Raw genomic sequence first — 249,466 nt, forward strand, 5'->3', positions numbered from 1 at the left:
AGAGAAAATAGTTTATTACTAGAATTGCATGCTTTCAAAGGTAGCTAAACAAGAAGGAAGGAAGGTTGCATTTCACTTCATGAAGTAATAATCCCCTTGTGGGCTTCAAAGCTTCTAAAGTGTTATTTTACAGCACAACTAAGTAATGTAGCTTCTGCAGTACTTGGTTGTGCTGCAAGATAACATTTTAGAAGCTTTAAAACCCACAAGGTGGTCATTACTTCATAGAGTGGAATAGCAAACTCAATATCACTGCTTCATTATAGTGCAGTGCAGGATATCCAATCCACATTTGTAACCTATTTTTTAAAGAAGTCCATCCTAGCTAAAGTGAAGTGAAGAAAGTGTCCTTTCTGATTCATTCATAGTTCACAACCACAAATCAAGAAAAATGGGCCTCATCGTTAGCATTTAAAAAGCAACTTTTATTAAATAGGTATTCTAAATAAAGTCTTTCCTTCTTGTTTAATGACTCACATGTCTTGGTTATGATGGCAAGCAGGCCCACCTGGATTTCGTAGCTAAGTAATGCAGCCTGTGACATCTTACTTTACGCCATATTGCTTACTAATATCCTGGTCTTGATTGCCATCATAGCTTAAGAGGTTCTCATTCTCTCCCTCTCCCCTCTCCCCCTTCCCTCTCTCTCATTTCTAGGCATATATAGTATGTATTTTTCAGTAAATTTGCCACAACTTTATTCAAGACCCTTTCCTCCTTCCATTCCTAGAAACATTTACTAATTCCCATTGGAAAAAGACAATGTCTGGGCCACTTTGGTTCTGCATATAAGAAAAATATTTTCTAATAGTATCCCAATTTGGTGTAGCAGTACAGAAAAAATAAAAATAAACAAAGACACTCATATGCTAGAAACAAAACAATTAATCTGCAGAGAAATGTAAAAGAGAGGGGATAAAAAACAGAGGAGAACTTAGCTTCTGCAGATCAAGATTCAGACAGGATTTGAAATATAGGATTTCAAACATGGCGATTTGTTCTCAGATTATAACAGCAACACCAACCTGCTGGCTCTCCTGGCAATGTTTTTCTATCACTTCTAAGACCTACAATGTCCTTTCCTAGATGATAGAATTTGTGTTTTGCTTCTTCACACAATGAATTGGCAACGATTAAAAGCAAAAAAGCTTTCTTTCCATGGGCCATTATTGAATTTAAAAAATTAAATGCACTCTATATGAGTGCTACTTAATATCATTAAAACTTTACATATTGCCCTTTCTTGAGATTTTCTTGTGTTAATAACCACCATTAAAATATTTGAAATTATTCAGAAGTTATTGTTTCTGATTTGTTATGTAATGTATTATCACATTTAAAAATAAACAAAGATTGACACCACTGAATTATATCTCATATTTGGGTTTTGCAATTATTCTAGCTACAGCTTCTTTAACTTTCTTTTGATGTCAGAACAAGAGCAGCTGCATATCATTATGGGTACTTACAGTCATTACTTGTTAATATTCTATAATGATAATTAGTTCAGAGATCAACTTATCTCTCCATTGTAAAGAGGGATGCAACATAAAAGAAAATTGAAATGAATTATATTATTTTATTGTCTTGGAAGTTCAATCTACTCTGTTAAAATCAAGGGGCATTTTACTAATTGATTTCAATGACTAGGCATTGCACTTTTCATTTTCTCATGGGAAAAAGCACAACTTTGCTTAAAATGTAGTAAAGGACAACTAGCATCAAGCAATTTAATGTTTGCAGGTCTCACTTTGTTTCTGTTCAAGGCATCCATGTCATTATTGAAACAGTCTTGTTTTGTCTCCCAGGGCACAAAAGTAACTGCCCCCTCTCCCCATACACACACATACACACACATGCTAATTGCCACATCAAATGACCAAATATGGCCCAGTGGAAACCTTCAGATAACTGTGAAAAAATTCAGGCCATCCATAAATGCTGGGTAACCTTTGCGAGAAATTTCCCATCCCAGATTAGGTTACTTTGGTTTGAGGATGGGGGTGGGGTGGGTTATCCCACAGGAAGAGTCTGGACGCAGATTAGTTCTGCACCATTGCAATTTCGTAATGCCAGCTTCATCCTCAGGCTTCAACAACACCTTTATTGTATTTTTTTTTTTTTTACCATGATGGCCAAGAACACTGGCCGGCTTCTCGACAAAGACGAAAGCAAAGAATCTAGTGTGTTGCTAAAGTGTAGCTTCCCTTGCTTTGGTCATGCATCAGTGACGTGAGTGCCAGGGTTCGGATTCTGAACTCACAGAGAGCCAGAGAAAAAAGGCAAGCATTTTCGGCTTGTTCAAAGGCCTCTCTTTTGTAAGGGGAAGACTAAAGTGGCACAGTCTATATACCTACCAAAGCATGTCAGGAGTCAAAAAAAATCTTAGTAGCCTCCTTTGTAGTGACTGCTATTCAGACTGCCTTCCAGACTTGCTATACAATTTTTACTGCTCTGAATTTGTCTTTTGTCAGGGTGACCTATCAGCTCAACTAATGAATGTCCAATTTGGGTCACGACCTAGTGCCTTCAAACTGTTCAGATTTAAGTAACCAATCTCTTCTCCTTGTCATTTGCTCTTCCTTTCATGAGAAACCCCAAAAGTTAAATCTTTTTAGTAGCCTTCCTTTTTTAGCATGGAAGTGAACTCCACTGTTCACAGGTAAGTCAAACTATTAGGATCAACTAGGGTTTGAAGAGAGCTGTCTATAAGAACTGTCGATTGTTGCAGTAATTGTTTCCACCCATGACTCTTTGAAATAGTTCTTTTTGAGGTATATGGCATGCTATTTATAATTTTAACTTTAGTCATGTTCTGCCTTTATTAAAAAAAAAAAAAAACCAAGAAATTTTACACAGCATTCTTCCTCCAGTTTTTCTTCACAATGTCTGAGCTTACTACTCATTCAATATGTTTAAGTACCATCTTATGTACTATAGCCTGGATTCATAGTAGACAAGGGTAACAAAAGTTTCACAAAATACACTGTTTGAAAGAGAGGTGTTACCTTTCCGGGCCTATGGAGACATGCATGCTTGTCATGATTTCAACATCATGTCATGACACCTTGCTATAAACATGGCACTGATAAGCACAGATTAAACTGAGCATTAAACCACAGAAACAATGCTTTGTAATGGAGACATATCACCCTCCTTAGGAGACTGGCAGGGTCAGAGGCTCACCTTTTCTTTAGTGTTTGGTGGGAGATGATTGTTGGAAGGACTTATGAGCTTCTCTAGGGTAAAAATATGAAATAGCTCTTGAGGTCATCTCTACGCAACTTCCAAGTGAGAATTATTTAGAGGAAATGGCTTGCATGATGGTCTGGCTGGAACTATGGATAATGACTACAAAAGGGTGTGTTGAAAACAGAAGCATCTTCCTCTTTTGATATCTCATTTAAGGGGTTTAAAAATGAGCATGAGTGCAGTTGAGTCTTCCTGTTCTCATTCTTGCCCTTTAAATCCTGAAAAAAAAAAAAAAATCAAAATGGTCCCAAACTGGCTCAGGAAATAATGGTGGGATTATCAGTCATCACCATCACAACAAATATTTTGGATGTGTTTATGTCACCATTTTCATTTAGATACTAGGCTAGGCTAATGGCTATGAAGAATTTAGTACTGCCCGTTATTATACTGTCTATATGATCAAAAGTTCTCTATGGTAGACTGCATGTCTTACCAAAAAAAAGAAGAAGAAGAAGAAGAAGCAATGATAAAGTGTTTGCTTAAAAGGCCATCTTTACATCCTTTTGCTTTAATAAAATTTACTTGGTATCCAGTTGCCTATGCATATTTAGCCAAGGTGGTATGGTGCTGAACTTCAGAGTCTTTTGATGGATCTCTTTATTTTGATCCTTTCCAAGTTAGAATGAGATCCCTAATGCAACTTTAGATTAACAATACAGTTTGTACAAATATGAATAATAAAACATCTGTTGAGAATTCATTTATTCATTCCTAAACAGTTGGAGTGGTTTTCTGACATCTGGAATGCTATTGTGTTAGTTAGCGCAGTATGCATGGCATTATTCATATTTGGTGGGATTATCAGTGATCACCATCACAACAAATATTCTGGATGTGTTTATGTCACCATTTTCATTTAGATACTAGGCTAGACTAATGGCTATGAAGAATTTAGTACTGCCCGTCCTTTAACCGAAAATATGGTTGAGAAAGTGAAAGTTGTAGGAATCTTGACAGAGAATGTCCATGTAATCCTAGAATTCATCATATTTCAAGCAAAAAGAACTCTAGGTAGTCAGATTATCATTCTTGATTTCAAGAAAATGGATTGCAATAAGCTAAGGGGAGAATGCAATGAGGTACCTCAGAATCTCTCTTGGGCCTGGTGTTCTTCAATATTTTTATAATGCTTTCAGCAAGTAGATAGAAGGGATGCTCATCAAATTTGCAAATGACACAAAACTGAAGGGGATTGTTAATTCCAAAATAGGGTTAAGATTCAAATGGACTGAATTTAAACGAGGTGGCCTACCCAGCAAAATGCAATTGAATAGCAAGAAATGTTAGCTCCACACATAAGTACAGGGTGGAAAAAGATCCCAAGTACAAAATAGTTTGTGACTTGACAGTAGTACTTTTTAGAAGTATCCAAATGTCCTGATAGTTCACAGGTTAAACATGGCCCTGCTATATGCTGCAACCACCAAAAGAGCTGAATGTAAGCCTAATTTGAGGTATAGGCTTTAGGTCATAGGAAGTGAGAGTTCTACTCTTTGTGACACTAGTCAAATTGCATTTGGTATACCGTGTCCAGCTTTGGACATCACAATTCAAAAATAATACTGATAAACTGAGAAAAGTCCTGATCAGAACAATAGATACTCTCAGGGGTCCAAAGGCTAAATTCTATGAAGAATGATTTTAAAAAACTGGGCATATTTAACATAAAGAAGATAATAATTAGGACAGACATGAGAGTCACCTTGTAATACAGTACTCACAAGATCTGTCACAGGGAGGAGAATGTGGATTTATTGTCTGTAGTGCTACAGGATATAACATGAACCAATGGGTGGAAGTTTTATAAAGAGCCAACTAAAAATAAGGAGGATTTTTGAATATGATGTCTATTAAGTAGTGGAACAATGTCCTGGATTTATGGATGATCCATTAATGGAGATTTTCAAGCAAAGTTTTGACCATCCATTTGTATGGGATGGTCTGAAGATCCCTGCCTTGGGTGATGGGATGGATTCAAGGTCCTTCCAATCCTATGTTGTTGTTGTTGTTTCATAGTTCGGAGCCTGAATTTCCTCCTTGTACAATATGTGGATAAATTTGATTGTATGGTGATGCAAAGAGTGATATTTTTTCCCAGTTCACTGCAGAAATGCAACTAAATAACATTAGATATGGATAGAGATATGACTGACTTTTTTTCTTGCCATGAAATTAATGCTGCAGCTATTGACAAATGAAATAGAATCTGATCCATTTATTCAGTAAACATTATACAGTATGAAGGTTCAGTTGGCAAGTAATTCCAGTACTTGAGCTAACTGTGGAAACTGTGCATTGTGAGATGCCGCTTAACCTCACAAGCTGTTCTTAATTATTCTGGATAACTGTGGGTAATTTATATGACCACTACAAACATTTCCTATCGGAATACACCCCTTGTATAAGTTCTAATGTGCTTTAATCCTTCAAAGTGCTTAAATGCTAGCTAAGTAATAGAGGAAATAAGATGATTTATTTTAGGAAATAGAAGGAACAACCCAGTACTTAGAGTGGACCAATCAACATTCTTTATTTAGCCATTTATTAAGTTTGCTTAACCAGAATTAATAGCCGGGCAGCAACACCAGTTTGGGAACATATGCAATCTGGTGGCAACAACAGCAATTTAGATATGATTAAAGGCAGAGAACCAGCCTTCCCACTTAAATATACATGTGTATATATAACAAGATAGATGGTATTCGTTTTAAGATCTGAAGTACAGGGTGTGATCTTACCCCCTTTTTCCCAGCCAGCCTCACAACTGAGTGAAAGATTAGTCTGATGGCAACTTCCGTATGGCTGATGAATCGGATGTGGAAATGCCATGTTCACTGATGCTGCCTGTAATCTCAAACTCTTCATCTGTTTAGTCTTGAATTAGGTGCTTTGGCAGGGAGCTCTTTGCCATTCAGTTACAATTTCCCCCCTTAACAGACTGTGCCATTCATGCCCTAAAATTATCAAATGCTTACAGATCAACTCATCTTTGTGATATTACCATCTAAGTAAAGCTATTCAACACCACAGACAATACTGCTACCCTTCAAAAAGACCCTGACTAAGTATCAGAATGGTCAAACAAATGGCAACTTCAAATCTCAACAAATAAATGCTCTGTCCTACATATTTTATCAATGTTTTATCTCTAAGGAACATTAGTACAGGAGCAGAGGCAGCAATGGTATGCACTAGTTGGTTTCTGTTTTTGATTTATGCTCAGAATCTTCAGATCAGGGTGGTAAATAAATCCCAATGGGTAAATGAATAAATAAAAAATGCCAGAAAGTTGCCAGGAGTAACTATGATCAATTCTTTAGAGAAACAAATACAGTCGTCTTTTTCTTCTTTCATTTGTTCTTGCTTTTTATTCTGGGCTTTGTAACAATATTTTCAGTTATTTGATGGCCAGTGAAAGGGAAAGATTGTCTCTTGGCCCATCTTGGCTGAAGATTCTGTGAGCTGCCATGGTAACATTTCTGGAGGATGCTTGTGAAATGCTAGATGTAAACCCAGGGTTTGATCCAGCTACCCATTCTTCTCCCAAGGAAGAATACATTCAAATACACTCCTTCTCCAATACTGCCAGCAAAATCCCTGCTGCCATTTTTGTACCTGGCACATACCTAGACCCTGGATCCAGAAAAAGATTATATTATATTCATGACTGTTCCTTGATTATTTTCTTAAATTACAAATAGAAATCTTTATGATGTGTGTGAAATATATGGGTTTTATATTTATTACTTAAATAAGTTAGATATTCTTTGATAGTGATGACCCGTCGTCTCTCAAAGTAACCCAAAACCCAAAACATACATTAAAGTCCGGTAATGCCTTCAACTTAACTTCACTGTTTTATTAGGCACAGTTTTAAGTCACAAAAGTAAATAAGGAGGCAAAAAGAAAACCAAAACAAACTGCATTGACGAGAGTTCTGATGCAAGCCAAGATAACTAATCATAAACTCCAGGAAAATAACCAAGGAGAGTCCATGGGAAGAACACCAGCAAAGATAAACCTCTTTCAAAGTAAACACTTAACTGACTCCAGCAATTCTACCTGCATAGTTACAAACTTATATACATAGCTCCCAGCTGCAAGCCATGAGGAGAATCATGGTAATCTCCTCTTGAGTAGACCTCGCTTTTCCTTGATCCTCTCCTCCCTGTGCGACCTAGGATGGATAGGGGATGGGACTGGATCCTCCTCTTACTGCTCAGCCAGCCTCTGCCCTTCCCCAGCCTCCTCCACCACCTCTGGAGCCACACTCCCACTCCCTGTTGGCCGTTCCTCCACTTCCTCAGAGTCAGTCTCCACCAGGGGCATGACACTACCCCCCCCCCAGCAGGGCCCCCTCCCCTGGGACCAGGCGGACGAGGACATTGAGGAAATCAAGCGTGAAAGTCCTGGACCAAACGAGGAGCATGAACATCAGTGGCATCGACCAAGGTGAAGTCCTCTGGTCCATAACCTGTCCATGCCACCAAATACTGAAATCTACCTCACAACTGGCATGAATCTCGGATGCTATCCATTTTGTACTCCTCCTCTCCCAGAGGGGCTACTGGGGCCAGCTGTGATGGAGCCAGTCTATGCGGACTGTTGGCCAAGGCAGGAACTAACAGGGAACGATGAAAAACAGGATGGATACTCATGGTCCATGACAGGGAGAAACGATAAGCCACAGGATTGATCACCGCCTTGACCAGAAAAGGTCCCAAGTAATGGTGATTGAGCTTTTTCTTTTTCTTTTTATAAGTTTTTATTCATTTTTAAGACATAGACAGACAAAACATAAAAACATCAAGCCATCTTCCATATATATACATACAGTGTGTCGGTTGGTTTACAAATTGTTTTGTGCTTCCACTTCGTACTCTTCAATCAAAATTACATTGTCTATCTTCTCATACTGTCAATCAAATATTAAGTACATTAATATCATTATTAATCAATCATTTGACTATACTTTTATTCATGTTTTACGAAATAATCCATATTTTACTTAATTTGTTTTATGACAGTTCATATTATCATCTCAAATCTATCCTATAATCATTTTATAGATATAATAAGAAAAAAAATACATCTTTATATTTGTATTATTTTCTAAGAATCTACATATTTCATTACCATGTTTTATTGTCTAACCATTGATAGAATAGATCCAAAATTTTATAAAATTGTTTATCATCTTGTTCTCTGATTTCAAATGTCAATCTACTCATTTTAGCACATTCCAATATTTTCTTAATGATTTCCTCCTGTAATGGTATTTTCTCATTTTTCCAGTTTTTGGCAAATACAATCCTAGCCGCTGTTTACAATCAGATATTTCAATTCTTTACTATATATTTCTGGAAAAACTCCCAATAAAAATATCTCTGGTTTCAAGTCTATGTGCTTTTTTGACATTTTTTTCCAACCACGTGTGGATTTTAGTCCAATATTTTTTGGCATCCGCACAAGTCCACCACATATGGTAATATGAGCCAGGTATCTGATGACATTTCCAACATTTTTCAGATTTATTCTTGAACATTCTTGTTATTCTTGTCGGGGAAAAGTGCCACCTGTAAAACATCTTATACAAATTTTCTTTATATGCTGTTGACATTGTCATCTTATAATTTTGAGACCACAATTTTTGCCATTTCTCTAGGTCAATCCCATATCCAAAATTCTTCCCCCAAGCAATCATAGTTTCTTTTTTTTTTTTTAAATAAACTTTATTAGTTTTACTTTTTTTAAAAAACAACAACAACACAGCTACAAAGTATATACAACAAAAAGACGAACAGGTCTTGGCATGGGCCAAGAGGGAAAGAGAGGAAAGCTTGAGAGAGGAAAGAGGGAAAGGGAAGGGAAGGGGAGGGGGGAAAGTGGGGATAACAGAAGTAGAGAAAACAATTATAATAAAATCATATTTTTGTGACTGTCTGTAAGGTCTTTTCTTCTTCCAGACTATCGTCGGCAGTGCTTTTCTTTATCTCTGCCTCGGAGGCCTCGGCCTTAATTTTCTTAGAGGTGATCTATCTTTGATTAAGCCAAATGTACAAAGGATTCCAATTGCTATAATAGGTTGAAGATTCTTTATTTTTTAATGCTTGGGTTAGTTTGTCCATTTCGGCACATTGTAAGATTTTCTGAATAACCATAAGATCAGTGGGGATAGAGGGTAGTTTCCAGCACTGGGCAAATGCCAGTCTGGCCACGGTTAAGATGTGGATTGTAATATACTTTGACTTTTTGGATATTTGTTTATCAAAAATTCCTAGAAGGAAGGACTCTGGTTTGTACTCAATTTGTTCCATGGTTATTTCCTCTAGCCAGTGCCTAATTTTTTGCCAGTACTTCTGGGTTTCTTTGCATGACCACCACATGTGAAAGAAGGTACCTTCTATGTATTGACATTTCCAACACTTGGGGCTCGTGTTGGGGTGCATCTTCGCCAATCTCGAAGGGGGCAGGTGCCATCTATAAAACATTTTATATAAGTTTTCTTTATAAGCTGCTGATTTCGTGATCTTAATGTTCCTGTTCCAGATCTTTTCCCATTCTGCTAGGGTAATGCTCCGACCCACATTTCTGCTCCACGCAATCATATTTCCCTTGACAATTTCTTGTTCTAGTTCTGTTTCTAATAAATATTTGTAAAATTTAGATATATTTTTTTTACTTGGTCCTAGTAGAATTTTGTCTAGGGTCTGTAATTTATTGTAGATTCCAAATTCCTTAATGTCTTGTTTGTATTTACTATGAATTTGAAGGTACACCCACTGATCAATTATAAATCCTCGCTCTTGCAGTTCTTGTCGTGTTTTCAATTTTCCTTGTGGGTCTAATACATTTTCGTACTTAATCATTTTGGTTATATCCAGATTATTAGGGTGTACTATCGCTTCCATTGGGGATAGCCAAATCGGTATTTTTAAATAAAGCTTTTTACGTACTTTTTTCCAATTAGTTAATAAAGAGTCCCTGATAAGATGCCTATGGAAATATGATTGCCTGGGTTTCCCAGATTCCCACAGAAAGGCATGCCATCCTTTCTGCATATCGTGGCCTTCTAATACTAGTGTTCTTTTGTTGGTTAGGTTCACCCAATCCTTTATCCATAGTAGGGTGGCTGCCGTATGATATATTTCCCAGTTTGGCAAGGTTAACCCTCCTCTGCTTTTCAAATCTTGTAGGGCTTTTACGTTAATCCTAGCTTTTTTCCCCTGCCAAATAAAATTCAATGTTATCTTGTTTAGTTCCGTAAAAAAAATTTTATTTAGTTTAATTGGTATTGTCTGGAATAAATATAGAAATTTTGGCAGAATATTCATCTTAATCAAAGCAATCCTGCCCAATAAGGAAAGTTGTAAATTGCTCCAAAAATCTAAGTCTTTCTTAGTTTGTTGGAGAAGTTTATCATAATTGTTTTCTTTTAACGATTTGCTTTGTGGAGTTAGCCAAATTCCTAAGTATTTAATTTTTTTTGTCACTTGTATTCCCATTGTTGTCTCTAGCTCTTTATTCTGGTCTCCTGTTAAATTTTTAGTCATTAATTTTGTTTTTCCCCTGTTTATTTTAAATCCCGCGACTTCTCCAAATCGTTCTAGTTCTTCTAATAAGTTGTGTCCTTTTTCTATGGGCTCCTCCAGAAAAAAAAACCAAATCATCTGCGAAAGCCTGTACTTTATATTCTTCTGATTTGATCCTCAAACCTCTAATTCTCAAATTTTGCCTAATGTACGTCAGAAGAGATTCTAGAGCGAATATGAAAAGCAGAGGGGAGAGAGGGCAACCCTGTCTTACCCCTTTTTCTATTTTTATCGGGCCAGTTTGTTCCCCATTTATTAGAATGTTTGCCTGTTGAGTGTGGTAAATTGTAGTGATGACATTTTCAAATCTGGTGCCAAGATTCATATTATATATTTTTTGAATTAAGAAATGCCAATTTAAATTGTCGAATGCTTTTTCAGCATCCAAGAACATAAATGCAAATTGTTTTTCCGGGTGGGCTTCATAGTATTCTGAAATGTCTATCACTGTTCTTAAATTATTCTTAATTTGTCGAAATGGGAGAAATCCATTTTGATCTTCATGGATATAAGTGTTTAAAACCTGTTTTAATCTATTGGCTATTATAGAAGAGAATAATTTATAATCTGCATTCAGGAGCGAAATTGGTCTATAATTATTAATAAGTCTGTGGTCAAGGTCCTCCTTCGGGATCAGCGAAATTAAGGCTCCCCTCCACGAGTCCGGCATCTTGGCTGCTAACAGTACCTCATTAAATACATCCAGCATCAGTGGTCCATTTTGTTCTATGATAATTTTGTAAAGTTCTACCGGTATCCCGTCTGGTCCTGGTGCTTTATTAGCATCAGTGGTCCAATTTGTTCTATGATAATTTTGTAAAGGCAATCATAGTTTCTTTAATTTGTTGTTCTTCTAGTTTAATTTCTAATAAATATCCATACAATTTTTTAATCACTTTTCATCAGTACCTGTCAAAATCTTATCTAAGTCAGTCAATTTATCATAGAAACCTTCTGTTTTAGAATCTTTATCAGACCTAGAATGTATTTGCACATATGAAAACCAATTCATCTTTATACTTTGTTTCTCTAGTTTTTGTATAGATTTAAGTTCACCCTTTTCATTCAATATTTCACCATATCTGTTTGTTCATTTTGTATATTATAGGATAAGAAAATGCTTCAATAGTCGATAGCCAGTCTGGAATTTTCAAATAACATTGTCTTTTAATCTTCTCCCAGTTTAACCACAGAGACTCCCGTATATAATGTCTTCTAAAATACCCCTGTGTTTAGTTCCTTTGTACCTTAGAAAAGCATGCCACCCCAACAACAGATCATGACCTTCTAATGTCAACAATCTAGTATTTCTTAATGTTATCCATTCCTTAACCCACATCAAATTTGTAGCTTGGTAATACAACTCCCAATTAGGCAAACCAAATCCTCCTCTTATTCTGGCATCTTGCAAAAGTTTTAACTTTATTCTCGCTTTCTTACCTTGCCATATATATTTCAACACAATTTTATTTAAATCTTCAAAATAATCTTTTCCAAGCCTAACTGGAATTGCTTGGAACAAATATAAAATTCTGGGTAGTATATTCATCTTGATTGTTGATATTCTCCCTATTAATGACAGTTGTAAATTTTCCCATTTCGCCAAATCTAGCGCTATCTGCTGCTTAAGTTTGATATAATTATTCTCTTTTAGTGTATGACATCTTGCTGTCAAATGTATCCCCAAGTACTTGATCTTATTCGTGACCTGAATTTTCAGTACATCCGCCAGTTGTTCCTTTTGTCTTGATAGCATATTCTTTGTCAAGATCTTTGTTTTGTCTTTATTTATTTTCAAACTAGCCACCTTCCCATATACCTCTATCTTTTCTATCAATTTTGATGCTGTTTCTAGTGGGTCTTCTAAAATGAAAACCAGATCATCTGTGAATGCTTGCAACTTGAATTCTTCCTTTCTAATTTTCATCCCTTTTATACCCTTTTCTTCTCTAGTATTTCTGTTTAACACTTCCAAGGTTAACACAAACAACAAAGGTGATAGTGGGCACCCTTGTCTTGTTCCTTTTCTTATATCAATAGAGTCTATCAGTTCTCCCTCTATCATTACCTTTGCTGTTTGGTCATGATATATAGCTTCTATTGCTTGAATATTTTTTTTACCAAAGCCCATCTGTTCCAGCTGTAATAACATGAATCGCCAATTCTCATTATCAAATGCCTTCTGTGCATCTAAAAATATCAAAGCCATTTGCTTTTCAGGGTGTGCTTCATATTATTCCAAAGTATCCAAGATTACTCTCATATTGTCTTTAATTTGTCTCTTTGGCAGAAATCCATTTTGATCAGGGTAGATAAAATTATTTAAGTATTTTTTAAGTCTTTCTGCCAATATTGAAGCAAAAATTTTATAATCCGCGTTTAGTAAGGAAATAGGTCTATAGTTCTTGATTTGTAATAGATCAGCCTCCTCTTTTGGGACAAGTATAATATAAGCTTCTGACCATGATTTGGGTATCTTCTTCTTTAACATAACTTCATTCATAACTTCTAGCAGTGGAAGGTTCAACGATTCTTGTAGTGTTTTATAAAATTCTGCTGGAAGTCCAACAATGGTGCCTTTCCATTGTTTTGCTTCTTAAGTGCTTCAGTTAACTCCATCGTTGTTATATTGCTTTCTAACATTGTTTCAATCTCTGTAGGTATCTGGGGTAGATTAGCATTCTGTAAATACTGTTTAACTGGTTCCTCATCAATATTCTCTTGTGTGTATAGTTTCCCATAATAATCTCGTATAATTTCCTTCTTCTCTTTACTACCATAACAAACGTGGCCTTGGACATCTATTAATGGCAATATTTTCCTTGATTCTTTCTCCTTTCTCAATTTGTATGCTAATCATCTCCCTGGTTTATTTGCATCTTCAAAGTAGTTCTGTTTCGCACCTCTGATTTTCTATGCTAGTTCTTTTTCTATTAGACCCATTTTATGTTTAATTATATCTATTTTTAACTTAATGTCCTTTTTCTGTGGCATTTTCTGTAGCTCTTTTTCAAGTCCTTTATACTCATTCTCTAATGCCTTAGAGGCTAGCCTTTTCATGGTATTTCTTTTCCTTGTATAGTCTATTATCAAGCCTCTGGCATATGCCTTCATTGTATCCCATACGTTCTGCATTGATATATCTTCTTTTTTGTTTTCTCTAAAGAAAAAAGGCAGTTCTTTCTCCATCCTCTGTATGAAGTCTTTTTCTTTTAGTATAGTATTATTTAAAATCCATCTAGATCTTCTTCTTTGTTCTTTCCATTTAATTGTCATTGGATTGTGATCTGCCCAAGTACTTGTTTCAATATTTATTTCTTGAGTATTAGCTAACAATTCTGTTGACATCCATATCATATCTATTCTGGACCATGATAAATGTCTGTTTGAATAGAAGGTGTATTGTTTAGTCTTAGCATTTCTTTCTCTCCACGTATCTTTTAAATTTATTTCATCTATCATTTTAAAAAAGGATTTAGGGAGAGTCTTTCTGTTTTGCTTTGTTGTTTTCTGTGCTGTATAGTCCAATTTATTATCTATAATTCCATTAAAGTCTCCCATCGTAACTATTTTAGCATAGTCCAGTTCAATTATTTTCATATGTAATTTTCTATAAAATTCTTCTTGAATGTCATTTGGGGAATAGATTGCAATCAGGAGTGTTTTTATATTATTGTCCATTATTTCCACCATTAGTAATCTTCCATCATCATCGGTATATAAATCAATTTCACTGGGATAACATCTTTAATGTATAAAACCACTCCTCTTGCATTGTGTCAAAGAGTAAATATTTTTCCTAATTTTGGCTGAATCAGCAATTGTTCATGTTGCTTTTTAATATGTACTTCTTGTAGGCAGATTATATCAAATTTTAATTTCTCTAATTCATGGAAAGTTTTCCTTCTTTTAACAGCTGAGTTAAGTCCATTTATGTTACTTGTAATCAGTTTTTTCTCTTCCATGGTTATATTTTGTAGTTAGGTTTAGCAGCTCTCGTAGATCTTGGTTCACGTTGTTCTTTGACTTCCACCTTTCCACCTACTGCACCTTCTTCCTTTTCAATCGCTATTTGGCAGTCCTCTTGGAATTCAATTAGTGACATTTCTTTTTCTGCCTCTTCCTCTTTCCCTCCAAAATATTCTGTATAAAATAATTCAGCTTTCTCAATTGAGTCAATTCTATGTCTGTGTTCTTGTCATGTGAACATTAAACCTTCTGGAATCAGCCATCTATAATTCACCTCTTTTTAAAGTAAAATTTTAGTCAGAAATCAGTATTCTCTTCTCATCTCTCTCACTCTTCTGGGTACTTGTTTCAAGACCACAATCTTCTTGTCTTTATATTTCAATGTTTTCTCTCTTGCCACTTGCAATATTTGCACTTTAATGGCTTTCTTTGTAAATCTGATGTGAACTTCTCTTGGTAAGCTATTTCTCATTGCATATCTTGTGAAGACTCGATAAACCTTGTCTATTCCATCCATCATCTTCTCTTTAGTTATTTCCAGAGCTTCAACCAAGATTTCTATCATTATCTCAGCTAGGTTTTGTCCCTTTTCTTCCTCTACGTTTCGGAATCTGAGATAAAATTCTGATCTGTCCATCTCCCATGTCAACATCCCACTTTTGTCTTGCTCAACGACAGTTAATCTGCTATCAATATCTCCAATCTTCTTCTCTCTTTGTTTATCTTCTTCAATTTTTTGGAATCTCTCATCATACTTCATCATCATTCATTGAATGTTCTCCACCTTTTCATCAGTTTTTCCTGTTCTTTGTTCAATGTTCTCTGTTCTCTTTTCAATATTCTCTGTTCTTATTTGTATATTTTGAATTCCTTGCATAATCACCTGCAGCGTCACTTTTTCCTGTTCTTTTTCTTGCTGTAACATCATCTGTATTGAGCGTTGTCCTTCAGATGGTGAAGAGGAAGAAGTAGACATTGAGGAACCAGGGGCTGTTAGTTTCCTACTCGTTTCAGATAATTCAAAATCTTCAGGTTCTTCTAAACCTTAATCCACTTGTGAAATAACCAATTGTAATTCCAAGTAAAAATAGTGGAAAAAAAGAAGCCAAATAATAACAATAATATAATAATAATAATAATAATAATAATTCCTTCAAGTTCTTTTATACCTTAATCCAATTGATTGGTTAGATAGCAGTAAAAACTCAAAAATGGAAGAAAACACACACAAAAAGAAAAAATTGTTAAATCCTGGAACAGGCAGAAAAATAAAAAATAAAAAAACTAAAAAAGAGAAAAGAGATGTTCTTCAGGTTCTTCAACACCAATTAAAAAGTCTCAGGTATAAAAGAATGCATAACAGAAGAAAAAGAAAGCCACAAAAAAAAACCCAATATGGAAGGTAAATAGAAAAAGAAAAAAAATACAAGGGAGGGAGAGAGAAAAAAGAAAAGAGACTACTCCCTTAAAAAAAAGAAAAAAGAAAAAGGAAGGAAATCATTAATACTAAAAATTTTCCTTTAAAATAAAATGCAAACATAAAAATTAGACTTCAAAAACAAAAAGAAAGACAAAAACAAGTTCCAAAAGGCCAAAGATCCAGATAGCTATTACAAAAAGTAAGCTAGTAAGGAGGGGGTTTGTTAAAGTAAGAAATAGCCCAGCTTAAAAAAAGTAAAAAGAGCACACTGCACCTTGTTTAGTTATCCAAGGCTTTTGTTAAAATTTATAACTCTCTTCACCCTTTTTTTTCTATAAACTTCAACACCAGACTCCAGCTATTGATAGAAACCCAGAAGCTGATTGAGCTTTTTCGATGGTCGCATCATTGTTAAGTATCGAGTAGAGAGCCAAACCCCATCGCCTACCACTAAAGACAGAACATCACGACGATGTCAGTCTGCAAACCATTTATAGTCTTCCTTGGCTCTCTCTAGTTGATCACGGACCATGTGGTGCATAGCTTTTAACTCCTGCAAGAACGTATCCACTGCCGGAACTGGGGAATCAGGTGGGGCTAAAGGGAAAAGTCATGGATGAAACCCATAGTTAGCAAAGAAAGGGAACACACTGGTGGATGCATGTTGAGCATTATTATAAGCGAATTCTGCCACCGGCAGCACTTCCACCCAATTGTCTTGTTGAGTATTGCTGAAACAGCAGAGGTACTGCTCCAAAATAGCATTCACTCTCTCTGTCCCCCACATCAGTTTCAGGGTGATGAGCAGACGACAGATACGCCTGAACCTGCAGTTTCACGAGTAGGGTCTGCCAGAAGCGTGCCGTAAATTGTACCCCCCGATCTGATACCATGCGATCTGGTAACCCATGCAACCGGAAAACATGGGAGATAAACAATTGAGCTGTTATCTTGGCCGATGGAATACCTGCACATGCAATAAAGTGGGCCATTTTAGTCAACATATCCAACACCACCAAAATGGTTGTGGCACCATTCGATGGTGGTAACTCAGCGATGAAATCCAATGAAACTGCACCCCCCTGGTCATTCTGGTATGGGCAAAGGCTGCAAGAGACCAGGGGGCGCACCAGGAGCATATTTGGCTTGGCGACAGATCCCACAGGACACCACATATCCCAACACATCATGTTTAAGTCTCGGCCACCAAAATGTCCTAGAGATGAGGTGCAGTGTTTTGAACACCCCAAAGTGTCCTGCTGCTGGACTATCATGACATTGATGTAGGATAAGGCCATGAAGAGGACCTCCAGGCACGGAAATGCGATCACAGAACCGCAATAGGTCCCCAATATATGCCCAAGGAGTCTCTTGTCTCCCATTCTCATCCAATTCTCGACGTCAAGCTGCCACAAATGGGTCCTGCCACTGCATCTCCTGAATCCTCACTCAGAGGTCCACAGGTTCCTCGATGGCTGCAAACCACTCCAACAGAATCACTGTCCAGGGCAAGATTTTATCTTCCCTTCAGGTATACTCAGGCTTCCGAGATAGGGCATCGATGCGTTGATTCCCTCCACTCAGAATCTAGGTCACCCAGAAATCAAATCGAGCAAAGAATAAGGACCATCTCACCTGACGCTGGTTCAATGTCTGAGCTGTACGTAGGTGTTCCAAATTGCAATGATCCATCCCCTGCACAAATGCAAACCAGACTGTAGGCCCCACGCAAGTCCAACTTCGTAAAGATCTTAGCTTGACGAAGCCGCTCAATCAGTTCAGGGATGAGGGGAAGCAGGTACCGATTCCTCACTCTGATTGCATTCAACTTGCGGTAATCACAACACAAACGTAGCTCCCCGAATTTCTTTTTTACAAAAAGAACCAGTGCAGCCAATGGGGAGGTCGAAGGCCAGATAAACCTTTTCCGGAGGTTCTTGTCAATAAAATCCTGCAAAGCGGCCAACTCTGGTTCCAACAGGGAATATATCCGACCCACCAGTAATTTTGCATCAGGCAACAAGTCGATTGGACAGTCATATGCTCCCCAAACACATCAGCAAAGTCCACCAACTCCGCAGGTTGTTCCAGGTCCACGGGCATAGCCACACTCCCTGCACAGGAGCAATGGTTGGCACACTTCCTATTAAGAAACTGCACAGCTCCAGATGACCAGACAATCTGTGGGTCATGGGCCTGTAACCACTCCAAACCCAGCACCAGCGGAAAATGAGGCACTGTGGTAATGTAGAACACAGTTTTCTCCACATGCTGCCCAATATGCGTGCAAAGGTGTTTGGTTGCAGCAACCTCAGGTCCCGAATGAAGGGACCGACCATCAATCGTCTCTACCATTACTGGCGGGGACACCTGTTGCTGAGGAATGAACCACTGCTCTACAAAATGAGCATCCATGAAATTGGTTGTGGCCCCTGAGTCAACCAAGGCTTGGATCTCCACTGCTCCCACACCAGTCATGAACACACTTGCTTTCAGCACAAGATGCTTCACCAATAACAATTTCGGTGGAGATGTCAAAGGTGGCGAGGATGGCAAGGTTGGTGAAGATGGCAGGCCTAAGGACTTTACACCCCGACCTACAGACCCCCGTAGGCCGAGCGATGCTCGTTTCCCACCACCACAGGTGTTGCTGCTATGGATGTCTTAACAGGACACTTGGCTGCAAAATGGCCTTGATTGCCACAATAAAGGCATAAACCATCACGATGATGTCTCTCCTTTTCTACTTGAGTCAGGCAAGGGTGGCCAGCCCCCAACTGCATGGGTTCCTCCAAAGGGACTTCCACCAAAGGTGCCATCTTGCTGGAAACAGATACGGTCTCTGTCCTCCGTCACACCTGTCGCTGCTGAAGTCTAGCATTGATACGAAGACACAGATGCATGAGCTCCTGAAGGGTGCAAAGGCATTCAGTGCACACCAACTCATCCAGGAGCTCCAACAACAAACCCTCCTGGAACTGGTCTAATAGTACTGTCTCATTCCATTGTTCATCCTGAGCAACCACCCGAAAACTAGCTATATAATCCATGAGTGAGCCATGCCCCTGCTTCAACTCTCTCAAATGTTTGTTTGCTGTTTGGCTTCAAACAGGGTTCTCAAACATGGCCTGAAACTGATGGAAAAACTCAGCATAATTGTCCAACACCTGGTTGGACTGGGTCAGCAGAGGCATCACCCAGGGTGCTGCAGGGCCTGACAACAAACTAATCAAAAACCCCACCTTATCCCAGTCAGTGGGAAAGTCCTCAGGCCAAAGGCTCATGTAAAGCTGGCACTGCCCAAAAAATGCTGGAAATTGGGCCAGCGAACCATCAAATTTATCTGGCACTACCACTGGGCATTTTCGATGTGGCCGGGCAGCATGCATTTGTGCCACCAGTGCAGTCAAAAGAGCCACTTGCTGGGTTAACTGGGCAATCTCTGCTCTGAGCTGACCCATGGTCACCCCACAAAAAGCAAAAATAAGTTGAAGGGGTGGTGGAGTCAAAATGTGATGACCCGTCGTCTCTCAAAATAACCCAAAACCCAAAACATACATTAAAGTCCGATAAGGCCTTCAACTTAATTTCATTGTTTTATTAGGCACAGTTTAAAGTCACAAAAGTAAATAATGAGGCAAAAAGAAAACCAAAACAAACTCCATTGACGAGAGTTCCGAAGCAAGTCAAGATAACTAATCATAATCTCCAGGAAAAATAACCAAGGAGAGTCCATGTGAAGAACACCAGCAAAGATAAACCTCTTTCAAAGTAAACACTTAACTTTGACTCCAGCAATTCTAATTGCATAGTTACAAACTTATATACATAGCTCCCAGCTGCAAGCCACGAGGAGGATCATGGTAATCTCCTCTTGAGTAGACCTCACTTTTCCCAGATCCTCTCCTCCCTGCGCAACCTAGGATGGATAGGGGATGGGCCTGGATCCTCCTCTTACTGCTCAGCCGGCCTCTGCCCTTCCCCAGCCTCCTCCACCACCTCTGGAGCCACACTCCAACTCCCTGTTGGCTGTTCCTCCTCTTCCTCAGAGTCAATCTCCACCAGGGGCATGACAATAGCTGAGTTTCAAATGCTAAAGGAATTTAACTGGGTTTTCTCTTGTAAACTCCTTACAAGTATTTTTCATCATTCTTGTAGAGGTAAAGCTTTATAATAATATTCTACATTACTTTGAATTCTATTGTTTTTGATTGTTAAGCTGGAAAATTTCACTGCAGTTTGCCTTTTCAAGTCAAGAAATGTCACCCTTATGAAATGTAGTTTAAATTTCAAAGAATAAAAATAATATGTGTGCCAAATTTAATACCATAGTCATAGAAATTATAATTATATATCTTTGCAAAGTATCATCACAGCAAACAATTAGATTATTTGTTTGATCCTTTAAAGCATTCCATCAGATGTGGGAATTATAACTTTCAATATTCATTAAAAAGTTCAAGAGAATAAACTCAGTTTCTTAGCACAATACAATATTAGTTGGCTCCCTAATGCAAGAACCTGTAGCAATTATTGTCTGTGGTGTTCTCAATAAAGTAATTATCATTACAGATGACTTTTTTTTACCAGTTATTAAACAAATCCAGCTTCCCCCGTTGACTTTGCTTATCAGACACATGCTGGGAAAGTCACAAATAGTGAACATTTGACCCCAGAATCACACGAACCCCACTGCAACCATCATAAGTACATGCCAGTTGCCAAGTGCTTGAATTTTGATCATGTGACCATGGAAATACTGATGTTCATAAGTGCAAGACCAGTTGTAAGTCACTTTTTCCAGTGCCATACTGCCATTTTAACTTTTGCTAAAATGAGTGGCTTTAAGTCAAGGACTACCTATATATGTTCTGCCTGCATTCACTCCTTCCACCTTTCCCCACTGATTTTGTGTACATGTGCAAATCTGTGTTTCTGTGTGGATTTACAGTATATTATACAGAGATGGTATATTTTATCTCTGTATTGTATCCCAGGATAATATTCTGGACAGTGTATGAAATGAAATAGTCAATGGAAATGACAGAAGATCTTCATTTTAAAGTTGTCATAACTATCAGTTTCATACAATAATATAAACTTGCTTGATAAAGTTATTTCTTAAAGCACAACAATTGGCAGAGAATGAGGTATAAAAGTGATGGCTAACCTTTTCGTAGTCGTGTGCTGAAAGAGCATGTGCACGTACATGCGGGCCTGCATCCATAATGCAATGCGTGCATGATCCCCCCGCCCGCTGCACATGCACCATGTGCCTATGCGCATGTGTGCTCTGCCCCCCACGTCTGCATGGTAGATACCTGACAATCAGCTGGCTGGCGGGAGGCATGTGCACATACGCAGTGGACCTATTTCAGGCGATGGCTTGCGTGCCAGCAGAGGTGGCTCTGTGTGCCACTTCTGGCATGTGTGCCATAGGTTCGCCATCACGGAGGTAAAAAGTAAAAGTTGAATGATTCAAAGTAACATCAATTGCTTCAATTGGTACAGAATGCAGCTGCCCATGCCATACTGAGTGGCCAAAGAAGGGCGCACATAACACCTCTGCTCCATGAACTGCACTGGATGCCAGTTTCCTTCAGGTCCAATTCACAGTGTTGGTTGTAAAGCCCTACATGGCATAGGGCCAGACAACTTATAGAACTGGCTTCACCTCATTGCATGAGCCCATCCCACTCATTCAGGCAGGAAAGACATCTGCAGACCATGTCAGTCAAAGAATTTTGACTGGCGGGGTCTTTCTGCCACTCCCATGTATTGTGGAATTTCTTGCCCTCAGAAGTGAGGAGAGCCCCCAGTCTCCTTGGCCTTCTGCAAAACTTGACTATTTGGTCTTCTGTGGGGGACACAGGGGCCCACACAGCCATGCAACTATCTGGCCCCATGAGATGCACACACCTCTGCCGCCTGTATTAAAAACTGATAATCCACCATCTTGGAATGCTTCATCTTCAGAGATTTTTGTAATGTTTTATCATTTGAAAATTTTAAAACTTAATCTGATTTTAAAGTTTAATTTATTGATAATATTGTACACCACTCAGAGCCCCTCTTTGAGGAACACGGGCTGGTAAGTATGAAATATAAACATTTGAGGAGGCCATAAAAATGATCCAGTCCCCTCCCTCTGCTTCTTTTATGTTTAAGGATCCTAAGTGGTAGGTAGTTTATTCATAGGATATTTATAGTTGAGAGAAGCAGCTGTCTCTCGCCCCTTCTTCACTGATACCATTTTATCTTTTAGTCAAAAATTAATCTGTAATCATCCTCATTACCATCAAGTTACTAGGACATGGGTGTCAAACTTGCCACGTCACATTGCCATCATGTGAGGTTTCAGCAATGTTTTCCCCTTCACAGAGCTGGGATGGGCGTGCAGTGTGCACATAATGCATCCAGCCTGTGGGCCACCAATTTGACACTCCTGTACTAGAACAAGGAACAAAGGATGTCCACAAGGCTGCTTTATACCAGGTTTCACAGGTCTTGAAATTAGCAAAACAGGGGGCTTTCTACCACTTGAACAAAGAGGGGAATAGACCCCTCCTCCTTTGATATTATAAACATTTGTTTGGTTCCCCCTACCCCGAGTCAGAAAGCTTGAGCTGCAAAGCCACTCATGCCCACAAATTGTTTACTATGGCAGCCAAAGCCTAAGAATCATGAGGTAAATGTTGCCTTCAGCCTTTTGAAACTTTGCAAAAGGAAATCCATAGCTTTATTGCCATTTTAACTGAGCTAGAGCTGACCAGGAAACAAATTGGCATAGTTCTCCAACATTACTGACTTTGTGCAATAAAAGTGGAGCTGTTCCAGGCCAAGGCTCAATATGAGATGTCCTTTGTTTCCTTCTCATAGCCACTTCTCCCCACTCCTGCTACACACAGAGAACACTTTACATAGGGGTCACATTTTAAATTCCTTTTCAAGCTGCATTGTAACAGCACCTAGTTAAGAAAACTACAGTATTCTCTTGCCCTTTCCCCCAGAGAACTTGAATGAAACCTTTAGCCTACATTTAAGAAACCTGCTTGATCACAGTCAGAGCCTCTGTAACTACTGGCTGTCTTACAAAGATACAAGAAGCAAAATTAAGCACAAATTGTACGAAAGGAGAGGTGTTTGCAAGGATTTTATCTTAAATGCAAACTAAACATTCTATGTTTGCATATAGATATGACATAATATTGTCTGGTACAAAGGCAAACATCCAAGACACTAACGATAATTATAGCCATCTTTGGCAAATAGTTATTATTTAGTATGAATCATCAGCAATAGTAACTTAAGCTGTGCCTTTACAAGAAAAATGTGTAATGGCTCCCAGAACTTTAAATATAGGTTAGATCTGTCCATAATTTTTTAAAAAATCCCTGAGTAAAGAACTTTTTAATGATATCAAATAGCTTTAAATTTTATCCATTTGTAACAGATTCATTGAAGTCAGATAAATCATATTCTTTGTTATGAATACACAGTATGTTACTAAACAAGCACATAATTATGAACATAATTCATAAGGATATTACCAAATATTTCATCAGAACTCAGGAAATGAAAGTTGGTATGCCTTTTTCAAAGTGAGTTTTTACATTGAGATCATTGAGGATGGCCTTATTTAAAACATTTAAATATTTATATTTAAATATTTAGATTACAGGAATTGGATATGTCTAGTCTAATGAAAAGAAGGATATGGGGAGATATGATAGCAGTGGTTCAATACTTGAGGGGCTTCTACAAAGATGTGGGGTCAACTTATTCTCCAAAGCACCTGAAGGCAGGAGAAGAAACAATGGATGGAAACTATCTAAGGAGAGAAGCAATCTAGAGCTAAGCAGAAATTTCTTAACAGTGAGAACAATCAACCAATGGAATAGCTTGCCTTCAAAAGTTGTGGGTGCTCCATCACTAGAGACTTTCAAAAGGAGACTGAACAACCATTTATCTGAAATGGTATAGAGTCTCCTGATTGAAGAGGAGGTTGGACTAGAAAACCTCCAAGGTCCTTTCCAACAGTTATTCTATGTTCTCTGTTCTAAAACAAAATGTTCTCACTCTGAACATTGCATTTCACAGATTTATCCACCGAGATATCCTTATCTTCCACTAATTATTCCACTAATAATTAGTGGAAGGTAAGGATATCTCGGTGGATGAATTAATCTACTGAATAACCAAACTTAATAGCTCATCTGTGGCCTCTCCAGTCAATGACATCTTAAATTGCGATTTTATGTATATCTACTCAAAAATAAACTCTATTGTGTTTAAAAGGATTTGCTTTAGCAGATTGAAGCTAAACAGAATAATTCTGTTAATGCAGACAAGAATCTCTTTGAACAATTTCTGGCCAGACTTCTACTGATCTGGACAAAAGTGTAGGGAAGACAATGTCATTGTTTTATTTATTTTAAGTATTTATATAACTGCCAATCTTATATCAAACTCTTTTTTCTCTGATTTACCTTTTTGCAAGCTGCAATTGATTTCAAGAATGGTCCTCTATTTGTTCCAGTGGGAGAGAGAGAAACTTTAATAATTTTCCCTTCTAGAAAACATATGTGTTTGTATGTTTGTGTATAACACAAGACAGACATCACTAAATATTGAATATACAAAGCACATATACTAAACATTGTGTATCATTCTTAACCTATAAGTAAAATGCAAATGAATCACAATGGCTGTTCTTGAAGCAATGTGTCAATGTAGAAAGATTTCACCATTGAGCTGCAAGTATAGTTTTGAAAAACACTTTTCTTTCATCTTCCAGATTATATGACTTCACAGGACATATAAATACCTATGTGCTAACAATTAACTTAAATGTTGCATTTAATGGCAATAAAAAGTAAGTAGTCTTACCTGTGTGAGAATTAACATATCTTGTATAACAAGGGTTGATGATGGGAACACATGGTGTCATAAACTGATTTAAGTTACATGACCTGTTAGTTATTTTACAATTCATTTAGGTTCACCAAATGTTGGAGACCTTATTGTCAAAAGATGTGGCAAAGAAAAATGCTTTGATCATATAAATGATGTGACAGAGCAATTTCACATGAACATTATAATGATACAACATCTCTGAAAAATCACCACTTAAGAATAAAATAATGAATAGGATATTGGATGACTTCTTCAAGTTAATGGTTTTTGATGACCAGTTTTCTTTTTTTTCCAGGCAACATTGTCCTTTCTTTCTCTTCTCCCTGCTTTTTTTCATCCACTGGACATTAAATTGATTCCAAATATAAATCAAAATATAACCAAGTTAAACATTAGTATCTTCTCATTGCATGCAATATTCTTTTACTATTGCTTCAGCATGTTACCAAATCATTACTATCATTAGAAAGCATCCAAAATTGTATAGCAAAAATGAGCACAATGCATTATTGATCCTTACTATGTTAGTATGTTAATTATGTTATTGACTTGGAGGTTCAGCAAAGCACTCAGATTTCTATTATTTGCAAATAAAACCTTTCCCTGAATGTGATTTCTCAATGGCAAAAAAATTAGGGTGCAGCGAATTCTGAAGGGAAATAATATCTACCATTTTACCACATAGTTATAGGAATTGGCTTTTTCAGTCCCATTCTAAAAGGAAGGAACCAGTGATAGTATCAATTTTTCTAATCAGTATTTACAGGATCCTTAGTCCTAGTACTCACACTTTTGTTCTTTTTCCAACACTGAACTCTTAACCTTCCCGTGACAGAGAGGAGGGAGAAAGGAGGGAGGAAAAGAAAGTATATGCCTTGTACAGAATATAAAATACATGTAGAATTATATTCCTTATTCAAATGATATATAATATAGCACCACGCAGTTAGCAAAAATCAATAGTAATGTTGTCTTGAGTAGCATCCTAAGCAAATTGGGGGGGGAAATAGTAATTTTTGTGGTAAGAACTTTTCAGAAACATACAGTGCCACCTTGTGGCATTAATTGCATTCAAGTGAAAAATTATTCAGCTGACAATACTGTTTCCTTTACCTGAAGATGAGTCAAATCAGCTTTGTAAGTATTTTAGAACAAACCAAACACAGTTTTTAGGGTTAGCACTGTTCTTGCTTGCAGCTGTGAACTTTAGTTTTAATGCTTGTAAATCCCAAGGTGGTTTATATTTTTACTGTGGACTATGGACTTACTTTATGATTCAATACATTTTCCAGAAATAAGTGAAATAATGGGTGATTTATTCAACATAACTCAACACAAAAATAAGACATTTAACATCTCCTCATTATGAGAATCCATATCGGCCTCCTCTGCATGTGTACACCCATACGGTACATGCATCTCCAAAAGTGCTTTGCTGTTCCACATAGTTCAGCAAATAATTCCCCAAACCTTTTCAGAGGCACAATACTCTAATGTTGGCTCCTGAAGAACAAAATCTCTCCATGAGGCAACTCAATTAGTCCTCAATTAAAGACCATAAATAGGATAGAGTGTTGCCAATACATAGCAATCTGATTTAAAAGTGATAAGCTATATTAGATGTGCTTAATGCAACTGTACTAAACTATGTAAATTAAAACCAATAACAAAAATGCTGGTGTAATAAACTTTGATTTTGAGTAAGCAGATTCCTTTGTTTTTCTTTTAAAACAAAATAAGAGAAAAGGCTTTCCTTTTATAAAGTAGTCAAAGCAAAGCTTGCCCACCCAGGTAACAACACTGAGCCAAACTTAATCCAGAAAGCTAAGCAAAACTGGCTTTGTTTAATACTTGAAGGGAATTATCTAAAAGGTCTAGTATTGTAGGCAAGTGGCAAAATGTTTTAAAAGGTTAACTGGATAACCTCTTCTGCACCAGGTGATGCCTCTACTTTTCTTAAATTTATGGGTCCTGTATGAAAGGTAGTTTATCTAACTCCAGGCTATTCATAGTCAAAGGGAGCAGCTGTTTCTCATTCATTCTGGACTGGTACCACTTTATCTTTCAGTTGCAAGCTAATTGGCTATCTTCGTCACTAGCAATCTCAACAAGCAACAGAGGACATCAACTATGGTTGCTCTATTCCACTTTACAGAGGCCCTAAATTTAGTTTTTAAAAAAGAGAGAGAGAGGGCCTCCAATCACTTGACCAAAGAGAAAGATATTAAGGTTAGTCCAAACCCATCCCCATTGGATATTATAAACCAGGGATGTCAAACTGGTGGCCCATAGGCTGGATGCGTTACACTTGGGCCACGCCCACCCCAGCTCTGCAAAGTGGAAAAAACAATGGAATACATCACATGATAGCAATGTGACACCTTGCGTTTGACACCTGTATTATAAAAATTTGCTTGGTTTCCCCCACACACACTTCTTACTGAACTCACTAATACATGGGGGCTGGAAATTTCTTTAGCGGTTTGTAAGAGTTTATCCCTGAACTTTAATCTTGATGTCAATAGAATAATCTGCTAGGATTAATCATTATTTGAAATAATTTACATTCTCCCAAGTTGTACCCTGTTGTTTTGACAATAGCTGGTCACATGCTACATCAGTTCCATAACAGTAGGAGGCCTGGTTCACTCTTTGACTCAAGGGGATTCCTGTGAATCTAAGCTGTCACCAGATATTTACAAAATGCTAATGTGGAATATTTAAAAGAGATGGCATGTCTCTGCAATGGTGATGTGTGGCAGTACTGAAGCTGAGCACCAGATCAATCTGCATAAGTCCTTCTATAGTCAAGTGGAAATACCTTTGATTCCTCAATATGTCCTTGTGTTGATTTCCTTAGTTATGACAGAGATGTAAAAATGATTAGTCTTTGATAAATGAGCAAAATAAATACATGGTTATTTCATAAATCCTCCTTTGCTGCCCTCATTTCTTGATCCAAAAAGACACAGTGGAAGACATTCCCTTATGATGGTTGCCTGTCAAACTTCCTTTCCTATCAACCTAGACTAGAAATTGTTAATCCAAAGAACAAGTCCTTTAGAGATTTGATTTGTAATAGTTATTAGAAGGAAGGCTGAAGAATTCCAGAAAGTATTCCACTTTTGAATGAGAAATCTATATATGTGCAGTTCAGGATTACAAAATTCTGCTTCATTTTCTTGCCCTTTTTAAATATATAAAGAAGGAGGGTTATCTACTTTTGTGAAGTTACAACTGAGGATTATTTTGGCAACCGCTGCTAGATTTCCTATTAGTGTAATAAATCACCCCTACAATACATTTCTATAGCATTTCATAAGTAAATATGGAAGAATAAATCCATGTTTGGATTGTACCAGTTCATAGATTGCCTGATTGCAATTTTCTTCCATGACCTCTATACATATATATCCTCTATATCAAGATAAATAAATTCTAAAGAAAAGCACAAACTTTTCATCCAGGATCCAGGGCTGCATGCAACTTGTGAAACCCTTTAAGGAGGTACCCAAAATTATTACCAAATTGTAATTTCTAATATGATAGAAACATTACAACTGTTAAATTTATGACTGTAGAATAATCATTTAATTATAAAGGAGTGAAATAAAATAAAATGAAATAAAAATGAATTTTGCCTCCTCCCCTGTGCTGTCCAGATAGTTTAGAGTTAATGGGATTTGGATCCCAGGTAGCAATTGTGAGCTGTCCCCTTAAGGGAATGCATCATGGTAAATGTAGTTAAGGTATCCTGGGAAATGTAGTCCATATCTCATGACTACATCTGTAATCCTGATTGGTCACTAAATTGATCCTCGATGGTTAGGAGGAGTTTTCCTCACTCTTGGCTGAACTTACGGGCTCATGTATCTGTTCTACCTCTATCGCCACAAGATGAGAGAAAAAGGATAGAAGATAATCATCTTTTTATCTACAAGACAGATATACAAAGGATTGGTCATTAAAGAAGAACTTCATCACAAATGTGAGTTATGAGGATACCTGATGAACCAATAAATGTATTTTGTTTTGGATGTCTTGTTGAGTTTTTCTATCTGTATCTGTACAGAAGACAAATCCACCACTGTACAGAATACAGAACATCCCCTCTCTACAATTTACTACAAATCACTGGCTAAATGGAGACAGCTGAGGAAAAGAAGCCATTTGTGTTCCATTAATGAGGAGAGGGCAATTACTTTGTCTTTTTTCCCTTTTCTTGTTATCTTCTATCATGACTTGTCTATGTTTATGAGAGGGCTAGTAAACTGACTGAATACATCTAGAAATATCCTTACCAGGATGTTCAAAGGCTGCTGAACACAATGGGACTTAACAAAAGGATAACCTTGTGTAGCTTTCTTTGTGCTTCATCCCAGAACAAACTATTAAATCATTCCTTTTTTACAAACAGATGGAAAAGTTAGCTCAACACCCCAAGAATCTCCTCTCCAAACCAATTCAGCTTATATACAGCAAGGTGAGACAAACAGATTCACTTCTAGCACAGCAGCCATCAGAGGGTATTGAATTTAATTGGCCTTGCTATATAGGAAGCATGCATAGATGTATGCTTTCCAAACTCAGATTTCCACAATCTCTTGGTGTTGCTGTGTGAGAAATTAGTTTGTGCATGAAAAGAATTGCCTAATGATGAATTAACATTACAGATATTAGCTGTTATTAATTCAGTGAATGGCTCTACCCTTTTTGAATATAGCTTCTGCCTTATGGCTAGTATTAATGCACATGTATATATGCACGTATACATTCATACAAGTGGCCACATACATTGGTTGGGGGAAGGGTATCTCCAGATTAGTTTTAAGAGGAGATGGCAATCCCAGCTGACAAGATAGTGGAGCTGAATAGAATAAATGTATTTTTCTGTATTTATTATTTCTTTGGGGGGAAATGTCTTATATCTAGGATCATCTTCCTTCTGGACAAATACACTATAAAGTATTATTATAATATTAACTTCTGTGAACACCTAATGCTATATCCTCACAATATAAATGAAAAAGATTCAACTGATAGAAAAGTAGGCTTCCAACCTACTTAAGTGGGGAAAAATCTTCAAACATGAAGATTTAATAAGGGTATAGTTGACATGAACTTTAAAATGAACTGGTGATCTAGTATAACATCACATTTTCCAGATAAAAATAGATCCCAGAAGAGCTCATTATGATTAAAGTCTGTTCAGTGATAAGCACTAAATAGTCAAACTGAAATTCTTCTTGACATGGAAGCATGTAGAAACTGCCACCTTGTGTTGAAATGAAGTAGAAACATTCATGTTCTCTCTAAAATTGTGTCTTCTTTCAATTAACTTGATAATAGAGTTTATCACTGCTGCCTAGACATTATGGTGGAGAGTCTCAAATGATCGGGAGGGCTTCTTTCCATGCAACCATCTATACTCAATGGACTGAAGTACAGTGAAGTTTTGAAGAGTAATTTGGAGTATAATGAACTCCAGACCAACTCCACTTTGGGGCATGATGTCAGAATTCCTTCCATGTCATCTCACCTGAAGATGTGGAGCTTCCAATAAACACAGAGCTTTATTCAGATTATTCATGTTTAGTGGTCTGTAGTCTTTCCACTGTGGCACTAAGATTTCAGAAAAGGCCACAAGCATTTAAATCCAGAGGGAGAAGCAAGAAGAGTGAAGTTAAAAGATCAGTAACATGCCAGCCTTTTAAAGATCCCTCTTAGTTGGCCAAAGTTTCTTCAGATTCTTAAATGTGTTAAGATTTTAGACATGATTATCTAATGACAGGCTAAGAATTCCAAGGACTATGCAATGAGATGAAGGCTACTTTAGGTTTGCCATAATCGTGTTATGTCAACAATACTGTTTTTCAAAAGACCCCAGATCACTTAACATTCAAATGATAATGCTGTATCTCTAAAGGTTTTGTGAAGCTCTGCCCACACATCTATTTCTAACCACAAACACAGCTTAAGAACACCAGATGACAAACCAGCCAAATGAACAACTTTACATGGTCAGTGGAAATAAATGGGAATGGATCAGTCGGCCACAAAACCTCCAAAGCACCATTTCAAGCAAATTACATACCATATGCAGTTCTTTGATTTTAATACCCAATTCAATGTCTTTGTTTTCTTTTTCTTTTCCTCTTAATGAAAAGCAGCTGGAGAGAGCTAAATCTGAAATGGTGAAGTAGCAGTTAGAAAAAGTGGTCAGTTCCAGCCTCCTGCCATTTTTATGTTCAAAATTGGTAAGAGAAAGATGCAGAGATTTATTGTCCATGAAAAAGAATAGTATTTTGTAGAGGAATGCTTTTAAGTTGCCCCAAGAGTCATTTACTGGTTTCCCACTGTGTGTGAGGAAAAAGTACTGATTATTTTGTGTATCGATTGTATTGTGATACTATTTTTAAGTTTCCTTGGAAAAATTTAGCTGTAGAAAAACAGGATATAATTCATCATTAATGGATACATAAGCAAAGAAATGAAGCCTACATTTCCTATTAACTGGAGGAGATCCTTTCCATTAGATAACCTCAAAAGTGATCTTGTTAACCAGCACAGGGCCAAAAATCTTGAGAGAGAGGGAACTTCCTTAATTATTGTCTTTCATACTAAGCCCTGGCATGATGCTTCTATGAAATTCCTAATTTCAAGTGTTTCTTGAAATGTGAAGATGGTTACTCACATACCGTATGACAAGCTCTGTGGCCTCCTGCAGCCGCCTGCCAGTGCAAACAGCGCCTGGGAGAGCCACACGTGGTCCTCACAAGCTCCGTTTTCACTGGCAGAGGGCGGCAGGAGGCTGTCATAGCTGAAAACGGAGGTCCTTTTTCTCTGGCAGAGGCACCGCATGCTGGTCCTTTGCTGTTTCCAGGACAGCTCCATGGGCCAGATCTAAGCAACCCGTGGGCCAGATCTGGCCCACGGGTCTTGAGTTTGACACCCCTGCCTTTCACAAACAGCAATAGAATTGCTGTTACAGAATTCATGACACATTTTATTTCCTCCTGCTGCAAGCATTGCCTCTTTCCAAACTTTTATTCATTGCCTGTTAGAGTCTTTTACAATATAGTTGGCATTTTCCTTCTTACACAAGAAGGGGAATTATTGTTTCTGCAAGATGACTCCTGATCTAAGAACTTATTTGAAACCTATAACACAGTCGAAAAGATGAACTCTTGGTGAATGAAAAATGCCTTTCTCATTTTGCAATGTATGTTCTTAATCATTCTTATTTTTTTCTACAGGTACCTTTGTCCTTAACAGCAGAAACATAGAGTTAGGGGAGGTTACTTATAGGGGAGGTTACTCTATAGTGACAAAAAGGTCCTCAGCACATAGATTTCATGTATGAGTTATTAGGATGTACATTAAATATTTTAAAACCCTATTTTTTATATTTGTAATTTCCTGTTCCTTCCTTTGAAAGAAAATGAGATTTATACTATATTATACTATAATATATTATAGTAATCACAATATTATACTTTAATGTACTGAATGATATGCATGCATTTCACTGATGTAACTCTTCATTTCAGTTCTGTAACCCTTTGAGATATTGTTAGCATGTCATTATTATGACCAATGAAAGCTTACCACATTCATTGAGCATCTCACCCTATCTCTTAAATCATGTTAGAGTTCACATATGCTTGGTGGGTTTAGTGCAGGTATGTGCTGTGTTATTAGGTTGTTAGAATAAATTTTATATTAAAAACTAAGGGCTAGGGTTTGTTAATCATCCCTAATTCAAACTAAGTTCAGTATTCGAAGGCATCAATATTTGTTTTCATTAATTTGAAATTTGATGTGATACAAGTATCAACTAAGATTCTGGCAGAATGGGATAAAATATGGTAGACGTCATTGATCCTGCTAAACTTTGGACAGATCAGGGGTTTTTCTGCAAAATATTTAAAACATTCCCTTTCCACTTCCTTTAAGACCAAGATAGCAGAGATGAAGAAAGAACAAGCAATGCAGAAGCAATGCAGAAACTGTCTTATTCCAATCTAAAAGCAGACATATTCAAAAACTGTTTAAAAATTAAGTTCTTAAAGATGGGAGAATCTATCTGGTCACTTACTTTTCTGACCTGGCAGACTTCTTGGCAAGATTAACTTTTTCAGGTAATGATGTGCACTGTTTGCCATTTAAAAAAAAATCTATGCGTGTGCGAGAGAGAGGGGGGAGAGGAAGACAGAGAGTGGGAGAGTGGGGGGAGGGAGAGAGAGAGAGAGAGAGAGAGAATGGTTGCTTATGTAATACAGTACTTACTTTATGCTATATAGAATTATTGAAATATGTTCTGTAATCAAATGGTGGGTATCAGTAACAAACCCACTCATAATGAAGAAGACACATATTCAGGACAAGACCCCAAGGAATTGAAGCTGGTAGTCCCATGGACACAGGATGCCTTTGCAGTGAGCTGGGACTACAAAGAAGGCATCCTTTATTCTTGCACTCGGGAAGGAGTGAGCATCCTGCACTGGTGACAGGCCACGTGGCAATTGCAGATCTGCTTAGAGACAGAGAAATAGCAGAAAGAGAACAAAACAATAAAGGAGGATGTTTGTAGTTCTCTGAGCACAGCAAGGACTCCTCAAAGAAAACCATTTTTATTTCGGGAAGCAATGATTGGGGAATTTAAAAAGGGGGAATGAAAAGGTTAAAGCACTGCTGCCTAACAGAAGCTAAAGTGTGGTTCAGAAAAAAAATAATAGTTAAGAGTTGAAAATGGGCAAAGGAAATGGATTTGGGGTAAGACAACATGAGAAAGAAAAAATCAGGGTTATTTGAAGCAGTAGAAAAAAACTAAACAACCTGCTTCTGTATTCCCTCACTTAATTTAATTCTAATGGAAGAATAAGATATAAATGGCAGAACCACTCCTCAAGGCAAGCTTAGTGGAGGTGACAAAACTCATGATTTGAGTGACCATCTGCCTTTCTGTCTAGCTATCCGCCTACCTCCTTATCTCAGGTACCCCAGATCTCATTGTGCCGATTACCGTACTTCTTCCCTCAACTGTGTCTGTAAAGCTGCAACAATGTTTGAAGCCAGAAAGCAGTAGATAATAAATTCTTTGATTTTCAAATCTCTCTCTGAAGCAGTTCAAAGGCATGCCATTCAATATTAACACTCTCAGTTTCCATTTTAAGAAGCAAAGGCATGATTCAATAAAAATCTTCAAATTAAATTCAATCATCAAAGCTTCACACAAATCTATTTAAGGAGAAGGTGTTTTTAAAGAAAAGTTCCGACCAGCTAAGAAATACTTCCAATTTCTTCCACCATGGGGAGCATTTCAGTTTCCAAAATGTTTGGGTGAGGGAAGCTTTAACCTCAGTGTAAAGTTTGAGTGCTTTGGAAAGCAATACTGAAATTGTATTTCAGGCTGTAATCTTAAAGACACTAATCAGAGAAAAAAAAATATCTTACATCTGACTACTACATTATCATGAGATCACTAAAGTCTTGTTCTTTTAAAATAGGTGTATTATAGTTTATTAAACAAAGGCACAAAGCAAAGTAAAATATGTTATTGGAAGCATGAAATATATTTTCCCTCAACAAATTAGAGGCTTGAAGCTAGAGTTATGTGCAATGTTTTGAATTTAGAATGTTTCAAGTTTATTTATATATTTATTAAACTTAACTGCTGCCCATCACACCTAGTGGTGACTCTGGGTAGCTTACAATCAATAAAACAACAATATAAACATTAAAACAATAAATAGTAACACTAACATTGATTAAAAATTAACAAAGATGGAAGGAAGGGAGCAAGGTGTACATGGGGATCTTAGTCCATTAATCACTTCCAGAGTGGCACACCTCCATTGTGGTCCCAGGTCAGTCAGCAGAGCGATGTTTTGAGGCTCTTGTGGAAAGCCAAAAGGGTTGGTGTGGACCTAACTTTGGGGGTGGGAACACTGTTCCAGAGGGTGGGAGCCACAGCAGAAAAGGCTCTTCTCTTGCATCTCATCAGCCAGAATTCTTTGACCGATAGGGTCTTCCACATGCCCTTCTGCTGGCTTGGGGGGGGGGGGGCAGGCCAGTTATATTGAGATTGAACAAGTTTAATATGAAATGTCCATCCAGAGGGCAAAAATGTGAGGGAGGTTCAGAAGGACCCATTTTTGAACTCAGTATCAAAGTTTTAAACTTCAAACATTTTATCATGCTTTGAACATTTTTGCATCCCCTTACATAATCCCATATATACATGTGTGTGTGTGTGTGTGTGTTTGTGTGTGTGTGTGTATTCTATTGATCTTAACTCCACTAAATGCAAGAGGGGAAAGATTATGTCATTCTACATATTGTTGTTGTCAAAATCCCTTTCTTCTTCTTCTTCTCCTATAATGAGACTATTTTACACAACAAAAATACATTGTTGAACTTTCTAAAAATAATCAAGTATTAGCAATAATTGAGTACAAAATAATAATACATGCTTAGCTCCTTGAGGATAGTGGAAGAGTTTGAGCAAAATGTGGAAAATGATCACTTATTTGTGCTTTTGTTTTTTAAATCCCAAAGACTAAAGAGCAGTCCCCAGGGAAGGTGCATTGAAGTCAATGGCAATGGATATGAGCATTTTCCTACAAATGGAGAAAACAAGATGCTGTGGGAATTTATTTTTCATCTGTATTCCATTAGACTCTCAAACTTTTCTTCTAGATAAGATGAAAACACAAATTAATGAGTTGGTGTCTATAAATACGGTTCTGTTATGATTTTATACTGCTCATTATATTTCAAAGAAAATAAAAATGCCCACTGTATAAACATGTTATATCACAAAAGCTGTAGTATGCACGTTCCTGAGTTGTACCACTTCAGACTGTAGATGTCTCCCCATGCAAAATAATTCCTTCACAAAGCACAGAAAAGAAACACGTTACAGATGTGTTTTCCTAGCGAATGATATTTGGGGCGGGGGGAGAGGAAGCTATTTAGTCATCAGGTTAGCACTAGAGTGAGACCTGTATTAAATGTGAATGTTGGGGTCTTTGTCTTTTAAGCACGGAATTTGTCTGTTACTACAGCACCTAAATCTTCCTTCCATATTATAGATCAGTTTCAAATCTTTTTCTTCTTATAAGAACTTGGATGGACTGGAGCATTGCAACTCCTAAACAAATTAAACAACTTGTTTAACAAATTAAGATTTAGTCCAGATAAGGGGGTCCTACTGATCAATAAGCAAACTAATCCAAGGTTTAATTGAGAATACAATTTGTTCTTTGGATGGAGCAGTGATCCCTCTGCTGGAAAAGATACAAAGTTGAGCATGCACTTGCTTTGGAGCTGTTCTCGTATGTTCAAATGTTGTGAGGGTATCATTATCTAGTTTCATCTAATGTTCTTGCTGGAGGTTTTCAGTGAATATACAGTATATGTACCTAGAGTGATTCATAACTTTATCACTTATCCTCTAGATCAGTGGGGGCCCCAACCTTTAGGATGCCAAGGACCAGTTCCATGGAGCACAGTTTTTCAGCAGACCAGGGGGGCCTGGTTTCATGTACTGCCTGGATCACATGCATGGACAGATGGGGTTTTGCTCCCTTGCGTGACCAGGTTCCAGGTGGGCACAGACTGGTGCCAGTCTGTGGACCGCATGTTAGGGACCCCTGAATCTAGATTATTCTATCATGCTTTCTGTGTACAAGATACCACCTGTCCTCTATTGGGCAGGCACAACTTTAAAATTAAATATTATCCAGCTTTCTGAGTAAACTATTTTCATAACACAGTCATTCAAACCTTTAGAAAGTATGACCTTGTAAATGGTTTGCCACTTTCTTTCCCTTGTCTGTCAACAGACTTGACAGCCTAGACTTATGTTATTTAATTTAGTTCCTGATTCCAGCAATCAATTTAATCCACCCCTCTCAAATCTATCATCACTGAAGTCTGCAGATTACATAACCTCATATATTTCTCTTCTTTACAATGCTTTGTATTGAAATTTTAGCAGTAATCACAGATAAAACAAAATGAAATTAGAAAAAAAAGGAGGAGGAGAAGAGCTAGAAAGTGCAGAAAATAAAAGAAAAATCAGAAAAAAGATATTTAAAGAAGTAACTTCTGATCGCAGTAGTTAGTAGTAGTAGTAACTACAGTAGTAGTTACAAGCAAATTTAGTATTTTTCTTCCCTCTTGGAAGTTATGTCACATTACCTAGAAGACTTCTTCCCATATCTCAAAACTTTTCTATCAGCAAATCTAAAAATCATTAACACTTCCATCCAATTTTAGCAAAAAGTCCATAAAGGGTTTCTAGTATTTTATAAGAATATAAAGTAACTCAATGTTAGTCTTTTCTTTTGTGCAATATTTTGACATTCTTATTCTTTAATTTGACATTAAGATACTATTGTCAGACTAGTCTTCATCCATCTCTTCTTCCTCCCATTCTTTTATTTTAAACTTTAACAGGTCTCTCTTTTAAGTCCTATAGCAGGCCATTTTTTTTGTTTTATTTTCTACAACTTCTCTTTTGTTTTCTAAGATTTCTACCCTGACTTTAATTTGGTTTGACATTCCATTCAGTCAACATAGAAATTCTTCCAATTATTTTCCATCTCATCTTTTGACTCCTTTGAGATCTCTTTTAAATGATTAATTCACATAAACAGATATTGATGTTGTTATTGCAGCTGTAAATTTCTTTCCCAGTTCCTTGAAGATACTTTTTAAATGTTTCAAATGTATTACCTTTGTCCATCATTTCATAGATTTCACTGTTTTTCTAGTAAAAAGCCATTCCATCAAACACAAAATAAGAAGACTTTTTATTGTTTTTTCACCCTTCTTTGCTTCCTTCTGGTACTCCTAATTGCTTTAGAGAGCAAATTCTGGGACTTTATAGGCTCCAGTGTAACTGTGAGCTTGTTGTCATTCCTGTGTTTCCTAACACTCATAAATTGGGCATAAGTTGCACATAAACTGACTGCAATCCATGATATCCTTGTAAGGAGTAGCCATCTGGAACACAAGTGGGCAATCTCTCAGTCTCTCCTTGTCTGGAGAAGCTCCATTGGCCTTGGCTTGTCACCCAGCCATCGGTCTTCACCACAGCATAGCATTTACTCTTTCAGAAACATCGTAATCCACCACTGCAATGCTGGAAAAAGTATTTCTGTATACTCTCTCTTTCTCTCTCTCTCTCTCCCTCCCCTTCCCTCTCCCTCTCTCCCTCTCTATCTTTCTCTCTCTCTCTGTATGTATATATAAAGTTTTTTGCTGAAATTTTTGTTGCAGATGCCATGAAAATTAAACAGTGTGTCCTTCTTTTCCCTATTTATCCTTCTATCCAATTATCTTTGTCTTCCTTTGCCTATCCAGATATCTGGTAATTCTATCTGTGTGGAGCTTATCTTTAAAACTTTAAAACTTATTAAACATTCTAACTCAGGGGTCTTCAAACTTGACAACTTTAAGGCTTGTGGACTTCAACTCCCAGAATTCCTCTTCCAGTCATGTTAGTGCGGGAATTCTGGGAGTTGAAGTCCACAAATCTTAAACTTGCCAAGTTTGAAGACCTTTGGTCTAACTACATCAAAATGGAGAACTACTGTTAATCATATGCTTGTTGCATTATCATGAGTCATGGTAATGCAGTGGTTAGAATGCAGTATGGCAGGCTAACTCTGTCCACAGTCTGGAGTTTGATTCTGACTGGCTTGAGATTGACTCCACCTTCCATCCTTCTGAGGTTGGTAAAATGAGGACCCAGATTATTGGGGGTAATATATTGATATTTGTAAACTGCTCAGAGAGTGGTATAAAGCACTATGGGATGATATATAAGTTCAAGCACTATTGCTAATGCTGTTGTATATCCCCATTCTTGGATAAACTTACCAGTTGCGGGGTTCTTTTACACAAAGGCATTCATTCTTACTTGAGGTGCTTAAATGGTCTGAGGCAAGGTATCTGATGAATCACCATTCCTGGTGTGAAGGAAGGTGTCTGTGATTTGGGATCATTAGCAGATGCCCTAATATTCATCTCATCTTTTAGAAAAATTGGTTTTATCAAGCCAAAACTAAGACCAGAGATCCTTTTTTTCATTACATTTCCAGATCAGAGAAACTGTCTTGCTTCCTGTTTACCAGATGCTTCTGGTTTAGGACTGTATGGATAACTGCTTATTGCTCCCTTCCCAGACCTTTTCAGTGAGGCCAAGGGCCAAAATACTTTAACCAGTATAAGTCTCATAAATTCCAGGTAGGCAGATTCAGATCAAAACAGCAACAGACTAAACTAATGAAGATTCTGCAGCACTTGTAATTTAGCAAGAGATTATGTGGAAGTTGTATCTGAAGATCAGACTGATCTATGATGTCCTTCAGCAACATCTTTTAAACTCTCTCTCTCTCTCCTGTTTAACATCAGAAGTTAGCAGCTGCTAATTAGACCCTGTGGGTGGTCAGTACAGCTTGTTACACTTGGAAGTGCAATAGACAAGATAGCGGCAGGACATTGATACACAAAAGAACAAGCAGATTCATATAAATAACAGAACATAGCTTGGTCAACTGGCTGCATAAAGCAAATCTTCATAGAGGTAAATGGGTTAAAACTATCTTTATACATCACTACCACTGTATTGGACATAACAATGTATTCATACGGAATTAGCAAGCACAGGCTGAGAATTCAGCCATCAACAGGTCAATACTTGCTGCCAAGTACCCTAAAAAGGGGTCCCCAACCTATGGGCCTTGGCCCACTACCAGGCTGTGGCCTATTCACAACCATCCCCACTCACACAAGCTGCAGGCATTGGCGTTTGCAGCCCCATTCGTGTCAGCGACAGTTCAAGCACTATTTGTACAGAACTGCTCACACAAATAAAGCTGTGCACATGCACACACGCACCTGTCCCTTGCACAAAACCATCCCCTCTTCCCCCCTCCCCCCCATGCCATGCTACCAACCTGGGAAAGGTTGGGGAAGGGGAAGGTGGCCCTAAAATATATTTCCTATGTGTCGTATTTTTAAGAAAACCAAAAATATAAAACTGGTTACTATCCTAATCAAATCAAAACACGAGACTGTAGGAAAACATGCTGAAACACGTTCCTTCCTGTAAAGCTATCGTTCTCTTGCCAAATGGGATCTTCTCTCTCAGTGCTTCCATGTTTGTTTTTGCTTACATATTTTACAGATTAATTGGACAGGAGTAGTGAGTCAAGTCTCTCCCTAGCAACAAGGTCTTTTCTGTTGTTTGTTTCCCAAATTATGAGTGGGTGCTTCAATATTATTCCTAATTAATGCAAGTCTAGACCCGTTGTTTAAGGAGTGGGATATATGTGACATGAAAAATGGAGAGAAGATTCACTTGTTCCAAGGGCATGAAGGGAGGGATTATATCGAATTCTGAATTATTGCTGGGGCAGGTTACCCAAGATGAGCTCCAGGATTTGTTAATATCTGCCCACACAGGGTGCCCACTTTATACCTCTTGAAAATGAGCTCGTTCTGAATGTTGAAAGATGCCACCTTAAATAGCAGAAGCGTTTTTCACCATCCTTTAGATCAGGGCTGTCAAACTCCTGACCTGTGGGCCAGATGTGTCACATGCTGGCCAGGCCCATGCCTGGTTTAGCGAAGGGGGGGAAGTCCTGATAAATCATGTGACACCGCTGTGAGGATGTGAGTTTGACACCCCTGCTTTAGACTGACCACTGGATACAATCCAGAATGTACAGAATATTTAAATAAATCCTAAAATGTAAGACAAAACATGTGCTAGTCAGGGCCACAATTAAAACTATATGAGACTGGGTACATTTTCTCTCTGTCTCTCTCTCTTCCTCCCCACCCACCCTTCTTCCCACCCCACTATCCAGCAGTCTGCTAGGTAAAAATTACACTGGAAGCTTGACTTCCCAGAATAGGAATGGTATTACAGATCTGAGAAATTCAAAGCAAGGTAGAGTATCTGTTAAGCCATGGGAAAGGTGGCGAAAGAAAACACAGGGTTTAAATTGCCATGCTTATAAGAAGGAACTGCAGACTTGTATTGACAGAGAGTAATCAACTGTTTACAATGGCTTAATCCTAGTATGCAATAAAGATCCTTATTTAGCTTTGCTGTATCTTTTGTCTGGGTGGTTTCTGCCAAGTTTGAGCCAGGGAAACTGACAAGTGATCCCTTACCAGAAGTCTGAATTGGTTGCCAGCCCAAGGACTTTAAGATTTCACCCCATATTAAACAAATAAAAATGTATCTCTGAAACAAAGTAAGTCAATAGGAACTAAGTGAAGAACCCATTTTTTTTAGGATTAGATGCATTTAAGTGGTAGTTTATGGCATCAGGCTAGAAACTAGGAGACTGTGAGTTCTAGTCCCCCATGGGGACAAAGCCGGCTGGATGATCTTAGGCCCATCACTTTCTGTCAGCTCTAGGAAGGAGGCAGTGCAAACACTTCTGAAAATCCTTGCCAAGAAAATGACAAGGATTTTTTCAGGTAGTTTCTAAGAATCGAACACAGTTGAATGGAAGAAGAAAAAAATTAGCATCACAATTGACTAGTAACTTGAATCCTACATCCTAAATCCATTAAAAATGGCAGCACACTCGGTTGCTGTGGCTTTTCAGTCTCTGGTTTGGTGTGTGTGTTTGGTGATATATGTGTCTGAGTCTTGTTGCATGGGGAAGGTTTACAGCCAACAAGAACTAATATGCTATGGACTACAGTCTGCTAGAGCTATTGTGTTGGATTTTCAGAGAACTCACAGTATTCCTGAGGAGATAGCCAGGATCTCCATGGATTGTAATGGGATCATTTAAATGGCACAGGTGGCGCAGAGAGAGAAGGTGGAGGAAGGGCTGCAGAGCAGGAGTTTTAAGTCACTTAAAAAGACAGCCACGCAAACCATCTTTGCCAAGTGTCTTTCTCTCAAATGCTTGGTCACTCCTCAATAAAATGGATGAGATTAATCTGATAGCAGCAAGCAATCACATGATAAAGGACTGCTGTGTGATAGTTATTACAGAGAGCTGGCTTCACTCAGCTATTCCCGATGCCTCACTACAACTGGCATATCATACCATCCACTGACAAGACAGTAATAAGGACTCTGATAAGACTAAAGGAGGTGGACTTTGTTTATACGTTCATAATAACTGGTGCACCAACAGCCGTGTTATAAACAGATACTGCTCTCCTGATTTAGAGGTGATGACAGTCATGTGCAGACCCTTCTATCTACCTAGAGAACTGACAGTGGTGATTTTTACAGCTGTTTACATACCTCCTGATGCAAATATTAATACTTCACTTGCATATTTGCATATTACAATAAATAAACAACTTAAGGCTTATCCTGATGGGGCTCATATAATAACTGGTGATTTTAATAAGGCATGCTTAAAGACTGTATTTCCTGAATTTACTCAGTATGTGACATGTGCCACTAGGGGAAACATCACACTTGATCATGTGTATTCTAATGTAAAGCATGCATATAAAGCAGTGCCCCTTCCATATCTGAGACTTTCAGATCATTTATCACTCTTCCTTATATCAGCATACACCCCCCTCAGAAGGAAAACTAAGCCTGAAATCAAACTCATCAAGGCCGGAAGGAGCACTTGATCAGCTGCAGAATTCTTTCTCAAATACTAATTGGAATTTATTTGAACAAGAGGATTTGGAGGACTATACAAAAACTGTACTGTTTTACATCTTGACCTCTGTGGATATGGTTACTGTGAATAAGCTCATCAAATCTTGACCCATACCAGTTTGCCTATCGGAATAACAGATCCACAGAGGATGCTATTGCCATGGCTCTCCATGTTGCACTGAAACATCTGGAGCATAGTGGGAGCTATGTAAGGATGGTTTTCGTTGATTACAGCTCAGCTTTTAATACCATCATTCCAGATATACTGATTAAGAAGTTGCTAGAAATGGGCCTCTTCTCTCACATCTGCTGTTGGATAAAGGACTTTCTTACTAACAGACCCCAAACTGTTAGGATTGGCAGCTATTTTTCCTCCACTCTTGCTCTCAGCACTGACTCTCCACAGGGTTGTGTGCTGAGCCCCCTTTTGTATTCACTCTACACCTACAACTGCACTCCCTCTTGTCCCACTAACTCTATAATAAAATTTGCAGATGACACCACGTTGGTGGGACTCATAACAGGAGAAGATGAGATGGCCTATAGGTCAGAGGTTCTCAGACTGGTCTTGTGGTGCAAGAGTCATAACCTCGCCCTGAACATCAAAAAGACCAAAGAATTGATTATAGACTTCAGATGATGCAAAGCAGAGCCTCTCCCACTATATATCAATGGAGATTGTGTGGAAAGAGTTCATAGTTTTAAATTTCTAGGAACTCATATTTCTGACAACCTTACTTGGTCAGTCCACACTATGGCCACTGCAAAGAAGGCCCAACAGCACCTACACTTTCTGAGGCTGCTGAAAAAGAGTGGTCTGGGTGAGAAGTTGCTGGTTACTTTTTACAGTTCTACAATCGAGAGCATTTTGGCATACTGTGTACTGGTGTGGTATGCTGGATGCTCTGTAGTCGATAAGATGATGCTCCAGAGAGATATAAACACAGCACAAAAAAATCATTGTTTGCTCTCTTTCTTCTTTGGAAGAGATTGCGAAGACTCCTCTCTAGAGCAAAAAAATCTCCACAGACCATTCTCATCCTGGACATTCATATTTTGAACTGTTAGCATCAGGGAGGCATTATAGGTGTCTTAAAATGAGGACTAATAGACTGAGAAATAGTTTCTTTTCCAAGGCAATAATTGTCTTGAATCAAATAACGCATATGTGATTTAGCCCTATGTATATAGTGGCATTTTTAAAGTATCTAACTTACTATATGTTTTAGATAGGTTTTAGACTAGGTTTTTAATTATTATTTTAATTTTTAAATACACTGTAGTGTGATTGTGATGTGGTGTTTGGGACACTGTGCTGGAGTAGCTTTCAAATTTCAATGTATTTGTAAAGGTATTAAAGGTATTCTATTCTATTCTACATTGAAAAGAGGCTCATGGATAATTTGTCTTGAACACAAGATAATTGTTTGTTTAAAGAAAGCTGCCTTGCCTATCTTGGAAGAGTTGTCTTGCTTTTATTTTTGTAGGGATCTGGACTTTGCCAACTCTTTACAAAATATGAGTTGCACGCTTGAAGGTCATATATCGTACCCTCATGGTTTCTCATTCTTTAATTATACTAATGGTGAATTGGAAAGGAACCTACTCTCTCATTACAATTTACAGCCAAAACTTTTCCAACTGTGCCTCAAATTTGCACTTAAATGAATTTCAAGAGAGCTCTGAGCAATGTTCTCGCCATGGAGCATCGCTAATGAGGTCTCTACTTGGAGTTACCATATCTGGATTTTGAAAATCTGAACAACAAAGGTTTAATGCTACTGGACCTCTTTATTCCCATCTACCACTCAACTGAATGCTTGTAGCTGATATACCGTAGTCCTAATTTATTCCTAAATTGGGATTGTATAATTAGTTGCTTTTCTAAGTTATCATTTCAAAGGGGCTTCAATCTGTGGCTTGTTCCACCATAGACAAGTAGTGCAAGTACAACTGGAAAGCCAAATGGATCACTGAATGCCCAGACCTAGGAAGACATATAAATGACCCTACCAAAAAGGTGCCAAGCTTTGAACTACTATGTCAGTAATGGACAATCTTAAATAGGTTTCGCACCTCATGCAGCACCTGCCAGGACTTTCTATATAAATGGGGCATAGTATCCTCCCCTCAGTGTGAATGCATGGTTCTGTTCTGACCTGGCTCCCAAACATGACAAACCTTCTGTAGTTAACCAAATTCTCCCTTTATTAGAAGCACCAGCAGCCCCGGAAAAAGTCTCTCTCACACACACACATTAGGCTAACAAGTCTGCCCAGCAGGGAGATCAATAATTGTCTGCCACACCTATTCATCTCTGTCCCCTGCCTTTTATCCCCAGAGCTAGGGTGGGGGTTTTCTAGCAGTGGTGGCTCTTCCATCCCAAGAACCAGCCCATACATTTCCACTGCTCTCCTCCCCTCTGCCTTCTGCGCATCTGCACATCAGGCACTGGACCCAGCTGTTCCTCCTCTTCCTCATCAACCACCTCGACCTGGGGGCTGTTGATTCTCCATCTGAGGCTGATGGATGGCCCAGTCTTCGCCTCTGTCTCTATTTCTGACAGCTCCATTCCCTCTTTCCCCTCAGAGCTCTTAGATTGCCTTGATGATTGCCCTGACTCCCAGGCCTCATCTGATTTGGCTACTGGAGGGTCCAGTGGCCAATAGGCCACAACAGGTCCCATGTCACATGTGTCCTTCTGTAAGCTGAGGGCATATACTAGTCCAGTATCTGATTTTTTAAAATATAAACTAGGCCATCTAACCATTGCACTTCAATGGTTAGATGGCCTAGACATTGGCATTTGAAGATAGATATTTTTAACATTTATATTTTATTGTGTTTTACTAATCTAGATGAAATGTTAATATATGTTGCTAATCCATGTATGATATGCCATTTGCTAAATAAATAATAGAAGGTACAACACATCCTTCAAAAGAATTAACTCATTGTTCACTAGGAATTCAAGTTTTCTACATTAAAAAAGTTGCACTAATCTGAGATTGGTGTCATTCCGCTGGGTCCCCATGAGTATGAGGGACTTGAACATGTCTTTGCAAGTTGTACTGGTTTCCTTTTGGCTTAGCTGCTGCTCCAGTGGAAATATAATAAAGACCTTATTTTGCAAACATTTATTCTGGAGCTACAGGTGAAGCAGTTTCTGGTCTCATTGTACCATTCTGTTCCTCAAAATACCTCCTCTCAGGCGATTTCCCAATTTTTCCAGGCATTCTCAGAGGTAATTCTGACACTCTTCTACACAGAGGCAGGTTGACTTTTAAAATCCCCTGGCAACAAGCAAATGCAGTGCAGGAAGAACAAAGATGGATGTGGCTGTCCTGGTGTGTGGGGTTTTTTTTTACATCTTCTCATTGACCAGCTGCAGGGAGTACTGGTCAGCTCGGTGGGAGTATAAGCACGGCAACCTGGGTCATGCAGCTGCACAAAAAATGCTGGACTTTTCAAGACTTCCATTATTTTGTCTCTTTTAATGGTAACAAGAAAATGTGCAGAATTCTGTATGGATTTCCTGTGTAAAGGGAAGATAAGAAAAGGGGGTGACTCTTCAGACTATGTCAAGTCTGGGCTTGTGGTTGTAACCTATGGGAGTCTCAGTCTAGGGGTGATTGGCAGCTTTTCCAAAAGTACACAGGAAACAGGGAGGGCTCCTGGGATTTTCAACATACTCCCAAAATAGCCATTACTAAACTACTCCTTGTTGCTCTTCCAGCTGATGGGATCTTGTGGTTTCTTGTATGCCTATTTATATATTTTAAAAAATAGGCTAAACTTTTATAATGTTCAACCCCTGATTTACTAGTATCACAGATGTTCCATGATACTTCTTGTTTACATTACACACATATAATTAGGAATACTGCTTTTCATACTTCATAGTTGACCCCGAAGTATAAAAAGATTTTTTTTTAATAAACACTGTATCAGTAGTAAAAGAATATTGGTATGGGCCATTTACAACATTGTGATTTCCCCCCACCCCACCCCACCCCTGCTGTTGACAAACCCTTGTACTGGATATACTATTCATCTGCCGGGGAAATAGCATCTACCAGTAGAATCGATTTTCCTGTCCAACTCTGCTCCAGTGGAATAGAAACTTTTATGACAGATACAAAAGGAAAGTAGCATGAAAGAGAATCAAGACCCATTCTGTTGAAAGTCCAGTTATTCAATATTTAATGCAATCCAATTAATAGGTTGCCAATTTACATATAGGAGAAAATCTCTGAGTCTTAAAAAGAAATCAAACTTTCCACTTGAACTATAGGCATGCATGATACAAAAGAGATTTGCTTGCACAGCATTAAAAGCATGGAAAATATACCGCTGCCAAAAAGCGGGGGAAAGCCTATACCATTGATTGCTTTCATGATCTACAATGCTGCAATCTATTTGGTTCTTTCATGATGTTACATATTGTTGATTTATGATCCTGAGAAATTACAGTATGAGCTAAGCCGGTGAAGAAAAATGTTGCCAAATATAAGACTCATCTTCAAAACTCACTTTATTTATGTATTCGATTTTTAAGACCACCCACTCACTATGATCGGCTTAAACTGAAGACATTCTAAAGTTTAAAGGAGAGAGAGAGACAGACAGACAGACAGACAGACATAAAGGGAATATTTAGAGAAAGATTTGTAAATGAACTACTAATTGATGCTAAAGTCCTGAGGTTACAGTTTGGAGTTGCAGCATGCTTAGAACTTTGGATGATTTAGGAGAGGGGATTGAGTTGTCCAAAGAGACAAAGCAATAAATCTTAATTTACTTTGGAAAAAAGAGTAGGCAGGATTGACTGCCCAAGTTTTTTTTCTACTAGATCTAAAGGACATAGCCTATGGCAGGGGTCCCCAACCCCCAACCCACAGCCTATTACCAGGCCTTGAGCCCTTTGGCACATCTCGCCAAAACCAGCACCAACCGTAAGAACCTCCGTTGTCGTCCTGACCTAACCATACAGCAATGTGCCTGCTCCTGTGTACTCTGCACTGAACTCAAAAAACATCTAGGCAATGGAGAGAAGGACCTTTACATTGACTACCATGCTGACTGTATCAAAAGTAAGTCACACAACCCGCAACTGAGCTTCAACCTTCAACCACAACCCTACCTCAACCAATCCACCATCACCCAAGTCTAGGCACGCACGCCCCTAACTACCTCAATTCCAACTACTGCTGGCCTTAAATGCAAGCTACTCAATGCAAGAAGCCTTGCGAATACAATACCTGAATTTCTCCTCTTACTAAATATGGCTAAATTCGACATCATATTTGTCTGTGAAACATGGCTCAATGCATCTCTCCCTGACTCCATTACCACATTAAGAGACTATCATGTTTACCGATCAGATCGTGAAATTCGTAGAGGAGGTGGTATTGCTATCTTCCATAAAAAGTCCTTACATCTAAAAAACATCCAAGTTACCCAGGAGCTTGCTCTTCCTGAGACCATCATCTGTGAACTATCCTTAAATATCACATTTTGATTCTTACTATGCTACAGAGCACCTGATTATGACATCGAACAGGTAAACAAGCTAAAAACACTACTAACATGGGCAGCATCCTGCCCACACGCTTTTATCTTTCTTGGTGACTTCAATCTACTTCATATTGACTGGACCCTAAATGAATGTACAACTGAGCCCATACACGCAACCTTCTACAATGCTGTTACAAATCTGGGACTGGAACAACTAGTAACCAACAACACAACATCTTCTGCAATCGTTTGAATTTAATTTACGGAATACAAACTAAAGAACCCTTTTCCAGCAGTGACCACAATATCATTGACTTTTGTCTCAACATACGCCCAGACAAAAATCATCACAATGATGTAATCCCCAATTATAACTTCAAAAAAGGCAACTATGATCTTATAGACAACGATCTCTCATCCCTTGATTGGCAATCTCTATTCACTGGATGCAATAGTGTTGAAGACCATTACAACATATTTTTACTTGAAGTCAAAAGAGTCATCAAACTATATGTACCAACTACAACTCCCAAAACAAAACAAAAAACAGATTACCCATAACAATAAGGAATCTTCAATCGAAAAAGAGATCACTCTGGTGGAAAAACAAATCTGGTCACGTTGCCAATTTTAAAAGCTGATACAAAAATTTATGCCACCAGATAAAGACTGAATGCACCAATTATCACATTAAACAAGAAGAAAATCTTCTATGCACCAATTCCACCCGCACTTTTTAAAATTTTGTAAACAACAAACTAAAAGACTCAAGGTCCATTCCACCCAATAGGACCTAATGGTAAAGACTGCAACGATGACACCATTAAAGCCAACATCTTTAACACATTCTTCGGCTCAGTATTTGTAAACAGCAATGGATCATGCCCAGTATTTCCTAGCTGAACCACAGAAAACTACAATGATCTAATACGTATTGATTTTACAGAAGACAATGTTGAAAAAGCATTACGCAATCTAAAACCATCTCTATCTATTGGACCGGATGGAATAAGTGCCTACTTCTTAAAAAAGCTATCCACTGTCATAGCCGAACCTCTAAGCATAATCTTGCCTAACCTATGGTCACAAGCCACAGTCATCCCCATCTTCAAAAAGGGAGTCCCCAGCCTAATTGAAAATTACAGACCAATCTCCTTTTGCTGCGTCACCTGTAAAGTCATGGAATCAATTATTAACCAATCCATTATCCTCCACTTAGAGACAAACAGCCTACTCTCCAATAAACAATTTGGTTTCAGGAAAAAACTATCCTGTAATCTGCAACTCTTACACTGCAAAAACATATGGACTACACAACTTGATCAGGGCAAAACAATAGAAGCAATCTACATAGACTTCTGTAAAGCCTTTGATTCAGTGGTACACGACAAACTACTCCTAAAACTAAAATCTTATGGTATCTCTGGACAACTGCATAACTGGATAGAAGCATTCCTGTCAAACAGACAACAAATGGTCAAAATTGGGAGCGTCCTATCAAATTCTGTACCTGTCAATAGTGGTGTCCCCCAAGGCAGTGTTCTAGGACCAACTCTCTTCATACTCTACATAAATGACCTCTGTGATCATATTAAGAGCAACTGCGTTCTTTTTGCTGATGATGTAAAGCTGTTCAATACCACAGACACTACTGCTACCCTTCAAAAAGATCTTGACTATGTATCAGAATGGTCAAACAAATGGCAACTTCAAATCTCAACAAACAAATGCTCTGTCTTACATATTGGCAAAAAAAAACAGAAAATAAAATACAAGCTGAATAGTCAAGATCTTGTTGATGATCCAAGCTCTGTAAAGGACCTTGGAATACTCATCTCTAATGAACTAAGTGCTAGAGCCCATTGTAACTACATAGCCAAAAAGGCATTAAGAGTTGTTAATCCTACATAGCTTTTTCTCTGGTAATATCACACTACTAACTAGAGCACACAAAACATTTGCTAGACCAATACTTGAATACAGATCTTCAGGCTGGAACCCACATTATGTATCTGATATTAGCACAGTTGAGAAAGTCCAGAAATATTTCACAAGAAGAGTTCTCCACTCCTCTACTCGTTGTAGAATACCTTATGCCACCAGACTTGAAATTCTAGACCTAGAAACCCTAGAACTACAACACAAGAGCAAACAATAGATACAAACTCAAGGTTAATCGCACCAAACTTGATTGCAGGAAATACGACTTCAGCAACAGAGTGGTCAATGTCTGGAATACTCTACCTGACTCTGTAGTTTCTTCCCCAAACCCCAAAAACTTTAACCTTAGACTGTCTACTATTGACCTCACTCCTTTCCTAAGAGTTCTGTAGGGCGCGTGCATAAGTACACCAACGTGCCTACAGTCCCTGTCCTATTGTTTCTTTTATTTTTTCCTTATATGTACCCATTTCATATATTCATAACTATGTTTTTACTTATACCTATTATCTTGTAAGCAGTTGACAAATCAAATAATTTAAATAAATAAATAAATAAATAAATAAATAAATCTCCACTTGCACGAGCAACAATGAAGCATGTGTACACACACTCCACTTGGGCAAGTGGCAGACCAAAATGGAACTGCCCGCTTGCCCACTGCTCATGTGGAATCATCCCCTCTACTACTATTTTAAAAATAGATTTGAAAAGAAGATGGTATTATCTTTGCCAGGCCTGATATATCAAATGACTTCCTGTTTCCAGAATAAGTATGCTATTGTAAAGAGGTGATATTTCATGGGGATATTGGCTGCCAACTGTTTGGACAAGAATGCTTGACTTAATAAAAAAAAACACAGAATATTGCCTATCATAAACTTTGCACAATCATTCCAGCACCAGACAATAACTCAGGGCAGGAAGGTGTTTAAGAAGCAACATAGATCTTACAAATAAATGCATGAAACAAAGTCCACATAATTGTCTGGTGAAAAGGAGCCCTGAGAAGCTGAATGTGAGAGAAGAACAACAGAAGAGAGAAGAGAGGCTGCATTTTCAATTATTTTCCCCAACCCTCAAATAATTCCTCTGCAATTTGACCCTCGCTGAAAGTCAGATGGAGGGAACTGCTGCTAACCAAACTCCTGTGGTGTAATGTACACTAGGCTAGGCATGATTTTGAGATATCCGATGGTGAAAGTATGAAGAAGGATTATCACCTCCCATGCTTTACTCTACAAGCTGGTAGTGTTTTCCATGCTAAAAGAGACACCCCCAACTGGAGCTACATTGCTTCCATTGGCATTTAAATGCTGCTTTGCCTCACATTTTCTGTCACATCCACAGTGCACTTTCCTCCCCAAATCATTCCTTTTTTTCTGATTAGCATCTCTGGGAGCCTAAATTTAGAAAATAAAACAATTCTTCAGTCATTCTCAAACAGCAGAATAAACAGAGGGTAAATAACTCTGTTACTATAATGTTTGAGTTAATCCCAAGCATTGCTAGGATATTTTCTACATCAGGAAACAAAGCTAGCCACCAGAAAGGAAAACTGACAGTCCTTATGCTAGGTGACATTCTCCTTTTTTCAGTGAATTCCATTTGAGTGTGGTGTTTGCCTCTCACGAATTCCTTCATCACATTGATTTTCCTTTATGGAAGTTGCTGATATGGATTGTGAATAAACAAAAGGAAGTACTAGTTGGCATAACCCATAATTAAGTGAGGGTCACAGCTGTCTTTATGTGCTCTTGGCCAGTCGTTAAAAAGCATGCCAGTTTAAATTGTGCTGCACCACAAAATAAGAAACATGTATACACAATGACACAATAACTGTTAATGGAAATGAGATTTTTGTATTTTTTGTTTTTAAAGAATAAAAAAAAATTTAAAAAATGTGCTACTTCAACTACTGAGCCCTATTCTCCCTCGGTGAGGCCAGTGAGCGTTGCTGCCTCACAGTTTCATGCAAGACAACTTAAGAGAAGTAATAGGTGGAGTCCTCCAGTGTTATTTACATTTCCCACCACCACATCCGAGTATCAAGTGCCAACAGGAAAAACAACCACCAATTGTTCTCTTTTATATGGGAAGGGCTGGGTAAATGTGCTTGGGATGGATAGATTAGCCATAGGATGCCTGAGTAACAGATCGCAGGCTGTTCTGGATCTTTGACCCATATCTCAGGGCTACTTTTTATTGGCATATGTATAGCACTTTCTGCAGTGCCAATCAAGAATTAGGTAGGTGGGTGCATTTGCAAAAGGCTGGTAGCCAATCTCTCTTGAAGCCCAAGTCAAAATGGCTATGAAAATAGGGCTAATGATTAGAAGGGAGGGATTATGCCTATGGTAGGCCAAATTGCTCAATAGGAGCAGAGAAGAATGCAGCCTGACCATATTTATTTATTTTTATTTATTTATTTGTCAAAAACTTACAATATAACAGAAACAAGAACAAACATAAGTTTAAATAAAAGAAATAGGAACCAATAATTGGGGACAATAGGACAGGGATGGTAGGCACGATTGTGCGTTTATGCACATCCCTTACAGACCTCTTAGGAATGGGGTGAGGTCAATAGAGGTTAGTTTGAGGGTAAAGGAGTAGGGGTTTGAGCAGGTGACAATAGAATCGGGTAGTGAGTTCCAGACATTGACCACTCTGTTGCTGAAATCGTACTTCCTGCAATCGAGTTTGGAGTGGTTTACATTTAGTTTATATCTGTTGTGTGCTCTTGTGTTGTTGTTGCTAAAGCTGAAATATTCATTAACTGGCAAGACGTTGTAACATATGATTTTATGTACTATGCTTAAATCCAATCTTAGTCGGAGTAGTTCAAGGTTGTCTAAGCTTAAAATCTCAAGTCTTGTTATTATTATTAACCAAAGCAACAGCAAAAAAAAAATATATGGCAAGATGCATAGAGATTTAAAAAACCACCTCATTTCATTTGTACCCAACGTGAAATATGTGATTGTATCACTCTAAATCAGCAGTTACTAAACTGTTTGCCATCACATCTCCTGTAGTCTAAGATTAATGTACACATCTTCCCTAAATATCCAACGATCAAACCAAATGATGAAAACAATACAAGTAAACTTTGGGAATGGTGAATTTATTTTAACAATGTAACTAAAAAGTTCTTCACACCTCCCCTGGACTTTGTCTACACCTCGTCAAGGCAGGTTCACCTCACAGTTTGGGAAACCCTGATCCAAATGAATCTCTATCATATGCTGAGGAAGCACATTACAGGTATTTCCCGGCCTAGAAGCATAACTGATCCCAAAATGTATGTTGTTAAAGTGAGACATTTGTTAAGTGAGTTTTGCCCCATTTTACGACCTTTGTCACCACAGCTGTTAAGTGAATCCCTAGAGTTGTTAAGTTAGTAACATGGTTGTTAAGTGAATCTGGCTTCTCCATTGATTTTCCTTGTCAGAAGGTCGCAAAAGGGGATCAGAAGACCCCAGAACACTGCAACTGGCATCAATACGAGTCAGTTTCCAAGCGTTGAAATTTTGATCATGTGACCATGGAGATGCTACAAGGGTTGTATCTGTGAAAAACGGTCATGTCACATTTTTCACTGTCATCATAACTTTGAACAGTCACTACATGAACTATTGTAAGTCAAGGATTATCTGTAGCCAATTGACCACATAATATGTTAAAAAGGCACAAGTAAAAAAATTCACCTTACAGTATAGTATTTCCCAGTGTCAATCATTCGAATTCTTAGCTTTACCAATGAAAGGTTAAGCCCATTTATTCATTCTTCTACTTATTACTAGAACAAATGCATGTGCTGAATGGCCAGCACTTTCATCCACTATCACAGAGCGCTATTAAATGTGACCACACAAAAGTAAACTCCTAGCTGGAAGAACAACTTTATGACAACTTTCTGCTGGCAGGGCTGTCAAAAGTTAGAATTTAATTTGACACTTTCTTCCTTTTAAAGGGCTGCTCAATCCAAATCTGGTTTAAAGATAAAGGAACCTTAAAAGAGAAAGGTGGGGCCGTAAACTTTGAATATAAAGAGCAGACACTTTCGACATTTAAAGACATTTAAAGAGCTTCTGGCCACCGTGTCCAACACTAAGGTAAGGTTTATTTTTGCTCTCTTTATAAAATGTTCTTGGAAGCCTAATATCTCTAATATCAATTAGTATATGCCGCTCTCTGCAATTAGATGCCATTTATTTGAGATACCTGTATCAATGGGACCGATTTCAAAATAAGGATTCATAGAAGAGCTTGCAGTCTGAAAGGTAGCATCTTTGAACGAGCTGGCCCTTCACTTTATTCTTATTCAGTCTGTTCTTTGTGCAAACCTCGCTTATCACAGTCTGGGGCTGGAAATCTTCCCACTAGGCATTTGTTCTTTCTTTTCAGGAGACACTACAACTACAGTTTCATCTATATCATTTATCATTTGACAATCATTTATTGCCAAGGAAAATATCTAACAAACAGCCACCCAGGCAGAAAGAGCACAAGTTATCACTCACTCTGTACATGTGTGTGTTTGTGTATATGTGTGTGCCTAGAAAAGTGCATTCCCCACCTACACTCTAACATGCTCAACTGCAGATAACCAACACTATGTTGTTGTTGTTATTATTATTATTAATAATATCAAATAATACACGTAACACTAAAGTTTAGTTCACGTCCTCAGGGATATTTCTTCTAAACAAAAGTGCATAAAATGCACTGGCAATTGCTGCAAGAGAGATTCCCCTCCCTTTACCCAACAGTATATACCAAAGGAAAGAACAATTCTTGCCCCTGGTGTGGGAGAATTTTAATTAAAGAACTCCCACCAAGAAGACAAAGACTTACTGCAGGAATCATCCTTCTTTTCACTGACAAGCCAGGCTGTAAGTGTGGTCTGCCTTTAGAGCACTTTAGATATTTTTCCCCTCAATCCAACACAGCCTGACAGATGCTGGGGTGGGGGGAATAAAAGTCTGACCCAGTTGTGCTGATGTAAGAAAAGTGAGCCACATAGTTGTTCTTGCTTAGCACTTTTACACAAAAGGAATGGCTAGCAAAGCAAAATAGTTTGGTTGGTTTTGTGGAATCGTTGGTGTTCTCTGAGCTTGGTTGTTTCCTTGTTGACATTCCATTACCCATTAGCTAGATAAAATGATTGTTAGCTCCCTGGGTAATGAAATGACAGCAAACAATCAAGCTCAGAGAGCACCAAGGATTCTACAGTTCAACCCTGAGCTGCAAAAAAAAAAAAATCTTCTATTGGAACTGGTTAGTTCAGATTGGGGGACTAGACAGCTACTGCTCTTACTCTTCATTGTTCCTGATTGGTATTTCCATTTTGCTTTCAAGCACAGGATTTTTGATGGTTAAGGAAACCAGGGACAATAAACTGCTAGAGTGAGGTATTACCAAATAAGATCTTTCAAAGAACTTCAAGTTTCAAAACATCTCAAGCTTTCCCCTTCCCTCCCTCTAATCACATTCCCATCCTGCGTGCCTGATTTGAAGCAAATCTTAGTTTCCCATTTTCATCATATTTGCAAGACAAATGCAAGTCATTGTGGTTTGCATGCAATGAGAAGCTTTGAACAGAGAATAGAGAAAATCAGTGTCCACGAAAATAGAGGGAGCGCAAAGCCCCTAAGGTCATGAAGTCTTCAAGCCCCTAAGGTCATGAAGTTCTACCTAACCCAGGATTTTCTAATGCTTTCCTTTATTTTGTTATATTTATTTATTTATTTATTTGCTTTTGTCAATTGCTTACAATTTTGCAGTCACCAAAAGCTTTTGTTAATCACCACATGTTTTAAAAGGCTGAAGTCTCATGAAATGACCACATTATGTACTATATGTTCTTAAGACCAAAAAAGGGGGAGAGTAAAATCCTGCCAGATTTCAAGTGAGAACACTAAAAACGTATAAAATCTGATGCGTTCTTGGCATCAGGGATCATTGGCATTATTCTAAAAGATTACCAGGAGGAAAAACATTTCTATTAGTACCAATCCCTAAAAGTGATATAACTTATTAATCAAGGAAAATATATATATCCGTCAATAATAATTAAAAAATCAGCCTATGATAAGATCTTCATTGGCTGTTTTCTCCTCCATCATCTTGCATAGCAAGAAAGGGGATGGATGCACTGCAGTCTCTTCAAGAATTTCACATTAAGGACTCCAGAACATGCTGGAAAAGGTTGGCACGTCCTTGCAATTTCCACTTTGCTTTGTAGCATTGCCAGATTCATTTGAGCTGATGCTCAGTTGGGAAGAGTCCAAACTTTGTCTTGAGCTGCTGAGAAGTCACTTGTTCGCTTCCAGCCTCCCTCAGCTGAGAAAATCTACTGCTGAACTGTGCCTTGGCTTTAGGACAGATGAGGATTTTTCATGCCATCACATACCTAAAACCGCTCTTTCAGCAAATAGAATTCCTTTTAAAAAAAAATACAAAAAAATCAGAAAAAACTTACAAGGGTCAGTATTTGTATGGGGAGGAGGTAGGAAAGTATTTTGATTAGAAATTTTTATTTGTTTATCAAGTTTCAAGGCTGGACTCTCCCTGCAAATTCTTGCTGAGTGTTTGCATTGTATTGAACATGTGCTAAATACATTGGGAGGAAGGCATGTTACCTTTTTTTATAATATTGTTTGGGCGACCAAGATTAGGATAAGTAAAGTGATTGTGTTATGCAAGAGGACAGGAACTGCTGCATGGAAGCTGAGGGTATTTGCTTTATCTCCTAAGGAAAGTTTTATACCCCAGCAAGAAATCATGCTTTTCACCAGTTTAGCCTTAAAGTTTGGTTCTATAATTTCAGAGGGCTACAAAGAAAAGAAGTTAATAACCAAACATGGTCCCTGGGCTCTGCAATCTTGGTTTTAAATTACTGCAAGCTTCTCTGCATTGAAAAAGAACACCAGTGCAATGGTTTAGGCAAACTCAATTTAAATAAACAAATAAATCATGTGAACACTGATTCTCACTTATATCCTTTATTGTTCATAAAACTAGGCAACAACATCTTATAATTCTTGGTGAGTTGTACCTCAAATTTTGTCTTAGAAGAGGTATGACGTGTCCCTTAAGCAAACTTGCAAAGCTGTTTGCCACGTAAACATCCACATAGTCTTTAAAACCAGCCTAACTTGTTTCCTATTCATTACTGTTACCCTGGAGGTAGAACCATCTTTTATACCCTTTTCAATCATAAGTTAAACTTTATTTTCCCTTTTGATGTCCTATTATTATTTTTTTGACAGAATGAACACAGGTAGTCCTCAACTTAGGACCACAATTGAGCCCAAAATTTCTGTTGCTAAGTCAGACGCTTGTTAAGTGAATTTTGCTCCATGTTACGAGCTTTCATACCACAATTTTTAAGGGAATCATTCCGGTTATTAAGTCAATCGTTAACTGAATCTGATTTTCCCATGGACTTTGCTTGTCAGAAGGTTACAAAAGATGATCACATGATCCCAGGATACTGGAACCATCATAAATATGAGCCAGTTGCCAAGCATCCACATTTTGATCACATGACCACAGTGGTGCTGCAACAGTCAAAAGTGTGAAAAACAACCATAAGCCCCTTTTTTCAATGCTGTTGTAATTTTGAATGGTAATTAAATAAGCTGCTGTAAGTTGAGGACTACCTGCATTTACTCAAAATTATATAATTCCTTCAACTTTGCCGTCAGTAAGGTCTGTAAAATAGTTTTAGGGAACTATTTCTTCCACCAAGTATTGCTGTCATAATTTTTTTTCTCTTTGTGATAACCTCTTCTAATATAGTTATTAAATAACTATGAATATTCCTAGAAATTCCATTAAATGAGTGTGTGGCAGAATAATAATGTTTATGAGATTACCAGACACTGCAGCCCCTCAGTAGCACTATTGGATATATAATGTTCTTCTGGCTCTATTTTCCTATCATTAAGAGTTATACTTTAAAAGATTATTCTGATATAGTAAATGGGATCTTGGTAGATTTCTGCAGACATCTTTGAATGATATTAGCAATATTTCCAAAGCAAATCAAGCCAATCATAATTTTTCTTAGCATACAGCATATTTTGGAAAGTATGTTATTTACATGACTTCTGTGCTGCTTCAATCAGATTTAAGTCCTATAACACACTATCACTACTTTGTAGAACAAACCAGTACAAATTTACAACAGGTTGAAAATGCAAACATTCCATTATTAAATATCACAACTCTCTTATTTCAACACACATTCTCCTGCAGTTCTTAATCCCCAAAGATTTTTTAGAACAAGACCCTGAAATATCAAAAGGAGGGAGCTAGTCTCATCTCTAGGGGCAAACTGTTCTCTGAGAGGGATGCCCGACGTAGATAACCAATTCCCCCACCCCACCCTCTGGCAACCTTGCTGCAATCATGAATTTCATTGGGTATGTTATCTATGTAAAATGATGCTGAAATGAGCTGAAAGCCAAACAATTTCTTATCCAATGTAGGGCTTGTGTTTATTAAAATGGCCATCAAAATATGAGGGATGAAACTGGCTGCCTATTAAACCTACTCAGGATAATTACAACTTTGACCAAACTGCATCCATAATGCTAGTTAGGACAAGCAGTGATTAGGGACAGTGGCAATAGTATTCAAGCAGGATGTCATGTCATGTACATAAATTAGTGATACTACTCCAAAGGAAAATGTTCCAAATGAAAGCAATTGCTATAAAAGAATGTTGTGCAGATTATTAAGAGAAGCTAATGAGTGATGATTCACCTGGATCTCACCTAATGCAAACACATTGTGCTGTGGTTTGCTTAATCATAGCTTAGCATATATGGCTAGCATCACACTACGTTCTAAGCTATAATGTGTTTTGGAAGACAGAAACAGCTTTGGAACTCTGAAACGACCTCAAATGTAGTCATTATAGATCTTTCTGGGAACTAATGAATTTCCTGCCTGCTAAGAGCCATTAAGCTGTTTTTACTTCCTCTGTGTTTATTGTCTTTTCAGATGTCATTATAATATTGCTCCCTCTTCCTATAGCTGCATTCATCCACAGGCAATTGTAGCAGGAAGGGGAATCCAAATATAAGGAAATGGAGCCATAATATGCTTGGTTTATTACGGCCACATTTTCCCATTTTTCTATTCATTTCCACTGCATTTTTCTTTCAACAACATGGGGAGCTCATTGGTGGAAGGATCACGACAGTTTTTATTTATTTATTTGTTTGTTTGTTTGTTTGTTTTATTCATTCATTTATTCATCCAACAAAAATTACAAATTCAAACCAGAGGTGGTATTCAGCAGGTTCTGACCAATTCTGGAGAACCGGTAGCAGAAATTTTGAATAGTTCAGAGAACCGGCAAATGCCACCTTTGACTGGAGATTTTACAGTATCCTTCCCCTGCCATGCTCAACAAGCCACGCCCACAGAACCGGTAGTAAAACAAAAAGGAATCTCACTACTGATTCAGACAAAGAAAATAAGAAATTCAAATGTGACAGGGGCGATATGCATGCCAGTGCACTTATGCATGCCCCCTTATGGACCTCTTAAATATGGGGTGAGGTCCACAGACATTTAGAATTAAAACCGTGAAAGGTAATGGCTGAGACAACTGAATCAGGTATGATATTCCAAACTTTGTCAATTCTGTTACAAAAATCTTTTTTTTTTACAATCGAGTTTAGAGTGGTTTACATTAAGTATAAAGCAGAGGTTCACATATATTACATTATGATTAAAAGTTTAAAAGCCGTTTACAGATAAAGTGTTATGTACAATTTTGTATGCGATACTTAAGCCTGACTGCAAGCATCACAGTTCTAAACTATCCAAACCAAGAATTCCAAGCCTATTAGTATAAGGCATTCTATTACGGACAGAAAAATACAACACTTTCCTTATAAAGTACTTCTGAACTTGCTCAGTTGTATTAAAGAGCCATGGTGACCCAGTGGTTAGAATGCAGTACTGCAGACTAACTCACTGTTCACTCCAGGAGTTTAATCCTCAATGGCTCAAGTTGACTCATCCTTCCATCCTTCCAAGATCGGTAAAATGAGGACTCAGATTATATGCTGACTCTGTAAACCGCTTAGAGAGGGCTGAAAAGCACTGTGAAGTGGTATATAAGTCTAAGTGCTATTGCTATTGTTATTAATGGCTGATATGCAGTAAGGATTCCAATATTCAATAGAACAATATTCTAGGATTTCTTCTTTAAGTTTACAATTTTCCAAACACTTGAAGAGGGTTGGTGAGCATAGGTTGGTATGGGTTGTATTCTTCTGTGAAAAAGTCCTATCTAACAGGACTGAAAAAGTATATCTTCTCTATTACAAAACCTGCCCTTTGGAACAGCTGATCTCTATGAGATTCTGCTACCCTTCTGTAAGTCCATAAAAACCTATTTTTCCCACAATAATTGGGACAGGATAGTTGATGAATCCTTCCTAAAATATTTGGGAATGTTAATATGATCATAGTTGGCATCAGTTGTATTATAGTTTGTGGTTTTATAGATTTTATATTCATTGCCTCTCTTGTCTTGTGCTTTATGTTAGCCAACCAGGACTGTAATTTACAAGTTGATAAACCATTGAGGAAGAAAGGAGGGAGGGAGGGAGGGAGGGAAGGAAGGAAGGAAGGAAGGAAGGAAGGAAGGAAGGAAGGAAGGAAGGAAGGACCTGGAACAGACAGATGTTGTTTGAGGGTGTTAAAGGATGCAATCTGTTCCAAGTAAAGGTACCTTTTGCAATTGACTTGTCATTATTATTATTTTATTTAGTATTATTATTATCATTAAGGCATGACTGGGCTTGGTCATGGCTTAAACAGGATGAAATTCTGCACCAGCTTCCATGTAATCTTTCTTTGTGTTGTGAGAAATTCAATCAACTGCCGCCCCCATTATCACATGGAGCAAGTAGCGACTTGTTTACTTTAACACCAGTTATTCATGTGTGTAATATGATTTTATTTATTTAATACAAAGATTTTATTTAGTTTTCTAAATGTCACTGTTTTCTCACACATTGGATGAGTAGGTGACTTTTTACTGAAATAACAGCTTGATGGAGGTGCATCTGAAATGTAGGTAGGAAAATTGAGCTGAATAATATGGAAGTAGGACAAACCAGGCTAGGACGGACAAGAGGAGAAAAAGATGAAAAGCAATTAAAGATTTGGAACTCTACCAGCTGGAGCAGAACTTCAGCCAGTAGTGAACTGATTGTATAACATCCCCTAAAAGGATGTTTGTACAAGTAGTCTTTGACTTACAATCATGTGTTTGGCAATTCTTCAAAGTTACAACAACACTGAAAAAAAAAGGTTGCTTACAATCAATTCTCACACTTACTATCTCCACAATACCTCCACGGTCACTTGATCAAAATTCAGGCACTTGGCAAGTAGCATGTATCTACAATGAATGTAGCTGTCTGGCTTCATCTGACTATTATTTGCTACTTTTCCAATGAGTTCTGACAAAGTCAATGAGGGAAGCCATATTCTCTTAATCCACACAACAAGTGCAGTGATTCACTAAAGAGTGGCAACAAAAAAAATTAAAATCAGGCATGACTGACTTAACAACTTCCTTACTTAGCAATGGGAATTCTGATCTCAACTGTGTACATAAGTTGAAGACCACCTGTAGTGGGTAGGGGGCTCTCCAGAGTTGATGAAAACAAATGCTATGGCAGTCATATTCACTTTGGCAAAAACTTCTATAACCAAAAAATAACCCCCCCAAAAAAAGCTGAGGGACAAATGAAAATATCTATATGCTATCTATAATAATGAATTCAGAAGACTGAGTGAAGGCATGGTTGGAGCAGAGATGGTTCCTTGAAAACAAAAAGGATACACCCACCTGCTTACAGAAATGGTGTTGAAGGGAAAATTTCTCATCCCAAATAACAGTTCAGGAGGACAAAGCATGAACAGTAGCTCTGGAGTGTAGAATCAGAATTGAAAAAGCAAACATGGAATGGAGAAACAATGGAACATCTGACTTGGGAATGGCTGGTTTGCTTAGTGGCCTGGTTTCTACTCAGCTTCAAAATCTGAGCCTGGATTCTGAATGTCAAGAAGGAAGAAAGTTGTCATTTATAATAAGGACAGAACATAAAGATTCATTTCATGCCTTGGATTTTAGAATTATTATTCAACATTATTGATCTGGAAGGGCAATAGTTCAGGGCTGAAGCACATGTTTTCTTTGCTGTATTAAAATTCCATGTTCATTTATTGTCAGTTCCAGGGAAAAGGAAGAGAAACCTCAGGCAAGGTCAACAGTGTTTTACCTGAAGGCCAAGCTATGCATTCTGAGGCATGAAAATCAACTCAATCTTTTTTTTTTAAAGAGTGACAATTGTAGGAAGGAACTCCAATTCTGATCCTGACCACAGCACATGGGAGAAGAGATCAATATTTCCCTTCATATAAAAATCTCTATTATACTATCCTTGCTTGGGTGACTATGTGGTTCAGAAAAAGTTTCTATTGATACCAATGGGAATGTATTTCTAAGCACTGCAGCTGTTAGAAGGAAGAGAGAATTGTCTGGTTCATGGCTGAGAGGAAAGAAAACTTCTCCTCCTTGTTTTGACAGTCTCCTCAGAAGGAGTATATGCCAATTCCCCCAAACTGCCATTGTCACCCCATACCATATTTGCAATTAATGAAAGACAATATTTAAAACATTATTGCCTTTGGCCTGATGTTACTTGGTTTGAAAATACTATACAAAAAAGATCTATTGTTTAGATCAACCAATATATCAATTACCTTTTTATAGTTTGTTGACTCACAATGATTTCTTAATTAGATCCATATTTTTAAGCTTGCAGCCGTATTTCAGATCATATTATGATGTTCTATGGCAACTAAAGTAACTAATGATCTACTCGTTAAAAATAAAGTATCACTGATACCGAGTTTGGCTTGTGCTGATTACATGGATATATCCATGTCATTTTCTTGGCAAAAACATGGAATTTATTTGCTGTTGTTTACTTACTGACTGACTGACCTTTCTCCCACTTTCCTAAACTAAACCCATGGGATTTCCTTGGTGTACTCACCAGCATCCTAATACAGATGCCAAAATCTAAAACCCAGGCTATAAGTATTTTCTATTATTTCCTAGTAAGATTTATTTCATTTTATCTTGACATCTTGTATGAATACAGCTCATTCAGTAATAACTCAGCAAATCAGGGATCAAAATGTGTGAATATAATTTTCTGTAGGATGTTTGTTTCTGTGTCAAACTAGCTGCTCTGATCAAAACAATATTCTGCCATTATGCCACAAGAATCACCCCATTAGTATTGGTGTCATGACATTACACACAGCTCCAAAAGTGATGGAGCCTGTGACTACATTTGCCATTTTAATTAAAACAACTAGAGCAGTAGATCCCATTATATGAATCTAATTTCCTATTAAAGTACTGGCTTCTTTAATTTTTTTTAAACAACATTGGGAAACATATTTCCAGCCACAAAATCTAGTCTTCCACATCTCTTCCTCCAATAAAAGAAAACTTAAAAACATCAGTTTCTGTTGCAGCACTAAGCTTCTGTAATATACTGTATTTGTTCTTTTGGGCCTTAAAATTCATAATCAGGATTTTCTTAACAAGCTTAGCCCCATTCACATATGTATGATCTATTAAATATCAAATGATAAATAAATCCAATAAATGTAGTGGAGGATTTCAGACAAAAATACTAGTCAATAAATCTTCAGACATTTCAAAAAACAAAAAAGGACAAAATACTGTTCAATCATGATCACAATAAGGAGACTTGGGGTATAATTAACCTCTTGTATATTGACCATGCACGAAGATAATTAGCTATATTTTTCTTTTCAGTTTTTTAGTTCACAGCTTGATGATGATGTTTTATAATCTAGGGTCTAACACATCTAACCTAACCAGGGTTATTTTAATTTTTCCCTTAGAGAAACAGTTTTATTCCCCACCTTTGGTACATATCACCAGCTATTTTTACCACCAAATATATTGTCAGTGGCAAACCTGAGTATTCCACTTCATAATTTGTGAAGTGACTGTCAAGGATATTTTCAATAAAAAAGTATAAATAATTATTTATCCCATCAAATTAGTGTCAAAGAGAGACTCAAAATAAATTTAGATATTCCACATACAAAACTAAAAAAAATCACTGTTAATGTTGAATTGTCTTAGGAGAAAAACATTATGTTTCAACATCCTTTTGTTAAACATCTGAAGTTTGGGTTACACTGTAAGAAACTCTGTGCCTCTTTTGAAGTAAAACAGAGGTTATGAACTTTATCTCTAAACTAATCCTTTCAATATTTAGTTCTAAAAACCAGTAGCATTACTCTGGTGTGAAAACTAGCGTGAAAACTACTTCTAGTGCAATTAATAAATATTGTGCTGCTGTAACAGAAGAATGGCTGGTAATTCTGTGCTATTTGTTCGTAGTAGGGCTTTTTGTCCAAATAAGGCAATACAGCTTTCCCTTCTGCTTATAATACAGACATGAAATATGATGTTTCAAATGGTTACAAGAAAACACATTTCATTGTTTCTTGTCCATTTCCAAGGTTCTTCCTCTAAGAAGCTGGCTATGATTCTTGGATAGATTTATAGAGATTCTCCCTTGTCTCTATTAAATAATACTTTAATGGGGATCCAAGAGAAAGAATGAAAAATCAACTCAACAAAAATTTGTAGTCAGTGATAAAAAGTGGAATTTATTAAAAGTCCCCAAAAATAGCTTCTCTGGGGGAAAGATAATGATGTTAGTCGTGTTTTAGTAGTTATCATTTTGAGGCCCAAATGGAAGAGAACATTTCTTGAGGGGTATAGCAAAGAAATAAATTCTTATTCAACACATACGAAGCCTGCATAGACCTGGCTTCTAGTAAGAATTGGGATTAGAACTAGAAATAGGACTTTTGTTCCGGTGTGGAAACAAAGGGGAGCATTAAAATTTTGCCTGGAGTTTGTTGCATTCTTTATGGGGCAATTTGAAGATTCAGACATGCACTGGCTGGTTCATAAATCACTGTTTCCACAACTGATTCTTTTCCACTTAATTAAATTCTTGTCCTCAACTAATTTTCTTTGCAAAGATGCTTGTAGATAAGGATCAGTATACTAACCTTTATAGGTAGAAACCTCTATTTGGTGGACAAGGTAAATTAATAATATTTGTATTTGCCAGTACTCCCATCAAGATCATTGGGTATATTAGAAGAGTCTATTCCAGATTAAACCGATTCAATGTTAATGACTCTTCTCCCCTAGTTGAGGAAATATATTCAGACTTGCAAAACTCTGTTTCTATAATCTTACAATAAAAGCAGTATTAGCTTATGTGTTTCGGGTTTCCAAACATGGCCCAGACATCTGGGCTGACATCAGTCTTGCAAATCTGAATGTACTTCTTCCAGTCCCTCCCTTATTGACAATTATGGAGAGTCACACCTAAAATACTTTTTCAAAATACATATTTGCCTTGGATTCAGATTTCTTCAATTAGAATATTGTCTTGGCTGCAGCTCTTCTTCCTGTCCCTCAGTGTTATTCCTTCTGCCCATTAAAGTAGTCTAATGCAGGGCTGTCAAACTCACTTTGTCACGGCAGCATCACATGACACATTCCCCTCTTCGCTAAACCAGGCGTGGTGTGGCCAGTGTGTGATGCATCCGGCCTGCAGGCTAGGAGTTTAATAGCCCTGATCTAATGCAAGGTTGATTTTAGAACTCTGTCACAGGCCTGAGAAGTAATAGCATTTTGTCTTTCTTTCTAATGCTCATGAAGTGAGTGCTGCAGTTGTTAAGCAAACCCATTGTTTGCTATGGGACAGTTTTTATCGGAAAACCAGAATAAACATCCATTTCTGGCAAAAACATAATAAATCAGAGTCATGGAACTGTGGGGGCACCGCAAATGGCTGTACATGTGAGCTGGTTGCGGAGCACCCAAAATACAGTCATGTGACCATGGTGGGGGGGTCCAAACATTGGAACTTTGAAACCAAGCCATAAATGTTCACTTCAGGGCTCGTCTTAACACTGAACTGTTATTAAGCAACCAGTCATAAGTTGAGGACTACCTGTAGGCATGTCAGTTATTCATGTCAACACTATATATTAAGTTCTTCCTAATGGGATGAATAGAATCTCTAAATCACAGGGTTTTTTTCCCCTAAATGTATCTATCTGGGTGGAAGTGAGCATAGTAGACAAATTCTTTATGTCTGGATACATAAAGACTCTGGTTGAAGCTTGACATAAAAATGACTGTTACTGGAAGCAGGGGGGAAAAAAAGCAGGAGAAAGGGTCAGAGTCCCATGTTAGGTAGATACTAGATAGTTCTCCATAAAGAAAAGACTGATCTATAATATTCTGTCTGGTCGAGGTTTAGTGATGTTTTTAAAAGTAGGCTGAATAAAAATTAGGCTGAATAGTTTCGCCTACGTACCTCATGCATTTGTAGGTTTCCTTTTTTCCTTTTTCTTTTTTCCCCTTCCCTATGGTTTATTTAAAAAACATTTTAGGTTTCTTCACTCTTTTTTTATCTAGTAAAGCAATAAAAAGAGGACTTTGAGTGGGTGCATAAGAAGGGTTTAAACAATGTGGCGGATGGTGAAAGTGGACAGGCATTTTTATTCATCTGTCATAATATTAGAATTCAAAGACAGCTAGTGAAATCAGTTGGCAGCACATTTATGACAGAAGAAAGCCCAGTTTGTCACATTACACGTCCTTAACTTTTGGAATTCACTGTCATGAGGGATAATGATGGCCATTTACTTGGACAGCTTTAACAAGACATGAAACAAATTAATACTGATACGTGCATAAAAGTCGTTGACCATGATAGTCAAAATGTTTCATGTTCCAATTTGATAACCTGATATTTTCTGGGATTCCTGCCTTCATTACCTGCTTGTGGACAACTGCTAGAAATATCTGCTTAAACTAAACATGTTCAGGACGAACTGGGATGAACGAAATGCAACGTAATGAGGGTTAGGAGACAAAGGGAAATGTAATAGGAGACAAAAGAGGATGATGTTCATCGTTTGTGCTTCACTTAATTGCAATGGGGGGCAGGGGAGGCAGGCCCCAAATCTCATTGGGGGAGGAGAGGAACCCATGTGCATTCCATTCTATCTTCTTCTAACCATCTTCTCATTGGACCTCCATGTAGTTTGTTTCTTCTGAAATAAGGGTGAGATGGTTTAGAAAATGGATCATAACTAACAGGAATCACTTATAGAGAGAGATTATACTCTATAGACCAGGGGTCTTCAAACTTGACTGCTTTAAGACTTGTGGACTTCAACTCCCAGAATTCCTCCAGTCATGTTAGCTCAGGAATTCTGGGAGTTGAAGTCCTCAAGTCTTAAAGTTGCCAAGTTTGAAGAGCCTTGCTATAGACACATGCATGCTGTATTGTACAAGCCATTATTATACACTGCCTAGAAGCCTTCTGTAAGGGAGATAGCCAATTTCAAAAGTTGATAAATAAATATAAATACAGCGCATACAGTGACTTACTACTTCTTTATCAATAAAGAATACAGCACATACAGTGACTTACTACTTCTTTATCAACCTATTTTATTCAGGTGTGATGAAATCTGTTGGGCAGGAGCATCCTAGGATACTTAGAAGTAGAAACAAGAAGTTTGGATACAAATCATTATTTCAGGAGAGTTTCCTGTAAGGCAGTTTGCTAATATAGCTATCTCTTAATTGGATGGGCAAGCAAATAACCCATTTTAGCCAGAAGTGAGCAAGTAAAGGCTTTCTCAATACAGTTTCCTCAGAGATATTTGCTAAATATCCAAATTATGCTTATCAGTTTTGCTACACTGATTAGGAGTTATTGGAATTATTATCCAACATATATGGAAGATGGCAATTAGTAAAAAGGATATATAGGAGTGCACAATGTTACATTTCACAGATAGTCCTCAACTTACAATAGTTCGTATACTGACCGTTCAAAGTTACAAAGGCACTGAAAAAGTGACTAATGACTGTTTTTCACACTTACGACCATTGCAGTATCCCCATAATCATCTGATCAAAATTCAGACGCTTGGCAAGTGACTCATATTTATGATAGTTGTAGTGTCCCAGAGTCCCATGATCACCTTTTGAGACCTTCTGACAAGCAAAGTCAATGGAGAAGCCAGATTTACTTAACAGCTGTTTTACTAACTTAACACCACTGCAGAAATTCACTTAATAAATGTGACAAGAAAAGTCACCAATGGGGCAAAGCTCACTTAACAAATGTTTCACTTAGCAACATAAATTTGGGGCTCAGTCATGGTCATAAGTCAAGGACTACCTGTATATGGCTTACAATGTGGTATCCTCATTGGGGTTATTTTATGTTTTAAGATTATCACAGTGGGTTTTAAAAAGGAATGGAAAACGGTGAGCATTAAAAAAAAACCTAGAAAACTAAAGCAATCAAAACAGAAATTTCAATGAAATATAAAAGAAGTTCCAAATTACACTTGGATAAGCGGAGCAATGTGTCTCATGAGGAAAGAGATTACAGTAGTTATGGAAGTGCTGTCATGTGTGTTACCCAAATTCTATTATTGTCATTTACATAATTACAAGACATCGTCATGTTACTACCAGATGCCTTTGCAACTGTGTCCTTATGATTGGAATAATTGACTGACAAACTCAAAATGCAGCTTGTTTCAGCAGATGGATCTCTGAAGAAGCAGAAGGATGAAGCAAAGAGCTTTCTTGATATTATAATAACATCAGGAAAGGGTTTTGGACAGAAATCCTGCTCCCTCACTAAAATAGACATTGCAATATTGCAATTGCAATAGCACTTAGACTTATATACCACTTTATAGTGCTTTACAGCCCTCTCTAAGTGGTTTACAGAGTCAGCATATTGCCCCCAACAATCTGGGTCCTCATTTTATGGTACCAACCTCGGAAGGATGGAAGGCTGAGTCAACCTTGAGCCAGTGAGAATTGAACCCCTGGCAATCAGCAGAATTAACCTGCAATACTGCATTTTAACCACTGCACCACCATAGATCTTATATACCACTGAGTTGACAGATTTTGAAATAATAGATATTATATAATTATAATTTAAACCTGAGGTGAGCACATGTGGATGATGGTCCCCAGCAAACTGCAGATTGCATTGCCAAACTCTGTGGCATGTCACCTTCCAATAATGATTTCCATTGCTACTGTCCAGCTTGCTACTTCTCTTTTCTCCCAGATTAGCTTCTCCAAGGAGCTTAGTCTATGCATAATGCATTCAAAATAGGATCATTTGATACTGGTCATTTGTACCTCAAGTGAGAACTCTGGATTGATTTCTTCAGTGATCTATTTGTTTGTTTGTTTTCTTGCTTGGCCATGTATTCTCAGGACTTTTCTCCAAAAACAAAGCTCAGAAATGTCAGAATTCTTCCTATCCAATTTCTTCTAGACTTTCTAAAAAGTCTAAATCACAGGTAATATCATTGCTTACATGAATCTGCTCTTTGTAGGTACATCGAATATTTTCACAGCATTGAATATTTTCCATCCTTGGAAAAAACAGAGGATCAGTTTACTACTGCCTTGTCCAAATGACGACCAGGCACTGTATCATGTTCTTTACTCTTTCCAAGTTTCCAAAATCCCTCACCATTAGCCCTGTTGCATGAGGTTCAAATCTGGTACAATCAAAAGACAGAATGAAGTAAATGCTTTGAATGGCAGGCAAGACCAGCATAGGGTTAAAAAGTTATTTCTCCATGTAGCCTAGAGTTACCTTTCAAACTGGCTAAAGCAATCCATTGCTTGCCACCTGTGACTTGAAAGAGAGTATTCCACAATAAGCCGGTATAGAAAAATCTGTACTTCAACACTGAACTGTAGTGTCTTTCTATTTGCAAGGCTAAAAATTTGCCTAGTTTGTAACCCGGAACTAAACTTAGGGTTAAAGCAAAGTGAGCTTTCTTTATAAATACTAGCATGTGTCACTGTCCAATTATGATTTTAAGTGTCTCTAATGGTACAAAGGTGTGCTCTGTTCAGAATTTTGAGCCACACCTCTCCTTCATTTTTTAAATATTCAACTTCTGGTGTTTCATTTCTGCAATAATCCCATTTCAGAGAGGATTACTTGGAAAGCAACTATTCAATTTATGATTCTGGAGAATGTATTTTACTCAGTAATAGGTAAGTCAGCAAGACAAGTGGCTTATTATTATGCCTTCTGTGAATGAAAGTTGTAGTTTTAAAAAAATCTTGTTTTTGTTTCCTTCTATTGTCGGGTATTTTCCTTTAGTATCACTATCCATTTACAATATTGTCTATGTAAAATCACAGATGGCTTACTAGGGGAAAAGAGTATAATTTGTTTTAGGGCAAGGTTTTTTTTTTTAAGTTTCCTTTGCCATCAACAGAATGCCAGTTTAAAGACCTTGCCACAAAACACTTTAACATATGTGAGAACTAAATACCATGAAAACTGGAGAACCATATGTGTGGGCGAGAACTATTGGTTATGAAACTGTTTGTGCAGAATGTCAGGGTGCCTTAATATAAATCACTAATCAGATATTGACGTTTTATTCAATTGCCCATAATGGGGCATGGAGGTGAGGAGTTACAAGCAGAAATAGGTCATTTTCATTAACAGAAAATATCATAGGAAGGTTTTCATTGCTTTGGTTCTATTGTTATATTTTATTTTATTTTCCTGTGTTGTGCACTCTACCCAGAGTCCTTTGCGGTTGGGATGGGTTACAATTCTGTTAAATATACATAGATACATATATACAGGTATGTATGTATGCATATATATTTTATTCTCTAAAAGCCAGCAGAGTATGTTTCCTCCATGTAAACTTAGCTTTATTAAGCACCAGAGCCTGTAACTGTAGGGACTATTTGAATGCATTCAGATTATTTTAGTAGAAATAACTAACATTATGTCAAAAATAGAAATAATTAAACAACAGGCAACCTTTCCTTCAAAGATATGTATATTGCAGAATAATAAATGCCTGATTTATTTTACATATGTTGGCCATTTTTAAATTAAATGGAGGCAGCTTTTTTATACAGACTTAGATCTAAATGAAACATAAAAGAAAATAAGGTCACACTAAAAAAGGAAATAACGTTTGTTCCATTAAGATCAGAGTGGCAACTCTAAAACAGACATAGAAATGGTTTTTTTTTCCCCTGAACCTGTGGCAAGTAACTTTTCTTGTGGCATTCTATATCTTTCTTCAAGATGGTTCTGCTGGTTATATAATGGTGTGAGGATCACTTCTATTAAATTTTAAAAACTCTGTGCCATTGACATAACTCTCCTCCTCCTCTCAAGGCTACAGATGGAGCATTTTAAAATTGCAAACCACTGGAACTTAAAATACAAAGCATAGGTGCCATCAGCTTCTTTTTACAATTCAAAATTAACAGGAGATGTTTTCTTTTGAAGCGTGTATAGGTAAGTAATGATCCCATATTTTAATAAGGTAACCTAAATAGTACAAAATACTTTGATGAATAAAATAATCAGTAGCATTAGATTTCTCCTCTCTCTCTCTCTCTCCACCATCCCAGTAAGCAAGAATTAACCTTCATTTTTCCTTTGAAAGTGTTGAAATAAGGAACAAGCGTTCCTCTAAGTGAATGACTTGGGATTTGCAATGTGTTCGATCTTTTCAGAATTAAAATAGATTGCTTGGCCACTTTTAAAAAGCTTCCTTTGATTTTTCACACAGTGTCAAAATTTAAAATATTGATTCTGTTAGGAACAGATGTCTCCTTTGATTTAGAGGCATCTCTCTTTTAACTTTAGAGTGTACTTAAAAATACAATCCTGTGTGTGCCTACACAAAGTAAGTCTCACATAATTTGGAATAGGGGATAATAAGTGGATAAAATATTGCAGTCATAAGGAATAACCTGTGGCCCTGTGGGGAATAGAATCTGTGAGGAAAATGTAACAATGTCAGATAAAAAGTTGCCAATTCCAAATAAATGCAAGGGGAACTGGAAGTAGTTCAATACCTTGCACAGGAGAGCAAAATGTACAAGTAGTTGTGTTTAAATTTTTATGTATAGAATTAATTGTCCTAAGAGAGAACAAAACCCGACTCTATTTCTTGATGCAAAATCAATTTGAAGAAATGGATAGATAATCCTTAAGGTAATCAAGACACCTTACAACTTAAGAAAATAATTGTGGGACCCAGGCAAGAGAGCAAAATAGGGCCACAGCACAACTCCAGAACAATAAATTACAGGATGGCCCTCAGGGTTCATAATAGTACATGTTTTTTTCAAAGGGAATAAACATATTTTATTAGTAACACTGGAAATAATAAACAGATCCTGTGGTCATCGCCATGTGTAGTCTTGCATCCTTTCACAGGATGAGGCAGAACGTCTGGGATGGTTAGGAAATCATCAAAGTACCGCTGGGACATATGTCACAAACCAGGACTGTGCCTGTTTCAGAGCTCCTTCCTTGGTGTTGGTGTGCACATGTGGGAGGTAGAAGTGCTGTTTTCAGTGTGCTGGTGTTTAAAGTGATACAGTGAAATCTGCTGCAGGCACTGGATTTATGCTCCTCCCATAGTACCTGTAGGTCTCCCAAATCTATGCCTATTAAAATAGATTTAGGGAAGGGAAAGGGGATTGTGGGAGGTCAAAGTAGCATTCTTGTGGAAACACACGTCTGGCTGTGTAAGACTGGAAACAACCTAAAGCTGTGCAGGAAAGTTAGCCATTGTGAGAACAAGGAGAAGCCCATGGTTTTTCTTTCTTGCTGATTTTGGAGGTGCAGGGGTTATGACAATGAGATCGTGGCATTGCTAGAAAAAGTGGGCTCGGCGTTTTTCAGGATTGGAAGCTTTGTTTTGCTGCAGTTCTTGTTTGAGTCTCTTTAGTGAATAGGTATATTAATCCTATGGAAAATTTAATGCATCTGTGTAATAGCTTCTTAACTCAGGCTATTATTATATGGCAGTTTGCCTGAGTTTACTCGGCCAATCATGGAAAGCTCCAAGACCTGTAGAAAGAGGGCAGAAATCAAAAGTTTTTAAAAAGGTAGATTGAGATGAACAAAGAAATGTGGGTTGTGTGAATGCACTTAATCTGAATTCTCTTTTGTTCTGTCTTTTGTCCATTCCATTCTTATTGTCCCCTGTAGTGATATCCATCTTTCCTTTCCTTTTTTCTGTTCATTTCCAAGAAAGTTGGAGAAAATAAGGCTTGTGGGTGTGTTTGTGAGGAATTGCCTAATTGTGAAATGATCCAGATTGGTCAGCAAGACACACATAACTACAACATTTAACACTGAAAAAACTGCAAATGTGCTAATGTGTCCTAAGCAAAGCAAGAGAGGCTTCTTATATTATATTTGAAATTGTAATTGCAACTTTTGGGGCATTCCATTCTCTTCCTAAAGCAATTTCAAGATGAGCTTAGTTTATCTAAATTTTAGGAATCTCAAAATATTGAGAAGTCCACACTTTGAGCCAATCAGTGTTTGTCTTTTTTTTTCAACAGACCAATAAGAGAGAGCAGGAAAAATCCTGTCACACATTCACCCCCACCCACTCTATCTGGTGGGTTACTATAGATCCTGAAAAAAGAGAAATAAAATAAATCGCTAGGCTCTCTCTGCCGTTGACATTTGTAGCTTATATTATGCATCACTGGTTGCTTGTAAAAATGTGGGGGAGGGGGGATAGCTAAGTTCTTGCTAAGGGAAAAAAAACTACACAGCTTACAAAACTGCCTTTTCTCTTAAAATCACCTTGGAAGGTAGGAAGGTGGAATTTATGCATTCCTTTCAATTGATATGGCCTCTCATCTTAACATCCTAATTCTAGGTAGTGAGCACTGCTTAAAAAACATTAAATAAAAATGACATCCCCATGAAAGCATATCAGCATTTGTATTGGTTGCACGCTGTTTGGACAGCTGAAGGGAGGACAGAGAAATACATACAGGCATTAGAAACAGGACATAATGCTAAGAGCTAGGAAGCTAGATGAGGCAACAGTTGCCCTCACTGGGAAAAGGAAAGAGTCCAAGTTCTACCCAACTGCTGTATTGCAAATGAAAAGACCAGCTGTGCTCTGATTTCACATAAACCAGCAAGGAACCAGAAAAAAATAATGGGCTTGGCTCAACACCATTTATAAATAGGAGCTCAGGGGATACTTATCTGATTATGAACTTGATGCAAACAGCTTGCCCAGTAGGGAAGAGCTTTTAGGTACCAAGTGGTGGGTGGATCTTGGACTTATTGCTTAGGTCTCTTAATGATTTCCAGTAGGTCATTACTGGTCTTCTGATTCCCAGTTGTTTAAAAGCTGCAGCAGCAAAATGATTGTACATATAAAGTGATATACCTACCCATCTACATGAAAACATAATGCTGCTGAAATGAATAAAGCTTGGGAGAACTACAAGTAGATGTTTGTTTGGAAGGAATAGAATTTTTTTCAGTTCTAGTATTCAAAAATTCCTGGGTAGTGTCTCATGATTCTTGGATTATAAGTGTATATTATTTGCACAAGGCTCTCCAGTTGAGTGTTGTCAGGGTTGTAGTACAGCAATAACAACAAGGGTTCTTCGATTAACTCATGGTTTCCGCTAGTTCCTCCTGCCTGGACATAATGAGGAATATGAGTATAAATAGGGTTATGGCTTTGTATAATATTTATGTAGTATGATAACTTTTGCTTATGCTGTATGCGTAAGTCAATAATTTTGGAAAGTATACCACAAGTAAAATTTTGCCAATATGTTAATAGTATTATATATACAAAAACAAATTCTGATTGTGCTATGGTATTATCAAGACTATTGGAGTTGGAGATCAGCAGAAGCACCATGATTACATGGTTAGAGCCAATGGCCAGTCTAATTCTCCTGTCTAAGATTGCAGTAATCCTTTTCTGTCTACAAACTGTGCTTCGAGATGGGAGTTAAAGAAATATACGGCAAATACAGCCCTGAAAAACCTAATGATAAAATCCAATCTAAATGAATAGACAATCCCATTTCAGAGTTTCTTCTTGAAGTGACTGGTTTCTACTAGACTAGGAGGAGCATGTGTGAATTTTGTAGGAGAAATTCATTCCATGTATAGAAATGAACACTTAGTTCCTTATTCTTTAGGTAGTTGTGATTACATTCCAGTGGTGGTATTCAAATATTTTTACTACCGGTTCTGTGGGCGTGGCTTGGTATGAGTGGCAGGGAAAGAATACTGTAAAATCTCCAGTCAGAAGTGGTATTTGCCGGTTCTGCTACTGGTTCTCCAGAACTGGTCAGAACCTGCTGAATACCACCTCTGCTACATTCCCTTGCAGACCAATGTGGGTTTGTGTCTATTTGGTTTCATTGGTTATTGGCTTGAGAAACTTATTGTGACTTCATTATTTGTTCATATACTTCACATGAAGCATGTAATGTGGATTTTTTTATCAGTTCATATAAAATTAGAGAACAAACCAAGGTCCCCCATCACTTTTAATGTTATTGCCTCATTGACCCCTTTAAAGTGGTAGCCTTAGTGGAAGCATTATCTGATGAAGCTGAGAATAATCAGCTTCTCAATAGCTCCCCCTTGTGTTTCATACAATCCAACATTTAGCAACTTCTTTCTCTCCAAATCTGGCACTATGACAAGAAATATATAAATATGTATTTATATGTTTGTTTTTGTCGTATATCTCATACGCACTAAGGACGCGAGGCAGTGACTTGGTTCAGCTCTTTATTCGGGTAAAACACAAGTGGGGAAAGTGGGGGAGAAGCGCGGCTTAAAAAGACCTTCTGCTGAGTGCTGCGGCCAATCGGGTCGTTTTGAATCGCCCGCGATCGGCTCAGCCAATCGCGGGTGATCCCGAGCGACCAATCAGTGCCGCGCACTCAGCCAATCCGGTGGCAGTGCGTTTTAGCCAATCCGGGTTGCCGGATTTCGAGTATGTAGATTTCTATACAGAACACCCCTCCCCTCTTGGTTTGGTCCTACGTGACGTAGTCCCGTAAGTAGGCGGGGCTCCGTATTTTCCTACTTGACTTGCGTTGGTCAGTTGTCATCTGGTTGTTGGCCGGTTCGGGTGGGACTCCTGTCGCTCTCCGCCTCGTTGATGGAACCGCCTGGAAGGGTGAGTCAGGCCTCTCGCCGCGGCTCCCTCCTGGTCTTCCTGGGTCGGTCGAGCTGCTGGCTCCGCTGCTCCCGCTCGGCTTTTCCGGGCTGGTTGAGCTGGCTTGGCTGCTCCTTCCAGGCGAGGCTTCGAGTGGGTCGCTCTCCGGTTCTTCAGGTGGTGAGTACTGCTGGTTCCTTTTCGGGTGGGTTTGTTCTTTGGGGTCTTCCCTCCCCTCTTGGTTGGTGTCCTGCCGGTTCCCTTCTGTACCTGGTATCTGCGTGTCGGTTGTGTTTCCCACGGTGGTTCTTGATCTCAGTTGGTCGATGTGGCGTTTCCACGCTCGTCCGTCAGCTGTTTGGAGGCGGTACGAGAGTGGCCCTGTTGCTTGGGTGATCGTTGCCGGTACCCAGAGGGGGTCTCCGGTGAGGTTTTTTGCGTAAACCTTGTCTCCCGGTGAGAATGTTCTGTGTTTGCTGGTAGAATCAGGGGTCTTTCCGGGTTGTATGTGGGGTGCAGGCGGTCGAGCGGGATCGCAGTTTTCTTCCCATTAATAGCTCCGCTGGGCTCTTGTTTGTTGTGGTACTCGGGTTATGTGTTGAATTAGGAGCATTCGATTTATCTTGTCCTGTATGCCGCCGGTTTCGATCTTTTGGATGGTCTTTTTTGTGAATTGGACCATTTTCTCCGCCCTACCGTTCGCTCGCCGGGTGTGCCGGCGCTGTTAATGCGTGTCGGATTCCTCGTTCTGCTAGGAATTTCTCGACGGTAGTGCGGTGAACTGGGGGCCGTTGTCCGATACGATGACATCTGGGAGGCCGTGGGTTGCGAAGAGTTTGCTGAGTTCTCTGATGACGGAGTCTGTGGTGGTCGTCTTCATGTTGCTTACCTCCAGCCAGTTTGAGTAAGCGTCTACGGTTATTAGGAAGGTGTGTCCTTTGGTTGGTCCCGCGAAATCTACGTGGATTCGGGACCATGGACCCCTGGGGTTTCCCACTCTCGGCTCGGGCGGCGGGGGTTTGGTCTTGATTCCTGGCACTGCTTGCAGGAGGCTACCCAGGCTTCGATCTCTTTGTCCATCCCTGGCCACCAGACGTGGCTTCTGGCCAGGGCTTTTGTCCTAACGATGCCGGGTGCCCTTCGTGTAGCATGCTTAGGACTTTTTTGTAATTTTTCCGGGATTACGACCCTGTCCCCCCACAATAAACAACCTTTTTGTGTTGACAGTTCTGTTTGTCGGCTCCGGTAAGCTTTGAACTCGCTGTCTTCCTCTTTTTCTGGCCAGCCTTTCCCCACCCATCTCAGGACCTGCGCCAGACGTCTGTCTTTATTGGTTGCTAGGGCAATGTCTGACGCGGTCAGGGTAGGTTGGGTAAGGTCTCGATGCTCAGGGTAGACGTGGTTGGTGCTGGGTCGTCGGTCCAGGGTTGGCAACGGTGTGCGGCTGAGGGCGTCTGCGTGCGGAATTGTTTTGCCGGGCGGTGGATTAGTCGGTAATTGTAGGCGGTAAGAAATTCGGACCACCTTGTCATCCTTGGGGAGAGGATGATTGGTGTGGCCCGTCTCCTGCCAGTATTCCCAGCAGTGGTTTATGGTCCGTGATTATGGTGAAGGTCCTGCCGTAAAGGTATTCGTGGAATTTCTTTACGGCGCGACGATGGCTAAAGCCTCCTTATCCAATTGGCTGTAGTTTCGTTCGGGTTTTGAGAGGGTCCTCGAGAAAAAGCGATGGGCGCTTCTTTTCCGTCTGCGAGGGTGTGGCTGAGGATGGCTCCTACTCCGAAAGGGGATGCGTCGCACGTTACCGTGATGGGGAGTGTCTCGCTGTACTGGATGAGGACAGCGTCTGATGTGAGAAGGTCCTTGGTTCTGTTGAAGGCGTCCTCTTCTCGTCTCCCCACGTCCAGGTGGCTGCCTTGTCGAGCAGCCTATGCAATGGCTCCGCCGCGGTCGCCTTTTGGGGTAGGAAAACATTGTAGAAATTTATTAACCCCAGGAACGCTTGTAATTCCGTTTTGTTTCGGGGCTTCGGGCTTCTTTAATGGCTTTTATTTTGCCCTCGGTGGGGTGGATTCCATGCTGATCTAGTAAATACCCCAGGAACTCGACCCTTGTTGTGTGCAGTTGGCACTTCTCTCTCTTAACCTTGAGCCCCGTTTTGGAATCTCCTCAGTACTTTCCGTAGGCGGCCCTCTAATTGTTTCCGATCAGCCCCGGCTACCAATACATCGTCAAAGCACGGCACCACCCTTTTATGCCCCGGAGGAGTCTTTCCATCAGGCTTTGAAATACCCCGGGCTACGCTGACTCCGATGCAGCCTCTTGCAGCGGAAGGCCCCCGGTGTGTGACTATTGTCTGCGCTTCGGCGGTTTCCTCGTCTACCGGCAGTTGCTGATAGGCTTGTGCCAGGTCGAGTTTGGCGAAGACCTGCCTCCTCCCAGTGAGTGCAAGAGGTGTTGTACTACTGGGACGGGGTAGGCGCTTTGTTGTAGCGCGTTTAGGGTGGCCTTGTAGTCCCCACAGATTCTCACCGACCCGTCTGGTTTTATCGGGTGACTATGGGGGTCTCCCATCGGGCATGATCTGTGGCCTCGAGGACTCCTGTTCGATGAGCTTGTTTAATTGCTCATCGATTTTGGGTCGGAGGGCGAAAGGTACTCGCCTGGGTTTGAGGCGGATGGGTGCAATGGTGGGGTCTAGGCTGAACGATATTGGGGGCCCCGGTACTTGCCTAGGTTTCCGTCGAAGACCTCCTGGAAGTCGCGCACGAGCTGTTCCTCCCAGTCTGCTTCGGCGATGTGGTTGGTGCCGGTCACTTCTAGTCCCAGCGGTGCAAACCATTGTAGTCCCAATAGGCTGGGGCGGTCTCGCTTCGACGACTGTTAGCGGAAGTATTTCGGTGCGCCCTTAAAAGTGACCTTGAAGTGCCCGGTCCCCACCACGGGATGCGATTCCCCTGGTAATCTTTGAGGACGAGTGTTTGGCTCTCCAGCTCGTGCCGCTTCATGGAAGGTACTAGTCGCTTAATTTCCCGCCATGCGACCATGGACAGGTACGACCCGGAGTCGACTTCCATTTTGCAGGGCGGTCTCGATCTCGACCTCCACGTGGACCTTCCGGCTGTCCCAGTTGGAGGAATGGCCGACGATGACCGTTTGGTGGGTTTCCTCACGCTGGCGGCCTTCGTGTAAACGGCGGTTCCTCGCTTCCCGGCTCCAGCGGCTCTCGCTGTCCCGATCGCGGTTTCTTGGTGGAGTGTTGTTGCGCCTGGTGGTGTCGCGTCTTCGGGGGTTGTGTCTCGGTGGCGGGGGCTGTGGTTCCTCTTTAGGCGGCAGACCTTTGCGATGTGTCCCGTTTGTCGCAATGGCGGCAGATCGCGCTCTAAAAACGGCATTCTGACCTTGGATGCTCACCCCGCAGCCGGCACACTGGAACTTTGATCTTCGGTTCCGTGGGTCGCGCCGGTCGCGCCCGTCTGCATGCGATGGACATCTTCCTCGTCGCCTTCCGAGCCTGAGGAGGACTCGAGGTCGCCGTGGTGCGTGGAGGTGGCTGTTCGGTAGTTGTCGCGGTCGCGGCTGCGGTGGTCCGTTCTGCGGTGCTGGTTTGCTTCAGTTGGGCTGCGGATCTCCGGGTCGCTTGCTGCTGCCGTGGCGTCTGCGAGGGCATCCGCGAGGGAGATGTCGCCTTTTGCCATGATCCGGCTTTGCAGGACGGAATCCCGGAGGCCGAGGACGACGCGGTCCCTCAGGGCTTCGTCTAGATCGGTAAACCCGCATAGCCCTCCGAGGTCCCTGAGCTCTGCCACAAACTTGCTGACGCTCTCACCTTGCTTCTGGTCGCGGCGGTAGAATTCGTGCCGACGAATGAGGGTGGGCACAGCGGGTGCGTAGTGGCTCCTCAGCAGGGGTTCGAGGTCGTCCCAGTCCATGACCTTCACATCGAGCGGCTTGGCAAGGGCTTTGCCATTTTGAAAACCGGGGCCGCAGTGCGTGAGAAAAACGGCCCGTTTTCTCTGTCCGTTCGCGTCCTTGAGATTGTTGCTCTCCAAGAACATGAGGAATCGGTCGATGTAAGATTCCCATTCTTCAGTAGCGGCGTTGAAAGGAGCGGGTGGCACGTTGCCGCTGGCCATGTTGCCGGTTGCGGTTCCGTGGGCCACGTGCGGTGTGGGATTTGCTAGGATCCCACCTTCGTCGCCAGTGTCGTATATCTCATACGCACTAAGGACGCGAGGCAGTGACTTGGTTCAGCTCTTTATTCGGGTAAAACACAAGTGGGGAAAGTGGGGGAGAAGCGCGGCTTAAAAAGACCTTCTGCTGAGTGCTGCGGCCAATCGGGTCGTTTTGAATCGCCCGCGATCGGCTCAGCCAATCGCGGGTGATCCCGAGCGACCAATCAGTGCCGCGCACTCAGCCAATCCGGTGGCAGTGCGTTTTAGCCAATCCGGGTTGCCGGATTTCGAGTATGTAGATTTCTATACAGAACAGTTTTTATTTTTAGAAAGTGCATATTATAGTCTTTATTAGTGCAGTAGTTCAGTTTTGATTCTGAGGAGGTGCTTTGGAATATGCAAAGTCAAGAAATGCCACACTGCTTACAACTCATTAAAGTTACTACATCATGAAATCCTGGAAATACATGTTGGCTGCTTTACAGAGTCTTAGACAGGTGCTTCATTCATATTTCCACGAAACGTTATTCCCAATGATAACTAGAGCATTCCACAACCTTATTTCTATGTAGCACAACCTTATTTCTTATGTAGCAAAATTAAAAACATTGTATTTGTTTGCCAGATTTTGTAAAAGACTGTTTTCACTGAAAATCTCAGTCAGAACTCAAAAACTCATCTCTGCAACACCGTTGCATAGTCAAATATTTTAAAGTCAGTGGTTGTTAAAGATCCTTACATTTCTTTGGAGTAGCAATTCTATTTTGGAGGGGGGGAGTTTTATAACCCTGCCCTCCACAAAATGGCTAATCTAAATATCTCCCTCACTGACAGTGGCTCTCAGCTATTTTCAAATCAAAACAAAAATATCAGGAGATGAAATCATGGGACTCCCACATCATGTGTATTTTGGCACTTAACAACGAGTGTGAGAGAAAGCAATTGCATTCTGGCAGGAAGAAAGATCTGCTAGAGATGGCAGAGAGCATAAACTGTTCATTTCACCCTGTCTTTAGAGGATAGATGGATACTCCTTAGAAGTCTCCAATTATGGGACTCAGATATTTACAGTGTAATTCTAAATGACAGAAAGAGCGGGCTTCTTCCACATGTCCCTTCAGAAAATTCTCAGAAGTCTTATTCCAGCTCTTAGCTGCTCTGGGCAGGTGGTGGCCAGGCCTTCTCCATGGTGATGTCCTGATTGTGGAAAACTCTCTCCAAAAATATTCCTCTGTACCCTCTCTGTTGAATTTGAGAATTCTTACTCTTGATGAATATGAAAGATATGAATGACTGGAGGAGTCTTCATCTTCCTGAATTATTTGTTGTAGTACCTGAGTGTTAATTAACATTTATTACAGTTAATCAACATCATAAAATGATTCATGTCTCAAAGGAATATATACACATACACGGACGTACTGCAGGACATGAAATATAAAAGGAATAAAAGTTATAAAAATTCACAAACACAGGCTATACAGATCAAGTTCTTCCAGGGTATAGGAGAGGTGTGTGTTTAATTGGGGAGGTGAGAAATCTTAACTATTAGCCTCCGTGTAGTGAGCAGCAAAAACACAAAATTTAGCTACATTGTAGAAGAGTCCGCGTGCTTCTCCATCAAAAGCCACAGCATTTTCTTCTCATCTGTCAGGTTTTGGGACAGCTGCCTAAAACAGACCTTGATTTCTTGCCCAGCATAATTTTCACAGAGTTCTCTTTAACAAGATTCATCAAAATAAATGAAATGGGATTACAAGAATTTCAACAACTAAATTATTTCCCATCTGGAACCAATGTATCTTTGGGCAAAGGCATTCCAATTTTCTTTTTAACAGCCTTCCTATGATCTCATGGGGAGGCAGGTCCCTTCTGTACCAACAGGGAAGCTTGCAGCTGGCTGTTTACATAATGGCAATTCTATCAGTCTGGGAACCAACTCTTACATAACCTGATCTTCCAGAACAGTTTAGCAGCAGGGGACTAACAACTCTGAACTCTAACCCATGTGGAAAGGGCAGAAGAATAAACCATGGGTGATTCTTAAGGTCACCCAGCCAGCAGGACAAGTTTAGTCCTGAACAAAATCTCACTTCCAGTAACTCTGAAGGCAAGTTATTGAGTCTCACCAAGTACAATGCTATCTGATATATAGCTAGCATAAAGTAATAATAACATTAATCCCATCCCAAATCTTAAAGGGGAGAAGGGAATGGAACTTGAATAATTCTGAGAACTGTTTCAATTCCAAATTAATTCCCACCTCCAATGAAATAAAATATTAAGTTGACCGACTGTGTTCTCTAAGGTCCAATTCAATACCTTTCATCCAATACTGTATCCAGTTGTGTCAAGATGATGAGAAATCTCAGGTTAGAGATCAGTTTGGACTAGCATTTAAAGTGACAGTCTCAATATGAGACACAGTAGAAGTTATTTCTGGTTCCAATCACACTAACGAGTTAGAGATGCATACTGAGGAACTCAAAAGTTTGAATTTGATGGCTTTGAGAATGTGTCAGTCTTGATAAGTATACGTCATTCTATTTATTTATTTATATCCTGCCTTTATCCTGCCTCTACAAATAACGCAAGATAGTCAATATATCCAACACACATCCCTCCCCTTATTTTCTCCACAACAATAGCAACAAACTTGTGAGGTGAGTTGGGCTGAGAGAGAATTACTGGTTCAAGGTCAACAGTCAGTTTCTATCCTGCTTTCTTAACCACTAGACCAACTGGACTTGTGGGTGTGAATAGTGATGGGTATATAATTGTTACCTCTGCTGCCAGCAGATACAGAATTGTATTAACAATTTTTTGGATCCTATCAATGACGTTTTGCTTTGTTTCCCTCCAGGAAGCAGAGGACTAGAAAATAATTCTCAGGTATTTGAAGGCCTTAGTTTGTTCTCTGAGATCATTGCTTATTTTCCAGTGATGAGTGTTGCTGGCCAGTCAGCTGGTAAAAGCAAATACTTGTGTTATAGTGTAACTCAACTTTAGTGTTATATGGAATAGAACTATACCATCAGGGCTTGAGTTAGGGAATTTATAAACAATAAATAGAAGGGACAATTGTTATCATATTGATGTATTCTCATTGTGCTCCTTTTATTTTTATTTTTATTGTTCCTTCTGTTCTGTTTACACTTCCTTTTTGTTGTTGTAAGCTGCCTAGAGGGGTCCCACAGTGAGATATGTGGCAGATAAATTTAACAAATGAATAAATTGCACATCCTTCTTTCTTTTTTCAGTTGGGATTGATGTAGAAATATGTCACAGAATGCATTTAACCTATGTGTGAGTGTTTTTAATGATCCAAAATGGAAACCTTCAATCAATTACAGGTAGTCCTCACAATTGGGATGGGCAACTCATTCATTAAGTGAAGTGGTCACTAAGTGAAATCACAATGATGCTTATGATCTTATTTCAGCTTTCCTTTGCTTTGTAGAACTGTAAGGGTCGTAAATGCAAGATTGGTTGTAAACTGGGAACAGTTGCTAAAAGGGGCAATCACTAAATGAGGACAACCTGTAGAGTGGTTAGCTTTGCTAAGAACCCATCTACCTGGGAATTGAGTAAAAGCCACCTTTAAATCAAGAAAGATGACAACTTGGTTAGATTTTTTTCCCACTAGATGGTGCAGTACTAGATCAAGGTCTATAATAGCTCACCCTGTCCTGAACTCAACCTGGACTTTATTCAGAAACCTGTCTTCAATCATGAGTTGGCCAGCTTGCTGAGAATACTTACAAAACTAACTGGAAACCTGCAGTAGTTCTTGGTTAATGTTCACAAATGAGACTGGCAACTCCATCACTAAGCGGTATGGTCTTTAAAGGAAACATCATGTGATCATGAAGGACTTATGACTTTGTTTCCTTTGTTGTCATTAACATAAAAATTTTGCAATAATTAAGCATGACCTCATGCGACTGCGACTTGATATTTTATTGCCAGCTTCTCCATTGACTCTGCTTGTTGGAAGCTAGCTATGAAGCGTGCCAATGGCAACTATGAGTATGAGATGCTGCAACAGTCGTCAACCCTCATTGGTACCCAAGCTCAATCCTGTGATCACAGAGATGCTGTGACAGTTATTAATGTGAGAAACAGCTTTCAAGTTACTTTTTCAACACTGCTACAACTTCACATAGTCACAGGGCAATCATTAAGTGCCTATGTTTGCTTGGCCCTTGAACTTTTTGCTATGAATGCCACCTGCTAGTGGCTATGCTATAGCCAGAATAGGCAATGGAATAAGGCTATGCTGTCAGGGACATGGCAGGTCTAATATGTTCTACATTCAAAAGCGTTCCATAGAAACATTACATAGAAGCATTCCTATGCCTGTTTTAGAGTTGCCACAGCCCTTACCTACAGTCATACGTACAGTCTTCCCTCATTATCCTAAGCATGTGTATATGATGAATATCTGTACATTCTCATGCGGCCTCTTTTCCCTTTTCTAACAATGTCGATAATATTAGGGGATTGGAACTGTGAGAAAAAATTAACTCTCTGCTCCTGTATGCCATCTTCTCACTTCTTGTGCAAACTGTGTTCTCCCATTCCAGCCTGCCAACAGGTTGTGATTTACTTTGATAAGATGGTACAAAGAACAGGTCACTCCTGTATGTGACCCTTTCAAAGTTAACCACACTGCAACAAACTGAATAGCTGAGATATGTGTCTGGGTAACTGCATTACATTTTCACAACTATGCAGAATTGTATATGATTTAGGATTAAAATGCCATGGTTTTTTTTAAGTGAATAAGGAACATATTTACTTATCACTTTTGTGGGTTTTTTTTAAAAGGCTTTAACTTAACCTACCATCAGGTTGAATTGTGATATTATTGTTTCTTAGTTCTTCTATTTTCTTTTAATGCTGCATTTTTTTAAAAAAACGTTTATTTATGTTACAGCAATTATCCATTTCTGACTTGTCAGAAATGCCATCAGAATCAATGAGAATGAATTTTAATGACTACTTCAAGGTCCATTACTTAATTATGACCAATTTACTCTGACTCCTGCTCAGTGAATTTTGGAAGCAACATGCTAGGAAAGGCAATATAAAACTAAATAATGCGCATGCAACTTGATGAATTTTTAATAAAGGACTATACCTGTTCCTACTCAGTTAATTGGTCATGTTATTAAATCCTAGCAAGTATCTTTATTTAAATGGCAGCAAAATTTACCAGTAAAGGGTTTTGGTAAACAGCTCAGGCATCTGAATTCATCACATGAGAGACCTGTGAAGGCCACGCCTAGCTTGTGGGCTACCAACCTATGGCCAATACAGTCTTTCAGATATTGAACTGTGATCTTATTTTATAGCAGCCTTTTATATATCAACAATTGTTAAGTACATTTACATATGAAAAACATCACTTTTGATCATCAATTGCATTTCTTTGGGATTTTTAATGCAAATTTAATACAACATTGGACATATTATTGTAAGGGTGCATTGTCTTATGTTCTTAAAGCTAAACTAAAGTACATGTATTTGCTGAATATTCATATATTAAAAGGTTCTTACAACTCAAAGGAACTATTAAAGAGGGAAGACAAAAGAATATAGGCATTAAATATTTATTATGCCTGTAAAAATCAATAAAACACTAATAGCTGTTTCTCAGCTGAAATACTTTCCTGAAGTCCTACACATATTCTATATCATCTTACAAAATATCCATATGAATTTATTCTGTTGGGGAAGGATGTCAAACGATGTTTCACCACTATGGTCACGACTATGGTATATACATCAGTGAGGTGGGGAGGAAAAGAAGAACATCATAGAGCTAGTGTGGCTGAGATCATATCAGAAGAAGACCTTTGTCGTAGCTTTTTAAGACGGGTCTCTCTTAGTGTTATTTTAATTCTAACAGCTAGAAGGGCACGTCAAATATTGCGAGTGGAAGCATCTCAATTGCTATATTTAGATATCAGACATGTCATGGGAAGTTGGGGATTTACCAGATTAGGTTCTAGAAAGAAAAGTTTTAAAAGTTCAAACTGCTGACAAGACAGAGAAGTTAGCCTGCTGAGGATAATATAGCCTGACTTGAACCCATACCACAGCCAGGCCATAAAGAAATAAACAAGCAATTACGAATCTTCAGGGTTGAAATTATAAGTGTTCTTCAAAGAGGAAAAGTCCAGTTGATGATTTTAACAATGACACAGACAAGACTGACCACAGAAAACCCATGGAAATTCTCAAACATCCAGGTCATGTTTGTCTCAGAGGTGGTTTTTTCGAAAGGGAACTGGACTTCCTTCACAATAATTTCCTTTCCCTACCACCTCTTTAGCTCCCTCCATGTACCAACACTCCCACCAGTGATGGCTTTGGTTTTTTTTTCCTGATTTCTGTATTCAATGCTTCTGAATAGAACACACATTTCAGATCCATCACAAATGCTCCTGTATTAGGTTTAAGCCTATATCAGACATAGTTCAGTCTAGAAAAGGATCACCTGAAACTGGTTGTTCCATGCATGGAACAGTTTGCATAGGGAACAGTTTGCATGTTCCCACTTGGTTTTGCAATTAGATTATATCTCTCTGTTTCTCTCATACATTTTACATTATGAGCTGTTCACCTTTGAAGATATTAGTAAAGAATAAGATTGCAAAATGATAAGAAAGTTATTTCCACCTACTTGGCAGGCAGACGGTGTCTTAGGGTAACCATGAAGAAATTAAGGAGGGCTCCTGAAGGATTATGAGTCAGAAATAGTACTTGAGTCACTGTGCTTTCTTTGTTACTGCTATGGAGATTTCTTTTTAAAAAGAATTGGGTGTGGATCTGACCAAGACACAGTCCTCATTTATAACTCTATCTAAACCACAGATAACCAGAACTGATTACTAGTTACCTGTGCCTCGCCCACAGAAAAAGCTTCCAGGACATTCTAAAAAAGGACAGCCCTCTGAATATTTTAGGATGACCTCCAAAAATTCTCAGCAGTGTGGCTCCTAAATAATATTTCATTGCTAAATTGCATTATCATTTTAATTTTGTAGCACCCATTTGTATATATCATTTTATATATAGTGGGTGAAGGAAGGGCCTGGGCCAATACACACAAGCAATACTTTAATCCAAGTAATAAGTTTACATCAATATGTTGAACGGTGATTCTAGAAATCTAGGTTTAAATCAATACTCAGCAACGAAGTTTCCTGGATGACTATGAGCTGGTCATTTCCACTATTGATGTGTGAAGATAAAAAAGAGAGGGGGAAAAGACCAACATGACATATTGTACTTCTATTAGAATACTTGTATTTTGGAATATTTGTATTTTTTGTATTTTCAACATACGGTTTATACTGTGGAAAGGGAACTTCACAAAGACAGCATTGTCACAAAAACAGGAAAAGCCCAAGGGGAACATCAGGTCAGCCATAAAACAAACTTACATAGGAAAAGGAATCAAATAAAAAAGGTATTAAAGAATCCCTATAGACAAAAGCCTAAGTAATTAAGAAAACTAGACAAATAAGAAAAGGAAACAAAAAGATAATTTAGAAAACCCTTACAAAACACAGGACATACCAAATAAGCAAAACAAATAGACAAAAGACACAAAATATAAATTACAAAAGCGACAGATAGGAGATTGCCACATAACAAATATGAAAAATAATCTTAAAGCTAAAAGAGATTAGAGAAAACCAATAATACAATCTGGCCACCCCATAGAGTTTGCCTTCCACACCCCGCGGAGTTTGCCCTCCGCAGGAATAAAGACAAACTCAAACAGGATTTGAAACATTAAGCACAAATACAAACATTCACACAAAATCAACTTACAAAGGGAGAAAGGGGTATAAAAAACCAGGGACTTACCATAAGAAGCTAGCTAGCCCAGGAACGCAGACTTCTCGCTGTCGCCTGCCTTCCTGAAAAATAAAAAGATCCAGCTTGCAAGCAGTTGTCCGTATCCTTGCGCCGGAGCTCTCCCAGCGGGAAAATCGAATCCTCAAAAGAAAGGCATTTTGACACCTTTCAACAATTGGCGACCATGAAGGTTTCCCAGCCAACCCTGCCACCGGACCGGGCCCGTGGATCCAAACCCAGCCGGCATGGACCTTCTTTATCCAGGGACAACGTCCACGGACCCAGCCCGGAAGGTATAGGGTAGTAAAGGGAGTCCTTGGGCTTTTTCGCTCAACGGCTGCTTGAAAGCAGGTGAGTACCGCTTCAAATTTATAATCTTACTAGGGAGGGGAGTGGAAGCAAGAGTGGACCAGGTGTGTGATTGTCCGTTTTCTCTGAGGAAACAGCAGGACCTCACCTCCTCCGTGATTGCCAGCTGCACCCCAGCCAGCTGCTAGCTCAAATATGAGCCGTGACCGGCTGGATTTGGGAACGCAAGGGGTGATCACGGACTGTGAGTCCTTCTGAAGGACATAAGAAAAACCGAGCGGGCTGCAAAAGGAACTGGTGTTAGGAAATAAATAAAAAGCAGAGGAAAAATAGTCCTAGTGCATCCCGTAAGCAAAGCCCTGTGCATTTAGAAGGGGCCCGTACCGGCTGCTGGCAAACAAAATTGGAAATAGTTTGTCTAAAAAAAAGCAGAAAAGGTCCTTCCAGATCCCCACCTTTAAGGGAGATCTGAAAACTGATGGCTGAGTATAGGGAAGGGTCTGTACCGGAGCTGCTAAGGGGCAGACGGTCCTCTGAGATCCCCGTTTTTTAGGGGGGGTCTTAAAACTGACAGCTGAGTTTCCCTAAAAGAAAGGGGCCCGCACTCTGTGTGTAGGGAAACTGGAGTCCTTTCCAGACCTTTTTTGTCTGAAAACTGATGGCTGTAGCCTGGCTAAACCAAAGTAATCCCCACATCAGGCAGGGAATATGGGAAGTTGTAGCTCAAGGGCAATAGAAGAGACCCCCTTGGATAAATTACTTGAGGTTTGGGATGAAAGGCAAGTGCCTGTCCTGACTGGAATGCATAAAAAAGAAGCAAAAACAATTTGTAAAAAGTGGGCTTTATTGCGAGATGACACAGGTAGACAAATTTGGCCTGATAGCGGTACTTTAGATTATAAAACCCTGAAAGCACTTAGAACACGCATTAAACCCAGCCAAATATCCTATTGGTACTGCTGGGCTGAAATGGCTAGGACCAAAGACCTGACCGAGGGAAAAGATCAGGAAAAAAACTGAAACCCATTCCCTGGAAGGAAAGACTGAGGCATGGATTATGGCTCCCGTTTTAAGGAAACCAGTGCCAGGCAGAAATAGGGGACAATTAGAATATGTTTTTACCCACACTCCCTTCTCTGCCTCTGACCTCGTCATCTGGAAAAAGGTTACCCCAGCTTTCAGAGCTGATCCTCAAACAGTTATTAAAACCCTGAAATCTATCATAGACAGCCATAATCCATCCTGGGGTGATATGACCCAGCTGCTACAAGTCTTTCTAACTAAAGATGAACTATTAAAACTATTTGAAAAAGCAGACAAAATAGCTAAAGTACCAACTATTGCTGGACAGGCAGCCCCAGTCCGCATTGCATGGCCAGTACATCGCCCTGACTGGAACTACAATGATACCAATCACTGGGATGAATACACAAGAGCAAAAAATAACTTACTAGAAGCTTTAGAGGAAATAGGTAAAAAGCCTTTAAACTGGTCAGAATTTCAAAAAACAACACCAAGAGAAAAAGAAAACCTTGATGCCTTTTGGGTCCGCCTGTCAGAAGCAGCTATTGCATATGCCCATCTAGATCTTAGCTGCCTGAAGGACCAAAGGATTTTAGCTTCAGCCTTCGTGGACCAGTCCACCGTGGATATCAAAGAGCATTTCCACCACTTTGTCTCTAACTGGCCAACCTTAGAAATAGCAGAGTTGCGCAGGATTGCTAACTTTGTCTATGATCAAAGAGACAAACTGAAAGAAGAGGAGAAAGATAGGAAAAGGAGGATAGAAAGACATGAGGACTTGAACATGTTTGCTCTAATGCAACATGATGCCAGACAAATGCCAGGTAAAACCCCCTATAATTCAAGGAAATGCTGGCATTGTGATAAAGCAGGATGGTCACAAGGCAAATGCAGCATTGCTATAGGTTGGACAGGAAGGGCATTTCAGCAGGCAATGTAGGCAACACCCTTCCCACAACCGGTATCACCCACCACCTAGAAACATGAACCCAGGCAATAATCCAGTCCATTACACTGAACAACAAAGCTTTAATCATCATGCACCACCCAGCGCTCCTTTTCCTCAAATAAATCATAACAATAGACCTCAATGGGAGCAAAGAAGGGGAAATGACCTGCCCCTTTCCTGACTAGAACATGAGAATGAAAACACTGAATTCATGGCTACCTTTAATGGGCTGGCTATTCCCCTAAAAAAAAAAAACGGCCCTGAAGGGGAACCCATTGTCACCATTCTTATAGGAGGAAAAAAATACAATTGCTCAGTTGACACTGGAGCCACCTCCTCATTAATTACTGAACCACCATACAAAGCTTCAGTGGCTGAAGGGGCTCGGGATAGCATAATGGGAGTGGGGGGGAGGGGGAAATAATCCCTGTAGAATCTACCCACAATGTAAAAGTAGAACTAGGACCTTTCACAGGAACTCAAGGGGCTGTCCCCTGCTTAAGAGCCGTGGCGGATACAGTCGAACTTGTGAAATGATCTAAGGATTTAGTACTAGGACATCCACTATTGCTGAAAGTCCCCCATGAAGTTTTTGCGATTCTCTTAAAGAGCCAGACACAAGCCTTCACTCAGCAGCGTTTGGCTCAATATGAAGCTGAACGTTTTACCTCTGATCACATTACATTTGAGAGATGTAATACTCTAAACCCAGCTACCCTGCTCCCCACAGAACAGGAGGAAGGTAATCTCCATGATTGCCTCCATTTAGTGCGTGGCGCTGAACTACCCTGCTCCGATTTAACAGATACCCCACTACAAAACCCCGACATTGAACTCTTCACAGATGGTTCCTCCTACATGCACGAGAACAAAAGAGTAACAGGAGCAGCTGTAGTCTCCCTGCAAGAAATCATCTGGGCTTCCCCCCTCCCACAGCGCCCAAGCAGCTGAGCTTATAGCTTTAACTAAAGCTTGAGAAGCTGCAAGGAACCGATCTACTAACATCTATACAGATTCCAAATACGCTTTTGGAGTTTGCCATGCAACAGGAGCTCTATGGAAACAACGAGGTTTTTTAACTTCAGCGGGACAACAGATAGTACATGCACCATTAGTAGCCAAACTTTTAGAAGCCATCCAATTACCACAAGCGCTAGCAGCCATCCATTGTAAAGCCCACCAAACAGATGACTCTACAATAACAAAAGGAAACCAATATGCAGATGCAACAGTCAAATGGGTGGCAACCAAACCTCTACCTCACACCATCATGACACCAGCCTGAACAACTAAACCAGAACTACCATACAAACAATTTCTAGATAAAGGGGAATCTGAACAATGGGAAAAAAATTTTCAGCAGTTTTTCAGAAAGGATTTTGGAGAGTCCCAGATGGCAGACCCATAGCCTCACGACGTTTCCTTAGGTTAATTTGCCAAAGACTATATACAAAGGGACATTGTGGCACACAAGCTATGGTAGATGCCATCAGGAGGGTATGGTATGCACCTGGAGCCTATAGTGAGGCTACAAGAATAGCCATGACATGCCAAACCTGCCAAGCAAATAATACCACCTCCAGAAAAGCAATTCATGAAGGAGGAAGACCCTGAGCACAGAAACCATTTGAAAAGATCCAAATGGATTATATACAGCTACCTAAGGCAAATGGGTATCAATATGCTCTTGTCTGCAAGGACCAACTAACCCATGGGTAGAGGCCTTCCCATGCCGCCATGCTACTGCCCTAGAAACAGTCAGACATCTCCTCAAAGAAATTGTGCCTAGGTTTGGGGTCCCCATCATTCTGGACATGGATAGGGGAAAACACTTCATAGCACAAGTCCTCACACATATATTCAAGGCCCTGGGCATTACCTCAAACCTCCATGTGCCCTAATCTCTGACATCCTCAGGAGCCATGGAGAGAGCAAACAAAGAGGTGAAGACCCTACTGGGCAAACTCTGTCAGGAGACACACCTCTCCAGACCACTAGTGCTCCCAATTGCCCTCTTTTATATCAGAACTAGACCAAGACAAGATATAGGTATTTCCCCCTTTGAGATCCTTTTTGGTCGCCCCCCCCCGATACCCTACAAGGCCTAGATCCTCGTTCCCTTTGCTTAGATAGGGGGGATAGGGATTTCTCTTCTTATCTTACAGCCCCGCAAAAGAGACTACAGACCCTCTGGACCCAGAGTGCACTGACACAGACCTTACCCCTAGAAGAAGCCCTGCATCCATATGAGCCAGGAGATTGGGTGTGGATCAAGTTCTTCACCAGAACCTCCTCCTTACAACCCAGGTGGAAAGGACCCTACCAAGTCTTACTAACTACACACACTGCCATAAAGGTTGCAGAACGAGACTCTTGGATACGTTGGACACATGAAAAGCCAGCAGTCATAGACCATAGCCAAACTCCACCACAATCAATCCCACCCATCAAACTCAAGAAAAATCTGGACACAGATCAATGGATGCTTGCAGCATTCTTCAACACCATTGAACCACACAACTGTGAGGAACCAAGTGCAAACACTGAATTACACAAAACTGGACTCCCAGGTGCTAAGTTATAAAACTCTATTTTTATTTTTTATTTATTTTTATTTTTCTCTCACCTTCTCCATTTTTTCCCTTTTTTCCCTTTTTTCTTCGTATTTTTTTTTTTAACAAGGAAGAGACTTCAGCCATACCTTTCAGTAATTTTTTGAGACTTGACCCATACCTTTTTTTTTTACAATTTAATTGTTACCTTTTTTTTACATTGTACAAAAAAACAAAAAAGGGGGGGGGGGAGAAAAGGAATCTAGCAATGGGAAACATGAAATACAATATATACTATGCATTATTATCTGTAACAATTGTAACACTTGTAACACAAGCAATTGTGTTCCTGGAACCAAAGCTTATCCCAGAGAAAGGAAACATATGAGAATATTTAGCAAGGGAAATACTCAACACCACTAACTTTTGCTTAGCAGGAGGGAAATCAGTCAAGGATATCTTAACCACATGCCTAATGGGAGTAGCAACTAGACCACATAACATCGTTAACTACACCACATTTAGAAATCTTCCTGAGTCCTATGAAAGCATTTTTAGCTGGGGCCACTCAACAAAAACCAAAGACCACACCATGTACAACCTACACATTGCTGCAGTAACCACCTTTGAGAGATGCTTTAATGTCACTGGGTGCAGCACACCTAGGGTCACAGAATGCACCAGCCTTAGCAACACAGAACTAAAATGCAACTACACAGAGACCATATCATTCTCATATAGTTACCTGAAGCTCCCACCAGGGTGGTTTTTCCTTTGTGGCTTAAAAGCCTACTCATACCTTCCTGCAAATGCCACCAATGGCCCCTGCACACTGGGAAGGTTAACCATGCTTATGCCATCCTTACAGAGACGGCACAGGAGAGCCTTCCAAACCCTAGACTCAGACTCTGACTCCAAACTCTCCCTTCTCACCAAAGCAGAATATGTCTCATTGGCAATATCCCTAGTAGGGGTACCTGGATTGGCAGTGTGAAATTCTGGAAATTTGAATAGCCTAGCATGTACCTAGCAAAAGGCTTGAATTCGACTTCCCATGCCCTGGATGCCCTTAACAGAGAAGCCACCCTGGAGAATAGGGCAGCAATAGACTTCCTCCTCTTGAAGCATAATTATGGCTGCGAAACACTCCACAGGATGTGTTGCTTCAACCTAGATGAAACCTCAGGACTCGTAGAGAGGGACATCCACCACCTGAAAGAGCTAGCTCAAAATATTGGTCATGAGCAATCGTTCCTAGACTTTTCATGGCTCTTCTCATGGATACCAGATTTCCATTGGCTCAAAATCCTTAAAACAACCATAGTCACTATTTGTGTCTTTGGAGCCCTCATGTGTTGCCTCTGTTGATGCATACCACCCTTAGCTGCCTAAAGGCCTATATCCCCTCTCAGAAGAGAAAATCGGGGAGACAGGAGGCCATGGTGATGATCCAGATTGATCACGAATAACAAGTATACCCAGACACTCAATCAGAGACCACCCTCTAGAGAGAAAAAAATGAAGGGTTGTGGAAAGGGAACTTCATGAAGACAGTAGTGTCACAAAAACAGGAAAAGCCCAAGGGAAACATCAGGTCAGCCATAAAACAAACTTACATAGGAAAAGGAATCAAATAAAAAAGGTATTAAAGAATCCCTATAAAAGCCTAAGTAATTAAGAAAACTAGACAAATAAGAAAAGGAAACAAAAAGATAATTTAGAAAACCCTTGCAAACACAGGACATACCAAATAAGCAAAACAAACAGACAGAAGACACAAAATATAAATTACAAAAGGGGCAGACAGGAGATTGCCACAGAACAAATATGAAAAACTATCTTAAAGCTAAAAGAGATTAGAGAAAACCAATAATACAATCTGGCCACCCCATGGAGTTTGCCTTCCACACTCCATGGAGTTTGCCTTCCGGCGGGAATAAAGACAAACTCAAACAGGATTTGAAACATTAAGCACAAATACAAACATTCACACAAAATCAACTTACAAAGGGAGAAAAGGGTATAAAAAACCAGGGACTTACTATAAGAAGCTAGCTAGCCCAGGAACACAGACTTCTCACTGTCCCCCGCCTTCCTGAAAAATAAAAAGATCCAGCTTTCAAGCAGTTGTCTGTATCCTTGCGCCGAAGCTCTCCCAGCGGGAAAATCGAATCCTCGAAAGAAAGGCATTTTGGCACCTTTCAACAATACAATGAGGAAAATTTGATTACTAGGGTAGAAAATGAGAATATAACTTACCAGTTCCCAAATAAGGAATTTTCAAACAATAATACAAATATACAAATAACAACACTTATGACAGAGCATAGGTTTAATGCTTATTTGTCCTAGATAACCATCCAGACAATATTAAGATAACATTTCTCAGTATTTCCCTATTTTTAAGATCGTAAGAGGTAAAGTGCTGTAAGAAAATGTCACAACCTGTGACGTTTCTTATATCCTATAAATTAAACTACTTTTCCAGATGGAAAAGCAAACCAGAAATGCATATATAAAGCTTGGTTTGTTAATGTACTATAAGGCTTACCATGGATTGCAGTTTTCAATTTATGGACAGTATACATTCTTGATGGAATTCCTAATAGACTAATCTAAGAAACTCTTTCAATATACAAGGGATCACAGATGTCTACTGGGTTAAAAAAGAAGTCAAGATGGTGACTATGATGGCAAGGTCAAAGCCCTGCCTATTTCTTACGTACATTATGATGCACAAAACAAAACAAAAAACAGACAGGACTTTGATGGCTGCCATCTTGATTTTGTTTAACATACCTTTCAGACATCCCTAGAAGAGATTAAATGTACTGAACAGCTTATTATAATTTCATGTCAGTGTAATATGTGCTTGAAAAATAATTAATTGTGACTACTGTATTTGATTTGAATACTTACCCATTCTTGTAACTGTTTGTTAATTTTCCAGAACTCTGAACAGAATGATATTAGCACTTCACATTGTACCTTTTAATCACTGTCATTTCTCTTATGGTGATTGGGTGGTTGGGCTTATTATTCTTTGACTCATACAACAAATTTTTAACATATTAGACAACATGCAAAATGGTTCAAAGATAGTTCCAAAACAATCATCAAAAAGTTTGTTTTAGAAAAGTGGTAAGTGGAGAATATCCAGGAAAGGGTAGGTATTCAATATAGATTATTGTTTCAATAACCTATACCCTGTACTCCAATAATGCAGTACTTTATGTATGCATGTATGTATGTTTGCATGTATGCATGTATTCTTATTTTTTCATATATATGCATTTATCTGAAAACAAATGAAACTTACTTAGATCTTTTCTTGAAGGTGTTTTTATTCATGAGTCCACTAGGATTCTGTGCCCTAAAAAGGTAATAAGTAGCATCCTAAATATAATTCTGTAAAATATATGTGTGTATCCCCCTTAGAATCATCAATGTATGCCCAATATTCAGATTAATGAGAATGTTTAGGTTAGATTTAACTAATTTATTAATATTTCCCACTATGTAGAAAGCTCAAAGGGATTTCAGTTTGCAGTGGTGCCAATTCAAGGAAAAATTATATTTCCTTTTAATTGTAGTCCATAACTTACAACAGCTCATTTAGTGACCATTCAAAGTTACAACACTGAAAAAAGTGACTTATGACCATTTTTCACAGTTATGACCTTTGAAGCATTCCCGTGATCATGTGATCAAAATTCAGACGTTTGGCAACTGATTCATACTTATGATGGCTGCAGTGTCCTGGGGTCTTGTGATCTCCTTTTGTAACCTTCTGACAAGCAAAATCAATGGAGAAGCCAGATTCACTTAACAACCATGTTACTATCTTAACAATGCAGTGATTCATTTAACAACTGTGGCAAGAAAGGCTGTAAAAGGGAGAAAACCTCATTTGAACAAATGTCTCACCTAACAGAAATCTTGGGCTCAGTTGTGGTCGTAAGTCAAGGACTAACTGCATTATGGCCGAACTCAGTGCCTACTATTCTCCAAATCTCCAATACAGCTGAAGAGAGGCAAAACAACTAAAGTATGACTAAGGAGACAAGATTATGTTTGGGAACGATGCTTGTACCAATAGAAAGGCAAAACCCGTGCGAGCACATAGGCCCCAATTTTTTTTTTAGCAATTTCCCCTTTATGTTATAGTGACCTGTGTTGAGAAGGCCACCCCAATCTCCAAGGGCAGTTTTTCGGAGCCTGGGTTGGCATAGAATCTTCTGCTTGTGCAGAACTGGTTAGATTAAAAGACCGCCAAGGTCTTTCCAACTCTGTCATTCTGGGTTTGTGTTTTTGTTATTCTGAAAAGGAAATTGTAAAGGTCATGTTCTGAAAGAGCAGAACTAAATTCGGAAAAGTCTCAGCCACAATTTAGCTTTAGAAGATTAACAAAGCTTTGGTTCTGAATTAAAACGTTTGTTTTTGAGCACAACGGCTTTTAAAGATTGTTCTTAATAGTTCAGTAACTGATGTAAAAATGCTTCTCTAAAGTAATTTCATTTATTGTGTATGATATTTTATTTGCCATGCATTCTGTCAGGCAGGGATTTAGGCTGACAAAAGGATCCTTTGCTTTGAAAAGGCAATCTTACTTTTGCCTCAGTTCACTTGTACAAGGAGGGGGAAAAACCCACCCTCATACACAAAAGCCAGGATCCAATTTATCATACATCTAGAACATTTCATCCTGTACTCAGGCTCTAATAAAGTAAATAATGAGAATTTTGAAAACTTATCTAAATTCATATTTGCACAGTGAACTACACAACTTATAGTAATTGAATGATGAGTGTTAAAATAAAGGTTAACTCATTTACCCTTTTGCAAATATTTTGTCCTCCATATTTTATTGAAACAATTCTTTAGAATACATCTCATGTATATATTCTTAAGAACTGTCTTTTATATACAATTTTACCAATTACTGTTCCTTTTTAAAGAAAAATGCATCTTAAAAAAAGCTATGAACATGAAAAATTAACTATATACGAATTCAAGTCCCATCTTAGCCATGAAAGCCAGCTGGGTGATTCTGGGCCAGTCACTGTCTCTTAGTCCAACTCAGAGGTGTCAAATTCACGTCATCATACCGTCTTCATGTGACGTATCGTGACTTTTTTCCCCTTTACTAAACCGGGAGTGACATGACACATCTGGCCTGGGGGTCACAAATTTGACAGCCCTGGTCCAACTCATCTCATAGGGTTGTTCTTGAAAATAGGAGGAGGGTAGTATGTTGGATATGTTCACCACTTGAGTTATTTGTCAAAATAATAAAGATGGGATCCAAACAAACTATCATAAGAACTCAGATTGTTGGGGGCAATATGCTGACTGTAAACTGCCTAGAGAGGGCTGTAAAGCACAGTGAAAAGGTATATAAGTCTAAGTGCTATTGCTATAATTTGTTATCCATGTTCAAGCTCTTTTCTTCAGAGAATTTGCCATGTTGTCAAATATTGACAGCCTCAGTAGAAACATCTGCCAAGTATTTCTAATACTAACTCTGTTATCAGCTATTTTAAAGTTTCCTTCTCTGGCTTAGTTCTTGGTGCATGTCTCATTTCAGATTTTAGAGGAATTTATAATGGAGTGAAATGCTTCCCCACTTCCCATCCTTATGGAAAAAGAAGGTGTAGTCAGCACTGTATTTCAGATGAAGGTTAAAGCTGAAGTAGTAGTATCTTGTCAAAGGGAAGACCATTCTGACGACCACAAGCTGCACAAGGAAAAAAAACCTTGTTATTTACACATCCAGAATTTTAGATGTTGCTTTTCACAGAGGAAGGAAAACAGAAGTTAATTCTGTGCTCCTGATCCACTACGGTTAATATTTCTGTTTCTTCTGTCCTTTAATTAGGAAATGTTCATATTCCACTTCATCTCTCTGTGCATGTATGAATACAAAAGAAGTGTTTTTCTAGGTTACAGTCAATATATTATTTTTTCAATTTTATAAACCATAAAACAATGAGTTTCTATGCAGTGATTAAACAAAGCAGGCCCTCTCATAACTCAAGGTCCAAAAACTGAGCAGAGGAGGAAAGAAAAGGGGGAAGGCATTATATGCTATCAGAGATGGACTCATTCAGCAATCAAGAACATCCTTACTCTGATTGTGTGACAAGGCTGTGATCTCTCTTGCACTCAGCTTTGGTACAAGTATTTCCTGGCAGTATCTTTTTTTCTGCTGTTTCCATATAGTGTCACTTTCATCCCCATGAATCAAAAGTCAAATCCTATGCTAATCCTGCTTGTTCAAACATGGGTAGTGAGGAACAGCCCAACATTTATTTCTCTGTTTGCTTTCTGTGCCGCCCATCTTGTCTAAAAGATTATTTCTGTTCTTGATATCTAGAGCAAAACTCCATGACATCTGAGTGTTTTTTCCCATCTGAAAATATTACTTGCGTTAGATTTTTCCATTTTATGATCAATCGATTGATTGAATATACATACTATCATATTCAAAAAATGATTTCCAATATTGGCTTCTTTCATTTTGGTACTCTTGATCAATTCTCTTTAAAAAACAAATAGTAATGGTGGTAATAGAAACTGTGTCTATACTAATAATAGTTAAATTACGTCAGACCTATGCATTGTAAGAAATGAACACCTTAGAGACACTGGCTGCCAAGATGGGTCCAAGAGAATAGATCATTGAATCTCTGACTTAACAAGAGTTGCTTGGTTTTTGTATGAGTGAATTCTGGGTGTTGCAGCCTTGTTGACTGTTTAGACTTTGAGAGCTCAAGAAGTGCCAATGTATTTAACAAGACCACCTCCTGCAGAGCAGCTTAGCCGTTTATGGAAAAATGAGAAAAAGAAAAACCAAACTTAAGTCAGGTGAGCAAATAATCACACAATACTCTACAAAAAGAGGCAGGGAGGTTTTTTTTTTTTTTAAAAAAAACCAAAGTTATTATGGTTCAACTTTAAACCAAAGTTTAAAGTTATTTCCTTTAAATCAATATCAATCAACCTTCCATTTCTAACCATCCACTTCACTTTGGAAAGAGCAAGGAGAACTCAACATTTTGCTCCGTAGAGCTTCTTAAGAACGTCTTTTAACTACACTTCATTTGTAACAGTCCTTAATGGTAGAGGAATGGAGCATGATCTTGGCTCCCTAAAGCACGCAGGATGTGGTTCAAAACTCAACCTCTCCTCTCTCCTAGGCTGGCAGCCTGTGGTTTTTCAGTAGCTGATGTCTTTTCTTTTGCAGTCTGCTGGCATCGTATATTGGTGACCTTTAATGCGGAATTCTCCCTGCACATGTCAGCTGCTGCTATCATTCAGGGGCACACCGTTGTTCAAATGCCCAAGGTCAGTTCTCCCTGCAATCGCTTTGTTTAAGGTAGTCTCAGCTTAATTTATTATATTTATCTGTGGATGTCATTCCTCGAGTTTTATGATGCACAAAAAGGCGTCATTACTGTAAGGGATTTCTCTCTCACTCATTCTCTTTTAATGTTGCAGCCAATCTGGAGTGGAGAGACTCCAGGGCATTTGCAGAACAGCCTGACATATTTCAGTTCTTTGAAATTATCAGGTTTTTACACAGTGAGGGCAGAAGCATGAAGAAAACCAGGCTTACTACACAATTTTGAGATAGGGAAGGGAATGGAGACAAAGGATTGGGTTCAAATTTGGCCATTTAGTTTGTTTGCAGATTTTGGAAAACCATTCTCTTAATACTTGCCTATCCCACTAGTGGTGATGAAAAGGAGAGATGGATTGGAGAAAACTATGGATACTACCTATAAACCTGGGAGAAAGATAAAATATATTAGTAAGTTAAAAAATAAATTAGAGGCGGGTTTGAAGAGGAAACAATTGTGTAGGAGAAGCTACTCTTTATTGAAATAGAGTTGAAGATATTGCTGTTAAAAAAACAAGCAGACAAAAGTTAGGCTCCTTTGTTGTAATTGTAAAGACTGCCTTACTTAATAAGGACAATACCTTGAAATGCACTTTAAATGCATTATTGGGGGGGGGGTTGCTTAAGTGGTTTGTTATTCTTCCCCCCACTTGTATCGTTTATTCAGCCATCTGATCCACCTTATTGATTAGCTAAAGTAGATTAAGCCTTAAAGACAGAACACAAAACTCCTAAAAAAGAAAATTATATTGCTTATCCTTTGGTAAAAATAGAGCTTGGGATTCTTCAATTGGATATTCCCATCCCCTTCTTTCCCTGTAGCTCCCACGCACTTCGATCTGCTTCAGGAGTCTCCCGATTCACTCCCGATGATTTGATAATACTGGAAACTAAAGGAATGTACTCTGCTGTTTCGTTATTTTGTTTAGTACACACACACACACATCCGTCCCATGTGTATTCTTTTTATAAATAACTCAGGGTAACAAACATACCTAATATTCCTTCCTTCTTCCATTTCCCCGATAACAATAATCCTGTAAGGTGAGTTGAGCTGAGAGTGACTGGCCCAAAGTCACCCAATCAGTTTTCATGCCTAAGGCAAGACTAAAACTCAGCCTCCCAACTTCTAGCCAGGTGCCTTAACTGCTCGCTGTTCTGTGATCCAACCTAGCTGGATTTCACTTTACTGAATAGCTTTTGCACTAACAAAATATCAGAAGCTGCCAAAGTTCTCCCTTTCTTTTCCCCCTTCCCTTTAAGTACTTCAGACTTAGTAAGTTACTCCCTAATGCAAATTGCAAATTGATATCAGCACGGCTTCTTTTATTATCCCTCAGCCTCTAAATCATGGGTTGATTGACTTGCGGCATCACATGATGTTTCACTATGCTTTACCCATTCCATGGAGCTGGGTGGGTGTGGTCTGCGTGTGACACATCCTGCCTGTGGGCCGCCAGTTTGACACCCCTGCTCTAAATATAATGACCAGGACATTATCATTTTTTTTACCTAGTTAAGCAAGAGAAAAACAAATCCAGCTTTTGTGAAAAGCCATATAGTTTAGAGTAAAATCCATACTTGAAACTGCTGGGATTCTGAATATCCATGAATATAATAGTTGTCCTGTTAAAATGGTATACCCTTAACTATATTCAAAAGTCACAAAACCAGTATTTTTCATCTATTGATCTCTATGGACTGCACGGATGTGAAATGGATGTGAAGTAAAGAGTAGGTCTGACCTTCTAGGATTATGATAACCTGAAATTTTAAAAATCATAAACAATAATTTAAAGGCTTACTTTATAAGCATCAGATTTACATCCATTTAGAACAGAGATGTTTTGCAGCATTATCATTAAAGCTCATATAAAAAACTTAGTCAAGCTAAAACTTGCTCACAGATCTTCTTCAATTTAGCAAAACATTGTATCATATGAAAGCTTATTCAACTTTTTCAGCCCTTCAGAGATTTTTATGTTGAATTAAACAGCAGCTAATTGCAGATTGGTGTCAAAAAATTGCAAGGGAAGAAAATATTAAATCCCATTCCTTGTGCATATGTCCAGATCATGCCTTTGGTAGCTTTTTTGAAAGAATAAATAAATTAGTGCTAATTAATATTTTTTTTCAAAAAATGGGGGGCTTTATTTATATTTTTATCTCACCTTTTTTTTTCATTTACAGCTCAAAATAGCAAATACACCAATACTCCTTTCACTTCCCATTTTCTCTACAATAACAAGCCTATGAGATGAATTGGACTGAAGGTTTTTTCTCTTCCTAGGATTTTTTATTTTTATTTTTTGCAAGTGCAGGATCAACTTTCTTCAGATTAATCCAGTGTTGATGCAGGATCAGCTTTCTTCAGATTAATCCAGTGTTGATCCACTGATTGCAATAAGAATTGACTAACCAGCTTATAGCTGGACCTAGGGATAGGCTGAATGAGAAAATGACTGTCCCAAAGTCCCCCAGCCAATTTTTCATGCCTAAGGCAGAACTACAACTCATAATCTCCTGATTTTAGTCCAACACCTTAACCGCTACACCTGTCTCAGGTTTAATGTGCAGTTTCGACCATCTCAACAGAAGTCACTTAAAATGTGAAACAAAAATACTTTAAGACACTGACCATATAATACCTATTAGCTTATCCAAGCCACAAAGATACAAAGATCCCTTATCCCCCTGAGTTGAGTTTCTCTAAAACTAACAGGTGTAATTTTCTTCGGTTCATCTGCAAACACCCCTTGAAATAATAAATCCTCCTTGAACAGAGGTAATATGCCAATCTTATGCTGTGTGGGTTTTGAGCCCAAGTGATAAAAACAAAATGGTGAAATAATATACGAAAGAAACACAATGATGACAATCAGGAGTCTGGCAGCACCTTTTCCAACTAAAAATTTTATGAAACAACATCAGGTTTTGTGAGCTTCAGCCCACTTCACCAGATACAAAGAGTGACTGGACTGATGTTAGATTTAATTGAAGGGTGGGAGAGGAAGACAGGTTAGCTATGCAGATACTGGTTATCTGAGAGACAGATTATAAGTACCTTATCAATTAACAACTGCAAACTGGTAAAATCCATTATGTTTGTTAAGACTTTTTGAGATAGTCTAAAATCTTTTGATGCATAATTTAGCAACGGTCTTACTCAGTGGTAGAGTTAACGTCCCTGGTCTTCAAAATGTGACTTTGGGGTCTGTTACACAGTGTCCTGGTAGCTTGAATGCTCTTATAACCTTTTGTCCTTATCTTGAGTCTTGTTCCTCCTGTAACTGTGATGGCGAACCTATGGCATGCGTGCCAGAGGTGACACGTAGAGCCCCCTCTGTGGGAAAACGAGCTGTCACCCCAGCTCAGCTGTGCATGCGTGCATGCCTCCCGCCGACCAGCTGGTCCTTGGGTCTCTGCCACACATGCACAGGGGTGGGGCGCATGTACAGAGAATGCACTCGCATTGCATTTTGGGGATACACATGCACGCTTATGCTTTGGGCACGCTTACGCTTTGGGATGCCAAAAAGGTTAGCCATCACTGTCCTACAATGTCTATGATCATAAGCACTAACCTGTCACTTAGAAAATGTATGGGCACAATTCCCTCATGTAGAAGATTCAGGATACATTCACACATGTTGAAATAGTCCACAGTCTCTGGGCATTCAAACAGGGTTTATTGTAAGGTCAAAGTGTTCTGTTTCATTCTTATGCAACAACCTCTTCCAAAAGCTTACAAGCCCTAGATTTCTTTCGCTGGCTGAGATTTCCAGGAATTGTTGTATCAATGCATCTAAAGGGGATTATGCTGACAAACATCAAATCTCTATAGTCTTGTTCTGTGCAATGCCATTAGTGCTTTCCTTCAATTTCTCTCATGCCAAGTCTTGAAGAAGCTCTCCTTGGAAATGAGAACCTGCTTATTTATTCCTTGTCCCAATGAGACAAAAGGAGTTTCCTCTCTTTCCATGTTACTGGATCCTCTGAATGACCTTTACTGCACCACGGGAGTAGGAGAAACTCTGAAATAAATAATAGGTGACTGCGGGTAGACGCTGCCATTTTAATTTCCTCAAAGCCAGAATAGCATCATTTCATCCGGGAGGCTGGAGAAGGATCAAAAATTCCATCGGCTACTGTGTTATGCTCTGTAGCCTCTAGGTATCCATGGAATCTTTTTCAAACACTTTCTGTATTAGCCCAATGTCCATGCGGCTATCAGTAGATAGCTGGGATCCTGTAAGTCCATTTATTCAAGGAAGGCAAGGTTGGTACCAGAAGGCATAGAAGAACACCTAACAAAAGGGGTGAGGGAAAAGAAACAACTAAAAGCAAGGCAAATGGGAGCTAACTGTGAGAGGAGATTGTAAGTCTAAACATAGTGTTATTATGGGGGGAGTGGGCGTGGGGGAAATAGCAAGGATTCAATATGATGGGGTTTGTTTTGTTTTTTGGGGTCAGATGGTTAGAGTGTATCTAACTGAAGCGTGCAAACGTTCCTTCAGGCATTTGCCTTTAGAGATTTCGTTGGGCACGGTTCAAAACAGCTCCGCAAATCGGGATTTTGGCAAAGGAAGAAAAGGCTGAGTTGGATTCCCCCCGTCTCTGGGCCACTCAAAATTTCGTGAGGTCCAAGTCTGCACTTCGAGACCGCTAAGCGTAGATGTGAGAGAAGCAAAGTTTTACCCAAAGGCGTTGTCTCCGAGTCCTCGGAGCCTAAATGGGACCGGCGTGCTTAAAGAGCTGGGATTTTTATTTTCTTTTTCTTTTCGCGAGACGGTACCAGGAAAACGGGCAGCAGCTCTCCGCCTCCACCCCTCTTTTCCCGCCCTCCTTTAAGCAAAGAGTTCGCAACGTTTGCATTGGCGGCCGTCCTAGAAGGGCATGGCTTACAACCATGAGGAGGAGGAGGAGGAGGAGAAAGGCAGAGGGTCCAGCCGCACCAACTAAAGCGCTAACAGCTCCGACTCCCGCTCCCATTTCCCAGTGGAAGGTCGTCCCGTTTAGCCGCTGCCGCCGCCGCTTTTCCTCCTCGCCGGCAGAAAATCGCGTGGACGGCTGGCTCCTTTCCCAGTCTCCGCGATCGCAGGACCGGCGTGGCTATTTTAAAAGCCATTCCCACCCCACCTCTCTCTACGCCAGGGAGTTCCTCCTATCTCGGGACCCGTCTCAGTTTCAAACCGCCGGCTCCCAGGCAATCAAGGTTATACTCGTAGGCGCCTGGTGCGCGCGCACGTGTCCGGGGGTAAAGCAGCGGAATCTCGCCTTGCAGAATTTCGCTTTCTGAGGCGGAACGCCCCGTTTTCCCGCTTGCCGCTCCCCCCCCCCTCCTTCCAATCCAATCCCTATCTTCGGGCTGCCCCGGGGAAATGGATTCCCGAGCGTGAACTATTAAACTGCTTCTTGGCAAGTTATGCTTGCTGCCTGCCATGCGGTTGTGAGCTGTCTTGAATAAAACGCACCCGGCGGGAGAAAAGGGAACCAAACTAAGGAGGTGGGGAAAATATATATATATATATTATATATATCCAGGACGCGTCTCTTTCTCTACTCCCAAGTTTTCAGCTCAGCCGCCTCGAGATGGATGAGGACGGGATTCACCTCCACAGAATGGCCCGCGCGTCATGTAAGTGTTAACTCGTTTCCTTTGGGAAGGAAGTGTAGAGCTTGGGTTTCAGCGGCGGCAGCAACAAGCAGGGACCGTACAAGTCTCTCTTTTAGCTTTAGTTGTTCTTCCCGGGATGCGAGCGATCAAAAACCCTCCCATTGAAAACATCTGGACCTTCCTCATAAGTGGACTAGGATGGCACTGCGTTGTAGTCATGCCAGTTTTGCTTTTTTTTTTTTTTTAAATGAATTTGGGGTTTTAATATCGGACAAGCATTAGATGCTCAGCTTACGTTCTCGAGGACGATTCTCTGGTTAATTAACAAAAGGAATGTTTTCAGATGCATTTCTGTTTATTCGCGTATGAATGTTATTTGAAACGTCACCGTGCAAATAACAGCTGTCATAAATATGAATGGCACTAACTATATTTCTGCTGATTATTTAGCATGGTTGCATATATATTTACTAATGATTACATAGTCATTATTTGTGGTGTTCAGTGTTCAGGGAATTGTGCTCCAACTTCCTTTATAACTGTATAAAATGAAGGTGCGACTTAGCTACTGATAATAGGAACTGATCTCTCTCTCTCTCTGTGTGTGTGTGTGTGTGTGTAAGTAATTTTACCTGTACATAGGTAAGATTCTGTGATGGTTATTTGTTAAAGAAGTAAAAGGTAATGAGATCATCATGAATTTCATTCATAATAGGATGGCAAAATACTTCTGGTGAAGCCAAGATGAGGGGCTATTGAGAAGATATTGAATTTTTTAAAGTAAAAGAAAACTGATTCTTAGAACTGAGTCCATATTTCCCATAATTAATTGATAAAGATGACACATTCACATTTTAATCATCCTTTGATATCTCTTATGTTTTTCAGAGCTGCACAACACGTGATAATCATTGTGTAGTTCTAGTTTCTTTCCAGGATTTTTCAAAACTCAGTAGTTAACTTGGAATATGCAGAAACGCAACTGGCCAGCTGAACTGTATACAAATGAAATGTAAATTTAGAATGACACCATTTATAAATTCCTTGCTTTGTAATCAAGAGGCCAAATCTGGCTGTTTGATTCTAAGAATAGAATGGGGAATCCTATTCTTTACTTCCTTCTCTGTAAAATGAAGTGCCACCAGTATCCTGAAGCTGTTTATTAAAGCAGCCAAATATTAAATTGGAGTTCAGCCCACATCTAAAAGTATCGCTGTATGCTCATCAAATCTCTCAGGCTAGAGGAGAGGAAAGTGCAGACAAGGGGCACTTAAGAAAATTAGCCTGATATGAATCAGCTGTGGTTTGCTCCTGGCACTTTTTGGGATAATAAGTATAACTCTGATTGTCGGTGTGAAAAAAGCCCTTATCAAAATTTAACACAAGAGATAGAGGTTTTGTTGAAAAAGACAAGTCAGCTAGAAGGGCGTTAATTATTAATATTTGGTCCAATGGGAACAAGGAACTATAACACATTATTATTCATAGGGTATACAGAGAACTAGTCATATGCATCAACAGATCTGTAGAACATCAAATAAGCAACTAAGTACTTGTAACCCAAACCACATAGAATTATATATTATGTGTTAAACATGTAGGATATACTCCAAAAGAGAAGAGATGTATTTTTCCTAGCTAATAGAATATGTACATTTTAAAAGATCTAGATTTAGTTCTACAGAATAGTTGTGTAGCATTCACTATTAGCCAAGTACCATGGCATAAAGACCATTACTGAAAGGTCTGTAGATATATTTTAAACAACACAAAACAACTTAATTGCTTTCTATGAATATTCATAAATATGGGTTACATAAATTATTAGATCCAGAGATAGGCTTGATACTTGCTCTGATAATATGAATATCTTACTCTGTTCCAATCTTTATTATCAATACTTACTGATTTCCCCATGATCCCATCTATATGACTTATGGTTCTTTATCATAGAAAAGAAAATGTTTTCTAATTGCAGAAGGGGCGGAGGATGTAACACCTTTCCTTATATATAGTATTTTGAAAAAGCTACAGAGAATATATGATAAAGTGGGAGGTGGGAATGCATTTCATTGAAAGGTCCGGTCCATTCTACATATTTTTTGTCTCAAATTGAGAATTGGAATGTTTGTTGTTGTTGTTCTAACCTTGTAAATCACCCAACAAATGCATAATCTGTAAGAAAGAAGAAAGGTAATTTTTGTTCATTGAAGAATCAACACAAAATCTTCAAATGAGCACATTTTGTATCATTTTGATCTGCGTAGGACATAGAAAGAACTAATTTCAGATCTTTAGTATTTCTTTTGATAGTGATCACTTACACCTGGTATCTGAAAACAGAGAAATAATGACCTTCCCAAATTTGTCGGACTATAGGAAATACAGTAATTAATTATGCTAGCTAGTAATGGTAGGTAGCCGGGAGTCTAACAACTGGAAAGACTACTGATGCCCTGTTTCTTTATTTACTTATTATTAGACTTGTTTGCCACTCATCTTATTTGTTCCTAGTAGTCAGTATTGGCAATGTTCTGATTTGTGGTGTACAGTGTGTTCTGAAATATAAGACAACATATGGCACAAATGTCTGAATCTGGTATCCTTGAACTACCATAATTCCCAGCCAGCAATCATTAGTGTCCTCTTTCGTAGGACACCAGGTTTGGGAAGGCTAATTTAGTAAGTGCTGAGCCATAGCTTTGGTCCTGCCATGGAGACATGAAAAAACATTGCATTTAGTGGGATTTTTGTAAACCACTTAGATGTATTAAAGAGTCAGAAAACTGTTCTAGAATATGGTGATTGTGTCCCTCTGAGTCACAGGAATTCTTTTTCATGAGTTTGTGGTTTCACTGAAACGATAAATGAGATGACTACTTTCCTGCTCTGTCATAATCCTTCAGAGTCATAGGCATGTTACCCTGTGAGACAAACTAGACTGTTATTTCTAGCCCTAGTTTATGTTGATCCTCCTGTTTCCTTGAGAAGTTTCAGAGTATGTGTGACATACTGGTTGGGAGCAGGCCAGGGAAGCATTAACAAATGTTATCATGTTTCTAAGGAACCTACATTCCTGTATTTGCCCCATCAGTAGTTGTGACTTCTAATCCTGAATGATAATTCAGAGCAAGTTAAAGGCCTAATTGTGTTTGATGGGCAGGAATGGGAAATGTGTTGAATTTCATTCTTCTCAAAAACTTCTCAAAATCCACAGTTCATTTTTTTCTATGGTTGAAAAAGAAAGGTTAGCCAGCTTGCAACCATGTTTTATTATAAACTACCATTTTTGGTACCAAAGTACCATTACTGCAGTAGACATTGCAACAATACACTGTAACAGCAGCTCTAGCATGTTGTTTTTTCCCATAGCAGGCATTAAGTTACCCAGCAGTACAGCATTGTACTCAGGAAAATTCGGGGTTTTGGACATGGACGTGTGGCCTGAAATCACAATAAATCCAGTAAATTGAGACAACTACTAAATTAGACTGAAAATAGAAGTAAAGCTTAGACTTTTCATCTCATGGCTGCAGGGGGGAACTCTGCAAGGACAGAAAGATGAATTTTAAAAAACCCACAGGAGTTTCAATCTATCCCTTACTGCTGAACTTGGGTTTTGCAGTATGGGTAGATAATTTTGAACCATACTTTCATCATTTCCTTTGGCAATGCTGGCTGGAGTTTATGTGCACTGACATCTAAAATATTAGGAGGGCACAGTGTTGCCTACCGTTATTTTAGGCTGTGTGCAAAAAGACCCAATAATTAATATTCTCATTAGTTGGATAGCTGCTAGAAAAGCTCTGAATTTTTCATAACCATTATTAAAAGAGTTCCATAAGGGCTTTGTGGTAAGGACCTTTAGCAGATAAGTTATCCTTGTGAACAGAACTGGGACAGAACCACCAAAAAGGCAGCCAGGAGACAGATTCCTCCAGAGGAAGAAGAGATCTAGCCACTTACGCTGTTGATAGCTGCTCCTTGTGAGGAGATGAAAGCAATTGAGTTTCTTGAATTTCATGAGTTGAGTTATTTGAGAGACAAGGGAATATCAATGCACTCAGGACTGCTGTGCAGCATTTATGGATATATGACTAGTAAAAAAAACCCTCTCACTTTCTTTAACACCACAATATAAAGAGAAGGTAAGAATAAAAACATGTTATGGAACAAAAAAGAGAAAAAGATACTATATTAAAATTTGTATTTAGAAACAAAAAGTTTAGGAACATTGTGATCCGAAGAAATTACTATGTCCTTTATTAGGTTAAAGGGCATCGTAATTTTAGAAAACAGAAGCTTTCTTTTATATACGGAACCGTCTTTCAGAACTGTAAAATTTAGACAAATTATTTAGACAAATAATTAGACAAACTGAACAGATCTTCTTATGGAATGCTGATTGTTTATTAGTAAGGAAAAAGATAATTGCTGAATTTTAAAGAACAAGAAGATAAGGGTAATATCAGCCAAACTGTGGGAGTGTAACTATAGAGAATTAATTGGACTAAATTGGGTGTTAAAGATAGAAAAAATAGAACAAAAAGGAGGAACTTCCCTCTTACTTTCACCCTTGTAATTAACATACTTTCTCATAGTGGCCACTATAAAAAAAAGTACCAAAATTGGGAGAAGGAAGGTGAGGTTCAGTAGAACAACTTCCAGATAAGGTCATTTTACTAGATTGCAAAAATGTTGAGGAATTTGGCAAGAAGATTACTGTAATGGCTGCCAATAATTTGGATGTTTTAACAAGAAATTGTAGTATTTGCAGAAATAAAATGGGATATAAAAAAAGAAGAATGAAGAATCTGTAGAACAATTGGCTGAAGATCTAAAATGAATTAATAACAGTATGAAAGTTTTGGAAGGTAAGAAAAAAGTTATAAATAGAGAAGTGGAGACAAAATTGCCAATTTGGCATTACTGGAACTGAGAGAAAAAAATTTCTTTTAAGATTTAAAGCAGTTCCCGAAGAACATGGAAAGAATATCAGAGAAAAGATTATTAAACCTCTGCCTGATTTTTCTGGATTGGGAGGAAAATGACAATGAGACAGAGGTCAGTAAGATTTAGAGGATTAATACAAGAGTTGCAAAATTAGGAAATGTTCCAAGGGATGTCTTTGTGCAGTTTGCCCGGAAGAAGACTAAATAAAGATCAATTTTTGTAGCAGCATTTCAATACTAAGCTGAGATTTGATAACACAGATGGAATTGTACTTAAAGAGAGTCCAATTACAATACTGTGTAAGAGAAAATGTTTTTTTCTGAAAGTTAAACTTAAACAGAAGATTCCATTTAGTTGGGACAAGTTGGAAGGGATAATTTTTACTTTTAAACAGCAGAGATTCAGATTGAACTCTGTGCAAAAAGCGAGAGATGACCAAGTTATGGCCACAGCAGCATTCCCATAGTCAAAATTTGGGCCCTTGGCAATCGTCCTGCCTTTATGATTGATTGCAGGCTGTTATTTCCCCCCACCCACCTCCAACCCATCCCACTGGGTCTCTGCAGGCCTTGGGCCTGCTCCCTATCTTATTGAGTCCCATACCCATTTCTACACACACCCAATCAGCAATCGACCACTTACTTTTTGTGGTACTGTGGATCTCCTGGAAGCAGCTGCTCTGCCACGCAGTCTTTCTACACAGCTACAATTCATTGAGGTTGCACTTCATTGGACGTCACAACTTGGACGCAGGCACCATTTTGGTGGGGCTACAATTCATTGAGGTTGCTCCCAAAATGGTACACACTTCTGTGACAGAGCCACATGGCCACCAAGGAGGCTGAAATGTAGAGTGACCTGCTCTGTTTCCCCAGTACGATCACTGGAGGTTAATGACTGCATTGATGACACGAAGAATAAGTGCAAGTCTGGCAATCATTTGGCTGCCTCACTTAATGATGACATCATGATATAAAAAGCAGCTGGGTTGGAGTACTGCAGTTAAGAGGTGATAAAGGTAGGATCTCCTGATCTATGAATGGTTGTAACTAGCACATAATATGGAATTTTGAACCATATTGCCACTCTAACCATAGCTGCTATTTGACAAAGAGATGAGAGTCCAAGAGGACTCTGAAATTATAAGTCAACATGACCCTGTCCAGAACCAAAAATGAAATATAATTGATATCAATTGTTTTCTGAATCTATTGCTATTCTGTCAGGCTGAGAATGCCCCAGAGTCTGTTTTTTCCTATCTATAGCAATAGCACTTAGACTTATATACTGTTTTACAGTGCTTTACAGCCCTGTCTAAGTGGTTTATAGCAACAGTCGCCAACTGGTGGGCCGCGGCCCACTGGTGGTCTGCGAGAAAATTTTGGTGGTTCACAGAGAAATGTCATTGCCCCAGAGCACCACCCAAAGCAATTAATCCAGGCTGCGTAGGAACACAAGGCTATGCTGCCCACATGGCCTGCAGGAACTCTCCCTGCCCACTCACTCCTTACCTGGCAAACTTGCCTGCTAAATTGCTATTTTTCCTTTTTCCAACCATCAGCTGTTGTTCTGTGCCAGGAGATTTAGATGAGCTAGAAAGCAGGAAATCGTTGGATTTCTTGCATTCTAGCTAATCTTTAGACCTTCGGCTTTGCTTTTAAGCTTTTAACCTTCCTTAGGTCTGAAGCAGTGCAGACTCAACTAGCTGATGGCAGATAGATAGATCTCTGAATGAATCTGTGATTCTGTGAGCAACTCAATCTGCCTGCCTACTTTGCCTGATTTGGGGTAAAAGTTGCTCTCTTTTTTTTTTATAAAAAAATCAATATTTACATACATGGTGTGTTGTGAATTAATTTTGTGAGTTTGCTTGCAAGCAAATTTTATGTGACAGGCTCAGTAGCCGATCTCACAGGTCTCTGAATGTATCTGTGATTCTGTGAGCAACTCAATCTGTCCGCCTGTTTTGCCTGATTTTAGGTAAAAGTTGCTCTTTTTTATTAAAAAAAATTATATAAATATTTATAATATTTACATATAAGCCATGTCCAGGCAGTCACATGACCACCAAGCCACACCCACAAATTAGGCCATGCCCACAGAACCAGTTGTTAAGAAATTTGAATCCCACCCCTGCCTCTGTGTGTTTGTGTGTGAGAGAGAGGGGGGGAGGGAGGGAGGGAAAGAGGTTAGATCAGATCTCTCTCTCTCCCACCAATGTCATCAAACCACCCTCAGTCAAAATTCATATTAGTGATCCCCAAGATTTAAAATTATGAGTTTGGTGGTCCCTGAGGTCCAAAAGGTTAGTGACCCCCGGTTTATAGAGTCAGCATATTGCCCCCCCAAATTTGGGTCCTCATTTTACCCACCTCGGAAGGATGGAAGGCTGAGTCAACCTTGAGCCTTGTAAGATTTGAACTGTCAAATTGCTGGCACTCCGCAGAAATAGCCTGTAATACTGCACTCTTAACCACTGTGCCACCTTGGCTCATTCTGCATAGCCTCTGGGCACTAATATACATTGATTGCATCTTCAGCACATGATCAAGATATATAAATGAGTATTATCTGAATATTGATGATAGTTCACCTTATTCTGTGGATAACATCTCCTAGTGACTTTGTGTAGATGTTAATCTACACAAAGTGAAAGAGTAGACATGTAGCATTCTGTAATAGAGGGTTTTATAGCTTAGACCACATTCCAATCACTATCACTGATTGAAATTGATTTCCAGAGGAAGGATCATTGCAGTATGCCAACTCTCAACCCCAGAGGTAGACCAGAATGGTATCATGATTTATAGTACTGAAGGCCTGACAGGTCAAATAGAACCAAATGGGCATACCCCTTACCAAGGGATATCCACAAAATTAAGCACTGTGATCTAGTTGCCATATCCAGCCTGAATCCATTTTAAACAGATTCAAATAATATTTTTCTTTGAGACTCTCCATATCTATGGGCCCACCACCTTCTTAACAAAATGGAACATTAAAAACAGATTGATAGTTACCCAAAACACCTGGATTGAGTGATGTCTTTTTAAGGATGGGACAAACAATTGCCTCTTTCAAATATGGCAGTACTTTTATGGATACATTTACCACCATTCTGACCTAGTGACCGGTGGTGGAATTCGAAAATATTTACTACTGGTTCTGTGGGCATGGCTTATTGGGTGGGTGTGGCTTGGTGGGTCATGTGACTGTGGGCATGGCTTGGTGGTCATGTAATTGGGTGGGTGTGGCTTGGTGGCCATGTGACTGGGTAGACATGGCTTGGTGGTCATGTGACTGAGTGGGTGTGGTCAACTTAATGTCAATGGGCTCCATGGAGAACACAGCCCTAATCTTACCAGTTCCAGATAAACATTTCTATGCCTGTTTCCAAATATAACACCAACCTTACCTATTTCCCAGTCCTTAAGGAGATTTGCGGTTCTTCTTTAGCCAGAAGCATTTTACTATCTGCTGTGGACTCAGGTATTTCCCAGTTTACGAAATACCAGGGTTTAAGATACGGTATTTCAGGTTTTTTTTAAGATAGGTCTCTTGATTAAGTATTGTTCTAATTTACCCAACCAAGATTTGCTTGTTTCCCACAGATGATCCCACCTGTATTGTGGTCCCTCAATTATGTATTTTGCCATTTTTGAATGCACAAATTTATCATTCTGTTCTTACTTACTGTAAACTTTTAGTCCAGGGGAGTAGGTTTTCCTCACTCCACTGGCTCAATAACTGCTCTAATGGGTATTTTCACGCCCTTACGTGTTAGAGTCACCCCTGAGGGTTCACTCCACCTCCTGCAGCAAGAAAGTTAGCTGCAACAACTACAAGAATTCCCCAGTCTTGTTGAGATTCCCCATCTTGTGTAACTTCCCCTCCTCTTTGTCTTGAATTGCTTGTGCAATGGGGCGAGGGTAACTTCTCTGCTGGAGATGAACAGGTACTGCCAGAGGCTTCACTTGAATGACCAGTGGTGCATGGTGCACTGCCTATCCTGGCGGATTATCTTCTGCCCATAATTGCTGCACATCCAACTCCTGCCAAGTATCGAGGACTCAAACCTCTTGGGCCACCATTACTTGCCACATCTCATTTGGAGCATGCCTCATGACTACTGCCATTTTATCTTCCTCAAATGACAAAGTTGCCCTCATTTTGCATAACATGGGAATGGGACACTTGGGCATGTATCAGAATTGATGTTCAATGTCCCTTCTATTCAGGGAACAACCCAGGGGCTTTAGAAAAGGGTGGCAATTTACAGAGCCATCAATCCCTTGTATATTTATAACATCACCAGAAAAGGGGAGCCAACAACTTAGTAACTACAAATCTAGATGCCCCCTATCTTCATTCAGACCAAGGGTTCGGGGGGGGGGGAGGCTGAAGAGGTTCCTTAGGCCTAATCCCTTGATATGGTTTTGGCATTTCCTTTTGTATTCCCTGAGCTCCTGCCCTGGGAACTTGATTATTGCCATCATCAACATTTGTGTGTGTGTGCGGGGGGGATTATCTTCTTCATAGGATTCAGTTTTCAAGACAGGTTTGATTTTAATCTGACTCGCCTTGATCTGAGATCTGGGGTTTCTATTCATTTGGGCCATGCAGACCCTCATGAGTTCGACTCAGCATTTGCGAAGCCATTCAGGATTCTGTTTTACTACTACTTGCCACTGGTCAATATGCTGCTATTGATCTGGGTGACCATTATCTGGGTAAGTAACAATCTGGTGGACTTTTGAAATGATGTCTAGATTAAAACTGTTTTCGGGCTTCCCTTCTTAAAATTTCTCAGCATACACTGAAGAGGTGTCCAGGGGACACTTCCTCCACCACCCATTTCTAGACACTGCCACTGACCTGTGATGCCGGACATTCCAACGGTCACCAACAGGAACTGCAATGGCTTAACCACCCACATAATACTAGGGTCTAGTTAGGATTCACTGATTCCGGGCCCAGGAGGGTGATCAGGCCCCCTCTTCCATTCTCAAAACAAGTGGGTCTGCACTTCCCCAATACTTATAATTGCCTGAAGGCGTCTTCTTCCCAGCTGGTGTTATTTCATGACTTTTTGATTCCATTTAGGTTCTTGGATCGGTTGGTTGTCCACCAGATACCCCTACAGTGCCATCTGCCCCTTCCAGCTGAAGGGTCAGTGAGATGGCCCCGGCTGGGCACTGGTCAGTCTGTGCTGTCCTCAGCGAAATATCGCTCTGAGTCCTGGCAGAGTCGCCATAAATGTTGTAGGAAATTACGAGACTCAGACCATGGAATCCAAAAATAAGTTGGTTTTATTATTATGCTTTACTCAAGAGTGTGATAGGCAACAGGCTTTTAAGGGGCTGCCACAAAAAAAGGGGGACAATGTATTTTCCAAAGAAGCAAAATGCTAACAAGAAGCAATGGATGGAAACTGAACAAAGAGAGAAGCAACCTAAAACTAAGGAGAAACTTCCTGACAGTGAGAACAATTAAACAGTGGAACTGCCTATCTCCAGTTATGGGTGCTCAGTCAATGGAAGTTTTTGAGAAAAGACTGAAATGGCATAGGGTTCACCCCAAGGTCCTTTCTAAGTATTATTCTGACACCTCTCCCAGGATTTCTACTCAGAGTTTGGCATCCTCAGTTTTCTTGCCTGAGCTGGGGGTTGGACTAGAAGATCTCCAAGGTCCCTTTCAACTCTTGTTAAACATATGTGTATTTTATGCTCTGGACTATTGACATTGAGTGTATGTAAGCCCTGAAAAATATGAGGTAGCCCTGGGCAAAAGAAAGGCAGAAAAATCACTCTAGGTGTAGGGACAGTGTAAAATATTAACACATGATAAATAATGGAACAATTAAAAATAATAGCATGGAGTTTTATCTCTCTCTCTTCCTATTTTTTTCTTTCTTTCTCTACCTTCCTCTTTCTTTCTTTCTTTCTTTCTTTCTTTCTTTCTTTCTTTCTTTCTTTCTTTCTTTCTTTCTTCCTTCCTTCCTTCCTTCCTTCCTTCCTTCCTTCCTTCCTTCCTTCCTTCCTTCCTTCCTTCCTTCCTCTCTTATACACACACACACACACGCACACACACACAACACACACAGAGTACTTAACAGGCAAGCATTTGGGAAGCAGTTCCTTTAAATTTCTCCAAGGCTTGAGTGGATTCCCCCACCCCTCTCTCAGACTGCACTCCTTCTGACTCCAGCACTTTAATTCGCAAGGGGAAAGCGATACTTGCAGCGTCCATGGGGAGTCCTTGGAGAAAGTTTTAAAAGACCTGCTTCCCAAATGCATTTCTTTTACGTTGCAAAAGTTCTCCAAGGCTCGATTCACCCCCACCCCCTCTGCACTCCTTCTCACTCCCGACACTTTAACTCACATGGGAAAAGTGATACTTGCAGCGTCCATGCCTTTCTTCCTTTTCCCCGGGGAGAAAGAGGACATGGGGCACAGAAAGCTAGGAGAGCGATTGCAAGTGAGCGACCGGGCGACCGGGTTGGGGGCGTGGCCAGCCAGGGATTTCCACCAGTTCGGCGACCCATGCCAAATAACTGCTACCAGTTCGCCCGAATAGGTGCGAACCGGTTGAATAGCACCTCTGCTAGTGACCCATTATCACCATAGTGGCTTTTACCAACCAATAGGACCAGGGGTATAGTTCACAGATGGAAAGACTGGTGGTTTCAAGGACTCTGCTGTTGTCCTTGAAGGAACAATTTTGCAAAATCATCTTTCTTGGACTTGCCTAGCTGTCATCTAATTCCAAGTCAACTCAAAACATTTTATCCTCAAGATGCACTGAAAATTCTCCACAGTGGCTTGGCACATTCCTCCAGCTTATCCTTTCTCTGATAGTGTCTGAAAAACTCTAAAAATGGAAAGTCGGCAGCAATCGGAGGATTACATGAGAGCAGACAAATATTGCTGCTTTATAGTTCTTTACTTTTTTTTATTTGTTTGTCAATTGCTTACAAGATAATAGGTATAAGTAAAAACATAGTTAGGAATGCATGGATACATATAAGAAAAATGAAAGAAACAATAGGACAGGGATGTTAGGTACATTGGTGCACTTATGCACGCCCCTACAGACCTCTTAGGAGAGGGGTGAGGTCAATAGTAGAAAGTCTAAGGTGAAAGTTTTTAGGGTTTGGGGAAGAAACCACAGAGTCAGGTAGAGTATTCCAGACATTGACCACTCTGTTGCCAAAGTCGTATTTTCTTCAATCAAGTTTGGTGCGATTAACCTTGCGTTTGTATCTATTGTTTGCTCTTGTGTTGTTATGGTTGAAGCTGAAGTAGTCATTGACAGGTAGGACACTGCAGTGTATGATTTTATATACTATTAGATCGGACCCACGGCAGCGTAGTTCTAGGTTTTCTAGGTCTAGAATTTCAAATCTGATGGCATAAGGTATTCTGCAACAAGTAGAGGAGTGCAGAACTCTTCTTGCAAAATATTTCTGGACTTTCTCAACAATGTTAATATCAGATACGTAATGTGGGTTCCAGACTGATGAGCTGTATTCAATTATTGGTCTAGCAAATGTTTTGAATGCTTTAGTTAGTAGTGTAATATTACCAGAGAAAAAGCTACACAAGATTAGGCAGGCTAACAACACTTAATGCCTTTTTGGCTATGTAGTTAAAGTGGGCTCTAGCACTTAGTTTAGATCATTAGAGATGAGTACTCTAACATCCTTGACAGAGTTTGGATCATCAACAAGGTCTTGACTATTCAGCCTGTATTTTATTTTCTGATTTTTTTTTGCCAATATGTAAAACAGCATTTATTTGTTGAGATTTGAAGTTGCCATTTGTTTGACCATTCTGATACATAGTCGAGGTCTTTTTGAAGGGTAGCAGTATTGTCTGTGGTGTTGAATAGCTTTACATCGTCAGTGAAGAGAAAGCAGTTGCTCTTAATATGATTACAGCGGTTATTTATGTAGAGTATGAAGAGAGTTGGTCCTAGAACACTGCCTTGGGGGACACCACTGTTGACACATACAGAATTTGATAGGACACTCCCAATTTTGACCATTTGTTGTCTGTTTGACAGGAATGCTTCTATCCAGTTATGCAGGTGTCCAGAGATACCGTAAGATTTTAGTTTTAGAAGTAGTTTGTCATGTACCACTGAATCAAAGGCTTTACAGAAGTCTATGTAGATTGCGTCTGTTGCTTTGCCCTGATCTCACTTCCCACCTTTCCACTTTTTGACCTGGATTTTCTGAAGAAATCATTGAGCTTTCCTGAATTAGTAAGCAAGTAAAGGCTGCCCTTGCCAAGTTTTCAAGTAATCATGGCTTCAACAGAACTGTGTTGGTTCAGAAAATTCCCTTTCAGATCTGTTAGTGGAGTTATTAGAATCCAGGATGAATCAATTGAATAGGTTCCTTCCTGCTATTGAAGAAGAAGGCACAGCTTAGTTCTACAGCAGTGAACAGATGTTAATGTTCCCCATCCTTGGATCACATTGGATCTGCTCTGAGTCAAGAAACAAAACCTATACAGCATAAGGCCAGCCTCATTTGTTGAGCTGTTCATAATCTCTGAACTCGATCACAGGAAAGGTACACCGAAGCCATTCAGAGTCCGATACCAATCCAGAAATGAGATCAAGTTAGCTGAGGAAGGACATTGCTGTGCAAGTTGTAAAATGATACAGAAGTAGCAGAACCAACTTTTCCCCTGAGTCCAACTTCAGAAACCAGACCTAACAGCCAGTTATTTTCAGAACCATGCCTATGGTATAGGTTTTTATGGTACTGTTAATAGTGAAATGTTCCTTTAGAATGGGATGAAAAAAGTATGAATTTAAATGATATCACATTCATTTCCTCTAACTTTCTTTGTATGAGATATTTTCTAAGATTAAAAATTATTCAGTTCTACCCTGAATTAGAACTTCCAGGATAAGTCTATAGCTTTATTGTCTTTATTCCGATTCTATACTGGGTGTGCAGATAGCTATTTCCAGCACATACTGAAATGATTAAGTACCTCGTGTTAACCATTAATCAGTACTGACTAAAGATTAATAACTACTTTAATTTAATTAGACCCCTACTTTTATCCTTGAAGCTGGCACACAGACATATATATCATTAACTTTATATATTAATTAGAAATCAGAGTCTCTTCCAGAGAATGATATAAATTCTGTAGTTTGCTACATGAAAGTTGATAAGGTGCCTTAAATGTGTTAAGGACCCCATTTCTTGGGTTTACTGTTAATTGGTAAACTATCAACTGCTGCATATATTCTTTTTTTGTTTATTTTATCATTTTAAATTTTATTGTTTTTCTAGTTTTAGAACTATATGCTACACAGAGTCACTCATCCATTGGCTGAGATGGGCTTCTATAGACAACGAATGAATGAATGAAATGTACCAGTAATTTTTAAACACTTCATAAGACTATTTGCAAGACAGAGAAGAGGTGTTCAGATAGATAGATAGATAGATAGATAGATAGATAGATAGATAGATAGATAGATAGATAGATAGACAGACAGACGTGTGAATTTTGATAGAATGTTTACTAAGGATAGAAAAATAGATGGAGAAATGTTAAGACATACAAACAATAGTAATAAAGTAAGTGGGTTGCATGTGATCTGTTGCAAGGAGTTGAAAGAAGCTAAAATGTCTATATGTAAAAGAATGGGTTTTGGTTTATTTTGTGAGTGAGAATTGGTAATGCCAAATTGAATGCAGTGGGAATAGAATACCTCTCAGAAGCGCATGTGTGATGGAACAAGAAAAGTTAAGGGAAGAATGACAGTGGTTTACTTAAAGAGTAGGTGATCAATGCAAAAGAAGAGATAGTTTGCTCATACAGATAGCTATCTGCATACCCAGTATAGAAAAGGAAAATTGTGAAGGAAGAATGAATGGGTTGAAATGCAGAAGACATCATAATATATGATTGGAAGGAATTTATGAGATTCTCAAAAAAAAAAAGACAAAGAACTTTCAACAACAAAAAACATTTATGAAGTGATGTGGTAGGAGAATGGGTTTTCAATGATAAAACATTATGAAGAGATAGAGTGAATAGTGTTGATATTTCCCTTTCTTTTTATCTTACTTATTCTTTCTTATTGTCAACTCTCGAAACGACTCTAGCTGAAGCCATATTTTTCTTGCTTCATTTCTTAGTTGCCATACCTATGGAGAGGGAGGGGGACTTCTGGGATGTAGGATGTTTTCCTCCGATGTGCTAGACATAGTAACAATAAGGATCCTGAGAACCAAGGCCAGATCAACGTACCATAGCAACGGCAGGAGGGAGTGCTGAGAAGTTCATCACCTGCTTGGTTGGCTAACATGACCTGTGACACAAGGGGGTTCAACAGTATCTATTCTTTAGGCCCAAACCGCAAAACTTACTCACCATTAGTTTCACATTTCACTGTGCCAATATGATGTACCCAATAAACAGGATTTTTGAGGAAGCCAAGGCCTCAGAGTCTTTAATTGGTTGGGAGCATTACTCAGAATCATGATACTTATGCTTTTTCTCTGCTTTAAATGACATTGCTTACCCTGAAAGGAAACCGTGTGATTGATATGTATTAATTTGGAGGTGGGGGTACAATTTATTCAAATGTTATATTAAAAACATGAATGCATGGGCAGGCACATGCACGCACACACACACACACACACACACACACACACAATATAGTAGTCATTAAAATTTATCTCACACCATCAGTAGACCAGTAATTATTTGAAAATGCCTCTGCTCTCCATCATCCACCCCACAGTTGTATTCAAGCATCAATCTTATTTGTATTTATCTGACTCAAATAAAATAGAGTTGGGTGTTGTAGTAAGCTGTATGTTGATGATGATGTTCAAAATCTTAAGATCACAGTTATTTTTCATATGGATGTTAAACAGCAACCAGAGTAAAGGTGTTTGTAGAATGCCACAGCAAAACTAACAAGGAGCAAAGACACAAGATCCTAATCTGTTTCTGAAATAATAATTTACATATGTGAACCATTACAACCTAAGATGTATTTCTCCTGTCCCTATATTACACAAACCTTTTTATTGGTCTCATTTTACCATTATTGCATAACTATCTAGGGTGCAAAATTCCATGCTGCTCTCAGTTACCAACTCTGCTACAACATGCAGTGTTGCCAGGGTTGTACAAATCCGTTTTAATGAGTATTTAGATCATTATTATAATGTTTTGTATAAGATTTATTATATCATTAAGTAGATTTAGTTGGCCATGTTTTTTATGTTCATTATTGTTTTTAGCCCTTCTTTTAGATTTATGTTATATTATTATTGTATTTTTATATTTTTAAATTTCTTCCCTCACTTCTTTATATTGGTATTTGACTGTAATAAAGGTTGATTTGATTTGATAGATAAGAAATAAAGTGAGACTATTGTGGAAAATTTCAAAACAACATCGCCCAACACTGAGGAGAAACAACCAATCATTGATTCAACAATTAGGGTACCAGTTTTACAAGAATAGAACAGAATACTTTATTGGGCAAGTGTCATTGGACACAGGAATTTGTCTTATGTGCATAAGCTCTAAGTGTACATACAAACAACAGAGTAATATAATCATAAAATACCAATAAGAGAAGGTAATAGAACAGATTAGAAAGATAATAGTAATAAATCATACTACATGGGTAATATCCTTAGACAAAAGATAGTAGTGTGGGAATTAAATGTTCAGCAGAGTGATGGTATGAGGGAAAGAGTTTTGGCATGCAGTGTTCTATAGCAGCATCTCAAGAGGAGGAGTTGAAACAGTTTATGTCCAGGATGTGTAGGGTTTAGAGGAAAGAGTTTCCCTGAATAATTGGAAAGCAAAGATTGTTATGGAAGTTGAGGGCTAGGGAATGGGAAATCCTAGGAATTTCATTTGTTGAAACTTGGGTACGCTGGGCAGGTTCTTCTTAGTGTTGATTATCTCTTTAGGCAAAACTGTCCTTTTAGGATGGCAGCAGAGCAGGACACATCCTTTGTGAAGGATGGAAGGTTGAGTTTTCTTACCATGTTGCAATTCCTTTATTAGGGCTGTCTTTGAGCTGAAGTCTGAGCAAGTAAGTGAGATTTATATTCTTTGGTTTAGATCAAGGTTGTCAAACTCTATTTCACTGAGAGACACATCATGTTGTGTTTGACCTTGGGAGGCTGGGTGGCCGTGGTCAGGGTGGGCATGGCCAGTTTGACATCACTCATGTTGGGGGAACCTATGGTGGCCCAGGCGGTGCTGGTGGGTTCCACTGTCTCCAGCAAAGGAAGGTGAGACCAGGGACAGTGCCAAACCCTTGTCCTCTAGAGGAGCCTTGCCATTGGTTGGTGGCCAAGTACTAAGGCAGGACTTTCCTTCCTTCTTTCCTTCCTTCCTTCCTTCCTTCCTTCCTTCCTTCCTTCCTTCCTTCCTTCCTTCCATCCATCAACCCTGAAGCTGACAGCTGACGCTTCCTTCCTTTCTTCTTTTCCCTTCCCTCTTCATTCTGCTTTCTTTTTTCTTCCTTTTCCTCCTTCCTTCTTTTTCCTTCCTTGCTCTCTTCCCATCTTCCCATCTTTCCTTCTTTTTCTTTGTCTTTCCTCTTTACCTTTCTTCTTTCCTGTCCCTTGTTGGATGCTCAAAGGCAAAAGGGGAAACATTAAAAATGGCTCCTTCATGTCGAGAGACGTTATCTGTGTTTCCAATTATTTTATATCACTTATATTGCACACGCCACACATGTCCAAATAAATCTCAAGGGAAGTAGATGTCAAACTGCAACTTGCTAGCTGAATCAGGTTGAATTTGTAATAATTGTGAAATTTTATTTATAACTTAAATCCAATTGATTTTAAGCAGGATCAATGAAACTACTGCAATTCCATAAAAACCTGCATTTAGGAATAAGGAAAGAATGAGCAAACCATAAAGAGAGGACTTTCAGCAAAGACCACTCAGTCCTGGGAAAGAGGAAGATATGAGAAAGAACTGCCAAAAAACTCTACCCTTAATTTTAACTAATGTAAGATGGAGTAGAAAGGACCCTAATGAACTTTCAAATTGTGTTACTTTGCCCTATTACAATCAAGGGCTTTCCCAGTGTCCCTACCATGACTATTTCTTGACCTTGGCTATAAAGGAAAATAGCTCCTAGAACATCTTTTCCATCTTTTGCTTATGCTGAGACAGTGGTCACCAACCAGTGGGCTAGGGACCACTGGTGGTCCGCGAGAAAATTTTGGTGGTCCACAGAGAAATGTTTCCCCAAAGCAATTAATCCAGGCTGTTCAGGAACACAAGGCTGCACCACCCACATGGCCCGCCCACCCGCTAGCCCCCACCCTTTGGCAGAGCGCAAACCTTACCTTGGGTAGAGCCATACAAGCTGGAACTGAAGGTCAGGCTAACGGCGGGGGAGGGAAATCCGCCCCAGGGTGGCTTGCTGATGTTGGTGGGAAAGTCGGTCCCATATTCCAGAGCTTCAGTAGTCACACGACTGGCCCATCCTGGAGCAGTTCCTCCAGTACATGGCAGGCCGGTGCATCCTGGTGGAGGAGCAACTGCTCCGGGATGACCAAAGGGCCAGTCCTGTGACTTCTGCAGCTCTGGAATGTAGGACTGACTTTCCCGGGAACGTCAGCAAGCCATTGTCAAAATTCATATTAGTGGTCCGCGGGATTTAAAATTATGAGTTTGATGGTCCCTGAGGTCCAGAAGGTTGGCGACCCCTGTTCTAAGAGACCTACAGCAACACCATTTGTTTCTGTCATATTCATAAGCAGAGACTGATAATGTGGGAATAATAAATGGTTTGTTTTCCAGTGCTTATGGTTCATGATATATCATACTAAAGAAAACTTGACTCACAAAGAAATTGAAATTTGATGTTCTCCTGGCTTTTCCCCCCATCCAGATAATCTCTCAATCTCTGTTTACACTGGTAGATTCAGTTGTCTGTAGCATTCTTCTCCTTGTAATGCTTTCATCAAATTCCAAGCTCAAGTCTTTATGCTCCAAAATCATCAGGTGCAAAAAAGGAATGGCCAGAATATATTCTAAGTCAGGGGTCCCAAACCCCGGGTCCATGGACTAGTATCAGGCCACGGCATGCCAGAAACCAGGCCACACAAACAAATGAAGCTCCATCTGTGGATTGCAGGCAGCACATGAAACCGTGCCCACTCTGGTCTGCGGGAAAAACATCTCTCCACAGAAGCGGTTCCTGGTGCCCAAAAGATTGGGGGCTTCTGTTCGAAGTTACTAGCATGGGCTTCCTTTTACCCCATACCCACAAAATTCTATCGCTGTCAGAGAAGGAAGATAGCAGATTTTAGCTACTTATTTTCATGGAGATTTGGAAAAGGTTAAAATATAAATTTACCCTCTAGCCCAGGGGTGTCCAACCTTGGCAACTTTAAGCCTGGAGGACTTCAACTCCCAGAATTCCCCAGCCAGCAAAGCTGGCTGGGGAATTCTGGGAGTTGAAGTCGTCCAGGCTTAAAGTTGCCAAGGTTGGACACCCTGCTCTAGCCCTTCGTGACCCCATGAGGTTTTTGAAAAAAATAAATTATTTTTAAAAATTAATGTATCTAATAACAGCCCTGATTCTGATTGGATATTAGTTGGATGACTGTTGGCTAGGACTGAAATAAACATGTTTCTTGTAAAAATGTTTTGTATTTAATAGAAATAAATATTTTTCAAACTCCAGTAAAGAAGGAAGGAGGAACGCCTCTCTTCCCAGCTATGATCCTAAATAAAATCTCATCCCTTTGTAGCTGTAACCTTAAGAAATAAGTTCAGGTGGTGCCAATAGGACATCCCTTTTACTATGTCCAAGTATTGTCAAATTGCCAGAGAGGATAACTGACTTAAACCCTGCCTCTGTCCACCCCTCAGCCTTATGTTTGCGATTCCATTAAAAATAAAGCTGATGTTGTTTTTAATAGTGTGTTCAGCATCATGTCTGTTTTGCTCTTTTTTTCATTAGTGAAATGTGCTTAATATAGCCATTGGCACAAGACTTTCTCTTTGACCTAAACAAAGTGAAGGAGTTTCTGTAGTCCGTATTTCAGTGTGCAGCCAAAAAAATACAACACTAATTAATGGCAATGAATGTTTCTCTGAAGGGCTTTTTTCCCTAACTTATGCCCTCCTTGTGCCTGAGTTGGACTAGGGGCTTTAGAGTTCCCAGCCAGAAGGACCAAGGTATGGGAATGTCAAAAGTTGGAGTTCACAAATGGAGGGTGCCAAATTAGGAAACTTTATTTTATTTTATTTTGTTAGGTCAAATAGAATAAGCATACCCGTTCTGTAGACTAGGGGTTCTCAAAATGAGAGCTGCAACTCCCTGTAGAGAGTTGCAAGCAGCTGAGAAGCATGCTCAAATATTCATGTATTTGTTTGTTGAATTTATATGGCTGCCCATCTCACATACATGACTGAGTAGATTGCAGCATTAAAAACATAAAATCAGTATAAACATAAACAAAATTGTAACAAGAAAAATAATAAAACAGTAAAACCTATTTTTAAAGGCATGTTAAAAAATCTGCAATCCAACATGCTGACAATACAACAACTGTAGGATCCCGGGCAAGCCATCTTCAAGCCTTTCCAGATGGCCAAATAAAGACAGGACCAGAGTGGATACTGTGGCAAAACGGCCCTCCTCTTGGATACTGTCAGATGACATTCCTTACTGGATGGGACACCTAGCACACGCCTTCTCGTGGACCTGATGGGTTTGTCCTATCTTGGAAATATTCATATGACTTTGACATTTCTGTTCCATGATGTATAGTGGTATATCTTTCTTACATCCCTGGTGTGTCTGGTTGGTACAGGATGTGTGTTAGTGATGAGAGTGAATTTGTTTGATGCTAAATTCGTATTTGGCATATTTATTTCTACCAGTTGTATTTGTAATATCCTGATTATGTAAGATTAGAGTTCCTGTTGTACTATGGTGAAATGATTCAGATACAGATACAGATTCTTTATCTTCCATTCTTTAAATTGAAATAAAAATCAAAGCATACATGTATCAGTGCTAATTAGACCAGATTATAGTGTTAGTAAATAAGAATGTAGCTTATTCCCATATTACATGCTTTGCTAAATTTTAAACCAAGGCTATCACTCATTTTTGACCAGCAGGAAAAATGGAAACTTAATAGCATTCTTTTAGAGTAATAACCTGAAATCAAATTATATTAATAATTTTATCCAGTAGATCAGGTGGTGTTAAACTTGTTATGACAATGTGACGTATCACAATTTTTTTCCCTTTTGCTAAATTGATGGAGGGCGTGGCCAACGCATGATGCACCCAGCCCGCTTCCCGTGAATTTGACACCCCTGCAATAAATGCACAATAGAATGCAAAGGTACACAAAAGGCAATAAAACCACCATAAATTAGAAACAAATATAATTAATACATATAATTAATACATTATAATTAATAACACATTTTTATGTGCTTAATGGATAGGTCATTAAGACACATAAATTAATTGTGAAGGATATATCAAATATGGCATATCTTTCTAAAACAATACATGCTATACTTTACTTCTGGGGTAATTAAATAGTGATTATTTCCACAGGAGAAAAGTGAATTCTAAATAAAATAATAATGTAGAATAAATGTAGGCCTGGTATAACTAATAGTTTTAGAAGTTATATTCCTAATGATATTTCTAGGAAATCAATCTTAAATACTCATATAGCAGTTTATTTTTTTCTTATGAGCTATTTCATATGATGTAGAATCCAAAGGTCTAGGTAACCACCAGGCTTACAACTGCTGTTTCCCTACTTGTTTTATGAGCTCCAGCAAAGAATATAATTGAGTCCAGTTGGTCATGCTCGCAGCAAGACTTTTTTTCAGCTTAAGAAAACTCGTGTATCACAATACATAACTGGTGACATGAAGTATGTAATAGGGAACAGGTTTCTCATTAAATTAACAAGAACTGCTTTCGCATTTTCACTTTTTTCATGTAGCAGTTGCAGCTCTGAAGAAAGGAAGTGTGATTCTACGATCAGTCTGTAACCCATAGGGAAGTGGGGGAAATGCTCATACAGTCAAGGAAGTTAGTCCTTAAAAAGGTCATAACTAGGTTGGCAGGTCTCTGAATCAGTGGTGGGATTCAAAAAAAATTACTACCAGTTCTGTGGGCATGGCTTGGTGGGCATGCCATGGCTTGGTGGGCGTGGCTTGGTGGCCATGGCAGGGGAAGGTTACTGCAAAATCCCCTTCCCTCCCCACCCCATTAACCTGCTTTCCAGCTCCATTCTCCTGTGCAGGGCAACAAAAGAAGACCCAGCCAATCTGCTGGGACTCAGGAGGCAGAGAATAGATGGGGGCAGGGCTAGTCAGAGGTGGTATTTGCCGGTTCTCCGAACTACTCAAAAATTCCACTACCAGTTCTCCAGAACTGCTCAGTACCTGCTGAATACCACCTCTGCTCTGAACCCAAGTAAAGCTGTTTCAGATGAAATATCCATAGCAATAGCAATAGCACTTAGCCGTATATATCATCTCATGGTGTTTTACAGCACCTTCTGAGCAGTTTACAGAGATAGCATATTGCCCCCAACAATCTGCATCCTCATTTTGCATCCTCAGAAGAATAGAAGGCTGAGTGAACTGGAGCCAGTCAGGTTCTAATTCCAGATTGTGGGCAGAGATAGCCTGCAATACTCTATTCTAACCACTGCGCCACCACAGCTCTTTGTGTCCGTGCTTGAATAAAGGCATTTTTCAAGTTTCTGCACATCTCTCCTAACTTCTGATTTATATATAGGGTTAGGGTTTGGGAGAAAAGGCTTTTGTTATAATGCTCTTCCCTGTCCTCCTCTTTCATTTCACCCAAAAGCAATATTTGGAATGCTTTTATTGAAGCTCAGCTATTTAGAGCAGCGGTTGCCAACAGGTGGGCCGCAAGAAAATTTTGTGGGCCATAGATAAATCTCACTCCCAGAGCAATTAATCCAGGCTGCGCAGAAACACAAGGCTGCGCTGCCCACATGGCCTGCAGGAACCCTCCCCTCCCACTCACTCCTTACCAGGGAAACTTGCCTGCTAAATTGCTATTTTTCCTTTTTCGACCATCATTTGTTCTGCTGTGCCGGGAGATTTAGATTAACTAGGAAGCAGGAAATGGTTGGATTTCTTGCTTTCTAGCTAGTCTTTAGATCGTCAGCTCTGCTTTTAAGCACAGGCCTCCCTTAGGACTGAAGGTTCTATTATTCAGTGCAGACTTAGGAAAGCAAATTTTATGTGACATACTCAGGTAGCCAATGGCAGATAGATTGATCACTGAATGATTCTGTGAGCAACTCAATCTGCCTGCCTGCTTTGCCTGATTTTGGGTAAAAGTTGCTCTTTTTTATATAAAAAATTCAATATTTACATACATGGTGTGTTGTGAGTTAATTTTGTGAGTGTGCTTGCTAGCAAATTTTATGAATTTGCTTGCAAGCAAATTTTATGTGACAGACTGAGCTAGCTGTTGGCAGATAGATAGATAGATCACTGAATGATTCTGTGAGCAACTCAATCTGCCTGCCTGCTTTGCCTGATTTTGGGTAAAAGTTGCTCTTTTTTATAAAAAATTCAATATTTATATAAATATTTGTAATATTTACACATAAGCCATGCCCAGCCAGTCACATAACCACCAAGCCACAGCCACAAATTAGGCCATGCCCAGAGAACCGGTTAGTGGACCCTGGGATTTAAAATTATGCGTTTGGTGGTCCCTGAGGTCCAAAAGGTTGGAGACCCCTGATTTAGAGAACACATAATTGTTGGAGAACCTCTGATAACCATAAAACTATAAGATAAATGGAAATGGATTATCTTGTATATGGTTTTGCTTTTAAAGATAGGATGTGTCTACATCGATACAGTTTTAACTATTCTTTTGAGTAGAATAGTTTAGATAGAATCTCAGAACAAGACACTGATGGAAAATATAGTGATTGAACTGTCCGAAGAAATAACTTCCATAGCGTTGATTATCATGTTAATATTATAGAGAACTCAGGAATCTCCTGTATGCAGTCAAGGGATTAAAGAATTTTTCTCCATCTCTCCTAGAAGTATATACAGCTTTCCTGTGCTCTCTCTGACCTTGTGTGTCTTATAAGATAAATAAGAATTCTTATCCTTTCCATCCATGCATTCCTTTATGGACTGTCTGCAATATAGACCCTTCAGGTTATCTGGTATGAATGGTATGCACCGTGTCTGTGCACTTTAGTCTTCTAAAATCTCTATTTAGGAATCTGTTTCTTATGAAATAATTATGTTAATATTTTCTTTGCAGAACCGTGACATTGGCCATGGCCTTATAGCTGGGTTATCTTATTTTCTAAATAAAATAATCTGTTTCTCTTTTCTGCAGAGAAACTTTAATTAAGAATAATTTTAGGGAGTACTAATGGACTGGAAAAGTAACTCATTGAAGAAAATTGAGAAAATTTCAGTGTGAATTAACTGCTGGCTATACTGATTATGCTGTCTTCTGAATTTGTTTTGTTTTGCTACTTTCCCTTTCTATGACAAGTTCCAGGCCAATGCTTCATTGTTTTTTGTTTTCTTTGGGAGGAAGAAAGCTTGAGGATTATGAGTTATTTTTAGTTTATGTTATTTATTTAACTCTTTATATTCCAAACCTCTCTCCCACAAAATAGAGTAGCTAATGAGATATAATTTTATTTATATCAAGCTTGAAATGAAATGCTATGAAACCAGCATATAGCATCAAGTTTCACGATATGTAACAAGAAGCAACACCGCTTAGTAAATGATGAGGATTTTAAGGCAATACATCTGTGTATCTACTTTACTAGTTTTCCCTTCCACCCTAAAGCCAAAATCTGAAATGTTGCTACCCATACAAGATAATCTTTGCTGCACAGTTGGAATGAGTTTCTGCTCAAATGCTTCCAGAAAGTTTTAGCATATTTTAAGGGTGATGATTGGTGGCTCCCTCAGTAAAAATCCAGTTCCATCCAGATCCTATCCAGCATGTGAAAAACCTCCTTCATTTGCCATGCACAATTCTCTGATTACAGACTGCATTTTATTTTTTCTTTGAAAAAAAGAATTGAGTTTTCTGTAGGGTCAATCAATGAACTTTAAAAAAAGAAAAACCCAAACTTAAAACTGTTGATTGATTGGTCGGTTGTTCTACCTACAGATTTCAGGGTGGCAGCAATGAGTTCATTTTTTTTATTGCTTGAGTGCCATCTGGTGGTTAGTCAGGATCTCACTAGCCAAGATGCAGCCCCTGGGTAAGTCCTGCTGAAGAATTGGAACTTGGAGAAGTTCTGTGGCTTGATGTGGGGCTGAAGACTACCCTAAGAACGTAATGTGAGGAGAAGTAGTAATCAGGTAGCTCCTTCATGGGAACAATAGGAATGGAAAGGAATTCTACCTAGCAGGTTACATAAATACAAGAACTAAGCACAATTATACTTTCAGTTGCACACATTAAGTGAGGCATGGACTAGTCAATTTCAAGGCTTTAAACCATTCAAAAAGAAAAAAAAATGGCTGTGGAGACTGGAATTTCTGTGTCCCAAACAAGCCAGAAGTGGACTAAGAAATAGGTAAAGAGATAAGCAATCAGATTGAAGGCTGAAACCCATAAGAAACCAGCAAAATTGGAATCACAGAGTTACCAGCACAAAGGACATCATTTCAGGCTGTCCATCAATGTTTCTGTTTCCCGCCACATTTTGAGACAGAATATTAAGGATAAATATCACTTCCCTGGGTCCAGCTTTTTTCCCACCCTTGAGAGATCTCATCTGTAGAAGGACACTGAAATTTAGATAGAGATATGCAGACATACGTTCAGGAAGCAGGAGTCTGGGTGGGTTTTCCCTTAACTAGATGTTGAAATATTACCACAAAGGAAGTGAACTTAGCCTTCAGGAGAAGTGAGTAGTTTCAGAGTATGAACATCACAATTGAGAAAGCGCTGAACTATGGCCTGTTTATGCATTTCCATGGATTTTAGAATTCCCTTGAAGAAATGAGTGTCCTGCTAGAATCAGCTAGGATTTAGGGCTTTAAAGCACTTTTATGTTTTTGCAGTTCTTAAAATGTGCTTGAATGAAAATATACTCAAAGCTACAAGTCCACATTTGGTCTTTACTGAGACTCCAAGGTGTTTTTACTTTTTTCTGCTCTGTTCAAATAACAAACGACTTTCTCTTTTTTCTTTCTGTGAAAGATTTTTAAATTGGAGGCAGGGAAGTCACAGTAAACCCCCCAGGTTTTCTTAGGTATCTTTTTTAAATGCAGAGGAATATTTTCAACTAACTCCTAGTTATTAATTCTTAACAGACCACTCAATCTTAAGAACCAACAGTCTTCCTAATGAAAGACGGTTAGCATACCTATTTCAGGTTTCACCCAAATTTGAAAAAAAAATATATTTCAGGATTCCCTTTCTTTTTAGGTTCACAACTTTAAAAAGAGAAATATTTTCTAGAAATTTGACACATTTCCATTAACTAAATAACATTATATATGTTGGAGGTATGGAAGTATGAATGTAAAAGGTATGACCTAACACATGTTCACATGTTCTGTGAACTTTTGAGTTCAACACTAAGTAACAGATATGCAGAAATAAACTCTAGGCCTTAACACTTAATAATGTGGCAACCTCCAACAGCATTTTAATGTAGAAAAGAGATGTGGCTTTTTAACAGGCAAGCAGAATGTCAGATGAATGTCTAACCTGTTTCCAGCAATTTGTGCTGATGTCAGCATGGGAGAAGATTTATGCATTACTTTACTTTACATTTGTTACCCTTATCAATAATGATATTTGGCAAGTAGTTGGGCCTGAGCTTAATGCATTTTACCATGAGAGGTGAGTCAAAGCACTTCATTTGGAAGATGATGTAAGCCCTTTCTCTCTCTCCCTCCCTCTCTCAAAAACATATTTCAAAAACTTGCATCAAAAGATGTTAGCATAGCACAATAGCAGAAATAATATTGTGCGCATGTTGAATTGTGAGAATACAAGACAACTTGGAACTATTATGTATTCACCAATAAAAAAAGTGTAAGCATCCATCATATAGTTGTCATGATTTAAATCGGTCCATTTTTAAAATTTATTTATTTATTTGAAAAGTACATTTTTCAGTAATAAATTATAAAGCATTTGATGCATGTGCAAGGGACTGTTACTTTCTGTCGCTCTCTCCTGCTATATAGTATTTGTACAGATTTCTGCAAACCCAGGTTTGTCAGCTTTAATAATGCAGATGTCATTCTTCAAGTAGGATAGGCATATTGGTGAAAACAAGCAACTGCAACATTGCCAGGGGAAAAGCAATGTTTTAGATATTCAAAAGTGTTGAGGATAAAAAAATATCAGCTCATTTTTAGGCCTGATTCCAAGTAACAACTTTTTTAATGACAGACAGTGCTTAATAGGAGATGGCAGTAGTTTTGAAGTTGTCTTTTAAAAGCAATCCCATTTAGCATTCATTATTTCTTGAAAAATATGAGGACTGTCCTGGCAAGAAAAATCTCCTTTGTTTGAAAAGGGAACAGTTTATATAAAAGAATAGGGTACAGATAAAATTAGAAAAATGATTTTAAGCCAACCCACCCCTATTTTTGCATTATTGATTCCTGCTTATTCAGGAGGAAACTGGTGGCTAGAAGCCCACTGAAATTTTTGATATGATCAGAAAAAGATGTTCCCCTTCCATCTGTCTTGGAAAGCACCATTCTCAGAGTACTGCTGTCCCCTTTCAATCTTCAATGTCAACTCTTTACTTTCAACTCAACTTTGCTACAGTTCAGGAGTTAAGGATGCTAGATGAAACTAGCAGGAGCTTTGGAAAATATTTTTTAATAGCATCCTTTCCTACTTTTTACCTTGCCTGGGTTTTTAATAAGTTAATACGTTTGATACTTTTCTCTCTTTGCAACTAAGTTTTAGAACCTTTGAAGAGGATGATCATCTGAATAATACAGAGAAGAAAGCACCTAAATACTCACTCTCTGCCATAGCCTCTCATCTTTGAAATACAGGTAGTCCTCAACTTATGACAACAATTGAGTCCAAAATTGATATTGCTGAGAAATTTGTTGAGTTTTGCCCCGTTTTATGACTTTCCTTGCCATATATGTTAAGTGAATCACTGCAGTTCCTAAATTAATAACACGATTATTAAGTAAATTTGGTTTCCCCATTGACTTTGCTTGTCAGAAGGTTGCAAACGGTGATCACATGATCATAGGACACTGCAACTGTCATAAACATGTATCAATTGTCAAGCATTTGAATGTAAATCACAGGACCATGGGGATGCTGCAATGGTCATAAGTTTGAAACATGTTTATAAATCACTTTTTTCAGTGCCATTGTACCTTTGAATGGTTACTAAGTGCCCTGTTATAAGCCAAGGATAACGTGTAGTTGTTCATTTCCTTTACAATTCTTCATTATTTGTTCAATCCTTCTGTTACTTAATTCCATCAAGGATATAAGATGAGGTCTCCTGGCTAAAGCCATAGGCCCATGAAATCCAGGATTCTATGTCTCACCATGGCCAACCGAAGGCATTTGGTCTCTTTTAAAGCCAACCAGTTGCGACAATTCCACAACTGTTTAGAAGAAAATTCCAGGGTTTAAATCTATGCTGAGTGAAAACATTTCCTGAATCTATCTGCATTTAATTTTAAAGAATGATTACAAATTCTAACACTGTGAATGAGGAAATTTCCTCCCCATTATCAATGTTTTCTGTTATGTCTTCCATTTCCTCCTTAATTTCAAGCTAAAAAGTTCTAATTGTTGTAGTATTTTTAATGGAGCAGTTGTTCCAAGAACCTAATAATGTTGATTTTGTCTTTATTATTATTTTTACTTCTGCACAATATGTATAACTTTTTAAAGATGTGGTAACCAGAACTTACACAATCTTCCAAATACAATTGGACCATAGATTTATATAAGGGTATCATATCAGCAATTATATTTCCAATCCCTTTTATTCCAAATATGCAAATTGCCTTTTTAAAAAAAAGTACATACTTATTGGCATTTTCATAAATCTGTCTACCATGACTCCAAATTCCTTTCTTGGTCAACCACTGCCAATTTGCACTAATGTATACGCTGCCATATTCTTCCAGAAAAATCAAGGCAGGTACAATTCAACCTGGAAGCTTCTCTTATTTTAATCTCAAAGGTATAAGATAAAATTCAGGAAAGGAGGTTGTCTCATTTTTCCAGTGGCAGGTATTGAAATTCATATTAGTTTTTCAACTGAGCCTTGATTTTTTTTAACTCAGCTGTGCATTAAAACTCTGTTGCTAACATACAACCATCTTGGCAGTACACTGAATATTGTGTATCCTCTACACTATTTTCTTCACTGACTTAGTTTCTTGGCTTAACTTAATGATTTATTTATTCAACAGTATTAAAATACATTTATCTTCTCCCTGTATCTAAGTCCCACAAAGTGATAAATGGATTTTTTTTTAAATAGGCATTTTTAAAATAACAAATGTAACTGAAAATTAAAAGTAGATTCATTTGGCAGTAAATGTAAAATTTTAACGAGCTGCATCTTGAATTGCTGGGGGCAGGAGATTCAAATATAAAATGTCATCATTGAAATGGCTATGCTAAATGTTGCCAACCACTATATTTCTGAAGATAACAATCCTTTCATCTGTCATGAAATTTCAATTTTCATACCCCGGGTTCACAAGATTCAGTAAAAGCAAAAAAAAAAAAAAAAAAGGAACTTGAATTTTCTTGTTTAGTCTTTCCCAAGCTTGGGTCTCCAGATATGTTGGACTACAATTTGCAGAATTCTCTGATAACATGACTGACATGCCTGCAGGATATTACTTTGGAGAGATCTGTCCATATCAGGCTAAATTTAGTTGAAATCATATTCTGGCATTTTTTCTCCTAAATAACAGGTTTATTAATTAATTGATTTATTCTTTCATTTAGACATGCATGCTTTCAAGCTTTTTTCTTGACTTCATGTAAAAGTACAACTATTTCCGTGTTTTCTATCCTTTCCTTACCACTACTTTGGAAGACTTCATATTTTATTTTTAACAGAAATGGAGATAAAACAGTGACACATGCTCAAAAAGGATATGCATGTTTGTATAAACAGGGGAATGGAAGTTTGTAGTCTGTCCGGAACATGAATAGGATTTGGAGCAGTTTCATTATTTTAGTGCTTGGCTGGAATGAACTTTTCTAAAGGAAACTAAAAAGCCAGACATTAAAATGATAGAATACAGTACTATATACAATTTATATGTGTTGATTGTATGCGCCTACCATGTAGAGTTAAAGAAAGAAAACATTGTAAAATAGTCTGCCCTGGCTGAAGGTGCCTGCTAATGTGTTAAGTCAATTTGTAGTCCATATATTCCATTGCCTTACTCATCCTGATTTTCAGGATCTCTGCTGAAAAATCAATATTCTGCAAATTCAGAATTTGCTTTTAAAATTAAGGTGTAGCTCAATATGCATTAATATTGTGCATAGTGAATCTAGATATGTGAAAATGATTGTGAACAATGTAGACATGAAGATTTGTAAATCTCTTTAAGCAATATAGTAAGCAGAGAAGTATATATTACGAGGTGTACCTGATATTAGTTGTGGTACGTCTGATTCACAAGAACTGCACTTGTTTAAAAAGTGCCTAAAAATATGGCAATAACATCAGGCAGTTTTGTGGTGGCGAGCTGTTGTGGCACAGTGGTTAGAATGCAGTATTGCAGGATAATTCTGCTGACTGCCAGCAGTTCAATCCTGACTGGCTCAACGTTATCTCAGCCTTCCATTTTTCCAAAGTCGGTAAAATGAGGACCCAGATTGTTAGGGGCAATGTGCTGCCTCTGTAAACAGAAAGGTCTGTAAAGCACTATGAAGCGGTATATAAGTCTAAGTGCTATTGCTATTGTTGTGCAAATAAATAATGTTTGGGATCAATCATTTCATTGATTTTTTATAATGATTATGCATAATTTTGTTTGATAATGTTGTAAGATGGGCATACTTATTTAAAATATTAATATGCAATGTAATATTTGCATTTGAACAGTCAGCTGGCTTCTCTGTTCTGCTTTTATTCTAATATACTGTATACTTTAACCCAGGTTTTAGCTCAAAGTCAAATACATAGATCTAGCTTAGAACATAATATCAAATTAATACTTGTATATGAATGAGTCTTGAGAATCCTTGAGCTTGCATTTCCCTTTTCCCCTTCTTGGTTTCTATCAAACATAATTTATCCATTTATATGAACATCATATTGATTTTCATTTCCATTGTGAATCAGGATTGGAAGGCAGTTCGTTTCTGCTTATAATTCAGGTTTTAAGGAAATCAGAATTTGCTTGTTCCTATAAAATTGTGAACTGTGGTTTGTTTTAGAGCTAGAATGAAGCGGGGGAAATAATGAACTACTTGTATAAGGGGAAATGAGTTAAAAAAGGGAAAGCACAAATTTAAGAATGTGTTTACATCAAAATGGGATTTTGGTGGGAGATTTGAATTTGACTCTCACAGTTCCCTAATCTCTTTATTATATAACTGAATGAATAGCTAATTTTTATCTTTTCTTTTCTAACAGTGGCTTAACTTAGTATCTGATTAGCAGATACTACTATAGATATTAAAAATAAATTTACTTATGTGTTTCTTGAGATAGTTCTCAGTATTGTGAGGAAAGTTAATTTGTGAAATGAGACAAAAAGGAAACAGTTTGCCATATTCAAATATTTTACAAATTTTAGTAAAGCACACCCTTTTTTTTCCCACAAACTGCAAAAAAAAAAGGTTTTACTAAAATTTCTTAAAAACTTTATGCTTAGGTACCAATTGTAAGAGCTTTGCAAAAGAATATTTACAATTGAGGTCAGTCCCATGAGGAATGTCAAAAACATTTTTTTCTCCAGTAAACTTTTCATTTGGCACAATTTCCTTTTTAATTATAGTACAGAACAACTTCATCTCACAGTCTTCCCATGTTCAGATGTTTTCAGTTTACCAGATATGTCATATGTTTAGCTTTTTTTCTTCTTCCGCTTAATTGTGTCCAGTTCTTGGAGACTGCCTAGACAAGTCCCTGCAGTTTTCCTAAGATTTTTCAGGAGCAATTTGCCACATTCCTAAGACTAAGAGAAAGTGATTGGACCAAGGTTACACAGCTGGTTTTGTGCCTAAGTAGGACTAGAATTCACATACTGCCAGTTTATGGCCTGGCACCTTAACTATTCTACAAACTGGCTAGACCAGGGCTGTCAAACTCCTGGCCCATGGGCTGGATGTGTCACATGCTGGCCATGCCCACTCTCACAAGCTGCAAAATTATTAGGACTTTGAGTAAATTTGACTGTTAGTAATTTTAGAGCAAACAAAATGCACTTGCAGGGGAGTGTTTATCCACTGTGGTAAGAATTTTGTGCTTTCAAAATCAACCAAATTTTGATTACACAGTTGATGGTACAATCAAAAGAGAACCTCTGTCATGCCTTGCTAGACTAGCTAGCTGCTGTTAGAAACAAAATGCTGGAATTTCTGCCCCCTGATTTCCTGGAGATGTGGTGGGTTTCAACTCCTACAATTCCCAGCCAGTATGAGGGCAGACAGGCAACAAAGTGGAGAAGGTTGATCTAATTAACAAATAGTGGTTCTTAGATGTCAGTGCCATGGAAGAGGTAAAATACTAGTTTATCTTTTGCAGAATTGGTTTATACTGGAAAACTTGAGATTTTTTCCTTTACTACCAATATTTTATGGCTGTCTTCACTTTCACATGGATGCAATTGTTTGTTCAGTAGTGTTACTTAGGTTCTTTAAGAATAACTACTTTAGACATATCCATCAAACAAACATTTTATTTTTAGGTGAAACAATCCTATTTTTGTATACATTGATTTGCAAAGCCTTATTGACTTTAGTTCTTATGTAAAAGGAAGAAAAATATAAGGAGAGTGGTTTTAGTTTAAGACCTTAGTCTTTTATAATCTCAGTAAACAAAAGATTGTAATGTGCAGGGGCTCAAATTTAGGTACTGGTAAGCCATGTTATTTCATTCAACAAATAAATCACTGTTCTGTGCAATGCACTAGATTAATTCAAATATAAAAGGATGTGTATATTTAAGAATAAGCAGGCCTATCAACAGAGGAAAATCACTGACAGGCCTTAAATATGTCCTATGTACAAGTGATGTCTTTTTGCAAACAAGTCTGTCACATTTGTTCCCTAATAACTTTTGACAAGAGGCAGGCCTTATTACAGTTTTCCTGGTAGTTTATCTTAAGGAGATTGTTTAATTTCTTTTTATGGTTACTTTATCATTTTTTAAACAAAGAAAAATTTGCATTTGTGGGTAAAGTTGCATTTAAATGATGCAAGTTGCTGGTTACATTAGAAAAGTAAGCAAAGGACAAAGAGGACATCTGGATTTCATATATATAAGTCCAGAGTTTATGTGTTCACTGCCATTGAAATGAAGCAATCTACTCTGCCTGCCATAGCTATTCGTCCCAATTGTATATCCTGGATTGTTTATTGTTCTCTCATATGTGTTTCTATTTGTTTGTTGGAAGGTACAAAAAATACACATTTACTCTGATGCTTTTAATGAACGTTTTTTCATCCATCTTTTAAATCCAGAATTCTCTTCAGATTTTATAACAGACCTACATTCCCATACTCAGTTTAGTGCAGTCTTCCAGATGTTTAGAATTATAATTTTTAGACTACCTGCCAATACAGTTGATGGCTATTCTGGCATGGATTTCTAGAGAGATGCAAATTGTGAAAGACTATTCAATGAAAATGGAACGTTTCAGGGATCACAACTTTATATAAGAAGTTAATTAGAGCAACTAGCATGAGCTGTATAATGTGAATTAGAAAAAGGAAATTGGAAAAGGCATATGATGGACAAAATAGGAAGACACATATTATCTCAAGGAAAAGTTTAGAGCCTAATATTTTAGGCCAATGGATACAATTGGAATTTTGGAGATTGTGTGGGTCATTGTTGCCGGGAACATCAAGAGAAGGATTTTTATTGTAGATGAGTTGGTGCAAAGGGCACCCAGTTCAGACCATGGTAGATAACCTGATACTTTTATGTCTCTCCAGTTTCAGATGCATTTGTTGAGACAGAAAAATGTGTATCTGTGTGTCTGTGTATACTGCACTGCAACTCTAAGACTCATTGTTGAAATGGGCAACTATATAAATTGAGTGAATAAACTTCTATAATCCTTAAATGTTAATTTTGTTATTTGGACAGGTATGTTCAAATCTGATGGACATCAGGTTGGCAACCTTCAATTTAGATATTAGCATATTGGTGAAGAACTGAAGCAAAATCTTTGGAAGTCTAAACAAATAACATGCATAGGAATAACTTAATAGGAAACAGCAATTATTCTGCATCATCTGTTTTTATTCCCTGATGTTTAAATTGAAGGTACATCATAGTCTAAGCATCAAAGTATTTCCAAGCATATGCATGAAGAAATCTTATAATCTCTTACCTGCTTCAGGGAGAAGGCCTGGGGTTAAAGGGTCTAGTTATTTATTTCTAGAGTTTAGAGGCCACCTTACTAAAAAGCAGTTTTCTTTAAAAGCAAAGAACAATAAAAATTATGGAACACATCATATTTGTCCAGAAGGGAAAACCAAACATAACAATAAAAGCAATCTACAGGAGCTCAACAACTACCATACCCAAAGCCTGGAGGACAGCAAGGTTTTCAAACATTTTTGAAACATCATTATGGTGGGTGTTCTATAAATCTCTGAGGAAATATTATTCTACTTCCAACTTAATTTAATATCTCTTGTTTCTTCAGAGCATACTTAAAAATATTTTCAAATACTTATAAATAATGTATTATTAATACATTTGTACATATAGTTTATATTCAATAGACAATATGATTGGCTTTCTATCAGCTTTCTGCAGCCAAGCTGATTGAGGAGAGCTATTCTAATCTCTATTTTATCTCTCTAATCTCTAATTTCTATGTCTTATCCACATACTGTCTTAATGAGGAGGACATTTATAAAATGGTTACCACTACAGAGATCATATATCTTTGCTATTTTACTTTCACATGCTTGCTTAGGACTTCCTACTTTTAATTATATAAAAAAATTAAGATATTCAATCATGAATTATAATCTGAAAGTGACTATTGTTGCTGAGTGATCTCTGAGAAGGATGCTATTCCAACTGTCATCATTTAATATTAGTAAATATAATCCCTGTGTTAGGACTCACAGTAGTAATTTCTTGCTGCTGTTCTCGCTACCTAGTGAGCTACACTTATTGAAGTTGTGAAACAAAAGCTAAAGTTGTCCTTCACAGTTTCCAGGGCTGCCCTGCGGGCCAGATCTAAACACCCCAGAGCCCAGATCCGGCCTGCAGGCCTTGAGTTTGATACCTCTGCTCTAGCCTGTAGGCTTAATCAGGCTCACCACGTTAGCCATCTTTTCTTCAGGGCCTCATAAAAATTCTTTCTCTTTCTCATCAGCCATATACTTTGTTCTACTGAAACACTTGTGAGAACCAATTCCTATCAGAAAAATTGAATGACAACTGAATTACTTTATTCAGAGCAAGAATAATGTCTCTTCATTTTGTCATGTACAGATGATGAGTAACAAAAAGATTTTTACTGAGAGGAAAATAACCCTTCTTTTAAGGCCTACTTTCTGAGTAATGTGACTCAGGCTATTTCAATAAGCATAGGAAGGATCACTTCAATATCACTTGAAACTAAGATTATCAAACAGAGGCTGTCCTACTTTGATCATATTATGCAAGCTGACTCATTCGAAAAGTCATTCATGCTGAGAGTGATCAGTGGAAAAAAGGGGCCACTTTAGTACCTATTGTCTGGACACTATAAAGAAAGACACCAGGATGACCATGTCAGAGAATCATGGAGAGTTCTGATCCATTGAGTGGCCATGGGTTGGATATGACTGAATGGCTGACAACAATGAGGAAGGATCAGCCAATAGCAATTTTAGTTGGTTTTGATGGAACAAGCACATATGAAGTCCAAACTACACTATTTATTTTACAACATTTGTGATATTTATGGAACATAAAGTAAGTGAGAAAAGGGGAAGTAGAGCTATTAAAATGATGGATTTAGTGTTCACGGATTGACCAAATACTTGTCTAACAAAAATTTCCTGTGTGGTTCCAGGAATTCACTTGATCTTACAATGTTTCACTATATAATAATTGAATGAAAGGTTTATAGTCTACTTCCTTGCATGTACTCTTTGTACAATTTTACCAATTAAGAATACTAAAGAATGTTAAGAATCTATATACAGTATGTGTGTGTTTGTGTGTGTGCATTTGTAACAGACAACTACTGGTCATTATCTCTTTGGCACTGCTGTATTCTAAAGTAACACATTATTATCAAAATTTGATTGAGAAAACAAAATGATTAATCTAGAAGTTTTAGAAAGACATTTTATACATAAAATAATTGTGTTTAATTGTGAATTAAGTAACATGTCCCATTTAAAAAGTTACTGTAATATTGAAATTAACATTTAATTTATTCAAAATACAATACAATATTCTCCAAACAGATCACAATTCTTGTTAATTCCAGTCAGTTTAACTGTAATTCTGGAATAAGCTCAGGCACAAAGAATTTACTGATAAGATCTTTTCAAGTCTTTAGTAGTAGATCTTTCTACATACATAGTGAAGCAACAATGAAAACACTTCTTAGTTATCATAATGTCTGAACTTTCAGTACACATGGTCTTATTATCTTCTCTTCAAGTATCTCTAGGATAGCAGTCAAGCAATCCAATTATACGTTCTTATTCCCAAATGAGTTTATTCTCAAAAATTTGTATATGCAGCTTTTTGGAGTTGATTCTGAAAGGATTTGGTTGGGATGATACTTTATTTGGGTTAATCCACACAATCTTGTTATGATTAAAATTTCTTCATATTAATACAAATATGATTTATTCCAACCAAATGCAATACCAAGGTGGAGGTTATATATGTTCCCCTGGCCATTATTTCTGTGATGTATTTAAGATAATAAATAACTAAATATGCACCTGGATCATGATTCATCATGTTGTTTGCATGTTCATTGGAATTAGGGACAGCCATAGACCTCCAATTTAACCCAATAATAATGCACCAATATTACACCAGATAAAGTTCGGAAGTATGTGCAAGCATAGCTGTCTCTTTACATCTTTCCAACAGGGGTCACAGGTCAGCTTTTACATTCGTTTTATGGAACCAATCCAGAAAGCATTTGTAATTGATTCTCTTCTGTTGCTGATAGGAGAGGGGGAGGGAGGGACAGAGGGAGAGCTGTCACTGTCAGAAATACTTTCTGGAAACAAGGAGAACCTTTCTGACAGTGAGAACAATCAACCAATGGAATACCTTTCACTCGGAAGTTGTGGGAGCACCATCACTTGAGACTTTCAAGAAGAGATTGGACTGCCATTTGTCAGAAATGGTGTAAGGTCTCCGGCTTGGGCAGGGGATTGGACTAGATGACCTACAAAGTCCCTTCCAACTCTGATTATCCATTATCTGTTATCTATTACTTTCAAGCCAAAGTATAATAGATCTAGAAGAAGAAATGGTTTGGTTTCTCTGCCGGAGGGTGAACTTGCTTTGGTTCACAGTTTAGTTTCAGAGTTATCTAAACAAATTACCAGTAGGGAAAATTTTTATATTTTATTAACAGTTTGTTTAAATATAGATTGTTCTAGCGTAAAATAATTGTGGATACGAATTATGGATTAATAGCTTCCTGCACAAATTATGTACCTATGAAACTGCAAATTATTCAGTTAATTTGTTTTATGTATTCATATTATATTAAAAGTATGAACTCAAGGAAACAAGTTGATTACTTCTGCAGATCTGGTGTCATGCCCCTGGTGGAGACTGACTCTGAGGAAGAGGAGGAACAGCTGACAGGGAGTGGAAGTATGGCTCCGGAGGTTGTGGAGGAGGCTGGGAAAGGGCAGAGGCCAGCTGAGCAGTCAGAGGAGGACTCAGGCCCATCCCCTATCCATCCTGGGGCACGCAGGGAGGAGAGGATAAGGGAGAGACATGGTCTCCTTGGGAGGAGAGGGCCTTGATCCTCTTCATGGGCTACAGGTATGAAAACTGAATAAGAGTTTGGACCTGCGTACTGGCAAATGCTGGAAACAAATCATGTAAATATCTGAGTTGAAACTGTAGTTCCACTCTGATTTTGGCGTCCCTCCCAGTGTGGGTTATCTGTGGACATCCTCCAGCCCTTATCTTGCCTGGTTTATGTTGCTTTTTTCCTTCTTCATGTAACTGTGTGGTAGTTTTTGTCTTCCTTCAAAGATATTCGGAGCTTGGAACCAAACTTCACCTGTTTTCTGTGACTGTGTTTGTTTTGTATCCCACCCTGGGTCATCACACCTGGGAATATTTAGAATAAAGGTTCTTCTCTTTCAAGAATTCCACAAACATCCTCCTTATAAAATTGTATAAATCTCCTGCATTTAATTAATCAGGCTAGTGCATAAGAAGGAAATTTCTTGAGCTATTTTGGCCATAAACCACTCAGTTCTTTTAAAATTCACACTACAGTCTTAAATTGGGCCTGGGGAAAAAAGGGAGCGAGAAAGCCAATGCAATTGGCAGAGCACTGACTTAATATCATAATATGGGTTAGACCAGCTCCAGTTAATAATATTACAATTCTATTTTAGACTATCTGAAGTTTCCAAAACTTCCAAAATAGCCCCACATATAACACATGGCAGAAATCCAGCCAAGCGGTCAGTAGAGCACAGAGAACTGATGTCAGGCTATCCCTGCCCCGAAAGTTTTGCAACTAGCCTCAGTATCCAACTTTTAGGAGGTTGGTCCTATCTGCTTTTTCAAAATGGGGTTTGATACAGCACACAGAAATTTACCCTTTCCAGTTAGAAGGGAAAAAAACTTATTCTTGACCCGATCGTCTCAATTTTATTAATTGTTGAGCCATTACTATCAAGCTTCGAAGATCTCTGAGATAGTTGGGAACAGCTTGACACAGCTGACTGTGTTTTATGTAATATTTTGCTCAAGCAATATTTTTTTCCAGAATTTTAAAACTATAATGTGCTGATTCAAAAATAGACATCAGCTCCAGTTACAGTTGCAATTTTTAAAAAGTTTCAATTAGTGTTCTAGTCATATATTTTTATTTGTGGCAGATTGGATTCATAGATTGTCATGAATTTTTTTTGATGCTGTATCAATTCAACAGGTGTTAGAATGAAGATTACCCACTGTTGCAGAGCATTCTATCATGTGCCTACAAGAAGGTCCCAAATATAGTTCCTCATAGCATATCATAAAGGAAAGTTTTTATTTATTTATTTTTGTCAATTGCTTACAAGATAATAGGTATAAGTAAAAACATAGTTATAAATACATGGATATATGTAAGAAAAATAAAAAATATAAGCAACAATAGGACAGGGACAGTAGGCACGTTGGTGCGCTTATGCATGCCTCCTACAGACCTCTTGGGAAAGGGGTGAGGTCAATAGTAGACAGTCTAAGGTTAAAGTTTTGGGGGTTTGGGGAAGAAACTACAGAGTCAGGTAGAGTATTCCAGACATTGACCACTCTGTTGCCGAAGTCGTATTTTCTTCAATCAAGTTTGGTGCGATTAACCTTGAGTTTGTATCTATTGTTTGCTCTTGTGTTGTTATGGTTGAAGCTGAAGTATTCATTGACAGGTAGGACACTGAAATGTATAATTTTATATACTATACTTAGATCAGACCGAAGGCGGCATAGTTCTAGGTTTTCTAGGTCTAGAATTTTGAGTCTGGTGGCATACGGTATTCTGCAACGAGTAGAGGAGTGGAAAACTCTTCTTGTGAAATATTTCTGAACTTTCTCAACTGTGTTAATATCAGATCCGTAATGTGGGTTCCAGACTGATGAGCTGTATTTGAGTATTGGTCTAGCAAATGTTTTGTATGCTCTAGTTATTAGTGTAATATTACCAGAGAAAAAGCTATGTAAGATATGTTAAAAACTCTTAACGCCTTTTTGGCTATGTAGTTACAGTGGGCTCTAGCACTTAGATCATTAGAAATGAGTACTCCAAGATCCTTGACAGAGTTTGGATCATCAACAAGGTCTTGACTGTGCAGCCTGTATTTTATTTTCTGATTTTTTTTGCCAATATGTAGGACAGAGCATTTATTTGTTGAGATTTGAAGTTGCCATTTGTTTGGCCATTCTGATACAGAGTCAATGTGCTGCCAATAGTTGTGTGATAGTTTGCCTGGCAGTGATCCAAACATTGTACTTCTTGGGGAAAAATAATTTGAGAAGCAAGTTATGCATGTCTAATCTTCTCTGGATCTTTTAAAATACCATCTTCATTAGACCATCTCATTCTTAATGTAAGATTCAGGATGATAGATTACTTGAGGTGTGAAGAGCTTTGAATCACCCTGTTACCCTCATATAGTCAGAGGTGGCATTTAGCAGGTTCTGTAGAACCGATAGTGGGAATTTTGAGTATTTCGGAGAACTGGCAAATGCCACCTCCGACTGGCCCCACCCCCATCTATTCTCTGCCTCCCGAGTCCCAGCTGATCAGCTGGGTCTTTTGTTGCTGTGCACAGGAGAACGGAGCTGAAAGCAGGTTAGTGGAATGGGGAGGGAATGGGATTTTACAGTATCCTACCCCTGGAGTGGAGTGGAATGGAGATTTTACAATATCCTTCCCATGCCATACCCACCAAGCACGGCCATGCCCGCCAAGCCACACCCACCAAGCCAAGCCCACCAAGCCAGGCCCACAGAACTGGTAATTTTAAAAAAATTGAATCCCACCACTGCATATAGTGACTAAAGGAGTGATGGCAATCTCAAAAAAAATTCTCAATAGAGGTATTGTTTTAGTGTAACATACTGACAATTGAGAAAAATGAGCTGTATTATAATGCATCCCTATTACACTTTTGTAGGTAAACCATATCATAAATACATATCATATTTTTATGATTTCCCATTCATTATGTTTGTTCTGCCTTACATCTTACATTGTTAACACTTGTAACAGAAGGGGCTCAGGTGTATACACTGGCAGATTGTCATTGTTTCAAATTTCATAATTCTTTACAATTGACAGAATTGACTCAATTCGTGTTCTGACTATAACATTATTTATACGGTATGGCTGTGTAGGTAAGTAAGCATGCAGCATATTCCGTGTGGGTCTCTGTTTTGTTCTGCTTATATGCTACTATTATTTGTTTGTGTGTTGAGGACAATGAATTTGTAATGGCTGTTTGTGAAACAGTTAATTAGACATTCAATTCATTCAGCTGCTACTGCAGTCTAAAGAGTCTGGCAGCATCTATATTGTGACACAGAATCTTTTCTACTGTGCTGATTAGCTGAGCCAATGCCAAGAAGGAACCTGGGCAAAGCATACAAGTGTTCAGAGTAGAGCCAGGGAGCATAAGGGAGAGAAGATAGGGGAGGTCCTTTCAGAAAACAAAAGACAGGGGGAGAGGCAGACCTGGACATGTTCCAGCTGGAAAAGAGATGTCATGAAAAGCTCTAAGCTAAGCTGTTTCTCTTTTCTTTAGACCCTGACGGTTCATTTCATGGGGTGGAGTTTCTCCCAGAAAATTTCAGAGATGCTTCTAATGAAACAACAATGAGGATGAATGAGAAATACTCCACATTACCTGCTGAGGAGAAGGGAATCCATATCATCAACATCAGAGCTATTGAAGACATCGGCTATGTTCGCACGGAAAGTACGGTGAGTAGAAGAGCCGCTTGCTCAGCTGGTCTGTGTGTTCTGGAGCTACTTAGGTAATGCAGCTTAATTTCCCTAGTGCCGTGCAATTTCGTGGCTGATGTTGTACAGCTCACAGTATTCTCTTCCTTCCAAAGGCAGGGCTTTGGTGTTAGTGGCATAGCTTTTTGGTCATTTATAAAAAATAAGAATGAAAAGTTTCTCTTTGGAACAGCATCATTCTGAAGAAGCGTGTGGGGAAAAAGACAGACATCTCTGTGTGTGTGTTTGTGTGTGTGTGTTTACAATTGTTCTGTGTATACACACATACAAACACATACATATGCATAAACATAAAATATGTAGGTAAGTATTTTGCATCTAAATTGCATTACAGAAATAATATAGTTTCTGATTTTTTCCCTGATCTCAGTTGTATCTTTTAAGTACCCACTTTGTATAACTTTTCAAAGTAAGGCTAATCTTATTGATTTTTTAATATTTACATTAATGCAATCCTCAAAAATATGTGACTATTTATCAGAATTAAATTGTTAGTCGTATTTAACCTACACACGTGCAAAGTGAAGTCTAATTTGAATTTTTAAATTAAGCTATGTTGCTTTAAAGATTGAGAATATTAAAGGCAATAATTTTTATTGGCACATATATTTTGTGATAGTAATGGTGGTAGGTTATGAACCTGTGAACTTCTGCTTATTTTGCAACTTATGATTAGAAACAAAGTGACAATCTTAATGTAATCATGAGCCAATTCTGTACATATAATCAGTTTTCAAAGTTCATTGTTTAGAAATCAAATTTTAACATATCAAATAGAATGGCAAAGCTTTCAAGAAATAGCAATTAAAGTATTGGAGCAATAAAAAAGCTGGAAAAAGGAGTGCCATGTAGTCCTGGAAAAAAAAAACGGAGACATAAATCAAACAAATACAAATAAAAGAATGAAGTTAATAGGCTTAGAAATCCATATATGCAGGGAAGACAAAGTTATAACAGTACAAATGACATGGTTAAAAAACCTTGCTATTATATAGGATAAGGTCTTGTGATTGGGTAAACTAATATAATTAAGAATAAAAAAGATAATAGGTTAAGAAAATTTGAACACAATGTTTTATTTCTTGATAGAGCATCTAAATATCCCATTAAGAGAAGAACTTAGAAGAACTATGACTTGCAAAGTCATAGAACTTGAATTGTCTTTCAGAATGGTAGAGAGGAAATATTTGTACCCTTTCCATTAATAACTACTTATCAGTTAGTGAATTTACATGGCATTTGGCAAGAATAACTGAATGCACATGCATTCAGGCTTTATATGTTCTTTTTAAGGACAAAGTTTTTGTTTCAAAACTAACTTTGGGGTTTCCAATAAAATTTTGAAATCAGTGTAACAATAACATAATATAATAATCTGGAAAAAATATTTTTAGAGGCACATGTTGCAATTAGGTTGTATAATTGCACCCTTCCATGTCTCTCTCTCATGATGCAAACATTAAAGGGAAAAAAATATATTCCTGTATCTACAAGATTTGGTCAGAATGGGTGGTATATATAAGCATTGGAAATTGTGAATGCCATGGTAATGTATAACTAACACTGTGGGGAGCAGCTCTTTGAAAGGATTACACAAATGATTCATTGAGCCAAATATGGAAGTAACATTTTTGTATTGATTCAAAGTATTTGGAAGTCCAAATTGTACTGTGGTATGCTAGTTAGGGACATAAAAAAGTTATTAAAAACTAATCAGTATACTCCAATTGTGGCTGGAGTACAATGATTGTTAGATTTGATATTGTTATACCCCTAGACAATTCTTACAAGCAATAGGGAATTGGTTGAAACAATGTAGCTGAAACAACTTGCATTCAATAAAATCTTGTGCCCTTATTTAATTTCTTACAAATTGCAAAACTATGAACTGAACACAAATTTGATTCAGTGCTTTGAAAGAGTATTAGATGACTTGAAACAACCATGATTTTCCAGTGGAGAAATCTGCCTGGGTTTCTTACTGCCATAAATAAATAAGTAAACATGACATGAAAGCAATACAAACGCATGTAACAAAAAGCTAATTAAACATTGTCAGTGATAATGAATGGAAAAGTAAATTGTGTTTATGTGGTGTGTGTACGTGTGCATGTATTGAGAGAGAGAGAAGGAGGGAGAGAGGGAGAGGCAGGCACACACCCTGAATAAAAAGATTAAAAATCTTTAAAACTGTTCTATATGATCCCTACAGTACAAAAACAGAAGAAATAAATAGCAAAAAAACAAAGTTGAAATTTATAATAGATCACCAAAAAAATTTAATTGTCTATATGCAGTCTTCCATCATGAATCAGCATAATCTTAAAAACCCAACTAATTCTATTACTCCAGGTTTTAAAGGCATTTTAGTCACTTTAGCTAAAATTTATATACTAAAACTTACTAAAGTTCTTAAACAAAAACACTTCACAGACTCAAAAGGCCAGGGTATCTTTGTCAAAAAATATTTTAAAAAAAGATGGATTAAACTTTTTTCCCTTAAAAAGGAAGCATCTGTTTTTTATGCCTCAGTCCAATTTATAGAAAATGGTCTCTGGAGAAAGACCACACATGCAAACTTGGAAGCATTGATGGTTTTCTTTTTTCTTACAGTCTAATAAAGTAATGATTTGAAATACTTTGTTTAATTAAGGATAAGTAGGTTTATAAGTGGCATTCCCAATCTGAAACATCAGCATAAGTTTTCACTGCCCAAAGTAACTCAATCTTTTTTAGTCATATGGTGATTCTAAGGTATCAAATTTTCCTAATGTAGTGAGTTGCAAAAGTCTTTACAGGTGCATCTATTTATGTAGAACTTGATACTTCAGCATTTTGAAAGCTATCTTCTGTTTAGAAGTTCTATCATGTGACCTACATTTTAGTTTGAGAGTTTGAGGGGATAAAATAACAATCCTAAATGTCATAATTGTTTTAGGAATTGTAAATCAGATGCACATCCTGGTGTACATCTCTGAGTAAACTTAGTTTATCCACATTAAATGTGCCCATACATTACACTAAGCCATGGCTTCCTTAATCATGATCTACAAAAAAGCAACAAATACTTTTAATGGAAGATAAATTGGGATTTCATAACCCTTACATTTTTTTACTCAGAAACCTATTTTTAAAGAGCACGTATCTTTTGAAAAATGCAAACTTTAATTGCAATACTACTTCTAATTATCATGAAACTGCAGGGGGTAGGATGACAGTTGTATTTCCATTTTTATTTTCCATGAGAAAGAATCACAAATAAAGCAAAAATTGAACCTTGGTCCCTTACTGGCCGAAGTCCATGGATCTTTTTGGCTGAGCTGTATGACCAGCTGGTTTCTTTCAGTCTCTATTAAAACTGATCTCTTTTTCAGATGATGAAGAAAAGTGACAAGTATTTGAATGCAATATTAATGTATTTGTCAGTAGTAAAAAGACAAATATCCTTTGTAGAGTAAGGCATGTGATCTCAACACATGTTTAAGACACTATTAAACAAAAAACCCAAAGCTCTTAACGCGATCTGTATCTCTAGTTGAAAATCAGCTAATGATTTTCAGGATGCAGTATCTTGAGATCTTAACATACAGAGATTTCACAAAGCCAGTGTACTGTGCAAAACAAATGAGTGAAGTCATCTGTTACCTCAGATGGCTTATTATTTGTTTGTTCTTTGTTTGCCATTTCAGGTCCCTGACCCATCAACAAAGTTAAATATTAAAGAGCAGTGTTTTGTAAATTTACAGTCTGGCAAGATTGTAATTGGTGATTTTTGCTGTGTCCGAAAATAACTATTTAATCCTTAAGTATTTTCATGTCTAATGCCAACGTTTATTTCAATCTCTTTTATTTCATTTACAGCTATTAAATTCATTCTCACAAGATCCAGATGCCAACTGCAAATATGGACTTTTTTTTAGAGATGGCAAAAGAAAAGTGGATTATATTCTCGTTTACCACTACAAGAAATCCTCATTTAGTAGGACACTCACTCGGCGAATCCATTTCAATGATTTGGGGCCTCGGAGCGTTAAGCAAGATAAACCACTTCCTGGAAAAGGAGGGCAGCTTAGCATGGATGAAAGTGCACCTCACATAGATTATCATGAAGATGACAAGAGATTCCGTAGAGAAGAATATGAAAGCAACCTTATGCAGGCTGGCCTTGAGCTGGAAAGAGATGAAGATGTAATTACTCTTTTTTCTTTTCTTTTACTGTGTGTATAAAAATTATTAGTATATTGATTGATTGCTGAAAAGTTCATGAGAATCTCAAAGCCTTCATAGGTTCCCATGCAATTAAGCATATTTTTTTCTAACATACTTGGAAACTAGTCTTTAATATTTATTTTTCATGTGGCCTTCAGCATCCATATTTTATATTTACCAAGATACAGGGCTTATTTTTGGGATATATCTTATTTACAGGGAAACACAGTATATAATGGATTTCCTCTTAAAACTGATTACACAAAAATGCAAATTGAACACCACTGTATATTATTAGAGCCATTATATTTAACAAACCTGTATAAGGGCACATGGCTTTCATTTCAAATAATCACATCTCAAGTGATCATTTTATAAAATGAGAAACTGATTAGTTACCTTAAGCTTTTTCAAGTCTTCTATCAAAATATAATGGAAGAATATATACTGTCCAGCTATTGAATGTTATTAGCATTCAGCCAACAATAGACCAGGTAGGAGCCATTAGGTAACTGTGATTGATCTAGAAAAGGCTAAACAAGGCCAAGCTGGCTGAAGTTTGATGGGAAAATCCCAACAGAAGCAGGAAAAAGTTGTCAAATGGCATTTGACTGTTTGTCAAAATATGTACATAGACTTGTCCATGTAGTTACCAGGAATTAGTCTCAATGTCTTTTAGGACGCCTAGCATTGCAACATTTAGACATGCAAGTATTTAGAGTTTGAGTAAAGAATAATGAATTCATAAATTTTAAAGGTATCTCCTAACTCATCAAAGAAATTAGTCAAAACGTGGTATGTCTGTTAAAAGAAGAAAAAAGCTAAATAATGGTAATTAAGCTGTTTTTCTCAGAAATGGTAGGAATTTCTGGTGGTACAGCTAAATCCATGTGTTATGGGAAAGAGATTAAATTATGAAATGAGGCATAATCTATTTATATCTGGGACAACAAATTTGGGCACTTGGGCAGATGGTGGTTATAATTTTTTTTTACCAAATATATAAATCAAATATAATGCTTCATAATGTTGAGGAGTACTGTACTGCTTTTCATTTGAAACCCATGTTAACTCCAATATATAAGAAGACAGAATCTAATCACTTTGTTCATTTACAATATTTTTATTCTCCCAATTATGATATGCATATCCCCACATTGTACAATATTAACATTTCTTATATACAATTTAAAATGCAATGTATGATCTAAAGCAATACAAAAAGATATCAAAACATATGCATACAAATGAATGTGGTTAGTTCACCACAATGTCATTGCCAAAATAAATAACAATGTTTTCGGCTTGCTTACAAAAAGAAGGAAGTAGAAACAATACATATGGTCCATATCCAGATGGGACAACAGTAGTGACAGTGCCTTGTGTATCATTCATGGTATGTAATACTATATACCTTTCATAATATATTTAATAAGCTTGGGAGAAGAAGCAATACTAAATTTACTGAATGCAGATTCTCAGATTCCCCTCATATTCAGGTTCTGCAACAGTTCACAGGGTTGTACTGGATATAAAATATAAAAGGTACTAAGTAGGCTATAAAAAGTTATTTTTTTAAATGTTTGTTATATTACATATTCTGAGTTCCAATTTTAAAGAGATAAGAACATAGGAAAGACACTTGTAGATCAAATCATAAACCCAGGTAGTCTAATGTTTCATGGCCAACTAGATGCATTTGGAAAATTCATAAAGCTGGACTGGAGTATAGAGATCCCCATCATTTGTCAACCACCATTGCATATAGTAAACTGTCTACAATTCATAAGGTAGTAAAGAGCCCATCAATGTTAGTAGCCTATTCTTTCATCAACCTCTTCTGTCCTCTTTTAAAATGGCAGAAATTGGCTACCATTACAAATACTGGTAACCAATTCCACAGTTTGTACTGTGTTATTTTCCTTTGTTGGTTCTGAAACTGCTTGTATTGATACCTTAAACTTCTAAAATTGTAATAATAAGGAAAGTTTCTTCTCTGCCTATTATCTATGGACATGAATGAATTTATATATAACTATCATGTTTTTACTTTCTTTTACCTTTTTTCTTTCTTTCTGTTGAATTGTGTCTAATTCACAGAGATTGCCTGGACAAATCCCTGTAGTTTTCTTGGCAAGGTTTTTCAGAAGTGGTTTCTCATTGCCTTCTCCCTAGGGCTGAAGAAAGTGACTGGACCAAGATCACTCAGTTGGCTTTGTGCCTAAGCATGGACTAGAACTCACGGTCTCTTGGTTTCTAGCCTGGAACCATTATATCAACTGGCTCTTACTCAAAGCTAAGGAGGCTCGGTTAGTGTAGTCTTTCTTCATAGGAGGGCAGTTTAATTACATTCAGAAAAAAAGTATTTCTTCTGTTGGTCTGAATATATATCTCTGCATTAGTTTCCCTGGATAACTTTGAATTTGGGGACAAAGCCTCAACTTACAGTGATATCATGATATAATATTTTTAAGATAGGTACCCATTTCAATGGAACTACTATTCTATCTTTACAAAAAATTTAGTTCTGAAAGAATAACACAAATTGAAGGGCAATATTGAAAGATTCTAATGTTGTATTCAGAAGAATTCACCTTAGCTCATAGTCGTTTCAGCCCATGTATGAATCTGTACAATAGAGAGATAAATAGGTGGGAGAATATGCTTTTCTTCAAGGGGGCAGGGTTCCAAAATAAACAAGTAGAGAGATTCCCACGGAAGTATATTTTGACTTGACAGTATTATTTCCCAAAGGGATGTGTCCCTCTCTGCCAGTGGCCTTTTGCAAGGATAGTCACGCAAGGGTGAAGATGAGTAACTAAAAAACAAGAGTCATATTGACTAAAATAAGACCAAGGCCTAGGGTTTTGTAGAAATATTCCAGTACACTCTAATCCCAATAGAATGCCTGAAGAAATACACACTTTTACAAGTTGTCTCTGAAAATCTGCCTAATCTTGCCAAATTCGTTTCCTTTCCTTTAGGACTCCAACTAATTTAGATTACTATAAATTCTTTCTTATAATAAACTATTATACTATTCCTATAGGATTTCCCTATTTTATACAAGCCTTGATATCCAATACAACTAGTCCACTCAGGTGGCCATATGTATACTGTGATAATTCCCTGTCAAAAGTTTGGGGTGTGTGGGAGAGGGAGAGGGAGGGAGGGAGGGAGAGAAAGAGAGAGGGAGAGGGAGAGAGAGAGAGACATTCCATCATTGATAGAAATGCCTTTACATTAAATAAAAGTTTTTGTCATTTCATGACAAAAGCTGTGTCTTTGAGAGCTGTGTTACTAACAAACATTCAAACACATATTTATTAAGTCCTATGTTCTTAAGCTTACTCAAACCATATCCCCAAATTATTGATTTTGTTCATATGATCTGGCCTTATATGGAAGATATAAAATGAACCTCATTGTTTTGTTCTGTACATCATTGAATTAAATCTTATGGACTGAAAAGTAGTTTTAAACATGAAGAGCTCTAAGAATGATTTAAGTGTTACAGGTAAACAAATTAATTAAACACACTTTCTTTCAAATATAGTTTAAAAGGCTGATGCTGTTGTAGATATAAATCTATCCTATGCAGGTTACTTGAGGGATGGTCTCACCACATCTGTCCCACTCGTGCTAGTAGAAGAGGCATGCTATGGATCCTGTCAGCCCAATTATTCTGGCCGGTGGAGTTCAGGAGAGCCTTCTCTGCTATGGCTGCTGCCCCCTGGAACATCTCCCCCCCCCACATCATGTAAGGTTGGCCCCAACCCTCTTATCCTTTCATAAGGACCTAAAAATGTAGCTCTGCCAATTGGCTTGCCGCCCCAATGGGGGAACAGCACAATAAGGTGGTTGATCGAATAACAACAGATCCCACCTCCTCCCACTCTGCCCCCACTCTTCCCACATTTGATTTTAATTTATTTATATTTTAATGTATATGTATAGACATGTTTTAATGACTGTAAGCCTTCCAGAGTTATGGTAAAATATGCACCTAATAAATCTTATAAATAAATATAAAATATAAATGACCCTAGAAGTATGATAAGAACTCCAAAGGCATTTAGAATCACATCTTAAATTCTACAAATTTAGAAAAAGGTTGTCCTACTGTGAGAATGAAGAAATGTAAGTTATATTTTCCAACCCAAACCAATAAGTGATTGGTTTGGTAACATACTGTATCTGTTCAACAGTGTAAGTTTTCACAGATGAAAGATGCTGATTGACATTTTGCTTCCTTTTAAACAACACATTAGCATCGCATTGTGTACAGGAATAGGGCAGACAATTTTAAACAAAAAGATTCATCTGTATTTATAATTGTGTAGTAACATTTTCCTATGTTTAAGGAAAACTGTGTTCAAAAGGACTAAAGACTTCATATCGTTGTTTTTAAAGATTATAGGAATTCCAAGTCTCTGTGAAAAAGAAATATTGATACCACTATTGTAGCTTCTCTTTATTGATGGGAACCTTTTAGCAAATATTCTAAATTAAAAGCTGGGTTCCAAAATGGAATTAGGTTGTGACTAGAAATTGGTAGTACGGTATAGCTGTTAAATAAAACATCTTGATTAATAATTGAGGTATAAATGAAATAGTGCCAGGGTAATTAAAATAGAAAAACTAGGCATCTGTATTTCAATGGGAGTGACTCTAATTTACCTGACATCAGAATAATTATCATGCCAGACTTCCTATGTACTAAGGGAAAAGTGAATAGTAAAAATGTTTTCATTTTATATTGGATGAAAGTTATATGAACCTTTGATTATTCATTGTGATATATCTGTTTCAGAAAAAAAGCTGTATTTGGAACACAGTATTTTGCTAGCCTAATATATCTGCTAGCTAAATTAAAACATCAATTAATCAATAATCAGTTATCTATTTTGGTCTAGCTGACTATAAGCAGCAAGACTTTCAAATACATGAGCAAGTTGTTGGTGTAGCTTAGAGATTCCCTCTACATTAGTTCAAATAACTTGCTCTTGAGCAGACAAAATCAAGCCTTCAGTTTCTTTTCTTGACTGTTTCAGTTGTCAGCCATTGCTAGGGGTTATCTTAATTCACTTTCCCCTTCATCTTTTGTACAAATGGATCATGTAATATTTTTCCATGCCAGTATTCTCCTTGTGTTTTCATAATATTTTGGTATTCATGTTTTGTTTCCTGCGCATTCAATGAGTTCCAATTTTTATCTTGCATCAACGCTCATTCTTGCCTGTTTTTTATGTAATTAGTGTAGTGCATGCTTTTCTTCTGCAGAAGTTTATTTGACTTGAAGTAAACCTTGCTTCCACTTTTGTAGGCAGCTATAATGTGTCAATATCACTATGGGGATTTAATGTATAATGAATAGTGATCAGTTTTCTTGTTTTTCAGTTCAAACTATCTAGTTCAACTTACTAGTTAATAATTCTAGCATTGTATCGTATGACAGTTGTGGCCTGGGTATTGGTAACTACATGTTGGTATTGTAGCTTGTCTTGATGCCAGGTTTTTGTTTTTAATGTTTATGGTTTTAATAGTTTCAACATATGGTTTTTATGTTGTTTTAATTCTTGATTGGGAGCTGCCCAGAGTTTGGTATAAAATGGGCAGCTATATAAATGTTTAAATAAATACATTAATTAAAAGCTTTGAAGGTGTTTCAATCATTTAATTTTGTCTTTAGCAATGTTCTTATTTTTTGGATGTATCCTTTACTAATCACATTTTTAACTCGTGCATGCTTGATGTTATCCAACTGTAAATGGCCCAGATACTTGTAGTCTCCATCCTGATGGCTCCTGATGATTTAGCCATTCAAGTATTTAATTTATATTAGTATTTGTGATTTTTCCTCTGTTTATTGCTACTGCACATTTCTCTAGGTCAAATACCATTGTACTAAAAAGTCTTATACTGTTCATTAGCAACTGTATTTCAGTTTCTGCTTTTCCATAAAGTTTCAGATCATCTATGTAAAACAAATGTGAGATTTTATTAGCATTTTGACCAATATTTGTTTTTCTCAAAATCAGTGAAAGTGGGATCATAGCAAATAATAAGGGTGGTAATATGTCACCATAGAAGACATTCTCCTAATGTTGACAAGCCTGTCTTTTTCACTTCCAACCACCAATTCTGACTTTCACTGTTCCGTTACTTTTTCTATAAACATTCTAATTTTTGATTGATATCAGTTGTTTCCAAACATATGATGGCCCAACAGTATAACAATGAATCAATGAATCAAAGCCCTTTTTATAATCAGTCCAGACCCTATGTAAAGCACTCTCACAGCCCAGGAATGTGAAAAACCACTTTTGTAAAAACTTGTTAAGAAAAATGCAGGGATTTATCCAGGCAGTTACTAGGAGTCAAAACTTGACTTGAAGGCAATACTAATAATATTTAATAAATAAATAATTATAAGAATAGTTTAAAAAGAAATAACCTACTTCTTTGAATATAACATTAAGAGATTATTTATAAAGTTGCATTATTTTATAAATGCTTACATAGAAAGAATCTTCAGTGAATTCAGTGTGACGTATGAGCAGTCATCTTTAGTAATGTATTATGACCTTTTTTAGTTTTGGTGTATAATTGGAACTGCACAGTGTTAATTGTGTAGTTAACTACAATTTATATGAGTTAAATAAATAGTTTATTTAAAGGCATTTGATATACCAGTTGTACAACTGAATATATATTTGGATGTAAGTCCTACTGTATTCCATAGGACCTAATCCCAGGAAAAACTTAGAGCATTTAGAGTTCAGTACTATAATCCTTTAGTAACTTCTTGAGTATAAGTCTGAATCTATAAGATTGAATTAAGCCATTGAATTCAGTGCGACTGTCTTCCAAGTAAGCATGAATCAAATTATATGGTAAGACACTACTCAGCAACATGTAACATCGAAAACATAAACAAATGTCTGGTGATGTTCACAGAAAGATAAAATGGCATATGTGGCAAAATAATTTCTTGCAATTGTGTGGTTGGCTGTCACTAAAACCTTATTGCTGACCTTAATATTGGATAAAAGTAAAAACTTGTTTCAAGGAAAACATATATTAAATTAATTAAATTCTCCTCCATGAAGTAAGCTAATACCTTACATGTTTTTGAAGCTCTGCCATATTGAGATTGGCAGCTACTTATGTCTCTTGAGTAATGTATTTCTTGTAAGCAGGTGTTCAGAGCAGCAATATGAAAACAAGCTTTTATGCTTGTATAAACCAGCACAGCAATAATGGCAATTAAATCAAAGACAGAAGAGATCTTAGCTCTGGAACTTCTTAGAACAGTGGTTCCCAACCTTTTTTTCACCCCGCACCCCTAAAGAAATTTCACTCGAACCTCGAACCCCCTGAAATAAATAATAAATAAAAATGCCAACGTATAGCCAATATCCTTTTATTTACCTGGACTTTTCTCGCACCCCCTGGAATATCATCTCGCACCCCCAGGGGGTGCGAGCACCCCAGGTTGGGAACCCCTGTCTTAGAAGGGTTAACTTGCACAGACTTTGGAAAATTGTCTTAAAAAAGAAAATCTGGATGGCCTAGGAAATCCATTAGCACTAATACTTTGAATGATAAGAGGGTCTAATGTATCTGAAATAATTAATATTAAAACAATGATCACCAAGGCATTTGAAGATATTAATTAATTTGAAATTTCACAATTCAATGAGTGGGACCTCTGAAAAGGGTAAATGAGTAATAAATTGTAGCCAAATGTTTCTGGTGAATTGTCATATTGCCATGTTCAACTGATAGATTTAGGTCAATAACTTTTTATAGTAGCAGTATTTCATTTGAAAAGAGTACCATTTAATGTTAGTGTTGATTTCTAGAGCTTTATTTAAGGCATATTATTTAAACTGAGTTGTGTTTACTTCCACCAAAATGTTTTAACTGGTCTATATATCTTCCATCAGCCTTCTTTTATTTGCCCTATAATCATTATGTTCTCCTTTTAAAGAAGAAAAACTTGCAGGGCAATATAAATGAAATTGAACAAATGGCATTGTGTGTTTATTTGCTTTAAATGTTTATTTTTCTGTCTGTTTTTTAAAGACAAAAATTCATGGTCTTGGATTTATAAAAATTCATGCTCCTTGGAATGTTTTATGCCGCGAAGCAGAGTTTATGAAACTGAAGATGCCTACAAAAAAGGTTAGTTTTAATATTCTTTAACATCAGGACGTCTAAACAATTAAATGACATGACATTAACTTCTTTTCATAGACTCTTCATAAATTAAAATTGTCTGCCTGTAAGAGAAGCAGAATATTTAACTAAAACTCTTGGTACAGTTTGTGACACAATTTATAGAGCAATGTATGAATTGTAATGCTGCAAGATATAAATGTTTATGCATGTTAATTGCACTGCACTGCAGAAATGTGTTCCTTAAAAGATATGTAGACATAGGTGGTGCCATTTTGTAGTTAATCTTATAAATATTTATCACATGTCTTTCCAAAAATCATGCATAAGACAGGCTGCCTGTTTTGATTCAGTTACAGGTTTTTTTCTATTGCCATCAGCCACCCTACTCAGCCCATCCTAGAATGCTAATTTCACTGATATTAACAATGTGCAACTAGAATTTTATCTGACTATTAACCATATTGGATATGATTTATACTGTAGAATAATAGTCTAAAATATTTGGGAAGTACAAGGTAGCCAAGAGTCTTCGACAATTAAATGAGTGTTATCTTTTTTTTTCTGATCTTATACCACAGATAAAAGCACTATTGCCTTCAATGTGCATATGTGTTGATGCCAAAAATGTTAAATTTTATGTCAGATGCTCAGCAAGACAATCTTTAGAATGGCAATTCATTGCTTGAGAAAAATCTCAAGAAAAAGAAATTTCTACATGCTAAATGAAGTAGATTTAAAAAAACATGACTAAACTAAAGCAAACAAAGCCATTAGCTATTCTACAGACATAAATCTGTGTATGGCTTAACTTTGCTAAATTTCTTCTTTCCTAGACATAGTTTATGAGACTACAATTCTAAGGATCCTGTGAGAGGATGGATCATCATAGTAATAATAAATTTACTGAATTCATGACTAACATATCATTATTTAAATCCCATTGATTTCAGTGAGTTTACTTAACTCTCTAGTTCAAACCTAATAGATTTGGGGTTTACTGTAATGAGTGAAACTGTCTATTATAGCTTTGTGTTACTTTAAATTTGGAAATATAATTAAAATAAATAACATGATAAATAGAACTTGATCATATACAGTTAGTTACAAAATTCAAGCCTAATGTTTAATTTTAGTTTTACTTAAAATAAATTACTTTGTTCTCTAACGCTGTTTCTTCCTCCATTGGAGACATTTTCCTGTGAGTCTGGGTTACATCTGAGTCTGAGCAGTAGGCACAACAAACTGTTGTTTAAAACATTCTGGTCTGTGTCTCTACTGTGGAAATTTTAATGTAGGTCTATATAAATGAGATTATTTCTGTGTTTTCAGTCAAATACTTCTCTTGTTACAGAAAGTTTGAGAAGTTGAATTATTTTAATGGCTATATTGTGGTGAAATTATGATTCTATACATAGACATGGATATGCGAATTACAAGCATAAAAGAACTAGCAGAATCTAGTTTTAATTTCTAATGAATATTTGAAGTACAATTCTAAAAGCCCATTGTCACCATGGAATATTATATGATTGAATATTAAGCTTTTGAAAGATGTATCTGTACCTGTTCAGGGTGCAAAATTGAGAAATGGATCAATATTTAATGACATACTAAGTGCAGAACCCAGACTCTGCAGGGAAATATCTCTAATGGAAGAAGAGACAGCCTTATAGTACAAAGTAATTTATTTTAAGTAAAACTAAAATTAAACATTAGGCTTGAATTTTGTAACAGTATCTGATCAAGTTCTATTTATCATGTTATTTATTTTAATTATATTTCCAAATTTAAAGTAACCCATCCATCATTTATAGAAAATCTGAATTAAGGAGATCAGAAGGAATTGAGTCTCCTTGGCCAGAAAAATTAAAGTAATGTGATCCAAATTAGCAAGGACAAGGTGCTGGAAGTAGAATTTTGTATAATGTAATGGGGGATATATACAAAAATTTGCGCTTTTTTTTTTCTTTGCTTACTGAAAGTTTATATAATATGGAAATTATCATCCACTTTCTGTTTTTGAAGCCCATTCTGTCATTATTAGAGCCATGATTGCATACAATTCATATTCCTATGATCCTAGCTTTACTTGACCTTTCATTTCAACATTTGGACACCACTACCCATAATTTTAATTATCCTGAGTAAACGTTTTAAGGCATGATATGTTCTACAAATGATTTAAATGAAGATTTTTTTAAAAAAAATATCTTTTCAATCCTTAGGTGTATCAAATTCATCAACCTCATGGACTTTTGAAAAAGATCAATTCTGTAATCCAAAAAATAACAGAACCCATTCAACCTAAAGTGGCAGAACATAAGCATCAGACAGTGAAACGACTTTCCTATCCTTTCTCAAGGGAGAAGCAACACTTGTAAGCTAAAGTTCATTGGTTTTAGTTAATGTCATTTACAACAGAATTGACCCCTGGGAATAGCACTAGGCTCAAATATGTGAATATTAATAGAAATGTGTAGGCTTGTGTTTGAATACAATTTGCACTAAATTTATCGTTTTTTTCCCAAATAAACAGGATCTTGCCTAACTCATGGAAGATTTTTGTCATGATGAATTTCCTTAGGGACTTACAAAATAATCCTATACCCATGTGCAAGTTAAATCCCACTGAGTTCAAGCAATGCCCCCAAGTAAACAGATGTAGGATTCCAGTTTCAGGCTGTAGTTTTGTCCTGACTGATTGGGAAATAAGCCAACTGAATCCAATCAGGCTTACTTCTAAAGACATAAAAAGGCTTGATGCAACAAATAGTTGGATTCTCAAAGCTACGACTAATAAAAGAATGGTAGATATCTTATGTGGCTACTTTTTCTTTATTAAAAATCCATTGGGATGTGTGCCATTCTTTCCCAAAAGTGGTTCAAGGGAGAAAGCATCACTTAGGCAGCACATTCTATGGCCAAGTCTGCCTTGTAATCTCTTTACCACAAGCAGAATACAATACAAATCATGAGAAAAGCAATCTGTTAAAAGTCCATAAAAGTTGTATTACAAGGAAAAACAACATGCAGTGAATTAAAGTATATGAACGTCCACTGGGAGACTAGTGGGCTTCCTTGTGTAGATGTTGGGCATTATAAAAATTTACTGCTGGACTAGATGGATCAGTGATTTGATCCAGCAGGACATTTTTTATATTCTAATTTGGTCTCCATGTGTATTCAGTATTCAGTGTAGCAATCATTACATGATATTTCTCAGTTGAATATGACTTTTAGTAATAGGAATGTAATTACAGGGTACCCCCTTATGATTCTACTGTACATTTTTTCTTGAAAAGCAATGTTTTGATATGATCATCAGCAGACAGCCATTTCAGAATTGTAGGCTCAAGCCACAGGTCTATGAAAGCAGCAAGAGTAGTTGATATTGAACATAACATTCTACATGCAATGTGTTGGGTATATGTTAATAGCTGAAACTTTCGAACTCTTCTTCAAAAGAAGAGTAGCAACTTTCTGAAGACTTGTTGAAGTAAAGTTTTGACCAAATAATATGATTCTGTTGTATATTGCTTTACATTTATTTATTTAATTAATTAATTTTTTCTTTTTCTTCTCTACTATTATCACAGGTTTGACCTCTCTGATAAAGACTCCTTTTTTGATAGCAAAACTAGGAGTACCATAGTAAGTACCATAGTATTTATAAAATATTAGAGTAAGATAGTATTCCTCTTTAGCTGCTTTCATTATTTCTATATAATTCACTATATGAAAAATCTACATCAGAAGTGAATAATCTGACTCATGCATCTCTCCATCATATCTTAATTTTTAATGTGGTAGAAGAGGAAACTCATTAAATATGTGAGCATAGAGTAAAACTGTTTAATGTTAATTAAATGTAAATGAAATAAAATAAAATTGAGTTCTTGTCTCAGGCCGCTATTCTTTTGCATTATGATTCTCGATTCAGAAAATGTTCTGCATATCTATTAGTCAACGTAAAAATATATATTTTATTTTTTTAATCTTAAAAAAAGAAAAATAATCAATTCAAACATAAATGATAATACAAAAAAAAAATTACACAAATATCCAAAACAAATATTTTTTTAGAAACTAGAAAAATGAAGAAAAGGTAATGGTGAATAATTGATTTTTAAAATGTCTTAAGACATTTTATTAATATATAAACATACAATATATCACTGGGAAATGTTGCAAAACATGTTGATGTCATAAAGCAGGATAAATATCTAGGACTAAAGTATGCCTGAATGCGCATAGCTGCTCATGCAGGAAAGCTTTCTTTTCCACTTTTCCCATTGTAGGTGCCACCAAAGTCAGTTCTAGAGAATTGGGAAGACTTTGGGAATAGATTCTGAGGACATCTGAAGGAACTTCAAGTTAGTAGGAAAGTGTCTACTAGTTCTGCTAATACAAACAATTCCCACAACTGAAAAACTTAGTTTTCTTCACAAAAAATCCTGTAACATAAGTGAAGGCTGCTCCAATTAAGAGCTTATGGTTCCCAACTGAATAGGAAGGTAAAGGAGAGTGGTCTTCCCTGCTTTCTCATCTCTTAAAGCTGTACATAGAAATATTGTTAGTTCAATGTAATACAGCTGCTTTGCATTTTGCCTAATACGATGTCACAGTATGTTGCAGAAAAATAGTTTAGCACACTGTACATATTAAACAAATTCAACTTGAACTATATTACATTTCTCTAGGTTGAATTAGTGTGAAATATGAAGTAACAAATGCTATCAAACACATCATCGTATAAATCACTCCCTGAAAGTTTTCACTCTCTGAAAAAGAATAATTCAATGGAATAATTTTCTATGCATAGAAAAGTAGTTCCAAGCAGAATTTGTAATGTTAATCAGTAACAAACTTAGATAGTCATGGAACTGGATGTATAGAAATTCTCCTCTTGGTGATATAGATATGGATTGTTGCCATTGGCTGTCATTCCATGACACAAATGATGTAACGGTTCGTTAATTAATAGCTTTGTATAATGGCTGAAGACACACTGACAATTAAAAAATGACTAGCTAGAATCTAACTTTGGTTTGAGCTTGCCTCTTAAGGTTGTAGTTAAGCATTATCTATGAAGGCAGGCTTCTGATTAGCTAATGATGACAGTCCTCTAGGGCAGGGGTAGGGAAACTTGGCTCTTCTATCACTTATGGACTTCAACCAGGGGTGGGATTCTATCAGTTCGCACCTGTTCACTAGAACCGGTTGTTAACATTCTAAGCAGTTCAGAGAACCGGTTGTTAGAAGAAATTATTGGCCTAATCCTGTAAGAAAGGCAGGAAGGAAACATTCTGGTGTTGCTTACAGAAACTGCCTCTCCGTTAACCCTTATTACATTTTTGGCAGGACTAGACTTCCTGTCTCAGGAACGTCTCTGGAGTTTTTTTTCCCTCCTTTGCTGGTACTTTGCTTGTGTGGAGTGACCATTCAAAGTTACAATGGCACTGCAAAAAGTGACTTATGACCATTTTTCACTCTTATGACTGTTGCAGCATCCCCACAGTCATGAAAGGCTAGACGAGGAGATGCGTGCCTCGATATGAGTGATATTGAGTTGGCCACACCCAGCAAATAACATGACTACCAAGCCATGTCCACCCAGTCACATGACCACCAAGCCACGCCCACCACCTAAGCCACGCTCACAGAACCAGTTATTAAAATTTTTGAATCCCACCCCTGACTTCAACTCCCAGAATTCCTGAGTGAGCCATAAAAGGTTCCCCATCCCGGGCCTACTGGTTTTTCAGTTGTGGGGCAAATCAATTTTTGACTTGAATGGGACTGTTTAATATGCAAAAGGATTTCATAAACAGCTTCAACAGTAATTCTTTTACCAAAAATAATTTTTCAGAACCCAGATATTTTTTTCTGAAGATACAAGAAAAAATTAGGAATGCTTGCCTCATATGTTGACTTCTCTCCACTTGTTGAGAACCAAAAAAAATTTGACAGTTCCTACTTGGTATAGGCCAACATCAACTTTTAAATGCCCTGGAGAATAGCTCTGAAGGGATGCCAGATTTAGTAGCAGTCTGACTCTTTCTCAACATGTGGTATATCTTGCTTTAAAGTGATATAGTTTATGTTTAACTGGAACATTTGCATTATGAAGAAGCTCCAATACCCAGAGCAAAGTTGCTATGGATTAGTATTCAGCTTGTAGTAGATTCCTTTTGTCAGTTTTATAGCACTAAGGAGTCTGTATAAATTGCATGAGGAATGTTATTGCCTTTTGTACTTCCTGCATCTTCTTCCATATGCTAAACTGTCATCAGTAATCTTATACCAAATACCATAATAAATTCTGCTTCCAACTCTCACTTTTCTTATCTGAAGAACAGAATATTCTATTGCTGGTTTGTTTTGTCCCCTGTTTTCTTCCCATTTATTTTGACTAAACAAGCCAGCTAATATTATTAACAAATGTATTTTATTAAAAACTATGTTTAAAAAGGTTTTTTTAGTTTAGCTATGAAGAGTTTAAATTGCTAATGAATGACTGTTTCTATCATATATAATGTATGAGAATTGATTTTTCCATATATCTTTCCACATTGGGGAAGACACAATTATTTCTACATAGATTTTATTTCATTTAACTCAGAAAACCTTCTGAGATACATCAAGGGGTAGCTTATAAATTTCAGGAAGGGAAGGAAAAGGAAAGAAATTATGAATGTGTTATTTTAATTTCTTAAGAAATAGAAAGTTGAGGATGGACAAAGTGTTGCTATTGAGATATTTTGAAGTACAATCACAGGTTGTACAACTGTACAGTCAATCTACAATTGACAATCATACTCACAGCCCAGAAGGATATAAGAGAGATAGCTTACAAATGACCCAATAAGAGTACACTTTCCCTACTGTCTAATGCTACATGTTAACATTTATAAAGTTGTTCTTAATTGTTCAATTTCATACAATTTTTTTTACAACTCTGCATTCCAAAAAATCTCTGTGAACTGCAATCCTATCCATTGTTTTTTGAACTATTTGAGAATTGTTAAACATAAATTAGTTGGATTATTCTGTCAGTATTCTTTTTGGTCCAGAATGCTCCCCCCTCCCCGCAAATTAGAAAAGTGAGGAAAGGTGGTAAGTTTTTTTTAATTGGTTTCCATGACTTGGGAATACAGCTGAGTACCATCCATTTAACAAATAAGACTTAATTAAGGAAAACAAAATAGAAAAAAGATATGACATTGTTTCTAAGCCCTGGAGATTATATATGCCACTTTGTGACTCATTAGATTGGAAAGGTTTTGATGTTTTATAATAATTTTAATCTTCCTTTCAGAAGGGTTTCAATCATAAATATATGAATGAATTATATATGTTGTGTGGGGCCTGTACCAATTATATCTTATTAGTCAATACTTTCATTTATATTGAAAACAGTTATTACAGACACTTGACCGATGCATATTTGATTCAATTTTCTGTGCCTAGTTAACACGGCATTTTCTGGTTATATTATCTACATTTATACGGAACAAAATGAGGTCATACTGATATAAATTTTCTTTGTTGTAATTGTTTATCACAAAGATGCTAATGAATGTGGCAGACTTTCTGCAGGACAGACTTCACTGCTGATGCAAAAGCTAGCGACTTGGATTGTCTAACCTCCCCCAAAATAGATATTTCTGAAATTATTTCAATTTTCTTTGGAAATAATTTTTTTACTGTCCCATCTGTTTAACTAGCAATGTTTGCAAAGAAGAGGAATAAAATGTAGTTGCAGAAATGCAGCAGTTGGGCTGCAAAAATCTGAACTATCATAGTTAGAGTTTTCTAAATCTCTTTGATTATTTTGATTTTTGTAGCCCAACTGAATGAATACAAATGAATGAAGGAAACATATTACTCCACCCAACATTAGCATTAAATCTAATTGATAAATTGGTGATGTTTGCTTTATGTGTTGAGACAAGCACTATTAGCCCCTGAAACCTATAGTCAGATGTAAAAGTCACAGCAATGTTTAAAATTATTTCAAAAGTTAATAGGATGCTTCCGCAATATGAGCAAGTAATCAAATAATAATTAAATAGCGACCCATTTAATTATTTATTGATACTGTGGAAACATCGTAACATTCTAACCCTAGGAAAAAAGGAGTAGCTTATAATAATGGTATTTCTCAAAGTTGTACAAAATAATTGTTTTTCATAATAGGAATTTTACATTTTTAATATTTTGCTTGCTTCAGAATTGCATTTGTTCAGTATTATTTTATTTCCCATTTCCAAAGCAGCTACTTGTTCTATAACGTTTATGAAACATTTTCCCTATAGGTTTATGAAATACTGAAAAGAACTACATGCACCAAAGCAAAATATAGCATGGGTAAGAAAATTTATTTAATTTCAAATTAGTCTAGCTTTCCGAATGTTTTTAGGTTATACTTTAAGAGATTGTAAGTTTTACACCTTTACATAAAAAGCTGAATGCAATATGCAGTAGATGACCTGCTTGAAGATGTTTTGTGAAATGATTTTTAGCTCATAACATATATACAAGATTTCTTATAGATATAATCATTGCTTACAGATGTCTGTTAATATAAATTTTATTTATGAGAATCAATGCCAAAGATTGTTGGATTTGGTTCTGTCATATAAAATACATGTATTGTATTCCGTTCCATGTTTACTTAGAAGCAAATGTCATTTGTCTTCCCTAACCCTAGAAAGTATGGGGACAGCTTCTAGATCTAACCTATAAAAAATCTACCTGATGGAAGCAAAGAGGCATTTATTCTAATATATTGGCTTTTTGGATTTTTGCAACACAGATTTGGGGACTGTAATTTAGTTTCAGTATGTGACTTTTCTTTTTAAATTTCAGTATTACATTATTTTAATTTGCACTATGTAAACAAGCTCTTTATCAGTAAAGAATTTACTTCAAAAAGGGAAATTGAATTAATGCTATTCATATATAAATACATGTATTGGCAAAAAAAAACCCAGCGATTCACTGTTTTTTGAAAACTAAAGGCAACTCAAGTTGATTGTATCAATTCTGGTGTAAAGTATGTCATGTCATCAACATATCACTCCTACTTGTGTATTTGGATATAAATGGACTGACCCTTAAAATATATTTTGGAACAGTTTATTGTTTATCATAAAAAGAACTATAATTTAAAAAAATCTTTTAAACTAAGGACATAATGAATTAGCAAAGAAAAATCTTAAATCTGATCACACATGCTGAATTTAATCATGTACAGTATTTACATCTCATTCAAGAACATTGTGTCAGCTCTATTCCTTGCATTCTAAAGAGTTCATTAATTATGTGGCCCCATTAAACAGTGTTTTTAATTCAGTGTACTGTTGTGAAAATGAAGACTATGCAACGCTTCAGATTCAAAGCAAAAGGCATTTAAGAACTTGTGGAACCTGTCTGTAGCTCCTTTAAAGAGACGCAACTTTTCCTGAGGCTGGGTGACTGCCTTCTTCAGCTTTAATGTGATCCCAGTAGACGTTACTTTTGGTTTAAACAGTTGTAAAAAGATGCTGCATTTGTACTCATGCATGCTGGAAGGCATTTTTCTCTTTGACTCCAAAGCTTTTCATAAAACATAATTTTCACAACAATATTTTTTTAAAATAAGGTCAGGATAGCTGTATCCTTTACCCCACATCTGAAGCACTAATCAGCCCTAGCACGACCCATTATTTACATTTGCTGAGTAGCTTTCATAATTTCAAGACATTGCATTCTGATTTTCTGTGTGTTTGGCAGTTTTTCTTCCATAGTAAGCTGCTGTGAACACTTTGCAGGAAATACCTAGAGACATGTCTGTGCATAAATGCATATGACATTAGATACGTCATTAAGGGAAGCTGTAGAGTTGATTTTTTAAAAATTGTATTTATTTGGATCCCTTCTTTATTATTTTGACAAATAACTAAAAGCAGCAAATATATCCAACACACCTTTCGCCTCCTGTTTTCTCCACAATAACTTTGTGAGGTGGGTTCAGCTGAGAGAGAGTTGCCCAAAGTCACCCAACCTGGCTTTCATGGCTAAGGTGGGACTTGAACTCCCAATCTCCTGTTTTCTAGCCTGGTGGTTTAACACTAGATCAGGGGTGTCAAACTGGTGGCCCACAGGCCAGATGCGTCATGCCCATCCCACTCCGTGAAGGGGAAAAACGTTGCGAAACTTCACATGGTGGCAATGTGATGCTGCGAGTTTGATATCCATACACTAGATCAACTAGGCTCTCTGCTGTGGTGTTGATTTACTGCAATAAAATTATAAAATTGTTAATGAATTGGAGGCAAAGGGCTGTACAGCAATTTACATTCAAAGGACCAAATGTGTGTATTGGTGAGAGCACCTTAAGCCAAACAGTTTTTCTACCATGCAGTTAAAGAAAAGGAGATTGTTCCTCTATTTTCTGACTACATGTCTACATATGTTCCAAATTACATTTTACACATATCATGGATTGCTACAGGCATGTGTTGAAGTAGTTTGGTTCATCTAGGATACCATTTCTCAACCGGATGGTCTCCAGATTTTTTGGATTATATCCAAATACTACACAGACCAGGAAGTGTATTTTGAGTTATGGAGTATAGTAGATCGCTTTCTAATATCACTGCAGTCATTTACTGAACCTGTTGAATATGGGAATGAACCCACACTTTTTAAATCTTGGATGGTATCTTTGAAAAAGGATATTTTCTGCAGCATGAAAAAATCAAGATCAAGGAGTTCTTAGCACAAAGCTGTTTCCTAGCATTTACCAAGCAGTTTGTGATTATGATTATAATTTATAAGCTAATTTATAAGCTAGGCATGGTTACATTAATAAAGGACCTCCTTTCACCAGATATGTATATAGGAAAACCCCTAATTTTAAAAAAGTAGATTGCATTTAAATGGATCTTACATCTCCTGGAATGTATTTATATCAAAAACTGTGAATGCTTGCAGTCTGTTAACATAAATAATAATAGGAATTATTAGTTAGAAAAAATGATAAGTTACTTTGAATGCATCAAGATACTGTGAAATGTATGGGTGTGAAATGTGGTCTCAGAAGCTCATTATCTCCAAACTGACCTAAGACACCTTCAGGATTCTGTTTTCAAATAATTAATATTTTACCCTCAAATGAATGAACCAGCAGCTTCAGTATTGAAAGAGGAAGATTATACTATACCAACAAATGTTTCCTGCCATTTGTTTGGACTGTTGTTGGTACTTGGCCAATCTCTAGTCAAAATATCAGTGTATAGTTTCAAGCTTTTAAGGCTCAATGGAAGAATTTAGTTACAGCTTCTGGGTGCTACAGATAGGATTGTTATGCTCATGATATTTAACAAATGAGCAGGGTTGGCTTTTCTATTTTTTTTTAACAACAGGATCTAGGCTTCTGAGAATTACCCCATTTAAAAGTGAAGCAGCTAATCTTTGTCATTTTAGAGAACCAGTTTTAAATTTGCCACTTAGAGCCACAAATAGAAGAATATACTAAAACGCTTGAGAAAATAAAACTGATTATTTCATGACCAGGGAGTTCTGTTTGACTTTGCCATTTTAAATATTACAACTACGTATTGGCAGATGATTTAGAGAGGGAAATTCATCAAGGTTGCTGCTAATATTGATAATAGACTAACTTGTGCATGCATAAGTTCTCCTTTTTTATTGCAATTCTGTAAATAATATCAAAATCAGTTGCACTGATCATTTCACTTTTTTAAAAAGCAAAGGCAAAGTTTTGGTATTCCTAATAAACTTTTTGTGAAATATCCCAATTGTTAGATTATTATCAGGAGAAAACCAACCATTGCACATAAATGCCTTCCAGAACATTTGGCAACAATAATCAATGGGAAACTAGCACAAAATACAACTGGAAATGTTATAATGTTGCGTTAAGAAGAAATAATTATAATTATAGTGAAGTAACCTGTTTGTTAAGATAAATTTTGGTTTTTAAGGAAACTGAAAACATTTTCTCAAAATACTATTTAACAAACAATGGTATACCCTTTTGTATTCCTGCCCAGTGCTTTGTTTAATTTTTTTTACTTTTTGTATGTTTTACTGATTAGATTTAAAGCCAGTGTTCAAAATAGAATATCAGGAACCTCAAGCGTATATTCTTAGGTAACATAATCCCTTCAAAGTTTGTTAGGATTCCCATATTAGAAAGCTGCTACTTTAATGTTGGCTGCTGTAATGAAAAAAAAAACGCATTTGGGAATAAAATATAGGGTTCAAAAATGTATAGACAGCTGGACTATGATCAGCTTTATCAAAGTACATTCTTCATTCACTACAAAATCTCAGCATCTCCCAGTGTGTCTAATCAAAATACTCTGACATTATTTAATTCCAAACTAAAGATGATTCCTCTGAAGGAATTATATACATTTCCCAGAGTCTCCCATTGCACAAGCATTGTAATTGCTCAATTATATAACTAATAGACAAATGTGTAAACAGGGAAAGGAGAGGGAAGAAAGAAGGACACTACCCTTTTAAATAAAAGACGAAAATGTGATAAATATGGTAAGTATGATGCCAAGGCCTTTCCAAAGGCTTTCCAAATAGCTTCTCTAATCAAGCTTAAATCTGATTTTAAAACTCTCTGTGTGAGTGTGTGTGTATGGTTTGCATGAGGATGTGCGTGGGGATGCGTCCTGTCCCCAATGATCAATCCAAGCTTTCTCTTTCTTACAATCTTGCCTTTTGCTACCCTTCCAAATCTGTGACCTTGCTTTTCAAATCCAATTTAAAGATTCAAGGTAGGTAAATTATTATGCTGATTAATTTGAAGTTCATTGGCTTCCTCTCTTGATTTGAAAATCATGATTTCTGATTCTCTATAAATTTCCTTTTCTTGATATCAATCCACTTTATAGTCCATACAGTTAAAAAATATGGAATCAAATGAAATGGGCCAAGATTCATTCTTTAATAAAATTATTGAAGTTTTGAGAGGGAAATCTCCACAGATGGAAAGTGAGGGAATTACTTGAGAGAATTCAGTTGTGGTAATATAAGTAGGTATTTCTTCTTGTTTTTTCAGGGATCACCAGTCTACTTGCCAATAATGTTTACAGTGCTGCATATCCCTTGCATGATGTAAGTAGTCTTGAAATATATTTTGTGTTTCTAGAACACGATAACAAGAATCCCTTATGCATTAGATATGAATGACACTATGCTAAACATCTTCAGTATTTTATGAGCCAGCTAGCTGTACATTTAGATTAAAAATTAGCAGTTTGTTTAAGAATCTGCCAACTTGTTATGGGATTAGTCCCAAACTGAATTTCTTTTCATTTTTCATGAAATAGAACTATACAGTCAATTCAGCAAATAACCAACTCAGCAAATACTCACTTTGAATTTCTGCCTTCAAGAAGTATATATTCTACTTACCTATCTATCTTCTGATTTAACTATATCTAATATCTTTTTATGCTTATAAAGATTTGGATGATGGATAGAATAGGAAAATATATTAACCATTCAATTTATTTTTATTCTAGCTACATATTAAATGATGTTTATATTTTTGCATGCATGGCACTCTTTGGTGACTTTTTATATACAAAATACAATATAAAAGTGCAGGTAGTTCTCAATTCTGCTGGATTCTTAGTCATCAATAATATATTTCTATGATGGATGTTTATGATCATAATATTAAAACCCAGAGTCACCTTATAAGGGAGATGCGCAGTATTATAATTTAAATAAATAAATAAGCAAATAAATAAAATGTTTTGTTTAAAAGTGACAATTTAGCCAATGTCATGCTTGAAAAATGAATGTTAACACAAACTTTAAAAAATAACTTACATTTTAATAACACAAATCTTATGTTCTTAGGGATAAAGTATATCTACTCAATCAGAAAATTTAGAATGAAATATTCTGAAGGGATTATATTGTTCACTGATTCTGGACCTTTGGATCATTATTACATTTTTTGTGGGAAGGATTGCTATATGCAAATAAAATATATTCCAGATTTGGGTATTCCTTGTGGAATAACATCATTTTTCTTTTCTTAAAGGGTGATTATGAAGGTGAATATGTTGAGCCAAATGACAGAAAAGTAAGTTGATATAGGGGAACAGAAGCATGTTCAAGTGTCAACTTTAAGAATCATGTGTTGTGATATAGACAGTTGCCAATATTTTATAGAAAGGCAGAGGTATTTAGAAGTGCTCTTTTAAATTCTAGTAGTAGCTGTGACAGGACGTCCTCTGTAGATAGAGGCAGATATTATTTATCGAAGAATTTACAATCGCAGATCAAAAAAGGAAAAAAAGAAAATCAATATGCAGTCATATAAACTTATTCACAGCGAAAACTAAATAGGCCTCTGTTCAGCTCCAACAGGTTCTGACTGCCACTGTTGTGGCAAGAATTTGGTCACTTTCTTAGAGACTTCACAATATTGGGTATTTAATAGGAATCACATAGTTGCCTGTCGTGACTAGTTTGATACTAGTTTGATAATTTGAGAGGTGAGGATATATTAGCTCCATCCCTCAAGGAGTGACTTTTCAAAGGTGTGCATGCAACTGTCTCAATTTTCACATAATCATTTTGAATAGGAATATTATTGAATCTCCCAGTGAATACCATTGAAGGCAGAGCACTTAAGTAAGACTGTGAGTACCCACCTCTGTAATGACACAAGCATATCTAAAAGAATGTGGTGAAAGGGATTACCTGAACTCATAGTAGTAAAGGTGCTAGGCTTATCCCTTTCTATCCCTTTGTATATCATTTAGAATCATATCATAGGGCTAGGCAGGATTTCTTACACCATCCCACACAAATAAATGTCCAATCTTTTCTTGAAAACCAGTGATGGCCATTCACAATACCAGAAGGCTGGCTATTCCACTGGTTAATTGCTTTCACTTTCAGGAAATTTCTCCTTAGTCCCAGGTTGGGTCTCTCTTTAATGAGTTTCTACCTGTTGCTTCTTGTCTTGTCTTCTGGTGCAATCAACCCTCTTGACTGCTCCTCAGCTACTGGAAGACAGCTATCATATCAATATGTAAAATATATATCAACTATATCTCATATATATATTTAAATCAAATGAATCAACATGACACACACACAAACACACGGAAATGTGATTTAAACTAAGCTTCATGAAATAAGTATACAAACATATAGATTAATTTATAGCATCAGAGAACAATGGGCATGATATTGACGTTATAAACATTCTCTGGTTGATCTTACTCCAGGCTTTGGCTAAGCTCAGCATAGATAAGGATTGTGAGGATAAGCACATAACAGACTACGCTGGATGTTACTTACTTCTTCTGTGGGGAATTGTATTGGTCTATTAGTACAAGTTGGATTAGAACTAATTGATCTGTTAGTACAAGTTGGATTAGGACTAATTGGTCTATTAGTACAAGTTGGATAGGCTTGTTTAAGACAGAACTTTTAAGTGAAAGGGCCTCAAGTCCAAGATCTAAAGAAGTGCATTTGCAACAATAAGAGCAACTCAGAGCAGAGACCTCAGGAATTTGCACTGAACTGTTTCTGGCATAGCACTGTTAATTAGCAGAACTCCATATGCTATACAGCAAGACTTATCAATTTGGTTTTAAAAGGTTGAAGTGCTGCAGGCACATAATTGTTTCTCTTAGAGCTTGTGTATCTGGTTGTATTTACTAAGAGGTGCAATAATAACTCCCCTAATATTTGGACAATAAGCAATATCCAAGTTGAGTAGCCAAAGCTTTTATGAAAACCTAGATATCTATTTCCAGTTGCACACTTCCTGGAAGCTTCATTCGTCAAACTTGACATATTCTGCCCTTACATACTGTCAATCACATAATAAGTGGATGGGAAATGCAAAAAGAAACCATTTTAGTAGTAGAAATGTTGGAGATTGGTATATTAAACAAAACTCAAGTAACTTAAGGCCACTTCTCCTGTCATGGTATTAACACAACAGTATTATCCTTATATGAAATAGTGGCCCCTCATACAATTGATTATTTGTATTACAAAAGCTAGCAATAACTTATTACATTTTTATTTAAAAAAAATATAGCTCTGCACTAAACTTGCTCCTTTTTGCTGCCATTTTTATCAATACTAATGGAAAAGAATGGAAAAGAAATGGATTTTGTTTTTGTTTTCCAAGGCAAATCCTGATAAGTAAAGTGTAGAGTGCTATCACTTGATTTAGTTCTGTGTGGATGAGTGGTGCAAATGGATGCCCTGTTTTGCACTATATAATTATCTCTAAAGCAATCCGCTACCTGGTGTTCAATTCCAAGGAAAGGCAGGTACCCAGGGAAATTGCAGGATGGTGGAGAGATGCACAATAGAAAAACAACATCGGGAACACCTGCCATCTTATGACAATAAAATAAGCTCAGATTGTAAAGCACTCAGGTAAGAAGGTAGAAATCTAGATCTACTAGAGAGCTTTAGCAAAATCGTATTTCAATACAAATTTATCTGTTTTTATGCTAAAGAACAAATGGTTCTGGATATTTTTTTAAAAAAAGCTTAGCCACCTTACTATTATAGAATTTCATTGAGGAGGGGATCATTTTCTATTCCACCTCAGTCCAGAGGAATTTTGACTTAATTATGTGAATGTGTATTTCTGATCTCGTGGTTAGCTACATCATCAGATGGGGGAATGATGCAGACCTGGACCATTTCATGCAGCAGCATCATTTGTACAGCTCCATTAGGTGCAAGATTTCATATAATCACAATCACCTTTTAAGCTCCTAATCCCTAGTCACTTTCACTACCACCATCTCCCAGAAAATTCATCACATTCCTTTTCCATTCTTGTTTTCCCATGATGTATTCATCATTCAGGGACTTTTCATATTTGAGTTGTTAATAGCATCTTACACCATTTTCCATAGTATAAAAAATTCAGTTCAGCTGTCATGAAGGTATGCTGTGAATGAAAATAGAGTTGCTGGTGGATGAATAGTCCAACATGCATATTGTTATCAGTACAAATGTTTAAATGAAACCAGTTCTAAAAATAAAAAGGATTTTTCAAAATGTATGAGTTATTGAGTCTAGAGTTAAGCATATTGGCCCCAGATCAGAATTCAAAAGTTATTTAGTGGCATATAAAATTCCGACAATAAGCTCTGAAGAAGGATTGGAGGTAGTTATCCATGAAAGAACCTTTGATCTAAGTTCAGAACTGCCCTGCCACGTCCTCACTTTTTTAAATAGAGGTATCCATCCTAATGTAAAATTAAGACTTTCTGTAGCTTCTGAAAAATAAAGTTATCTTAAATTATTTTACTGGATGTATTTAATCATGAATAGTTAACATAATGTCAGAAACATTCTAAATATATGACTTATTGTCTTCTTTTTATGACTATGCACTGAAGAAAAGCAAAGAAAGTGAATAGCAAAGTAACACCTTAATCTAATTTAATCTCTTGGCAAGATTTTGTCAAAGTTTTTCAGAAGTGGTTAGCGCCTGTTTCCTAGAGCTGAGAGAAAGTAACTGACCCAAGGTTTCATGCCAAAGAAGAAATAGAACTCACGATCTCCTAGTTTCTCGTCTGGTGTTCTTAACCGCTACAACAAACTGGATCTCACCATTAGCTTAGTAACTGCATATATTCTGCATCATAAAGATTCATGAATAAAAGAATGAACACATCATCCACATCTATTAAGAGTTTTTCTGGTATTGGCTTTCTTAGCAATCCCAGCTTTAGTACCCCAGTTGCATCTCACTACTCTCTGTTTATTAGTTTTTCTATAAATGAATACAAAGATATGACCATGAGCCAAACCACAGACATAATCAATTTTTAATGCAAGCTGAATATATTGGTGGAACATAAAAAATTAAAATATAATGACACTAAGACATTGAGAACTAAGCAGTAGAATTGAAATAAGAAATTACTTGTTTCCAGTTTTCATTTTCTGTTTAAATTTCTTTTCTAGCTCCTGTGTGAAGAATGGGCAAGTTATGGAGTATTTTATAAATATCAACCAATTGACTTAGTCAGGTAAGAAACTCCTTACTTGTCTCTTACTTTAAATACTTATTATGTGTTTGTATATGTGCATTAATAGTAGCAGATTACAGCTTTTGGGTAACAGTTGTAGCCTGCTACAGTATTCAGAAAGCTGTGACTTTCATATAGCTAGTCATCGGCTTATGAAAAGTGGCCTCTGAAAAACAGATCCAAAAAAATAAAGCATATTTAAGTTTAGGATAAAAATTCATATTGCACTGGTCATACTATAGTCCTCTGTTTTCCCCCAGATTTACCAAGCAATGATTTTAAACCATTTTAACAGTGCAGTTTGGGGTGGATTTGGGGAGAGGTTGTTCATTTGTTTGTTTTTGTTTTGTTTTATACTAAAATGCATGGATCTTAGTTGGAAACAAAATCAGGTAAAAATAATTTCAAAGCGATATTATAAACCAATTCCAATATGAATAGTTCTCATGTTTCCAGAACAATATGTGTCTCAAAAAATTTCACCTATTTTCTGTGGAGGGTATTTTCCCTTACAACCCTTGCTATTAAATAATATTGTTTATTTACTTTGGATTTTTTTTTCTTGAATTTCATTAAAAAGCAACTTCCATAGCAAATGTACCAGGGCATTTCCATGTGGTACTTTAAATTTGGACCTATAGTAACTCCTTAACAAACAGAACTGTTAAGTATTTCCTTTGGTGTAGGGATGAAACTATTACCAAGATATTAAAAGATACTATGAACTGAAGAAGCTTGGGAGCCTCTGCCATAATGGTTTGTTTTATATTGAATCAAACCATTGACCCATCTAGAACAGTGTTTCTTAAACTTGGCAACTTTAAGATGTGCGGACTTCATGCTGATGGGGAGATTCCGGAAGTTGAAGTCCACATATCTTATAATTGTCAAATCTGAGAAATACTGATCTAGAACACTGTGGTCTATACAAACTCTCCTGAATTTAATGGTCTCTAAATGTATTGAATCTTCTGGTCACAAAATTCCAGGCTAGTTTTCCCAACACAACTGGAAGATACCAAGTTCAGGATGCTTAGTATACACTGGACAACAGCAAGTGTCTAGAATTGCAGATAGCTCTTTCCCAGTTTCCCAGTTTCAAAAGTCTGCAGACTTTTGCTCTACTAATAAAGACCATGTGGAAGTCACAATTAATTTGGAATGCAGCAGCTCATGTAATAATGGATACACTAAAGTACACCCATGTAACACCATAGCTTTGCAAGTGGTGCTAATTCCCAACAGGCTTCCAGATACAATTCAAGGTGATGGCTATCACTTATAAAGTCATTCATAGCACAAGATCAGAAAGGTTGTTTATGGGACCATTAAACCAATATCCATTTTTTTCCTGTCCCAAGTTTCACAAAGTGAGTATGCTTCTGGTTTCCTCTACGAAACAGTGCCAAGTATAACTATTGAAACAGAAAGGTAAAGCTACTTAATAAGCAAGAGTGGAGTATTTACTTGGTGTTTTTGTCCTGGACCTGTTCCAAATGGCATGTGGACATGAATTCTCCAAGAGGAAATGCATTTTGGCTAATCAACAGGATTTATTTCCTCATTCAAAGTCAGCCCTGCTGTCTTAATTCATAAATTTAGCCATGCTACGTTTGCCATGATACATTATACAATGTTTTCTTCATATAATTTATTTCAGGAAGTACTTTGGTGAAAAGATTGGACTATATTTTGCCTGGCTGGGAGTTTATACACAAATGCTCATTCCAGCTTCTATTGTGGGAATTATCGTGTTCCTTTATGGTTGTGCAACTGTTGATGAGAATATACCAAGGTAAAATATGCATACATAATTATTTGCGCTTTGTACAAAACCATATTTTTCACTTATGTTCAGTATGATGAAAAATATCCTAAATGATTTTGACGAAAGCTAATACTTTAGGTTCTGCAACCATACTCTTATATATATTCACAACTTATAACATTCATTTTTGAATTCAGGATCTTATTGTTACATCCATGAGTTTTGCTTATAAATAATGAGAAGTTAGGTGTCAGCATTTCCCCAGGATTCAGTTTTCTTGGTTGCAGAGATATAATAAAGTTTCTGATATAAGGCTAATGCAAATAAGTACAATCAAAAACTAAATGCTTTATAACATTTATGCTCCAATCAATTTTCATTTCTCAGCATACTCAGAGCCACAAAATGATTTGAGGATGGCAAGTGCCTCTTCTTAACTGTATGAAAACAGGGACTTCACTGTATAGTCCACTTTATAATGGACCTGTACTTACAGCCTCTTTCATTTATGACATTTTTGTGTATAGAAACAGAACACAGTTTGCCATTTTTTCCAGAATTGCATTGAGGTTCTCATGTTGTAAAATACAAATGAAAATAAAGATAATAAGATAATGGGAAAGGGAAAGAAAGGGGAAAGAGAAGTATAAGGGAATGGCAGGGGCATTGCTTTCCAACTCTTTTCAGCACAATAAAGCACAAAATATTATTACAGCTTCAACTTTTCATTTTACCAATTTAACAAGTACTAGCCATTTCTATGATAACAAATTATACTAATCAGCAAAAGTCCAAAGGTTAATTTATTTTTCAGTCTTGAGTATAGAATGCAGAAGTAGTTTCCAAATAGAAACAAAACCAGACATATTCTTTTTCTCCAATTAAAATAGTCAACTTTGACATCTTTGCTAGCTCCACCATTTTTCCTATCCATTCTTCTGCTGTTGGGACTGACATATCCACAGTCTGCCCTTTTCATGTATAATTTAGTGTTGGGTGTTCAGTATCTTAGTTGGCATCCACGGAGCCCAAAATGATAAGCAATAAAAACCCACACATCAGCTATTTCTTTTTTCAAAAACTATTTGTAGGGTTATTTGTGGCAGAAAAGATTTGTCATATGAAGTTATCCATTGCTGTTGCTCTCACTACATAAGGAAGCACAAGCCAGCAGAGTAGCTATGGTGCAAAGTGGACATCTAAAAATTGAGGAGGAATTGCTGATCATCCCTAATCCATTTGACTGCCAAATAGCTTTTGTGGGAAGGGACAGTGATAGATCAATAGATAGATCGATTGATGATAGACAGGCAGACAGAAAGGCAGACAGATAGATCTTGCAGTTTCCTTGCAACATTTTCAGAAGTGGTTTGCCACTGCTTTCTTCTTCAGGCTGAGTGAGGGTGACTAGCTCAAAGTCAGCTGGCTTTGTGCCTAAGGCAAGCTTGAACTTAGGATCTATTGGTTTCTAGCCTGGGGCCTTAAGCCACTATATCAAAGTGACACTTTTACTGCTTAATTAAGCATTGCAATTCAAAACGTACATTTACGAGTTGGAAGCCATCATGAAACTTTGTGATAAAAGTTACAAGCAAACTCTAAGCAGAAAGACTTAAGATTTTTTTTTGTGTTTCACTTAGATAAATAAAAAGGAGTGGATGAAGTACTTGCATTCCAGAATTATTGAAAAATATGTGAAGGGAAAAAAGGAACTTGGTATCTTTTCCAATAAACAGAATTCAGGAATACATTATTTTAAATTGTTTAATTTTACTGACTCCTACAATCTAGACTTATCCCCACAATACAAGTGGGGGTTGCTCTGTGATGTTCTGCTCTTACACCCTTTGAATTTTGTGAAACTCCTTGTAAGAATTATCTTAAAAGAAAAATGTCAACCTATGGTCATTGAGCCCAGTCTTTGCAGCTCCCAGAGTCTCCTATGACTGCTAATGTTGAAATGTGGTACAATTCCTGATCATCGTGACACATGGAAACCGTGGCATATGCCGTGCAATAAGCTTAACATACATTTAAAAACTGTCTTCAAGGTCCCACCATTCCACCCAAAAACAACTCCCACCTTGTTTGCATAACTATCTAAATCACTAGCCAAAAATGTTAACACAGCCATAAAGTATAAAATACATAAACTGCACAGCCATAAAAATGTCCTAAAATAATAACATATTAATGTAATAATCAAATAGATTTGAAGAAAATACATTAATGTGTTCAGACCTGTACAAACTGTATCATCAACTATAATTTTAGTCTGAGGCCTGTATTTAATGTCACAAGAAGTTAAATTTATTAAAATAGAATTACATAACTCTGAAATATATTTAATTAAAGACTCCCTTTGAGACAAGTTTTATTCCTGATGATTAATGGACATGTTCTATCTGATATTAACCAGATTTGGCCCTGGTAGGGTTTTTTTTAATGTTAATCATGATCAGAGTACCATTTGATAAAGAAAGTGATATATAAATTTATTAAATAAATACATTGTTGTAACTGGAAATGATCTCCTGGTGAAAACATCAATTGATGGATTAGATAAACAAAGGCAGTGGACTTACCATTCAGATTTGTCTAGATAAATGACAGTTTTATTTACAGTTTATTCGTATTGACTAAAACTTGTTACAAACCATGAAGTTTAGTTTGCTGATGACATAGATCATGTGCATGCATCAACCTTTCTTATTTCAGACAGTTTACCTTGTTCAGACATGATACTCAAACAGGGAGGAATTCTGGATGAAAACTAACACCAGCTAGTGCTAAATATGAATAATACAAATATAGTAATAATTTATGCTGGAAAGGAAAGAGAAGAGAAAGATCAAGGAGAATCGAGGAATGCATGATTCTGCAGCCTGCTTCAAATCACTCTGTCATAGTTTAAAAATGGATAGTGATCCTTTGATACAGTATTAGACCACTGTATTTCTGTGATTAGAAGACTGGATTATATTTCAAAAGATCTGAGTAGACAGTCTTAGTGCACTGCACTACTGCAGTCTCGTGAAGTAACAGAGTATAAAAAAACATAGCCCGAGTGATTATACTAATATAAAAGTGCTCAGAATGCCCAAGTGTTAAGTGCAGAAGAATGTCCCAGAGTAATAAGCCCAATTGTTTAATATGCTTTTTTTCAGTTGTCAGGAATCCATGATGGCATTTGGCTGCTGTCCTTTTAAATTTAACTTACATTTATAATGTGAATGCCACACAGCTGAGGCTGTAATACAATGACTCTAAAATGGGGAAAATAATTAAGATTGGATAAATATGCTTAGATTCAAGTCATATCCAGTGTATATATTTCACAACTCAGGGTTTCAGTAGAAAGCAAAGGAAAGGATATGTTCACCTTTCATTTACTGCTTACTTTTCCTCAGCATGGAGATGTGTGACGAGAGAAACAATATCACCATGTGTCCCTTATGTGACAGAACATGTAGCTATTGGAAATTGAGCTCTGCTTGTGCCACTGCTCGGGCTAGCCATCTTTTTGATAATCCAGCCACTGTCTTCTTCTCAGTCTTCATGGCTCTCTGGGGTAAGAATGCTTATATCATTTTGGAACATGCTTGAAGTTTTCATTTGACTTTGAGTTTAACTTTTCTTACATGGAGAACAAGTAGGACAATGTGTCATCAACAGTTAATTATCTGTACTGTCCCTTTTTGGTCCTTCTGTTATAAAACTGTCACATTTACATTTATGTTCTGAACTGAAAGTTAAAATTCAGAAAGTTGCTTGGATGAATACAAAGTGAAGCACTTGGCACAAAACTGCTTAGGGATTGTATAGCATGTCAACAATATCTGTTTGCAGACTTGGTCTTGATCTGATCAGAAGACTACAACACTGAATCATAGTTAAACTTACTTAAGGGCATTAACAGTAAGATACTGTTTATATCACTCAAGGTGCCCTTTCAGTTTTGAAGGCATCTCCTGTTTGTGAAGAGATGCTGTAGCAATAGAAAATCATGCAAAATGATTTGGGGGAAATAACACAATTTTTAAAAATTAAAAGTTTCTTTACTCATGAATTTGGGAGACTTAAATTCTGGTAAAATATCCTAGTGTTTCAATGGTGGATATTTGCATATTACTGAGATGTAAGGTGTTCTGGGATGTGAACAGGGGTGGGATTCTACCAGTTGGCACCTATTCGCTAGAACTGGTTGTTAACATTCTAAGCAGTTTGGAGAACCGGTTGTTAGAAGAAGTTACTGGCCTAATCCTGTAAGGAAGTCAGGAAGGAAACCTTCTGGTGTTCCTTACAAAAACTGCCTCTCCGTTAACCCTTTTTACATTCTTGGCAGGACTAAACTTCCTGTCTCAGGAACTTCTCTGGAGTTTATTTCCCCTCCTTTGCTGGTACTTTGCTTGTGTGGAATGACCATTCAAAGTTACAATGGCACTGAAAAAAGTGACTTTTGACCATTTTTCACATTTACAACTGTTGCAGCATCCCCACAGTCATGAGAGGCCAGGTGAGGAGATGCGTGCCTCGATGTGAGTGAGTAAGCCACACCCACAGAACCGGTTGTTAAAAAAATTAAATCCCACCCCTGGATGTGAATATTTGTACATAGTAAAGGTACATTCCAACTCTGTCATTGGCTACAGCCCTTATGATAATTGTTTATTATTTCCAGCATCAAATCATATGGTGCCGCATACCAGTTGTTAGGGAATAGGAGCAGAAAGGTTTGGCAGTATTTTCTGATTTTGTGCTTATCGTATTGATTTAAGTACTTTCCATAGCAGTTCTACTAGGCAATCCTACATGAAAACATGGAGCTAACCAGCTGTGAGATTGAATATTGGCCATATCAACATGTCTGGAAGATGCCAAATTGATGGAAGAAGAAATAAAACTATGAGGGACATGTTTAATGTAGTTCCTATGCAGAATACTTTCATAGAAATATTTATGAATTCTGACTTGTAGTATATTTGTCCATGATCTCTAGATTCTAAGTTTAATATTTCATCTAATATCAATTGTAGTTAAATGTAGTCTTTCATCTGGGGCAAGATGCTTAAAGCAGAACGAACAGATTATTTCCAGGTAGTCTTATGGATCCATTTCTGTTTTATTTTCATCTCAGTTTTGGGCTAAAACTATTTTTTTTACTTTAATTCCCCTCCCCCCCAAATCTTTCTCATTTTTTTTTTTACTAAGGCATAGTGCAGACTGACTAAAGATAGCAAATGTAATTCTTACAGGCCAGAAGAGCTAGATATGAGTGACACAATCAGGCAAATGTTCAGACACCAAAAGGTAGCCGTCCAACACAAACACTGTAAAACAACTATTTTTTTTCTGATCTTGCTCACCAGTAGCCATATATACACTTAGCCTATTCATTGTATATAACTCTAATAACAACGGAATCCCCAATTATAACTTCAAAAAAGGCAACTATGATCTTATAAACTACGATCTCTCATCCCTTGATTGGCAATTTCTATTCACTGGATGCAATACTGTAGAACATTACAAAATATTTTTACTTGAAGTCAAAAGAGTCATCAAACTATATGTACCATTGACAACTCCCAAAACCAGAAAAAAACAAATTACCCATAACAATAAGGAAGCTTCAATCCCCCCCCAAAATCACTTTGGCAGAAAAACAAATCTGGTCACGTTGCCAACTTCAAAAGCCGATACAAAAATTTATGCCACCAAATAAAAACTGAATGCACCAATTATCACATTAAACAAGAAGAAAAACTTCTATGACCAATTCCACCCAAGTTTTCTACAATTTTATAAACAACAAACTAAAAGACTCAAGGTCCATCCCACCTCTGAAAGGACCTAATGGTAAAGACTGCAATGACAACACTATTAAAGCCAACCTCTTTAACAAATTCTTTGGCTCAGTATTTGTAACCAGCAATGGATCATGCCCAGTATTTCTTAGTCGAACCACAGACAACTACAATGATCTAATACATATCGATTTTACAGAAGACAATATTGAAAAAGCACTACACAATCTAAAACCATCTCTAACTATTGGACCGGATAGAACATGTGCCTATTTCTTAAAAAAGATATCCACTGCCATAGCTGAATCTCTAAGCATAATCTTTGAAAAATCTTTCAGGACCAGCTCCTTGCCAAAACTATGGTCACAAGCCACGGTCATCCCCATCTTCAAAAAAGGACACCCCAGCCTAGCTGAAAATTACAGACCAATATCTTTATGCTACATCACCTGTAAAGTCATGGAATCAATTATTAACCAATCCATCATCCTCCACTTAGAAACAAACAACCTACTCTCTAATAAACAATTTGGTTTCAGGAAAAAACCATCATGTAATCTGCAACTCATACACTGCAAAAACATATGGACTACACAACTCGATCAGGGCAAAGCAATAGATGCAATCTACATAGACTTCTGTAGAGCCTTTGATTCAGTGGTACATGACAAGCTACTTCTAAAACTAAAATCTTATGGTATCTCTGGACACTTGCATAACTGGATAGAAGCATTCCTGTCAAACAGACAACAAACGGTCAAAATTGGGAGCGTCCTATCAAATTCTGTACCTGTCAAAAGTGGTGTCCCCCAAGGCAGTGTTCTAGGACCAACTCTTTTCATACTCTACATAAATGACCTCTGTGATCATATAAAGAGCAACTATGTTCTCTTCGCTGATGATGTAAAGCTATTCAACACCACCGGCAATACTGCTACCCTTCAAAAAGACCTTGACTGTGTATTAGAATGGTCAAGCAAATGGCAATTTCAAATCTCAACAATAAATGCTCTGTCCTACATATTGGCAAAAAAAATGAGAAAATAAAATACAGGCTGAATATGACTTTGTTGATGATCCAAACTCTATCAGGGATCTTAGAGTACTCATCTCTAATGACCTAAGTGCTAGAGCCCACTGTAACTACATAGCCAAAAAGGCATTAAGAGTTGTTAACCTAATCTTACGTAACCTTTTCTCTGGTAATATTACACTAATAACTAGAGCATACAAAACATTTGCTAGACCAATACTCGAATATAGCTCATCAGTCTGGAATCCACATTACGTATCTGATATTAACACAATTGAGAAAGTTCAGAAATATTTCACAAGAAGAGTTCTCCATTCCTCTATTCATTGCAGAATACCTTATGCCGCCAGACTCAAAATTCTAGACCTAGAAAACTTACAACCACGCCGCCTTCGATTTGATCTAAGTATAGTATATAAAATCATACATTGCAATGTCCTACCTGTCAATGAATACTTCAAGTTCAACCATAACAACACAAGAGCAAACAATAGATACAAACTCAAGGTTAATTGCACCAAACTTGATTGCAGGAAATACGACTTCAGCAACAGAATGGTCAGTTTCTGGAATACTCTACCTGACTCTGGTTTCTTCCCCAAACCCCAAAAACTTTAACCTTAGACTTTCTACTATGGACCTCACCCCTTTCCTAAGAGGTCTGTAGAGGGCGTGCATAAGCGCACCAACGTGCCTACCGTCCCTGTCCTATTGTTTCTTTTGTTTTTTTTTATTTTTCTTATATGTATCCACATATTCATAACTATGTTTTTACTTATACCTATTATCTTGTAAGCAATTGACAAAAATAAATAAATTAAAATAAAATAAATAAATAAATATTTCTTGTGATCCTCCTCATCAAAAACTAGTACAGGAGAAAAATCTTTCTTCACATACTCTCCTGTTCTTCTTATTGTGTGACTATGTTTTCTCTTAGCCTATGACAAATACTATGTTAAAACTGTGGGTGGATGCAACTCATGTTTTTCTATTGCTGGAAAGTATCAGTCACAGGAAATCGTATAAGGTCTGCAGAGGAGATTACTGGAAATTATTGCGCTCCTTTTTCTGAGGAGGAATGCCTATTCAGTATCACCCCTTATTTGTTTCCAAGATAAACTAGAACAGAGAGAGAGGGAGAAAAAGAGAGATTTCTCTTTAGATTCTTCACCTGATTATTGTATTTCATAAATATTCATCCTTCAGAAGAAGACACTGTAAGATAATTGCCTACAGATGTAGGCACTTCAAAATCAGATGTGTCATTCAGGCCCGCTTTGGGCATAAAAACTTGTATATAACTCTTAGGAGGGAAATTGGACACACTTCTGTTTCACCCTATGCACAAACCAACATTAATGCAGCTCTCTACAATTTTCCTTGCCTCAGGAATTGTGGTATAAATTTAGGCCAAAGAAGTAAGCTATAATTTCAGAAGAGGGAATCCACTGCAAAGAATTTCAGCAGAGTGACTCATATCAGCTCCTGCAAAACTCATGACAGGAAAACCTGTGTTCATATTTGCACTAAGCTGATTGTCAGGATCAGAATCTAATGCATGAAATCGTTGTATGAAGCACCATTCCCAAATATGGCATATTAAAGCTGAATTTCAAAAAATGAAGCAAGAAATACTTTTCTATAAAGTGCGCTACAATTTCTACACAGGTGATCTTCAAATATTACTTGCACATGTCTTTCCTAAGAAAAGCATCATTGCATGTGAGGCAGCCTTTCTATGACATTCATGGTTTCTTCTTTTGTGTATTTACATATGTTGTTAGTCACAGGTATGGCTTGCAAAAGGATGTTTCTGCGACATAGTTATATATTCCATTGTGTCCAAATACAATTCAGAAAAAGCTGCTGAAGCCTTGGAAAGCCACTACTATTCATCATATAGATAGTACTGATACAGTCTGACTCATACCAATTTATCCTAATTATATATAGTGGTTTATTATGTCATAAAGCCATTATGGTTATAAAGACCCTACTGATTACAGATATATTCACATGGTAATAACTTGATGATGCTAAAAAGACATTATAAATCTGAATGTGAAAGTGACCTTAATTCTAAATATGGGAATAAATTTGGGAATAAATGTGAACAACATTTTTTGATTTTTTTTTCAAAGTAATCTATTTTTTAAAAAAATAATCTTTATTGAACATATTTTCACAATTAACACATTTCCACTCATTACAGCATGTTCATACGTTGACATATTTCTAAATGTGTAGGTTATTTCTAAGTATTGTTACTGTTATTTCTATATTCAATTTAAGGCATATATTCACATATTTATTTACATAATTATTTACATAGTTATACACATTATTATTTCATCTTACCAAAACTCCTATCCTTCTTTCATCTATCCACTTTACGTCTACCTTCTAAGGAGTTATACCATAGGTTCCAAATTTCATGGTACTCTATTTCCTCTCTCGCTTTCAATTCCATCCATAACCTATCCATTTCTGCGCATTCTAAAACTTTTTTTATTATCATGGTGTCGGAAGGAATATTATCACATTTCCAATTCTGGACGTAGGCAATTCTTGCCGCAGTTATTATATGAAGTATGATATATTGATTTTTTGTTGCCAATTTTATCTCTTAATATACTCAGTAAAAATGTTTCTGGTTTCAATTTAATTTTTTGTTTTGCAATTTCTTCTAGCCAATTCTTAATTTTGAGCCAATATTTCTTAGCTTTAGGGCAAGTCCACCACATATGAAAAAAAGTTCCCTGTTCATGATCACACTTCCAACAATTTGCCGATCTGTTAGGGAACATTTTAGCCAACCTTGCCAGAGGTACAGGCCAGAACATTTTATACAAGTTCTCTTTATAGGCTGCTGATAATGTTAATTTGTAATTAATTTGCCATAATTTTTCCAATCTTCCAAATCAATGCTATAGCCAAAGTTTTTTGCCCAAATCATGGTCTCCTTTACTGTTTCTTCTTCCATTCAAAATCTTAAGAGATAATTATACATTTTAGTAATCATTTTTTCCCCTGTCCCTGTAATATTTTATCTAATTCCTGTTGTATATCCCATATTGCTCTATATCTTTCTTATATCTTGTTTGGATTTGTAGATATGGCCACCAATCTGTCTCTATTCCTTGTATCTTCAATTCTTGGTTTGATTTTAATTCTCCTTGCTCGTCTAAAATTCTTTATATTTAACTATTTTATTTAAGTCTAAAGCATTAGGATATACCATTGCCACCACAGCTTTGAACTTATTTCAGTTTTCCTTTACTTTACAAACCTGATAAGATCATAAATGTGAGGTTTGGTCACAAAGTTAATCTTTCATCACTATCATAATTGCAAATGGTTGCTAAATAAGGACTACCTGTATTAATTTTATTTTAATCTCACATACTACTATTGCAAATTAATAGATATATCCTGTCAGATATACATTATCTGCAACTTGTCTCTTCTGGATCTTCTTAAAGACATTTAAATGACAAGGTTATTTTGAAATAAAATTAGAATCAAAATTAGATTTAAAAGATAGTGCTAAATATCTTGCACTAAACATGTTTAGAAAGTTGTTAACATAAGCAGAGGAATGGCAAATCATCATGGAAAAATATCAAAATTCACCTACTTAGTCTTTTCTCTTTACTGAGCTTTTCTTCCTATTATTTGCACCTCTATAACTGTCTGGTTTGGTTCTGCGACCCAACAGGACAGACATAGACTTCAGAGGATAATTAGGACTGCAGAAATAACAATTACTACCAACCTGCCTTCAATCAAGGACCTGTATACTGCACAAGTCAAAAGGAGGGCTGTGAAAATATTTGCAGACCCTTCACATCCCGGACGTAAACTGTTTCAACTCCTTCCCTCAAAACGACGCTATAGAGCACTGCACACCGGAACAACTAGACACAAGAGCAGTTTTCCCCCAAAAGCCATCACTCTGCTAAACAAATAATTCCCTCAACACTGTTCAACTATTACAAGTAGTATTCTGCATTACTATTACTGTTAATCTTCTCATCACTCCCTATCACCCATCCCCTCCCACTGGTGACTGTATGACTGTAACTTTGTTGCTTGTATCCTTACAATTTATATTGACTGTTTCCTAGTATGATTTGATTGCTTATTGTACCCTATGACTATCATTAAGTGTTGTACCTTATGATTCTCGACTCTTGATGAATATATCTTTTCTTTTATGTATACCGAGATTATTTACACCAGGACAAATTCCTTATGTGTCCAATCACACTTGGCCATAAAGTATTTTATTTTTTTTCTGTTTTCCTCATAGGGGAACAGGAAATGATACTTCTTACCCTGTCTTCCTTCTTCACTCCCTTCTTTTCAATCTATTGTTTACCACACCATTTTTGTTCCTTTATATTATATCAAATAAATAATATTACATATTTTATTTTTATTTATTTATTTATTCAATTTGTATAACCATCCAACCCAACCTGGTGACTTTTGGCTTGCTATGATCACTCATGCCTTAGCCATCTCCCAATTGGATTATTGTAATGTGCACTACATGAGGCAACCCTTGAAAAGTATCTGGAAATTTCAGCTGGTGCAAAATACAGCGGCATAGGCAGTTATGTGTGTTTCTATAACAACACATATATCAGCTGTGCTCCATGTGCTGTAACAGTATATTTCCAGATCCAATTCAGAACTACTGGAAGATAAATTAGACATGCATAATAAGCCACACAAGTTCTAAAGAAACAGGATGCCAGCAGGTGTACTGTGCAATAAATGGCTAGATGGTCAAGGCTAAAGCTAAACACCATTTTGAATGCATATATTTCCTCAGTTTTGATTAGCAGACTAAGGGAAAAAGATGCTGACCAATGGAGGATTTACAGTCTGGTCTGAACTGGCCAGCCCATCCAGACTTTCTTTTATGGTGCAGCTACTAAAATAGGAGATAACCAGGAAACAGGGAACATGGAGTAAATGGAGTGGAAAAGACAGGCAAGAAAATAGAATTGCTGAGGAAGAGGGCCTGGAAGCATATTGTCAAGCAACCCCTCTATCCTGCCATTTCTACTGCAATGGTAAGCAGACATAGAATGCTGTCTTATATACCTCAGGCTGTTCCACCTCTCAAATCCAAACAGGACTCTGTCTGATAGTTTGGAAAGCAAATATTATACCACTGAGTTATGTGCCAGAAGTTTAAGATTGTGGTCTGAATAACACTCTTAAGAGATGTTACAAGATGCTGCACAGCTTTTGGCTTCCAGTTCTTTCACATTTTAGCAATGTTTTCCTGCTGCCTGAGGTGTTCCTGTAAGCATAGGAAATAATGCTGCATTTTTTCCTTGTTTTATAAACAGATGGCATTGATAGGAACTTTGATAGAATAGGAGCTGGAAGTGGGGCAGGTAGTTTGTTCTTTACATCATACACCACGTAAGCATAGATGTGGGAACTATGATTCTTTGTTCTTTGTGTACGTGCTAGGACAACGGAACCTTCTGGTAGTTGGCTGGAACACGAAGCAAGGAGCAAAGACAAATTGCTGCCATTTCTTAACCAGAACTGTAGCAAACTTAAACTCTGCAGCCTTGTATGCTTTATGCGAATGATCAGTGCATGTTGTGTGATGTAATGCATCTGTGATAGGACGTTAACAAAATTGCTACGTTAACAAAGATTGCTTCTAATAAAAGAGGGTTTTGGAGTTCTCTCTGCGCTCTCATCCCAAGACAACTTTGCGAAGTGTCTTCTTTTCATGAGAGACCACCACACATAGAACTAAAAAGTAACTTGCAAGGTATATGGTTTCTTCAAAGAAGCTTATACTGTGTACATAATATTGATATTATGAAGGAATATTTAAACTTACATACAAGATATACAAAACTGATTAAGAATACTGGATAAGACCAAAATAGAAACTATTCATTCTAAAAAAAAAACAAATTGCAAACTCCCATTAAGATACATGGAGTTGCCATACAGTTAAGATACATGGAGACCTTGTCTGATTCCTCTCATTTTCCAAGTCTGGTGGTTTGTTGAGTATAGTGTATTGATCATATCTATTTGTAGATACTTCAGATTTACTCTCATGAGGTTGGTTAACTTTTCTCTGCGTGCTTATTTCTTATTTCACATTTATTTACTGTATACCATGGGTTTGTTCCCATTATTCACATCCATGTCCCAAAGACATTCTATAATGTTGGGTATATGTATAGTGTTTTTAAACAAGCTGTGTGTAGTGTAATTTGTCACAATTTCCTGTTTTATAATAGTTTTCCTGCTGAAAATTAAAATGTAGCTGCTTTCTGGGTCCCATTTCAGTTACCAGCTTCAGCTCCTCATGTGTATATATATTGCCCTGTAACTAATAAACCAAACTGAACTAGATAGAAGTGCGGGGAGTTAAAATAAGTTTGCTCAAGCAGATCTCCTAACAAGAGTTGGATAAGAGTTCAGGTATAAATACCCTAAGGCCCCAAAATAATATTGCAGCTTCTGATTCACTGTATTCTTGATTCAACTGCTCAGTTCCAAAGGGGTTTTTTACCCAAGAAAATAAATTCTAAGTAGCTTTTTCAGGGAAACTGAGGGGAGCGGGGGTGTACCAAGAATATAAACCATGGTGTGGTTCTCTAGCATGATACTACTGATTTGTGTAAGGTAATTGAATAATTTTCAAAACTGCTATAAAAATTTATATCAAGGTGCAGTATACTCCTGAAACACTGCACAAGCTCTTCTCCTGTCATGATAAGCAGAAGGTACACTTCAGCCTCTCAATTTTAGTCCAAATTCTGACTGTATTTTTTACCATTAACTAATTAACTAATTAATTGATGATTTTGGAAAGGTATTCTCCCACTATAATTCCTCTTTATAGATATGGAACAGTTGCAAGTCAGTAAACAGGAAATTACAGACAAACCAAAGCCATGCTTTCCTTGAGTATTTAACCAAAATCTTAAAAGTAGATGAAGGCCAGACATCTGTGGAATAATCATTCATGTCTCTTTAAATCAAAAGCATTTAGTAGTGACTGATTCAGATCTAATGGAAATTTATTGTGTAGACATAACTTTCCAAAGTTTTATTCTTCAGAGGAATAGTTTCTGAGAGTAATCCCAATTGAAAAAGCAATGCAGTATTAAAGGTCTGCTATATACGCCCTTTTTGGAATGTCCTTCCCAGAGAAACTCTGGTAACACTACTGTATTGATATTTCAAGTAAAACAAGCCAATTTTATTTTCCTCTTGTTTTTATGTCCATTTGTTGGTTTGTTTTTGTATTATGCTTGCTTTATAGTTTTATACTAGGATATAGATTTTTATCTTATTTTGTTTTGCTTGTGGTTTTAATTTTTTGTAAACCACCTTAAAGATTTTTGAAGGGCAAATTATAAATGGAATGAATAAAAAAAATCAATTTCCTCAGTGTTAGGATCTCAATCCAAATGGACTTCTTCTGTTCCAAAATTGCATTTTAACCTATGAACAAAAGAGAGAGCACTCTAATTATTGATTTCTCATGCTGTCATTTATTTCAGCTCTTATATTAAAGCCAAATAAGCTATAATCAGCTCTGGTAGAATTGCCTGCAGTAATGGTTGGTTTTTTTATATTTGTAGATGTGCAAAAAAGTCTGAAGCCTGGATCATTTTTAAAATTTCTAATAACTGACTCAAATCAATTATTAATATTTCTCATTGTCTTAAAATTGGCTGAGTTATAAGCAATTTCACTTTGGGGTTTATATTTTCACAGAATGGAAAATAGTGCAGATTAAGATCAGTAGCAACAACTAAATGATGGATAGAGATCATTTCCTTCTTCCTTTTTTCTTGCCTTCTAACTATGCAGCTGCTACCTTTATGGAACACTGGAAGAGAAAACAGATGCGTCTGAATTACAGATGGGATCTTACTGGTTTTGAAGAAGAAGAAGTATGTTAATTCTTTTATACGCTGTTTCATTGGTAGTTACTTTAGCTAAATGATCTTTAATTTTCAGCTAGTGACCATTGGAATGGAAAATCCTGCACATAACCATTTCTAAATTTGGGAAGGGTGTGTTAGTTTCAGTCTTGTTACCATGGAAGCCTGAAGCCTTGGCTGGAGAAATAAGATTACACCTAGTAATGTAGTCATTAAAACATATATAGCTCAAGAATTATTCCCTTGATGTAGAAACTATAAAATGTGAACATACTCATAATTTGTTCAGTTTTAAAGTTGTCATGATTATAGAAGTTTACAATGAGCAAATATATTCTCAGTGAGTTCAAAATTAAATATTGCTTCTGGCTGGCATATTGAATGGAGACTGGAACTATTAATTTATATTTTAAAAGGGGAAATGTCTGTCTTTACATTTTAAAAATGTTTTATCTCCCAATTCTATTTGAAATTTTGAAATTTGATCTCTTTGATAGATAGGTAGATTTTGTTCATATTCAATCTTAGGGCTATACAATATATTTATTAAAAAGAAGACCAAAAGTATTACTGTTATAGGAAAAGAAGACAAGATGGAGTCTTGAATATGAATAACCATTCTTTCTCTTGCAACAATTGTTCCACTTCCACAATCTCCTACCCACATCAAGTTTATGTTTTCTAATTTTATTTTGAGACTACATAGCCACTAGGAAAAAGGAAATTGCCTACCTCTCAAACTGTCTACAGAAACTGCTTCTTCTATTAGAAGCTCTAAAACAGATGAATAGGTTTTGCTTATAAAAAACCTGTGGCAAAGAATGGACTGGTCAAGTCCATTCACCCTCTCTTCTAATAGTATTTATGTATTTTATTTGTATCCCACATTTATTACATTATTAGTAGCTTAAGGTGGCAAACATACATACTCCTTCCTCCTCCAATTTCCCCTACTACAACAACCCTGTGAGGTAGCTTGAGCTGAGAGAGAGTGACTGGCTCAAGGTCATTTCCGTGCCTAAGGCGCAACTTGAATTCACAGTCTCCCAGTTTATAGCACCAAATTGGCTATAAGTATAAATCATATAAGTCATAGCTAATTATATTGAATTAATATTATTTACTTTTAATGGATTAATCGGTTAATCTTGAATATTTTCTTAAACACATACAGGAGAAAATTAAGCTGATCAGTTTTTAATGTTGCACGTGTGTGTCAGTGAAAAGGACCTCTCCCTTTTTCAGTGACAATTATCATGTGCATTTTTAAAGTTGTTTTACAAATATGTATAACCTATGAAGAGGGTTGCTCAATTAATTAAAATTATTTTTTTTTTCGAGCAGAAATACATGTGTCTCATTTCAATATTAAATTTTACAACTGATTTCATTAAAAAAAAACTCCAACAGCAGTTAATTGGTCTACATCTATGATTCATTTGATCTTTGACCCAAAGCATTAACACAAATGACATGTTAAGGTTGAAGTCTCAGTGCTAGGATGGTATCATTGACACCATAAGACAACTGTTCTTTTATTTTTGGTACCTTGTTAGCTGTCGGAAGGATTAACTGTATCCTTGTAGTAGGAAATACCTTTCAGGATTATGTTTAGTGTTCCCTGTAGCAATAGCAGTGACCTGAGACAACTGCTGATAATAGAATGTATTTTATTCTTCACTTAACATATTCATCTTAATTCAGTCCTGCGATCAAAGCACTTGAGTATGCACTCAAATCCTAGTGAAGAAATGAATCTCTAATATGTCTGAATACTGCCATATGAGGGTTATTTGAAGTTGTTATTCCAATAATAATTATGTAAGAGAACAATGCGCTCCACGTGTTCAGTTGCTTGATACCATCAGTTCTGGGCCATAATACTATTCAGTCTTTCTGGATGTTGAGTAACTGTGGGTTTTCATGCTGATATTTCCATGAAATAAACACAACAGAAGACCAACCCATCCTACACCCCATGGATGTACCCCTAATTTTTATGCAGTGCCTACATTCACACAAATTAAAATAATTGTATCAGGAATACAGTTTGCAACAGTGAAGTAATTTTAATTTTTATGTTTTTTGTGTTTTTTATGGTTTCCTGAAGGAGGCAGTCAAGGTTTGGCATTTTTGTTTTGTTTTATTTTTTTATATAATTTCTCTCTATCTAGGAGTGAAAGATGCATTTCAATCTCCTCTCATTTTTCCCCAGCATGTCTGACTTCAGAATTTCCAGTGCAAATTATTCTTTCCTCTTTTATAATATCCTCAAATAGGGCTTTTCCATATCCATCCAATCTCAGTCCAATGCACTTTTAAAAATAATCTCTAAATCTTTCACCAATTTCATTCTTTTCATTTCTGATTCTTTTCCACACATTTTCTCTGTATGTCTGACTAAACTGAAATTACAAATTATTAACTTTAATTAATGGAATTGAAATTACCTTTTTTGTTAAGATCAAATTCATATAGAGAGGAGAATCTCTTAACTGCACATTTAAACTCAGAACAATGTAGTGTCAACCCTTTGCCTCATATATAACATGCTGTCTGTTCAAATATGGCCTCTTTGCAATGCCCAGAAAGGCCATTCAGGTTTAAAGCAGATTACAAAATGAAGCCTCTTTTCAGTTGATAGTTGATAATTTCATGAACATGTCCATGTAGTTGTCTTGGCAACAGTAACTAAAGGATTTCCCTTTGTATTCTAGAATGTTTTCTTTAATCTCATGTTCTAGCACACAATCCAAAAGTTCCCTTATTACCTATCCAAACACTAATCAGGCCTGATCCTGCTTAGCTTCCAAACCTAGACAAGATCAGACACATGTTGTCACCTGCTAAGACTTAACATATATACGAACAATGCAAACCAGCATATTGTGAATCTGAAGTTTTTTGCTGCTATAGAAAATGGGTACAAGGCTGTGACACTACCCAAATTACTATGTCTATTGGTGAAAGAACAACTTCAATGTAGCAGCATCTTCACCATTAAAATAAAGAGAACACATAGTCTTAAGCTACAATATTTTCAGAGGGAGGAAGGAAGACTTTAAGTTGTAGCAGAACTTTACTCAGATTTCTTATAATAATTTGATATCTAATAGGTCTCATGGTTCCCTGTATGTATGACTTATTTACAGGATCACCCAAGAGCTGAGTATGAAGCAAAAGTATTAGAAAAATCTCTCAAGAAAGAATACAGAAATAAAGAGGTAAGATAACAAATTATTTTTGTTTTAAAAATTTATGTAATAAAAATTAAGTACATTTGTTTTAAAAAATCATAGCAAAGATTCTTCACATTTATATTATTCACTGTAAGTGATTACTATTCTGATATTGTTACTGAATATCAAGAAATGAAATATTAAGAGAAAAGAAATGCAGTTCGCTTTGAAACTGCCATGGAATAATACAGAGTATTCAGACATTTGTTCAAAGTCAGTGCAATTATGAAAATACCAGGGACTAATTTTTTAAAAATATTAATTTTCACAATTACACTGACTTTGAATAAATGACTGACTCTGCATTACTCTAATTTTGAAGACATAATTTAGATTTTTACTGTCAGAATGTAAAAACATTTAGAATTACCTACCGTAAAGAGCCCATCACTTGTGATCCCTGTGAAAGTTCTGGAGCAGCAACCCAATGGTACAGTGGATACATTCTTTGAAGGAGATGATCACATAACTTTTAGTTATTGAACTGAATTACGTTTTATGGCAAAGTAGCACAAAACACTGTGCAATTATTATTCTGAACCATATTTCTAAGGTACTGAATTTAATTACATCTTGAAACAGGAAATAATGTTTCATCAAACTGAAACCAATATGGTCCAATATTTGTTCTTTTAGTAGTTTAACAGGTGACAGCAGCAATCTTCTTCAGTCTGGCCCTTCTCCATATGAATGGACTTCAACTCCCAGATTTGTCAGAAATTTTAATCATTTATTTTGATTTGTAAATTGCTTACAAGATAATAAGTATAAGTATATACATAGTTATGAATACATAAAATGGGTACATATAAGAAAAATAAAAGAAACAATAGGACAGGGACAGTAGGCATGTTGGTGCTCTTATGCACACCCCCTACAGACCTCTTAGGGAAGGGATGAGGTCAATAGTAGACAGTCTAAGGTTAAAATTTTTGGGGTTTGGGGGAGAAATCACAGAGTCAGGTAGAGTATTCCAGACATTGACCACTCTGTTGTTGAAGTTGTATTTCCTGCAATCAAGTTTGGTGCAGTTAACCCTGAGTTTGTATCTATTGTTTGCTCTTGTGTTGTTATGGTTGAAGCTGAAGTATTCATTGACAGGTAAGTCATTGCAATGTATGATTTTATATACCATACTTAGATTAGACCGAAGATGGCATAATTCAAGGTTTTCTAGGTCTAGATTTTCAAGTCTGGTGGCATAAGGTATTCTGCAACAAGTAGAGGAGTGGAGAACTCTTCTTGTGAAATATTTCTGGACTTTCTCAACTGTGCTAATATCAGATACGTAATGTGGGTTCCAGATTGATGAGCTATATTTGAATATTGGTCTAGCAAATGTTTCGTATGCTCTAGTTAGTAGTGTGATATTACCAGAGAAAAAGCTATGTAGGATTAGGTTAACAACTCTTAATGTCTTTTTGGCTATGTAGTTACGGTGGGCTCTAGCACTTAGATCATTAGAGATGAGTATTCCAAGGTCCTTTACAGAGCTTGGATCATCAACAAGGTCTTGTCTATTCAGCTTGTATTTTATTTTCTGATTTTTTTTTACCAATATGTAAGACAGAGCATTCATTTGTTGAGATTTGAAGTTGCCATTTGTTTGACCAAAAGAAATGGCCAGACTAGCTGAGGAATTCTGGAAACTGAAGTTAAGACCTCTCCATCTGGATATCTTCAGTTTTCAAAAAGCTAAATTAGAGGACGTCTTCTATTCAGAAACATATTGCCTTGATTAGGATCATGTGAATTTATCTCTTTCAGTTTTTCAGGTACTATTTGTTGGGTCTCATTCCTGTGTCAGTTTGTGAACACTTGAAAAAAATCCCCTCTGATTGAAAATGCATATTCATAATTGTGAATAAAGTGTAGGCACATAAGAGTTGGAAAATTATATGACAAGATTCAGAGAATGAAAAATCTGAAGGATTACAGTATAATAATCTGGATCATTCATAGGTTTGGAAAGTGCAAATTAGGTCAAATTTCTCCACAAGTTCTCATACCTATAATACAGGTAATAACCATTGTGATTATACTGAATAGAATTGTTTTAGGTTGCTCGGTTGAAATTATCCAGGTTGAGGGTTATCATAATTACATTTTGTGATAGAATATTTTATAATTTGGCTCTTTGAAGATAAATGAAATAAAATGTTTTTCAATCACCCATTTACTGAGCAACCCTGGGTTCTAATAGGTTGAGACAAAATAGCCATTTTGTATCCAATTTTCTGTATAACATATGCTTTATTTTTTCCGTTATTGCTATATAAGATATATCTAATGTTGAAACTTTTCCTCAGTTGCTCTGAGCTTTTAATTATTTTGTCTGTATTTGTCTGAATCTTCTTCAGTCCATACTATCCTTTTTAAGGTGTGCTAAATGGAATTTCTATAAAGCGCTGCAATGTCAGCAGTTTTATTTAAGATTCAACTGCCTAGATAAAAATCATATCCAGAACTGATTTGGCTACCCTGTGAAGAATTGGAGGCATGAAAGAGCAATCAGTGAGGTCTACTACTAAGTAAATATAAGGAAGAACCCAATACAACAAAGATAGGCCAGGGTAATTAAAGTCAATCTTTTTAGACAAAAATGCTATCCAAATAATCTATTGTAAATATAGAAAGTTGTACTGTGTTATAAAAGGAAAGAATTTCTTTCAAAAAAACAAACAGGAAGTAGAACGCAATACGAAAGCAACTGAGTTTGTGGGCTTCTCCAGACTAGTTAGGATGAAATCCAAAATGATATTTCCAAACGTAGAAATGGGCAACAAACTGATAAATACAAATAATTGTGAATAAATAATGAACAGGACAACTTTGGAGTAAAAAAAAATGTAACTACATAATTGACTGAGAGGGACTAGGCTGATATAACTAATCAGCTAATAGATGTTAAAAAAAACAGTATGCAAAAATGGTGAAACACTTCAATCTTAGAAATTTATATAGAAAGTCCGGTTTTAAAAAGCCAGTGTTGCTATTGGTTGAGTTATTCATATTAGAGTATGCTAAACTCAATGTATCTCAAAAAGGATAGTGGGCAGTAAGAGGAAATGGACTGATTTTCTGGATTTCTTTACATTTTGCTTTCCATTTCCTTGTTCTAAATAATTTGTTTCACCTGCAAACACAGTCATCCTATTATTCATTGTTAACCCAGATCATGGCTGAGAAAGTTAAATAACATCAATTGTTTTTATGATATCTAGTCGTTTTTTATTCTTAGCAATCAGATATATTTTCTCCAGTATGATCTATCAGCTGTTTTACATAATAATGTAGATATAAAATGCTCACATGATATGTAGCCACTATTGTTTTTAATTTGCCAGTTAATTGTGATTATTTTTCTCTGGTTTTACTTTGAATTTTCTCTTTTATAATGATTTATACTGTCAGAAAATTTAACATCAACACATAGGCATCTTTTATTTGTTTTTAAATTCTACCATATACATATTCTATTTAGAGATTTATTCATATCCATATAAGTCAGTGCTTTGTAACAACCATATTGGATTATCCTTTTCTGTTTCCTTCAAATGCCATCAGAAGGGCCAGCAATTGCCAGAAGAGGCAGCTAACAAATGGCGACAAAGAGTTAAGAGAGTCATGGCTGGGATGAAATTGGTACATTTCATTACCATTTGTGGAAATTTTCTGAATCTGAATATCTATAAAACACAATTTTCTTTTGTTTATTTTGTAATATTCACATATATGGCTTTCCCCTTCTTCTGTCTTGATCACTCTTGTTGAGGTGGGTTTTTATTTGGAATGACACTGCATGGTTGATCTTTCATACTGGTTGATGTGCAGCTTTTACAACACTGCACATGTCTTATGCTTGATGGGGTTTCCTGGCTTCCTTTTTTTTTTGAGAGAGAGAATGAGAGAAAGGAAAAACATGCATGTGATGCGCATGTAACATTAAGTGCTTATTTTTCTTTCTTTCTTTTTTTTGAAAAAAAGTTTTATTGTTTTTTTAGACAAACATAGACAAACACAACATAAAAATATCAAGCCATCTTCACATATATACATACAGTGTGTCGGTTGGTTTACAAATTGTTTTGTGCATCCACTTCATAGTCATCACTTGCAATTTCATTGTATATGTTCTCATATTGTCAATCAAATATTACTAAGTACATTAATATCGTTAATCAATCATTTGACTACACTATTATTCATTCATGTTTTACAAAATAATCCATATTTTACTTGATTTATTTTATGACAATTCATATTATCATCCCAAATCTATCCTATAATTATATTGTAGTTATGATAAAAATAATACATCTTTATATATTCCTTATATTCTAAAAATCTACATATTTCATTACCATGTTTTATTGTCTAACCATTGATAAAATAAATCCCAAATCTAATAAAATTGTTTATCTTCTTGTTCTCTGATTTCAAATGTCAATCTACTCATTTCAGCACATTCCATTATTTTCTTAATAACTTCCTCCTGCAATGGTATTTTCTCATTTTTCCAGTTTTTAGCAAATACAATCCTAGCTGCTGTTAATACATTTACAATAAAATACTTCAATTCCTTACTATACATTTCAGGTAAAATTCCCAACAAAAATATCTCTGGTTTCAAGACGATGTGTTTTTTTGTCATTTTTTCCAACCACAAGTGGATTTTAGTCCAATATCTTTTAGCATCCGCACATGTCCACCACATATGGTAATATGAATTAGATATCTGATGACATTTCCAACATTTTTCAGATTTATTCTTGAACATTCTTGCTATTCTTGTTTGGGGGAAGTGCCACCTGTAAAACATCTTATACAATTTTTCTTTATATGCTGTTGACATTGTCATTTTATAATTTTGAGACCACAATTTTTGCCATTTCTCTAAATCAATCCCATATCCAAAAACTTTCCCCCAAGCAATCATTGTTTCTTTAACTTGTTCTTCTTCTAGCTTAATTTCTAATAAATATCCATACAGTTTTTTAATCACCTTTTCATCAATACCTGTCAAAAAAGTGCTTATTTTTCTTATAGGAGCTTTAGGGAGTTGTACATTATCATTTCCTAATCCTTAATATTACATACAAAGTGATCCTAAAGATGGTGTATATAAAAATAAATTGATCACCCAATGAACCATGAACATATTTATTTAGCAAAGATAGATAGCTACCCATCTCATAAAAAGGGATTTGGGTGGCATGGAAACACACTAAAAATTAAAATCCATTATGAACAAACAGAATACTAATACTGTACTCAGAAATGATTCCTACATATATACAACCACTCAGCTCTCAGTTCGTTCCCCTTTTCTCACTTTCATTAATTTAAGTTTACAATAGGTTAATGGGATGAAGAAGAGAATCAACAGGATGTCTCTATTCTCTCCTTTATAACCCCCTTAAAGGTACAGAAGAGATCAGACAAAACTATGTGGCAGACAAATCCGGTTTAGAAAGCATGAAACTGACTATACTATTAGTTCAGGTTTCATATCATTGGCATCTTTTCTTCTTTGTGACTTTGCAAATACAATTCCATCATCATATTTTATGTGGTTGTAGTCCACGTTCTTTGGCCCATATGTCTTTTGAAAAATACATAATACAATATGTGCCACTTTTCATGCTTGCTAGACTCCAGTGTCCCTAAACTTTACTATCTTTGAGAGAACAGCTACTTTGTGTTCACATGGGAAAAGCAGAGGGGATGCTGCTAATAATTTACTTGCTTTCACTGTCATTCTATCATTCCTGTCAGTGATGACTTAGATATAAATTAAGCTTTCAGGAAATATTCTAATAATACTTTACTCTAAATGGAAAAGTACATTACATTTTTGAAAAACAATCTAAACATTGTCTGAAGGAAACCGGACCAGTTTCCAAAATTAGTTTGGGCTAAATATGTTTTGACAGCCCTTCCAGAGAACTGGTTTGAAGAAGCTGCTTGGCCTTAAGACTGCATCTGTCCCACATAAAAAAACAACAATTATGCATTAGCAAATGTTCCCCTACCCCTTTACCCTCTACTTGTCCTTGCATTTCCCTCCTACATGAAAGAGCTGGGAAAACTCCACAATTGATGATGGGCCTGCAAAATGAAAAAGAACAAATAAGAATCCCATTGCCCAAATTGTTACTACTGCATATAGCCTCATATAGCCTCATCCACAAATCTGTTCTGTTTGAAGTAATTTGCAGACTGCCTGGCCTAGCTGTAGCTTGATGAAAGCCTGTCAATTGACTGACACTTGTTTACTCTTTTTAGAATGTTTACTTCTGTTTATGTGTCTTTGCACTTTAATTGTGGTCTTGCCTATTTAAATTTGGATAACAAGCAAGAATCAAAAAGGCAATTTATTTAATTGCTATAACGAATTGCTTTGTGTTATTCTTCTTTTGTGTGCTAGACTGAAAAAGAAAAACTGACATGGAAAGATCGTTTCCCAGCATACTTCACAAATTTTGTGAGCATTATTTTCATGGTAAGCATTATCCAGTTTTGGAGTTATATTTAACTTTTCCTAATTCTTCTCATTTTCCCATCTTCTGCATTGTAAGTGCAAATTTCTTAACCTCCAGTACATTTGCATGGTGCCAGTTTAGGGAGAGTTCTATTAAATGGTGCAAAAATTAATTAATCAGCTTGTGCTTTTCAAATAATGCATTTAAAAGCTTTAATTCTATAATGAACAATAATAAAGCCTGCAATGTCCTACTTGTATTTTCTTTCTCAGATATCTGTGCCCCTATAACTGTGCTATTTGAACACCATATTTTGCGAAACCTAATCTCTAAAGAGGAGTTGAGAGTCCACAAAAAGGTTATCAAATTACTGAAACTTCACAAGAATTTAAAACTAATTAAGGGGAGCAACATAAGACATTATATTGCTTTGTTGAATTGACATTACCTTGACAACAGTTCCTGGGAAAATCATAAGTCAGATCATTAAGCAGGGGTTTGCAAGAAGATGATTACTAGAGTTTGCTAGGTTTATTAAAAATAGGTTATGTCAGATTTTAAAAATTATACTGCTTTAAAAAAAGCCAAAATGATTAGATTAGTAGACCAAAAGAATGCTTGTGGATGTGGTATACCAGACTTTAATGAGGCATTTGATAAAATTGGCCATAACCTCCTTCCTCATAAAATGGAATGATGTGGGATGGATGGTGCCCTCCCTATATGAATTTGCAGTTGGTTGCACAACTGTACCCAGCACGTGGTCTCTATTCATTTTTATAAATGAGTTCAATAAAGGGAAAGGAGAGATGCTCAGCAAATCTGAGGATGACACAAATCTGGGAGGATTGCTAACAGCTCAGAAGACAGGCTGAAAAGACAGGCTCAAGACTTAAATATTGGGCTTTTTCCAACAAATATAGTTCCATGTCAAGAAACACAGGATTCTGCATTTAGATATGGGAAAAAAAGATGTACATGTAAACAATAGGCTCAACAGTAGTACTTGGGAGAAAGAGAAAGTGTCTTGGTATACCAAAGATTGAACATCAGTCAGCAGCATGCTGCAGTTACCAAGAAAGCTAATGTAATATTGGGTGCATCAACAAAAGTATAATGTGAAGATTACAAGAGGTTATAGTTCCACTTTATAGTGCATTGGTATACCACACATAGAATATTTCTTTCAGTTTTGATCATCACAATGCAAGTAGAAAAAGTGTAGTGAAGAGCAAATAAATTTGGAGAGGATCTGCAGTCTAACAATATGAACATCTAGATATTATTTTGTCTAAAGAACAGAAGGCTAAAGGCACTTGACAGCCTTCCATACTTCCAGTCCAGTACAGAAGGACTGTCACAGGAAGATGGTGTGGTTCTCAGAACCAATAGGTGGAAGCATAATCATGGGTGCTCTATCACTAAATATTCTCAAATAAAGATTGGCCACCACTTGGCTGGGATGGTCTGAAGGTGAAGATTCCTGCCTTAGGTAGAAAATTGAATTTTGGAAGCCTCCACGTTTTTTTTCCAATTCTATAAGTCTATTAATATAATTGCAGGGTTTTTACTAAATGGATAATAATGAATGAAACCGTAAGCAGAATTCATAATCATTATTTTATGCTATTTTCTTAATTATTCTAACTATATTATGTTTAACTTTATAGCTGATATTTTTCTTTAGTAGTACAGTATAACTACACTACTATATAGGAAATATTTAGTTTTGGATTACATGTGGATTATAACCGTTTCCCTGTAAAGCATATGGGAGCATGCTTTTATAATATTATAATTGGCATAAGTGATTGAAATATTTCCATACGAACTACATCAGGTAATAGTAATATTGTGAACCTAATTGTTTGATAACTGGTTATGTCCTTTTCAGATTGGACTGACATTTGCTATTGTTTTTGGGGTTATTATATACCGAATCTCCACTGCAGCAGCTTTGGCCATCAGCTCCTCTCCAGGAGGCAGATCGAATGTTAGAGTGACTGTCACAGCCACTGCAGTAATTATTAATCTGGTGGTAATAATAATCTTGGATGAAGTATATGGCTGCATAGCTAGATGGCTGACTCAGATTGGTAGGTACATATCCTCCTGTTATTTGACTTAGAATTATGATTTCATTAAATGATCTGTCTTAATGATTCAGCTTTGACTCTGCAAGCAAAATTACACAGGAACAAATCCTGAGATAATAACATAAAAGCATTCTTGGCATTAAGGCATTCACATCTTTCAGTAACTAATATTCAGTTTAATTTTAAGTGTGGAAATTATTTAAATTCGTTTAGAGTCTTGTCACCTTGGCGAACCAGTTTAAAAACAAACAAACCAAATAACACAATTTATCTTCATTTCCAGTCACTGCTTACTTTAAGAATATAAATCAAGAAGTAAAAAATAGAGGGGTCAAGACACATCTCAATATGCATTTCCTTATTGAAAGGGAAAAAAATCTGAAATACTTTTCTAGTAATCTTGTAATCAAGCCAGATTCACATTATGACATCAGCCTGTACAGTAGTCATTGATGTGCAACTATTCGTTTAGTAACTGTTTGAAGTTATAATGGCATTGAAAAAAAAAAGTGACTTATGACCATTTTTTACACTTGTGATCGTTGCAGCATTCCCATGATCACATGATCAAAATTCAGATGCTTAGCAACTGGCATGTATTCACAATGGTTGCAATGTCCCAGGGACATGTGATCACCTATTGTGATCTTCTGAGAGGCAAAATCAATGGAGAGGCCAGATTCACTTAACAATTGTGTTATTAACTTAACACCTGCAGCAATTCACTTATCAATTCAGGCATTTCATGTGTTTGCATAAAATGGGACAATATTCACTTATCTTGCTTAGGAACAAAAATTTGGGGCTCAATTGTGGTCCTAAAACAAGGACTATCTGTATAATATTTAGTACTTTAGATTAATCTTCCAGTCACTTTTCATTAATCTCATTTACCTCAGAGGTTCCAAAAACAGACAAAAGTTTTGAAGAACGACTTATCTTCAAGGCCTTCCTTCTGAAATTTGTTAATGCTTACACCCCCATTTTCTACGTTGCTTTCTTCAAGGGCCGGTAAGTTGCATAGATTAATTAATTGCTTCACTAGTATTTTATGCTGTTCCAGAGCTCTTATTCAAACAAGGACAGCTCTTTAGAGGGATTGTTACTTGAGTTTCCCAGGCTATACCTCCTGCTCCAAGTATTAAAATCATAAAGATTAACTGAATTAATTATGCTAGCATAATTTTCCAAAATGTAATGTTGGTTATGTTTCTGTTAGGAGCACTTTTTCTGGGCACAACAGAAACATGGTTGGCTTATAGATGTATATTAGGAAGGGATATTGCTAAATACCAAGGCAAAATACATATTCATTGGTTAAAATGTGAGTGCTTACTCAGCAGATGTTCACGCTGTTTTAAGTTATTACAGATAGAAGTATTTTCAGAAATAAATGGCAGCCTTCAGCTTTACTGTTTGGGATCATCAAGTTGAGGAATATTATTGAAAATACCACAATGAAGGTTTCCACAAGCAAAGAAAAAGTTGGGGAAAGCACTCTTACTGATAGACTCCCATGCATTTTTTCTCTTGAAATTCTGAGAGCTCTTAGGTCAGCTACTAAACAGTGTCCAGAACTGCAATCAGATACTGGAAGTAGCAAATTTTTGAATGCCATTCACTGACAGAAAGTATTTCATCCAATAAATGAATTAATTGGATTTTCCTCATCAGGTCCACAAGATATTTATTACTCTTTCCTTTAATCATATTTAACATTAATAAACCCAGCTCTAAGGCAAATTACTTCTTTGAAAAATGTCACTGATAATGTTTGTGTTGATAAAAGTGAATGTATTCCTGATAGCTAGATTTACTTTTCTGTATTTTTTTTCTGAAACTAAATTAATCATCCATTGTACATTGTGTATCTTTGTAGAATGATTTTAGAGGCACGTAAAATACTGCAGGAAGTGTCTGAAAGATTGTGTCTGTAACACAAATTCTAACCGTTGTTTCCAAATTGTCTAGATTTGTTGGACGCCCAGGAGATTATGTCTACATTTTTCATTCTCTTCGAATGGAAGAGGTAACTGTACCTTATTTTGTTCATGTGTCTAGAAAACAGCTATGAACATTCTGTTGGGGTATATGGATGTCCCCAGTTTTTTTATTTTGTTTTTCCCTTTTTTTAGTGTGCTCCTGGTGGTTGCCTGATGGAATTGTGTATACAACTTAGCATTATAATGTTGGGGAAACAGCTGATTCAGAATAATCTTTTTGAAATTGGCATCCCGTAAGTAGTAAGGAATAAGAAAATATTAGCTAACTTCTCAAAATGCTTGCATATCATCTCTTGATAAATTAAATATATTTTTTTCTTGACATCCATGCAATGCAACAAAATGTTAAACTGTGGATACACCAAAATTTAAAAGCATTCATTTTGTTACTATATTGTTTCATTAATTCAATACATTTTGTTCTTATCTGAAGGACTATTTTTTCTCTGCAAATAATTTATTTCTAAAATAACTAAGCTCTATTATATTGATTGGGGATATTATAAAGAGACAGATAAGGGAATTTTCATTTTTTGCTTTGTTTATTTTGTTCCATTTTCCTTGAAAGCTGAATTATCTTAAATTCAGGATTATTTTCCTTATCAGTAAATCTTATAGTCTGCATTTCAGCAGTGTTTTCCCAAAGTGTTGTATTATGTTACTTAATAAATAAGAATTATGAATCTACAGTGGGGCCAAGTTCAACCAACTTAGTAGATAAATAGAATAGGACAAAATACTCAAATTACTATCAAGTACAAAGAATAAAGTCTTCATAGTTATTCAGTGGCCACACTTTCGAAGATCTGATCAGGATTGTAGAGGCTGATAGAGATGATAATAGACCAGTATAATTAAGTCTTCATGTTTCTTTAGGAGACAGTAAATAAATTTGTTTATTCTTCATTTACTTTGCCAGAAATTTTCAGATATTTGGAGCTCTTATTTTCCCAATAGAGCTAGAAAGCCTTTTGTTCCTGTGAACTAACATATTTTGCTTTAAACAGAAAAGAACTTCAGGAAAACCTGTCATAGTGGAAATGACATAAAAACTGTGATGAGGTGCATATGAAAAGTTTTGGGCATTTTCACAGGATTCTTTGAATACCATTTCAGATACTAGAAAACTCAAAATAGAAGTCTGTCATTCAGCTATAAAAAATTTGGGAATTTGCTTTATCAAAGAACTTATTAAAATGGGAAATCAAATCTCTATTTTTTTTTTTTACAAAACATATAAGACATCTAAAGCAATTACTTTTCCTCATTCTTGTTAGGAAAATGAAAAAATTTATAAGGTACTTGAAGCTGAAACGACAAAATCCTGTAGATTATGAAGAGCATATGAAGAAAAAACAGCGTTATGAAATAGATTATAATCTGGAACCTTTTGCAGGACTTACTCCAGAATACATGGAAATGAGTAAGACTTAAACTACCGTTATTTAAAGTGGGGTTTCCCAGATGATTACCTGTTCTGCAATGAACCAGAGTTTTATCCATTCAATATTTTATTATCCATTCAAAATGGATGCCCCAAATGTGCTTTTTCAAGAGGCAACTAGACTTTCTGGTTTTTCTTTGAAGACATTTCTCATCCAAGAAGCTTCTTCAGCTCAGAATCTCCATAGACATTCAGAATTGATTTATTTATCCAGCCTGACTGTTATTATGTTTTCTAGTTCTTTCTTTTTTTGAGTTCTTTTTTCATATAATAAATGATTCAATAATAAAAGACATGTTATCCCTTTAAGAAGTTTCTATTATTTGATACATATAATTTCCAGAGGAGTAACCTTGATCAGAAAGTGCAGCTCTCATATACTCAATCCAATCCCGACTAGATTACAGTAATGCTCTACAAGCAGCCTCTGAAGAGCATTTAGAAGTTTCAAGTGCTGCAGAAATGCAGCATCCCATGCAGTTATTTGTGCCACCGGATTGGTGCATGTTACACCTGTGCTCTGAGAGCTACATTGGCTGCCAGTTTGCTTCTGAGTTCAATACAAAGTGCTGGTTATGACCTTCAAAGCCCTATATGGGGGGTGTCTCAAGGGTGTTTTTTCAAGGGGCAACTGGACTTTCTGGTTTTTCTTTGAAGACGTTTCACTTCTCATGCAAGAAGCTTCTTCAGCTCTGACTGGATGGTGGAAATGGAAGGATTTATACTCCTTGCAAACAGCTGGTCATTTGCATTCTTGTACAGAATTGTTGAGGCCACCTGGAGGTTTGTCTGTGTCATCAGGGTCATCTGAGTGGTGGAAATTGTGTGGAGCCTTATTGGAACTGTTGAAAGGACTGTGTTGTAAACTGGAAATAGATGATGTCGTATCCATCCTCCTCTGTTGATAGAGGGCTGTTCTTCTTGAATGAGAAGTAAAACACCTTCAAAGAAAAACCAGAAAGTTCAATTGCCTCTTGAAAAAAGCATCTTTGGGACAATCATGATCTGGATGACTGAGAATCTCCATAGACATCTACATGGGAATGGGTTATTTGAGGGACTGTCTCTTCCCGGTTACATTTACCAATCTCATCAGGCCTGGCATAAGGAAGGTCCCACTTGCTAAGGAGCTTCATTTGAGCAGAACTAGGAAGAGAGCCATGACATCCAGTCTTTGGGACAACATCTCCCCTGAAGTGAGATTGACCCTAATGGACTTCTGAAAATTCGATTTTGTCTTGGGGCCTGGGGATTCCATGGGAATATGGAGCCCACAAAACAGTTGTATTGTGTGTAACATTTAGATAGATTCTCCTGTGTTTTCTGCTTATGGCTTTTAATTGCTCAGTTTGTTTTTAATGGTTTTATGGTTTTGATAATTTTTGCTATTTTAAATATATGGGCTGCCCAAAGTCACGTACTGTATGTGAGTTGAGCAATTATATGAATTAAATAAAGTAAATAAATATAGTATATAAATAAATCAGGTTAATTTATTAAAGCAAAGACAACAAAGAATCTTGTAGCTGATTAAAAGTAAAAAAAAATGTACAAGGTTTCACCAAATGCATTCTTTTCTCTTGTGTTAGGAATATATGTAGATTCATAGTTTAGTGGAAGTTTGGGTGGGAGAATTGTAAAAAGTGAGAGCAGCCTGCAGTTAAATAAAAGAAATGTTGTCCAAAAATGCTCAAACATTTATATAAAATAACCAGTAGCAAATAGTATAACAGATCAAACACTTAAGAAAATACATATAATTTGTGCGTAGTGTGCATTCACTGATTTGCAGGGAGGTTGTCTTTTGGAAAGCAAATTCTACAGGAGTAAAATTGGTAATTGACAGTAGTTTCTTTTTAAATTTTCAGTAATCCAGTTTGGTTTTGTAACCCTGTTTGTTGCATCCTTCCCATTGGCTCCCTTGTTTGCATTGCTAAACAATATCATTGAGATACGTCTGGATGCAAAGAAATTTGTCACTGAGCTTAGGAGGCCAGTTGCAGTGAGAGCTAAAGATATAGGTAAGTTAGTAATTATTTATACAATATCTATAATTTATAAATATTGGTTAGAAAACAGAAAATTGAGTGTCCTGGTTTGTGCAAGATAACCACTCTCTGCTCAAGCAGAACCTCTACTGAATACCAGCTTGTGTTCTTTATTTGTGGTAGTCTGACCTCAACAGCTAGGAAAGCTATATTATTATTCTCTTGATTTCTATCCTGCTTTTATTTTTTACTAAAGCAATGTAATTAATTATAGATGTTTGAATAATCAGTGTAAATAGCATGAAAAATTGAACAAAATTTTGTTTCTCCTTAAAGAGTTTCACTTCATGCCATCAGGTATAGAAAAAAGGTCCATTTGACATCCTTGGGAAAAGCATTCTAAACCTCACTGTTACTAGGTTTTACTCCCAACCCTTCAATAGGCTAAAGACTTAAATGAAAAGCACAAACATAGGGTTGTATCAAATTCATCATTTACTAGCAGAACCGAATTATCCTTCTATGCATCCAGTAACCTGTTCAAACAGTAAAAGATTCTCAAAAGGCAGAACTGGAACTCTGAAAAGAGATGGGGGAAAAAATGACAAGAAGTTCCACGTTACCCCATAGAATGGAATGTAGAAATGAAGGAATATTATCTAGAAATAAATGAATTTACAAACTGAGTAGATATTAAAGAAAATATCTTTTGCTTAGAACATTGAAGTAAAGAAAGGATGAAAAAACAGATAATATCATTGCTATTATTTATTTATAATATCTAAATTATTCATTGTATATGATGTATTGGTGATGTATGCATTAACAGCCCAGATCCTAGGAAGCAATTACAGGTAGTCCTCAACTTATGACCACAATTGAGTCCAACATTTCTGTTTTTAGGTGAAACATTTAAATGAGTCTTGCCCCATTTTACGACTTTCCTTACTATAGTTGTTAAGTGAATCACTGAAGTTGTTAAGTTAGTAACATGGTTGTTAATTGAACCCGTCTTCCCCATTGACTTTGCTTGCTAGAAGGTGATCACGTGACCCCAGGACACTGCAATCATCATAAATATGAGTCAGTTCCCAAGCATCTGAATTTTGATCATGTGACCATGGGGGTGCTGCAATGGTTGAAAAAATGGACATGTCACTTTTTTCAAATCCGTTGTAACCGTAAATGGTCACTAAATGAACTGTTGTAAGTTGAGGACCCACTTTTAAGAGTGTTATATAGTTCTGGGCACCATTAGAAACCAAGCCCAATTAGGATTGAATTATTATTCCAATTAAATGATATAAATATATGTATCCTATTAAAGAGACAGCTGATGAGAGATACGATAACACTTTTCAACTATCTGGGTTGTCACATTGGAGAAGGAATGGGCGTATTATTTATTGCCCAAAAAGAAGAATCAGTGAGCCTGCCTGAGCAGGAGGTTGGACTTGAGGACCTCCAAGGTTCCTTCCAACTCTGTTCTTCTGTTAAAACTACAAGAAAGGGATTCAGGCTAGCTACGAGGAGAAACTTCTTGACTGTATCAGTTATCAGTCAATTCAAAAGGTTTCCTCTTGACATGGTGAGTTCTCCTTTTTAATGGTTTTGAAACAGAAGCTGGAAATTCATCTGTTAGAGATCCTTTAACAGTGGAAAAAAAAGACCCTGGAATCTCTGATCAAAGGACAAAGTTATAAGAATAGAAGACTGACTGCATTCAAGTATAATTTTACATTTGCCTCTCTGCTCTCTCACAGAACCCCAGTTCTCATGCCACCTTAGGGGTTCTGTGGAACAGAGTTGGAAAAATCTGGGTCTAGATGACTTTGATAGTCCTTTCCAAATCTGGGATTCTATGATCAGTGTTTGCGATAATACTCTTGAATAGCTTGCTTGTCTTTTCCCAGGGATATGGTATAATATCCTCAGAGGGGTAGGAAAATTGGCTGTGATCATAAATGTAAGTATTTTTTTTTCTGTAAATAGTATATGAACACAAAATTCTCATTTCTATTCAACTATTTTAAAGGTTTATTCTGCAATGGCTAAAGTAGGAAAGTGTGAATATGCCTGGAAAAACAGCCATAAAGATGGGCTGACACTTGGGCTAACCTCAGCTACATTTCCCAGATGGCTGTGCCTCTATCTTTTACTTTTCCTCCCAGATGGCTCCAGCTTCCTCTCTTTTGGCAAGAGGCCCATCTTTTCTATCCATTACCTTCTTTTCCTTTATCCCTTGACTTAATTTCCTATTTCCTGTATGGTCTAGAACAACTCTGGGGCAGTATGGCCCCAAGACCTGCCAATCCTTCACTGTCTGTCCATTGTGTTTCCAGACTGTAGCTTTCTCACTTCTGAATGCCAACATTAATTCTTCTCTTCTTTTGCTGCTAGGCTTGTTAAGCATGGCATTCTTTGTCCTTTTGCTATTAGGTCAAAAGGGGAAGTTGTAATTGGTTTTTAGGTGTTGACGACATGAAGACATTTCCTAAAACAAAAGAGAGCAACTAGCAGGCATCTCATCCGTAGCTCTGAAATCACCCTACAGAAAATGACAGAGAAGCCAAATGGCCAAATTTTGGCAGCACAATTTTCAGCTAAAAAAAGGAGAAAATGAAATAATATCACATGCCCAATAAAGACTCCCAAACTGCCTTAAGCATCACTGGGAAAACCTACAGCCCATTAAATTGTGCAATTCTATGGATCCATATGGAAAAGATCCACTGTAATTCTAAATATTAAGCTTTCTACTCTCTTCTGAGATGGTATCTGCCCTGTAAACAACAGCTAAACATTTTGTGTAAGATTTATTTTAATTGTGAAAGATAAAAAAAATATTAAATTGTTGGATCCAAATAAAACTATCCACTATTTGTCAAGTTTTGTGCATTTGATGAAACATCTAAATGGAGCATTTGCACAAAAAGCGCACAATTCCAAAACAATGAATGCAAAGTGATTCAAAATTGCCTCCAGCATGCAGGATAACAAAAGCAACATCAGTGCCCCAGACACTGTTTGTTTATTGATGTGGGGGGAGCATGTGTATAACAAAAATATTGTGCATGGCAACAGGGCAAACTTGGGGCTGTTATCTGAAAGAAATTTGCAATTAAAAGAATATTAGTGTTGAAATACCTATAACCATTTTTCCACCTGATGTTAGCTTCCCAGTCAATTTCAGCTATTCATTCTCAATTTGCTGCACTTTTAAAGATTGAATATTAAAACAACATGGTGCAAAGAAAACCATTAGCCTGCTGATCTGATGATACGGTTAGAACCAGCCTGATTCATGTCAATCCCTGTTGGGGGAGGAGACGATTGAGTCTGCTTATGTAATTAAGTGTGGCTTGAATATCTGCACTCATTCTTTACTTTTATGGCTTAGGCATTTGTGATCTCATTCACATCTGACTTCATTCCACGCCTCGTGTACCTGTATATGTACAGTGAGAGTGGCACCATGCATGGCTTCGTGAACCATACACTATCCTATTTTAATGTCAGCAATTTTCAAGGAGGAACTGCTCCAAAAGATGATATGGAGCTTGGCTATCCAGTGCAAATATGCAGGTATATAATGACATTTCTTTGAAACAACTTTGCCTAGACTATGCCTAGGATATTTGTTTGTAGTGCATCTCATCAAGTCTCTTTTAATTTTTGGTGTGTTTATTCTAGGCTGTATGTATTGAAAAATGCCAACTTTCTGTAGATAAAGCTGCCTTTCTTCTCCCCCCCCCCACCCGCTTCTATGACATTACCATTCCCCCCTCCAATTATGTAATTTCAAAGGCACAGAAATTGAGCCAGAAGAACCCTGTTTTGAAAAGACAAATTCTTTTCCATTACAGTTTTTTTGAGCTACTGTCTAGACCAGGGATCTCCAAACTTGCCAACTTTAAGACTTGAGGACTTCAACTCCCAGAATTCCTCAGCCTGCATGATTGGTTGAGGAATTTTGGAAGTTAAAATCCACATCTCTTAAAAGTTGCTAAGTTTGAGGACCATTGGTCTAGAACCACAAAAGTACCATTATGTTTAGTTTTGATCTTCTCGCTGCCAACATATGTCTTTCTCACACGCACACATACAGTGCATACACACAATAAAATAAAGCTATCCTAAATCATCTCATTAATGAATCAAGCATATTAGCAGATATGAATCTTTAAAAACCCAGTAGCCATATGCTCCTTAATCTAATATTCCTTTGGCAGAAATCCACAATATTACAATAGGATTTTTTTTTAATGGAAAGCTGTCGCTGTTGTTTATTCCCCTCTGCTTCTAATTTCCATACTAATTCCTCAAAAAAGTATTTCATGCATATGGAAATAGCATCAGAGATAACTTTCAATAGCTAAGAAAAGACATAGCTGCTGTAATGATTCATATGCAGAACCCTGTTGAAAAAACATATCTAGCCCTATTAGATCATTTGAATTTTTCAAATATTATAAATATCACACTCCAAACGTGCCTAAATGCAGACCTTTATATACCAAAACTTTGTAAACCATAATTTGTCTTCAGTCCAAAGATTGAAATGTGGCTGGACCTCTAAATAAATCAGAGATAAAATCCCACTAATTCATTAATTACTGTCACATAAACTTGCTCAGTTTCGTATATGTTACAATAAAGTTCTGAATTGCTCTAATGTATTTCCCTCATATCTTGTAGGAATCTAATTTTGAAAGCCACAAAATTGCTTTCTTGATACTCAGAAATTATGCACTTTGCACCCCAAATTCCAGTGTAACCTCTTTTCATATACCTTCCCTATTATTTTAAATTAAACCATACTACTTAAAGTTTGTATTAAGACACTTTTTCTTATTATGGCGTCTAGGAAACGGATGCACAAAAAAAAGTGGTAAACCAACCGATACACTGTTTGTAAATTTATGAAGGAGGATGATGTTTTTATGTTTTATGTTGTATGTTTTATGTGGTTTTGTTTGTTGTTAAAATCAATAAAACTTTTTTTTTTTAAAAAGACACTTTTTCTACTTCATTCTCCTTCCTGCTTACTTATCCAATCAGACTTGGGAAGGGAACTGATATTCTTTTAGGATGCCTCTGAACTACAACCCCCAATATCTGTATCATTGGCTATTCTACTGGGACTGCTGGGAGATGAAAGATCATGAGTTTGCTGTCTCTGCCCTAGGAAGGCTGCCCAAGGCTTGTTTCACTGCACTATAATATCCTTACATATAATATTCATGGCATTCTTCTATCTATGTCCTTCCATTCAAGTATTACTAAATGGCTGCATACTTGTCTGCTATACAGCAGGTCAATCTTTTGTCTGGAGAAGATTTTCAGTCAATGTTTCCTTTTCTAGACTCTGCGATAGCTTGCTACTTTAATATAATTTCACATTTTTCTCAAATACGTTATGCAAAACACATAGAGCATCCTGTCACTTCAACAAAGTACATGGAAATATAGCAATTCACTAACATTCTGATAAAGCAAAAGAAATTAGCATAACTATATTTTCAACATGTCAGCAGTAAACTCAATGTAGCAACTGACACACTGATTTTAGTTAAAGATGATAGATGATGATAGATAGAATTTGATATGAATTGATACTTTATTCTCAGAACCTTCTGATTCTCAATTCTAATCTGTTTTTCAGATACAAAGATTATAGAGAACCTCCATGGTCTGAAAATAAATATGATATTGCAAAAGATTTTTGGGCTGTGCTTGCAGCAAGACTAGCATTTGTAATAGTGTTTCAGGTAAAGTATAATCAAAATTTGTCCTTTTTCTAGAAATTATATCACAATAAAATGAATGCATGAAATAGTGTTTTTAGGAGATGATGATATCTAACAGTATTTGAAAAATACCATGTCCATATCATGTTTGCCTAGCAGGTATCAACAACTTTTTCAAATTTCACATACTCTTGCACAAAAAGTATTTACAGTAAAATTTACAGTAAAATAAAAATTATATTGTACATTTGATGAAAATACTGCACTTCAAGATTTATACTGTGGCAGAAATTGTTGCATTGCACACAGAGACTCTCAAGTGAGTATACCAGAATACCAGCAGATGAGTGAAGTCTGCCCATATGAGGAACCAGCTGTTCCCTTTTGTTGTCTCTTGTAACAGTATGTAAGACTGATCTTGAATGATGAAGAGAATGTTTCAACTCCTTCAGTACTTTCTTTTCTTTACAAAAGGTATATTATGAAATGTTACCTCTCTTCACTCTAACTTTATATAGCTTTCCTACCAGCTCAACCAACCCTCTTAGCCTTTTCTAACTAAATGATGTTGCTGATAAATAAAACAAAACTCTAGTAAAACTGTTGAGACAACTAAAACCACAGAAGACAATATTAGTATTTCATTAGCCTAAGTGAGATAAGCAGAAACAAATAGAATAAGTTCGAAGTATTCCACTTTTATTCAATCTGGGAATTAGACTTGCCTAGCTGTGTAGTCACTTAATTCAATTTGATTTCTTTTTCTTGTTTATAAATTTCCTCCTATTAGTTTTAGGGGAGAGAAAAATATTTATCTTAGCACACTGCCTGAATTAACAGATAACGGATAGTAGATAATAAGAGTTGGAAGGGACCTTATAGGTCATCTAGTCCAACCCCCCACCCAAGCGGGAGACCCTACACCATTTCTGAAAAATGGCAGTCCAATCTCTTCTTGAAAGTCTCAAGTGATGGCGCTCCCACAACTTCCGAGGGCAAGCTGTTCCATTGGTTGGTTATTCTCACTGTCAGAAAGTTTCTCCTTATTTCCAGGTTAAATCTCTCCTTGTTCAGTTTCCATCCATTATTCCTTGTCTGACCTACAGGCGCTTTAGAAAATAGCTTGACCCCTTCCTCCCTGTGGCAGCCCCTCAAATATTGGAAGACTGCTATCATGTCTCCCCTGGTCCTTCTCTTCACTAGACTGGCCATGCCCAGTTCCTGTAACCGTTCTTCATATGCCTTAGTCTCCAGGCCCCTAATCATTCTGGTTGCTCTTCTCTGTACTTTTTCTAGAGTCTCAACGTCTTTTTTATAGTGTGGTGACCAAAACTGGATGTAGTACTCTAGGTGTGGTCTTACTAAGGCATTATAGAGTGGTATTAGTACCTTATTTGATCTCGATTGTATCCCTCTGTTAAGGCAATTTAGGATTGCATTAGCTTTTTTGGCTGTTGCTGCACACTGCTGAATTATATTGGTGCTATTGAAGAACCATTTCCAGAATCCTGCAGAATTTGCAATCCCCTTTTAGGATGTTTTGTCAGGTGCCTAATTTCTAATGGTAAATAAGAATTGGCTTTGGAGGAACATACTTTAAAATCAGGTATTCCAAATTTTAAAGAAAGCTCTCTTCTCCTCTCTCTTGCTGGGGTGCATCCGATATAGCTGGAATGCCCTCTTAAGGATTGCATTTCAGGGGTGTATTCCCAGTGGTGGGATTCATTTTTTTTTTTACTACCAGTTCTGTGGGCATGGCTTAGTGGGCTTGGTGGGCATGGTGTGGCTTGGTGGGCTTGGCAGAGGAAGGATACTGTAAAATCTCCATTCCCTCCCCACTTCTGGAAGAAAATTACTGCATTCCCGTTCCCTCCCCACCCCACTAACCTGCTTTCCAGCTCTGTTTTCCTGTGCAGGGCAACAAAAAAAAGACCCAGTCAATCAGCTGGCACTCAGGAGGCAGAAAATAGATGGGGGCGGGGCCAGTCAGAGGTAGTATTTGCCAGTTCCCCTAACTACTCAAAATTTCCACTACCAGTTCTTCAGAACTGCTGAATACCACTTCTGTGTATTCCTAGATATAGAGAATGTTATGGGATTTATTTTTGAATAGATTTTTAGGCTTGCATTCAAGAAGACCCTCTGTGATACTTTTTTTTTCTAATGTTTTAATCTTCTTATACCAAGTATTTATTTCATTGTCTATACATGCATCGGCTCTCAGATAAAAAAAAACATAGCTGACTGTTGTAATTTTCTCAATTATAGAATAACTTTAGTAATATTTCACATTAAAAAGTTGTTTACAGGAAAGCAGGATTAACAACAATTAATTTTAGAGTTGACACCAGGGAATTCCATTCACTCCTGTTTTGTCAGGGCCCTTGAGAGAAGTGAGTATATACATTATGAAGATATATTACAATATAGCTTAGTTTCATGAAGTACAGTAGTGTATAGTTAGTGCTCATTATCATTCAGTTCTAATCTTGGGATCAGTTTGACTACTGTGGAACACATTTTTATGTTTCATTTGCATATATATATATATATATATATATATATATATATATATATATATATATATATATATATATAGTCATTCATTCATTCATTCATTCATTCATTCATTACACGGTCCCATTTTAGGGTAAACTGTTATATGGAGTATAGAAAAAATGTAAAAATAGTAGGCATGAAATAAGAAAAAGGAAAGGAAATATATTGTATTTGAAATAAACCGCTCTCTTAGTAATAGTTATAGCAGATACTGAAAAAGCAACTTACAGGATCCAATCTGGGTCAGTCACCGGTGTTGAGGTAATTCCCCGTTAGGAGAATGAGCGCATACAGGGAGATGTATTTGAGAGTAGTGTTGGAATAATACACACAGAGCACACAGATACACTGTACAGTAAATGTAGGTTTTTTACTTCCAGAAAGGTTTAAGCAAAGTCCAAAATAAGCAGTCCAAAAGTCATTCACAGGTAAAATCAGTCAGTTTTCATTCCAGGGATAATCCAAATATCAAATTCCAGTGTCAAAAACAGTTCAGTATCAGACTTACATTAAATCCAGTAATATCAGTCAATTATAAGAAATGGAGCAACGGCAATACTTTCCAACAGAAGGAAACAGAGATAGAGTCACACTCTCTTCTGAGACTCAGACTAAACAAACCAGGTTTCTGGCTCCATCTTATGGCTGTTTGAAAAACCACGCCCAATTGCATGCTCTTGCATTCCCTTAAAGATATAGTACTAAAATGTTTATCCTGGTTTATATATTTCTAACCCAAATACCTGTTAGATGAGTTATATTCCTAACAACTGGGACCAGAGGTTTTGCCTTCCAAACTTTTGGACTTGTGCTGGAGCCCACCCTCAGGGAACTTCTCTATATAGCAGTTCCCTAAAGATAGACTCCAGCACAAGTCCCAAAACTCTGAAGACAAAACCTCTGGCCCTGATGACTGATCCAGAATAGATCCTGCAACATTATCCTGGGACGCATATGTTCGCCTTCATTCGTAAGCCACTTACAACCAGGATTCAGTATTCTGACATCTGTGCAACCCCCCCCCAAACCCTCCCCATGGTTGTTATGTGATGACATTTTGGGTGCTCAGAAACAAACCCACATTTATGGCCATTTGCAGCATTCCAAGCTCACCTGACAGTGAGTTACATTTTTCCCAGGAATCAATGTTTACTTCCAATTTCCAGCAAAAAAAAACCAAATAAACCTCTTAATGAACAATGGCTTTGTTTAACAACCATGGGATTCACTTTATGGTCAATGCGTTCATTTCACAACCACGTTTGCTTAATAACTGCTGCCAAAAACGGTTCTGAAATTCACCATGGTTGTGTGATCACCGAATTTATGACTGTCGCCACTTATGACCAAAATTTTTGGCTCAATTATGATCCTAAATTGAGGACTGCTGTACACGATCTCTGGAATTAAGCAGTCTATGCATTGTACTGACACATTCTTAGGAATCCCAAATATATGTGAATTCTTAATAAACTATTGATATAATTTTTTTTTAAGAATTTTTTTTAGTCAGGCCATAATTTTGCCTTGGTTAACCTTTTCTCTTTTGTTTTTATTTTTCAGAATTTGGTTATGTTTATGAGTGACTTTGTTGACTGGATTATTCCAGACATTCCCAAGGACATTAGTCAGCAGATTCACAAGGAGAAAGTTCTCATGGTAGAAGTCTTCATGAAAGAAGAGCAAGGAAAGCTGCAGCTGCTAGAAAACTGGAGAGACAAGGATCAAAGGAGAGGTGAAAATTGTAACAGTCACAGTCCCAGATCATCAATGAGCCATAGAGGGAGTGTATCTTCCTGTCACTCATGCCATGTTGAGGTATAGAAGAAGTCGATGTTTTACACTGGGGCATTCCATTCACAAAGCAGCCAATATTTACATGATAGAACTTCATACTTTAACAACCTGGTGCATGTTTAAGCATATGCGACTGTTTCGCTTATATCTATGTGAGAAATAATGTTCTTACGAACAGAAAGGACCATATTCTATTTCTGACAAGTTTTCTTTTTTTATTTTGTTTCCTTTTTTGCACAAAAATAATGCAGGGATTTTTTTATATATATAAATAGATAGGTAACTTGCATAGTTAGCTTAGAGCTATCACTGTTTTATTTTTTAAAAGGAGATAGGATTCTGTAGACTCTTCTCTGAGAATTTTATATTAGCGTATTTATTAAAATAGGATAAAATGTATGAACCAAACTACAACTATTGGAATAATAATAAGTCCCCCATTCCTGATAAGCTACATCTGGGGTCTTGCAATATGCAAATAATAATAATAATAATAAATACTATACTGTGGAGTGCTTTTTGCAAAGCTGTGGCAACCAAGGTCTGACTTGAATCTGCCAACTTTTTTACAAGCAGAAATCCTGTTGAATTTCCTTGATGATATGTTGAATAACCTGAATTTTCTCCAAAGTGAATGTGGGAGCAAGATTATTTTGTTTTCCATTTGAGATTCTTGCCTCAATTCATCACTTCCATCTTCATTTCATTTACTCTTATGAATAGAATGGTCAGACTCAAATCACTGTAATCTTAGTCTCAACATTAATGAGAGCAAATAACTTTACTGTCTTTCATATCTTCTTCCACGAAAGATAAACAATTTATGGAGGGGCATTTAGTTTACTAATTCAAAGTGTCTAGTGCACATTCCAGAGGGGGATTCTAAAGAGCAAGAGGAATATTAGCATCAGCACAATTTCCCCAAACACTGAAGGACCTTTTGAAGAAAAAGTGTCCTGAGTTAAGAGCACACACACAAACACACACACGAAAATACTAGCAAATTGCACTGCCCACCACAAACCTGGAATTTTAGTTGTCGAAGGAACACATTAAATATATGTATTCCCAATTACGGTTCTATGTCACCTCTGCTAGTAAAGCCTACATATTATATTTAAGGACATTACATCTTTCTAAAACAATTAACATGATTCTATCATTTCACTGACCATAGGGCTATTGTAGCTCATAATCTCTCATGAGCCAGAATATTAAGTAATTTGGCGAGGCAGCTAAATATTATTGTTTTCCAAATTTACAACTTCTCTGCCTTTGCAGGTCTGATTCATTTGTCTTGCTTTCTTTCATATTGAAATGGTCAGAGTTCATTTGAGCACCATTCCAGTGAAATGTGGGCCTTCCTTCCTTCCTTCCTTCCTTCCTTAGTAGGTATCATATTATAGAGGTTATAAGATATGAGTATCATGGAGCCAGTACAGAGATGTGCAATTTTTTAATCTCATAATACTAGAGTCGTTTTATGAAAATTGATCAGAAGCAAGTTCAGAACAGAAAAAAGTAAATATGATGCCACACAATCCACTATTACCAAATTATGTCTTTTAAAAGAGATTATACCATCTACTGAGAATAGATTAATAAATGAATAGTAAAATATTAATCAGTTGGTGCAATTGTTCAGAGGCCAAACAGGAAATTAATATAGCAGATGTACAACAATGTAGTTATTACTTTTATACATTGCTAGTAAATTACAGGGAAGTATCTTGAAGGTGCCAGGTATGATCCACTAGTGATGTTAAATTATGGTAACAGTCAAATAAATGGCATTTTATTCTTGGGGTTTTTTTAAGTAATTTTTTTTTAAATAAGATTAAAAATGAGAAAGTGAAAAGGGTTAGTAGAATTAAGAAGCATTTCAGTTCTCTTCAAAGGAAGGTTCTCCTGTGCTCATCACTAGTTGCTGGACATCCAGAAATGACAATGAAAAGGTGAATAGTATGGACTTCTAATGAAGCCTAGCTTTATTTTTTCTCTTCAAATAGCTAAATATTTTAATTCGCACTAAGCCTGCTTTGGAAGGGTAATAGAGGAGCAGTTTACAATCTTTAGAATCTTAGAAAGCAGTAGAACAATTCAAGGAGGCAGAGGTAGAAATGAATGTTATAGAAAACCAGCAAGTCAAAGTCCTAAACAGAAAACAAATACAACACAGATTTTGATATAACAATTTTTTTTCCTGGGAAGTCGTGGAACCTATGAACAGCAATCCAATTACTGTATGTCAGTGAATCCTAAGACTTGCCATAACAGCATATTGTAATGCAGTTCTGAGAATATCAAAGTCCAGCCAAAACAGGAATAATATCCTGGTAAAGATAGTCCTCCAAGCCAATTTTCACTTTAAAAAATTGCCTTTATATCAGCAAACCAAGATAGAAGAAGGAATCCACAGGGCCTTACCTGTTGATATGGAGGGCAAATATGAACCAATTTATACATGATATGGCTCTCATCAGGTCTGACAGTCATGTTTGTATGTTTCATAGTTTGTCCTTGTTTCTTTAGTTACAACTGAGAAGTTGTATGACTTTCATTATGTATAAAAGTATATATATGCTTTTTGTATTCAGAATTTTTCAGATATGCTACATTGTTGAAAATGTTGATGAGATGCAGGTGTGTCATGGACAGATATATAAAGTTGTTCAACCTTCATTGTCTTCCTGATAAAAATCAGCATGCAGTATTTGCTTCTTCATTCATGCTGAAGGTCCAGCAGTATCTATTAGACACTTGATGGCAAGCATCGCATTTGAGAAATGAAGGAATAGGGAAAGTCAATTAATGGTCACTACGCAATCTTCACATACTCTAGTTTTGCCAAACTTTTGAAAACAAACAGCAGCGTTGACAGGTCTAAGCAGCCAAGGACCATGACAACCTTCCTTCCAAGGTAATCCAAGAGGCCGATCTGGATTATAAACCCCAAACCTGGAAGACCATTCAGTTGTAGCTAATATATCAATCCCTTTGCTTAGGATAAAAAGTAGAGCATCCTTGAAGTCACAATCAATGTCTAGTGTCGGCTTTGACACTATGAGGCTTTCTTGCAGCAGTACTGAAGTGGATTGCCATTGCCATCTTCTGGGATGATTTTTGGATTTGGGCTTTTTCAACATTAAAATCTAGGTTGCAGCCTTAGTATTTGTGGACGCTGTCCCATCAAGGTCCAGGAACCTAGGAGCAAGGTAATTAATTGCTGAAAACATATGGTTTAAAGAGAGAGAAGCCAATGAAGGTGTGTGAAATCAAAATCAGAATTATAAATACCAGCGCTGTATATGTGTTCCTTGACAATCCCATCCATTCAGTCTTACCTACATTTTCCCAAAAGTAAAACCTGTGCAAGAGTCTGTCACTTTAGCCATGCAGATTTCATGAATGCATGATTTTAAGTAACAACTTGCCGCAATATAAGGACATCATAAAATATAACAAATTAGTCATGTAGTACAGATGACCAATCTAGTTTGGAAGTACAGGTAGTTCTCGATTTACAGCCACAATTGAGCCCATTTATGTTGCTAAACGAGATATTTGTTAAGTGAGTTTTGCCCCATTTTGCTACTTTTCTTAACACAGTTGTTAAGTGAATCATTGTAGCTGTTAAAGTTAGTCACACGGTTGTTAAGGTGAATCTTACCCATTGACTTTGCTTGTCAGAAAGTTGCAAAAAGTAATCGCATGATCTTAGGACATAACAATCATCATAAATGTGAGTCAGTTGCCAAGTGTCTGAATTTTGATCACATGACAGTGGGATGCTGCAACAGTTGTGTGAAAACCAGTCATAAGTCACTGTTTCAGTGATGTAACTTTGAACGATCATTAAATGAACTGTTGTAAGTCGAGAACTACCTGTATATTACAAGTAAGCCTACTGCGTGGTTTATTCAAAAAGCAAATGCCCAAGACTGTTATATTTCAGTTTTAATAGTTTGTTGCAAATTTATTTAACATAAAATTTCCATTATAAAATATTTATTAGTTTTAATATAATGAATGAATTCAATTCTCTTTAAATATAATTTATCCAAGATTCTCTGTAAGTGAAAATGTATTATGTTAATGAAATTTTGTCCGTACATAACACTCTTGCCAAAGATTATTCTGAATAAAGGGCTTATCTTTTGTTTATAACTGCTTCTTGTAAATTGAACTGCAGGAATGTCACTATTTTAAAGTCATATTAGCCCAAATGTAATCAGCCTTATCTACCTTTCTTGACATAGAATCCATGGAAGAAAATATTTGACATCATCCAATAAATGTGTTTTAGCTGTGCTAAGAGCCTTATACCAAGTAAAACAATTTATGTTTATATACTGACTGTATGCATGAATTTGGATTTAAATATGCAAGCATTCAGTGAATTTCAACTGCCAAAGATACTGGATATTGTGGATGAAAATTCACACTTCTTTTTGTTATTTGATGCAGATGGGAGGGTTGTTTCCTCTTGCAATAGTAAAAAATGTTTTGTGTTAGATGTGATGCCATATACAAGGATTTAAAGCTTAATCTGTTCCAGGCTTCAGTAAGTTCATATATTTTCTAATGTAAATAAACATTTGTGCATACAGATATAGATACACAAATTATAGTTTCTATCCCTGCATTTAGAGCTCCTGTTCAATCTCCCCCGCTACCAAACATACCCACACAGACTCATTAATCACAAACTCAGGATAAGTTTATTTTCAACAAAAGCCAAACTTGCAAACTACCAATTATATAATTCTTGGTTTAATTATGAATTCAATTATCCAACTTTTTTGAAGCAATGTATAAGAAAGTACTACTGAGAATTATTTAAAACAAAAATAACCCACCCACCCACCCCAAAAAATTGGAACAGAGCAGACTATTTGCAAAATAGTGCTTAGAATTTGGAAGAGGAAAAGTTCTTAAGAGCCTATATGCATGTAGCATGCATGTACCACTTATCTGCAAAATCCACTGGTCCAATAAATTTTGAATTGCATTGCAATGGTAGAGGACAACTACACAAGCCAGAGAAAGTCATAGCTGCTTTATGAAGTTACAGGTGTGGGTACATAAGCATTCACACTTTTTTCTCCTTTATATCTGAAGCACTGTTGCAGCTCTACTAACGTATGTTTTTGAAGAGGAAAAATGAAAATCAGAACTCATTCTTGATTAGGAATTTTGTCACCAATTCTGTTTGTAAATACAGCTTTATGCAACATTAGAGCAGCTGAGAACATTCAGTATTAAGACAGGAACCAGTTTCATTTCTCTTCATTAGCCAAAAAAAATAAAAAAAAACTTAGAAGAAAGCAAATTACAATTGTAAACAGATTGTGGTTGTAAATGGGCATGAAGAAAATGGGAATCAAGAAAATGGTAAGGTAGGATGTAGTTACTTCTTTTCACAACTACCAATTAATCCTTCTCTGGTTTTTCTATTACTATTAGTCTTCCTAACTAATATATATTCAGGTATAATTTATAATGAACTATTATATCTCAATTAGTTTCACTAGAAATTAGGAAGAATGTACTGTACAAAAAATGTTAGGTTCATTTCATAGGTGATGAACATGAAGTTGACATGGATAACCCGAATTAGTCAGAGGGAGGATCTGAAACTAAAAGGAACATAAAACATTATCTTAAAACGTTGGCATAGTATTGACATTCCTATAAAAATAAGAACTATATACTTAGAAATGTTCATTTTTTTGAGATCATTAAAAATAACTGCTTATGACTCTTTTATAGTTTCTTTTGTACTGCATTTTTTGAAAAAGGATTTTGTATATAATGTTGTATCTAGAAAATTATATAATGTTCCTTTTCATGGACTCTTTTTTTAAAAAAGAAAAGTAAATGCATACTAAAGCTCTAGGTTTTTTTGTTGAATATTTATTTCTATAACTAATACTCATTTAAACTTTCTGACAGAATGCCATTCTGCATTCATTCGAAGAGGAGAGGAGAATGGTGTGGAAGTTAAGATATGTAACATGTCAATTGAAAGGGTTTTATGTTTCAGTATTTCAATAAGTGTTGAGAATATTGTTACTTCTTAGAAAGTTGGAAGAGTAAATTTCTGGTCTCCTGTGACCAACTCAAATTCAATTTTGCATCATTATCCTGGGACACATACAGTATTTATGCCTTCATTCACTGTTACTTCTTTTCATCTGGAACAGGGGTCGCCAAACTTTTGGACCTCAGGGACCACCAAACTCATAATTTTAAATCCCAGGAACCACTAACTGGTTCTGTGGGCTTGGCCTAATTTGTGTGCGTGTGGCTTGGTGGTCATGTGACTAGCTGGGCATGGCTTGTATGTAAATTATAAATATTTATATAAATATTGAATTTTTTTATTAAAAAAGAGCAACTTTTACCCAAAATCAGGCAAAGCAGGCAGGCAGATTGAGTTGCTCACCAAATCATTCATTGATCTATCTATCTGCCATCGGCTACCTGAGTCTGTCACACAAAATTTGCTTGCTGTGAGTCTGCAGTGAATAATAGAACCTTCAGTCCTAAGGGAGGTTCGGCTGTACTTAAAAGCAGAGCCGAAGATCTAAAGACTAGCTAGAAAGCAAGAAATCCAACCATTTCCTGCTTCCTAGCTAATCTAAATCTCCCGGCACAGCAGAACAGCTGATGGTCAGAAAAAGGAAAAATAGCCAATTTAGAGGCAAGTTTGTCAGGTAAGGAGTGAGTGGATGAGGATGGTTCCCACGGGCCATGTGGGCGGTACAGCCTTGTGTTTCTGCACAGCCTGGATTAATTGCTTTGGGGAGTGCTTGTGGGGGGACATTTCTCTGTGGCCCACCAAAATTTTCTCGCGGCCCACCAGTAAGGCGGCCCACCAGCCGTTCTAAAGCAGGGGTGTCAAACTCACAGCATCATAGTGGTGTCACTTGACGTATCAGGACTTTTTTCCCCTTCGCTAAACCGGGCATGCCCAGCGTGTGATACTTCTGGCCTACGGACCAGGAGTTTGACAGGCCTGATCTAAAGGGTTGGTGCTGCGGCAAAGAAGGCAAGTAATTCCTCCATCTGGCAAGACAGAAATAGGCCAATGTATCTGGAGAGTCACATGCTGATAAATGTAACTAACTGCACCAGCACCTTGCTTAAAGTGTTATTGCTGTAACCATGATGGTTATAACAGTAGCTACATGAACATGGAATATATACAATAGAGTTCCTGGCGTTTTCCTACTAATGTATCACAAGCACCAAACACACATATAACAGCATGTGTGCTAGCTGGAATGGATGAGATTTGAAGCCCAAAGCATCTGGATGAAAAGCATCAGGCTTCCTACTCTGAACTACCTCTTTTTATGGCTAAGCAGATGTAATGCTCTTCAAAATAAAGTTAATGAAAAGAAAATTAGCTACACTATTAGCTAAATGTTGCTTGCCATGAGGTAAGGCAAGATATACAGGCTAAAGCTAGGCAATAGAAGTTACTCATTTGGCTTATCTAGTGTTGTAACATTCACCTAGTAATGCATTTTCATGCTTCAAAGTTATGTGTCTAGTCATACTGCACTGTTGGTAATATTAGTAGGTGACCATGTATATTTTGAGAATTTGGCAAATGGCAATACATGCTTGGCATGTACTTTGTATACACAGGAGGCTTATGTTTGAGCTTCAATATGAAAGTTGGTGTTGCTAAAACAGAGAACAATAATTTTTTTAAAAAAGTAGGGAGAATGGGACAGAAGTATAGCATTAATTTTAATGCATTATCCTGGATAAGTATGAGTAATCATATAGTCATATCCTGTACAATGTTTTGGTAGAACTGAAGATAACACACTCTCTGGTACACTCCCTTGTACACAGAATGTTAACAAAGCAAAATTGTTTGCACTTCCTGAGATGACTCAAGACAGAGAAAATGTACCAAGTTAGAATTTGACAGCATAACAGTATATAACAGAACCCACCCTGTATTCAGAATTAGGGGATTTTCCAGACTTCTAGTTCAGTAGTAGCTGTGATTTCTTTACATATACAGCTGTTGTTTGACATACCTGGGAAAATATGGATGACTGTGGCTTCCTCCTTTATTTTGTTTTGCACAAAGGAAGCAATAAAACAGCAGCCAGTACACAAATCTCAACGCATCTCAATTTATTACTGAAGATTTTATCACTTAAACTTGCACCTCTCTCTCTCTCTCTCTCTCTCCCGACCATTTTTCAAAAGGAAAAACATTCAAGAAAGCATAGATTCATCCAACTGCTTATTGTAAGTTGCTTGGTCAGCAGCACTATATTTTAAAAAGCATCTTAAACCTGTTTTCAGGATGGAGAGCTTTCCTCTTAAAAAGCTCTTCCTTATTAGGAAATACATGCAATTTATTAAAAAAAAAAAAAACTGGTGCCATCTAATCTCAACCAAAGTTGCTACTAATGTACACCAGAAAAAGAAGGAATTCCATCCACACAAAGAGTTACTGTAATAATTAATATATTAATACATGTTATCATGTAGACAAACATTAATTTAAATGCTTGACTTCTCACTTTAATTAACTGCTATCCCTTTTTTCTGCTGTGCAAATGCTTTTTGCTGATGGGTAACTTTAGGGCCTTTGGTCTCCCTTATTATGTCTTTCAACTGATTTTGACTAGGCTGCCATCCAAGTAGAGAACATGAGGTCATGTGCCCTGGCATGATAATTCCATTTCTTCCATGCACCGATGTGTTTGCAGCTATTTCTAGTGAGAGGCACAATTTTCCTTTCATTTCTAACTTGATGAGCTCCCTCTCCTGGATTTCAGCAGATACCACTTCATAAAGGACAGGCTACTTTTCTTGAAAACCAGACTTGCTTTCCAACCAGTTTAAGATCCCCTTCATTACATCCTGTTTACTTTCTCCAGCAAGTCAAGTGCTCTTCAACAAGTACATCTTACATATTCTTGGCAGATGAAGCCGCCTTGGGTGCATTGCTTCTTCAATGATTTATCCTAATATACAGTTTCTGGCTGAGCTGCCCAGCATCGTCAGTGGGAGGAATTCTGTAAACTGTAGTTCTTCAACATCTGGAACATGACCAGTTTCCCATTTGGGGGAAGGATAACCTTTTGATCTGAGCTGAATTTGGATCTGGGGTCAAATGTTCTCTCTTCATCTAGTATATGCTAACAATCCTTTAGAATCCAATTATAATAAATATTTACAAGATAATTGTAGGTACATATTATGGAGATCAAGTTGAATTTAGCCTAGAGAGACTTAATTGAAATACTGGAAATCCAGTAAATAAGCAAATAAAGTAGCTTCAAAATGATACTGTGCAAATTGTATCAGATAATTACATCATGGCCTATTAGCCCAGAAGCTTATCACCACTGGATTGACACTCACCATGAAAGACTGCACCAGTATATTCATTCTAGTTCCTTCTACAAGAACAGGAATAGCCACAGCATAATTTGCAGAGAAAATTCTTCATGCAGCTCAGAAGATGCCTACAAGTCTCATTGGTTTGTTCTGTTTTTTGCTTGTGTTTTTTAAATATGCCTGGGGGGATCTCGTGTTAACACCTATATTTCTAATGTAGAATGGATTAGGATTACTCATACATCTTGGATGGTAACAATTGTTAGTACCTTGAGGTCCTATACTATGGCAAATACTGAAATATCTGTTGTATAAACAAACCGAATGTGGTCAACCTAAAAAAAAATCTGGTTTATACTTGGAGACCATATGATTTTTCAAGTTTCTTGCCTCGCCCTACAGTTATTTTGTGTTCTTAAGTCCAAGGGAGACAGTAAGAGGTAGACCAATTGTTGTTCAACCTCACCAACTTGAATTTGTTTGGACTTCAACTCCCAGGATTTGCCAGCCAGCGTGCTGGCTGCAGGAATCTGAGAGATGAAGACCACACAACTTCAGGTTGCTGGGGTTGAGAAGCAATGTGCTAGCTAGACTATGAAACTGAGAAAACAAAGAATCCAATGGCACCATTACTGTCCTGATCGGTAATGGGACTCAAAAAAATTTACTGTGGGCATGGCTTGGTGGGTGTGGCAGGGGAAGGATACTGTAAAATCTTCCCACCCCACTCCAGGGGGAAGGTTACTGCAAAATAACCTTCGACAGCACATATACTAAAATTGGAACGATACAGAGATGATTAGCATGGCCCCTGCGCAAGGATGACACGCAAATTCATGAAGCGTTCCATATTTTTTTTACTGTCTACTATTGACCTTTCCTAAGAGGTCTGTAGGGGGCATGCATAAGCGCACCAACGTGCCTACTGTCCCTGTCCTATTGTTTCTTTTATTTTTCTTATATGTACCCATTTCATGTATTCATAGCTATGTATATACTAATACCTATTATCTTGTAAGTGATTGACAAATCAAAATAAATAAAATAAATAAAATCCCATTCCCCCTCCCCAGCCCATGAACCTGCTTTCCAGCTCCAGCTCCGTTCTATTCTCTGAGAGGCAGAGAATAGATGGAGGCAGGGCCAGTCAGAGGTGGTATTTGCCAGTCCTCTGAACTACTCAAAATTTCCACTAAGGCTTCTCTGGTGAATACCACCTCTGGTCCTGATGCTGTATACCTGCTGATACTGATGTGGGTCCAGGAAGTCCCCAAGAATCGAGCTCAGCTTAAAGGAACTTCAACTTTTGCCTTGTGTTCTGACTGAGAATACTAGAAGCTGTCGATCTCAAAGGGTACCATTTTCTACCCCCAAAACCACCGTCACCATTTCGTCCTCAAACTCACCTGGAAACTTCTGCCGAGCTCCAGTAAAGGATAAAGATTAAGTAATCTTTCAGTAAAAATGGAGGGGAATTAAGAACACAAACGGCGACTCGGAAATGCCTTTCTTTAAAGATTCGTCATAGTAACGGATGAGTTTATGCGGGCTCTTTAATAAAAGAGAAATACTTTAGACCAGCCTTCAGGCGACATCAAGTCCTTTCTTAAAAAACATGTTAATACTCCTATTTAACAATTAAAAGCAACCTGTTTATCTCCGCTCTTCTGCACGTCTGCAACACCGCCAACGCCTGAGGAATCAAACCGTGAGCGGATTTAACGGATTGGTGGGAAAAGCTGGGCAGCATCGCCACCTTCCGGAGCCGTCCCTTGAGAAAGACGCGGGGGTGGAGCGCACTCCGGAGGTGCAGCCTTTTCCTCTTGTGACGCCTGAGAGCGGCAAAGTCGCGGGGAAGCAGGAAGTAAGTCTCAAAGTTTTTCTTTTAAAAAAATCCAGATTCTTAAATTGAGCCTATCTAGTCGGGGTCGCGGGAAATGTTAGCTGGAGCACTTTAAAAAAAAAAAAAAGATCTCTGTCATTAAAGCTCGAACCGGATGCATTGGAGAAGTCTGCAGGCTAGTTGGCTGGAGGGAAAGACGCGGTTTCGCCTAAAAAAACAAGTAGTCGCGCAGAAGTTTTTCCAAGAACTTTTAGGATTCTGCTTGACCAGGAGTTGTGATAGTCAGAAGTTGCAGATTTCGGAAAAAGGGAGAAATCGGCATTAAAGAGAGAGAATTTTTTTTAAAAAAACAAACTGCCTGAAGTTTGACTCTCGACAAAACTTCTGAATCTTCCCTGTATTCTTTCTAGGTTTCCAGCAATGGATCCCTTTTTGGATTTGCTGCACTCGATTTCAAGGGCCTTGTCGCCCGCGGAGCTCAAAGACCTCAAATTTCTTTGCAGGAGCCATATTGGTAAAAAAAAACTGGAGGATGTGAGCAGTGGCAACGAGCTATTCACGATTCTCCTGGAACAGGAAAAAATTGCGTACAATGATGTGGGGGCTTTGAGACACATGCTTACATGTCTGCACAGAGAAGATCTACTAACCCAGCTGGAGCAGTACGTCAAAACAGCGGATGGTGATCCAGATCATCAGCCAGATGATAAACAGAAATGTAGGCTGCTCTTTTTTTTGATCTGGAAAAAAAAAGGTGCCTTGGTCCTTGGAGAGGCAGGGCTGCAGATCTCCATATGTTAGTTTGCAAGGTATCCCACTGGCTATGAGGGGATTTACTTTTTGGTAAATACTCAGGCCATTAAGGTGGCTCTATAGGTACTACAGGACACTTTGGGGTTATTTTTGTGAAATATAAGAATCAGGAATACTCTGTGGAATGTGTAAGTCTAAGGTGCCTTTTTCAAAAGGTACGTTGCTTCTATGCAAGTGTTGGAAGGAAAATCCATCAGTTCAGTTCCAAGCCAGGAGAAAGTCACAGGAGACAAAATGGAGGCTTATTGGAAAGAGGGTCCATTTATTGGAGCAGTTGACCACATGGAGTTGAGAGTGGGGGATATTTATACCTTCTCTTGGGCTTTGCACTTGAGCTTCCTGTTCAAGAACATGCGTTCTATTGGCTGTTGTCAGATTCCCATGGGGTTATATAGGGGTTATGTAGCTGGTTCTATTGGCAACGTACAAATCCTAGGTGTTTGTCTGAGCTAAGTTTGGTTGAAGTTTGGACTGTGATGCAGTGAAAGGGGTTGGGCAATTCCTATTGTGGCTGAGGGCTAATCCTACCCTTGTTTAGGCCTTGCTGCTGGGAATTTTTGCCTATGAATAGAGCTACCTAGATACTAGGCTTCTTTCAATAAGCTCTTAAGTGCTGACATCTGCTGAGAGCTATTAAGAAAAGTGGGGGCTGCTTTCTCCCTTTAAAAAAACATGTTTCTCAATTTCTCATCCAGGGAAATATAATATTCTGCCTTATTTTAGTATTTATCAAAATATTTCATTCTTCTAAGAGAGGGATGGGTGCTAACTTTCTACACAAACAAGCTGCTCCATATTAACTGTTGGTTCTTGGCATCTTATCCCACCTTCCCTTGCCCAGAGTTGTCGCCCCTCAGGTAACTGCAGGAGAGAAGACAGACGTAGGAGAAAGAATATTATTAAATAATTGCACCCCTTGCATCTTGCTCAGTCCTTCTCAGAAGTTTTATATTTTTAAAAATGTAACTGGGAACCTTGGGAATAATAGGTTTCAGCTTTTGGAGGGAGCAGCTAATACAGGTAGTCCTTGATTTAATACTGATCACATTGCGACCATTCAAAGTTATAATGGACCTCCCTGGGCACATTTATGACTCAAATTAGATGTTCTAATAGTTACTGCCTCCCCTGTAGTCATGTGATCATACCAGGTGCTCATCAGTCAGGCTGTATTTACAGTCATTTGCATTGTCCCCATCACATCATGTTGAACAACACTGTTTCTTTCCAGTTTTTGGCAAAACCAGGCCCACTGCGAACCATTAGTTTCCTTAACAACTGCAGCATTCGCTTAGTGATTGCTACAGAAATAAAACCAGTCAATCACATGGGTGACCCAACTTAAGACTGACATTAATTATGACTAGAAATAAATCAAGGACTACATGTAATAAATTTAAATTCATTAACCTGTGGAAGTTCTATAATGAATCTCACTTGTTTAATTTGGACTAATCTCCCAGGAGGTTGCCAAATCAGGAAAGATGATTGAAGAGTGTTGATTAAGAACAAAATTTCTAAGATTCCCAGAAAGCTTGTAGAAGATGACATGAATAGCCCCATAATGTTTCTGATATCCACGCCCCACCTGAGGGAGCCAGTGTTGTCTGAGGACACTTATGTGGGGATGTTGCCAGCATGACTATAGTCAAAGGTGCACAGAATGCTGTTAACTCCCCACCAAAGTGGTACCTATTTATCTACTTGCATTTGCATTCTTTTAAACTGCTAGGTGGGCAAGCAATGTGGGTTATAGCTATCGATATTTACCATATTAGAAACTGAAACTGAGAACTTTAAAAATACGTATGTATTTGACTTCACAGGCCCCCTGAAAAGGTGTTAAAGATTCCTAACAATTCCCCAGAACACACCTGCTGTCTTAGAATATGACACTGAGACTGTCAAAAAATTAAGCGGAATTTGTATATCATACTTCATTTGGATGGTAATGGGTAGTATGGACCTTATTCCAATCTGAATAAATATTGAACCCCTAAGCAACAAGAATTTTGGAGAAGGACAAGGAAGGGATAAAACTGATACATACATAAATGATGCATAAGTGTCCCACTGCAATTCATCTATTTTATAGTATGCTTTTCTTTCTAGATAAACTGAAGAGAGCATTTGAAGTCATATGTGAACATGTTGGAAGAAACTGGAAAACGCTTGCTCGAACACTTGGAATTTCAGATGCCAAGTTAGAAAGGATTATGGTTGCTAATCCCTACAATTTGGAAGAACAATTGATGCAATCACTTGTAGAATGGCAAAAATCAAAAGGAAAGGAAGCAAAGGTGGAGGATATAATAAAAGCTCTCAGGAACTGTCGAATGAATTTAGCAGCAGATTATGTTGAAGAAGCTGTGAAAGAAATTGAAGAGATTGGGCTGGCATTGAATTAAGGATTCACAAAAGAAGACTGTTTATCTGCCCTGGAAAATAATGGGAATTTATAGTTAAGTAAATATATTACATTGAATTTTAATTCAATTGAATTCAGCTGCCTAAGTGATTTACTATTAAAGGCTAACTACAAGCCAGATCTCAGCAAGACTCTTATAAGAATCAAATTTCAACACAATATGAGCCAGTTCTTATCTGTTTGGTCCCTTTCAGATATGTTAGGGCTACAAATCCTAATCAATATGACTGGAGATCTTTTGGAATTGCAGTTCCCATTCATGTAGAGGGCAATAGCTTGGGAAAACCAGACAAGTCCATTTCATATATTTAGATGGGAACACAGCCAGGGCTTTCCTTGCAACGAGTGTGAAGAAATAAAATGTGCCTTGTCTGAATTTCTTGGGTTTCTTGGCAATTTAAAATCAGAGCCAGCCAAAAGTATACATGGGATTTTATAGTTGTGCCTTCATTTCTATTTTCTAAGCTGTGGATGGGCTGATAGTATGTAATAAGGAACAAGAAGGCAAAATCTTATTTCTGCATCATAAATAGCTTCTTGTTCCTCTTGCAGTATGTAGGAATATAATTTCTACTGACGGTACAGTTTGGAGTTATTACAGATGAGCTACTTATATTAATTTTCAATAATTTAAATGTGCTGTGTAAATTAGATATTTAAAAAAATACAATAATGTCTGATAGAATCATTTTCAATTTAAGTTTCATACCAGCATTAGGCAGCGTAAGTGTGTACTTAGCTCAGAAGGCCTTATTAACTTAGACCCTGAGAGAATCATTTTTCTTTTCCCCTGCATTCCTGGCTATTGGAAGGAAGAAGACCAAGAGAAGAGCAGATGGCAGAATGAAAAGCAAAAATGATTTCACTGGTTTTAGACTGTACCCAACGCTCATGTCCAACAAATAATTTTAAAGATAAGGTGGCCCTCAACTAGTGCCTGGGCTGCAGAAATGAATGCTCATTAGATGGCAGCAAAGTGACACAGGAAAACATTTTAACATTTTGCTTTCACATAATAGTTTACCAAATTTTTGTAGTCAAATTTGCAAAGTTCTACTTCAGTTAAAAGATTTTCCTAATTTTGCATGCCTTTAAGTTTCTATATAAACATAGACAGTTAATTCATGAGCCTATTAAGATGAACATAAGAAATATTCCTGTATCTTATGTTCATCTTAATAGGCTCATGTATTTTCCAGTAACTCAGAATGCAATGGCCTGTAGCAGCTTAATTTTCAGTTGTGAAAAGTAATAATAAAAAATCATATGGACTCCTTTCAAGCTAGCATATGCTAATAGCTAACAGTGGGACATGGTCTTAAGCTGTTTCCTTGTGAAAACATGAGTCACTTAGGTGAGATGGGCATTGTAGAAATGTGATGAATAAATATAAATAAATCTACAAAACAACTTTGGTCCCCTAAATTGATGTATCAGATTTTGCATAATCCCAAACTGGATAGAGTTGGAGCATCTGAGTAGAGTGAAATCATGGGTACAAATCTTAAAGTGGTTGTGTTATTAATTCAATTACCCAAAGAATCTTGTAAAATATCAAACAAATGGTCATCAATTATGGCCTTACCCACTTTGGATCACACTGGAGCAACAAAAAGATTCTGTGGGGCCCTGGCTCACATTGTAATTTTCAACATGGGACTTTCTCTGTGCAGTTATCAAATATTCCAGGGTCCTGTTTTATGTCTATATAGCTTAGATCAAACAGCATACTCTATTTTATGTGTAGCATGCTATATCTATGGTATCTCAATGGCTTCATTTTATACAAAAGCAATCTTAACCACTGTCTCCTCCCAATTAATAATGTTCTTTTGAGTTAGATTTTTAAAAAGCACAGCTGTGTTATAATTACATTTATGATAACCTGTAATTGGATGTAGGAGTGTCTTTGGAGGCGAGCCAAAAAAAGGAAGATAGCAGCCTCAACTTTGAAAATTCTGCCCCTATTTATATGCATTGCTCATAGGTAATAAAAAGGGGTGAATTTTTGATCGCATGCTTGTGTTGTCTTGACTATTTTTATCCCTGATTGGACTTGGTTATACAAAACCAACCTCTTGGAACTGTGCTTCCACAGCCAAATTTTCTCCATTGAAAATTTTAAAACAAACTTAAGGAACCTCAGGCAATGTGTGCTTCTTCTGCCAAAGCCACATCCCTCCATGCTAGCACAGACAAGTATAACCCTTGCCAACTGCTTTGTGCTTTAAAAAAAAAAGATCGCAAAACAGAACCTTGGAAATGTAGAAATATAGGATAAGCTGGGAAAGAAAATAACTAATAAAAAGCTCTTTGAAAATATGGTGTAATCCGGGGGAGGGGGGGGGACTTTTATCCAAAAGGCACTTGAATGGGCAAAAGTAAACTATTAGGATCTACTTAATATGATAGAAATTAAAATATATTTCTGTAAAGAATTAAAGGCTGGAAGGGTCTACAAGCCTGTTCTATTAATTTTTCAGCTGTACAGTACTTTCAAGTACTAAAGTCTTAAAAATTCAGCAAGGTCCCATTCTCCATCTACAGAAAATGGTGAATACTTCTATAATCCCACATAGCTGTAGACATGATTTAGAATTAACTCTTTCCAAACCTATCAACACTGAAACATGCCCAATAATTGCTGATATTCTGGGGGCTCCGTGTGGGGGAAAACTGGGTACTAGCTTTAAGTCCTAGTCCAAATAAAGATTATCTAAAATGTCTCCCAACCCCGATCCGTGGACCGACAGCGGTCCATGGCATGCCAGCAACCAGGCTGTTGAAAACAAAACCCTATCTGCAGAATACAGGCAGCAAATGAAACCGTACCCCCTTTGGTCCACAGAAAAACCTCTCTCCACAGAACTGGTGCCCAAAAGTTTGGGGGTCGTTAATCTAAAACACGGTAGGAGGTACCTGAAATATAAAATAAATCATATATGGTTGCCATAGCATCCTCAGATCAAGTTTAGATATTTTAATATTCTTTGAGAGCCTGGATAGGGAAGCACTTGAGAGGGAAGTCTAATAACAGGGTGATCATGATCTGGAATGACTTTCATCTCAATAGGGTGCTTTGAAAACTGGAGTAGTGGTTGTTCTGTACCCCTGCTTTGAGCACCTAGGGAAAACATAGCATATAAACTGAACAAATAATTATAATTTATTCAATGTATAGGCTGCCTGGTCAGTTACTGGAACAACCACTTCATACAGCTTCTGAGACTAAACAAGGGAGTCAGAATTGTTAGGCTAAGCTAAAATGGCACTAATTAACAATTTAAAACTTCTGTCACCCAGGAGGATGTCCAAGCAGAAAAGCACTTATTTATAGTATTGTTAACTGTAGTTCTAAGGATGCATTGCTCACCTTTCTTAGGGAGAAGCTTGCAGTCATGTTATGTTCTTTCCATAATAACATAACAGGAAGCAATTTCTCTAGTTGTAGATGTTAGAAAAACTTGGCTGGCTGAATAGCTGTTCTATTACACCACAATTTAAAGCACACAAATCCTACCAAGAGGAAAAACAGTTTTGAACTGAAGGCTAGAAGTAAAAAAAAACCCTGTCAAAACCCACACCTAACTGAATATCTGCAATAGGAAATTAATTTAAAAATCCCTATACGATGGAACACTACATACTAATTACTCATTGCCATGCCTTCTTCTATACCTCTCACATTTCAATGGACGGTTTTTATATTAAGTGTTATGCTATACATAATTCCTGCTTAAACCAGTTTTTACATAATTAGACAATTAACATACTTTAGCTCCTCATTGTGCTCCCCTCCTTTTCTTAAGGCAAAGCTTTGATTGCTAATAAAGCACACAGAAATCCAAACATGGCAAAGTATCTTTCCGTGTTTTGTGACAGGCAAGATACAAAGATAACTCTAAGTTGTGAACCTTCCCCCACATTAATATAATAAAAAAAATGCATAGTTTAGGTATGTCTAATTATTTTAAATATACTTCAGGTATAGGTTTCTGATTCTATCTGATTGGTGCAGTGTAACATTAGCAATAACATTTTAAAGACATGGGATTATTTATTCATTGCATTTACATCTTTTTTTTCTCTGAGAAATCAAGTCCATTTTACATGGGGGTCTCCTCGTATCCAAACAAGGTACAAAGTGAGTTTGGCTGAGAGAGAATGTCTAATAAAAAATCATCCTATTGAGCTCCATAATTTCGGTGGCCTTGAAATTTTACAATCTGTTAACCACTATACATTATTGTCTATCCACAGAATAATGGCATTAAATTTAGGTGCAACTCAACAATCTATTGTTGATCTATTCTGTAGGGAGACAAAGACAATGAATATGGCTGGGATTGTGGTTAATTTCTTTTCATGTACTGTATGTACATGAACATACATCCTCTGCTTGTAACAGAATACCCTATATCACCAGGCTTGAAATTTTGGGCTTGGACAACCTTGAACTACACCACCTACAGTTGGACCTAAGCATAGTACACAAAATTATCTGCTACAATGTCCTACCAGTCAATGACTACTTCAGCTTCAGCCGCAACAATACAAGAGCACATAACAGATACTGTATTTACATGAACATACATAAATATTGAATTTATTGAATTGCTAACTAGTGCATACAAAACTTTTGCTAGACCAATACTCAAATACGGCTCATCAGTCTGGAATCTGTACTGTATATTGGACATTAATACAATTGAATGAGTCCAGAAGTATTTCACAAGAAGAGTACCACACTCCTCTGCTCGCAAGAGAATACCCTATATCACTAGGCTTGAGATTTGGGGCTTGGACAACCTTGAACTATGCTGCCTATGGTTAGATTTAAGCACACAAAATTATCTGCTACAATGTCCTACCAGTCAATGACTACTTCAGCTTCAACCACAACAATACAAGAGCACACAACAGATTCAAACTCAATGTAAACCGCTCCAAACTTGGTTGCAGAAAGTACAACTTCAGCAACAGACTGGTCAATGCCTGGAAAGCACTACCTGACTCTGTTGTTACATCCTCTAACCCCTACTCCTTCAACCTCAAACTATCCACTATTGACCTCACCCCATTCCTAAGAGGTCTGTAAGGAGCATGTATAAGTGCACAATTGTGCCTACTGTCTGTCCTATTGTCCCCATTTATTTGTACCTATTTCCTGTATTCTTATTCATGTTTATATTGATACCTATTACCTTGTAAGCGACTGACAAATAAAATAAATGAAATAAATGTAAGTGAAAATATTAGCAGTGAGGGCTGCTCTTTCTAATGGTTGCTACTGGATACTCCCCAACCGTCAGGGTGGTGTTGAGCTGAACACAGACCAAACCAATGTCAGGCCCAGGCAACAAGCCAGTCGGTCAGTCTTTTTATCGCAACCAATGGATCTATAGCCATATCTGTCAAAATGCAGGCATAACCCAGATGCTGTTTGAACATGCAAGATGGCATTCGTTGATCCAAAAAGTGGACCCTGCACCTGCAGACATAACAATAGGATGATGTTGATGATGATGATAATGAAAATGTTTTTTTCAACTTCTGTCACATGAAAAATTACAGTTCAGTGAGTAATGGTAATTTGAAGACTATTTGAGAACTTCATGGCAGAATACAGCCCTGCAATCTCAGATGGGACAACTCTGAAGTATGGGAAAGCAGTGCTCAGTTTCTTCAGATCCTCTGTCCGTATTTTCAGAGAAGCATAAGAATCCTTCATATCTTTGATTCCATCAATAACTGAATGTGTGATCTTTTTAATATGTTACCCAATCTCACTGGGTATCACATCTCAATCATACTTTTCAAACTCTTCATTTCATATGTCTACATACTAAATTTACAAAGCCTCTGGTGGAAATGTGATGATACACTGATCAAATACTGCAATGTCTTTTTCTACCTTTATTTGAAATCATCATCTTAATGATAAATGGACAGTATTTGACAATAAATACTTGGAAATGCCTTCTTCGTGTGAACACTTGTAAACTAAATTTTTGAATCAAACAGCATGTTTGTACATGAGAATTGTAATGTAGGTACATGTCTACAAATGTTACATTAAATACTATGTGCTGTCTGGCCCCTTAAGGCTGTTTGCAGTGCAGTATATCACATTGTTAATTGCAGAAGAGAATTTTTGGCTATGATTCCTTTTTATCACATAAACACTTTAATGAGCCCATGTGCAGCCTAGGTTTGAGTTCCTCTTGTGTTCAAAGAGAAAAATCCAGTTCTGTGTACAATTAATACACAGCAAAGTGCTTAACTGAAGTTCAAGCCTAATAATGCAAGAAATTTCTTTGGGAGAAGCTTGGAAAATCAATATCCAGGATTCTGGAAATGATGCTGCACAATGCAGCACTAAGCTTTTCTGCCTCCGTGCCTGGGTATCCTGAAACAGATCCTATCGGGTTGAAACCAATGGTACCCTTTGGTTTTTTAAATACAAATGAATACACCAATTGCAGTGAAGTGAATAGCTTTGCAAGAGCTTACTCATCTTGTCCCCTACTTAAAGGAGCTTCTAGTCATCTAATCTAATATTACAATTAGATTTACAATAACATTATTTACAGTACTCTGAAGACTGGAACTTCACTTGTCAACTGTAACTGTTACTTTGTAACTGTACTTGTCAAAAATACCTCTTTTCAGAACCAGAGGTTTAGAAAGAATATTCCTGCCACCACAGGCTGTGGTTGCAGCTTATCCAGGAAATCTAGCTATGACCTGAACTATCTATGCATTCAAATGAAACTTCAACTTCTGGGCAGACTGCAATACTTACAGCTAGGAATAGGACGGAAACCACAGTGTCGTACAAATAAATACATGTTATCCTTAAAAAGTAAGAGGAACACTCTGGAATACTCCATAATTATTCCATGACCTGCTAGAATCTGGTGGCATTACTTTGACTCTCCAAAATGTACTGATCAAAATTAAATTATTGCAGGCTTCTTTTTGTGATTTGACATGCTAGAAGTTAATAAAAGCTGTTTCGTGAGATGGGCAGCTATATAAACAAATAAATAAAACACTTACTTGCTATTATAAAAAGCTTTTGGATCTGCCTGTACATATGTACTAGCCGGAGTTCCATATTGCTCCTTCCTTGTTGACTTGTCTACAACTTGTTACTGACCTAGTTGTTTTCCCATATCTTGAGCTAGGATGGTGGCTGAGCCACTTTGGTTTTTGATTGTAATCATCTGCATTCTTTCTTAGATATGTATGTTGGGTTTGTTTAAATTCCATTTAAATTTTTAAATGAGTCACTATGGAGTCAGGTAGCCTCAAAACTGAAGTAATTAATTAATTTCTCCAATAATTAATAGCAGCATATAGAGTCTAAGAAACATGAACTTTTTTGAATTTTGAAGGCGTTCCAAACAAGTAAATTTGCACAAGCAAAATTTCAAGTGAAATTATGACAAAAGCTTTTCCTTATGGACTTTGGTAATCGTATGTCCTGCTGTTTCCTGTTCACTTCCTTTTTGGTTTTCAGGACATCCGACAGCTCCTTATTCACCCTGCTGGCTTTTTTATGAGCTCTCTTTATCTTTCCTTTGGATCACAATAGCCTGAAGTTGTTCTCCTGATAACATCTCATTCTATACAGCAACTGTAGACTCATTCCTTTCATCCACTATTCCCATTTGTGTAGCTTCCTGAAATCTCCAGGTTTTTTATTATTATTATTTCTTTTTCTCCTGATGTTCCTAGGCCCACTTTCTTTCAGGAGTGCTGTGCTTCTTTGTGGGAAAACGGTTCTTATATCTTACTACAAAACTAGAACAATTGAGTGGCTTTCCCACCCACCCCTAAGTTTCCAGTGCAAAAATGTTGGCCTTTAAGTATATCAAAGTATATAACATCTTGGCACTGTGATCTCAATCCAAGAACTTTCACCTACTTCAAAGCACCCTTTTTACATAACCCCACTAAATACACACAGGTACAAAAAATGGAGGGATGCATTCTTGTCCTTTTTAAAACTATAAGCCTCACTGGTTGCATCATAAAAGCCTACGTTTTGATCAACTGATGCAATTAGGACATTGTTATTCTTTTACTCATATTTACTCATATAGCCAACTATGGTAGTACTATTGGGATTCTCTCCCATTCAGTTTTCATGGGGTCTTTGAGCAAGATCCACTGCTCTTCACGCTAGTCTCTCATCACCTCTTTATCAGCATTGGCAGCTTCGCACATCCTTGCGCATTTTTAGCTGGAAGGATAAGAGCAGCATCCAAATAAAAAAAATATCTGTCAGTAATTGACATGTCTCCTTTTATCAGTTCCCTTTCACAAAGGAGTGGAAAGTGTGGCTGAGTAAGCAAGTGATAACATCATTACTATGACTGTTTTTTTTTCCAGAGCAGTAATGAGAATTGGGTCCTAAGTCCAAACTCTACTATCATCCAGAAGGCAGGCAGACAACAAGTGAGCAACTCATGGTTATCCTTGCTATAAGTTCTAATTTTATCAGTTCTTGCTTTCTGACATTTCTTGGGTAGGCAGGCAGGCCACAGTGAAGAAAAAGAACAGTATTTCTTCTTAGGGACTAATTCTGGGCTGTGATTTAAAAATAACCAACTGTTGGTAGCCCTAAAGAACATTCTGTAAGAAATTCTTGAGGCCCTTTCAGGAGATGCATTTTGATCAAACAAAGCCTTACTTGGGCCTATTATGCTTGAACTAATACAGTGTATGTGGTGCCAGAATCATAGGGCTGGAATAGACCTTGGAGATCTTCTATACAACCCTTGGCCCTAGGCAAGAGTTCTTATTCCACTCTAAACAAATGGTTGAAAACCACTAGTACTCACAACTCCAAAGTACTCACAACTCAAGGAGGCAAGCTGTTCCATTGACTAATTGTTCTCACAATCAGGAAATTTCTCCTTAATTCTAGGTTGGATTATTCTCTGACTAGCTTCCACCCATTGTTTCTTGTCCTGCCCTCGGGTGCTTTGAATAAATTGACTCTCCCTTCCCTGTGACAGCCCTTTAAGTATTAGAAGGCAGCTCTTATGTCATGCCAAGCCTTCAGTCTGCTAGGCTAAACATACCCATTTCCCTCAGCTATTCATCATAAGGTTTAGCTTCCAGATCCTTTATAATCTTTGTTGCTCTCTCTGCATTCTTTCTAGGGCCTCAGCATATTTTTTGTATCGTGGTGACCAGAACTGCATACAGTATTCCAAGTGTGACCTTACTAGTGCAGTACTACTTGTGTTCTTTATGCTATTCTTCCTTTGATGTAGTTTAGGATTGCATTGGCTTTTTGGGGGGCAGTTGCAGCACACGGCTGGCTCATGCTTAAGCAATGTTCCATTAAGACACCTAGATTCCACTTACAGGTACTACCTATTGGGCAGTTGTTGTCCATTGTGTACATGTGTACAGTACTTGGTTTTTCCTGTCTAAGTACAGGATCTTACTTTTCTTACCACTGAACTGCATTTTGTTGAATAGGGTCAAATGCTCAAGTCTGTCAAGGTCCCTTTGAATTCTGAGTCTATCTTCCAAAGTGTTGCAGTTCCCCCCAGCTTAATGTCATCTGCAAATATTATAAATACCTATTCAGACCCCTCATCTAGATAATTTATGTTGATTATGATGATAAGATGTTCAGGAGCACTGGGCCCAAGAAAGAATCCTGAGGAATGCCACTACATGTACTGTATGTAGATGTAATTCCATTGCGTTGGTCAAATCCACAACAGTATTGCAACTGAACTGGTTCATTTCCATTATCCATGACAGTATTCAAATATGAATGCTATCCAATTTGGCAATGATTTTTTTTCTCCTATATTCTAGGCTTCACACATTTATTAATGAGCTTTGAATATTTAAGGTACAATAATTACAAATGCCATTTCCCAAATAGTAAGGTTTAAAGAAATTAAGATTGTTAAACTATAGACATTTAGAATTTATCCATTTACAGAGTTATTTATATTACAAATAATACTGGATTATTTGTTGCCTGGATTTTTCAAAAATGGTTTCTGGAAGGAGATGTATGTTCTTTTAACAGAAAGATAGGACAGTAAGATTCTGTCAGAGTTCAATTTCTTCTTTAAAAATAATTAATATTGGGCAATGTTAAGCTTCAGAGTTAGTGACTGTAGGCTAGATAGAATTCCTGACATTTTGCCAGCAACGGTGGCTGGCATCTTTAGAGGCAAGGTTGTCCACTATGCAAAACACAAGCAATTGAATAAGGATTGATTGGGCTCCTGTATTTATAGATGGGTATCTGTTAGTTTATTGGTCTTTAGTCAAGCTGGTTTCCAATTGGTGCAGCTTGGCGAGAACTGGTTTCTGATTGGTTGCTGTGCCTGAACCTGATTGAAGCTCAATCCGTGAAAGCTTCTACTAGAAAATTATTAATGTTCTTTCATGGAACGGAATATAGCTATTATTTGGTACATAAATAAGAGGAGTTAATTTTGTACAAGCTATGGCCTAAAATACACTGTAGCCATTGAATTGTTTTAAGTCACACAATTTTCTGTTCCATTGCTCATTTCTTATTTTTCCTGCTTTTCTGAGAGAGTCCTGGTCTTCTCTTCATGTGTTCTCTCATGCTGCTAATGCCTGGAATAACTTCTTTTGGTTTATTAAATTTTTATTTCTTTAGTAGTAGTACTATTCCCCCATCCCCTTCATTTATTTTCTCATCTAATCTCTAGGTCATCACACTCTAGCCTCCTAGCTGGTAACTAGCATATATTCCTTTAGTACAATCTACAGGTGAAACTTGAAAAATTAGAATATCATGCAAAAGTTCATTTATTTTGGTAACGCAACTTAAAAGATGAACCTAATATATGAGACAGACTCATTACATGCAAAGCAAGATAGTTCAAGCCATGATGTGTCATAATTGACTGCAGCCTGGAGAGGATTGTCAGGAAAAGGCCATTCAAAAGTTTTGGGGACTTTCACAAGGAGAGGACTGAGGCTGGAGTCAGTGCATCAAGAGCTACCACACATAGACGGATCGTGGACATGGGCTTCAAATGTCACATTCCTCTTGTCAAGCCACTCCTGAACAACAAATGTCAGAAGCATCTTACCTGGGCTAAAGAAAAACAGACCTGGTCTGTTGCTCAGTGGTCCAAAGTGATGAGAGCAACTTTTGCATTTCATTTGGAAACCAAGGACCCAGAGTCTGGAGGAAGAATGGAGAGGCACACACTGCAAGATGCTTGAAGTCCAGTGTGAAGTTTCCACAGTCCATGTTGATTTAGGGAGCCACGTCATCTGCTGGTGTTGGTCCACTGTGCTTCATTAAGTCCAGGGTCAACGCAGCCATCTACCAGGAGATTTTGGAGCACTTCATGCTTCCTTCTGCAGATGAGCTTTATGGGGATGCTGACTTCATTTTCCAGCAGGACTTGGTACCTGCCCACATTGCCAAAAGCACCAAAACCTCGTTCAATGACTATGGGATTACTGTACTTGATTGACCAGCAAACTCGCCTGACCTGAACCCCATAGAGAATCTATGGGGCATTGCCAAGAGAAAGATGAGAAACATGAGACCGAACAATGCAGAAGAGCTGAAGGCCGCTATTGAAGCATCCTGGTCTTCCATATCCCCTCAGCAGTGCCACAGGCTGATAGCTTCCATGCCACACTGCATTGAGGCAGTAATTGCTGCAAAAGGGGCCCAAACCAAGTACTGAGTACATATGCATTCTTATACTTTTCAGAGGTCCGATATTGTTCTATGTACAATCCTTGTTTTATTGATTGCATGTAATATTCTAATTTTCTGAGATTGTGGATTTGGGGTTTTCATGAGCTGTAAGCCATAATCATCACAACTATAACACATCACGGCTTGCACTATCTTGCTTTGAGTGTAATGAGTCTGTCTCATATAGCATTTCATCTTTTAGTTGCATTACTGAAATAAATGAACTTTTCCACAATATTCTAATTTTTTGAGTTTCACCTGTACACTTGCTACTTAGCAAGCAGCAGTAGCAGTAGGGATTTCTACAAGTATCCTGTTGATGGGCTCAGTAAAAGTTTATTTTCCCAAAGGCAAAAGTTAGAGGGGAAATGCTGTTTATGAGTAATAAAACTGTTAGTTGAAAGCTAGCTACATTTACTCAAAAATAACTCCACTTTGCTTCTCACATTCTACTTTTCTACAGAGATACATACGAATTGTCAGTCTTTCTTTTGGGAGTTCTTTGATACTTGATCGGCAAACTACGCCATCTGTGCATTCACCATGGTGAACAAATTCACCCAAAGGTGACTTTCTAAGACT

General features: G+C 37.2%; 2 protein-coding genes, 1 long non-coding RNA gene and 1 other non-coding gene across 19 annotated transcripts; all 4 read left to right on the forward strand.

Moving 5' to 3' along the window:
* The first annotated feature begins 28,995 nt into the window (after window positions 1-28,995).
* On the forward strand, window positions 28,996-38,480 carry LOC148128155 (uncharacterized). Of its 2 annotated transcripts, XR_015741382.1 has the most exons (4): window positions 28,996-29,140; window positions 31,323-31,409; window positions 33,109-33,293; window positions 35,713-38,480. It is a non-coding gene; the product is annotated as an uncharacterized LOC148128155 (long non-coding RNA). The 2 variants fall into 2 exon arrangements; XR_015741381.1 differs by lacking the exon at window positions 31,323-31,409 and having other exon boundaries at window positions 35,713-35,974.
* A 15,884-nt stretch (window positions 38,481-54,364) lies between these two features.
* ANO1 (anoctamin 1) lies at window positions 54,365-224,482 on the forward strand. 15 transcript variants are annotated; one of them, XM_026706699.2, is made up of 29 exons: window positions 70,153-70,538; window positions 71,695-71,817; window positions 148,077-148,255; window positions 152,156-152,482; window positions 160,595-160,693; window positions 162,916-163,067; window positions 164,287-164,341; window positions 169,009-169,060; window positions 173,192-173,257; window positions 173,778-173,833; window positions 174,774-174,815; window positions 178,694-178,758; window positions 180,419-180,553; window positions 183,937-184,097; window positions 195,245-195,327; window positions 197,429-197,440; window positions 198,471-198,542; window positions 202,125-202,202; window positions 204,988-205,062; window positions 206,937-207,138; window positions 208,038-208,149; window positions 209,110-209,167; window positions 209,274-209,374; window positions 210,419-210,564; window positions 212,454-212,606; window positions 214,487-214,539; window positions 215,974-216,158; window positions 218,239-218,344; window positions 222,446-224,482. In XM_026706699.2, the coding sequence occupies exons 2-29, from the start codon at window positions 71,793-71,795 to the stop codon at window positions 222,704-222,706; spliced, it is 3,111 nt and encodes a 1,036-aa protein (XP_026562484.1). In that variant the 5' UTR covers window positions 70,153-70,538; window positions 71,695-71,792; the 3' UTR covers window positions 222,707-224,482. The 15 variants fall into 15 exon arrangements, with proteins under 15 accessions (XP_087777423.1, XP_087777422.1, XP_026562484.1 ...); XM_087921296.1 differs by lacking the exons at window positions 70,153-70,538; window positions 71,695-71,817 and adding an exon at window positions 54,378-54,399; XM_087921291.1 differs by lacking the exon at window positions 197,429-197,440.
* An 8,322-nt stretch (window positions 224,483-232,804) lies between these two features.
* LOC113444667 (U6 spliceosomal RNA) lies at window positions 232,805-232,916 on the forward strand. The gene has a single exon (XR_003375271.2). It is a non-coding gene; the product is annotated as a U6 spliceosomal RNA (small nuclear RNA).
* Window positions 232,917-233,879: 963 nt separating this feature from the next.
* FADD (Fas associated via death domain) lies at window positions 233,880-238,569 on the forward strand. The gene is made up of 3 exons (XM_026706718.2): window positions 233,880-233,924; window positions 234,314-234,621; window positions 236,829-238,569. Exons 2-3 carry the CDS (start codon window positions 234,324-234,326, stop codon window positions 237,122-237,124), a joined length of 594 nt encoding a protein of 197 aa, XP_026562503.1. The 5' UTR covers window positions 233,880-233,924; window positions 234,314-234,323; the 3' UTR covers window positions 237,125-238,569.
* Window positions 238,570-249,466: the final 10,897 nt, after the last annotated feature.

Source organism: Pseudonaja textilis, chromosome 1 (assembly GCF_049901715.1).
Source record: "Pseudonaja textilis isolate UNSWEBS1 chromosome 1, rPseTex1.2, whole genome shotgun sequence".
In the NCBI taxonomy this organism is placed as follows: Eukaryota; Metazoa; Chordata; class Lepidosauria; order Squamata; family Elapidae; genus Pseudonaja; species Pseudonaja textilis.

Coding starts and splice junctions, on each gene's coding strand:
- ANO1 (XM_026706682.2), top strand. CDS start 106,361: ATGGATGAGGACGGGATTCACCTCCACAGAATGGCCCGCGCGTCAT. Junction 163,068..164,286: donor TCAAGGGAGAAGCAACACTT/GTAAGCTAAAGT, acceptor CTATTATCACAG/GTTTGACCTCTCTGATAAAG. Junction 180,554..183,936: donor GTTGATGAGAATATACCAAG/GTAAAATATGCA, acceptor ACTTTTCCTCAG/CATGGAGATGTGTGACGAGA.
- FADD (XM_026706718.2), top strand. CDS start 234,324: ATGGATCCCTTTTTGGATTTGCTGCACTCGATTTCAAGGGCCTTGTCG. Junction 234,622..236,828: donor GCCAGATGATAAACAGAAAT/GTAGGCTGCTCT, acceptor TTTTCTTTCTAG/ATAAACTGAAGAGAGCATTT.